We start from the raw sequence: 288,358 nt of genomic DNA on the forward strand, positions 1-288,358 counted from the left end.
GGATGGAGATGTTGACATATCTACACATAATAAGTACACGTAGAAAAGAAGGAAGCGGACAAACTCTTACACAAGAAGATGACACAGGGAAGCTCCATAGCCCAAGACATAGGTTAAGAGAGGGGAAAAGGAAAATTTGAGAGCATCTACACAAGAATGGCCTAAAGATTGTAGCCCCCAAACTCCATTGCACCTCTTGTGGAGTTGGTATTGAATATTTGAAATTACATATTGGTGCCAAAAATCAGAGGCCCCTCTTTTACACTTAGTTCCACTTTAGTTATAAGTGGAGCATATCACTTATTGCATGATCCTCTTAGGGTGAGTTCTCACTATCTTATTTACAAAGCAACCATAGTGGCTTATTGATAAAAGATCTAAAACACTGTGCAAATATAAAGTGTTTGAGAAATTTATTTATTTCCGACACCTTCTCCTCAACTCCCAAGACTCCAATCTACAAGTCATCAATCATCGTTAGGAGAAAATAGAAAGACATCACAATAATTACCCATAATGCTTCAGTTATCCTAATTCTAGTTAACAACATACAACAGGAGGGTGCCCTGGCTTGTAACATCCCTCCCTCCAGGGATAACAATTGTCCTCAGTTGCTCAATAGAGAATCAACTGGACCATGAGTGATGAAATTTGTGGAGAAGATCTGGAAAAATTTTACATTTGATTAAGAGATGTCATATAATTCTATTATTTCACCTATCCTTTTGTCCCTTGGTATCTTCAACATTCATTTGGAATCCATACCATTCCTCTCAGCTATATTGGACACATAGCATGCCCTATGTGTCTTTGAATATGATTCTTCAAATTTGTAAGTTTATCTCTGTTTAGAACAAAAAGTATTGACAGTCATGGTAAAATTCATTTTTTGTTATCATTTATAGAAAATTACTTGACAATTGTGGTTTATCATTGGTAACTCCATGTTATATCTTTCTCAATCTTCATGCTACTAATCAAGCTACAAAAGCCACTTTTAGTTCTAATGGTGACAAATCACCAAGGCAATCACTCTTCAGTAGAAATTATCTCAAGAATTGTGAGCTCCAAACTTCGATAAGCATCCAGTTTGTAATGGTTTGCACTATCTATGAAAAAGCGGAATGCCAAGTTATTGAGTTGCTAGTGCAATGGCATCATTACTTTATTTACTGTTAGTATGCTACCTCAATTTCTAGATAAGAACATATTTGTATCATGAAATACACCAATTGCTCAATAATAGCATCATTGCAACATCGAGCTTTCAAGCATATGAAGAACTAAAAGCTTTGGTGAAGTTTTCTTTTTAGATAATCACACTTGTGGCCACTCTATGTGCCACGTTCTCTGGATTTCGCTCCTGGATATACTGGGAAGGAGGAATGTTAAGATTTTTTCCATTGTCCATGCCCTCAACTCATGTTGGGGTAGTCTCTATGTTTTGGGTTATGGTGTAATGTCCAAGCATAGTTAAACAAGGTACCTAGCCTTGTAATGTATTTTAATAGTTAATTATCTTCACATTGGCACATTCACAATGCATTTCACATTAGTTTATTACGACATTTTGAGGACCCCTACCTACACATCATATATATGAGGAACCACCTACACTTGTAGATCAAGAAGAACAATTCATCCCTGACCAAATAGTTGATCACCACTACACACACTAGCATGGTTTATAATCGTTATCTTTTGACTTTTAAAGACCACCCTAGAGAAGATGTTAAATGGATGCTGGATTTTTTTCCTGAAACTTTCAAGATCTTCTCCACAAATTTCATCACTCACTGTCCAGTTGATTCTCTATTGAGCAACTGAGGACAATTGCTATCCCTGGAGGGAGGGATGTTACAAGACAACGCACAACAAGACACCCTCTTGTTGTATGTGGTTAACTACAATTGGGATAGCTGGAGCGTAATGGGTAAGTTGTTTTTGTATTTTTTACTAATGGTGAGTTTGTGACTTGTAGAATGGATTCTTGGGAGTTGAGGAGAAGCCGTCGGCAATAAATAAATTTCTCGACCACTTTATATTTTCACAGTGTTTTAGATCTTTTATCGAAAATCGGCAATCAAATTGAAATTTTAAGGAGTAGATTGTTAATTTATTGCACCGATTTTGCAAAATCAAGGCTTACTTGACGATTAATTGGTTTATCAACATATTAGTTCCACTTAACGACCATCGAGATTTGCTTAATTGGAGAATTAATCGACAATATTATTCAACAATTTTTTCTATCGACAATCGCAACTTGGGTATGTGCAGCATTCAATTCAAGCAATTGCTAAATTTGTGGACCTATGAAGGTATACGGACGAGGAATCCAGAAGGAGGCGATTCTGAAGAACTTTGAGTAATTGATGATTCCAACTCATTGAAGGAGATTAGAAGAGACAAATTTGAATTGGGTGAGATAAGAGGCCAATCAGAAAGAGTTTTTGAGAACCTAAATTCGGCCAGCTTTGCATCGTCTTCAAATTTGTTCAAGAAGAACATGAGTGAGGGCTATGACAAGAAGAAGAAGTGGAATTGGAAGAAGAGAATTGGCAATTTTTGAAGAATTCTGAGAAGAAGTCGGACGAAGCAAGGAGTTCCTTGTATTGCTTCTTCTAACTCGATGGTGACCGATGGTGGGAAACACTTCTAGCATGCAAAGAGATCCATATGTCAACCACCACCAAATATCGCAAGATCTGCATCAAAGGGAGTGCCCCGAGGTTAGGTAAACTAGTTTAAATTTATTACATTTTCTTGTGTTGTCTTGAATTTTTTTGCGGAAACCCTTAACTTTTGAGCACATTTTGGAGCCCAATTTGCGCTGCTCGGCTCCCTTGTTGATGGGATGCTGCTTCTATCCATGATGTTGTACACAAGTTTTCACCATAAATATTAGATGACTTTTGTAATACTAACTCTCCATAAATCACTATTTGTAAGTTGCACATATGGCAACCAAGAAGACAGTGGATCCTCCTAGCACATGTCTCCATTTGAACCTATTTAGACAAACGGACCACTAGCAGTCAATCCAAGGATCAAGAGCTTGAGACAACATGGCTACAATACAAACAAGATTTTTCAAAAACTACATTGAAAATTTTGGTTCAATCTTAACTTGATAGGTGGCAATATCACATTATAAATTGTGACTCGATTTATTGACCAACATCTTACCCACAAATAAATGATAAGTTCTATTAATTCCCACATTTTATGTTTTATTTTTACCATCAATTTCAAAGGTTAATCACTAATTTGTATCGAAGGAAAAAAGTGCTTCTTTAGATATATATTTTTTAGATAATGTCATAGTTGAAGCTTACTCCAAGCAACATTATACCCCTCGATTCGCCAAGTTGACACGCCACCTAAAAATATGAACTTGAAGTCAAACAATGTTACCATAGTCATGCCAAGCCATGGATCACTTCAACATGAGTCTATCTATCCAATAAATTGATAAGTCTTCCTCCTACCACTCACGATTCCATAAAACTTTACACCCCTAAAATTTTACATTGGATTAAGAGATGTCATATAATTCCATTATTTCTCTTATTATTTGTCCCTTGGTAACTCCGATATTCATCCATACCATTTCTCTCAGCTATATTTGACACATAGCATGCTAAGCGTGGCTATGAATATGATTGTTCACATTTGTAAGTCTCTCTGACTTCTCTCTCCTTAGAACAAAAATTATTTGACATTCATGGTAAAATTCATTTTTTTGTTATCATTTATGGAACTTGACAATTGTGGTTTATCATTGATAACTCCATGTTGTATGTTTTTCAATATTCATGCTACTAATCAAGCCACAAAGGTCACCTTTAGTTCTTATGTTGACAAATCACCAAGGCAATCACTCTTCAGTACAAATTATCTCAAGAATTGTGAGCTCCAAACTCTTATAATTATCCAATTTCTAATGGTTTGCACTATCTATGAAAAAGCAGAATGCGAAGTTATTAAGTTGCTAGTGCAATGCAATCATTACTTTATTTACTTTTAGTATGCTAACTCAATTTCTAGGTAAAAACATATATGTATCATGAAATACACCAATTGCTCAATAATAGCATTTAAATATTTGATTGAGAGATGCAACTTAACAAAGTCGATAGGGTAGTGTATCCTGCAATTACTTACATTGCAACATTGAGCTTACTAGCCTATGAGGAACTAAAGTTTTAGTGAAGTTTTCTTTTTAGATAATCACACTTGTGGCCACTCTATGTGCTACTTTCACTAAATTTCGCTACAGGATATATTGGGAAGGAGGAATGTTAAGATTTTGTCCATTCTCCATGCCCTCAGCTCAAGTTGGGGTAGTCTCTATGTTTTGGGTCGTGGTGTAATGCTCGAGCATATTTAAATAGGGTACCTAACCTTGTAATGTATTTTAATATTTAATTATCTTCATATTGACACATTCACAATGCATTTCACATATGATGACTCGTGAGAGATGGCGATCTCGTAGTTGCCAATATATGCGATGTTGACATTGTGGTCACACAAGGCACATTAGATGTCGTTGTTTCAGATGTATGGGGCAACAACGGAGGTTCATGCATGGTGTAGATGAGATTTTGACACATGCTAGGTGGTGGCTTCATATGCTAGTGACGATGATGTCACGTTTTCCTTTAGAGTCCCTCCTCCTTACATGTCTTCTAGAGGTGACACTTCTCCACGTTGGTTGGCAGATGAGGATACAGTTTTTCCTATCACACCACATTGTCACTGGTTTAGCACCTTCTCTAGTGGGCGCATTGGTTGTGTGCACTTGGCCTTTGGTTTAGCGTTTGACTAGTGGTACATCATATACGCTACGACATGTACACTATGTTCCTCAGCTAAGATATAGCTTGATCAGTGAGACGGTTAGCAAAGTATGGGTGTCAAACACTAAGAGAGCAGTCTTTCCAGATACATTGCAGTTAGTGATTGCGAGAGGAGCCTGTAGTGGCTTGGTATATCCTATGCATGTGTCTGAGGTTTGAGACATCATGGTCTCAGTTTTGTTATTAGCATGCTTTAAGCAAGAGACGAGACGTGTCTCCTTTGCCATGATCATGAGATAGAGCATTTAGCTGTGCAAGACGTGCAAGTAGTCTCTATAGAGATAGAGCTAGAGCGGCAGTGCTCTAGTGAGACACATCAGGTGTTGTCAGAGTCTATGCAGGTAGAGGTAGAGCACGTTTGCTCCCTAGAGGCACAAGCATAGATGGCAGACATGGAGCTCTCTGATATGCTCATACTAGAGGCTGATGAGTTGGTGCCAAGATGCATAGTTCCACCTATGGGTGAGAGGGACGTAGTTGTCAGCATTGACACATCCATATGTGATGAGTAGTCTTGATGATGCAGTACATGCAAATAGCACAAGTGAGGCGAGTACAACCAGGTTTGTGCAGATTTTGTCAGCATTCGGGCGTCTCATGTATGACCTACTAGTGTCAAGGCCTAACCTAGCAGCTGCATTGGGAGCATTTGCAGCAGGGATTGTCTATTGTACGATGACTGACACTAGCATGATGCATAGTGGATTGTAGACCATACATAGTAGCGTGGATACGCACGCTCGCCTATCCCTAGAGTAGATACGACTGCAAGTAGATCAATTGAGCAAGCTAGTGGGCATAGGTTGAGACAGTCTCTCAACCTGTTTTCTTGTACATACTAGTGGTTTAGCTAGTAAGATCCACTCATCGGCACATTCGTCTTTAAGTGGGAGATTGTTGGGGTAAAGGCCTCTATGCCTAGCCCGACCGCCCAGACTATGGACGCGCACCCACTGACCATGACCTTATTCTTGTACATATATCAAGAATAAGGAGCTTCTCACTTTGAGGATGAATCTACCCGCACACAATTGTGCTCTCACCTTCTCCTTCTCCCCTTCCTATACGCACCGCACTGCATGCATTCCGCATTATGACACTGTTTAAGCAGAAGGGTAACATTGAAAGGCCTTATTTTGTTTTAAGTAGACGATGTGTAGTGGAGTCATGTCATGCTGGTTGGACCTCTCATGGATATGTATGCAAAGTGTGGTGTTCTTTGCTATGTGCATAATGTGCTAGAGAAGCTCCCTTCTTGCAGCCTTGTCTCCAGGAAGCTATAATTGTAGGGTATGTTGAAGAATGACAAGACTGACATGCTCTTGACTACTTTGAATAGTTGCAATAAGAGGGTGTCCTTCTAAATGAAGTGGCCTATTGTGCATCCTCAAAGCCTGTGGTGCTGCAACTAGAATATGACTCGGGGCTTCATGGAGCAAGATGTTGCATTGGGTCTTCCTAGAAACATCAAGACAATTTTCTAAAAAGGGCCAACAAGAATTTTAGTATTTTGAACAGATGCAATGTGAGGGCATCCTTTCAAATGAAATGTCCTTGTTGTGCATCCTCATACCGCGTGCTATGATTGGATCCATTTGATAAGGGAAAGCATATCCATGATGGATTTGGACACAAGGGTTGTCAAAGTATCATGTTAAAGAAGCTCCCTCCTTAGAACTTCATCTCATGGAGAGCTTTGATTGTTGGAAAAAAGGCAGGCAAGTCCCAACTAGCTTTTGACTATTTCCAAAGTTTGATGCAAGGGGTGCTAGAACATTATGTTGTGCTTGGTAAGGACCTCTGATGCAAAAAGGGGGCTTTTTTGGCACAATTGTTGGTTTATCTTTCTACTAAGCTTCAGTATTTTAAAGTGAATGCTATTGAGATTCAAGGTTTGCATGAGAAGTTGTTATCTCAATTTAAGTGTGAGAGTACAACTGGGGTGATAAACAAGAGGTATGACTGTAGATTAGTGGGATTCAAGTAGTCGTTTCCTACCTAGGCAGCTTGCCAAGGTTGAACGATTGCGGTTATGGTAGATCATCCTTGGATTGCTAGTTGAAATAGGTGCATTTGCCACAGCTTGAACCACTTGACCTATAAATTGAATTTCTCCCAATAGATTACAAATCCCAAAAGAAAAGACTCTCCAAGACTAGAAGAGAAGAATAACACGACGGTGCTGCCTCACCGCCATACAATGTATGGTTTTTCTCTTTTTTTTGATGGGCAGCATGGGAGCACAAATTGCATTTCTCATGCTCTTTGAGAAACCAAGAGACCAAGTTTCACTACTATTGACATGTTTTAACTCCCAAATTTTTCAATCTAACAAGGATTAGACTTTGATAAACTCAATATATGTGTTCAAAATCTACCTTCAAAATATAGGTACATTACTAAACTTATAGAAAAGGTTGGTTACTTTGGTGAAGTATGGATATCATCTTCGAATAGTGGTAGATGTTGTGTGCTTAAGATAACTACTCTATACAACCCAATTACATCATGTAATGATTGCTAGGTACCACAAGTAGGTACCCCCATTTCATTTTTAAACACATTTATTTAATAAGAGGCAAAGGTTTCAATTCAAGGACAATAAGTGATTAAGGGTTTAGCTTCTAAAGGTTGAGGGTGTATGAGTAGATGGGCTTTTAGAAATTTAAGTTAGCCTACAGCTCTGAGGTTTTTGAATTCATACACCTGTTCTAGAAGCCCTAGAATTCCTATACACCCTTGGACCGTTGCCCTTGAGTCGCCACTTCCACACCCTCTACCTATAGCTGCTTGCCGACGGCCTTTGCCCTCGCGCTGGTGCACGTTCCACACTCCCTGACTTGCAGCGACCCTCACCAGTCCATCTCCTACCGATGCCCACACCCACCCCTTGCGCATGTGTGCCTTACCTCAAGTCATCTGAGTTGTCTGCTACCCCTTGATCCCCTGTCGATGCATTGTCTCAGTGTTGCATCCTCAATGACCTTAGTAGTGGAAACTTTGGAAACAAACCTTGTCAAAAGAATCTTTCAAAAATTAATTAATAACATTTATTATAATGGCACCATTTCACATCTTACAAGAGGCATGAGCTGTTGGCCTGTATGGGCACAATTACAGGAGCACGGGGAACTTGTATACCACTTCATGAATGTCCATGAGTTGAAGTGAAGTTCCCCTGCAAAGCCTTGGCACTAAGTAACACCTATATTTAATGCGCGGGGGGGAGTCATGGGATCAACCATCCAGGTTGGGGGACGGGATCTCGAGGCGCACTAAACACGGTCACACAAAAAATGAGTCGCATTAAATTGGATAGCGAGAAAAACGAGTCGTATCGTCGAGATGTGAACCTGTGACCTCGAAGTCCAGGTTTAGGGTCACATAGGCTAAACACCTCACCCGGGCGCACATCGTGTATCCACAAATGCTTTTTTGACGTTATATTGTAAATTGACATGTATTGCCTAGGTTGCCTCGGTTTAGGGCGTGTCCAAGTTTAGTTTTGATTTGACACTGCGGCTGCGATCTCCTTGGCCTTGTGTGTGGACTTCCCTTGATCCCATTAGCCCCCCCCCCCCCCCTCCCTCAAATATAGGTGTTACTTAGTGCCGAGGCCGCAAAGCAATCGTGGCAAACTAGTTTGATTTTCACCATATGGTACCATCCATAATAACTATCCAGTTTCCCCTCGTTAAAACAACTTCAGTTTACAGCATTAGCGAATGCAGCTACAACATAACGACAGTGTTGTCTGCTTGCTGAAGGTGACGACAATGGTTGCCGAATTCTGGCATGGCGAGGAAATCTGCACGCGACCCATTGTTGAGACTTACGGATCCTTTGCAGCGGCACTACAACGCAGCATTGCAATCTTGCTCTCACTTCAAGCACGAAAACACCTTGGAGACCTTGTGGCTTTCCTTTTCGTGTAATTCATCTTGGACTGTTGACAAGATCATCAGAAGAGGACTCCTCCACACCCAGAATCAGCACTCGAATGAGTGTTCCTCCTTTGTGTCCGCACTCAGGACTTGTGCCAAGATCAGGGATCTCTCCTTGGGCACCACGTTGCATTATGATATTCTGAGGAGAGGGTTACTGCAAAGATGCTCTGATGCTTTGGTTACTATGTACGCAAGATGCGGTGCACTTGAAAAAGCTAAAGAGGTCTTTGACGTTTGTAAGATTAGGAACGTATTCACTTGGACCTCACTCATTGCAGGATTTGTCGAAGAGGGTCGGGCTCTAGATGCTCTTGTTTATTATGAACGTATGCAGCATGAGGGTGTCTCTCCAATTGCCGTGACTTTCACCTGCATCTTGAAAGCCTGTTGTAGTGTAGGAGCGGTTGACAAGGGAGAACGAATCCATGACGAGATTGCGAAACAAGGGCTGTTGCAAATTAATCCCATACTTGGTAATGCTCTCGTGAATATGTATGCCAAATGTGGTGCCCTCACAAAGGCAAAACAAGTGCTCGAGGACCTTCCAGCTCGGAATGTTAATACTTGGTGTGCATTGATCACCGGTTATGCTCATGAGGGCAAAGGTGAACAAGCATTGAGTTGTTTTGAAAGGATGCAACATGAAGGCCTCTCGCCAGATCCAATAACGTTTACTTGCATTTTGAAAGTTTGTGGTAGCACAGGGGCAATCAATAAAGGGGAACAAATTCACAATGAAATTTTAGAACAAAAGTTGTTGGAGAACGATGTCGAGCTTGGCACTGCGCTTGTGGACATGTATGCCAAGTGTGGGGCTCTTGAAAAAGCACGAAAAGTGCTGAAGTTGCTTCCGATTCGCAATGTCATTTCTTGGTCTGCACTAATTGCAGGGTATGCCCAACATGGTCAAGGTCAAGAAGCAATGAGCTGTTTTGAGGACATGCAATGTGACGGTTTCTCTCCTGATGCAGTTACATTTACTTGCATTCTGAAAGCATGCAATAGCATAGGAGCAACTGATAAAGGGGAACATATTCATGATGATGTCAGTAAACTAGGATTACTAGAAAATAACTTTGTACTTGGAAATGCTCTTGTGGACATGTATGCAAAGCGCGGTGCTTTTTCTAAAGCATGGCAAGTTATCTCGGACCTTCGAAATTGTGATATTATCTCCTGGAATACATTAATTGGAGGATACTCTCATCATGGCAAAGGTGAGCAAGCACTTGCATGTTTTACACAGATGTGTCGTGAGGGTCATCTTCCTAATGCAGTGACATTTCATTGCATCTTAAAAGCTTGTAGCAGCATAGGGGCATTGGAGAAGGGAGAGCTCATTCATGATGAGATTATTAGATATGGTTTGCTTGAAAAAGATCCTTTGCTGGGAAACGCCTTGGTGGAGATGTATACCAAGTGTGGTGCCCTTGCAAAAGCAAGACGATTGCTCGGGAAGCTTCTTCTTTGGGATCCTGTCTCTTGGTTTGCGGTAATTGCAGGTTATGCTCAACATGGCGACCATGAGGAAGCATTGAATTGTTTTGAACAGATGCAGCTTGAGGGTCTCTCTCCAAATGATGCAATTTTGCTTTGCATTGTGAATGTATGTGGCACCATAAAAGCAGCTGATAAGGGGCGTAAAATTCATGATGAGATTGCAGAAAGGGGTTTGCTTGGAAAAAGCATTGCTCTTGGCAATGCTCTCGTGGATATGTATGCCAAGTGTGGGGTTCTTGCACAAGCACAACAAGTTCTTGATGAGCTTCCTACTCGGGATGTTGTCTCTTGGAATGCATTAATTACAGGATATATTCAAGAAGGTGAACTTGAGCAAGCAATAAACTGTCTCCATCGAATGAAGGGTGATGGTCTCTCACCAAATGCAGTAACCTTCACATGCATTTTGAAGGCATGTAGCACCGTAGGAGCAATTGATAAGGGAGAAGAAGTTCATGACGAGATTGCTAGACAGGGGTTGCTAGGAAGTGATATCATTCTTGGCACTGCCCTGGTGAATATGTATGCCCAGTGTGGTGCTCTCGTGAAGGCGAAACATGTGCTTGAGCAGCTACCTATGCGGAGTGTTATAACTTGGAATGCATTAATTGCGGGGACCATTCAAAATGGTAATTCTGAACAAGCACTGAACTTTTTAAAACAAATGCAGCGTGAGGGTCTTTCTCCAAATGCAGCCACATTTTCTTGCATGCTCAGCACTTGTAGCCGCTTAGGTTTAGTAAAAGATGCTCAAATGTTCTTTTCAAGTATGAGTACAACGTGTGGCATAATTCCAGATTTAGAGCACTGTGCTTGCATGGTTGACCTTTTGGGACGTGTAGGGCATCTTGATGAGGCAGTGAGTGTCATGGCGAAGTTGCCATCGTCTTACAGTGGACTTTGGTCTGTCTTGTTGGATGCTTGTCAAAAATGGGTAAATGTGAATGTTGGGAGATGGGCGTTTGAACATGCCATACAAGTAGACAAGCATAATGCGGCACTTTATGTTTCGATGGCTCATATTTATGCAGCTGCTGGAATGAAAAAGGAGGCAGAAGGTATCGAATCAATGAGGGTAGGACATGAAGCATGGCAGAGAAGAGTCAGCAGATAGTTTGCCTATTAGTGTAAGAGGAAAAGCTTGTTGAAGGTAAGGCTACCATGATACTTCCCAGGTGTGTAATATAGGGCATCTTGATGAGGAGAGAGTAGGGCCTTGTTGCTGCATCAGTTGCTTTCCAGGTCGTCAGTTAGATGTTTGCCACGTTCCTGTTAATATGATTAAGGATACCCTTTATGCTTACTGGAGCATTATTTCAGAACTTGGAGGCAGTGGCGGAGGAGAAGCATTGTTTCCTGGAGTTCTTCTACGACCAACAAAAGCTAAACAAGGACAGCAAAGCCCTACTAATACTGGTGATCTGGGATTTTTCGTGGCCCATATCTACTATTTCAGTGATAACAGAGACAGTTGCTGCTTTTGAAATTTGACTCCCTCCACGGTGGGGTTCACCTTCTTGGCAATCTTCTTACCAAATACAGAGGATGCAAAATAATTAGGCTATGCAAGGTTGTGAGTAAGACTCTTAAGTTAAATATGGCCAGTGATGGGAGTATTTATTACTTGTGAAGCGCTCACTCACCTACTGACTGGTGGTACTAACAGAACTAGCTCAAATTGGGATGCCCTTGAAGAGATTCGAGGATTTCACAGGTGAAGAGTAGTGGTCAAAAGCATTCAAAGGTGGCGGAAAGCATTACAGGTCTACCATTACAAGAGAATATACTCAAGAATACTAGTAGCTTTTGACAATGTGTTGGTTATCACGGGTATAAACATACAGTAGAAATAAAACAGTACTCTACTATATGTGGGAAGCTGTAAGGATTGCTTTGGCTAGTGACAAATCGCTTCTCCGTCACAAATGAAGGTAAGCTTACCTCTTTTCCTTTGCGTCTGTGTGTAAAGTTTATGGCTTAGTGTTGCTGTGCTCACTTGTTTGCTGTCTCATCCAGATATCATTGATGAAAGCAAATTCAAACTGGGAGCTACCTTTGAACAGGTCTGAGGTGCTGCTGTACAAGTCAAAGTGACAAGGAGAGCAACATCTCCAGTGCCAAACCAGGTCAGGTTAACCTTACTAGAGGCCTGTGTAAAAACATTTTACTGAATCTTGTGCTAGATCGTAAAGTGTTCATGTAGTCTTGAAAGTGACATCGAGCTCTATCAGTTTATGTTGGATATTGTCAATCCGTGGTTGTGTCTATTGGCTAGTCCCTACAATCCCCAAAATGCATATTGTCTGCTAGGCTTCTGCTAAGTTTCTTGTTTCTTTAGACAGCCTATTATGATTTCTCAAAAATGCGCAAAAATAACCACATAAATTCTATGAGAGGATGTAGGAAAATTATCTAGAGTCACAATGGAGATGTTCTTCTGTCTATAGTAGAATGTGTCGCCAGGCCTCAGTGAAGTACTGTCATTCTCAGCTCTTTTGGTTTAGATAAGAGTGATAAAAGAGGGACACTCTCCTCTCATGTGTGGATGTTAGCCCACCCAAGTACTTCCAAAATGTGTTCCTAGCTTGCCATGTAGGATGCCCGATCAAAGAAGTAGGTTGTTTCCAAGCTTGTGGAGAATTTTCTTGGTAGGCTGGTAGCTTCCGACTCAATCTCAAAGAGGACCTGCATTTCTGCATTGGTCCCATAATATGTTTCAAAATGTTTTGATAGTGCCGATTGCCAGCAAAAGAGGGGTTTTCTTGGTAGTGTCTGACCCAACTCTCTCAATGAGACTACTCTATGCATCTCGCAAAGAGACAAGCCAGGGGGAGGATCATGACCATGATCGTTGTGTGGTCGTGCAAACTACATATGATTACACTGAAGGGCAAGTCAGTACACTGCATCATAATTGATGCTTGGCTTCTTGAGATTGCCTCCCATATTTGGAGTCACAAATTTGCACAGTGCCGTAGAGCTCCATCTTCCACAATTCTTCCCCCTTGCTCCACACATGATCTTTTCATTCCAGGAATGTATGTTGTAGAATCTCTTTTTGGAATCAACAATTTTTTCTTTTATCTTTTGTCCATGTTGCTGTAGAAGTTTGAGGTTCTTGAATCAAGTCTTGTACTGCCTTATCCTTTGTGACTTCAAAGTGGACTTTGCATACAATGTTCCAGTCAGGTAAGCTTTTCTCATTTATTTTGTTCATCTCTTTGTCTACACCGTTTAAGTAGTTTGTAAAATTTTCAATATATTAAATAAATATCAAACTACTCTTGCTTCGTGATCCTTGTTTGTGTCCCCTCTACAGGTTGTAAGGTCAGATTTTTCTGGCCTTATACATGATTTTGGAACAAGTGACCAGTCTTGCTAAACCTTCACTTACATTGTGATTTATCTATCTTACCTAATGTCGGACGTTCATACATGAAATGTCCTAATTGCCTAGACTTGGTACAATTTGGGCAAATGAATGCACCTGGTTCGACCAGAAAACGCGCGCTTGGCATATCGATGAATGAGATAGCTGTTATGCCAATGTATGCCCAAAAGAGCGTCGCAATGCCCTAACTTTATGATGCGAAAGTCTTCCTTGCCATGGTACCCTTGAACGGTGATCAGAAGAGCACCAATGTGTGGTGCACCTGTTCGAGTTTGCCCTGTGTGTCACAAATTGATGACGTGGCAGTACTGCCCGGAGACACACACAGCAGCAACAGATGACGTGGCAGACTGTACAGATTGTCCAAAAATTGTGTTGACTGGTTGATGATGTGGCAGCTGTACAGACACCGGCAATTCATGCTGACATGCTGACATGGCAGCTGTACGGAATTCCGTAATTTGCGTTGGGCCGCTGGCTGCTTTTTGCCAGTTTTTGAGGACTAGTTGCTTTTGGGACAGTTTGCTTTTGGCAAACCTTGTAAGATAAGAATAAAAGAAACCCAAGAGCCTCACTCTACAGAGCATCTGGACGTAGAGTGTGAGAGCGGAGGTTCTCGACGGGAGTTATACTTTGCTCAAGATTTAATAAAATAAAGAAATATTGAAAGGGGCACCAGGTTTTGGGGCCAATATCTCGTTGCACGGAACTACGCCGGGGCTGTGTCGTCTCGAATTGAATTGTGATTTAAAGTTGTGAATTATTCTTAGTGATTCTCTCGTGTGTCATACAATGGAATCAAAGCAAAGAAAGATTCTTCTTCTACGGAGGATCTGATCTTTTTTGCAGCACATGTATGTTTTTGTGAAAGAATCTTCGTGTCCGACGCCCCGACCCCGAACTTATTAGCCACTCCCACCCTTCGTACATTGCGCATTGGGCGCGCTCCCGTCTTCATCGCTTTGTCTTATAGGGCATAAAGCCATTAAGAATCCCAGATTGCATATGGGTTCTCTTGAAGAATTTGATGGAGATAACACCTCTCAACGGGAAGGCAAAGAAAAGGTGAAATCCGGCACGGGAACTGAAGAAAAGAATGAAGATTTGGGCAAATTCTTCGGCAGAGAAGTTTGCCAGAACAAAGTGCAAGCGTCAACTGCAGGTTGACACATGTGTGAAAAGATTGATCAAGTATCCCATAGACACGAGATTTGCGAAACACCTGAAGAATTACCCGATTGATGAGATTCACTCAAGATGGCGTGAGGCCATTGTGTCTCCTCTCAGGACAGGGTGGAAAGCTGAAAGGACATATGAGTGCAGAAAAGTGAAGTGTTGGAACAGAACTCTTGACCAGAAGATGAACCAAATATTGGAAAGGACACTGAAAGAGATATTGATGTGCTGAAAATCTGGTTGTTTGTGAATAGGTAACCTGAAATAGGAGTGAGAAACTCGCATCTGTATGGATTAGGAAGCATGGAGCTGGAGATCCACTCTTTTGCAACGAGGTGAGCCATCTCCTTGCCTGTTTTGCAGGTAAAATCAAGGATGAGATGGTGAGAATCGAGAGCAGTGACATCTCAGGAATGAATCGGATATCTTTTCGATTCGAGATAAGAATGATGAATTTGAATGAATGAATGATGATGCATGTTGAATGATTCTAGTGCATCAAGCTTCCCATATGAATGAGATGACTAGATACTGTGGTGAGCACATCAAGAGTTCCTGTGGGATGAGATGGCTACATAGGGATCTAGGTGCATCAAGACTTCTTGACAGATGAGATGACCAGATGATTGAAACATTGTGTTCAGTATGAACTAAGTGTGTGAATGAAGCACTTTGAAATAGGAATTTTTGAAGATGATTTTGACTTATGTATGAGATTAATGTTTTTTGGAAGAACTTGCTAGTTGTGTGTAGATAACAGGTGAAATCGATGATGATGAATGCAATGGGGAGCATGACCGCTCCAGAATGGATCCGATAAGTATCATGAATTTTGAATGAAACTAATATGGAAGAACCTTCTATTTGTGAGCAGACAATAGGATTGAGAATGAGATGATGATGATGATTTTGGAGCAGTGACAGCTTCGGCTCCCGAACGTGATAACGAATCATGGATCACGATTGATTCAATCGAATAAATGATTAAATCACTCTGTTCAGTATGAACTTGGTGATGGATTGGGACCCTCGAAAAAGATTTCTCGCACACGACAGTGCTTGGGGCGACAAATTCTCGCACACGATAGTGCTTGAGGCGAACGATTCTCGCACACGACACTGCTTGAATTGAAAATCTCTATAGACATGATCGCAATATGGGATGAGTTAATCCGACATTAGCGAGGTCCAAGATGATCTAGATGCGATTACTAAATACGTTGTTGGCAGTCATGGTCTGAGATTTGGAATGAATTTCTATGTTATGTGATCTGAATGTGACCTTACTGTGATTTGAATGAGATGTGATGTCACTGTCGTCGTTGTACAAGTGCCCGATTTGTGTCGTCTAATGCATCGGTACTTAGGGTCATTGTCTACTGAATTGCTTTATGGCCTTTGTCTGGTTTGCAGTTATAATCAAGGGTGATTTCAATTAATTCAAGAGGGGGGTATGTCACAAATTGATGACGTGGTAGTACTGCCTTGACACACACACACAACAACAAATCACGTGGCAGACTGTACGGACTGTCCAAAAATTGCGTTGACTGGTTGATGATGTGGCAGCTGTACGGACGCCTACAATTCGCGTTGACGTGGCAGTTGTACGAAATTCCGTAATTTGCGCTGGCTGCTTTTTGCCAATTTTTGAGGACTGGTTACTTTTGGGACAGTTTGCTTTTGAGTTTAACTGCTTTTTGGGCTCTGCTTTTGGCAACCCTTTGTAAGATAAGAATAAAAGAAACCCAAGGGCCTCACTCTACAAAGCATCTGGACATAGAGTCTGAGAGTGGAGGTTCCCGATGGGAGTTGTAGTTTGCTCAAGATTTAATAAAATAAAGAAATACCGAAAGGGGCGCCAAGTTTTGAGGCCAATACCTCTGGGCACGGAACAACACCGGGCCGTGTCGTCTCAAATTGAACTGTGATTTAAAGTTGTGAAGTATTTTTGTGAATCTCTCTCTCTCGTGTCGCGACAGATTCTAGACTTGGGGTGTCCAAGTCTGTTACACTGTGGCTGATCATATTCAAAGTCCATCTGCTTGAGGAACTCTGGATGGATAAAATTTTGGTGGCTCCTAGGTCGAAGAAGATAAGTGCCTTGAAGCCATTAATCTTTCCATATGCTCTGCACTATTCTTTGGAACTATATAGAGAGATGTCATAAATTTTAGGAACAAGTCGCACTGTAGTTTTAGCTTCCTTAACAAGGGGGTACTTTGGAGGCTTATCCCCTTTTTTAGGACATGCATAAGAGTTGTGTCTCGTCTGGAAACATTCAAAGCATTTGCCTACTTGTAGTAGAGTCTCTTGCCGATTGGGTCGAATTGTCACGAGAATCCCGAGAATTTCTGCATTGTTGTCGAGGATTCTGAGAGTTTGCTGGTTGATCTTATGTAACAAACTCCAATTGTCCTTTCATAAGCTTGTAACGGACCGCAGCATGGTCCATAAGCTCTTGAATCATCGCAACATGTTTAGAAAAACAGTATTCCTGTAGAGATGATGGCAGCCCAATGGTATACCGTTTGCACGGGTCCTCCAAGGTTATCAGCTTGAAGAAAGACTGGCAAGTAAACATTGAGGAACCTTTGATTGTAGTCTTCCATACTCTTCGTGGTAAGCATTTTCAGGTTACCCCATTCTGTCAGAAGATGTACTTCAAAGAGGGATATCATGTGGCTCCGGGAAATTTTTTTCTTGAAAGCTTGCCAAGTCCTTGGAGCATGCAGTTTGGTAGCTATAGAACTCCACCACTCCATAGCATAATCTTTGAGAAAAAAAGCAGCTCGAGAGATCTTTTGGTCCTTTAGTGTAGTTTCCTAGGGCATAGGTGTTGTCAAACTGCTACGAGAACTGTAAGGCTTTTTTTCTATCTTTCGTGCGTGAAAAGGTGAAAAACTTTACTGTGCATCCACCATCCTTGAAGTCTTTAGGCTGATGCAGTGCAAAGCAAGGATATAGATAGTAGGGGTAGGCATATGAACCTTAACGATTGTACCCAGGTAGCGGTGGGAGAGGTGGTGGCAACGGCGGTGGCAATGCGGTTGCATGGGGTAAACATCAGGATGGTTGCATTATATTTCTGAGGCAACAGAGGAGGCAACATGTAGTTCAACTTCATAAACTGTTGAAAGCTCTACAGAATCGGGAGTTCTACTGAGGATGCCTCGAGAGTATGTTGCGGAGTTCCTTGAGGAGGAACTGCAAATACTCTATAGAATCTGGAAGCGCCATCTTGCTCTGTTTGTTCTTGGAGGGACCGGTATGGTTTAAAAAAAAACACGCCGGAAGCTCTGATCCCACTGTACTGGGAGGGCACCACATGCCAGCTGAAAAGAGCAGATTGGATTAGACTTTTAGCACTAAGCTAAATTCGACATGAGAGCCACGGAATGGCGGAGTTCCACTTCCAAACGACATTGGCCCCAAACTGTGGCGTCCCTTCTGATATTTCTTTATATTGCTTCAACAAGGTACAAGCTCTGGAACTCTTCTTTGCTTCCCCGCAAGGTGGAATGCCAGAGTGAGAGCCCTGCACACATTTAAAAGCCCTTGGCCTTTCTGAAAAGCAATTACATGAAAAGCAATGCATTGAAAAGCAAAACTTTGCCGCTCTGACTAACTTGACGAATTGGATTCCTTATTGTCATCCACGTTATTGAGAAAGATCGAGTAAACAAAAAGACTATATTTCATTAATTTAGAAATGGTCAGAGCTGATACAATGGGTACAATAGATTCGCCATTCAACTTTACATCAATCTCTATTTCTCAACCCTTGCTATTCTTAGATTGAAATTTCTTTGCCCCATAGTTTATGACCACTTTGTTCAGTGTGCGCCATAGCATCCCTAAGAGAGCATCGCACCACCCTTCCGAAGGCATGATGTTGAAGGCATCGTGCCCTTAGGAACCGTGACAACGTAGCCGTAGCTTCCCAATGATAGGCGTTATGGCGATTTCATAACCTTGTGCTGCCAAAACTCCATTCATTTGTGGCCCCATGTATTCAAGCTTTATCCCTAGTCTAGCCATCATCTCTATCGAAATAAAGTTTGCCTTGGCTCAAAGAAGATAAGTACTTCTTGGTCTTGCACTCTGCCCCACGTCCTACAGAGCTTAATGTTGGGATCAGACCAACTCTCAGGCATCCCCATGAAATTTGGAACAAGTCCAGCCTTGGTTTTCCCTTTCTTTGCTCACTCCTCGGCGGCTTTTGATGATTGTGATTTGTCTTTGTTCTTCTCCTCCTCCTTTGGACACTTTACCGAAATGTGCCGGGTCTCTCCACATCTAGAGCATTTGCCTTGCTTGTAATACTCTGGCTTCCGTTGAACAGACATCTGCGGGATAAAGGATTTCGTCTTATGAGATTTCTTGGATTTTCTTTGATCCGTGGAGGCCTCTTTCTCTGTAGCCTGGACATTGGCTCATCTGTTGGGTAAGTCATGACCTTGTCTGTAAGGAAAATGTCACAAACTGATGACTGGCATGACCCAAGACCTTATAAGTTGTTTCAACTTTTGGCCATTAGCCAAAGCGGGGCCTAGGGACATAAAGGGATAAAAATCAGCGGACTGCCTAGCTGTGCAGACGCTGCAAATTTCACTGGCTGTTGACGTGGTAGAACATACGGATTTCCGTGAGTTGCGCTGACAGTGCTGACGTGGCACAATTGTACAGATTTCTGCAATCAGCGGTGGCTGCTTTTGGGCTTACTGCTTTTGAGTTACTGCTTTTGAGTTACTGCTTTTGGGGTTCCGCTTTTGGCATCCCTTTGTAAGAATAAAAGGAACCCAAGGGCCTCACTGTGAAGAGCATCTAGACGTAGAGTCTGAGAGTTGAGGACCCGCAGGAGTTGTACTTTGCTCAGAGTTTAATACAAAAAGAAGTACTGAAAGGGGCGCCAGTCTTTGGGGCCAATCTCTCTTCGCACGGAACTACGCCGGGCAGTGTCGTCTCAATTTAACTGTGATTTGATTCAGTGAAGTGTTTTAAGCGAATCTTTCTCTTGTGTCGCGATAGATTCTAGACTTGGGGTGCCCAAGTTTGTTACAGTGTTATCAGAGCACATTCGATTTCTCTTCTATCAGGAAATCTGATCCTTCTTCTCACGATACACATGGATTCATGCAAGAATCAGACGACTCCTCCTGCCACCTCGAAAACGGAAGGCGGTATGGAAAATTTAAGTGGACTAGTAGAGAACGAGTATAAGCCACCTCGGCCTACGCAGTATCAGCTCATGGAGATGCAACGTCAACAGCAGGTTGATGAGTGCGCAAAGCAGATGCTCCAGTTTGCCAAGGATCCACAATATGCCAAATTTTTGACCCGGCACTCGATGGATGAAGTGCACACTCATTGGCAGAAGGCCATTGAGTCACCAATAAAACCGGCAATCAAGAAACCTCCTACTCCACTGAAGAAGAACACAATGATGTCGTCAAAAACGGAATTAATCAACTTCTAGACGCGAAGAAGCCGTTGAGGGCCGTCAATCTTCGTTTGCACGCAAACAGAAGCTTTGAAGGACTACCCAGTTCTTCTTCTTCTTCTTCTTCTTCTTCTTCTGACAATGCCTCTAGCTCTTTCTCTTCCGACTCGAGCGAGGAGGACAGAAAGGGAAAGAAGTGAAGCAAGAATCAAAGAACAAGAAAAAGGAAAAAAAGATCAGATTCCGACTCGTTTCTGTCAGTTCTACTGAGGAGTCATCCTCTGACAGTTCGGACTCCGATGATTACATGTTTTATGCAAAGAAAAAACACTTTTACAGAGCCAACCAGTATGATTTCCTCGAAGACAAGCGCAAAAAGACTAAGGAATTTAAAGAGGGTGGACAGTTAATGAAATTTGAATCCTTTTCTGGATTCCGAGATGCACCCAAGGCTTTAGCTTTCATTTAGCAGTTTGATATAGCATTTTCTGGAGGGCACTACTCAGCGCACTCCAAGATCAGGAGGGCAGCGTCATTCTTGAAGGGAATGCACGAACATGGTGGTCCACTCTTCTTCTGACAAGAGAAGCCTCAACCAAGTGGTTAAAGTTCAAATAGTTCTTCATTTCTTCTTGGTTGACCAGGAGTACGAACGAGATGTGATAACTGCTTGGAACTATCTTCGGATGACCAAGGGTGAAACTTTTGATGCTTATTGTGAAAGGTTTTGGGATTCTTTTCTACCGATCTTTTCGTTTAAGAAGGTCACTTTCAAGGAGCAGATTGAGCAGTTTTGCTGTGGACTCCCCAAAGAGATCCAAGATTACTGCCTTGAGCAGAAGTCCGAGTCCATACAACAACTGATGGGACATGCTAAGCCGGGATTCTTGATATATTCAGGTAACTTGACCTACCCCATTGATGAAGTTTTGACACAAAGGACCGGACAGAACTCGACAAATGACAATAGAAAGAAGAAGTTCTAGAATAAGGAGGATACAGAACCTCGATTGACTAAGGAACAGAGAGCTGACTATTTGAAAGAGGGGAAGTGTTTTGGCTGCAGGGAACAAGGACACATCTCCGCAAAGTGCCCCAAAAAGGCACAGCGAGGACAATCAAAAGAAAGGCCAGAAAAAGAAGGATGCACAACCCCGATTGAATGAGGAACAGAGAGCTGACTATCTCAAAGAGGGGAATGTTTTGGCTACGGGGAACAAGGACACATCTCCAAAAAGGCACATTGAGGACAATCAAAAGAAAGCCCAGAGAGTTCTAGAGCAGCAGAAGAACATGGCAGAAAAGGCAAGATAAAAGCAACACTGGTATCCGATTGCACGGGGACCGGATGGACGAAAGTACGGATTAGGAAGCCCTCATTTTCTTCGATGGAGGAGCCAAGGCCAACTTCATTTCACCTGAATTGGCGGCTCGACTTGAATTACGCCCGACAAGATGGGGCCACCGACGAAGGCAGTTCTAGCGGCACCTGGACGGGATGTTACCATCACACCTGCCACTAGCAAACTTCGTTTGCATTGTCAGGGGTATTTAGGGCACGAGACTTTTACATCATGCCTTTGGAAGGGTGTGACGTCCTCCTAGGAATCCCTTGGTACCACAAGAACAACGCCATTGTCGACTATCGGGCCAAGAAAGCAACTTTGACGAACCATAAGGGCAGGAAAATTATACTTGATGTAAAATTGAAGGGCGAGTCCGTCCCTATTGTATCGGCTTTGGCCATTTTGAAATTAATGAAATCCATTACTTGATCTACTTGAAAGAATTGAATGATGAAGAACGAACCAACATGTCTGAATTGGACAAAGAACAACAAGAATTTCAGGCGAGCTACCTCCACCTTTTCCTGAGGATCACACCATTCACTTGATTCATGGAAGCACACCACCGAATCGACCACCTTACCGTTTAGCAATGCCCAGAATGAAGAAATCATGAACCAAGTGAAAGAACTTCTAGAAAATGGTCTCATCCAGCGGGCATCTAGCCTAGTACATCACCTTACAGTTCTCCGATATTATTAGTATATAGACGGATCTTGGAGAATGTGCATTGATTAGAGAGCTCTCAATAAAATAACCATCAAGGATATCATCAGATCAGAATTGCTCCGGGAGATGTCTACATGAGAGCCTTTCGGACAAGCTTTGGTTTATACGAATTTTTGGTGATGCCCTTTGGACTTACAAATGCTTCAGCAACTTTCAATCGAATGATGGATAGGATTTTCCGAGAGTATTGGTCTTTTGTTGGCACTTTCTTTGACGACATTATAGTTTTCTTCAAGAATGAAGCAGAGCACCGACACCATCTGCTACAAGTCTTTCAGGCATTGCGCGAGCATTGATTGGTTATAAATGCCAAAAAGAGCGAGTTTTTCTTGTCGGAGATACATTTCTTGGGACACATCGTCTCAATAGCAAGGGTACAGATGGACCCGGCCAAAACTGAGACTATCCGCGATTGGCCTGACTTAAAGAATGTTCATGAAGTTCGAAGCTTTTTGGGCTTGTGCTCTTATTATTGGCGGTTCATTCGGAAGTTTGCAGAGATAGCTTCACCTTTGCAGTTATTGACTTAAAAAGGAGTCCCTTTCTCGTGGGGACCGACAGAGATGACTATTTTTTAGACACTTAAGGAAAAATTGACTAATAGACCAGTGTTGGCTTTGCCAGCTTTGCAAAAGCCATTCGAGGTTTATTGTGATGCTTGTGGTCGTAGTTTGGGAGCGCTCTTGATGCAAGAAGGCCATGTGATTGCTTATGAAAGCAGAATGTTTTCATGGCCAGAATTACTAGCACAGGTTTATGAGAAAGAGCTATTGGCAGTGATCCATGCTCTTATCGAGTGGCGACACTATTTACTCGGAGCCGATTTCACAGTTTTTACAGATCATCAGAGTTTACGCTACTTCTTGTCATGGAAGCAGCTTTTGGAAAAGCAGATGCGATGGGCTAACATCTTGTCACAATTTCACTTCCAGATTGTCCATGTTTAGGGACATAAAAATTTAGTCCTAGTCTTGGCTATTTTCCGCGATTCATCACAGAAGCTTCGAGGATATGGTTGACCAATTTCCACCGATCTTGACTTTGCAGACATTTTTACTCGCATACAGAATGGGGAGACAGTTCCGGGGTATTCCATACTGGATGGCTACTTCATAAAGAAAACAATGTTACACAACCTTTGAGGGAAAAGGTATTGACAGAGTGCCATTCTCCACCTTTTACGTGTCACCGTGGCATCAATACCACCTTGAAGGGTGTGGAGTGTTACTTTTATTGGCCGAGACTCAAAAAGGAGGTGGACGATTTTGTTTGCAGTTGTTTAGTATGCCAAAAGGTCAAGTTTGAGAGGCATAAGGCACAAGGATTACTACAGCCTTTACCCATTCCCAACCGCCCCTGGGATGTCACCTGACACATCCAACCCTATGTGTCCGTGGACAAGCTACAGCATGACCAGGGTTCAGTTCAGTCAAGTCAGTCTAGAATAGGAAGTGATCTTGCACTTTTGTGAGTCTGTTCGCAGACCCTGCATGACTAGACACTTAGATTAGATGCATATCCTCCGGTTGCACACCGCATGACCATCAGATTCCAGTCAGATCCCGTCAGTAGCATTTTTACAGTGCATAGACCTATTTTCCCTATTTTTGACATTTTTCACTTATTATTTTTAAGCGACTTTTGTTGGAAAGTAGGTAGGGCAATTTTGCTAAGTTTGTATATAAGAAACCCTAGCGCTAGCATTCTACAATAGAAGAGGTAGCAGGAGCTTCGATTCAAGAGGCACCTTCTCAGCAGGAACTCCTAGCAAGGCCTAGCGTTTTTGCTACACAGCAGCGAGGCTAGCGTTTTGCATCAAGAACCCAGATTAGCTAGTATTTTTGCACTTGCATATTTCCGGCGATAGTAGAACCACAGTTCAGCCTAGCGTTTTGCATTTGCAAGACATCCGGCAACAACAGAACCAGCAAAAGCCCTAACGTTTTTGCAAGAAGACTTCAAATCAGCCATAGCGTTTTTGGTTTGCAGATCAGCCCCAGCGTTTTGCAGATTCACCGTGACGGAACATCAAGAACCACCAGCATTTTCAGTTTTCAGCCTTTAGCACTTGCAGATCAAGTCCCGAACCTCGTAGATCTCACCTTCCCGCAGCAGATCCTCGCCGCACGGTCAGATCCAGCGAAGTTTTCAGATTCAGCCCCGAAAACACAGATTTCAGCATCTGCGTTTTCAGCGCGTTGTCGTCGCATCGTCGCCATCGACATCGTCACCGACATAGAGTCAGAATTCAGCAAATAAAGATTTGCAGATTTCAGCCCTTAGTGTTTTCAGATTTCAGCTTGTCTCGTCGTCGTCCTCATCGTCGGCAAGTCCAAGCATTGTAGAGATTTGTGCAATCATAAGTAGACCGCTCTCGCCATAGAGAGTGGGGCCCTTGGAGGAGGGTTTTACGTCTCTGGTGTCGTATTCTCTTCTCTATCTCTCAATCTCATGCATCTTCACGCACAGTGTCCATTCACTTTGTTTGTGTCCATTGCTCTCTCTCACTAAATGAACGGAAGGCTCTCCCTTTCGTAAGTAAAAGGAACCCTTGAGCACAGTTCGGAGCACTATCTTGAGCAAAGTTCAACATTCATTCCGCTGCACCTTACATTGGTATCAGAGCTTTGGCAGTGTTCTGTATCACTTAAGGAAAGAACCACAAGAATCACAAGAATTGTTTTTGCTTGTTGCGGTTGCACGAACCCAAGTTCGCTTGGGCGTGTCGATTCCTAATCGTGTTTTTGAAGAGTGACAGGAATCCCAGGAAAGAAGGGCTTGTCTAGCCTCCCCTTGTGCCTCTTTTCATTCATTGAGAGCGAACCGTGCACTTAGCGGCTGGCCAATCGAAGTGAGGTGGGAAAAAGCAACCTTGGTGTGAGCGCAAGGCCGCCAAGGGGTACGCCCGCAGAAAAGAGCAAAACTCGGGTGAAGAGAAGAACCTTCTCAAACATAGATTGCAAGCAAAAGAAGACCCTTAAGAACAGCAAGAACCCAAGACCCTCAAGAACCCAAGTTCCTCGTGAACTTAAGAACCCAAGATCATAGTGCATGGTCATCACCCGAAGCGGAATGGATACTTCGCATACAGGTGATGAGCATGAGAGAGGCGAGGAAGAATTTTCCCCACCAGGAGGTTTTCCCGACCCTCCCCCTTCCCCATCTACGCCAAGGATTGCACTAACTATTATGGAGGAGTTGGAGCAATTGTTTATGGAAAGACAGTTATAACGCGAAGAAAGAAAAGCAGAAAGAGAAGCAGAAAGAAAGGCCTACGAAGAACGAAGGGCAGCCATAGATCGTGAATACAAAGAAGGAATGGCAGCCATAGAGCGTGAGCACGAGCAAGCATGCTTGGAAGCCAAAGAAGACAAGCAAAACTTGATCGCGAGAACAACGAAAGACAAGCAGAATATGACCGCGAGAAGAAAGCAAGACAAGAGAAGGGCGACCAACACATGAAAGAGTTGTAGCGACTTTTTTCTATTGTGCAGGCGTACTTTGCAGACAATCAAGAAAAGGAGACTCTCTCAGTCTCTTCTTCTCCAAAGCATGACACATAGAATTTGCATGATGATAAAGATGATGGTTTGAATGATAATGATAAGCATGATGATTTGCATGATAATGATAAGCATGACGATTTGCATGATCAAGATGTGATTATTCACGAGCATGATGATCAAGATGTGATTTTTCACAAGCATGGTGATTTGCATGAAGATGATGTGATTGTTCACATGGATGATGTGTTAGTGGATACTTTCGCTAGTGAAGCTAACCTCATTGCAGATTCGATCAATCACAAAGAACCGATCTTGGCTCCCGAGTCAAGATCCAAAGAACACCCTCAGGAAGAACCGATCTTGGCTCTCGAGCCTAGGTCTCAAGAACCCTCACAGGAAGTATTATGTGTTCGCATGATTAGTCACCACGCATTGTACGAGTGTTTCATTCTTGATCGTTTCCTGTATTTTAGTCAGCGTCTTTATGTGATCCCTTTTCCTAGGCATGACATATTGTACGTTGAGCACGTTTCACTCATGAGCACGTATGTATGCAGATTATTCATGAAAAGCTGAAAAGTATGCATTCAAGGGAGTCACATTCCATGTCTCTTTCTTGGCATGACACAGTCGTAGAAAGAGCATAAGAAAGTATGAACACCAAGCATGGGCATTTCCGTTGTGAATTGCCACAGTTGATTGATTTAGATCACCAAGACAAGATTCGATCTCATTGTTTGCTTGTGTGTGGTGAACGGTTTGGCACTCCGTCTCTTTGTTCATCTACATTGCATGCACAATCTTTGAGGAAAACAAGATTTTTTCCAGTCACTTTACATGGAATAGGTATGTTCTTGTTTTTGTGTTGGAAGTGGTTTCATGAATTTTCAGCCTTGGAGATTCTTGAAGAAGAAAGAAACATGAGTCTAGACGAAGTTGAAGCATTGAAGGAGCTACAGAAGCCTTTGTGTCGCTTTTGGCGCGGCCCAAAGAAGCAAGCGTTGCAAACCTTTATGAAGTTCAAGTACCGCATGACCCACACATCAGAGTGGGCTGGCGAAGAGTCCCTTCCAGGATTCTAGATGTTGTTGGCGATCTCCCTTGACGCCATACAGTTCGGTACCAGTACCTCACTTTGAAAAGGAGGGGACGTCACGTGACACATCCAACCCTATGTGTCTGTGGACAAAAGCTACAGCATGACCAGGGTTCAGTTCAGTCAAGTCAGTCTAGACTAGGAAGTGATCTGGCACTTTTCTGAGTATGTTTGCAAACCGTTGGTGCGCCCAAGCCGTGTTGACCCGGGAAAGTGTCAACAGTAGGTGCATGACAACAGACAGATTGATGATAGTGTACTTGACAGGCATTAGATGTAGTTTTAAGCAAGCACCGCGGTGGTATGCATGCCAAGTGCGGCCCTTTGCAGGTCAAGTCGTGGGTTTTGAGCTCTATGAGTCAGGAAGCTTAAAGGTGGTGCAATTGTGGTATTTATGTTGGATGGGTGGTCAAGATCAGTGCTTCAAAGTTTTTTATGTGCTCGAGTGAAGGTGCTTTGCCATTCATCAATTGGATATCGCATTAAGCTCGAAGAAAAAAACGATCGTGATGGTCGTGTTTGGGATCCTCTAATCAAAATACGACAATTGAGGGGTTCTTTTTATGCTAGGTATTAAAGACTTGATGCTAGTCAACAAGTAATGTGGTTGTTTTCCTTTGATATGCTCTGGTATGTGCATCCACTTGCAGCACGACCGACGGTAGCCATGTAGTGCGTGTGCAAGGGGGCCAAGCCCAAAAGCTTTTAAAAGCTATTTATAAAAAAAATAGCGAGTTGCAGCAGTGGACAAGTAGCGTGACATAGAAGGGGATGCCATGTGGATGCTAGGCCGAGTGCATGGAGGAGTGCATAGAGGAGGGCAAGAGGGCCATGCAGGGTAAAGGGAAGGCCGGGGCCGAGGAGGGCTCGTGAGAGCGCAGAGGAGGAGGAATGAAGGCCTCGAGGTGGCGCATGTTGAATAGGGAACGGGTTGGCCGCCAGTGATGGCGTGAGAAGGGGGCGCTGCAGTGTGAGGTGTTCGGGCCTGAGTACTGGATGATAGAGTGGGCTGCAGATGATCGGATGCAGGTCGAGGGGGCCTGAAGAGGCCGCCAGTTGAGGCTACAGACAGGGGCGCGCTGCATCAAGGTGACCGCCAGGGGCGAGCAAGCATGGCTGCATAAGGCAGGTGTTGAGGAGGTGTCGCCATCGGGGAATATGCAGTTGGGGGCTGTTTGAGGGCAGAAAAAAGTCGAAGGTGTCCAAGCGCTGTTGCAAGAAGGCGTTGCAGAGTTGAGACTTTTGGAGTCGGATCCCACCAAGGTGAGGGGCTGCCAGGGCTACAGACAGGAGGACCGCCAGCTATGAGGTTGGTCATATGCAATTGAAGGACGGCAGTTTTATGCACCTTTGTATGTCATCCTGCATTTGCTAATCAGATAGCATTGATATAGTCCTACACTTAACATTTTGGAGATGGCTCAAAGTATATTTCTTTCTTCCCGCTCTTGTGTCCAATGGATCATGTCATATGGTGCTCCCTATGGGAATGTAGTGCATGCTAGTGATCTCCAAACGTCTGAAAGTGTCGAGGTTATTTGTCTATGATTAAAGATTCTTTGAAGGGTTGTAGATGAAAGCCATCATGGTAAGCTTTGCGAGGAGGTGCGCATAGTGGGGTTGGTCGGGACCGGGCTCGGACATTGAACGTTTACAGATAGGGAGTCTAGGTGTGTGTTTACTAGGGGATAGGGGTGCTGTGAGATCACTGGGCTATAGAGAGGCATTTATATTGTGTGCTGGTGGTTTTCCCATTTCTCCCTTTCCATCTTGTGGTGCCCCCACTGAGGATCCACTGATTGCTTCCTAACAAGGTGTTCTTGAGTCGAGATGAAGCAAGAGTTTGGTCCGGTGTTCAAAGGAGATGAAGATGCAGACGATTGGCTTGCCGATTTTGAGCTTTTTATGCTGGCAGTATTGCAAATGCCAGGTGATGAAGCGAAGCTCCAAACTCTACCTTTGGTGCTGCAAGGTAAAGCAAGAGTGTGGTTTGATGGCTTAGAAGATGCACACAAGCAGACTTGGATCGGATTTCGCGAGCAGTTCTTACAAAGATATCGAAAGGTGGTGTGGCTTTGGAAGCAGATGCGAAGCTCAAAGACTTGCAGTAGGAAGTAAGTGAAAATTTCGATGCTTTTGTTGATAATTTTGAAGCCTGTTGGGGCAATTTTGTGGCTGCTACCCAAGCAACCAATGCGGGATTCTTTAAGATGGAAAAGTTTCTATCATGCTTGCATCCATATGTTCGTGAGAGAGTGGAGTATGAAGATCCAAGGACCTTTGATGAAGCTGTCCAAGTTGCCAGAGCAAAGAGTCGAAAGATGAAGAAAAAAATGGAGGCAGGATTGCTACGGTCGGCAATCATGGTAGCCAGTGGACCAAGGCCCAAACAAATTAAAGAGCATCAAGAGGTAAAAGCTCCTTTTTTTTGTTGATATGATGTGATCAAAGCACGTGAAGCTGATGCCAGGGTAGAAGAGGTAGAAGAAGTGCCAACCAGGGCTCAAAAGGTGCACAGAGGCATATTCAGAGTGCCACCCAACTTGCTTGCTCAAGAAGACAAAGTGAAAGAAGATTTTAAAGAAGAGGTGTCAGTACCAGAGCCAACAACGAGGAAGGTAGCAGTGCTACAAGAATTGGCAAGATCAGAAGAGGAGTCCGACAGTTCTCATAGCTTCTGCAGCAGTTTGGACACAAATAGCATGTGGGAGACGGAATCCCGGTCTTCTAGGTATGAGACTTATGATGTTTTTTATGTGGATGAAAGGATGAACAGTGTATGCGAGCTGCCTGCCAACCGGCTAAAGGTCGAAGAGAAGTATAGTGTTTCACCTTGTGTGAATCTGCCAGTTGAGCAGCCATCTCTTGTGTCTTGTGATGGTGAGTCCCTATTGGAGGAAGAGGTATGGTTTGATGGTGTATCAGACTTAATTGAAGTGTAGGTTTTCGAGGATGACTTGCAAGAGCTGGAAGTAGAAGCTGTGGTAGGTCGAAGTGATTTGTCTATGCAGGGGGTGGGGCAACCTTGCTTGGTGAGCATGTCGAGGTGTGCTTTGAAGTTTCAGAGTTTGTGTGTGGCCGTGGAGAGTTAGCTCCGGTAAATGACTCTATGGAAGCTGATACAGGTGCAGCCTATGAGAGTGGGGCTCCGTGCGAAGAGGAAGGTGCCACCAACCTTGCAGGTGATGAGGTATTTGATGAACAGGTTGAAGCTCGAGCAGGTCATGCTCGTGAGTATGAGAAGGTGGCCTTGGAGCCATTTACAGAGGGTTTGGATACAGGTTTGCAAAGGGATCAAGTTTGTTTGTCTATGCAGTAGGTGGAGGCAAATGGCAGGGTTTTGCTATTTTATGTGATGCTAGGGATACATGTGTTATTGGAGGTTGCTTTACAGGTGTCTTTGTGTCAGTTGCGAGGTTTTCTTGAAGGGGACTATCCTATGGAGGGTTCTGTAACAGATGGCATGATAGCGGCTTGTGGTACCAATGCTTCAAGTGGTCAAAAGCATGTTTATGGTTGGTAGAAAGACCTATGGATGTAGGGTGACAAAGCTCCATGCTATGAAGGGCTGGAAGGGTGGCGTGTCTATTGGCCTACAAGTGCAAAGGAAGGCTTGAAGATGCATGCTTTACAGGTGGATGGATACGGCCAATGTTTTATTTTCGATCCAGGTGGACTCTATACCATGCTTGGGGAAGCTTCGAGCTTTCCATTTGACCCTGGCGGATGATGCAACACACGCTTTTCTCTCTATTCTATTCTATCTATATAGCCATTATTATCATTTTTCTTATGCAGTGTATGTAGCTATGTTATATCATTTTCTCTATGCAGTACTATTTTACCTAAATAATACTACGGTTGAGCATGAATGCTCAACGAGGGGGTGGGCAATGATGGCGCGTCCAAGCCGTGTCGACCCGGGAAAGTGTCAGCAACAAGTGCATGGCAACAGACAGATTGATGATAGCGTACTTGGATAGGCATTAGATGCAGTTTTAAGCAAGCACCGTGGTGGTATGCATGCCAAGTGCGGCCCTTTGCAGGTCAAGTTGTGAGTTTTGAGCTCTATGAGTCAGGAAGCTTAAAGGTGGTGCAATTGTGGTATTTATGCTGGATGGGTGGTCAAGATCAGTGCTTCAAAGTTTTTTATGTGCTCGAGTGAAGGTGCTTTGCCATTCATCAGTTGGATATCGCATTAAGCTCGAAGAAAAAAACGATCGTGATGGTCGTGTTTGGGATCCTCTAATCAAAATACGACAATTGAGGGGTTCTTTTTATGCTAGGTATTAAAGACTTGATGCTAGTCAACAAGCAATGTGGTTGTTTTCCTTTGATATGCTCTGGTATGTGCATCCACTTGCAGCACGACCGACGGTAGCCATGTAGTGCGTTTTCAAGGGGGCCAAGCTCAAAAGCTCTTTTAAAAGCTATTGATTAAAAAAATAGCGAGTTGCAGCAGTGGACAAGTAGCGTGACATAGAAGGAGACGCAATGTGGATGCCAGACCGAGTGCATGGAGGAGTGCATAGAGGAGGGCAAGAGGGCCATGCAGGGTAAAGGGAAGGCCGGGGCCGAGGAGGTCTCGTGAGAGCGCAGAGGAGGAGGAACGAAGGCCACGAGGTGGCGCATGTTGAACAGGGAACGGGTTGGCCGCCAGTGATGGCGTGAGAAGGGGGCGCTGCAGTGTGAGGTGTTTGGGCCTGAGCACTGGATGACAGAGTGGGCTGTAGATCGGATGCAGGTCGAGGGGGCTTGAAGAGGCCGCCAGTTGAGGCCACAGACAGGGGCGCGCTGCATCAAGGTGACCGCTAGGGGCGAGCAGGCATAGCTGTATAAGGCAGGTGTTGAGGGGGTGTCGCTATCGGGGAATATGCAGTTGGGGGCTGTTTGAGGGCAGAAAAAAGCCGAAGGTGTCCAAGCGTTGCTGCAAGAAGGCGTTGCAGAGTTGAGACTTTTGGAGTCGGGTCCCACCAAGGTGAGGGGCCGCCAGGGCTAACAGGAGGGCCGCCAACTATGAGGTTGGTCATATGCAGTTGAAGGACGGCAGTTTTATGCACCTTTGTATGTCATCCTGCATTTGCTAATCAGATAGCATTGATATAGTCCTACACTTTACATTTTGGAGATGGCTCAAAGTATATTTCTTTCTTCTCGCTCTTGTGTCCAATGGATCATGTCATATGTGTGCTGTCAAAGGGTGTCAAGTATGTGGGTGCTCCCTATGGGAATGTAGTGTATGCTAGTGATCTCCAAACGTCTGTAAGTGTCGAGGTTATTTGTCTATGATTAAAGATTCTTTGAAGGGTTGTAGATGAAAGCCATCATGGTAAGCTTTGCGACGAGGTGCGTATAGTCGGGGTTGGTCGGGACCGGGCTCGGACATTGAATGTTTACAGATAGGGAGTCTAGGTGTGTGTTTACTAGGGGATAGGGGTGCTGTGAGATCACTGGGCTATAGAGAGGCATTTATATTGTGTGCTGGTGGTTTTCCCAGTTCCCTCTTTCCACCGTGCATGACCAGACACCTAGATTAGATGCATATCCTCCAGTTGCACACCGCATGACCATCAGATTCCAGTCAGATCCCATCAGTAGCATTTTTACAGTGCATAGGCCGAGACTCAAAAAGGAGGTGGACGATTTTGTTTGCAGTTGTTTAGTATGCCAAAAGGTCAAGTTTGACAGGCATAAGGCACAAGGCACAAGGCACAAGGATTACTACAACCTTTACCCATTCCCAACCGTCCCTGGAAAGCATTGCTATGGATTTCATCTTTGATCTCCCGAAGACTCAAAGTGGGCACGATGGTATTTGGACTGTCATTGACAGATTTAGCAAGCAAGCTCACTTCATTCCAGTAAAGAAAACAATCAAGCCGGATCATTTAGCGAGACTGTTCATTGCTCAGATATTTCGGTTACATGGCATGCGTGAGACCATAGTCTACGACAGAGACCCCTGATTCACGAGTTTGTTTTGGAAGGCTATTTGGGAGAACATCGGCACACGGTTGCGGTTCTCGTCATCATTCCACCCGCAGACAGATGGGCAATCTGAGATAGCCAATTCAGTGGTTTTGGATTTATTGAAGTCTTACATCTCAAATCAGAAGAGTCAAGGGGAAAAATATTTGCCTTTGGTTGAATTTGCCTACAATAACATGGTTCGCTCTTCGACAGGGAAGGCGCCATTTGAGGTAATCGAAGGTGCTAAGAAGGTCCCTCCATTTCTAAGCACCCAGGACAAGATTTTGAAGCAGATCAGTACATGAGGGATTTGGACACTGCTTTTGCCAAGGTTCGCGAGGCTCTAGAGAAGTCTCAAGCACGGCATAAGAAGGCAGCAGATAAACATCGACGCAACTTGAAGTTGAAGGAGGATGACTGGGTGCTCTTACGCTTTGAGAAGGCACGCCTAAGGAAACGAAAGGGAAAGGAGCGGCTTTTTGAAGTATTATGGCCCTTTCCAGATCCAAGAAAAGATAAATGATGTATCCTTCCGACTCAAGCTACCAGACACATGGAAGATTCACAATGCTTTTCATGTGAGTCTCGTGAAACCTTTTAAGGGTGAGGTGCCAGTTGACAGGGAGCCTGATGAGCAACCCGAAGTTGAAGAGAGCGAGGAGATAATTTAAGAACTATCCAGTATTGGAGCAGGATGACTTAGCATTGGAGCAGGATGACTTAGGAGATACTCCTCAGATTTGGAACTTTACCTTGAGGCTTTCGGTTTAGCTGTGTCTACTCCGAAAGGTTCCGTGGATCAGGAGGGTTGAATCTGGTGCAGACGGGACTGCACAAGAGGGGAGTCACTTCGCTCCTTTGTCACAGATTACCTGGATGGAATAGAGTCACTAATTTTCCTTTGGATTTTAGGGATATTGCTGTGCTGACAGTATCCTGCTGTATGACTTTATGAATGGTGAAATGGGAATTCCGGAAATTGAACCTGAATGATGTGTACTCTCTCATGTGATTTGTTTGAGTGCAGGAGCTGAAAGACGAAATGACTGCAGCATTTCGGTCTTGAAAATCTCTATAGACATGATCGCAATATGGATTAGTTAATCCAACATCAGTGAGGTTCGGGATGGATCTAGATGCGATTATTAAATACGTTGCTGGCAGTCATGATTTGAGATTTGGGAGGGCACCGAGGGGTGTGCAAATCAGTGTCCAAGAGAAGACCCCCTACTCCCTATATAGGGTCTAAACAAAAATGCCCGACCCACACCTCCAGCTCCACAACTTGGTAAAATAGGGAAAAGGTAGGAGAAGGGCTAGAAAGGCCCAGCTTGACATCTTTCTTCCCCGAGCCCTATGGTAGAAACGTATCCCAGTATCTTTGATTGTGTGTCTTTTTCTCTCAGCCGTAAGTCGTTCCATGCAATTAACACACCTCCTCAAAGTGAGGAGTTAGCCAAAGAGAAGAGGAAACTATACCCAATGTTTTGGCGGCCTGCCATGTAGTAAAAGCGTAGACTACCATGTCTGAGCATTCCCTTTGAGATGGGAAGCTGTGTTCTGAACCTTGAAGGCTTGTGAGAAATTACCTCCAGAAAAGGCCGTATCAAATCGTTGATGAATAAAGGACAGAGCTTGATGGATATCCTAATGTCCAAAACAAGTTTCAAATCAGATGCTTTGACCCCCCATCTTTGAACTCCTCCTGCCTTCAAAATTATCGTATTTGTGTTCTCAAGTAAGGTGTTTCCTTTTCTTGTCAAAGATATCCACAAAAGTATAGGAAGCTGAATCGTCAGAAGATGTAGTATCAGATTCTGAGCATCGGTAGTTCTTTCTGTCTCGTATGGAATCTGAATCATCAGAAGAGGTAATGTCAAGATCTGAGCGTCGATAGCTCTTTCTGTCTCGTATGGACCTGCTTTTCTCATAATTTCCGCTTCCTTGTTTCCCGTCAATCTTCATTGGTAGAAGAGGGAGAAGACGAAGAAAGGCTAATGTCATCCTCGAAGTGAACACGTCAGTGGTGTCACTTCTTAGATATCTTCTGTTAGAAGAGAGTGCTTCCTTTCTGCCTTAGGCCTTGCTTTGGTTTTCATGGCCGACTTCAAAGGGTGTCAGGTAGTCTCCCATCATATTTCACTAATTCAAGCTGTTGTTTCTTCTTATGCTGCGCATAGACCGAATCCCATGTAAACTTATCCTCCTCTTCGTAAGTGCTCACTTGCAATTGGTGGTGTAGATTGCTAGATTGCTAGTCCTCCTTAAGAGAATCGTCGAGAAGATCATCAGACTCGTCCTCAGTATATCGGTGGTTGTTGGAATCGTGATTCCCATTGGAATCTTCCTCTTGCAAAACTGTGTCATGAACTTGCTCATGTTCTTGTTGGGGTCTTTGTTAGAGTCCATAACATGTGCTGCAAAAATTAGACCAAATCCTCGAATCAATTGAAGCTGTGATACCACTTTCACTAGCTTGGTATTGACAAGACTGTAAAGACTGAGCGCCACACATGAACATAACAGAAACTTTAATACTTGAACTCCAAAACTCAAAAGCAGCGGAGTTTTGGGATGCACAAAGTCTGCATGGTGCCGTACATCCAAAATCCTTTAAGTCATACGTAGGCACCCCCAAGCAGCCAAATGAGCCGCGTGTATAGTAGCATGGCTCCCCCCAATCCTATCCAAAGGGTCCTCAAGCACGTTGAAGTCCCCCCTCCAATGCACCATTGCTCTGCATGAGGCAAGGACTCCACAATATGTGACCAAAACTCAGCCCGTGCACTCTCATGATTGGACGCATAGATGTTCAAGAAGCCCACAAGTCATCCTGAAACTGCATGGTGTTCCATGGGGCCCTACCTAGCACAATAATACCTCTGCTCACAATGGCCTTCTGCCATGAGTCCACAATAGTCATACCTGAATGCCTCCAGGCCCAAAGGCAGTTGACCAAAATGTCTCATAGCAACCGCACAAGATCTGTCCACAACAAGAAATATGGCTCTCACAAAGACGATACTCCTGAAGCATATCTATCACACCACCACCAAGGCATCTCTAAAGCTCATGTCTCAGTCGACTCCTTTGGCATAGAAACTGGGGTCCACCTAGCCCCTGCACATTCCATGAGACAATCCTCATGGGGTCAGTGCGAGAAAACCGATGTTGTTGCAGCAACCAACTACGCAATCTTCGAGGCCAGTTTGGATGGGGAGTGATTCACATCCGAACGACCCCAAGATAAGCGTGTCTGTCTAACCCATGCCCAAGATGAGCGTGCAGTCCGTAGAGTTACATCCTCTGTCCAGGTATCCTCCTATACATATACATGGCAAGGCGCACTATGGGTGTCTGCAATAAAGTATACCACAATGTGTCTACATCCTGCCACATCAAGCTGTGTCACAGAGAACTTGGCCAACGGCCATAGGGTATGTATCAAGTCTGTCATTTCCAAGGTGAGCGAACTCAGGAGCCTAGACATGGAGCCAATCCAGCATTGTATTCTATTTGATCCTTGCCACATGCAAAAAAGAGAAACTAGCCGCTGTGTCCAAGGCCTTTGCATCTCTGGCTGTCAGAAAAAGAACATGTACTTTGAAGCAAGCTGCCTCGAGGTCAGGAGATTGGTCTCCCAAAAACGTGTAAAGTCGTAGTCAAAGATATCCCATCGTCGGCGAATGTCAACACAAGAACTGACACAAAAGGAGAAGTCTGCACCAAAAGTGGCGTCCTCAAGTAGGGTTCCCTCTCGAGCCTATCAACTCATGGCAAAAGCTGGCTCCTCAGGTAGGGCTCCCTTCGAGCCAATCAACTCATGGCAAAAGCACTGTCAAGTGATCGCCAAGCAGTTGAAGAACCCCCCCCCCCCCCGCGAGCTGGTGATGGAGTATGAGATGGGCCAAGAGACGAGGCAGCGAGCCTAGTAAGGGAGATGGGAGAGGAAGGTGGGGGAGGAGGTGAAGGCAGAATGGAGTCAGTAGCCCCAGGGGGGGGTTTGCGCGCGCTGAGGGGGAGGGGGTCTCCTCAGGCATATCTATTGTAGAGGGTCCCTACAAGAACCCAATGTTGTTGGCCTGTCGTAGGTCGGCTGCTAGGGGGGCCTGTATGGCGAGCATATTCCTCACGGCGTCTCTATCTGCTGGGCTTGATCAGCCTTGGTAGGCTGAGTTTGAGGCGTAAGTTGGATCCTCCTGCGAGGATAAGCCTAAACAAGATGGCCCATCTTGTTTGCATATGAAGCAGTGGTTGGGGAATCCCGAATACTCCATGCTCTGGCGGAACTATCCACTACTCACCCTAGGTAGTAGGACTACCTTCGGGAGAGTGAGTGGCTTGAACTAAAACGCGTACTGTAGGTATACTTGCTGCCTTGGTAACTACTGAAGCTGTCGTGCGTAGTGTCTCCAAGATGCTCTCAATCTCGGAAACCCTGGACAAAAGCTAGAGGTACTCTCTCCTCAGGCTGGGGAAGCAGATTGAGATGGGAAGATCTACTTCCTCAACAAGAACAGGGAAGTTGGGTCGAAACCATGATGAGCGCGGAGCGGTGTGTGCAAGTGAAAGAGCACGCAAAGAAGTGCAGGGTGTGCACCTTGGAAGGGGGCGAGTGCAAGCAGGAAGCAGGGCGCTAGCAGAACGAAGAGGGAGAGAGAGAGCGCTACTCGTTAGCTGGGGGGAATAAGTGAGTGTGTTTTTAATGAACTCACATTCCCTTTATTAAAATGTATAGGACCAATTTAAAGTTAGTGGCCAAGTTCAATGTGAACTTGGCCAAAGGTTAGTAACCTTTAAAATATACATTAAAGGGGGCCATTTGGGCCTTTAACCCAACAACCTCCCACTTAAAGGCATAAATGGCGCCTTTAGGCTATGTGACTCCCACCATCTCTATACAGAGATGATGTTGTGCTTTGGGTAAGCACTTAGTGAGAGCATCTGCTGGATTTTGTGATGTATGGACCTTAACCAATGTAATAAGGCCATCCTCAAGCACTTCTTGTATGAAGTGATACTGGACATCAATATGCTTTGTGCGTGCATGAAACATGGCATTCTTTGCCAGATATATGGCACTCTGGCTATCACAACCAAGCATAGGTGCCTTGGCAGGCAAACCAAACTCACTGCAATGGCGTGCTAACCAAATAGCTTCTTTAGAAGCCTCAGTGGCTGAAATATATTCAGCCTCTATCGTAGAGAATGCAACAATCTTTTGCAATCTAGAACACCATGAAACGGCACCTCCCGCAAGAGTAAACACATAGCCACTTGTGGATTTCCATGTATCCACATCACCAGCCATGTCAGAGTCACAAAATCCCTTCAACTCCATTGGTCCTTTACCATAGCAAAGGCATTTGTTTTTAGTCCCTTTCAAGTACCTCATAATGGACTTCATTGCATCCCAATGCAACCTGCCTGGATTAGCCATAAGTCGGCTCACAACTCCCACTACATGGGCTATGTCAGGCCTAGTAGCAACCATAGCATACATAAGTGAACCACAAGCTGAAGCATAAGGCACACTTTGCATGTCATTGGCTTCTTCCTTTGACTTGGGACAATCATCCTTGGAGATTTTGACATATGGCTGTAATGGCACACCAAGAGGCTTTGCTTCAGCCATGTTAAATCTGTCTAGCACCTTTTCAATGTACTTTTCTTGCGACAAATACAATAGGCGCTTGTCTCTTTGCCTTGTAACACACACTCCAAGTATATGTTCAGCTGCCCCAAGGTCTTTCATTGAAAATGCAGATTTCAGCTGCCCTTTAAGAGCATCAACAATGCTTCTTTTCTTTGCAGCTATCAACATATCATCTACATAGAGCACAAGAATGATAGGGCTGCCATCCTCATCACGTTTGGTATACAAGCAATGGTCTGCATGGCTTCTTTTGTAACCATGTTTAAGCATGAAGCGATCAAACTTCTTGTACCACTGTCTACATGATTGCTTCAGCCCATACAAGCTTCTATTGATCATACATACCAAATGTTCCTTGCCAAGGAATAACAAAACCCTTGGGTTGCTTCATGTAAAGCTCTTCTTCCACATCACCATGCAAGAAAGCGGTATGTACATCCATTTGGTCCATTTCCAAATCAAGAGCAGCCACTATGGCAAACAATACACGCAAAGTGGTCATCTTCACAACAGGAGAGAACACTTCCTGAAAGTCTATGTCCTTGGTTTGAACATATCCCTTTGCCACAAGCCTTGCCTTATACTTGGGTTTTGCCTCAACAGTCTTGATTTTATACACCCATTTGTTAGGAATAGCCTTCCTTCCTTTGGGCAATTCAACCAAATCCCAAGTATGATTAGCATGCAAAGCTTTAATCTCTTCCTGCATAGCAAGCTCCCACTTGTCGCTGTGCTCACATGTCTTTGCCTCTTTATACGTAAGAGGCTCTCCCTCATCTGTCAACATAATGTAATGCAAAGAGGGATCATATCTACTCACAGGCCGTCTTTGATGAGTAGACCGCCTCACCCAATGATCCACATTATCCGGCAATGGGTTTACATTGGTGGCATGATAAAATCATCAACAATGGGCTGCTGTACATCATTTTCAGCACCATTTTCAGCATTGTTTCTTGGCTGCAAATGCCCTTCAGGAGCCTCTATTTGCTGGCCAACATCATCTGGCTCAAACGCCACTAGATCATCTACATTTTCAGCCATATGTGGTGCATCGTGAGGGTCAAAAATAGGCATAATAGGTGGCTGGTCATGCTGAAATTTCACCCTTTTATGGTCATGCTTTGAGGCACAATTGTTTTGAAGCAGCTTTGCCTCATTAAAAACAACATCCCGGCTGCGTACAACCCTTTTGAGCTGAGGTAACCAAATCTTGTAACCCATTTCGCCTTCTTCACCATATCCCATGAAGAGGCCTTTAATGGACTTGGCATCTAGTTTACTCCTCAACTCAGGTCTAACATGCACAAAAGCCTCGCAACCAAAAATGCGTAAGTGATCATATGAAGCAGGCTTGCCAGACCAAACCTCTTCAAGGATGTCACCTTTCAAAGACATGTGAGGGGATCGATTGCATATATGCACTGCAGTTTTCAAAGCTTCTTCCCAAAATCCATGAGAGAGATTAGCTGTGGACAGCATGCATCTCACCCTCTCACAAAGTGTCCTATTGAATCTTTCAGCCACACCATTAGAAGAGGGGCTGTATGGCACAATAAGCTCCCTCTTAATGCCCAAATTTTCACAAAATTTGTTAAATTCAGCACTTGTGAACTCCCTCCCATTGTCCGTACGCAAGCATTTTAGCTTTCTACCTGTTTGGGTGGTCACAAATGCATGAAATCTCTTAGACGCAGCAAAGGCTTCATCCTTAGATTTAAGCAAATAAACCCAAATTTTCCTAGAATGATCATCAACAAAGGAGAGAAAATAGCATGCACCTTCCATAGACTTAGTAGGCATGCTACATAGATCAGAATGTACAAGATCAAGCACACAAGATTTACGAGAGACACCAGAGTAATAAGAACGCTTTACTTGTTTGCCATATTGACATTTATTACAAAAGTCAAGCTTTGTGCCTTTAGCATCAAGCTTGTTCAAAGTACAAAGTTTAGAAAGGCCCTTTTGGCTCATATGGCCAAGCCTCTTGTGCCACAACTCCATGTGAGAGTTAATTTCAGTCAATGCAATAAACTTGCCCGACATGGCCTTTCCATGCATACATGTCACGTGACACATCCCAACCCTATGTGTCCGTGGACAAGCTACACCACAGCAGGGTTTAGTTAGTCCAGTCAGTTTAGATTAGCAGTGATCTGACACTTTTGTGAGTCTATTCGTAGACCATGCATGCCTAGTCACTTAGCAATAGATGCATATCCTCCGGTTGCACACAGCATGTGTTGGGGTTAAGGCCTATGTGCCTTGACCGGTCGCCCAGGTCATGGGCGCTCGCCCACTGTTACCCTATACTTATAGTGAGTATACTGTATAGGGAGAGCTGCCACTTCACAGTCTCCCCACCCACATCTGTGTGTCGTGTGTCTCATTCTCTCTCTCTCACTCTCCGTCTGTGGTGCTCCCCGATCCCCTTCAATTGGTATCAGAGCTATGGTGACCGCGGAGTGCACGACGGCTTTGAGAGCTTCAAGGCAATAGCTCGCTTGCTCTCGGTGGTGGAGAGATTAAGAAAGCTTGGAAGCTTTGTGAGAATACAATGGGAGCTTGTGAGCTTAGTTGAGAGTGATGTATGCTCTTGTGGAAGCTCAGAAAGAAGTGTGGAAGATTGTGTGTAAGTGAAGGTGCTGCCCTAAAACTGTGTGCGCAGCAGCATTGTTTTCAGATTCGTTTTTCTCCTTGTAGAATGCAGATCTGAGAAATCTGTTCATTACGCCCATCCGTTTCGACGTGGTCTACAACTTGGCAGAAGAAACTTTTTGCAAATTCCTCCCCGTTTTGCTGATATTCAGCTTAGACTGACTGTATACAGAAATTCCAGATTTTGTGTTGTCGCATCGTGTGCGAGTTTGATGCACTTTTGGAAGCACGGGAGATGCTTGAAATTGAGTGCATAAATTCTGAGGTGAAGATGCAATTGCAGTTTGTGTTAAGCTTGTGGTTTGAGGGTTTTTTGGTAGACTTGGACAACGAAGTACGGAGGCGTTTACACACCACCGAGGCGGTCTCTTGAGAGACGCAATTTTTTGGAGCACACAGGTGGAGCTTCTTTCACTGGTTTTCACAGGATACTTTGGCAGTGATTTTGTGCTGGGATTCATGGTCTTTGCGGATGGTTTGCATATGGTTATGGTGCATGGTTGATACCCATTATACATGCATTTTGGCGAGCACTTTCAAGTGCCGGTGAGCTCTCTTGAGAGCATTGTTGTCGCATTGATCAAGTTTCCGGATTGCAAATCTTTTGGCGCTTGCTTATGCGTGGTCACTCCGTTGATGTACGTTGAGTGCGGATTGCCATTGTATGTGAAAATGTGGAGCCATTTTGGCATTTCTACTCATTGGCATTGAGTAGTGTTATGGTTTATGGTAGAGATTGTACTTGAGTTTTTTGCTCAGTTTTTAGGGGAAATTCTGTCGAATTTTTCCCAGATTCTCGCCATAGTTTGTGATCGAGTGTTTACTCTCACTTTGACAGCTTTTGTCAGTTTGGACACAATTTTGTGTTTTTTGTATCCACTCTTGCAAGAGTGAGGAGTTGTGTATCTTTCTTTGCTTAAGACAGTGGTTTGCTCTCGGGTGGGAGAGTCTTGTGATCTCGAGCATTGTTTGCCATAGTTTTGCAGAGCTTATGCATGTATATTGAGTGTAGTTTGATGCGCATTGATTGCTCATTGTATTGAGCTTGCAGGACAATGGTTATTTTGTGTTGATAGCCATTGTGTGTCGAAACTCTGGCGAAATTTTCCCAGGAGTTTTATGCATATCATTTATGCGATCTAGGTAGAGATTGCGGGTTGCACTCAGCATTTGCGTGCAGTGTTCTCTGCAGGTGGGAGATTTGTGTGTGTGTATGCATCAATACCGCACAGTGTGGGCTTGGTGATTAGCTCACAGATGTATGCTCTGTGACGGCGTGTGTGCAGGTGATCTTCAAACCGAACAAGTCATAACTTCTTGGAGAAGTTTTGGGCCGATTCTTTATGCGCTACGGTTGGTAGTGTGGGGCTGAATTACGGACTGTTTTTGGCCATGCAAGAGGGCTGCGAACTTTGTAATTTTGGGCTGAATTTCAGGGCTGATTCGGTGAAGATTATGCACAAGGTTATGGTCGTCATGAAAGCGTCTTGTAAGTAGTGCGTTTGATTGCAGTGTGATACTAGAGCAGGCGAGGCTTGTATTGACATTGCGGGAGCTCTATTTTGGAGTGTGTCTCACAGGTTTTACATTGTGTTTCTGGCCATATTGGTAGACAGTTTTCAGGTGTTGTTGGTGAGGTGGTTTTGCTTTCTAGTTTGCTACATTGTGCTCATGGCAGAGACAGGTGATCGATCAGATTGTGACCTCTCACAGATGTGCGTGTTTGATGGGTCAGACTTTGCGGCATGGAGAGAGTGTATGCTTGATGCATTGACACAGCGAGGGTTGCATCGACCATTGAGTGGTGATGCAGGTAGACCTTCAAACATGTCTGACGATCAGTGGCAGGAGCTAGAGGAGATGGCACTATTTGCGCTCTCTTTGCACCTTGCGGAATCTGTATATGCTCTTGTTATGTATGAGACTACTTCGAGAGCACTTTGGCGCAAATTACATGATATGTATGATAGATCTGAGTCATCAAGGACTCGTGTGAGACATGTACATTCACGAGTACGCCGACAGGTGATATGTTGGTATTGTGGTCATTCTGGACACGTTAGACTGCGCTGTTTTCGTCGTATGCGACATCATAGGAGACATGGCAGTCTCAGAGATGTATGTAGTGATGCCATGGACTCAGTTGCTTTGACAGTTAAGGCAGATGTAGTGTCGGAGTATACTAGTAACGGGGATGCCACTTTTACCTCGAGCTATGCACGAGATGCTATACATGTGGATAGTGCACTCCCTTCGCAGTGGTTGCTAGACGCAGATTCTATGTTTCATGTCACGCCGCATCGTGAATGGTTTTGTAGCTATTCTAGCGGGATGCTTGGCAGTGTACGTTTGACCGATGGATCGGTGCATGCGATAGCAGGTGTAGGAGATGTGAGACTGTCATTACCGAGTGGTGCATCTTACTTGTTACGACATGTGCGCTATGTACCAGATTTGACAGTGAGTTTGATCTCGATTGGTCAGCTTAGAGATTGTGGATTTCAGATTTCGCTACGAGAGCGAGATTTTGTGATGCATTTGGGTTCGCTAGTGATTGCGAGAGGTGCCAGGAGTGGTACAGGTTACCCATTGCATGTGGATCACGGGAGAGACGGTGTTGTCTCTGTGATCATGCAGCCAGGTAGAGAGCGAGAGAGCAGGCGAGTCTCTTTTGCTTGTGGGTTGCAGGATGCTTTGCATGGAGTGCAGAGCAGTGACCTTGTTGTGCAGGTTGTGTCTACGGATGCACAGGTAGAGTGGGACAGCTCTAGTGAGTCACAGCAGGATGAGTCATCAGAGGTGATGATAGAGACGACTCACATGGATGCTGAGATGTCGGCTATTGTGGAGTCATTTCTTGATATGCTTATGCCAGAGCTTGATGCAGATTCAAGACAGATGGATACTCTTGGTACACATGTGATATGTGGTGGGCACGAGGAGTCACTCCAGAGCTCGGAGTCAGAGTGTCATGGTCTCTATGATAGGGGACAGGATTGCCATGAGTTGAGTTCTGAGTTGGAGGTGGCAGAGGTTGCCAGGGTTGCATCAACGTTCGGTGTCCTCATGTACGAGATGCTGATCTCGAGGCCCGACATAGCAGCTGCAGTGGGAGCATTTGCAACAGGGTTGATTAGTTGTTCGATGACTGATCTCGGCATAGAGCATAGGGGAGGTTTGCAGGTATTGGACCGATACTTGCAGGAGTGCATGAGCTCTTGTAGACTATTTGTAGAGCTTGGAGCTAGCTCTGTGTGGCTTCCGCAACGGGATGTTTGTCTATCAGTAGAGCCGGATGCACTAGCTCATCGAGAGTCAGTGGGCATAGGTTGAGAGAATCTCTCACCTTCTATTAGTTGTACACTAGTAGATCTTGCTTAAAGGCACATTGGCCTTTAAGTGGGAGGTTGTTGGGGTTAAGGCCTATGTGCCTTGACCGGTCGCCCAGGTCATGGGCGCTCGCCCACTGTTACCCTATACTTATAGTGAGTATACTGTATAGGGGGAGCTGCCACTTCACAGTCTCCCCACCCACATCGTGTGTGTGTCTCCTCCTCTCTCTCTCACTCTCCGTCTGTGGTGCTCCCCGATCCCCTTCAGCATGATCATTAGTATTCCCTTCAGAATCCAACAGATTCAGTCAGGGGAATTTTTCAGTGCATTTAGCCTATTTTCTTATGTTTGGTTATTTTCAATTATTATTTTTAAGTGACTTTCCAACAAAAGTAGGTAGGGCAATTTTGCTAAGTTAATATATAAGCAAACCCAAGTTAGCACTTTCTGGGAGAAGAGGCAGCAGGAGCTTCCCGCTCAACAGGCAACTTCTCAGCAGTAACCCCCCCCTCAGCACCCCTAGCGTTTTCGAGCATTAGATCAAGTCTTCCCACCTTGGGCGTTTTTCTCCCACAGCAATAGCATCGCCATCAAGTCCCATTGCCTGGCGTTTTCCCGTGACAACCACTCTCAACCTTAGCGTTTTTGGGATCGTTAAGCATCTGCAAACTTCAGCGTTTAATTCAGCAAATTCAGCAAACCAAACACAGCTTGGCAGGGATTTACTAACGCTAGTATTGCTGCCATTTTTAGCATGGAAAAACACCTGCTGTTCCAGCGTTTTTCAGCCTAGGACATTGACCTAAAACGCAGCCAGAAAGTGCAGATCTTCAGCGTTTTCATCTTCAGCATGAACCCCGACAAAGCCGTTCATTTTCAGCCATAAGGACAACAGTAAACAGCCATTTTCAGCCACCGAAACAGCCATGAAATTCAGCGATTAGAAGATCCCAGATTTCAGCCATAAAGTCGTCGTCGTCATCACCGTCATCGTCATCGGCATAGTCCCATTGCATCAATCCATTGCATACGCATTGTACACCTTTGTGCAATCAAAGTAGACCACTCTCGCCGACGAGAGTGGGGCCTTCGGAGGAGGGTTTTACAACCTCTCAGGTGTCGTATCTCTTCTTTCTCCTTCTCTTAGTCTCATTCACTTGTACGCACAATATCCACTCACTTTGTTCGTGATCATAGCACTCTCCATAAGACGGAAGGCTCTCTCCTTCCCTAAGAACTAAAAGGAACCTTGAGCAAATAAAGATCACTGATCTTGAGAAAATACAACATTCATTCCGCCTTACCTTACATTGGTATCAGAGCTTTGGAAGTGTTCTGCATTACTCAAGGAAAGAACCACAAGAACCACAAGAATTTTTTTGCTTGTTGCGGTCGCACGAATCCAAGTTTACTTGGGCATGTCGATCCCTAATCGTGTTTTGTTGAAGAGTGACAGGAATCCCAAGAAAGAAGGGCTTGTCTAGCCTCCCCTTGTGTCTCTTTTCACTCATTGAGAGCGGACCGTGCACTTAGCGGCCGGCCAATCGACGTGAGGTGGGAAAAAGCAACCTTGGTGTGAGCGCAAGGCCGCCAAGGGGTGCACCCGTAGAAAAGAGTAGAACTCAGGTGAAGAGAAGATCCTTCTCCAACGCGATTTGCAAGCGAAAGAAAACCTCAAGATCCTCAAGAACCCAAGAACTCAAGAACCCAAGAACCAAGACCCTCAAGAACCCAAGTTCCTCACGAGCTTAAGAACCCAAGATCATAGTGCATGGTCGTCACCCGAAGCGGAATGGATACTTCGCATACAGGTGATGAGTATGAGAGAGGGGACGAAGACTCGTCCCCACCCGGAGATGATTTCTTCAACCCTCCCCCTTCGCCATCTACGCTACCAAGTGCACCAAACCCTATGGAGGCAATGGTCAAGTAGATGATGGCCATGATGGATAGACAAGAAGCAAATCGCCTTGCTCAGGACCATGAGCGCGACGAAAGAGACCGTGAGCGCGACGACCGGATTGCAAGAATGGCCGCAAACCAAGCAGTCAAGGACCGCGAGCACGACGACAGAAATGCAAGATTTGCCGCACAACAAGAAGAAAATCGCATTGCTTTAGAACGTGAACGCGACGCAAGAAAAGAACTACGAAAGGAGGAAGCGGCAGTACGAGCCGCGGCCTTGGAGTCCGAGCGTGCAGCTCGACGAAGCTACGCACTTAAGAATTGCTTGCCCAAGTCCTAGCCTCGAAGACCGAACCGCCCAAAGATCGTGGGAGTTCGTCAAGTGGCGCAAGCCACGATGCGGATTCCAACCATCTAGTCACAGAGAAGTTGATTTTCAGTAAGTATGACGGTAAGATGGATGCTACGGTTATTCATTCTTGGTTGCATCAATTTAATGCTTATTTTGCGACAACTAAGAAAACAAGCAATAGCAAAGTTTTGACGACAGTTACGTACCTTGCTGGTGATGCCATCAATTGGTACCACGCATGGCAAGAGGCACAGCTAGCCGCGCACTTAGAGGCAGTCGATGATTTCGCGCCCCTCTCTTTTAGTTGGGCTGATTTCCAAGACAAGCTCAAGGCGTGGTTTATGCCACCTCAGTACCTTGCACGATTGAAGGACGATTGGCGCGCTCTCAAGTAAAATGGTATGTCGGTTATGTCCTTTTCTAATCGTGTTTTGTAGCTAGGTACCCAATTATGTATGTCGGATGATGAACGCAAAGAGGCATTCCTTTTTGGATTGGACGAGTATATCAAGTACGATGTCGAGGTACTCGATCCAATTGATCTCAACAAGGCGGTAGTGATTGCTCTCGTACAAGAGATGAAGCACAACAAGGGAAAGCCTAAGGAGAACAAGACTTCGACAAGTACCTCGTAGACTTCTCAGAACCTTCAGAATGGTAAGAATGATAACTCTTCTAACCAATCTCCTAACAGTCTCTCATCAAAGAATTCTTCCAATGAATCTAAGGGTAAGGCTAACACAATTGCTAAACCTAAGCTTACTCCAGATGAAAAGGTAGCACAAGGAATTGTAGGAGGATACATCACGTCGGAAGAACAAAGCACTTATTCTAAGGAAGGTCGTTGTTTTCATTGTCACATTAAGGGTCACATAAAAAGAACATGTCCTAAGCTTGAATCGAATGAATCTAAAGAACCCACAACACCCACTACATCTGTCAGTGCAATGAATGATAACACGATTGTGCCCAAAGTTTCTCAGGACCCTCCCATTGATGATTCTCTCATTAAATGTTATGGTCGTACGTCGGGGCACCGTTTTGTCATATTGTTTGACCCAGGTAGTATGCATGATGTGATCAGTTCCTCTCTTGTTGAGAGAGCCCGCCTCGAAGTTAGTCCGAGATCTCCTATCGAGGTCTTTGGCTTTCGTCCTGGTATGGACGCTCTCATCACGGAGGAGTGCCTTGATGTGTTGTTTGCAATTCAACAGATTGCCTTCACTAGAAGATTTGTTGTTTCTCCTCTCTCAGGATGTGATATGATTTTGGGCAATCGATGGTTTCGTGAAACTAACGCTCTCATTGATTTTGAGGCTAACACTTTAACTCTCAATGCCAAAAGTGATTCTCCTACTGTCTTTCATGGAATGGACATTGCTCCTTCTCCATCTCTCATTGCTAATATGCAGGACAAGGTTGAAAGGATTCGGGATAAGGAGATTCTCTCAATCTCTTTTTCTCCACAGCATGATACACAGGATTTGCATGATTATGAGAAGCATGATGATTTGAAGGATAATGATTTGGATGACAATGACAAGCATGATGATTTGCATGATCAAGATGTGATTTCTCACAAACACGATGAGTTGCATGAAGAAGATGTGATTGTTCACAAGGATGATGTGTTAGTTGATGCTTTTTCTAGTGAAGCTAACCTCGTTGTAGATTCAATCAATCACCAAGAATCGATCTTGGCTTTCAAGTCGAGGTCCACAGATCCCCCACAAGAAGATTCGATAGATCCTGAAGAAGCGATCTTGGCTCTCGAGCCTTGGTCCAAAGAACCCTCACAGGAAGTATTATGTGTTTGCATGATTGATACGCACGCATTGTTCGAGTGTTTCATTCGTGACGGTTTCCTGTATTTTAGTCAATATCGTTATGTGATCCTTTTTCCTATGCATTTCGTATCAGAGCTTTGACAGTGTTCTGTATCACTCAAGGAAAGAACCACAAATCATATCAGATTCAGCCAGGGGAATTTTCCAGTGCATTTAGCCTATTTTCCTATTTTTGGTTATTTTCACTTATTATTTTTAAGTGACTTTCCAACAAAAGTAGGTAGGGCAATTTTGCTAAGTTAATATATAAGCAAACCCAAGTTAGCACTTTCTGGGAGAAGAGGCAGCAGGAGCTTCCCACTCAACAGGCAACTTCTCAGCAGTACCCCCCCCTCAGCACCCCTAGCGTTTTCCAGCATTAGATCAAGTCTTCCCACCTTGGGCGTTTTTCTCCCACAGCAACAGCATCGCCATCAAGTCCCATTGCCTGGCGTTTTCCCGCGACAACCACTCTCAACCTTAACGTTTTTGGGATCGTTAAGCATCTGCAAACTTCAGCGTTTAATTCAGCGAATTCAGCAAACCAAACACAGCTTGGCAGGGATTTACTAACGCTAGTATTGCTGCCATTTTTAGCATGAAAAAACACCTGCTGTTCCAGCGTTTTTCAGCCTAGGACATTGACCTAAAACGCAGCCAGAAAGTGCAGATCTTCAGCGTTTTCATCTTCAGCATGAACCCCGACAAAGCCGTTCATTTTCAGCCATAAGGACAACAGTAAACAGTCATTTTCAGCCACCGAAACAGCCATGAAATTCAGCGATTAGAAGATCCCAGATTTCAGCCATAAAGTCGTCGTCGTCATCACGGTCGTCGTCATCGGCATAGTCCCATTGCATCAGTCCATTGCATACGCATTGTACACCTTTGTGCAATCAAAGTAGACCACTCTCGCCGATGAGAGTGGGGCCTTCGGAAGAGGGTTTTACAACCTCTCGGGTGTCGTATCTCTTCTTTCTCCTTCTCTCAGTCTCATTCACTTGCACGCACAATATTCACTCACTTTGTTTGTGATGATAGCACTCTCCATAAGACGGAAGGCTCTCTCCTTCCCTAAGAACTAAAAGGAACCTTGAGCAAATAAAGATCACTAATCTTGAGAAAATACAACATTCATTCCGCCTCACCTTACAATGCAGTAAAGTGTCTCTTTCTTTGTGCCCTTTACAATCAGCCTGAGCCTTTAGTCATTTTCCATGATCCTTTCTCAAACAAGATGCTGTAACCATGCATATCCATCTGACCAACAGAAAGCAGACTCTTCTTGATTCCTGGCACATATCTAACATCATGCAAGACAAGCTCATTTGTGCCATCTATGGAGAGATGCACAGTGCCAATACCCTCAATGGAACATGCATGATTGTTTCCAAGGTATACATGGGCACGTCTGCCTGCATCAAAGTAGAGAAACACTCCTTGATAGGAGTCACATGAAATAAAGCACCGGAATCAACAATCCAAGTCTGGGATAATGCATCATTGATAGTCAACAAAGCATCAATAAGATCACTCTTGGTGATCTGCATGTCCTGTGAATGAACATTAAGAGAGGCATCAAAGTCATAAGCATCATCATCTGACAAAATGGCACACAAGATGTCCTCTACATTTGACAGCTTCTCAATCACAACACTAGAAACCACATTGGCCTTCTCTTTGTCCTTTGAGCTATCCTGTGTATCTGTCTTGACTTCCTTCTTCTCTTTCTTTTTGTCTCAGCCATTCTTTTTCCGTTCTAACTTGGCTTTGTAGCACCTGCAATCGGGTTTCTTGTGACCTTTCCTGCCACATTGATAGCAAGTCACATCACCCTTGCCTTTGCTGGTATTTCCCCTTTCCTTACTCTTACTCTTACTCTTACTCCTTTGTGCATAAGCATTCTTCTTTTTTGTCTTGCCTCTAACCATGTTGGTAGAGCTGCCTCCCTCTCCACTTGCTTTCCTCTTGATTTCCTCATTCAAGATAGAACCCCTAACACCATCAAAGGTCAAATTGGGGTTATTGGACAATGAAACCACCAAAGTTTTCCATGACTCAGGTAAGGTCATAAGCAAGAAGATAGCTTTCAGCTTATCATCAAAAGGAGGCAAGCCTGAGTCTTGTAACTACGACAAAGTACTTGCAAAAAACGACAAGTGCTCTGCAGCGCATTTGGACTCATCTAGTTGCATGCCAACAAGTTTTCGCATCAAATGCACTTGGTTGACAGACGTTGTATTCTCATACATTCCCTTTAACTTCTCCCACACATCAAAAGCACTTGTGAGACCTTTCACATTAATGACTGTCTCATCGGTCATGGCCATTTTAATTTATGTAACAGCCTTTCTGTTTAGGCTAACCCATGCTTCATCCGTCATATTCTGTGGCTTTACCTGTTCAAGTGCCCCTTCACAATCCTTAAGCAATAGGATTCCCTGGATCCTGTCTTTCCAAAGGTCGAAACTTGTTCCATCGAATCTCCTAATTTCGAAGAGATTCTTCACATCCGAAGAAGATGAGGCCATAGTTGCACGAATAAGAGGGCTAATACGCTGAATTTTTGGGCAAAATGCACAAACAGAGTATAGCCTCACAAAGGTGTGCACTACAGCTCCAAATGGTCACATGAGCAATTTGGGGCAAAATAGGCACAAAAATCAATTTCTGAAATTTATGCGCAGGAAATTTCAGCGAGTGAATTTGTGCTCAAAAACAATAAATTTAGTTGTTTTTAACCTCACAGAACATATATAAGGCTAATATGTAGCCTTTAGAAGCGTGTATGAGCAAAAGCCCCAATTTGTAGCATCAAAATGCACGAAATTGAGCCACAAATGGTGATACATAGCCAAAATTTGTCAACCATGCATAGATTGCATCAATTTGCACTTTCCTCAATGTAGTCGTATCATAAAAACACTTGCAAAAACCTGCATAAATTTGAAATTTGATGAAAACACTTGTTTTAGGACCTGTTTTTCGACAATTTCAGTGTTTTCGGGTAGCGGGGACTTAGCCCACACCTTAATACATCATTTGCAAAACTTTTATTTTGCTGTCATAACCTGTAATTTGCTGATTTTGACCTAATTTCAGCCTGTTTTAGGTCAATTTGACTTGCCGGGAGCTCTCTAGTGTCTGGGGACGAGTCCTTTGGCGATAAAAATTACAAAATCTCGCGTGAAAGTTGACCTTCTTGGCTGAAATTTAGCGTCTGCAGGTTTGGGAGAAAACCCTAATTGGGCTCTGATACCAGTTGATGAGCGCGGAGCGGTGTGTGCAAGTGAAAGAGCACGCGAAGAAGTGCAGGGTGTGCACCTTCGAAGGGGGCGAGTGCAAGCAGGTTGTAGGTCGCTAACAGAATGAAGAGGGAGAGAGAGAGCGCTACTCGTTAGCTGGGGGAAATAAGTGAGTGAGTTTTTAATGAACTCACATTCCCTTTATTAAAATGTATAGGACCAATTTAAAGTTAGTGGCCAAGTTCAATGTGAACTTGGCCAAAGGTTAGTAACCTTTAAAATATACATTAAAGGGGGCCATTTGGGCCTTTTAACCCAACAAACCATGGCGCCATTGTCAATGGTCTTGATTCAATTGAAGCTTCTACTCTCGAATATTGAGATTGTGGAGAAGAAGAACATGACAGTGAAGCCACATATCTTGCATCATGCCTCTCTCGCTTCCTCATTTTGCGATGAAGCTGTGGCTACATCAATTTATCTTCTTAACCGCTCTCTCTCACAAAAGCCAAGAGCGGTAGACAGCATCGCTCCAAAGGAGGTTTTTACAAGTCGTAAACCTTTTGTCTCACATCCTCATGGTTTTGGATTTGTTGCCATCGAAGGAGAGGATTTTGGATGCTGAATCCAAAGAAACAATCTTTTGTGGTTATCTGCCGTGAAAGAAGAGGACTTTGGATGCTAAATCCAAAGAAACAATCTTTTGTGGATGCTATATTCATGTGCCGTCAAAGAACTTTGGATTAGAAACAATCTTTTGTGGTCATGCCTCTCTCTCCAAAGGATTTCGGTTTTGGGATCCTACGTTGGAGGATATTGTTCTATCCCGTGCTGCTCAGTTTGGTGAAAATAGATTTAGTCTTGGCTCGATCAGAAATTCTACATCTCAGACTGGTATCGACCCATTCCCAAATATTGAAATCCTCACCTATTATCCATTATTCCCTCACACTCAAGGTTAGTTAAAACTGGAGATACTTCTATCTTTGTATCCTTTACCACACATGAGAAGCGCAATGTTCCTCCTAGATGTGCTCGCACTCTACTTCGAGATTTTTGTCTCTTGGATTCTACCATTCATGAGTGGGTTTCTACTCGTCGAGTGACTCCAAGTTCATAGCAAGTGAATCGTCATATGCAACCGAATTGAGAGAATATATAGAATTGAGGATTTACGAATCACAATTCCACAATTATGTGTGCCTTGCTAAGCCGAAGTCTTAACACTTTGAAAAGATCTGACTAATGAAGTTAGCATCAAGCAACTATGAAATTGACCTCATCAAAAAGGCCGGCCAAAAGATGCCTTGTAAGGAATATGGCCAATTGCACTATAGTGTGTATAGTTAGGCGAGCCTGAAGTAATGGAAAATATTGTTCCCATTTATATTTTTTTATCATGAACATAAGCTTTAAGAACATCGATTGCCAATTGATCATAGATTTTAGTTGTCTGTCAGATTGTGGGTGAAATGTTGATGAGAAATTCAAGTTAGTGCTAAAATTTTCAAACAATCCACACCAAAAATGTGTGGTACCGGAGAGGCATTGGCAGGGCGGTGAAACAGAAATCACAGCACGAATAAACCAAATTGGAAAAGAATTGTAGACAAGGGACGTAGTGGACTGTAGTTCTCCACTCAAATGTGGTGGCTCCTAAAGTAGGCCCCCCTTGCGGTACTTTTTTGATTAATTGCATAGATACAATAGCTAGGTCTCTCTTTCTCTCTCTCTCTCTCTCTCACACACACACACACACACACACAATGGAGAGATTTAGACTTACATAAGCATGGCAAAAATGTTACAAATACAAGGAAATTCAAGTAAATAGTCAATACAGAATGCAGAACTACAACGGAATTTTGAGGAAAAATTCTGTTAACTTGATTTATCTATTTTCAAGATTAGTGCTTGGTGTGATAGTCGCAAGCCTCTTTCAAGAGTATCTAGGTCACGAATTTGGATTGCTTTGGGCTTTAGAAATGTAAGGTAGTGTGCTTTCCCATTTGATCATCATATATGGAATTTGAGTCTGTTATCCTTTTATTGTCAAGAATTCAAAATGCTAATTTATTCTAAGTGGAACAATGGCATAACAATGATATGCTCATTTCAAGATCTCTAATGTTGACTCAGCACATTGAAATGACAACATTGAATTGAACAAATGCACAATCAATGACTTTTCTTTTGTAGAAAATTGTCCTTAAAAACATCTTTCACACCACTTTTTGGTTTGCCCCAAAAGGGGTGAGGCCTTAGTGATGCCTCCCCTTTTTGCTAATGAAAAAGGAGAGGTTATTTTTTACCTTGATTATCTAAGATTGATTTCACTAAAGCTGCCAGCTTCGCTATGCCATGTGGTGATTTGTGATTGCTTAAATGAGGATGTAGAGAGAGAGAGAGAGAGAGAGAGAGAGAGCAATGTAATAAAAGAGAGAGAGAAAAGCATCGCGTGCTGCTAAATGAGGATGTAGAGAGAGAGAGGGAGAGAGAGAAAAGCATGGCGCGTTTACAAAAAATAGCGGTCGAAGTGTCCAGCCAACTTTGGAGGGGAATTGACGCAGCACACCAGAGGGGGAGCAGCGGAGAATAAAAAGAATTAGGCCTACGAGGCATCGGTCAACCTCATCCTCAGGCAGCGAAGGCAGCTCTTCGTCCAACAAGGCATCGGTCAACAAGGTAGCTCTTCGTCTAACAACCATTGTGAGTGCATTGAGTGAGTCAACACCTTAAAGTATGCAAAGGCCCACCATATCATGCTTGCACACTTTGATGGCCTGAAGTATTGCGCATATCAATTGAAAATTTCAAAAACAATGAGCACGCAATACTGGTATGTTGGGTATGAGGACTAACAGATACAAACTTCCTAAGAGAGAGAGAGAGAGAGAGAGAGAGAGAGAGAGAGAGAGCTTGCTTCTGCCTTGGGCTCGGGAATGAGAAGGTAATCTATTTTTGGAAAAGGTAAAAACTTTCTGTCCTTATTATTTCATCTAATTAGTCTTGAGTTTGCCTTTTTACTAAACAGGAGGTTACGTACCATGCAGTGAATGTAACCCAATGTTTGGAAATTGGGTATGAAAAAAATAAGAAGTAAGATGAAAGTCTAAACTAAAAGACAGAAATTGTCAGATTGAAATCCGTTTTCAAAGAGCTAAAATAACCTATGAGACCAAACCAATACAATCTTTGTGGATGTAATCCAATCTCTGGGTGCAAAAAAGAAAGAAGTCACATAAAAGGCTAAACTTAAAGATAGGAATCGCTAGGGGATTTTGGTGAAACATGTTGTGCTCAGAGGTGCTTTGGTTGGTATGTATACCGAATCTGGCACTCTCACAAAAGCTCAAAATGTTTCGGATCAGCTTCTTACATAGAAAGTTGGCGCACTGGAAACTGCAGAGTAGAGGGTAAAGGGTAATTATTTCTTTATCCTATGCTGTTCCGTGCCAGTATTGCCTACCATGCTAACATTCTATGCACAGGATGTCTCATCTTTTTGTAGAGATTGGCAGCCTCACAACACTCAATAACCCTGAAGGTGACGTGTCTGAAGCGTAGATTCCTGCTCCTATAGAGACTCTGCACTCTAGGCCGGAGAGAGAGAAAGACAGACTTTCTGGTGTATAAGAGAGAGAGAGAGAGAGAGAGAGAGAGAGAGAGAGAGAGAGAGAGAGAGAGAGAGAGAGAGAGAGAGAGAGAGAGAGAGAGCTTTCCTGGGCTTACTGCAAGCTGGAGAGAAAGAACGAGAGATTTTGCGCTGCAGATCCGTGTATGTGTGTGTGTGTGTGAGAGAGAGAGAGAGAGAGAGAGAGAGAGAGAGAGAGAGAGAGAGAGAGAGGGAGAGGGAGGGATCTTTATTAAACGGCTAAAAAGCTCTAGGCTGATTTCAGCAAATGCAAGGCTATGAGGGTCTCTGTCCTAATGCTATCACCTACGCATCCTACGCATGCATCTTGAAGGCACGTGTCTCTATGCAAGATGTCGATATGGGCTTTAGTCAGGGGATGTTGTTGTGCTTGGCAATGCCTCAAACCTCTCCTCATGCAATCACATAAGCTGCAGCTCCTTCCGCCATCGCCATTGCCTGTGTGTGGTCGATATGTATGCCAAATGTGGTGCACTTCCAAAAGCACAGAAAGTGTTTAAGGAGCTTCCTGTTCGGAAAGTCGTCTTTCGGAGTGCGTTGATTGTGGGATATGCACAACAGAAGCAGGGTTACCAATGTAATAGGATACATTTGCGATAGTGGGTTACTTGAAAATAACACATACTTAGCCAACACATTAGTCAGTATGTATGTCAAGGGTGGTATACTTGTCCGAGCACAACAAGTCCTTGATGAGCTGTTGTGCTTGGCATTGCTCAATATGTATGCCAAATGTGGTGCACTTCGAAAGCAGCTTGTGGAGCTTATTGTTTGAAACGACATCGCTTCAAATGCACTGATTGTGGTATACCCACAACAGGAGAAGGGACAAAGAGCTGTAGGCTATTTTCAGCAGATGCAAATTGCTGGCCTTTGTCTATATGAAATCACCTACGAACAGACAGTAAGGAAGATTCAACATACCCTGAAACCAAGAACATCAAAAGTAGTACAGGTAATGGTAGGCATGATAGCAAAAGTGAATGCAACAGTCGATATCTTTGCAGAAGTCACAGACTTGATGACAATGGCTGAACTTTATACTGGAGGCAAGGTGACGGAACAATGTAAGGAAGATCTAGGAGCCGATTCATCCAAGATTGTGCGTCGATCCACACGACCAATACCAAAGGTAAACTTATATTTTGACTTTGATTTCCTCTATGTGATCTCAAAACTACTTAGATTACATCATGTACTCATTAAAGCAATTAATTTACATCATTTTCATTCTAAAGGTTGTAGATGAAGGTGACAATGGTTGAAGAATTTTTGGGATTCCCAACAAAGAGACACATAGACGATACACCACGGCATGGCAATGTGGAATGATACATGTTTTCATAAAACATCAGTAATGAGTTCTTCCTTGTACAGTTGTAGTATTTTTACAATAAGAAAGTCCCTCCAACACTGGAGGAGAAGCATAAGTCTCCCTTCAACACTGAAGGGGATAAAAGTGGCGGGGGAAGGGTACGTTCCCTGCGGTATTATTATAAATGTGGAGAATGGTGCCAACTCCACACCATATGTATGTATGGTTTTTTCTTTTTTTATTTATGGGCACAATCATCACAAATGCACGAAATGCATCTCTCTCCATCTTTATTATAATGTGTATATTTTCACCTCCATACATCTTTTAATGCAAAATCTTGTTTGTGATGCGAGGTCATAGAGTTTTTGGCGAAAGCTCCGAGGAGAGATGCTACAAAGCCTTCAGAATAAGAGACGCGATGAGGTGTAAGGTACAACACTGCTCTTCTTGTTTAATTCACACCATTTCCACAACGAGTCGATCAAGGCATACTAGTTTATAATAATCATGGAACTATGTAAGATGGGAGTCCAAGGTTGAGAGGGTCTCTTCCAAGTCAAGGTCTTCGTTTGTTTGTGCCTAGACTTGTGACTTTGCAGACCTATTGGTGGACACTTGAGTTTCCAATCTCTCTCTCTCTCTCTCTCTCTCTCTCTCTCTCAGCCATATTTCCTCTGTGTCATGCATGCATATATGCATTTTGAGCACTATGATCCCCTCTCATGTTCCCCTTATTCTCATCACTTACACACACCACATCCAAGGTGTTGCAAGAGATGACTAGCTAAGGGAAGTATGTCTATGAGGAGAGGGAAAAGGAGTGGAGCATAGGGAGGCTTGTCATGCTTTCAACCGACAATAAGAGTCTCTCTCTCTCTCTCTCTCTCTCTCTCTCTCTCTCTCTCTCAGACTTTCAAACTCGTCTGTGTGAATAAAGATGGGTTCTCCTCGAGGAAATGCAGAAGCTTTCTGAAAAGTAATTTTCTTTTTGTATGCTTTATGCTTTTGATATCTTTGCTATTCTCCTTTTGCAGTTAGAGTTCAGTGTAGAGCCTTGTGGTTGTGACTCGTCAAAACTAGGATCTCCACTAGGGTGATGAGGGAGAGATCGACTTTAAGTCACCTCTCTCTCTCTCTAATCTCTCTTGTATGTAGAGCGAACTAATTAGTCCTTAGCACACAATCATAAAACTACCATGGCAAGTCCTTAGGCACAATTTAATGACATGGAAAATGGTGGGAAGATTGTAGCCATGAAGGCTCCATGCTTTGGTTTAGGGCCTAGAGCTTTGTGAGCAGGAAGGGCATCAAAGGAAAGCTTGCAAGCCTCATCTTTCAAACTATACCACAAATAGTGATTGTTGTGCCTCTTTAGACCTTAAGATTTTTCAGACTCCCTTGGGATTAGAAGTAGATATCTATGATAAGCGCCTTGAACCAGAATATGCCAATCTAAAAATCATCCGTATGCCTCACATTTTTTCGAACATTTCTCTTTTAGCTAACTATAGTGTTGTTTGCTCTGAACTATTTAGATTTTCTTGTCTTTGTTCTAGTAAATCTACTTTTGTTGTTCAATCTTGCCATCTTATTTCTTTACTAGTTGAAAAAGGATACTCATTCAAAAGAATCATGAAAAACGTTCGTTCATTTTTGCATCATAGTAAGTTTATTTTTAATGTTTCTTCCTTTGGAATGTTCAAGATAATCAGTAGTAAATTCAATAGAAGTGGGGAGCTAAAAAGCCCACTTATTGTTTGACTTAATAACACCTTATGTTGTTTTGATATTTAGCACTTCTAGTATTTTTACTATAGCTTGACAAATGCTAGCCTTTATCATGGTTGAGTATGCCCATCACCTCCGGAGGGTGATAGAAACTTAGCTCGTTGGTTTTGTAGAGTACGTTCAAAGCATGAATGACCTCTATATAAACCTGCACCTACTCTTGGGCACTGACGACGTGAGTAGGGATGTCATAGTTGTTGTCCAAGCTATGCATGATAAAGGTGATAATCTTGTTCTTCCTGTTTGGACAAGCAGCGAAGTTGAGATCACATATTGTCAAGTTTGGTTCTTTGCTCTTCGTAGGTTTGTAGTAGTATTCATTTTTCGATTTCGTATTTAGCTTACCTGAGGACTTAGAATGTGTTCCGTTAGAAGTTGTTGTGTGAAGTTTGATTTTTAGGATTAAGTTTTTAAGATGTCTTATCCTTTTTTTGCTTAAAGTTGAGTACTTGTTTTAAGCCAAGTAAGTTGCGTCAACTTATTTTACACATGCCTTTTCTAAAAACATTTTTAAGTTAATAATGTTTTGTTTTATCTAGTTTAGTTTCGTAGCAAACAAAGTGATTTAGTTTGTTTGTTTTTGTTTTTGTTTTCTTTTCTTGTGTCCCTTGTGTTTATAGCTTTATGAGTGCTTTATTCCCTCTTATAATTCGTGGGTTCATACTATTTTGAACTTATGAAGGTATATATCATCTTCAAACAATGTAAGCACAATGTTTCCACAACAGACAGCGAGCTCCCTGGTCCTTATGATGGTATACTCATCTTTGACGACAACAACATGTAGCTTCTTTGCAAGAATAAATCTTCAAGTTTAGGTGATGGCTTGTGGTACTAATGGTTTTTTGTGATCGTGGTAGGCTTATTTTTTGTGCATCCAATAGTCATTGTAGTGTAGAAAAATATTTTAGTGTCTCAATTGTGTAGCAATGTCATGTGGTTCATAGTTGCAAGTTGTCCTCTTTTTTATTGTCGTCATTTTTTGGGGTTATAGAGTGCTATAACCTTTCCAATCAGAAAATCGAGAGTCCACTCCAATTGACAATGAGAGAATACACTTTTTTTTTTTTGTAAGTCATGCTGATGGAATTTACAAGTGGGAAGCCTCAAAGCGAGGAAAACCCACGAAAAATAAGAGATACAAAAAGTGGAGCACCATGAGGCTTCAAGGGCTAGAAACAGTCAAAGTAAATTTTATATGCATCAAGAGGGATGTCCCCAACATCATAAGCAAAACGCTTGATCAAGCGACTATTTAAAGTAGGGAAACAGGTCAACATCAGTGCCTTGAAACATTAGGGAGTTTCTGAGGTACCAAATGATCCATAGAACCCAAAATTTGACCCAATTAAAAAAATACCGTAAATTGAGATTGTGAAGATCGGAACACCCCAAAAAGACAAAACCATCCTTAAAAAGCGTTGGAAGGAAAACGTAGCGGAAGAGCATTCGACACTCGTCGAATAAAGGATCTAGAGACAACCCCACAATAAGTGGCACATTCTCCTCAATTTCATGGCATCTGAGACAATGAGAAGGCACAATATGTTGTGCATGTAATAAGCTGCCAACAAGTAGAGCTCCCACCAAGCAGCGCCACAAGAAAATACATTCCTTCAAAGGTAGATGACTATGCAAAATGCTAGACAATGTTTGTTGCCACCACAAGGATGACTTGGAGAGTGACCACAACTGATTACCATGATGCATAATCCACACATCAGATTGCAAGAGGGCATAAATATTGTTGGCTGAAATGCATTGCACTCTGATAGTGGCAAGATTCCAATCAGAAAAGCGGGAGTCTACATTCAAAGGAGGAATGGTGAGAGAGAAGCATCCTTGAATTTCTTGCCGAAGAGGAGAATAATGGAGTCCCAATCGAAAACGAGATGTCGCATCAAAGGACGAAAGAACAGGAGAATGCCCTGCTTCAATGCAGACTCTCCAATCGAAGGGAATTTCCTAGAAAGGTTTGTCAACCATGTCATGCCAAATGCGCGATGATAACCTTCCAATTAACAATGGGAGAAGAAGTAAAGGGACATCTTGGAATGTGTCCGTCGAGCTACCTAAAAATGGCATCCCAATATGTTGGTTGTCAATGACCAAAGGATGACGTGACAATATGCGCACACAAATGTGATACCATGAATCTCCAGGGTTGTTGTTCCACCAAGACTTGCAGTAGAATAGCTTTCCGAGCGAGAACATGACTTTGCTAATCCAGAATAATCAGCACCTTGGAGAGTATTCAACACTCCAAGCTGCTTGGGAGAACACAACTTGTCGATAGATAAAAGCCGAAGACTCTTTCTCTGAGACGAGGTGCGCCAACTAGACATAAGGGATTGCAAGCGCAACCATGACCAGGATGACAGAGGTAAAACGACACATAAGCCATGAGAATGCATTGGACAATCGTGAAACGCACATGTAGTGGCCAAGTGGACAATTTCCAATAAATTAACTTGGAATGCAGACATTGGAGTACCCAATCTAGTTTTTGCGCAACCGATACATCCCAAGCCAGCGGATGACCCAAATGGCGAACTATGATGTGTGGAGAAACAATCTCCCTTGTCCATAATAGCTTATGCCAATCATACTCATTCAAAGATAATAGTTTGGCTTTACGAAAAATTAACTTTGAGGCTTTCCGCCAATCCAAACAATTGAAGAGTATGCATAATTTGCTCCACATCATCGTAGTGATTGCGAGGCATAAATAAAGAGTCATCCCCATATGCTTGGTTGATCAAGCGTTGCCCAAATGGTAATGCTAGGCCATGCAATTATCAGTGGAAGTCAAAGAATCCAAATACTTAAGTAGGAGGTGAGTCACAATTGCATAAAGCAAAGAACTAAGAGGAGATCCTTGCTTTACTGAATGTCCCAGAGGCCAAGAGTCTATGAGAAATCCATCCAACAAACCTGCAGAAGTCCTATGCGTATACGAGAACAATACCATGCGGGATATAGCTCAAGCCCAAATCTCAACTGTTGCATGGTATCTGCAATGTAGTCCCAAAGAACAATATCAAAGGCCTTTTCAATGTCAACCTGCATGACTAAGACATCTTGTCGAGTGTATTTCAATTTTAATGATGACATTCGCGAGGTTATTAGTAAGTTGACATCGTGGAATGAAGCCATATTGAGATCGATGCAAGCCTTCATGCAGAAAGCCCTTGAGTCGGTTAACAAGCATTTACCATCAATTTATATACTACAGGCATGAGGGCAATTGACCGCCACCGAGAAATTTTTTCACATAATGCATGGTTGGATACCAGCTTAAGCAGTCAAGCCTTCTTTCCAAAGGAGGGCAATTCCTGTTGCTCCCAGGCCGTATTCATCATGACCAACAATGGCATCTTAAGGTAATCCCCAAAAGACACGAAAAATTCCACAGCAAGACTATCCCAACCACGAGCTTTCCAACGGCCCAAATCAAGCAAGCTGGCATCCAATTCCGTCCTGGTGAAAACAACTTCCAAGTCTTGAGCCTGCTGCATCGAAAGAATGGGAGTAACATGAGATAGAAACAAGTGACACGCTTGTGTTAGTTCTTGTAAGGAGGAGGTCCACTCCCCTTATGAAAGTTTAATTCTATGGATAGCTTGAGACCGCCTAGAATGATGCAAATGCGAGAAGAATTGTTTAGGAGCACAACCTTTGCCTGTAAAAGCCTGTTGGCGAGCTCGAGTCTGCCATTTGGTCAATTTTCTCTCATCATTATGTTGTGACATAGTGCGAGCAGAGAGTAACTCAGCCATCTGAGTCTTAGTAAGAGAGGAATTGTTAGCCAAGTGCATTAATCTGTGACAAGTATCTTTTGCTTGCTTAACTTGTTCTTGCAATTGAGACAAATATTACTTCCTATAGTCTTGGATAACAAATTGAACACATAACAAATCAAAACCAGGTTGTGTCCAGATCAACATGGATCTGAGATATCAAAGGCGGGATGATCTCCACAATCATAGCACCCAATAGTTCATGCTTGAGATAAGCATTATTGACATTGAAAAGTCTCTTCTTGGGTAGCGACTCATTGGCAAAAAAGGAGCCAAATATAGTTTCAAGCATATGGGAGCATGATCTGAGAGACACAGAGCATGATCTAAGAGGTATAATCAATCCTCATCACATACAAAGTCATCATACTAATGCATATGGAAAAGATACCAGCGATCGAATCCAGCATGATATGTGGATTGAGCATTATGTTGAAATGTGAATTCTGGATCATCTACATGCAAAAGGGGTCACAAATCTAAGCCATGATAAGTCAGCATAAAATGATCCCATGATTGTCGTTCCATATGAAGCATGTGACGGTGTCCAATAGTATTATTCGCAAGGTTTAGTGCATTATTAAACTCCTCATAGAGAAATGCATTGAAATGTTGGGTTAAAGGCCTAAATAACCCCTTTTTGTACATTTTTATACTTTGTCCAGGTTCATATTGAACCTAATATGAACCTGGACACATTTTTTGGCTTGCCCCAAAGGGGGAAGGCCTTAGTGATGGTTTCCTTTTACTAATGAAAAAGAGAAGATTATTTTTTTTAAAAGATTTTTTTTTTTAATTCACACTTTTTTGGTTGGTGGATAAGTTAGTGGACACTTATGAAATCATTATTGGGATACATACTAAGGAGTGAATGCCCACTAACTTATCTCTGTGATAGATTGACAAGGCACCTACCCGCTTTACTGTTGGACGGATTGCAATAATATTTCATTCAAATTTGATTTTCGAATATTTCAATTTTTGATGCAAGCATTGCAAGGAAAGGAACTGCACGGCGGTGTCCATCAGCGATTTGCACTATTGCGCCTCTTTTTCGCCCCTCTCCCGTCCTGCTCAATTTGCAACTCTATGCATGATCCATCTTTGTCACTGTCACCATTACGAGGAAGATCAACATCAACCCCGCTCCTCCTGTGTCTACATCGTTGTGTTATCTACTACATCTTCTGCACACATTGCAGCTCTGAGCTCGTCTTTCCTGGATTCAGCTTGTGTCCTTCGTCTTGCACGATGCAGGAGTCTCATGTGCCATAGTAGATGGAATCTCTCTCTCTCTCTCTCTCTCTCTCTCTCTCTCTCTCCACACGTGACATAGTAGATGGAATCTCTCTCTCTCTCTCTCTCTCTCTCTCCACACGTGACATCCCCCCCCCCCCCCCTCCCCCCTCCCTTTTTCATTCTCAAGCTGGCCACCTTAACATCTCTCTAGCCATGCTCCCACACCCGCTCCTCTGCATAACCCTATTGCCATCATCTCTTTATGTCTTATGCCGCTCTGTAACTCCCTCAAGAATGGCTCATGACCAATCTCTCCCTTGCGTCCACATGATTGTCATAACAAGAGGAGCGGGGCAGTAGAATAAAAACAGCATACTACAGTGTTGCATATGAGAGAGAGAGAGAGCACCTGGGGAATCCCATTTGCTCCACTACTTGACAACCAACCGTGATGTGTACAGTTTTGGTGTCTTGCTCTTGGAGATTATGAACGGTTGCAAAGCTATTGACGTGGAGTATGATGAAACCTGAATGTAGTTCACAAGATTGAGTGTGTAGCGGCACGATGTGTAAAGATGAAGGGCAGGGATCGCCCCTTTATGGACAAGGTTACCACCTCTTAGAGAGGTCCCTCGCTATGTTGATGGGCACATACTCAGAGGCCAACCTTTCTTGCGCTCGGAGGTGGTCTTAAGAAGCAACCGTTTGTACCACAAATCATCTCAAAAATCTTCGTACAGGTCCGTGTTACTCCTCGGAGACTACAGAACAACATGAAGATCATAGAAAACCTTCCTCCAAAGCATCAACTCCTCGCTGCGATGGGGATCCCTCTCTAAAGATGAAATGGGTGGGAGTGTTGTTGTCGCTATACCTATATCATGATGTAGAGGCTCAACAACAGCGGTATCAACTTATGTTTCTGCATTGCAAAACTGAGATCAACCCAGCTTCTCCATATCATTTGTTTTTTAGCTCCAATTTTGAGTCAAGTTCATGTATTGTATATTGTAGTTGACAAGGAAGGCCCCGATCTCTTCTATCCCTATGTTTCTTTAAATCCTCCAAATGGCCTTTTAGTACCTATTTTTGGCCTCTATAAGGCCATAGTGAAATGTGGAATGCTTGGTGGACCATTGGGTATAGCCTATCAATCAGTGTCACTTGGCAACTTAATGATGGCAAAGTTTTTTTCTTCCACTTTCTTGTTAGAGTGTCATTGTCTCAACTAGCTTTGCCTCATAGAAAAGATCATCATCAAAGACTACAATGCTTGCATTAATGTGGAAGATTGGCATTCGAAGCTCTTTGGAAAAGCTTAATATGACTCAAAAGACACACTTAGATTGATGTGTCCTTTTCATTGGCAGGCCTCGTGATTTTATCACTTGTTTAAAGTCACTTATAATAAAAGTGTGAAAACCCAAAACTCACTTAAGTCTCGTGGTTGCTCCTATTTGCTAAAATTTTTAGTCTATTGCATCTCTCTTGCATACACATTTGTGGTTGAATTAAAATGGCTTCTTTCTCTTCCGCATCTGACACTAAAAGTTTGATGGAAATCAAACGATTCGATGGTCAAGGCTTCGACCTCTGGCAAGAATGCATGCAAGGTATCCTTTTCTTAAAGGATTGTGAAGATGCATTGGAAGAGAATAAGCCGTCAGGTTTGTCTGACAAAGAGTGGGCCAGGTTGAATAAGAACGCTATGGCCTACATCAAAATGGCTATCAATGATGACATTTTGACGAACATCAAGCGTTTGGACTTTGCTTATGCAATATGGCAAAAGCTGAAGTCCAATTATGAAAACACCACGCTTGTGAACTAGGTGCATTTGATGCGGAAGTTGGTGAATATGCAGCTTGATGACTCGAAGCCCGCTTCTGAGCATTTGAGTGCTTTTACAGGTGTGTTGAGTCAGTTGCAGGACAGTGGGCTTCACCAATTCGATGATAAGCTGAAAGCTATTTTCTTGCTTATGACATTGCCAGATACTTGGGAAACCTTGGTTGTCTCTTTGAGCAACAGTCCCACCCTCACGTATGACGGTGTGAGAGGGTCTATTCTCAATGAAGAGATTAGACACAAGTCTAGTGGGGAAGGTGGCAGTTCTGCCTACAATGCAAGAGGTAGAAATCAAAAGCGTGATGCGGACAACAGGACTCAAAATAGAAGTAAAGAGCAAGACAAAGGATAAGGATGTCACTTGTTATCAATGTGGCAGAAAGGGTCACAAGAAACCCGATTGTAGGTATTTCAAAAAAGAGCATGAAAGGAAGAAGGAAACACAAGATAAAAAGAAGAAAGATGAGAAGAAAGGAGAAAAATCAGCAGGTGATTCCTCAAGGGATGCTGAGAATACAAATGTATCCTCTAGTGTCGTCATTGAGGAGTTGTCAGACGTTGAGGAAATCTTGGTTGCGGCTTCATGCCCCTCAGATTTGGTGATAGCTAATGCAGAAGACATGCTTATCTCGAACAAAGATGTCATTGATGCATTGCTTAGTGCTAATGATGGCCTATCCCAGTCATGGATAGTGGATTTTGGTGCTTCATTCCATGTGACTCTATCTTTGGAGTGTTTTGCTACATATGCTGCAAGCAATTATGGCAAGGTGTACCTTCGTGATAATTTTGCTTGCAATATTGAGGGAATGGGTACTATGTGTTTGGCTCTTAACAATGGTCAAGAGCTTGTGTTGAATGATGTCAGGTTTGTACCAAGCATTAAGAAAAGTTTGCTATCTGTTAGTCAGTTAGATGCACATGGTTATACTACCATCTTTGCTGGGGGTTCATGGAAGTTGCTTAAGGGCTCTATGCTTATTGCAAAAGGGTTAAAAAGAGGTACTTTGTACTATCTTCGATGCAAAGCTTTGCCTGGCAAGTTTCTTGCTGTTGCTGAAGTTGCTTCACACATGAAATTGTGGCATAAGAGACTTGGCCATATGCGCCAAAAGGATATTGATATGCTTTCCTCTCTGAAGAGGGTTGATGTAAAAGGCAAAAACTTGGATTTTTGTAACGATTGTCTTTATGGAAAGCAAAAGAAATCTTCTTATTACTCTGGTGTTTCTCGCAAAGCTAATCCTCTTGATCTTATTCGCTCCAATGTATACACTACGCCTATTAAGTCTTTTGGTGGTGCATTGTATTTTGTTACATTCATTGATGAATGTACTCGGAAAGGATGGGTCCATTTGTTGAAAAGTAAGAGTGAGACTTTTAATGCTTTTAAGAAGTTTCATGTTTTTGTCACTACGCAAAAGAGTACTAAGCTTAAATGTCTCAGATCTGATAATGGAGGAGAGTCTGTATCTACTGAATTTCAACGTTTTTGTGATGAAAATGGGATTAAAAGGGAGTTGACAGCCTCTTATAATCCGTCTTCTAATGGTCTAGCTGAGAGGTATAATCGTACTTTATGCAAGAGTGCGTTGCATATTGTCCACCGTTTCCCAAGAGTTTTGGGGGGAGGCATTGAAAACTGCAGTTCATATTTGCAATCGTTCTCCTAATAGGACGCCGAAAAATGACATTCCAGAGGAGGTTTGGTTTGGTAAACCTGTCTCTTATGATCATTTGAGAGTATTTGGCTGCAAAGCTTTTGTTCATGTACATAATGACTTGAGAACAAAGCTTGATATGAAGTCCATTAAAGGAGTCTTCGTAGGTTATGGGGAAGAGGGTGAAATGGGCTATAGAGTGTGGTTACTACAGTTTAGAAAGGTAATACGTAGCCGAGATGTAGTGTTCAATGAGACAAAATTTCTTAAGAATGCTACAAAATCTGATGCTGACAAGAAAACAATCAGATTTCAACCTTCCGTGACACCCATTGATGTTGAAAAAGAGCTGCATGATGCATTACTGTAAGCTGAAATTGATAATCAGCCGGTTACCCTTGAGCTAGAAGAGGTAGAACATGATTTTGATGCTCCTAATGAGGATGGACAGCCACCTGAATTGGCTGAAAATGAGTTGCCTTATGATGTAGAACCGTTGCCTGAGAATGTAGATCATTGGGTATGCAGGTCAAGTCGTTTGAGAAGGAAACCGCAGAGATTTAACCCCTCTTTGGATCATGTAATGTTGACAGATGAGGGTGAACCTCTTACATATAAAGAGGCCAAATCATGCGACTCAAGCAATAAGTGGGAGCTTGCGATGCAAGAGGAAATGAAATCCTTGTATGCCAATGATACTTGGGATCTTGTGCCATTGCCTAAAGAGAGAAAGGCTCTTCCTAACAAATGGGTATACAAGATTAAGATAGTGGATGAAAAACCGAAGTACAAGGCAACATTGGTTGCAAAAAGGATATGCACAGAAAGAAGGAATTGATTTTCAAGAAATCTTTGCTCCTGTTGGAAAGCTTACAACTTTACGTGTCCTTTTTGCTCTTGTTGCGGTGCTTGATTTGGAATTGAATCAAATGGATGTAAAGACAACGTTTTTACATGGTGACATTGACGAGGACATATACATGAAACAGCCTGAAGGTTTTGTAGTTCCTACATGTGAGGAACTTGTATGCAAACTGAAAACGACTTTGTATATTTTGAGACAATCATCACGACAGTGGTATAAGAAGTTGACACTTTTATGCTGTCTCAAAGCTTTAAACGCAGCCATGCAGATCATTGTTTGTATACGAAAAGGGATGAAGATGGTAGTCCCATCATACATGTTCTCTATGTTGATGACATGATGCTTGCCGGGAAACATAAGACTAGTCTTGCTGCTCTGAAACGTAAGCTAAATTCAGCATTTGCTATGAAGGATTTGGATAATGCAGAGCATATTTTGGCATGCGTATTAAAAGAGATAGAAAGCTGAAATTGTTTTTTTAATCTTAAGAAAGGTACATGTACTTGACAGATTTAATATGGCTGATGCTAAGTCTCTTGAGGTGCCTTTACCTCCATACACTAAGCTTAGCAAAGCAGATTGCCCAAAGGATGAGGTGGCATTGAAAGCAATGAAGGGAATCCCTTAGTTCTCTTATGTATGCTATGGTTGCCCCGACATTGCTTATGCAGTGGGAGTTGTTAGTCGATACATGTTGAATCCTGGCAAAGCGCATTGGAAAGCTGTCAAATGCATTCTGAGATATTTGAAAGGTACACAATTAAAGTGTATCTGTTATGGCAAAAGTGAAAGTTGTAGGGATATTGTGATGCAGACATGGCAGGTGACTATATACCAGGAAATCTACCAGTGGATATGTATTTGCCATTGCTAGTGGTGCAATCTCTTGGTGTTCTAGGTTACAGAAAATTGTTGGATTGAGCACTATTGAGGCTGAATATATTTCAGTCACAGAGGCTTCAAAAGAGGCCATTTGGTTGGGCAGACTTGCAAAAGAACTTGGTATGCTTGCTCATACACCCATGTTAGGTTGTGATAGCCAGAGTGCTGTCTGTTTAGCCAAAAATGCCATGTTTTATGCGCGTACCAAACACATAGATGTGTGGTACCACTTCATACGACAAGTATTGGAGAATGGTTTAGTCACCTTGACTAAGATCCATATACACGATAACCCTGCTGATGTTCTCACCAAGAGTAAGGCTCAACATGAGCATTGCATACAGCTCGTGGGAGTTGGTTAATTTAAAGGCGTCATTTATGCTTTTAAGTGGGAGGTTGTTGGGTTAAAGGCCTAAATAACCCCTTTTTATACTTTATCTAGGTTCATATTGAACCCGGACACATTTTTTTAAAGTCACTTATAATAAAAGTGAAAAAACCCAAAACTCACTTATTTAGTTTTCCCCAAAAACATGAGCTCTCTCTCTCTCTCTCTCTCTCTCTCCCCCCCCTGCTTCGATCCCTAACTCTTCCTCTCTGTTGCAGTCCGCCTCTTGCTTCTTGCCCCAATCTTGCACTACATCGGGACGCGCACCATCCTTGGTGAGAGCCCATGGCAAAACATGAGTCATTTGCATGTTGGAGAAGAGAGGAGATATTTCAAGCAAGACATCTCTAGCATCCATGTCTGCTAGTCATAAAACCCTATCGCGCCAAAGTAAAGCCCCCAAATTGCTTGCCGCTTGAGCAAGAAATCAACCCATTGACGTACATCTTGAGCAATAGGCATTTTGCTCGGGAAGAAGAGAATCACCGCGTTGAGGGCATATTGGGCAATAAGATCCATGAGCTTCTGCATAGGAATGCGCACTTCCATGAGAAGAGTAGGCCCTTCCAAGCTTGACGTGCATCTTCAAAATCCTCAATGTAAATGTTTATTCATAAGAGTCAAAGCATCCATAGCCAAATTCTCCATGGCTTTTCGACACTTCTATATGTACAATTGAGGCAAAGCCATCGGTCGATACATTCCCACACTCAAACATGTGGCTGATTCGGGTGCACCACTCACACACCACGTTGCACACAAACACATGCATGCGCACGTGCGCACATAAGTTTGTGGTGTGGTGGATCTACGACCTACCCAACCCTGCGCACTACTCTTACCCCAACCTTGTGGCCTTCTCTTAGTTGCAGAGGGTTGGGCAGCACGCAAATCCACCACACCACACACACACACATATTGCTTTCAATCCTTCCGTAAACCATGAATAGCAACACTACCGCTTGTCTCATTTCATTGCCACACAATACGAGCATGCACATTTACTTATCATGGATGTAAACACTTACATGTGTAATTGCAAAACATGTTTCAGTATTAGTACTTGGGGATCTATTGCAACATAGTAAAGTTATATTATAAAGTTGTCATGGGCAACCATCTTGCACATGCATGCACACAATTTCAAGAAACCACATTTCTCTCAATATACAAAAGGACCATTCTCTCTCTCTCTCTCTCTCTCTCTCTCTCTCTCTCTGTCACCCACATACACACACATCAATCATGACCACCTCTTGATTGAAGGGACTCAACCAGGAAAGGGACACACCAAGAAGATGCAACATGGCCAAGAGGGAGGATTTGACCAAAGTGGAAGACAAACTCAACATCGCCATCAAAGACAATAAGAATATGATGGACTCCACCATCAACGGTATCATCATCTGACTATCAAAACTTGACTATCAAAACTTGACTATCAAAACTTGAGAAGGAGACGGAAGCACTCAACAAAGAAAGGGAGACATGGAGGAAGGAGGAATGGGAGATAAAGAGAGATAAGAGTGGAACAAAGAAAAAGAATAAGATGAAGGAACAAATTGCCATTCTCAAGGCATCGGTGGCATCGCTTTCACCCGAGGAAGGCAAGATTAACACCACCACCAAAGAAGCTCTCAAAGAAGAGCTCACCAAGGCCTTGACCGCACTCATGGAACACAAGCTCGAGGCTACGAAGGACGGGTGGGTGGAAGTTGTCAAGAACATTAAGAAGGAAGCAGCACAAGAGGAGGTCCTCATCGTACACACCACCCTTGAGGAAGGGAAGATGAGGCAAGCTTGACGCCTCAAATGTATGAGTCACCGGCATAGAGGAGGGATCCACTCCCGAGAGGGATGGGAGGGGGCTATGCAACAAGCTCGTGTACAAGAAAGAAGAATCACTTCCCTTCACCAAAGCATGGAGAGCCAGCAAAGACCCCAACAAAGGGAGAGCTCTCATCCTCCAATTCCCTATGACGAGTCACGATTCACCTTCCTCCGCAAGAGGATGATCTTGAGAGGGCTTGAAGGTCCACACATCTACCTTGATGATGACCTCACAAAGATGCAAGTAGCACACCGGCGAGCATGCATGCCTAGAGTGCATCAAGCCCGCAAAGAGGGAAAGTGGGCCTCCTACCGAAGGGTCATCATTGATGGCAAGGCCATTGCATAGGAACTCACGGCCTATGGGACACGGAAAGAGATCCACCTTGCGGTTTGGAACTGCAACAGAGATCTATGGACACCCACAAAGACTTGAGGAGGTGATGAGAGGTCGGGATATCATTCTACTAACAGAGACACATCAGAGCCCAGAGAGAGGGTTACCACGGATACATGGATTCCAGCGGGAGTCTTTACATCGGGGATGTACACACTAGTACACATCTCGTGGCTCAGGAGGAGTGGCCATACTCTTCAACTAGGGGTTTCACAACAGATTACAATTTTTTGCCCAGGACCCACATGCCCGCTGACTATGGTTTCGTTTTGAGCTCTCACGAGACAGGACCATCTGCATTGCCCTGTGCTACTTTGCTCCCACAAGCTCCAGATTCGCCTCTACTGAGCAAGAGGCATCATCGACAGAGGCCTCACCTTATGCATGCCTCTCGGAGGAGATTGTGGAGTACTCCACACTTGGTGAAGTTTTCCTTATGGGAGACTTCAATGCTCGTACCCGCAGTGAGCAGTGTGAGGCATATGACCACGAAGATCCAGAGGTACTACACACTCTACATGAGGAGGCTACTGTGAGAGATTCAGCAGACAGGGTGCCAGAACGGCCTACAGACGACATCTACTTCGACTTGGCTCCTAGCATTGTCTCATTATTCATAATGGGATGGCCCAGTGGCCCAGGACTTGACTTGTATGCCACATGGAGTGGAAGAGGGAGGGGGGAGTACAGTCGACTATGTTCTGGAACCGAGGGAGGCCACCCCTCCTTCACCATCCCACCCATACCCATTGGAGCCGACCACACATACCTCTCCTTTTCCATCATCGGAGACACCATCCCACATAGCTCTACAACATGCACCCCACATACCACCATCCATTTCACACATGAGCTAGCCCCTCTCTACTCGGCTGGGGTCGAGCACGATCTATGCCTCCTACACCCATCGACACCACTCTCAGTTCTCACATCACATATTTCCTCCGTCCTCCACACTTCAACCATTAGCTCTTTTCCACACACCACCCACACAGGACGCACCCCCCCTCCTGGGACTATGCCCTGGAACTGATGGTATGATGATGAGTGGAGAGAGCTACATCGATGCCTCCGTGCACAACGGCCCTAGGAGAGACCACAGAGAGGCCAGGCGGTAGATGAAGACATCGACACGCCGAAAGCGGCGAGCATTTGAGGAGGCATAGGTGCTTGAGCTATATTGCCTATTCATGAGCATGGATAGTGCGATGGCATGGCACACTCTCCGCGAGCCACGTTCGACTACACCCATTGAGGATCCACAGATATGGCATTATTATGCAGAGAGACTATATGAGATACCTGAACAACCTCCCATCCCTTCACAACAGTAGGATGGGTTGATGTGGTCACTTCCGCAAGGCCTTTGATACAATAGGCTCTTCCAACGCCTTCAGTGTCTTAGGATACCAGCAAAGATGATTTGGGCCATATATGCTCTCTACAAGCGGGTGACTAGTCGAGTTCGATGCCCTAGAGGTTTATCAAAGACCATTGCTAGCACCATTGGTGTTAAGCAAGGATGCCCACTCTCCCCAACACTCTTCAGGCTCTAATCGACGAGATCAACTACATAGTACGAGCAAGAGGAGAGGGGAGTAACTTGGCAGGTACTCAAGTCCACATCATGTTATATGTTGATGATATTGTGTTGATTTCAGAGTCACCGGAGGGCTTGCAACGACATCGATGATTTTTGCACACAGGGGTTGATTGTGAACCTTCACAAAACCAAGGTTATGATCTTTCACACATCTAGTGCAATGAGGAGCGTTGCCACCTTCACAGCAGTAGGAGGACGGGTTGATGTGGTCACTTCATATGTCTACCTTCGAGTTACATTCACCAGCCTACCAAGACCCTTCACTATGAGACAAGCAACTTTCCGATAGGTGGATGACATATACACCATGTATATTTGATTTGTCTCATAGGCCGATTTCAACCTGACATAGACGTAAAGACTCTCTCTCTCTCTCTCTCTCTCTCTCTCTCTCTCTCTCTCTCTCTATATATATATATATATATATATATATATATATAAATAATTGGGACTCCCTATGTTTTTGTTGATGGCAATGCTTTGGTACCTCCCAAATTTGTTTTTGCTCGAGTTGATGGTACTTCGTTACCTTATGTGTTTTAGGAAATGGGAATTCTAAGAGAATCCGTTTATATTTGGACTTGTGGTCTAATTGTTTATGGCAATCATGTTCTTTTGAACATGATTTCTATCTGATCATAGTGTCAAAACTCTAGGCGGTGGGCCATAGTCAATGTGTGATGTGAGACTCCTACAGGATATTCTTTTGAAGCTTAAATTGTATTACTTAGAGCTACAGTACACAAAGCACCAGTAGGGCTGCAATGTTTTGTACCCATATGCACTGTAAGTGCAAGGAAGCAACCCCTCAACCACTGTAGAGACTGCATGCGCATGCACTACAGGCCCAATTATAGACAAGTCACTGAGAAGCAGATTACAGGAGGATGCAACTCAAAGCCTTGGCCAAGAACTTATAAGCGACCGGTATAAATTGGACGCGAACATCTGAACAAGTATGCATCAGACCGATTTAGGCATGGTAAGGTAGCCATATTTATACAGAGAATGCTATAACACCCATCACTTGGTCAAGCTCATGGCCTTTCCCATCCTAGAAATTAACTATCAAAAGCATGAAAACCACAGCACACATGCACCAAGTTTACCTTCCTAAAACAAGCCTCTCCACATAGACCTTATGGTAGTTGTAGCATCAATAGTAGATTTTGTAAAAGTAGCACAGACCAATATCATGTGTGTGTTCTCAAAAGCCACAAATCATGTGGAAAAAACTGGTTAAGACACTCGGGCATCAAGGGGGATCCTCACTTCAATCCTCTGCACAAAACCAATTTATACTTTCTTGGATTATGTTTGCAAACCTGAACATAAGGACGACCAATATCAAGTGTGTTCTCAAAAGCCACAAATGATGGGGGGGAAAAATGGTTAAGACACTCGGGCATCAAGGGGGATCTTCACTTCAATCCTCTGCACAAAACCAATTTTTACTTCTTGGATTATGTTTGCAAACCTGAACATCACAACGAAGTCTGCTTGTGTGGAATAAGGGCACACGTGCATTTGAGCCTTTCAATATTGATGAATCCTTTTTTTGTATAAAAAGAGGCTTATCACGAGAACTGCTCATGCTATTGAGAAGCAAACACAAGACCTTTATAAATATTGCCTGAAAACATCTGCAGCTTGCCAACATCTAGTATGCGCAGCCTGCAAACCTGATTACAAGCCTTCGATACAAGAACATGTCTACCTGACATACATGGTAGCATACATACGTGTCCTTAGGGTCCCTTATCCGAGGTTGAAGGAGAGAACCCATAAAATGTGGCAGCTTTGGCTGAGGCAAATTACTTTCTTGCACGGACGTAAGCACCATAAATATGCTGCCTTTTTGAGCATGGTCTGCCTTGCAGACAGGTCGAGGACCGTGCATTTTTTAGTGCTATCCTTGAAACTTGTCAAGATGAGAAGCACAAGCAGGAAGACCGCAAGATTCTTCTTATGCACGTCTTCATTCAGAAGGACGATCAACAGCTGCTAAACCTTGCTTGCAACATATGCAAGAACTACGCTGAGTCGTTCTCAGCCGACTCCACCACATGTAGGGTAAATTCACGTTCCAGAAGCAAGAACTCCTGTTTGACAAAAGGGGGGTTATTCACCAAACTTACCACTCTATATTGTAAATCAACTGGTACTTGGACAAACAAATTCTAGGGAGCCAAGAAGCACAAACAAATTACCTGCAACTGTCTAGTGCTAAACAGCTGGTGTACAGCATATTCTGAAGAAGCAACATACTCCACCAAATCTTCCTCCTCCGTTGAAAAGATCCCCCCACTTGCTAGGAAGACCCTCAACTATTATGCAACCAAAAAAAAAAAAACTGTTTATACATTTGATGAAACTTAGAGCTATTAACTAGAGAAATAACTTAAGCTTCATCTCTACAAACCTGCATGCAACGCAACATCAGTTCTGGAAGGCAGCATCGGCGGCAAAGACCTTGCGTGATATAAATTGCAGGACTTCGCTTCCCGTCCTTATCAACATACCATGCATCCAACCTGAACACCTCCAGAGAGAGTCCTGGTTGAAAATGAAGCATTTCTCCTGAGGCATGCAGATTCCACAGAAACAAAGATTAGAGAATTGACACTGGCTGCGTTGAAGGATAGGGTACTCGCAAGCTGTAAAACCCATCCAAATCATACCTTTTACTGCAGTGGCAAGAGCTGCTCCGAGTAGGCCACCATCCTGATCGATGCTGTCAATTCCATCTCCTACAACAGCCAAGCACTGCATGTTGATGTTGACACAATTTTCTACGTCACTTGCTGTTGTATGTACCTATGAAAGAGCAGCCAGCGAAGATTAACACAGCATGCCACTTGCATAAAAAGCTGAAATCAGGCACTAGTTAGTCATATTATTAAGGCCCCATGCATTAGTTCACTTGTTGCTCCCCCCCCCCCGCCCCCCCCCAAAAAAAGAACCAAATAAATAAATTAAATTTCATTCCTGCGTGTATGAATGAATTGTGCAGAATGCATAATTTGTGACAAATTTTGTCACAAATAAACTGAGTTCAAACACAACTAACTTGGAATCATTTGATAGCCCTATACCTTCACTTGCCGACCATGTATTGTATCCTCACCCACACAGGAGAAGAGAGAGCTTTTCAGAGCTGTGCAGACCGTTGCATCAGGAACCAGGCAGCTCCCAGAAACAGAGACAAGTGTTCCTACGGCATGAATCTCCAACAATAAAGGGAAAGCTGTCAACTCCCCGATACATTGGGACTCCGCCAGCCATGCATACCCTCTCCCTAAAAGCAGAAAGAAAACCAAAAGACTTTAGTCTACATAAGAAAAACAATGTTTTTAAAGCGACCTTAAAACAGGTGTGCTTCCCGTACGTTGGATAAAAGAGGTCATTGCACTAATGGCCTCATTGGCAGCTGTTAAGGAGAGATCCTTCTCTTCAGGTGATAATTCTTGGATTTGGGCATTTGCAGCTTCAACTTTCAGCCAATTGCGGTATAAAGCATCACATGTAAAGTACTCTCTCTGCACAAACCGGTCAGTGCTCATATTTATGCAAAGTACTCTGGACAGTAATCATGCAACGATATTCATTAGCATTACCCATTCTTGGATTTCAGAGACATTCTCCTGCAAATTAAGCTGAGGATATAGGGAGTAATCTAATGGCTGTTTTAAAGGTTCCACCAAGTATCCTAACAGCATGTGCACACCGACAGGCATTTTGTGATTCCTCCGCAAGGAGACGAGGCCAAATTCGCGAAGAAGAAGATTACTGAAATACAAATTTTCCCAACGTAAGACTAAATGATACGTGAAATTTTGAACAATTTTATAAAACAGCGGCAAGAATCAAGGAATACAGACCGTACCTATAGTGAGCGGCTCTAGCAAGGAGCTCTAGACGTAACTCCTCTGCATTTTCCAAATTTGAGGGGGGAGCGAAGCAAAGCCATTGAACGACCACTGCCTTTTCTAAGCTATCTTGCCTCTGATGCTCTTCCACCTCTTCTAGTTTGATATGCCTTACTTTTCTTTTGACATCTCGTGATCGGCTCAACAACCTGTACAAGGATTGTAATAATACTTAACCACCAGAAGACAGCAGAGTGAAAGCTCAGAGTACATTGCTTGAAGGGGATTTCCCTCTCCTTCTGCTGGCAGTATTGTTGCAAAGGAGGGGAAAGCTGAAACAAAAGGAAGGACCGAGAACCAGACTTGAATGACTAAGCCAAGTAAAACAAATTACCTTTCAAGAATATTTGATACCGAGCCCTTTAAAGGATCCTCTGTGCCAAATGGCAGATTTTCCAAAGCCGATAGAAATATTTTGTACTTGACAAGAACACTGTTGAGAAGCACAATAAGATCGACAGCTATAAGTACCGATGACACATTCACCTATAAATGAGTTTTTGTATGTAGCCTATTGTTTGGTTCCAAATAAGGAACATAATCACTGATCATTTCTCATGTATATTGTGTCTTGAATACCTATCATTTTGTCTCAGCTCCATCATATGTAGATAGAGTTCCTCACACAAATAAGGAGCAAGTTGAGCTGCATATGTGCCCACAAGCTCCTCTCTTCTCTGTGTGAAGAGAAAGATAGCATACCTGCAAGAAGGAAGACAAAATTATGTCTCAGGACTTTGATATCTTTAAGGTTTACACAACGAGAGGTTTCAAAGACACTAACGTATTTAATATCAGGTCCCCTACAAGCCAAAGCTTTTCTCTGAACTGCTCTTTGACATCATCAGCGAGTATATGTCGCAAGACAAGTACTAAATGAGCTCCAAAGCGAATCATTTGAGGATTCCCATGTGACCTTTCATTGAAACAGAATGTAGCACTCCCATGAGAACCAAGCTATTACAAAGTAAGGCCATAAAGCTCCACAAGCTCAGTAGAAGTTCTGGACTACCTTACGTGAGCATCGTGATCCTGAGGAGGAACAATCCATGCTCTTAAAAGATCCAACAGCTGCCCTACTTCTCCAAGCATAATATTCATCTGAACAAAATAAGATGCTTCACTTGAAAACATGCTATACGAACATTGAGAAAAATCATACAGCCACCAACACATTATAACACATGCTAGCTGATAGATTATGATGACAAAACAGTCTTGTAAGTAATTTGAACCCCAGCCTACCCCTCCATCCAGAAGACTCCGCCCCACAATTAAAGCATATTAGTGTGACACAAAAATCAAACTGACAATTTGGGCATCGAAGATAGCCTCTACTAAGGATACAACACCCTGAGCTCCTGTTTTAGTACAAAATACTTTCAGATTAAACGTGCAAGCCCACAAAGGTGGCCTGATTCAGCTCCAATGCATCCAATAGATAAGCATTGGTAAAAGTGAAGAATACTCCAACCATGGCAGAAGTTTTTGAGGTTTCCCATCAAGACAAGTAAAAAACATAAATCGCTACCTATGATGATGAAAAGCCTTTGTCAAATCCACAAACATAACATACAGATCACACCTGCGACAAGCCGCCTCATTATAACCATTATTTGATTGCTTTACAATTCACATGAAAGTAAAAACCTGAATTTGTCGTTGTTGATCTTTACAACTTCTGCTCACATTTTCATGCACAAGGTCTCTGTCATCACAGAAAAACATTTAAAATAAAAAAATCCTCAAAATTGCCAAATTGCCTAATTATCAGACGACTTAACAAACACCAGACGTAATGTGAATTTTTACAAAATTAAAAATAAAACAATGTGTGGCAGACCACTAGAAAATTGATTGTCAAAAATGTCTTTCTACAAGCATTCGAAGCTATAACAAACTTAAGGTGTTGAAAGCAATAGATGTAGTTTGAATTTACGGCACTCGTGATGATTTACAACATAGACCTTAACAAATCAAAAAGATCTAAACTTACCAATTCTGAGAACGGCCAAAGAGAAAGCAAGATACAGTAGCCTTGAACCAAAAAAAGGATGAATTCTAGAAGAAAAAAACTAACCCACGTATCATTTTTAACCTAGAGTACTCACAAAAAACACCAAGAGATCTAAACTTTCCAATTGTAAAAATGGCCAAAGAGAGAGCAAGATACAGTAGCCTTGAACAAAAAAAGGATGAGTTGTAGAAGGAAAAAACTAACCCACGTATCATTTTGTTTAACCAAGAGTACTCACAAAACCAACCCACATATCATTTTGCTTAACCAAGAGTACTTACTTCTAAGGATACATATAATTAACTAACAGAAAAAGGAAAAAGAAAGGAGCTTCCTCAATGGAAAACCGGCTTGCTCAATGGAAAACCGCTTAAATACACAACTGGCAGGCCTTCAAGCTCAGTACATGAGACAGCCTAATACCTGGATTCCTATACTTCTGAAGTCTTCAACGGCAAGATGTATAATGACGGAGGGTCTCCAGCTATTTTTCTTTTGGAAATTCAGATGGCCAATTATATATTGGATGTTTTCTTGCCTGAGTCTACTCCAATTAGGCTCACTTGAGCGATAGATTGCAACACTTTCGGCTGTCTATACATGTGTGCCTAGCTCTTTGACTACTAACCAAAGCATTTCAAAATACCTTTCATCTAGAAAAGCCAATAGGACAAGGTCTCCTCCTGCTCCTATTTGTTTATGTAAATTGCTGAGTCCATGTCATATTTTTTAGGCATACATATAGAGCTTACAAAGTGTTGCTTCACAGACTGGTGAGTGCCAGTAGTCCACCGTACAGAAGATCCGACCCGAGAGCAGAGAGCTAGGGAAAGAGATTGCAGAATGATTATGTGGTGGACTGGGCTGACCTGGCAACCCAAGCGGACCTAATGACATGGCAGCCCGTAGGACACTGCTGGTGTGGCAAAATTTGTGCAAGCTAATGAGGCACTTTTTACTTGAGCTTTTCATGCAGAAAACTCTATGTGGTATTGACCAGAATTTCTTTTGGGGCCATGCTGGAAACAGCAGATTTCTGTTACAGCTTTTGGGTTCCTTGTGCCTATAAATTAAAGGCCAAGCCGCCAATTGTGATCAAATTGTATGCATGGGCTCACAGAACAATTGTAAATCACTAATAAAAGAGAGATACTGCGAGGGGTGCCTGCTGAGGTGCATGTGCTTCTAAGAGAGGAACTCCGGTGCGTCTATGTCTCGACTTATTCAAGTTCAGTTTGGTATTGTTGCAGTGATTTTCCTACGAGTGACGCTAGGCCACCCTCCTGCGACCTGCATCTGTTTTGATCAACTGGAATCTTTGCGATTCTGGACTTGGGGTGCCCAAGTCGATTTCTCTTCTACTGGGAAATCCAATCCCTTTTTCCATGACACACATGGATTCTGGTGATGATTCTCGCAAAAAGCAGACGAACTCTCCCGGCACTTCTGGCACGGGAGGCAGCATAGAAAATTCAAATGAAACAGTAGATAATTAGTACGGGCCACCTCGGGCTACGGAGTATCAACTAATGGAGATGCAACGCTCAGTAGCAGATGATGATTGTGCAAAGCAGATGCTCGAGTTTTCGAAGGATCCAAAGTATGCCAAGTTTTTGATCCGGCACCCGATCGATGAAGTGCATAATCAATGGCAGAAAGCCATTGATTCCCCATTGAAGTCAGCCCTCAAGAAACCTCTCGTCCTAAGGATGTTTACTGAAGATGAACTTGATGACATTGTCGAAAGACGAGTCAACCAACTTTTGGGGGCTAAGAAGCAACCGAAGAAACGCAGCAAGGGAACTGATTACCCTGGTTATTTGGGCCGTCAATCTTCTTTTGCGAATACAAGAAACAGAAGAAGCATGTACGCTTTGAAGGATTGTGGAAAGATTGTCCAATTCGTCCTCATCTTCTTCTGACAGTTCAGATAGCTCCTCCTCTTCTGATTTGAGTGATGAGGACAGAAAGGGCAAGAAATGAAGAAAGAACCAAAAATACAGAAAGAACAAGAAGAAGCCAAAGAAGAAAAGATCCCACAAAAATTATCGACAACCCCTACCAGTTCGGAGGAGGATTCATCCTCTTCTGAGAGTTCAGACTCCGATGGCTAGATGTTTTATTCACAAAGGAAGCACTTTTACAAAGCCAACCGATATGATTTTCTCAAGGATAAGGGCAAGACGACCAAGGAATTCAAGGAGGGTGGATAGGCAATAAAGTTTGATACCTTTTCAGGGTTTCGAGATGCTTCTAAGACTTAAGCCTTTATTCAACAACTTGACGTGGAGGGCGCTACTCAGAGCACTCCAAAATCAGAAGGGCGGCATCATATTTGAAAGGATGCACGAACATGGTGGTCCACTTGGAAACAAGCCCCGACAAACTGGTTAAAGTTCAACCGACTCTTTATTTCCTCTTGGTTGACTGAAGAGTTTTCTACCTCACTCTTCTTTTAAGACGATCACTTTTAAGCAGCAAATGGAGTGATTTTGATGTGAACTTCCCAAAGAGATCCAAGATAACTACCTTCAACAGTAGTCCGAGTCCATACACCAACTGATGGGACATGCTAAGTGTCACGTGATACATCCAACCCTATGTGTCCGTGGACAAGCTACATCATGACCAGGTTTCAGTTCAATCAAGTCAATCTAGAACAGGAAGTGATCTGGCACTTTTGTGAGTCTGTTCTCAGACCATGTATGCCCAGGCATTTAGAGTAGATGCGTATTGTCACAAAGTGATGACGTGTCTGTCCGAGAGCATACGGGAAACCCTAACCCTGACTGCTGCTGAAAACCCTAATTCTGGAAACCGTAACCCTAAAACCTGCAAACCCTAAAATCTGCCAAAAACCCTAAAAACAGCAAAAACCCTAACCCTAACCCTAACCCTAACCCTAACCCTAAAAGGGCAGCAGGCTGAAACCCAGAAAAAGCGCTGACATGATGACATGGCACCGTACGGAACTTTCCGGATTTTGCGTTGGGAAAAAGCAGCTTTGCTCAACACAAATTATGAGAGAAAGAGAGAGAGATCTCTTGCTTTATTTTCAAAAACTCAAGAGAGCTTGAGAGAGGAAAGAGCCTTTGCTTTTATTTTTAGGCTTTTGATTTGAAGCTTTACGGGGCTTTGCTTTTGGCATCCCTTGTAAACATTAAATAAGTGGTTTGGGCTTCCACTCTGCAGAGCATCTGGACGCAGAGTCTGAGAGTGAGACCCGAACCACTCTTGTACTTTGAACTGATTAATACATAAAGTTATACCAAAAGGGGCGCCAGTCTTTGGGGCCAATATTTCTAGGCACGGAACTCCGACAGGCAAGTGCAAATCTATTGTGAACTCTGAACTGTTTTGAAGTGGTTATTTGGTGCTGTTGTGATTGATTCTTGACTTGGAGTGTCCAAGTCTGTTACACATATCCTCTGGTTGCACACAGCATGATCATCAGCAGTACCATCCGATTCCATCAGAATCCCTCCAGAGCATTTTCCAATGCATTGAATCTATTTTTGACATTTTTCACTTATTATTTTTAAGTGACTTTTGTTGGGAACGAGGTAGGGAAAATTTCATGAGTTTGTATATAAGAAACCTAGCGCTAGCACTTTCTGGTAGAAGAGGCAACAGGAACTTCGCATTCAACAGGCACCTTCTCAACAAGACCCCCACTGGCGGTAAACCTTGCGTTTTCAGCCACAGACCCAAGATCTGCCTAGAGTTTTCATCAAGGACAGCCTGGAGTTAGCAGAGATAGCAGATCAGCCATAGCGATAGCAGATTCCCCAGCAACAGCAGATCAGCCCTAGCGTTAGCAGTTTCCTCACCAAAGACAGATTTCAGCCCCTAGCGTTTTTGGTTTGCAGATCAACCTCAGCGTTTTTGTAGATCTTCGCGACGGAATCAGCCCTAGACTCAACGTTCTCAGTTTCCGCAGTAGAACCCCCAAACCTCGCAGATGTCACCTTCCCACAGCAGATCCTCGCCACACAGTCAGATCCAGCGAAGTTTGCAGACACGACCCAGAAAACACAGATTTCAACATCTGCGTTTTCAACGTGTCGTCGTTGCATCGTCGTCATCGACATCGTCACCGACATAGAGTCAGAATTCAGCAGATAAAGATTTACAAATTTCAGCCATTAGCATTTTCAGATTTCAGCCCGTCTTGTCATCCTCCTCATCGCCGTCGACATCGTCGGCATGTCCAAGCATTGTAGAGATTTGTGCAATCAATAGTAGACCGCTCTCGCCATAGAGAGTGGGGCCTTCGGAGGAGGGTTTAAAAACATTCTGGTGTCGTATTCTTCTCTCTATCTCTCAGTCTCAGCACCTTCATTCTTAGTGTTCACCACTTTGTTTGTGTCCATTGCACTCTCTCACTAAAGGAACGGAAGGCTCTCCCTTCCGTAAGTAAAAGGAACCCTTGAGCACACTTCGGAGCACTCATCTTGAGCAAAGTTCAACATTCAGTTCCGCTACACCTTACACTAAGCAAGGATTTGCTATGCATTTGGGTAACTTGACTTACTCCACTGATCAAGTTTTGACACCAAGGACCGGACAGAATTCGACAAATGATAACAAAAGAAGAAGGAAGTTTCAGAGAAAGGACGCACGACCCCGACTGACCGAGGAAGAGAAATCAGAGTACCTCAAGGAAGAGAAGTGCTTTGATTGTGGAGAACAAGGGCACATATCTGCAAGGTGCCCCATAAGGGCACAGAGAGAACTATCACAAGATAGGCCAAAGAGTTCCAGAGCAGCCGAAGAACGTGGTAGAAAAGGAAAGATGAAAGCAGGACTGGTACCAGATTGTGTGGGGACCGACCCAGATCAGATGGATGAAAGCACAAAACTTTGTCACCTGCATGGGGCAGAGTACGAGATCAAGAAGCCCTCATCTTCTTTGAAGGAGGAGCCAAGGCCAACTTTATCTCATCTGAAATGGCAGCTCGACTTGGAATTACGCCCAACAGAATTGTACACAGGCACCCGAACGGGATGTTTCCATCACACCTGTCATTGGCAAACTTCGTTTGCATCGTCAGGGGTATTTAGGGCAAGAGGGCTTTTACATCATCCCTTTGGAAGGGTGTGACGTCCTCCTAGGAATCCCTTGGTTCCACAAGATCAGTGCAGTGGTCGACTATAGGGCCAAAGAAGCGACTTTGAAGAATGAGAAGGGCATAGAAATTGAACTTGATGTAAAATTGGAGGGCGAGTCCGTCCCACTTTGTATCGGCTTCGGCCATTTCCAAATTAATGAAATCCAGCCTTTTTGTTTACTCGATCTTCTTGAAAGAACTGAATGATGAACAACAATCAAATATGTCTGAATTGGAAAAGAAACGACAAGAATTTCTGCACACATAGGCTGATTGTTTCTCTGAAGGCTTACCAGGCAAGTTACCTCCACCTCGTCCTAAGACCACACAATTGATTTGATTCCCTGAAGTACACCACCAAACCGGCCACCTTATCGAGTTAGCCGAGCCCATAATGAAGAAGTAATGAGCCAAGTAAAAGAACTTCTAGAAAAGGGTCTCCTCCAACCTAGCACTTCACCATTCTGCTCTCCGGTATTGCTAGTATTAAAGAAAGACGAACTTGGAGAATGTCCATTGACTATAGAACTCTTAATAAAAACACCATCAAGAATACATTCCCTATCCCAAGGATCGATAATATTCTCAACAGACTACAGGGATCCTTTTGCTTTAGCAGAATTGATCTGAAGAGTGGATATCATCAGATCTGAATTGCTCCACGGGATGTTTAGAAGACAACTTTCCGAATTGCTCAGCGGGATGTTTAGAAGACAACTTTCCGAACAACCTTTGGTTTATACGAATATTTGGTTATGCCTTTTGGATTTACGAATGCTCCAGCGACATTTAATCGAATGATCGATAGGATTTTCAAAGAGTATCAATCTTTTGTGGGCACTTTCTTTAACCACATTATAGTTTTCTCCAAGAATGAAGCAAAGCACAGACATCATCTGGTACAAGTTATCAACGCGAAAAAGAGTGAATTTTTCTTGCCCGAGATACATTTCTTGGGGCACATCGTCTCAACAAAAGGAGTACAGATGGACCTGGCTACACTTGAGACTATTCGCGATTGGCTTGACTCAAAGAATGTTCATGAAGTTCGAAGCTTCCTAGGCTTGTGCTCTTATTATCAGCGGCTCATTCGAAAATTTGCAAAGATTGCTTCTTCTTTGCATATCCTGACTGAAAAAGGAGTTCCTTTTACTTGGGACCAAAAGAAATTACGGTCTTTCAAACTCTCAAGGAAAAGCTGACAACAAGATCAGTGTTGGCCTTGCCAAACTTGCAAAAGCCATTCCAAGTTTATTGTGACGCTTGTGCTCGTAGTCTGGGAGCAGTTTTCATGCAAGAAGGCCATGTGATTGCTTACGAGAGAAGGATGTTTTCACATCCAGAGATGGTAGCACAGATTTATGAAAAAAGAGCTATTGACATTTATCCATGCTCTTACACAGTGGAGACACTAGTTACTCGAAGCTGATTTCACAGTCTTTACAGATCATCAAAGCTTACGCTACTTCTTGTCGTAGAAGCAGCTTTTGGAAAAGCAAATGAGATGGGCTAACATCTTGTCACAGTGTCATTTCCAGATAGTCCATGTACACGGACAAAAGAACTTAGTGGCAGATGCGTTGTCTCAAAAGCCCTTGGTTCTGGCTATTTCCGCGATACATCACCGAAGCTTCGAGGATATGGTCAACCAGTACTCCACATATCCTAATTTTGCTTACATACAAAGTGGGGAGACAATTTCAGGCTACTCCATATGGGACAGCTATTTGATGCGGAAAACAATGTTCTGTGTTACACAACCTTTGAGGGAAAAGGTTTTGATAGAGTGCCATTGTCTACCTTTTTCGGGCCACCACAACATGGATACCACCTTGAAGGGTGTTGAGTGTTACTTCTATTGGCCGAGGCTCAAAAAGGATGTGGGTGACTTTGTTCGCAGTTTCTTACTATGCCAAAAGGTCAAGTTTGACAGGCATAAGGCACCGGGACTTCTACAGCCTTTACCCATTCCCTCTCGCCCCTGGGAAAGTATTGCTATGGATTTCATTTTTTATCTTCCCAAGACTCAAACTGGGCACGATGGCATTTGGAAAGTTATTGACAGATTTACAAGCAAGTTCACTTTATTCCAGTAAAGAAGACGGTCAAGCTTGATCATTTGGCAAGATTGTTCATTGCATAGATTTTTTGGTTACATGGCATATGCTTGAGTCGATAAATTGCATTGATAGTGCTCACGTGGCAACGTACGGATTTTCGTAATTCGCGCTCGCTGAAAATAGCGCCAGCTTTTGGGAGGCCTTTGCTTTTGAGTTTAATGCTTTTCATGTAACTACTTTCCATGGCCAAGGGCCTTTAAATAAGACCCTTGGGCCACTCTCTGGCTCAGTTGTGCTAACAAGCCTACAGGCAGAAAGGACCCGCGGGCAATTGAACTTTGCTCAAGCATTAATATAAAAAGAAATACCGAAAGGGGCTTAAGTTTTTGAAGTATTTTTCAGTGATTCTCTCTAGTGTGTCGTGTCAGATTCTTGACTTGGGGTGCCCAAATCTGTTACACTCCCTGCACCCTCGCACTCACTGCTGCTACTGACCTCTGTCTCTTGCTCCAAGCAAGGGTGGGGGAGACTTGTACGGCTTGTGGCGGGGGGCCGGGGGATCTGGACGGCCTGCACAACCTGAGGTGCGATAGGGGGAACTAGCACGCCCTGTACGTGGGAAGGGTGTGCCGGGGGGGGGTTAGTAGAAAATAAGGGAAAGTCTGAAAAATTCAGAAAATCAGAATTTTTGGAAAACTTTTGGAATCTGCAAGAATGTAGGCTTGATGAAGAGAATAGATATGTATGCATGATATGGGGAATATATGTATGCATATTGTGGGCTTAGTGTAACCCCTCCCTCCCTCTCGCTTTTGGCGGCTATCAAGCATGAAAAAACAGAATGACAAAGCTGACCCTTTAGAGGATGCCATTCAAAAGTGCAAAGAAGAAATGGCCGAGACCATTAACAAGATCAACCGCAACCTCTTGGGCACAATAAAGATGCTCGACGAACGCGTGCTGATCCAAGAAGGCAAGATAACCACATTAAAAGATCGTGTGACGGCCCAAGATGAAAAGATTGTGCTACTCAAGAAGGAGCTTGTCGAGGTGCAATCCTGAAACACACTTGAAGAGAGAGAATTGCAACCCTCAATAATAGAAGAGCTCAACATGATTAAAGACCAAGTGTGGGCCATCAAAGAGGGGGAAGAGCCATAGAAACAGGGGACCCGGGGACGTGGCCCTTTTTGGTAGGGACGCAACGAGGGACGCGGAACGGGACGGGGGGATGCGACGAGGACGGGTCCCTCACATGGGACGCAGAGGGGACGCGCCCTGAGACGCGGGTCCCCGATGACACTTGCAAGCGGGACACGGACAGGGGACCCACACCCTTTTTTTAGGCCTTTCAGAGTCTTGAGCTATATGCAATGTCTCCCACCAAACTCTTCTAACCCACTCTTCACTTGTACATCATCACTTTTTCCCCTTTGAGTATAATGATTGATCATCACATCAACATGTGCGGCGCGTGCTCGCCACGTTCTTACCGTATGTTATATATTGGTATTTATGAGTACAAACCCCACTTTTTCTTTGCAATCTTGTGCTCCTAGTGTTGTCTAGTATAGAACGCTAGTGTTGTGGCCTTAAAGACAAAGATAATGTGGATGAAGAGGTAAAAGAACTCATGACTATGATGGGGGTTAATGAACCAATGCACATGAGAGCTTGGAGAGTGGGCAATAAAAATAATGGAAGAAATGGGGAAACCTCAAAAGAAAGGGCATTCATCCTTCATTTTCCCTCCATGGAAGCGAAGGAGGACTTTTTGAAGAAGAGAACAACTCTTAAGAAGACGGGCATCTTTCTAAGAGATGACCTTACCCCATAGTTACCAAGAAACGGCAACGAAAACTGAAACGGCTAACAACTAGCCAACGGAAACGTGGGGTGTCGGGAAACGGAAACATGTCTAGAAACAGCATGCCATACTTTGAGCGTTTGTGTGTGTGAGAGAGAGAGAGCTATTCTTCATCGTGGTCTTCATCCACGTCAATATGGGTTCAACCTGAGACAATATTGCATTGACAATATTGCAAATGCTTCGATGGCTATTGAATATGCAAGATATACTTCTCAGGATGTAATCTTATTGCAGGTAGATATAGCCAAAGCTTTTGATTCGGTTTGCTGGGATTTCATTTCGCAAATCATGTCTAAATTGGGTTTTGGTCCTAAATGGGTCAACGCTATCTATTGGCTGTATTTTGATGCCAGCTGTCCGCTCAGTGCCTTATTTTATGCAATTTCCACTCATCCATTGTTTCTCTACATCAACAAAACGATGGATGCTGGTCTACTGAAACCAACCTGTAGGGCGGTAGGCGTTGACTTTCACCCGAAATTCTCTACTTTAGACACACACATAGAGCACTTTGCAAAGAGAATCTGCGACGAGAATTAACACTTAATCGCACACACGGCTCCGAAGCTAGAATGCTCCCAGCAGACGCCGACAACCTGTAGGCCCCAAAATTGGCGCCCCTTTCGGTATTTCTTTATACTTTGAGAGGGTAAATTTACAAAGTAGAGTCCTGGGAATCCTTTACCTGTATCCAGCTAGATACCACATTATTTGGCCAAATTTCGGCAGCATAACAACCCCAAAACTTGCGCGAAACCAATTCCCCTGCTGGAACTCACTTCCACTGGCATAAACCCTCTGATTCCTGCCAAAAAACAGTAAATTCAGCACGCTGTATTTACTGGTTTTTGCCCTGTTTTCAGCCCCAAACAGTCTCCTAACTGTCCTCTGCCAGTGGGGCACTATTCCCAATGGTTCTGGCATCCATATGGCTGAAAAACAGTCAATTTACAGCGCATACACAGCGCTGAAAACGCGCCTGTATGGTGAGGTTATGACCCTCACCGGTGCCTGCTTTGGAGTAGCAGTTAGCTACCCATGTTCCTGCTCAAGGAGGCTCTTGCCTCAGCACAAAAGCATGAAACCACACAGTTGTGCATCAGTCAAATGAAGAGCCCTCTTGTGGGGCATCACATAACTGCACGTAGGGGAGAGAGAGAGCAATGTGTAGCGTGCAGGGCATCACTCCTAGCACCACACTGTACATGAGAGGGAAAGAAAGCACTCCATAGCTCTTAACCTGTGACAAGCTCTCAATGAAGCATCCCCCCGGCATAAATCGAGCGCCCTCTCTTCTACCCTTGACCTGTAATGCATCTGTGAACAAATAGATGCAAAAAGGAGAAGATTTCCATGGCTGCCAAAACCTGCGTATCGCTGAAAACACAGCAAAACAACCCTATAAACACGCATCTGATGCCTTCCAATGCTGAAAATGAGCTCCTTGGACCTAGGCAAAGTCATGGGAAGCTCAAAAATGGAGAGAAATGGCTGAAAATCAAAGTTAACAACCTCCAAAACTGCTCCCAAAAGTCAGTTACGGGTTCTGTTCTCCCAGACTTGGTAAATTGACCAAAAAGTGCCACTTGGCACTCATACATGCAATTTCCTCGCATTGGGCTTCCTGCTTAAAAATCTCTCAAATGGTGCATCAGTTGACTTTGCACCAAAGTAATAAAATGTTCCCTTGGTCATACCGAAGGTAATGACGCGAACAAATTTCACGGCCCAAAATAGCAGTTCCCTAATTTTTAGGAGATGCTTCCGTCGGGCTCCCGCTGGTCTTCTAACCATCTATCCTCATTGGGACCACATCCAAAAGTGCAATATGACCCAACTGTCGGATACTTTCTGTTGGTGATGCCACCTTGACTTTATGCCTTTATTGAGTTCACTTCCTAGTATCCACCAACTTGCTAAGTGCGACGGGGGGACCTACATGATCTTGCTCTGAGCCTAGACATCCTCTTACTTTACGAATTCCAGTGCCGACCAACTTCCCGTCTGCGGGTGAAACTACCGTTCACATTGGCCATACAATGTCCGACCGTTTGTAACTTCAAAAAGAGGGTCTTGAAAATTAAACAAAATCATTGGAAAGAAACCAACAACTAAGGTTAGCAGTTGCCACGTCCTCGTGACATCTACTACATGGATTGGAAATTGCCGGCAAACCTTCTTTCCTTGCTGAGGTGTATGCAGATGATTCTTTTCTTATGCCTAAAAATGATCGAGAGGATCTTCAAACCTTGATGACAATCTTATGGGATTTCGGATTGGCAGCTGGATTGAGTATTCACTTCAAAAATTCCACCTTGCTGCCTCTTAAAAGTTGTGATTGGCACTCTCTCTTATGGCCTGGAAAATTACTATCTCCTCGGGATGTGATACGTCACCTTGGTTATCCAATTGGCTGGTTTATTACGTCAAAACAACAAATGGAATGGGTGACTACTAAACTGACACATAAGCTTTGATATTGGAAATTGTCTACATGGCCACTTCATGTACGTTTACGCATTGTGCAGTCCATTGTTATGGCACATGTTCAGTTCTATTTGCCGTTATTATCCTGGATGCGTAAAGACATTTTGGCTTTTATGTCATTAGCAATGGAAATGCTATGGAAAACGCATGCTGATCGCAAAGCTTTGTCTGCTGAAAATGGAAATGATTTGTACACCAAGAATGCATGTTGGGCTTAACATCTTGAACATACATTTTCATCACTTCGCGCGCAAAGCTATATTGCTTGCTGATTTTTTTGCACAAGAACAACCTTGGTCGCATATGCTGGCTACTTCTATGAGTACCAAAGCATATGGGGATTGGATCACAAATCATTGAGAGGTTATATTGGGCCATTTTGAGGACATGATACCGGTATGCTCTCATTCTACAAAATTGATCTCGGATTGGAAACATGTACTTTCTCAGGTCAAATGGTCTGGAAGATCTTCTTCGAGTGGTAACTCATTGCGCAACGAAAGTATTCACTAGTCTACGGTTTTTGCAGTACCCTTGGCAATTTTTCAGGCAATCAAAGCTTACAATCTAATGAAATTGGGTATCAATCGTATTAAGGATGTGATAGATGATAATGGCTGCACATTATCTTTTCCTCATGCTCGTCACAAATTTACTTTGGGCATGCATTATCGTCCTGTTTGACGGGATGTAGGTATTTTGTTTGCTCCTCTTATTCCTATTCCAGTTTTGAATGAGGAAGACCGGCTTACAGACTGGGAACTCAGCAATAACTCACCAGGATCTAGATCTATATCCCTACAAGATTGGACTTCAAGGCAGATTTATCGAGCCATTCTACTTGCGCCATGGATACAACCCCATGGCAATCTGCTTTGGCACATGCAGAAATCATTGTCTTGGTGGAAATCGGTTCTTTCTAAAAATTGGAAGAGCAAGCTGCCTTTAAAGCAAAGATTGTTTCTATGGAGATGTACGCTCTGCATATTACTAGTGGGCAAAATTTTGGCCTCTCGTCGCATAGCTTCTTTGGCTTGCAGACGATGCTCGAACAGATTGGAATCTGTTCCTCACCTTCTTCGGATATGCCCAGATTCACGAGATTTCTTGCTCATGCTTTCCAGGCAATTACGCTCGAGGTTTCCTTCTTCCACTTTTGAACAATACTTTTGGGTGTTTGGGATATTCTCCAGACAGATTTGTTCGCATGTGATGTTTATGCATTGGGTCAGATATTGGGCCTTTTCGTCAATATGGTCCCAAAGAAATGTGGCTCTCTTTGAATCTCGTCAATTCCAGCCCTATGCTCATTTTAGAGGTTCCCTACGACAATCAATCTTTGATTGTTGTAGACTGAAAGACATGGATGTCATGTCTTTGATGCTTTTTCATGACTGTTTTTGATTTGGAAGTGTGCTTCCTCACAACTGCAACTTCCAAGAGTTCGCGTGTGTTTTTGTATCTGATCTTTCTTGTGGGTTTTCCTCACTTTGAGGCTTCCCACATGTAATTAATCTAATAGATTTACAAAAAAAAGTGTGTGTGTGTGTGTGTGTGTGTGTGTGAGAGAGAGAGAGAGAGAGAGAGAGAGAGAGAGAGAGAGAGAGAGAGAGAGAGAGAGAGAGAGAGAGAGCTCAAAGTAGCCTGTATACGATCTGAAAATGAACTCAATCATATTAAATCAAAGATCAAAAATCTCAAATTACAATGTCTTCCTCAAAAAATGTTAAGCTGCTACCAGGTGCACTGATTGGGTCATCATGATCATCATCACATGATGAAGGATGCACCCCAATGAAACTTTCATTTTTTTGTTGGAGATAATCTGCAAGAAACTTCAAATTTGCAGAGACATAAACCAAGTCATTGGTGCGCTTGGTTAGAAGCTTGTTTCGCGTCTTGGAGGCGACATGACTGAAGAAACTCCACAACTGTTCCAAGGGTGATGAGCTTGCACCTTGGCTAAGAATTCGCACCGCAAGTCGCTGAAGTAAAGGGGTTTCCGCACCATAGTCCTCCCACCATAATGCAGCCCCTGTGCATCGTCTGAGCCAAACCTGCCTTTTCGCTCTCTATATTTGGAGAGATCATCCATTATAGAGCGTCTTTCATCACCATCTGGAACCAGCTTTGTTAACACTTTCTCCCAGCCTGTAACCACTTCATCATCAGTCTCTTGCCCATGGCCTTGAAATTCTGGATCAAGCACAAATGCAGCTGCATGCATTGGAGAATGTTCGGAGTTCCATCTCTCCTCACAAAGTGACTCCAATCGTTTTTGCTTCTCCTCGTCACGCTCGACCTCCTTCACACGCTCCACCATCCTATCCATCTCCTCGTAGACTTTGCCAATGCAGGACTCCTTGCTGTCAACAACTCTGAGCATGTGTATCATAGGAGACACTAATGTATTGACATAGCACACAGCATCCCAGAACCGATCATCTTGCACATCAGATCGACAAGATTTACCTGAAACCAATTGCTCCACACATCACTCACCACGAGCTGCCTTAACACATTTTCAACTTTCCCTAGCCTTTTCGAGCATGAGGAAATTGTAGGCAAATCTGGTGTCGCTGTACTTCAACAAATCTTTACCTGGTGATCTCCTTCTGAATTGAGAATGAATGTAGGTGTGCCGAGTGATGAAGCTTATGATATCACGACCTTGAGTTATAGTGGGCTCTATCCACGGTAGAATACCTATGTCTTTTAGAAGATTGTTGATGCCGTGAGCAATGCATGGCAAAAATGTCACATGAGGGAAGGCCTTCTCCAATGCTTTCCCTGCTGCCTGTTTCCTGGTTCTCCATCAGAAATGCATTGGATGACATGCTCCACACCAGCTCGCTTAATAACTTTCGACCACTCCTATAAAAGTTGCTCCGAGTTCTTACCTGTTCGAGATGCCGCGAGAATACACGACAGTGCCATGAATTGTTCGAGAGCGCGAATCTGTCCACCCATCGCTAATGAGAGAGACACCATTCTTCTTCCAGCCAATAAAAACATTTTCCGATGCAGCCTTAATTGCAGCCTTCTCCTTGCCAAGAGTGTGGTCGGGATGGCTTCCGTGTATAAGTGGGTCCAAAAGATGCAATTGCTCTCACCATATCTCGAAAATAGGGAGACCTTGCTGCGCAAAATGGAACATGATCATGATAGAAAAACCTTGCAGCTGTGGCATCAACACTTTCCTTCTTATGAGGGTCGCATGTCCCCTCGCAATGTGTGTTGTCCATCTTGCAACGGTGGAGCACATGCTGCAGCAGATGGCCAAGGAGAACTCCCAGGAGTGGAAGCAAACATTTGAGGATTGACAGCCATGCTTCGAGGTGGAGGAGCATGAATTGAATAGCACTGTCCTTCTCCAGCATCATCCTCTTTTTCTCTACGGGAACCTTGAAGCAGAACTTGGTGTCGTGGCCTGCAATGTGCAAGAAATGAGCTCGCACCCAATCAGCACCTCCCGTTTTCCTTGTAGTCACAGTAAAGGCATGCCCATCTCTTTTGACCCACCACTAGCATATGCACTTCCGACCTCCACTTCTTCCCACCATGACCAATTCGAACTAGAGCCCTTTGCCCGCTTCCGTGGTGCCATTGGCAATCCTATTGAGGTGGATTGCTATTGGGAGGGAGTTCTTGCTCTGTTGTTTCTACCTCCCTCCAAATGGGGGCACGGCGCCTTTGTTGCCTCCTCCTTGTCAAACACTACCAATCGTCCCAAAAGATGATTGGTTCACACTTGCAAGCAAGTGCTCGTGCCCTAATAGCATCAACAAGAGTGAGAGAGGTCTTCAAAGGGAGCGGACATTTGCAATGGGCTGTCTCAATGTACTTCCTATCCGCAACACACTCTTTGCACCAACAAGCTTCTTCAACCATGTAGAGAGAGAGAGAGAGAGAGAGAGAGAGAGAGAGAGAGAGAGAGAGAGAGAGAGAGAGAGAGAGAGAGAGAGAGAGAAATGAAAAGTTATATTACGTCTTCAAAAGGCCAAAACGACCTATGAGATGGTGTCCAGTGTCTACTCTAAAGAAGTCTGTAATGTGTCTCTAAGACTGGCTGGCCTCTCCTCTCATCAGGCTCTCTTTGTGTCTGCGTAGCTCGAGCAGAAACAAACCCAGGCATCTCTGATCCTCGTACCTCATGACTATGAAGAGTGGTCCAAAGCCCTCTCTGAACAAGCAGTGGAAGCGGCCTCGGATCTCATAGAAGGCAGGGCAGTAGCATGTGTAGTGTAACTCTGTCTCAGGCTCCATGTCACACAGGGGGCATGTCCTAGCCTTTGTTGGTACTCCGCTGTATCTCCCAATCTCAATCCACAGCTGGTGTGAAGATGTGCATATCTAGCCAATAGCACACTCTATTGCATGAGACAAGTAGGTGTCCATGTATCTGGGCCTCATCACAAAACCGTCCGCCGTAAGCTGGAGAAGATGCTCTCTGTAGAAATCCATCTTTGTGCCCAGCGCCTGTGTTGGCTATATCCATGTCTTCTTCGTGTCTAGCTGAGTCCGGTCCTGGCGGATGAGCCTCGGGATCTCGGACTTTGTCAGAGTCAGGGAGGGTGCATCTAGTGAGGACTGCAAGGGGGGCAATCTATCTATACTTAACCCATGCGCCTGGAACAATGATGTCATCTCCCCATACCGACATGTTGTATATGTCACGTGACACATCCCAACCTTGTGTCCGTGGACAAGCTACACCACAGCAGGGTTCAGTCAGTCTAGTCAAGTCTAGAGTAGCAATGATCTGGCACTTTTGTGAGTCTATTCGTAGACCGTGCATGCCCAATCACTTAGCATAGATGCATATCCTCCGGTTGCACACAGCATGATCATCGGAATTCCCATCAGAATCCATTAGCATCAGTTAGGGGAATTTTCCAGTGCATTTAGCCTATTTTCCTATTTTTGGTTATTTTCACTTATTATTTTTAAGTGACTTTCCAACAAAAGTAGGTAGGGCAATTTTGCTAAGTTAATATATAAGCAAACCCAAGTTAGCACTTTCTGGCAGAAGAGGCAGCAGGAGCTTCCCGCTCAACAGGCAACTTCTCAGCAGTACCCCCCCCCCCCCCCCCCTCTCATGCACCCTAGCGTTTTCAAGCACTTAGCCCATCGCCATCCCAGCACACTGGCCTGGCGTTTTCCCCATACAGCAAGCCATCGCCCACAACCTCTATTCCCGGTGTTTGTGCCCCCTGCAAGCAGCCCCAACCACTAGCGTTTTTGGTCGCTAGCAAACCAGCAAAGGTCAGCGTTTTTGGATCTCAATAACCAGCAGATACCAACGTTTTTCATCAGCTTTTCAGCCTTGCAAAACGCAGCCTTTGGTAGCATTTGTATAGCAGGAATTCAGCCATTACTAACGCTAGCAGCAGGATGCATCAGCGTTTTTGTTTTCAGCCCTAATCTGCATCAGACCACAACGTTTTCAGCCTTATGCACAGTAGCAGAACCGCCCCAAGTTGGTTGCAGAAGTTCCCCCATCTTTAGCCATGGAAACGCAGCCAAAACAGTCATTTTCAGCCACCGAAACAGCCATGAAAATCAGCGATTAGAAGATCCCAGATTTCAGCCATCAAGTCGTCGTCATCGGCATAGTCCCATTGCATCAGTCCATTGCATACGCATTGTACACCTTTGTGCAATCAAAGTAGACCACTCTCGCCGACGAGAGTGGGGCCTTCGGAGGAGGGTTTTACAAACTCTCAGGTGTCGTATCTCTTTTCTCTCCTTCTCTCAGTCTCATTCACTTGCACGCACAATATCCACTCACTTGTTCGTGATCATAGCACTCTCCATAAGACGGAAGGCTCTCTCCTTCCCTAAGAACTAAAAGGAACCTTGAGCAATAAAGATCACTAATCTTGAGAAAATACAACATTCATTCCGCTGCACCTTACAGTATCTCCCTGCATGGCTAAATGTCGATAGGACTCAAGTGCAAGGCGAGGGTATTTGTCACGAGGACGTGGCAACTGTTAACTATGTCACGAGGACGTGGCAACTGCTAACTTTAGTTGTTGGTTTCTTTCCAATGGGTTTTGTTTTATTTTTGAGACCCTCTTCTTGAAGTAGCAAACAGTCGGACATTGTATGGCCAATGTGAACGGTAGTTTCACCCGCAGATGGGTAGTGGTCGGCACTGGAATTCGTATGGTAAGAGGATGACTAGGCTCAGAGCAAGATCATATAGGTCCCCCCGTCGCACTTAGCAAGTTGGTGGATACTAGGAAGTGAACTCAATAAAGACCTAAAGTCAAGGTGTGACTACCAGCAGAAAGTATCGGACAATTGGGCCACATTGCACTTTTGGATGCGGTCCCAATGAGAATAGATGGTCAGATGACCACAGGGAGCCCAACGGAATCGTTTCCTAAAATTTAGGGAACTGCTATTTTGGGCCACGAAATGTGTTCCCGTCATTACCTCCGCTATGACTAGGGGAACACTTTACAACTCTGCCGCGAAGTCCACTGGGCAACCAGTCGGGATTATTTTTGAGACTCTCTTCTTGAAGTAGCGAACGGTCGGACATTGTATGGCCAATGTGAACGTTAGCTTCACCCGCAGATGGATAGTGGTCGGCACTGGAATTCGTATGGTAAGAGGATGACTAGGCTCAGAGCAAGATCATATAGGTTCCCCCGTCGCACTTAGCAAGTTGGTGGATACGAGGAAGTGAACTCAATAAAGGCCTAAAGTCAAGGTGTGACTACCAACAGAAAGTATCCGACAGTTGGGCCACATTGCACTTTTGGATGCGGTCCCAATGAGGATAGATGGTCAAATGACCACAGAGAGCCAAACGGAATCATTTCCTAAAATTTAGGGAACTGCTATTTTGGGCCACGAAATGTGTTCGCGTCATTACCTCCTATGACTAGGGGAACACTTTACAACTCTGCCGCGAAGTCAACTGGGCAACCGGTCGGGAGATTTTTAGGGGGCAACCCAGAAACAAGAAATGGCTTGTAAACGCGCCAGGTGGCACATTTCTGTGCACTTTCCTCATGCAAGAAGAAGTGGCGCTGAATTTGATGCTGGGAGAGGCCTCATTTGCAAACTGTCACAGGTTAAGAGCTATGGAGTGCTTCCTTTCCCCCTTATGTACAGTGCGGTGCCAGGAGTGATGCCCTACACGCTACGCACTGCTCTCTCTCTCTCTCTCTCTCTCTCTGCTATGAGCAGTATGTTATGCCCCTCTAGTGGGCTTTTCATTTGACCAATGTACAGTTATGTGGGTTCATGCGCAATTGCCGAGGCAAGAGCCTCTTGCACAGGTACTGGATTAGCTAGCGGCTAATCCCCTGCAGGTATAGGTGAATTCGGAGAGGTTTCACGTGAAAAATCTCGTCCGATTCAAAGGGCAAGTAGCCCTACAGGTGCGGGAGCTCGAGGTCTTGCTATAGATGCGACCAACACGTGAAACGGAGCCCAAAACAGGGAACTACAGCTTGCTGTGTATTTTTGCAGGTTTAGGGTTTCGGCTCTAAACGAAAGCCAAAGCCTACCGCTACACGGGCCGGTTTCAGTATTTGTCTCTGGGAAGTTTCCACATGTGGTGTATTAAGGAGAAAGATCTGGTGAGCGCCTCGACCACTAGTGGGGGGGTAGCTAGCTCTGCTCGGATAATGGCACGTGGTGTTGAAGCCTTGGCTCTAATGAGCCACGAGATCATAGAGACCAACGGCTTCTCCATGTCATCAGTGTGACCTGTCCTCCCGTTATGATCCAATGAAGGCCCCCAAATCTCAGCTCCATAGAGCAATGGAGAAGCCACCATAGTGTCAAAGAGCCAGAGCTTCGTTCGAGGCTCCTGAAACTGAACCTGTGAACACATCCTCTCCAATCTACCCAATGCCGAATGGGCTCAGGTCAATCTAGTCTCTGCTGCTCTCCTCAATGAAAATAAAAACCACTCCAAGGTAAGTGTAAGCATTTGTATACTCCGTCTCCTGGCCGTATGTGAATGCGGGCGCTAACCTCATGATCCACTGTGGGGTGGTATTGAATACCATGACCTTGGTTTTACCAAGGTTGACAAACAAACCAATTTCATGGGCAAACCTATGCAAAGCATCCAAGTGACGTTGCATCCCCTCCGGAGAGTTGGAGATCAACACAATATCATCAGCATATAACAATAGCGCAATTCATGTCCCTGCCACCGGTGCACCTCTATCCCCATCTCTCTCAATGAAGTCAGAAACCTCATCCACGTAGGACAGAGCGGGCAGCCCTGCTTCACCCCAATAGTGGAGTGAACCGGTGTAGATAGACCCTCTGAGGTGCGTACATGCCCTATTACTGCTTTATACAATGCCATGATCCCCCAAATGAGCTCTGTGGATACTCTCATCTCCTGTAATCTGCGCATCAATCTAGCTCTGGGTACTGTGTCAACTGCTTTGTGGAAGTCCACAAAGCTACAATAGATCCGTCTCCCACCGGATCTGCCCTCCTCGATGATGGCCCTGAGTGTCAAGATATGGTAAGGAGTAGAAAAACCTATCCTGAACCATGCCTGCCGGGCTGTACGCACTCCTCTCTCTAACAATCTACTCATCTGCTGCTGAAGAATGGATGCGTACAGCCGTGCCAATGTGTGTCCGATCATGATAGTGCGATAATTCTTAGTCTCCTAATTTGAAGATAGGTACAATCGTAGATAGGCTCAAGTATCAGGCAAGCCCTCACATATGGCATGGTTAAACATGACTGCTAGAAGGTTTGCTAGTAGATCTCTGGCATGCATGAAATGCTCAGCCACCAGGCCATCATGATCATATACTTTACCAGTCCTCATCCTGTCAATGGCTTGCTTCACCATCTCAGGGTGAAAAAAGCACGTGTGTGGGCATGGAACGGGGGGGGGGGGGGGGGGGGGGGGGGGGGGGGGGGGGGGGGGGGGGGGGGGGGGGGGTGTGTGTTGAGAAAGGGCGGCTGTCCAAAAACTGTGTACAAAGATGATGCGTATTGACGCCAAGTCTCTCTAGGGGGGAGAGAGAGCTCGTGAAAGAGCCGCCATGCCTCACGCAAACCTGACTCAAGAATAGATGGTAGAGATCCTGCTCTAATCGAGCCAAAAATGCCCTCTTCTTCCGCCACACAAGGCGTCGGAAGTCAATTTGTGACTGTCTGTGAGTGATGTCCGCCAAAAGCACTTCCATCTAAAGTCTAGCTCTAGTATGCGGCATTCCTCATCATACCAGCTGTTCTGAGGCATGCTCCCAGAATGGCGTCTATGCTCAGGCTGGGTGTGTGGGTATGCCTCTGCTGCTGCATCATGTAATGTCTGTGTCAGTATAGTAGTAAGCTCCTCCAGAGGTTGCCCTGGCTCCTCAGTGCATAGGCGCCTGTGGATCCCGTCTATGTATACAGAATCCGTCTCCCATGTGAAGGTGTAGCGAGTAGGGGCTGCTACCCGCGGACTGTGTGCTACACTGAACCGGAAAGAGATGGTCAGCGACACAATAGCATGATCCACTGCCACCCCAACACGTCTGAACCCAACTATGAGATCCTGGATACTAGAGATGAGGCTTGGTTGTGCCATGACATAATCCACTGTGCTGGCTCCATGCTTGTGTGGAAAGCGTGTGAAACCTCCCGCATCGGGAAATCTTTGTAGGCCATTCAAGATGGCCAATCCATGTGCAGTCCCCGTATCTATGAAGTGCCGTCCATACTCAATATGTTTCCCATCATGTGATAGTCTGGATAAATCTGTCTCTACAACATCCAACTCTCTCAGCATCTCCTCTGAAGTATCATAAAATGTTGTATGATGATGGGTAGTCCTAGCATTGAAGTCTCCTAGAATAATAATGTCACCATCTCTAGAGAATTCCCATATGTCAGAATGGGGACTGTCCTCTGGGTGGTGCATATACTGACGTACTCGAGGGAAAGTAGCAAATAGCAATGTAAAGATATCTGTCAGTCTTTGCTCTCAATGTCACCCACATGTACCTAGCTTGCTCATCCCTGCGAGCTATATGTATCAATGGTTGCAACTCCTCCCTGAATAGCACTGCCACTCCTCCTGAGCCCCGCCCTCTGTGCTCTCATCGTGTCTCTTGTCTACAAGCTGTCTCCCATCTATATGTGACATGTAGAGTTCCCAGGGGCCTCATGTGTCTCTCCCACAAAACTCTCCTCAAAAGCACCCACATCAAGACGCATAGATCCATTACAATTCCACGTCGCAACTTTGAGTGTGCCTCCAATATCACCACTCTTCCATCTCGGTAAAAAGCAATCTTACCTTTTTCCCTTGCCGCTCTAATCTCTGGCATTACCTCATGCATATGGGCGACCTATGAGAGGGTAAGCTCATCCCCAGGAAAGATGCCCGTCTTCTTAAGAGTTGGTCTCTTCTTCAAAAAGTCCTTCGCTCCCATGGAGGACAAATGAAGGACAAGTGCGAGGTTTCCCCCTTCCTCCCACTTTTCTTGTTTTCCACTCTCCAAGCTCTTGAGTGCTTCGGCTCATGAACTCCCATCAAAGCCATGAGTTCTTTTACCTCTTCGTCTATGTTATCTTTGTCTTTTAGGCCGAAAATTCTCACATATAGAGAGCGTACACGTCTTCTTTGCTCCTCTTCTAGTGTAAGGTTGATAATAGTGGGTGTGGATGTTGTTTCCTTACTTTTCCCTTTCTTGGCAATCTCAATCCATTTTCTCAACCTCATCTGCTTTCTGTTGAGTCTTTGTGATAACGTCCACTTAAAAGGTCATCATTTTTTTATGCTGCTCTTCCCCCGCTTTGATGGCTCACACTTGCTCTTTGATTGTGTTGAGTTCTATTATTACCGAGGGTTGCAATTCTCCCTCTTCAAGCGTATTTCGTGATCGTGGCTCCGCGAGCTCCTTCTTGAGTAACGTAATCTTTTCGTCTTGGGCCGTCACACGATTTCCATTGCAGCGATCTTGCTTTCTTGGACCAAACGCGATCTTCGAACAGTTTTATTGTACTTAATAGGTGGCGGTTGATCTTGTTAATGGTCTCGACCGTTTCTTCTTTGCACTTTTGGACTGCATCTTCTAAGCGGTCGGGCTTGTCATTCTGCTTCCTCATGGTTGGTCGTTGCTGACAAACGAAACGAAATATTGCGGCGGAAGGGGACCTACACGCACCCAGGCTTCCACATTATGTATACATGTTCCCACATTAAGCATACATGGCGTACATTTCTGCAATTTCTACAAATTACAATCTCATGGTTGGTCGTTACGAACAAATGAGACGAAATATTGGGCGGAAGGAGACCTACACGCACCCGGGCTTCCACATTATGTATACATGTTAGCATACATGGCGTACATTTCTGTAAATTACAACCAAGCCCAGCTTTATTCAATTTCTGCAAATTCTACCAGTTCTGCAATTTCTGAATTCTGTTGTTTCTGAAATGAAGGGGGGCGGGATTGCAGGGCAGCGCGAGAGAGAATGAAATGAAATGTTATATTAACGTCTTCAAAAGGCCAAAGTGACCTATGAGACCAGAAAGTTACAATGTGGTGGATCTGATACAAAGTCAAAGTAACAAAAAATGACACACACACACAGATTCCTATTCAAATTATTCATTGCAGATTTAGTTATTGTGTGTGGTTCTTCAAGTTCATTGTCTCTGTGTAAGAGCAACCACAAGTCTCAACATTCGTGTGCGTCGAAGAGAAAGAGTGAACGCGATGCTGCAACAAGCGCATTTTTTGAAATCTTGTTTTGTGTGCTCAGCAAATTGCCACGTGGCACATTTTTTTGAAGTCCCCCAAATTAAACTCCAGCCAAGCGACCCGAAGTTTTGAATCCTCTACGCCTGCCACGTTAAGAAAAAAAAGGCCCTTCGTTCTGGAATCGAACATTGCCCGTTTCAGGGCGTTGCAATGTTTCACCTTGGCTTGTGCACCCATTTCAGCGTTTCAGCCACTTGGAAACACCGTTTCCTGTTTCTATGCCTTACCCTCTCGCAGATTGCTCATATGCAGGGGGTAATGCTAGAGATTAGAGCAGCAAGGGAAAAAGATAAGATTGCCTTTTATCGAGATGGAAGAGTGGCGATATTGGAGCGACGCCCCACATGACGGTGTGAGACCTATGGGACCCCACTCAAAGTTGCTACCTGGAATTGTAATGGATCTACGTGCCTTGATGTGGGTGCTTTTGAGGATAGTTTTACTAGGAGAGACATCATTTTCTACTCTTGAGACACATCAAGCCCCAGGTCAGTCTATGCTTCACATAAGTGGATACGGATGGGAGACAGCATGCAGACACGTGACACAATCAGAGCACAGAGGGCGGGGCTCAATGGGGATGGCAGTGTTATTCAAGGAGGAGTTGCAGCCATTGATACATATAGCCCGCAGGGATGAGCAGGCTAGGTACATGTGGGTGAGATTGAGAGCAAAGACGGGCAGATATCTCTACATTGCTATTTGCTACTTTCCCCAAAGTATGTCAGTATATGCCCCACCCAAAGGACAATCCCCCTTTTCTATTTTGGATGATGAGATATGGGAGTTCTATAGAGATGGTGACATTATCATCCAAGGGGACTTTGCAAAGGCGGGCTTGCATATACTATCACAGGATGTGGAGCATATTGAGAATGGACCACACTTGATAGACATGGGGAGTGCACATAGACTAGCCATCTTGAATGGCCTACAGAGATTTCCTGTTGCAGGAGGTTTTACATGCTTTCCACACAGACACGAAGCCAACACAATGGATTATGTCATGGCACAACCGAGCTTCATCTCTAGTATCCACGATCTCACGGTTGGACCTTGACCTGTTGGTGTGGCAGTAGATCATGCACTTGTATCGATGACCATCTCTTTCCAGTTTAGTGTAGCATACAGGCCACGGGTAGCAGCCCCTACTCTCTACACCTTCACGCAGGAGACGGACTTTGTATACATAGATGGGTTCTACAGACGCCTGTGCACTGAGGAGCCAAGGCGACCTCTAGAGGAGCTTGCTACTATACTGACACAGACATTGCATGATGCAGCAGCAAAGGCATACCCACACACCCAGCCTGAGCAGAGACGACGTTCTAGGAGCATGCCCCAAAACAACGGGTATGATAAGGAATGCTACAAGACAAGAGCCAGACTTCAGAGGGAGGTGCCTTTGGGGGACACCACTGATAGACGGTCACGGATTGACTTCCGACGCCTAGTGCGCTGGAAGAAGAGGGCGTTTCTGCCTCGACTAGAGCAGGATCTATACCAGCTATTCTTGAGTTAGAACTCACGTGAGGAGTCCTCATCCTAACAATGGCCTTCTTCACCATCTCAATGGTGAAAAAAAGCACATGTGTGTGGGGTCGGGAAGGGGCAGCTGTCCAGGAACTGTGTACAAAGATCATGCGTATTGGCCCTAGGCCTCTATAGAGGGTACTAGCAAGGGGTGGGGAGTGCTCATGAAAGACTCGCCATGCCTGGCTGAGCATTTTACGCATGCCAAGGATCTGCTCGCAGAGCTTCTAGCAGATATGTTCAACCATGCCATGTGTGTTGTACCTATCTTCAAGTCAGGAGACCCTATGGAGCTTGGGAATTATCGCACTATCATGATTGGACACACATTGGCACAGTTGCGCGCATCCATTCTTGAGCAGCAACTGAGTAGATGGGCAGAGGCGGAGGGTATATGCGCAGCCGGGCAAGCAGGCTTCAGGAGAGGTTTTTCTACTCTTGACCACGTCTTGACACTCAGAGCATCGAGGAGGGTAGATCACATGGCAGACGGATCTATTGTAGCTTTGTGGACTTTAGCAAAGCATTTGACACAGTACCCAGAGCTAGAATGATGCATAGGCTACAAGAGATGGGAGTACTTTCAGAGCTGATTTGGGGGATCATGGCATTATACACGTTGGTAGTGGGGCATGTTCGCACTTCAGAGGGGCTATCTACATTAGTTCACTCCACTATCGGAGTGAAGCAGGGCTGCCCGCTCTCTCCTAGATGAGGTTTCTGACTACATTGTGAGAGATGGTGATAGAGGTGCACAGTTGGCAAGGACATGGATTCCATTATTGTTATATGCTGATGATATTGTGTTGATCTCCAACTCTTCGGAGGGGATGCAACATCACTTGGATGCTTTGGATAAGTTTGCCTATGAAATTGGTTTGTCTGTCAACCTTGGTAAAACCAAGGTTATGGTGTTTAATATCACCCCACAGTGGATCGGGAGGTCAGCACCCGCATTCACATACAACCAAGAGACAGTGGAGTATACAGATGCATACACTTACCTTGGGATGGTCTTTAGTGGACAAGCAATTTCATTGAGGAGAGCAGCAGAGACTAGACTGGCCAGAGCATAAGCAGCATTGGGTAGATTGGAGAGGATGTGTTCAAAGGTTTAGTTTCACGAGCCTCGGACGAAGCTCTCGCTCTTTGACAGTTTGGTGGCTTCCGCGTTGCTCTATGGAGCTGAGATATGGGGACCTTCATTGGACCATCATGGGAGGTCGGGCCGCACTAATGGATGGTGGGACATGGAGAAGCCTCTGGTCTCTATGATCTCGTGGCTTATATTAGAGCCAAGGCTTCAGCACTACGTGACATTATCCAAGCAGAGCTAGCTGCCCCCCCACTAGTGGTTGAGGCGCTCACTAGATTAGTCTCCTTTATACATCGCTTGTGGAACCTTGGTCCTTCCCAGAGATAGATATGCCTGCCTAGCACTTGACTCCTCCCGACAGTTAGCCATGCAGGGAGATGTAGCATGCTGGTATGGGGAGATGACATCCTCGTTTCAGGCACATGGGTTCAGCATGGACAGATTGGCCCCCTTCCAGTACTCATTGGATGCACCCTCTCGGACTATTACACAATCCGACATCACCAAGCTCATTCGCTAGGACCTGACTCAGCTAGACCCTAGGAGGATATGGATACAGTCGGCACAGGAGCTGGGCACGAAGATGGCTTTCTATAGAGAGCATCTTCTCCAGCTTACGGACAACGGCTTTGTGACGAGACCCAGATACATGGACACCCACTTGTCTCATGGGATACAATGTGCTATTGGCCAGATACGCACATCCTCACACTAGCTTCGGGTTGAGACTGAGAGAGCAAAGGCCAGGACATGCCCCCTGAGACAGTTGCACTACACATGCCACTACCCAATCTACTATGAGATAAGAGGCCACCCCCACTGCTTGTTCAGAGAGGGCTTTGGACCACTCTCTAGTGTCATAGGGTACGAGGGCCAGAGATGACTGGATTGCTTTTGCTCGAGCTGCACAGACACACAGAGAGCGTGATGAGAGGAGAGGCTAGCCAGTCTCAGAGACGGATCACACACTTCTTTAGAGTAGACATTGGACATCCGGAGGAGCTACTACCACAACTAAGCCCACATTCTCCTCGCACCAAAGGCACGCTGATCAATCGAGCAACCAAGCTAGGGAGATCCAGACGCCCCCGACTGCGGAGGACTGCGCAGCATCGACGAAGGCTGCATCAAAGGATTTGGATCACTTTGGCCCAACATGCATGACGCCCGATCAGACTACTGACCATGGAGGAGATTGATGAGATCCGCCAACGACCGATGTTGGATCTCCTGTGATTTAGTCTTTCTGAGGATACACCCACACTATGTTGTCTTAGCCCCCCATTCACTTCACCCCATACTATACAAGCCCAGCTAGCTGCTTAGCTCACACCTAGCAGCTTAGGACTCTATAGTATTTTTATTTTGTTACTCAGACTTTGTATCAGATCCACCACATTGTAACTTTCTGGTCTCATAGGTCACTTTGGCCTTTTGAAGACGTTAATATAACATTTCATTTCTCTCTCCACCTTCAAGCTTGTGTACCTGCCTTTTGAGTGCAACACAAGAATCTCTCTCTCAAATGTGTCCAGTAGATATGAGTCCCTCTAATGAGAAGCAATTTAGGATGGTCGTTTTATGATCATGGAGTGAGCTATGTGACTAGGCCACTAAAAAGGCAAGTTACGGTTAAAGCATATCCTTAACTAATTATGGGAGCACATGACTAAGACTTTTATCATTCCTCTCCCTAAGATCCAAAACATTACTCTCTTATAAAAGCAAATTTAGAGGATACATTCAAAGGATCCTAAGGGTAGATTTGGTTTTCTCCCTAAGATTTTGCAAGGCATCGTTGGATGCTTGAGAGACTAAAATTTGTTCAAGACATTTCTTACATATTTGGCCAAATTTGACAAGATGGTAGTTTCCGTTTGCCAAAGGATTAGATGCTCAAACGATGGTCCATGATTTGCACATGCCCTAAGCGAGCGAGACATACGAGGTTTGTACGTGATTTCTACATGCCTAAAGTCCATGATTTGTACATGCCCTACGCAGCGAGACATGCGAGGTTTTATATTCTCAATCAAAATAATATAGATGGACTACGAGCACCACAAACGCTTAGATTTATCTCTAGGTAGCTATTCTTCTCGTGATTGAGAAGGCAGCCTGCGTTAACACATTATCGGATAAGGAAACTTCGGATTTGTTTGAAAGGGTTGAATATACAGCCGCCTATATGACGCTTAAGCCTTAGACTGATGAGTCTATTGGGACTTTAATACACTCTCCGAGTGAAAGTCTAAAGATGTTCTAAAGAAATTGGAGGAAAGAAAGTAATTCTCCTAACGGAGCTTATTAACAAATCCAGTCTTAAACTAGCAAGAGAGACGAAGCTCGACTGATCATTGAGAGAGATTTGAGACTTTCCCCGATTTTCTCGGCAATTAAGTCAAACCAATACAGTCGAAAACAATTGTTTATAAGTGAGACGGATGTTCTTAAGTCAGCTATATCTTAAAGAAATATAATTCTAGATGAATTATTCGAAATAACTCCATCCATAAGCGAGAGGCATTTTTGGATGCATCATCGGAAGCATGACATAGGCCACCATAGACAAAATCTTTCTTGAGACATTCAAGTACGAATATTCCTAGTGCATTAGTCCAAAGGAATGACAAGAGCACTATGAATGGGAATATTTGTTTGGCCACCAATAACGGATACTTCTAATGTGTCACTTCAAATATAACATAGAGCATCGAGAAGACGTATGCGACCATCCGAAACGGACATCTCTGATGTGTCATGGGACGGGTGCCAAGGAGTTGTTTCGTAAGTTCGGTGAGTGGGAGACTAAGAGATGGGAATTCTTGATGCGTCACATTGTGGGTGGCGGGAGCATCGACATAGTCTGAACTAAGTTAGAGTTGCGTGCAAGAGGCAAGCACTTGAATGAAGATGGGTTCTCTGTAGCTTTAAGGAAACACGGCTGCTTTCCAAAAAAGCAAGTTTCTTTTGGTTGCTTGCCGAAAAAGCAGATGTTTTTTGGTGAGAGTCTATGTTGGCATTGCATCTATGCATGTGAGAGCATTCGAGGACATCTTGAATGTGTGTGTGTGTGTGTGTGTGTGTGTGTGTGTGTGAGAGAGAGAGAGAGAGAGAGAGAGAGAGAGAGATGAAATGTTATATTAACGTCTTCGAAAGGCCAAAATAACCTATGAGACCAAAAAGTTACAATTGTGAATCTGATACCATGTCTGAGTACGGAAAGTACAAAGAACTAACACTACAACACTAAGGAAATGAATCTGAGAGAGAGAAATGAAATGAAATGAAATGCTATATTAACGTCTTCAAAAGGCCAATATGACCTATGAGACTAGAGCGTTACAATCTGGTGAATCTGATACCGAGTCAGACTAACAAAATGAAATGACAAATTGATAAAATGATAAAATAAAAGTACTATGGGATCCTAAACTCGTAGGCGTGAACTAAGCAGCTAGTTGGGGGTAGCTAAATCACAAGTCACAAGAGATCCAGCATCGGTCCCTGGCAGATCTCATCAATCTTCTCCATGGACAGCAATCTGACCAAGTGTCGTGCATTTAGGGCCAAAGTGGTCCAAATCCTCTGATGTAGCCTCCGTCGATGTTGTGTAGTCCTCCGCAGTCGTGGGCGTCTCGATCTTCCTAGCTCAGTCGCTCGATCGATCAATGTACCTCTGGTGTGAGGCAACAAGATCTGCTGTGGTAGTAGCTCCTCTGGGTGTCCAGTGTCTGCTCTAAAGAAGTCTGTGATGTGTCTCTGAGACTGGCTAGCCTCTCCTCTCATTAGGCTCTCTCCGTGTCTACGCAACTCGAGCAGAAACAAACCCAGGCATCTCTGATCCTCGTACCTCATGACTCTCGAGAGTGGTCCAAAGCCCTCTCTCAACAAGCAGTGTAAGCGGCCTTGTATCTCGTAGTAGACGGGGCAGTGGCATGTGTAGTGTAACTCTGTCTCGGGCTCCATGTCACACAAGGTGCATGTCCTAGCCTCTGCTGGCACTCAGCTGTATCTCCCAATCTCGATCCGCAGTTGGTGTGAAGATGTGTGTATCTGGCCAATAGCACACCGTATCCCATAAGACAAGTGGGTGTCCGTCGTAAACCCGTCCGTCGTAAGCTGGAGAAGATGCTCTCTGTAGAAAGCCATCTTCCTGTCCAGCTCATGTGCTGGTTGTACCCATGTCTTCTTGGTGTCTAGCTGAATCAGGTCCTAGCGGATGAGCCTGGTGGTCTCGGACTGTGTAAGAGTTGGAGAGGGTGCATCCAATGAGTACTCGAAGGAGGGCAATCTGTCTATACTGAATCCATGTGCCTGGAACCATGACCATAATTACCGGGGAACGCCCCCTAGTCCCCGTTCCGACGTTCCGGGGGGCAGTTCCCTTCCCGAATGTTCCAGAACGTCCCGGAATGTCTGACGTTCCGGGTGGCCAATGCAAACCGGAACGGCCGTTCCGGAACGTTCCGAAACGCCCCCGGACCGTTCCGGAATGCCCCTGGAACGGCCAACGGCTACAAACAAATTTGGCAAAAATTGAAAAAATTAAGTGAATGTTTGGGCTTCTTTTGAAAGTGTGCAAGGCCTCAAGGACTCATAAAATGCACCCCCTTCCCCTTTCTCTTCACAAGCTAATCCTCAAGGCTCAAGCTCTCTCCCTCTCACTCTCAAGATCTCTCCCTCTCAAGACTCACTCTCTCAAGGCTCAAGGCTTCAAGCCTTCAAGCTCTCTTCCTCTCCCTCCCACTCTCTCAAATCTCTCCCTCTCCATCTCTCTCTCTCTCTCTCTCTCTCTCTCTCTCTCTCTCTCTCTCTCTCTCTCTCTCTCTCTCTCATCATCTAGTCATAGCAAGGTTGAATGGTCTTCAAAACGAGTTTTTTGTGAGTATTAGAGTCAAAGCACTCTAATACTCCTTGTATTTAAACACAAGGAGCTAAAAATTGCACTATTTGGGTGTTTTTTATACCTCCCGTTCCGCGACGTTCACGTTCCGGACCCCTAGCCGTTCCCCCGTTCCGCGGGGATCCCGTTGCCGTTCCCGTTCCGCGTTCCGGGTAACTATGACCATGACGTCATCTCCCCATACCAACATGATGTGTCTACCTGCCTGGCTAAGTGTCGAGAGGACTCAAGTGCAAGGTAGGCGTATCTGTCTCTGGGAAGTTCCCACAAATGGTGTCGGAAGGTAAGAGATCTGGTGAGCGCTTCAACTACTAGTGGGGAGGGCAGCTAGCTCTGCCCAAATAATGGCACGTGGTACTGAAGCCTTAGCTCTAATGAGCAGCGAGATCATGGAGACCAGAGGCTTCTCCATGTCCCCCATCCATCAGTACGATTTGTTCTCCCGTGATGATCCAATGAAGGCCCCCATATCTCAGCTCCATAGAGCAATACAGAAGCCACGAAGTGTCAAAGAGCCAGAGCTTCGTCCAGGGCTCCTGAACTGAACCTGTAAACACATCCTCTCCAATCTCCCCAATGCCGAATGGGCTCTAGTCAATCTAGTCTCTACTGCTCTCCTCAAAGAAAATGCTGGTCCACTAAAAACCACTCCAAGGTAAGTGTAAGCATTTGTATATTCCACTATCTGCTGGCCATATGGGAATGCGGGCACTGACCTCCTGATCCACTGTGAGGTGGTATTAAATACCATGACCTTAGTTTTACCAAGATTGATAGACAAACAACTCTAATGGGCAAACCTATGCAAAGCATCCAAGTGACGTTGCATCCCCTCCGGAGAGTTGGAGATCAACACAATATCATCAGCATATAACAATAGCGGAATCCATGTCCCTGCAAGCAGTGCACCTCTATCACCGTCTCTTTCAATGTAGTCAGAAACCTCATCCACTTACATACCAAATAGAGTAGGAGAGAGAGGACATCCATGCTTCACCCCAATAGTGGAGTAAATTGGTGCAGATAGACCCTCTCAGGTGCGTACATTCCCTACTACTGATCTGTACAGTGCCATGATCCCCCAAATGAGCTCTGTGGGTACTCCCATCTCCTGTAACCTGCGCATCAATCTAGCTCTGGGTACTGTGTCAAATGCTTTGCGGAAGTCCACAAGGCTACGATAGATCCGTCCCCCACGAGATCTGCCTTCCTCGATGATGGCCCTGAGTATCAAAATATGGTCAAGAGTAGGAAAACCTCTCCTGAACCCTGCATGCCCAACAGCACGCATTCCCTCCCTCTCTGTCCATCTACGCAGTTGCTGCTCAAGAATGGATGCGTACAACCGTGCCAATGTGTGTCCAATCATGATAGTGCGATAATGTCCAAGCTCCATAGGGTCTCCTGTCTTAAAGATGGGTACGATCGTAGACAGGCTCCAAGTATCAGGCAAGCCCTTACACATGGCACGGTTAAACATAACTCCTAGAAGTTCTGCTAGTAGATCGCTGGCATGCATGAAATGCTCAGCCACTAAGCCATCATGATCATATGCTCTCCCAGTCTTCATCCTGTCAATGGCCTTCTTCACCATCTCACCGGTGAAAAAAGCACATGTGTGTGGGCATGGATCGGGGGGGGGTGTCGGGAAGGGGCTGGTATCCAGAAACTGTGCACAAAGATGATGCGTACTGACCCCATGTCTCTGTAGAGGTAATGGCCCGCGGGGGGGGGGGGGGGTGAAAGAGCCTCCATGCCTCACGCGAGTCCTGACTCAAGAATAGCTGGTATAGATCATGCTCTAGTCGAGCCAAAAATGCCCTCTTCTTCCGCCGCACTAGGCGTCGGAAGTCAATCTGTGAATGTCTGTGTGTGATGTCCCCCGAAAGCAGTTCCCTCTGAAGTCTAGCTCGAATCTGACGGCATTCCTCATCATACCAGCTGTTCTGAGGCATGCTCCCAAAACGTCTCTACTCAGGCTGTGTGTGTGGGTATGCCTCTATTGCTGCATCATGTAATGTCTGTGTCAGTATAGTAGTAAGCTCCTCCAGAGGTCGTCCCCGCTCCTCAGTGGATAGGCGCCTGTAAATCCCATCTATGTATACCGAATCCGTCTTCGACGTGAAGTTGTAGCGAGTAGGGGCTGCTACTCGTGGAATGTGTGCTACACTGAACTAGAAAGAGATGGTCAGCGACACAATAGCATGATTCACTGCCACCCCCACAAGTTTGGGCCCAACTATGAGATCCTGGATACTAGAGATGAGGCTCGGCTGTGCCATGACATAATCTATCGTGCTGGCTCCATGTCTATGTGGAAAGCATGTGAAGCCTCCCACAGCGGGAAATCTCTATAGGCCATTCAAGATGGCCAATCCATGTGCAGTCCCCATGTCTATCAAGTGCCGTCCATACTCGGTATGTTCTCCATCCTGTGATATCCTAGCTCGTCTCTGCAACATCCAGCACTCTCAGCATCTCCTCTGAAGTATCATAAAATACCGTCTGATGATGGGCAGTCCTAGCATTGAAGTCTCCTAGAATGATAAGGTCACCATCTTTAGAGAATTCGCATATATCATCATCCAAAATAGGGACTGTCCTCTAGGTGGTGCATATACTGACGTACTCGGAGGAAAGTAGCAAATGGCAATGTAAAGTTATCTACCAGTCTCTGCTTTCAATCTCACCCACATGTACCTAGCTTGTTCATCTCTACGAGCTATATGTATCAATGGTTGCAACTCCTCCCTCAATAACACTGCCACTCCTGCTGATCCCAGCCCTCACACCGTCATGTTGAGTGTGGCTCCAAAATCACCTCTCTTCCATCTCGGTAGAAAGAAATCTTACCTTTTTCCCTTGCCGCTCTAATCTCTAGAATTACTTCTTGCATATGGGCGACCAGTGAGAGGGTAAATCATCCCCGAGAAAGATGCCCGTCTTCTTAAGAGTTGGCCTCTTCTTCAAAAAGTCCTTCGCTTCCATGGAGGGAAAATGCAGGACGAGTGCCCTTTCTTTCGAGGTTTCCCCTTTGCTCCCATTTTTCTTGTTACCCACTCTCCAAGCTCTTGAGTGCATCGGCTCATGAACCCTCATTAAAGCCATGAGTTCTTTTACCTCCTCCTCTATATTATCTTTGTCTTTAAGGCCTCAAATTCTCCCATGTAGAGAGTGTACACGTCTTCTTTGCTCCTCTTCTAATGTCAGGTTGATAAGGGTGGGTGTGGACGTTGTTTCCTTGCTTTTCCCTTTCTTGGCAACGTCGATCCATTTCTCATCCTCATTTGCTTTCTGTTGAGTCTTTGTAATAACGTCCACCCAAGAAGTCGTCATTTCTTTCTACTGCTCTTTCCCCTCTTTGATGGCTCGCACTTGCTCTTTGATTGCGTTTAGTTCTTCTATCACAGAGGGTTGCAGGTCTCCTTCTTCAAGCGTGTTTCTTGAGCGTGCCTCGGCGAGCTCCTTCTTGAGTGATGCAATCTCTCCGTCTTGGGCCGTCATCCGATCTCCCATTGCCGTGATCTTGCTTCCTTGGGCCGAAACACGATCCTCGAGCATTCTTATTGTCCCTAATAGTTGGCGGTTGATATTGTTAATGGTTTCGACCATTTCCTCTTTGCACTTTGAAATTGCATGCTAAGGGGTCGGCCTTATCATTTTGCTTCCTCATATTTGATCAGTGTCAAAAAACGAGAGAAGAGAGAAAATTGACCTACACGCACAAGTGCTTCCAAATTATGCATACATGTTCCACACTTAAGTATACATGGCGTGCATTTCTTACAATTTCTGCAAAATACGATCAAAATGACGCTTTATGCAATTTCTGCAATTTTCTGCCAATTCTCCAATTTTTGAAAATCAGCAATTTCTGCACTGTCTAAATTTTGCAATTTCCTGTAAAATCCTGGAAATTGTCTGTGAATTTTCTGAAAATTCTGCCAAAAAAACTGATCTTTTCCCTGCAAAATTCTGATTTCTGATTTGCCACAGTTTTGGGCACTCTACCAACGGGGGTGGGGGGCGCGAACTGTGGCGAGGGGCAGGGCTGCAGGGGGGTGGAAGCGCGAGGGGGGGAGGGTGGGATTGTAGGGCGAGGGGGGAGGGGGAGAGAGAGAGAGAGAGAGAGAGAGAGAGAGAGAGAGAGAGAGAGAGAGAGAGAGAGAATTCAGATTTCCTAAGGTTTTTGCAAGGGATTTTTAAAAGGTTACCAAGTTAACTGCCCACTTATTAATAAATGGACAGCCACTTCCATAAAAAGCAGGCCAAAAACTGGGTGCCTTCTTCTTCCCCCTATTCTAGCAAATTTCGACCTCCTCTCTCTTTTTGGCATGAGAAAAGAAGACGATTCTCTCCCCTCTCTTTAGTGCCTCATGCTGACCCACTATTTTTGAGAGAAAAAGTAAATTCTTCCCTATTTTTGCTGGCTGCCAGGAGCTATAAAATCAGCCCTCCCTTGCAATTCTGACATCAGATCTAGGCGCCCCCACACTTGAGAAGGAGCTCTTGACAGCTTTCCGTCACAAAGAAGCTTCAGTTTACACGAGGGTTTTGTGAGCAGTTCAGTTTTACGTGGCGCCCTATTTCTGTGAAGACACTGCTGCAGATTTCAGCCAGTAAGATGTTCCCGAGTCCCCTTATAGCTGCCCCTACTGCGCCAGATGACCCCATGATTGAGCAAAAGAGTTCCATTGTGATAAGTTACTGTTTTTTTTTTGTTTTCAGCCCATAGACTATAAAATATTTAAAGCATTCCCATAGCTGCTTGTGTAGAACTCGGACCTGTTTTAGTACCATTGCCCAGCATCATTCAGTGATGCATTTGGTGTGTACGGTGTGCATTGACTTCCAGATAGGAGTCTCGTAAACATCACGGCATTTTGGCAAAGATATGCCCAATCACCATTGAAACATTCGAAGGACAGTTGGACTACATAGCTACTCTTTCTTGGAGGGCTGGAGAACAGATTAGAGCACTGCATTGAGAGTTTCCACATCTGATCTTTCAAGAGTTAAATCCTATAATGAAATATGCCCCACCTTGGTATCTCCTACTTTCATCGTCTACTGATAATATCTAGACCTTCTCTTTCCTCTGTATTACTTTGCTTGAGAAAAAGAGACTTATGTAAAGAAAAAACATGATATATTCTCAATCAATGCTGAAAATCGATAATGTGTTCCACCTTCGCTTGAATTTCTTCGCACAAGTAAAGATGAATCCGTGACTCTTTTTCAACCCGAACACAACAAAATGAAGCATCTGCATGTCAGGATATATGCCCAAAAAAGAACACGCACCCAGAGAGCAGTTTCTGAAATATAGAGGACAGATCACGAGGTTGTTGGTCAAGAACTTGATGTGGCCAGGACTCAGGTCCATTGATCGGGCCTGCACTAAACTCCACAATCGCCTCACTCATTCCTCCTGAGTCTCCATTCACTTTAATCTGATCAGTTTTGGCAGGATGAAGGCGTGCAAGCTCCATGTCCACTTGTACTTCAAGCCATGACTTCACAATTGCCCAACATGCAGACTGAGGAAACAAAAGCACCAAAAGTTTTTAATGCCTGCCAGTGAATTCACCGTAAGCCATCAAGGCATCATCCATGCAGTGGACACATTCTTTGCCGACTACAGAATGATACTAAGTTGCACACATGCAAGAAACAAACCATGAACCCATTACATCTAAGCACAAAATATGCAATGATATGCAGACAGACATGTATAGCTAATTTCACTCATGCATACATTATTGCATAAACAATGTTAGTACAATTTCTGAATATTGGTATAAATCAAAAGTTGTTCATAAGGATTTAATGACTAATGTATTATGATAATCCGATTGTTCGACTAACCTCCCAATCTCTACAAACTGGTAACATGCGTCGTGTATTTCCACACTGTGTAGCATAGATTGCAGCTTCATACCTGCTCTCGTCGGGACTTTCTGCGATTCTCTGAACAGTAAAATAATGAATTCTACCTTACTTCCACCCTTTGCAACATGATATAAGATGCAATAATATAATAAATTTCAAATATGTACAGCCTAGTAAACCGATAAGAATAAAGACAGCACTGCAACAAATCAAATGCTACACTGACAAGTGCATGTAAACGATGACAAGAAGTCACTTGGTACTTCAACCATGCTTCAAGAGGCCTGAACTCAAGCTTGATTTTCCAGTTCCAAGCTACGGCGACAGATGCTATTCACTCATCATCAGGAGGGAAAGGGGGCGGGGGGGGAGAGAGAGAGAAATAAAATGAAATGAAATGAATGTTATATTAAACGTCTTCAAAAGGCCAGAATGACCTATGAGACCAAACGGATACAAAAATGGTGAATCTGTTACAATGTCTGGGTACCTTAGTACTAAAGTACTAAGTGTGAAAGAGTGAAAATAAATGTGAAAACAGATAGCCACATCATCAGGAGGGAAAGGGGGCGGGGGGGGAGAGAGAGAGAAATAAAATGAAATGAAATGAATGTTATATTAAACGTCTTCAAAAGGCCAGAATGACCTATGAGACCAAACGGATACAAAAATGGTGAATCTGTTACAATGTCTGGGTACCTTAGTACTAAAGTACTAAGTGTGAAAGAGTGAAAATAAATGTGAAAAACTAAATACAAAGTAGTAAATAGACTTCTTAGGAGCATTCTAGGTGTCTGGCTACAATGCTTCTAATCCTTTGTTGTAGTCTCCTCCGATGGAGTGCGCTTCTGCATCTTGGTTGTTGTAGTCTCCTCCGATGGAGTGCGCTTCTGCATCTTGGTTGTGGTCGTCTCGATTTCCTAAGCTCAGTCGCTCTGTCAATTAGGGTGCCTTTGGTATGAATATTGGTGCTCCTTTGTGCTGGCTGTTGGCCTCTTGTTTCTCCATCCACTCCTGCTTCTCTCGATCCGAAGAAATCTGTGATCTGCCTCTGAGGCTGAAGTGCTCTTTGTCTTCTCATTAGATTATCCCTCTGCCGATGTAGTTCCAGTAGGTACAAGCCTAAGCATCTTTGATCTTGGTATTGCATGATTCTATCTAGAGGTCCAAAGCCTTCTTTAAAGAGGCAATGAAAACGCCCCCGTATCTCATAGTATACTATGCAATGGCATATATAGTGTAATTCTGTCTCCGGCTCCATCCCGCACAACTTGCAAATTCTGCTCTCAGGTGGGATTCCCCTAAATCTGCCAAATTCAATTTCCGACTGCTGTGAGGATGTGCGAATCTGACCAATAGCACATCTCAAACCATGAGAAAGGTGGGTATCCATGTAACTCGGGCGAATCACAAATCCATCTTCAGATAGTTGTAGGAAGTTTTCTTTGTATTCGGCCATCTTCGTGCCTAGTTCTTGTGTAGGGTCTACCCATGTCCTCTTAGTATCCAACTGTATAAGATCCTGTCGGATGATTTTATTAATCTCTGTTCGTGTAATTGCCAGTGATGGAGCCTCAAGAGAGTATTGGAAGGGGGGTAATCTTTCCATACTGAACCCATGTCTCTGAAACCACGAGGACAGTTGCGCATACCAGCATGATGTATCCCCTTTCATTGCTAATTGTCGAGAGGATTCGAGGGCGAGTTTAGTATATCGGCAATTATTTGTATCCCACAAACCATGTATAAAGGACACTGATCTAGTAAGAGCTTCAATTTCTAACGGAGGGGCCACTAGTTCCGCTCGAGTAATCGCGTGTGGTATGGAGGCCTTGGCTCTAATCATTCGGGAAATCATAGATACCAAAGGTCTCTCCATTGACTTCCAATTATCCTGATCCACAGATGGTCCTCAAATCTAGACCCCATAAAGCATAGCCGAAGCCACCACAGTATCAAAAAGCCAAAGTTTTGTTTGTGGTTCCTGAAACTGCACTTGTGAACACATCCTCTCCAACCCTCCCAAGGCCGCAGAGGCTCTGGATAATCTAGCATCCGCTGCTTTCTTAAGAGTAAACTTCGGTCCTGTAAATACCACCCCAAGGTATCTTTATGCATCTGTGTACTCTACTGTATCCTGGCCATATGTAAGTGTAGCTGCCGATCTCCTAACCCACTGCGGTGTGGTGTTAAACACCATAACTTTGGTTTTACCCAAGTTTACCGACAGTCCACTGTCCTCCGCGAATTTATGTAATGCATTTAGTTGCGTCTGCATTCCATCTGGTGATTCTGCTATCAGTACAATATCATCTGCATACAACAACAAAGGGATCCATGACCCTGCAAGTTGAGCCCCTCTGTCACCCTCTATATCAATGTAATCTGATACCTCATCTATGTACATAGCAAATAAAGTAGGGGACAGTGGGCATCCCTGCTTTACTCCAACGGTGGAATGAACAATGTCGGCATCCCCTTCTGGAGTACGTACATACCCCATTACTGACCCGTATAAAGCCATGATCCCCCATATAATCTCTTTGGGGACTCCTAACTCTTGCATCCTGCGCATCAATCTGGCCCCTGGTACTGTATCAAAAGCTTTCCGAAAATCCACAAAACAATTCACAATGTATAGAGACAGATATGAAAACTGATCAGGAGGGAGGGGAGGAGAGAGGAGATAATTCTTAAAGTTAAATGTTTTGTGACGGAGTTAAAATTTGAGACTAAGTCCTGGGAAGAATATCAGGTAATATAGAAGTGCTTAACCAACCCATTGGAAGCAACAAAGCCTGAAGAAGATTGATACATCATGGTCCACAAGTGATACATTCTTGAAAAAGCTGAAACGTCATAAAATATAGTTTCAAATCTACACCTAAAGTACCACCCACTGCCCCATTGGGGAAATTGTTCCCATGGTATGGCCACTTGTGGGTGTGATTTACAGCAATGTACAGTTGTAAATACATGGATATGTATAAGTTCTCCCTACTTCCTTTCCCCGCACTGAAAGTTTTTTTTTTTTTTAACAACAAGCACACAGTCGTAGTCTAGTAGAATTCAAAATGGTCAACGTGGAAGATTACCACAAACTACGAGATGGGGCAGTTGTCTAGTAGATATTAAGATGTTCAATGTGGCCATCTTAATCAAAGTAGCGTTTCCCCCTCCTCATGAAATGTTTACCTGTTTCTGCAGTGCTTGAGCCAGTTTCAAGCTTTTCCCATTACCCTCTTTAGAAGTCTTCATTGTGATCTCTGTTTACTTGAACTATTATCTTGAGGTATGTGCCCAAGCATGGTTTTTGGTAAAAACGACTCGGTTGTCTGACGTCCATCAGTGCAAATTTATACATTTCTAACTGTGAAACTGCTATAAATACAACAGCTTATTGCTATAAAAAAATACCTCAGAAGCAGAAAAGCAGGCCCACTTCCAAAGTCGACGTTGATGGCTTATTCCACTCTCAAGTTCAACAGCTTGTAATGCAACATCCTTCCCATCACGTATCAGCATGTCAGGAGATGGGGAAGGCCCCAAGTCACCACATCCACCCAAAGTGGCGGCTCTCCACGGCTGTGAAAACAAGATAACAAGATGAAAATCTGGCTCCGTGAAATGTACGTAACAAAGAGATAGAAACCGGGGTCTCACCTGACCAGCTGAACGACAAAGCTGTCTGGCTTCCTCAAGTCTTCCAGCCCTTAAAAGCTTCCAGATGTCGTCAAGCAGTTCTTCTTCCAGGTTCTGGAATCCCAAACCACTATTGTTACAGCCTCTTCGGTGCTTCGCCATATATGAGAGTTCTCAAGCAGAAAGGTACAAAATGGGGAGATGTGTGTAGTAAAAACTACATAGGTGAAAACACGTTCAAAGTTGCACATTATGTCACAATCACTACACCAAAATACATCAGAATTTTGACATCTGCAACAGAGCAGCCAAATCTTTTGCCTAATTGGGTAAAACAAGGAGCTCTCCACATTCGGACATAGCAGAATGAGATCATGCCAACATGCAGGTATGCAACGTAAAAACAACCAGTGCTTAAGGCAAAGTAAAATGAGTACTTCATCCATAAAAATTAAGATGCAAATACACACTTGGTCTTCTTCCTGGAGGCGGGCCCGCTCTCTACTAGGTGCGTCTGGATCCAAGTGTTGAACAAGCACAGCATTTCCAACCATCTTCCTGATAGAGTGCTGAGTCTGACGCCAGACTCCTAATTTTTGCAAATAAGAACCTGCATACCACCCTTTGTGCTGAGCACAGAAACCACATCAGCAAAGCAACAAAATAAGCAGTCTTTATAGAAAAAAACATAGGGAATTATGCTGCAATACCAAACGCATTGCAAAGGTGTAAGACGAGAAGTTTCAATTATCACACATGGTACCTGCTTATCAAGATCAAGTGCTTTTGATATGAGACCTTCCAACCATTTCACTATTCTAAAGCAAAGTTGGGCTGTCGCATCTGTAGAAATAAAATCGCAAGCTTCATGTTGAGAAGTTGACTGCAAAAAGAAAGCCAAAAAAAAACACAACCTTTAAGTGTCAGCAGATGAGCACAAGACTGTAAAACTACAATTATTACTGTCATCCTAACTTGTTAAAGTAAAGTACAAGTTCCAAAGCACCCCTAGAAAGCTTGAAAAAGTATCTACTTTGAAAGTTGTCCAGCTTGTCTAAGTAGTAAAGTGCCCAAGATCCAAATACAGAAAGGAACAAAAGAACACAAGGGGAAAGTGGTAAAAATGGTGTAAAGTAAAAGCATACAAAGTGAAGGCATTTTTTATTGAGCAACGAACAAATTATACATATATAATTCCTGGCAGGGTTAGAATGGATGCAAAATAAAGCCATTCGTGTGATATTGTGCATTCTCTCGGATAAATTTAGGAATACATGAAACCTTGAACCTTTTACATTCTTCATAGGCTGGGGATAGGCGGTTATTAAGAGTTCATTATGTAGGAAGAGAACTGCACATAAAAATGTTGAATATCTGGCATGAATGAAGAAAATGCACACCATTCTGAGTTCATGCATAAGAATAAGTACTTACGGTATTGAATAGGATAAGACAAGATTATAGTAAACAATGAAGACAAGTTTGACTTGTGAAGAATTCAAATCACATGGATGCAACAGCTATCTTATCATCACAGTTCTTTCATCGCAAGAAGAAAGCCATTCTAACATGCAAACAATTACCCTTCCCTGGATGAATGTTCTATAAACAGACAGATTCTCTCAAACAAAGCTAGATGATACAAAAATAAAATTACCAGAACTGCATCCTCGAGCTCCATGTCATCAAAACCTGGAGAACAGATGATAGTGTTGGAACTTGAGATAAATGAACTTCACTAACCATCCCCTCCCAAAACCTTTACTCTATGTACAGCACCCGTCCATGTATGTGGTATTAGTCAATAGTGTTGTAAGTAAATATGCTCCAGCCTCCGAAGCAAAAATAAATTATAATCATCAAAGCAGAGGCAAAAGTGGCAGCAAATAACTGGTTATAAAAGGGCTAAACAGGCATTCCTTTGGCACCCAAGCTGCGAAACAAGCTCATTAGTCTAGCCCTCATCATCCACTGCGAGCTCACGCAATATCATAGTCCATTAAGCACTGCGCACGCAAACCCTCATATACACAAAGCAGCTGATAACCCATGGGAACTGTAAAATAAGCACGTATGCATCCATGAAATAAGTTAGCTCTGTCCAATGCCCACATAGGATGCAGTACTCCTGGCATCCCACATCATGAGGGTGTTGTGGGGTTCCCATTCCTCTTTATAAGAGAGTGAACGAAAATCCCAGAGAACTCTCTACCAGCGGCAATGTATGGTTCGGAGAGGATTATTGAGGGTGGAGCCTCAGACCGCTATGAAGGCTCATCAAAACAAGAAAAAATACAACTATGTCATCATGTACGAAACAAAGAGGTTGAAATCACCTTTCCCAAACAAGTGCCAGATGAGTGCCCACGTAGCAGACTCATCATGCAACATCTGAGCTTTCTGACGCATCAAAAGATCTTCTATGGCCCTATGTCGTTCGGTTGCTTCTTCTCTGCAACCATAAAGGGAACACAAGCTTAGACTTTAGTCACCTTCAAAATGCTTGAAAAGTTTTTATCACAAAAAACTTGCTACTGGAAACATTTCTTTGCCTAATAATGACCTCCGTACTCTTCCATCTGCAAGAAATTGGATTATATAACACTCCTAATGAGATTTCTGCCACATATTGTGGAGCAATAATCAAGGATAAAACTGTTCGGAACCCATATTATAACCAACTAGGAAGTAAATTCATAATCATATTGCATTACTACCCAGTAACGGTAGACTAGCTGTGTTATGTATGCCCGGCTATTGCCTTCTTTTAATTTGGTTGCGTCACTAAATGGCAGCACTCAAACTCAAAAGGAATCGACAGACACAGCAGAAACACCATCCAATCAAAAACCACCACCAAATCAAGATCTATCTAGACGAAGCAGGAGTTGAAACTAGACCTAGGCATATGAAGCACCAAAACAAGAAAAATGTGAAGTCTACAGTCCTGGTAGAACCATCATTGATAACTTTCAGACACACAAAGTGGACGAGGGTTAAATACTTATGTTCATCTAGCTGTAAATATATGATACATCATACCCCTCTCTCAGAGTGTCACGTGACACATCCCAACCCTATGTGTCCGTGGACAAGCTACAGCATAACAAGGTTCAATCAGTCTAGGCAGTCTAGATTAGAAGTGATCTAACATTTTTGTGAGTCTATTCGTAGACCGTGCATGCCCAGTCACTTAGTGTAGCTGCATATCCTCTGGTTGCACACAGCATGATCATCAATAATCCCATCAGAATCCATTAGAATCAGTTAGGGGATTTTTCCAATGCATTTAGCCTATTTTCCCTATTTTTGACATTTTTCACTTATTATTTTTAAGTGACTTCCCAACAAAAGTAGGTTGGACAATTTTGCTAAGAAAATATATAAGCAAACAAAGCTAGCACTCTTGGGCAGATGAGCAAGGAGCACAACAGGCCCTCAGGCAGCAAGTACCCCTTCTCTCTCAGCAAGAACCCCTCAAGCACCATTCACCTTGGCGTGTTCCCTCTCCCATCAGCCTAGCGTTTTTGGACATCGTCACCACCTCCCCCCAAGCTGGCGTTCTCCAGCTTTGCAGTCATCGCCCACATGCCCGGATCCCTAGCGTTTTTACTAACGCTTTCAAGAGCTGTCAGTATTTCTATTTTCAGCCCATTCTGCAGTAGATAGTCAACGTTTTCAACATGCATGAACAGCAGCAGATTCAGCCCTAAAGACTTGCAGAGTATCGTCATTTTCAGCCTTTAAAAACGCAGCCAAAACAGCATATTTCAGCCACCCGAAACAGTCCCAGATTTTCAGCCATAGCGTTTTTATGGACAGCAGATAGAAGACCGCAGATTTCAACCCTTAAGTCGTCGTCGGCATCGGCATAGTCCCAAGTTGCATCAGTCCTTTGCATCGTCATTGTACCCCTTTGTGCAATCAATAGTAGACCACTCTCGCCGACGAGAGTGGGGCCTTCAGAGGAGGGTTTTACAACGTCTCTGGTGTCGTATCTCTCTTCTCTCTCTATCTCTCAATTTCATTCATTTGCACGCGCAGTGTCCATTCACTTTGTTGTGATCATAGCACTTTCCATTAAGAACGGAAGGCTCTCCCTTCCATAAGAGCTAAAAGGAACCTTCAGCACAGTTCGGAGCACTCATCTTGAGCAAAGCGCAAACAATCATTCCGCTCCACCTAACACAGAGCTGCGGGGATTTTTCTTTTATGCTACAATCACTCATCGGATGGAAGCCTAGCTACAGTATTGGCAATTCCAACATTAAGGTGGAGTATCATGAGTTTACCATTGAGCTTGGGCCGTTGGACTAGGAAGACCCTACCGAGGATGCTGACCTCGCTACTATTAGTCGGGCACTTTGGCGGGAGGTGGACTAGTGATAGCAAATCCATCAACGTGTATAGACCTACCTGGCCCATCAACAACCACACAGCCTCCAGGTTTACCTCATTCACTCAAAGTGCTCGGAGATATTTCATCATTGGATATATTTGTCATTCGGCCAGATCATTAGGATGATCCCCACCATGTCCAAGAATTATTGTCATTGAGTTGGAGTCTAGAGTCGCACATCACTTGGCCCTGCACTATCTAGCCTCGACATCCCCTTGTATTTGAGTAGCGCAGTCTTTGATCTGCAACAGGAAAGCTGTCAGCCAGGGTCTTCTAGTTGGGTCTTTGTAGTACATCGAGGCTAGATTGAGCAGTTATGGTGTTTCTTTTGCAATAAAACTGGGGCTTTGACCCTTTGCATTACATAAAATCGACCATAGGTCCATATACAAAAGTTGGGAAAAACCCTGAAAGGTATACAAGGAGATCATGGGGAAAAATCCCAAATCAAACCATAATTTATATCTAGGAATAACAATACTCTAATCAAGCTGTGAAGAAAAGCTATCCGAATAGTGATCAAGTCTACAAAAATCTGCACGAAGCTCTGTCCACCTCAGGCAATGTAGCGAAAACCACAAATAATAATGTTGGGTATCTGATTGATATAAAGCATCCGTAATGAAAATCTCTTGTAGCAGCTCACAAAAGCCAAGGGATTGTGAAACCCCTAGGTGTCACAAAGTATTGACATGGCATGGCCTAAAGGACAGAGGCTAGACACAAAAGGGCCAACCCTAGTGAAGGAAGCAGCAATAGAAGTTGTCCAACTTATGGAATCTTGCTGAGTGGCCTAAATCCATTTAAAAAGTTGTTCCAACTTATTGTACCCCTGTCGAGGGGACTAAAACCTTAAAAATAAAGAAGGAAACCCAAAATTGTGTGCAAACTGATGACGTGGCAGGTTGTACGGACTTCCGCAATTTGCAACGCAAATCGCGATGACATGTTGATGTGGCACATCGTACGGACAGCCCAAGAGCGCGCTAGCTTTTGGTTACCAGATGCTTTTAGACTACTCTTTTTCATGTATTGCTTTTGGCCAAGGGCCTTTATAAGAATTGCCAGTGCCTCTTTTCCAACAGATTTTCTTGGAAGCATTGTGGGGAGAGAGGACCCTCAGACATTGTACTTGTTGAAGCATAATAATAAAGAAATACCGAGAAGAGGCGCCAGTCTTTGGGGCTAGTACTTCTGGGCACGGAACTCCGTCGTGTCGTGTCGTCTCTCTCTCTATACATTGCTATATGTTACTCCCCCCCCCCCCGTACGTCAGTACATGTTGCATCCAGAGGACAGTCGCCTTTCTCTATATTAGATGATGATTATGGGAGTTTTCTAGCGATGGTGATATCATCCTCCTAGGGGACTTCAATGCCCGAACGGACAACTCTCAGACGGTCAGATGAGATGCTTAGAGAGCTCGATGTGGGTGAGTTGGGGCATCAAAGGCATACCCACACACTCAGCCAGGTCGAAGGCGATATTCTGAGAGCATGCCCCAGAATAGTTGGTATGATGAGGAGTGCAGAAAGATGAGAGCCCAACTTCAGAGGGATCTTCTTTTAGGAGTCATCACTTACCGACAATCTCGGATTGCTTTCTGGCGCCTTGTGCGACAGAAGAATCAAGCTTACTTGGCCCATATGGAGCGAGACTTGTATCAGTTGCTCTTGAGTTGAGACTCAGCAGAGGCATGGCGATTCTTTCATGAGCACTCCCGTTCCCCAGTGATTACTTCTCCTGATGTGTGGGACCGGTATGCCTCATTGTTATATATGGATCTTGGACAGGACCCCCTTCCAAATCCTACAAACCCAAAGAGATACGGAGTTATTGTCTGCAGAAGAAGTCCAAGTCCATGCAGTGGCTAATGGGACATGCCAAGCAAGGGTTTGCAATGCACGCACACTCTCTAACTTGCCCTACAGATAGGCTTTTGGCAATCCGGACCGGGTAAGTATCGAACAATGGTAACAGAAGAAAGAGAAAGCAACATAAAAAGAAACCTTCGTGCCCTCGATTGTTGGCACAGCAATGCGCCAAGTACTACAAAGAGGGTATATGCTATGGATGCAGGGAACAAGGGCATGTGCTTGTCAGGAGCCCCAACAGAGCGTCCAATGATCATCCAAAGGACAAACCAAAGAGCCCCAAAGTAGCAGAGGAGCGAGCAAAGAAAGGAAAGACAAAAGTGGGACTAGTAGAGGATTTTGTGGGGACCGACCCTCAACAAATGGATGAAAGTACGGAGCTCTGCAGAGCGTGGGGCAACGTATGAGATCAAGAATCCCTCATCTTCTTTGACGAAGGAGCCAAGGCCAACTTCATCTCGGCCGAATCAGCAACTCAACTTGGCATTACGCCAGAGGCAATGGGACCACCAATCAAGGCAATTCTAGGGGCACCAAGGCAGAGTGTTACGATTACACTTATCATAGGCAAACTTCGGTTGCACTGTCAGGGGTATCTAGGGCACGAGAACTTTTACATCATGCCTTTGGAAGGGTGTGACATCTTCTTGGGAATTCTCTGGTTCCACAAGAATGGCACGTTGGTCAACTATAGGGCGAGAAAAGCGACACTGAAGAATGAGAAGGGTTGAGATATAGTACTTGATGTAAAATGAGAAGGGTTGAGATATAGCACTTGATGTAAAATCAAAGGGCGAGTCCATCCCACTTGTATCGGCTTCGGCCATTTCAAAATTAATGAAATCCAGTTAGTTTGTTTACTCGATCTACTTACATGAGTTAGATGACAATAAAACATCAAATTTGTCCGGCCTCGAGAATGAACGATAAGACTTTCTGCAAGCTCAAGCTGATTGTTTCTTTGAAGACTTACCAGGAGAGTTACCTCCTCGGCGTTCTGAAGATCACACCATTGATTTGATTCCCGGCAACATGCCACCGAATCAGCCAAGCAAAGCCCAAAACGAGGAAATTATGAACCCAAGTGAAAGAGCTTCTGGAGAAGGGTCTATTTCAGCCCAGGAAATCACCTTATTGTTCGCCAGTGTTGTTGGTATTGAAGAAAGATGGATCTTGGAGAATATGCATTGACTACAGAGCTCTCAACAAAATCACCATCAAGAACATGTGTCCAATACCCAGGATTGTGGATATACTAGACAAGCTACAAGGTTCTACATGTTTCAACAGAATCGACCTAGAAACTGGCTATCATCAGATCGGGATCACTCCTAAACATGTATACAAGACCGCATTCATGACATCTTTTGGATTGTACGAATACTTAGTGATGCCTTTCACTCTCACAAATGGTCCTGCAAAGTTCAATAGGATGATAGACAGAATTTTTAGGGAGTGCAGGTCATTTGTGGGCACGACATCATCGTATTCTCCAAGAGTGAGGTAGAGCACGGTAATTATCTATTACAAGTTTTCCAAGCACTGCGGCAACATCGACTGGTGGCTAACAGGAAAAAGAGCACTTTTTCGGACGCATTGTCTCTGCGGAGGGTGTAAAATTGGACCCGGACAAGGTTTAAACCATTCAAGATTGGCCAGATTAGAAGAATGTACATGAAGTTCGAAGCTTTTTGGGTTTATGCTCGTATTACTCGCAATTGATTCGAAAGTTGGCGGAAATGGCTTTGCCGTTACACATTCTGACACCGAAAGGGGTTCCTTTTTCTTGGGGACCATATGAGATTGCAGCATTTAAGACTCTATAAGAGACGTCGACAATTGGTCGAGTGTTGGTTCACCAGATTTGCCAAAGCCATTTGAGGTTTACTGTGATGCTTGTGTTCACAGTCTAAGGGCAATCTTAATGCAGGACGTCCATGTAGCTTTTGAGAGTAGAATGTTTTCGCAACCAAAGGCTGTTGCACAAATTTATGAGAAAGAACCATTGACTGTCATCCATGCTCTTACTCAATGGCGCAACTTTACAGTGTTCACTGATCACCAAAGTTTGTGATACTTCTTGTCTCAAAAACAACTTTTGGAGAAGCAGATGGGATGGGTGAATATTTTGTCGCAATTTCACTTTCAGATTGTCATGTTAAGGGAAAGAAGAACTTGGTGGCAGACACCATTGTCTCGCAAGTCAAAGATTTCGGCTATTTCAATGATTCACCATCAGAGCTTCGAGGATATGCTTGATCAATACGCCACGGATCCAAATTTTGTAGATATCTTTGACTGGTTACACAACGGGGAGACAGTTGCAAGGTATTCTCCTAGGGGAGGCAATTTAATGTGGAAAACAACGTTGTGTGTTACTCAACGGTTGAGGAACAAAAAGGTTTTGATAGAGCGCCAGTGTCCGCCATTTCCGGACCATCGCGGCGTAGACGCCACCCTAAAAGGTGTGGAGAAGTACTTAAACTCGCCGAGGCTCAAAAGGAATGCAGACGAGTTTGTTCGCAATTACTTATGCCAAAAGGTCAAGTTTGACAGGCATAAGGCACAAGGTCTTCTACAACCTCTACCTATTCCTAACCGACCTTGGGAAAGAATAGCAACGGATTACATTTTTTATCTTCCCCAGACTCATAGTGGGCATAATGGCATTTGGACAGTCATTGATCAATTCAATAAACAAACTCACTTCATTCCGATAAAGAAGACAATTAAAGCCGATCATTTGGCTAAACTGTTTTTCTTGCAGATTTTTCCATTACATGGTATGCACAGGATCTTGACACTAATTTTGCCAAGGCGCAAGAGGCTCTGAAGAAGTCTCAAGCACGGCATAAGAAGGCAACAGACAAGCATCGACGTAACTTGCACCTCAAGGAGGATAATTGGGTGCTTTTACGGTTTGAAAAGGCACGCCTACGGAAACGGAAGGGTAAGGAGCGGCTTTTTCCAAAGCTAAGTATGCGATACTATGGCCCTTTTCAAGTTCAAGAGAAGATCAATGACGTATCCTTCAGGCCAAAATTACTAGATACATGGAAGATTCACAATGCATTTTATGTGAGTTTGTTGAGACCTTTCAAGGGTGAAGTGCGAGTGGACCGGGAGCCAAAAGAGCAGCCAGAAGTGGAAGAGAGAGAGGAGATTCTCATTCTAGAACAAGTTTTTGTCTTATGTCAGTTTTGCAGGCATGATCGAGGGCGATTAAGATTCTTTCAAGAGGGGGGTATGTCACAAAATGATGACGTGGCATGGCCTAAAGAACAAAGGCCGGACACAAAAGGGCCAACCCTAGTGAAGCAAGTAGCAGTGGAAGTTGTCTAACCTATGGAATCTTGCCGAGTGGCAAATCCATTTAAAGGTTGTTCCAACTTATTGTACCCGGCAGAGGGGCCTAAAACCTTAACAATAAGATAGGACACCCAAAATTCCGTGCGAACTAATGACGTGGTAGGCAGTACGGACTTCCGCCATTTGCGGCGCAAATCGTGCTGACATGCTGACATGGCACACCGTACGGACAATTCAAGAGGGCACTAGCTTTTGGTTACCAAATGCTTTTAGACTATTGCTTTTCATGTATCGCTATTGGCCAAGCGCCTTCATAAGAATTGCCAAGGCCTCTTTTCCGACAGATTTGCTTGGGAGCACTGCGGAGAGAGAGGACCCTCGGACATTGTCCTTGTTGAAGCATAATACTAAAGAAATACCGAGAAGAGGCGCCAATCTTTGGGGCTAATACTTCTGGGCGCGGAACTCCGCCGTGCCGTGTCATCTCTCTCTCTTGATTTTGTTCAGTTCTTTCAATCCCTCTCGTGTGTGTTGTACTAGATCTTTGGCCTGGAGTGTCCAAGCCTATTACACTAGGCCGTGCCTCCAAAATCATCCTTATCCATAACATTTCCTAATGATGTACTCCAAAAAAGGATGTAAATCTACCACACAATCAAACTGTAAGAGAGACAAGAGGGACCCACTCGTTGCCCACCTCAAAAGCCAAGGGAAGGTACCAAGATGCAGATCTTTCTGACCCAACATCTTTAAACTAACTCTCAAACAATATGCAAGTTGTTTGATATACATAAATTAATTGGCCTCAACCATTGTCTACTCCTATATGGTATCATAGACAACCTCCCTCATCCAAAAAGAGTCATCATGTAAAACTTGTACTCTAAATCTAATCTTGGGAGCTCTCTATCACGAGGATGTGGCAACTGCTAACCTTAGTTGTTGGTTTCTTTCCCTTGATTTTTGTATAATTTTTGGGACCCTCTTTTTGAAGTTGCAAATTGCCGGACATTGTATGGCCAGTATGAAACGGCCGACGGCCGAGAGTTTCACCCGCAGACGGGAAGGCCTTGTCGCCACGAGTTGGTCGGGCCGTTTTCCATATTTCCTGGTTGAAAGTGTTTCAAGGAACACCTCCAAAGGACATTTCAGAAGAAGAAGAACCGAATATCATCGATGAAGCAAAAGTCATGGAGTTGGAGCAAGTGTTGTTGCATCGGTTTCACCATGGTTCAAAGAAGCAAGTGAGACAATACTTTTTGAAGTTCAAGGATCGAGGAACCCACGAAGCAGTGTGGGTAGATGAAGAGTTTTTCAAAGATTACCCAGAGTTGTTGGCAGACCACAATAAAGCCATGCAGCCCGGTACCAGTACCTCACTTTAAAAAGGAGGGGATGTCACGTACACATCTAACCCTATGTGCATATGGACAAGCTACTTCATGACAGGGGTTCAGTTAGCCTAGCTTAGGAAGTGTTCTGGCACTTTTGTGAGTCTATTCGCAGACCGTGCATGCCCAGGTACTTAGAGTAGATGCATATCCTCTGGTTGCACACAGCATGATCATCAGCATTACCATTAGAATCCATCAGGAGCATTTTCCAGTGCATTAAACCTATTTTCCCTATTTTAGCTATGTTTCACTTATTATTTGTAAGTGACTTTTGTTGGGAACTGGGTAGGGCAAATGAGCCAAGGCAATATAAAAGGAAACCTAGCGCTAGTGCATTCCGGTAGAAGAGGAGGAAGTGCACAGGCAAGTCACTTTGCAGCAGGCATCTCTCTCTCTCTCTCTCTCTCTCTCTCTCTCTCTCTCTCTCTCTCTCTCTCTCTCTCTCTCGCAAAGCCTGGCGTTTTTCAACAAGGAGCCCAACCTTTTTGAAGGCCTCACATCAGTGTTTTGGAGCCAGCAAAACCAGCGTTTTGAAGACCTCACATCAGCGTTTTCAGCCCCAGCAAGTCTAGCAATTCCCAACCAGCAAGTCTAGCGTTTCCCAACCAGCAAGTCCAGCGTTAGCAAATCAACATTTTTGCTAGCAGCAGAACAACATGTTTGTACCAACAGAGTTAGCGTTTTGCAACCGCAGCAGTTCAGCGTTTTCCAGCAGCAAATTCAGCCGCAGAACCAGCGAACTCAGCAGATAAAGAACAGCCCGAAAGGAGCCATTTCAGCCAACGTCGTCGTCGACAACCTAGACACATTGCATCACAGCCTCACGACTTGCATCAGCATCTTGTGCCAGATTTGTGCAATTAATAGCATAGACCTCTCGCCATCAAGAGAGGGGCCCTTGGAGGAGGGTTTGACAACTTGTATGGTGTCGTATTCTTCTCTCTCTATCTCTCAGTCTCAGCACCTTCATTCACAGTGTTTACTACTTTGTTTGTGATCATTTGCACTCTCTCACTATAGTAACGGAAGGCTCTCCCTTCCGTAAGTAAAAGGATCCTTGAGCATAGTTCGGAGCACTCATCTTGAGCAAAGTTCAACATTCACTTCCGCTGCACCTTACATGGGCACTTGCGTGAGACTCAAAGCATACTGCTCTAAGATTACCCACTTCACACACACACACAGCACCAGAACAAGTTTTTCTACTACAAGTGCTCTCAATTTTGGCCCGCCCACTAGAACCTCAACTGAAATCTCACTTGCCTTCTTCGCTCAAGCTCCTAGGGAACCCAATGCGTGGGAAACCCCCTGGTCAATTAGTCTCCTAGTCAAGAAGGGCTGGTCCAAGAGGTTGATTACTCCCAGCAGGCGAAGAGGTTGACCAATTCGAGAAGGTCGACTAGTCCAAGCAAATCAAGAAGATCAACTAGAGGCGGCAGGTCAAGAGGTCTATTCCAAGCAAGTCAAAAAGGCCAATTGTCCAAGCAGTTCAAGATGTCAACTGGACTAAGCAGGTCAAGTGGTCTAGTCCCAACAAGGTAAGAGGTCCACTAGTGTTAACCTACCTACCATGCTGGTTGGTTCATAGTGTGCTCATATATGACCCATACACAGCAGTCTAAAGAACTTGAAGAGTCCACTACAATATTATCACAAGTGAAAGCCCTTCCTACCCACTAAAATCCCTCCACCCCTACTCCCACTACCACCCCAAACCTCAACATCCTCGCCTCAACCAAGTACATTACATGTCCATACCGATGCTAGTTTGGCTACTGTAGGACCTTTACTCACTCATCCAAGCAAGGAATACAACCTGGATTGCTCCATCTACTATGTCAACAGGCTGCTCACCAAAGCAAAGCATAACTACATACACAACTAAAAGGGAAGCTCTCGCCATTGTATATGCCCTTCAAAAAATTTGACACTACCTCTTGGGTGTGCATTTCAAGGTGATAACTAATCTTGCCCTTCATTACCTGCTTCATGAACCTCTTGCAGAATTTAGCATTGGTTACTATTGTTTCATGAATTTGGTTTTGAAGTGGTCCTTACACCTAGTAAGCATCATGTTATAGTTGATTACTTATCCCGAGTGGAGTCAGGTTTAGAAGCTTTGGGAGTCAAGGATAATTTGCCAGACATTGGTCTTTTCAAGGTGGACACTATGCCCAAGTGGTATGGGGATGTACTGCACCTTCTCACAGCTGGCCTCTATCCTGCTGACGATTCTCCACTACCACAGAGGAGGCTATTCGAACATCAACATAGTGTGTCCACCCAAGCCATATCACAGCTCCAAGAATTTTGTAGAACGGTCTATGGTGGCTGGCCATAACTGTTTCGCAATGCGATTGCCTAAGTAAGAGTAAGTGCTCTATGTTAGAGGTGTGCCCCAAAGCCAAGGAAGCAAGCAAACAGGGCACTCAAGTGTCCATATGGCATGTGTAGAGATTAGGGAGGATAAAATAGAGAACCATTCATGTTTAACGTGCTAATCACTAATTAATTACACAATAGAGATTGGAGTAGAGTATAGACACAAAGGGATAACAAGATTGATTAAAAGTGAGTACAAAGAGGCTTAGCTAGAGTAGGCATCTACTCTAACATCATACATGGAATTATAAGAGGCTTCAAATCAACCCAAACCCAATAGAGAACTCGTGGTTACTCTTTTCAGCCATTTTATGCACTCTTTTCCTCAGTTTAGGTGAATCCACACCTTCTAAAAATGCCCCTCATGAGTACCTACATTCATAAGGTTTCTTGTCCACATGCTACCACATGAACCCTGCCACCTATGCATCCAATAGACATGGGGTAATACATACCAAAGCATAGGATAAAGCCCATAAACCTAATAGCCCTCCCCTTGGGGTTGAACTATAATATTCAACTACTCTAATGCACTCCAATCCAGGAGCAAAAGAACGTCTCCAATCCAGAAGACCATCCCCAATCCAAGAGACAAAACGTCTCTAAGACGATGCACACCTCCCCTTGAACAGACGTATAAAGACCAAAACCAAGCTAACCCAAGCTATCGCCAACAAAACAAGGGTTGCCCGAAAGCAGAGCCCTAAACGCGCCATCCCCAAAAGCTAGCGTTAAAGCTACCAACACCTTTTGCAAAAATCCATACGGCCACGTCATCAGCATTAAACACGGGCGTACGTACAACCTGCCACATCATCAACGCGATTTGCGGGTGTCCGTGTAGCCACCACATCATCAATCCTACGCAATTTTTGGGAGTCAGTTTTAGGCCCCAGGGCCGGTGCTCTGACGTTCATTTACGTTCCTTTCTTCAGTTTCTCTTCTTCACTCGGCCATTCCTCTTCCAATTGGGCATGCCACATCATCACTATGTGACACTTGCAATGAAATCAATAATCAATTTCAAAAGACAAGTACTTACTAGTCTTGTGTCAAAGACTTGCATTCTATAACGTGTCTCTTCATCTCCATGAAGAGATGATAGACTAAGCCCAATGTAGAGCCCTCCATGTTTGTGACTCATAGAAGCACACACTTGATGCAATGCCATTATCAAACTCTGACCAAAAAGACACATCGAGTGCACGTCATTGTATGTATTTAGTGGGCTCCGTCTGTGACGAGTGCGTGTGCACGAATGCGTGTGTGCGCGGTGCGGATGCGGTGCGGTGTGTGCGTTTGGGACGGGGAGACGAAGAGAGTAGACGTTGTGTAGGTGGAGTAGAGCTAAGAATAAGATACTCCATATTGTTGTATATATGTATACACAATAAGGTGAGTAGTTGGCGAGTGCCCATAGCCTGGGCGATCGAGCAAGACACAGATGCCTTTACCCCAACAATCCAACAATCTCCCACTTAAAGGTGAATGTGTCTATAAGTAGGTCCTACTAGCTAAAGTACTAGTATGTACAAGAAAACAGGTGAGAGCTCAACCTACGTCCACTGGCTCGATCGGTCGATCTACATGCAGTCGTATCGGCTCTAGTGATAGGCGAGCGTGCGTATCCACGCTAGAGCCTCCATGTAAATCCCGCAGACAACTCTATATAGTCTGCAAAACTCCACTATGCATCATGCTAGTGTCACTCACCATACGACTGACAATCCCTGCTGCAAATACTCCCACTGCAACTATTAGGTCAAGCCTCGACATTAGTAGGTCATACATGAGACGCCCGACCACTGACGAAATCTGCACAAACCTGGCTTTCCTAGCCTCCCCTGCACTATCTGCATGTACTACATCATCGGGACTACTCATCGCGTATAGATGTGTCAAGGCCGACACTGGAATGGCTATGTCCCTCTCACCCATAGGCGGAACTGTGCGTCCTGGCACCAACTCATCAGCCTCTAGGATAAGCATATCAAAGAACTCTGTGTCTGTCATCTCTATCTTTATCTCTAGAGAGCAAGCCCGCTCTACATCTACCTGCATAGACTCTGACAACACGTGATGTGTCTCACTAAAGCATTGCCGCTCTACCTCTATCTCTATAGAGTCTATTGGCACGTTTCGCACAGCTAAATGCTCTCTCTCATGAGCAGGGTGGAGCGCACCCGCGAAGGAGACGCGTCCGTCTCTCACTCAAAGCATGCCACCAACAACACCGAGACCATGCCGTCTCCAATCTCAAACACATACATAGGATATACCAAGCCACTGTGGCCTCCTCTGGCAATCACTTATGAACCGCAATGCATCTGGAAAGACTGCTCTTTGAGCAGTGTCCTGTTAACTGTCTCAGTTGAAGCACATAGCACAGATGTCGTAGCGTATATGATGCACCACTGGGCAATGACAAGCAAACATCTCCTACACCTACAATGTCAAACGTCGAACCATCGACCAAGTGCACACAACCAAAGCTCCAACTAGAGAAGGTGCTAAACCAATCACGATGTGGTGTGACATAAAAATTTGCGTTCTCGTCTAGCAACCAACGTGGAGAAGTATCACCTCTAGAAGACATGTAAGGAGGAGGAACACTAAAAGTAAACGTGACATCACCGTCACTTGCATATGAAGCCACCACTCTAGCATGTGTCCAAACCTCATCTGCACCACGCATACATCTCCGTTGCTGTCTCATACGTCTGAAACGGCGCCTAATGTGCCCTGTGTGACCACAATGTCAACATCGCATATATCGGCAACTACCAGACCACCGTCTCTCATGAGTCATCATTGTAGACTCTAAACTCTTAACACATGTCTACAACCATAAGTGAATGTCAAGAAACTATGGCGAGAAAATCTGGGAGAAATCTGGCAAAGTCTCCTCTATAAACTGAGTAAATAAATCCAGCAAAAGCTCAACCAGAGACCATGTCAAACTAGCAACAAAGTGGAAGATAACTCGACCACTACACAATCATGAAAAACATGATCAAACGCATCAAAATCGATGCTCACATATACAAAAAATCATCTCAACAATCTGTTATATCTGCAAGTATACAATCTGGGACAACCAACTCAACCGAGCGTAAAGCGCATAACCATATACACAAATAGTGAGCAGACTAGCTCAAAACATAACAATTGAATTGAAAGAGAGAGACGACACACGACACGGAGTGGCTGAATTCCACCGTAGAGAGTATTGGCTCCAAACCTTGACGCCACTTTCGGTATTTCTTTATATTGCATCATCAAAGTACAAGCCGGTACTCCATCCTCTGCACCTTCGTCCAGGAAGCATGCCAGAGAATGAGCCCTGGCCCAAAAGCAATTTACATGAAAAGCCTTTAAAGGCCCTAGGCCCAAAAGCAGTTTACATGAAAAGTCTTCAAACTCAAAAGCATCTGGTTCAAAAGCAATGCCCAAGAGCTGCCAGCGTAAATCACGAAAATCCATACAACCGCCACGTCAACAATTTGCGCAAAACTTTGAAATCCGTACAGTCTGCCACATCATCATGTCAACGCAAAATCAAAGTTTTCTGTACAAATTCCACATCAGCAAACCAGCGCAAATCCTTATGTGTGTGTGTGGAACCTGCTTTATTTATATGCCTTTATGTCACTTGGGCACCATCGGACGGGGTCCCATAAGTTGGTAGGACTATTGCTTGTTCTTGGGTTTAGGCCCATCGACCGTGATCTGAAGGTTGGCTCTGCTCTTCAGTGACTTGACACGTCAACAGTTTGTGACAGAGTTTCACCTAAAAACTGAGTGAAAACTCAAAAAATCTCACCGATACCGCATAAAGCATAGACCGACACTCAGTGTCTCAGTAAACAGATCCACAAATGGTATACATGCACTGCCAAAACCGTGGCAAACTCCTGAACAAGTGGCTCTATGGACCTATACCTAATCAAAATCGTTGCAAACCTGTAAACATGCTACCTGCGAGCTATAGCTAGCTCAAGCGGTGTCTGCATATACATACATGTCATAAGCTGCACAAACCGTGCTAAAACCACTCTCTAAAATGACCCAAACGGTCATACATAGTCTGCACTACAAGAAAGCACAAACTGTGAGCAAAACCGCCGGCATCTGGCGCACTACCTCATCGGTCGAAAAACACAGTGATCAAAAACCGAGCGCAAAGCACAATGAATCAACTCGCTATGGTCGAAATCATCGTCTGAGACCGCACTCACGAGAAAAATTGTCACAAAGTGATGACGTGGCTACGGGTAGCTGAAACCCTAATTTGAGGCTGAAACCCTAGAATCCTTGCAAACCCTAAAAACTACCAAAACCCTAATTTCTACAAAAAACCTATTTTCTGTGAAACCGTAATCTCTGACAGCAAACCCTAATTCTGTTGGGGTGCCACGTGGCAGCACGAGCACCTTCCAGATTTTGCGCCGCAAAACGCGCTGACAACTTTTGGCTTGCTTTTCGGGCTCCACGCCGAGAGAGAGAGAGAGAGAGAGAGAGAGAGAGAGAGAGAGAGAGAGAGAGAGAGAGAGAGAGAGAGAGAGAGAGAGAGAGAACTTCCTTTTTTTTGCTTTAAAAAAAAGAGAGATACTCTCTAAAGAGACAGAGAGAGAGAGAGAGAGAGAGAGAGAGAGAGAGAGAGAGAGAGAGAGAACTGCTGCTTTTGGATTTTAAAAGTTTTTGGGGCTCTGCTCTTAGGCATCCCTTGTACCTTTAAATATGTGGAGAGGGCTTCACTTCTAGAGCATCTGGACGCAGAGTCTGAGAGTGAAACCCTAGCCACACTCTTGTACTTTGATCTGATTAATATAAAAAGAAATACCGAAAGGGGCGCCAGTTTTTTGGGCCAATATCTCTAGGCACGGAACTCCGTCGGGCCTGTGCAAATCTATTGTGATCTGTGAATTGTTTTGAAGTGGTTATTTGGTGCTGTCGCGGTTGATTCTTGACTTGTAGTGTCCAAGTTTGTTACAGTGGTATCAGAGCACGGCCGAGTTCTCTTCTACGGGAAATCCGATCCCCGATTTTTTTTCCGCGGCACCTATGGCTTCAGGCAATGATCAATCCACTCCCTCTGCATCTGGAGATGCGGGCAAGGATCACAACGAAGATTCCGGCACAGAGTTTGGCCCGCCTAGGCCTACTCCAACGGAGCAGCAAGAGATGGAGCGTCGGAAATTGATTGATGATGCAACAAAGATGATGCTTAATTTTGCCAAGGACCCGTAGGTAGAAAAATATATGAACCAAAACTCTTTGGAAGAGGAACGGATGGAGTGGCAAAGAACTACAACACCACTCCAGAAACCCGCTCTCAAGAAACCTTCTGCCTCCAAGAAATATACGGAGAAGGAACTGGAGAACGTGGTTGATGCACTGATTGCTCAGCTTTTCGACGTGCAAAAGAAAGGCAAAAAGCACGGCAAAAAGAAGAAGAAAGGTACTGACTTCCCGGGATATTTGGATCGTCTGTCGACATTCGACAAAGCAAAGAAACTGAAGAAGCGCGTCAAGTTTGAAGGCCTACCCAGTTCTTCTTCTTCTTCTTTTGTCAGTTCTTCTAGCTCTTCACACTCGAGCGAAGAAGACAGGAAAAGCAAAAAGCGAAGCAAGAAACAACGCTTCGGAAAGGGCAAGAAAAAGGCAAGGAAGTCTAAATCTCGCCCAGTGAGTGACACTTCTACAGAGGACTCGTCTACGGACAGTTCAAACTCTGACAACGGAAACTTTTATGCGAACAAGAAGAATTTTTACAAAGCCAACCAGTATGACTTTCTCGAAGATAAAAGCAAGAAAGTCCGAGAGTTTAAGGAAGGTGGCCAAGCACTTAAGTTTGATACTTTTTCGGGATACTCCGATGCTTCGAAAGCTTTGTCTTTTATACAGCAGTTTGACATCGCTTTCGCAGGAGGACGCTATTCAGAGCACTCCAAGATTCGGAGAGCTGCCTCTTATTTTAAGGGGAATGCTCGTACTTGGTGGTCCACGCTTCTCTTAAGCAAGACTGTGCCGGTTACATGGCTGAAATTCAAGAAGGTTTTTATTTCTTCTTGGTTGACTCAAGAGTTTGAGCAAGATATACGAGCTGCTTGGAACCATCTCCGGATGACCAAGACCGATACAGTGAATTCTTACTGTGAAAGATTCTGGAGCTCTTTTCTACCCGCCTCTTCATTCAAGAAGATCTCATTCAGAGAACAAATTGAGCGGTTTACCTTGGGTCTACCTACAGAGATCCGAGACCACTGCTTGGAACAGAAGTCAACTTCTATTCAGGAGTTGATGAGTCATGCGAAGCGGGGCTTTGCAATTCACTCTGGCAGTCTAACCTACCCCTCAGATGAGGTCACGACACAACGAACCGGATAGACTTCTGGAAATGAAAGTAGAAAAAGGAAGAGCAACCCAGAGAAAAAGGATGCACGACCCAGGCTTACTCCTCTAGAGCGGACTCGCTTCATCAGGGAGGGGAAGTGCTTTGGATGCGGGGAAACTGGACATATCTCCGCGAAGTGACCTAAAAAGGCACAGAAAGAACAGAATGACAAGGACGACGAAAGGCCTGAGAGTTCGAGAGCAGTTGAGGACCGTGTACGAAAAGGCAAGATGAAAACAGGATTGGTTCCAGATTGTGTGGGTACTGATCTTGACACCATGGATGAGAGTACAGAACTTTGCCGAGCTTGGGGCAAAGTGAAAGCTCAAGAGGCCCTGATTTTCTTTGATGGAGGAGCCAAGGCCAACCTCATTTCACGGAATTGGCGGCGCGGCTCGAGATTACTCCCGATCGGATGGGACCACTTGCAGAGGCAGTTCTAGCGGCACCCGGCAGGGACGTAGCCATTACACCTGTCATTGGCAAACTTCAGTTACATTGTCAGTGGTATTTGGGGCATGAGGACTTCTTCATAATGCCTTTGGAGGGTTGTGATGTTCTCTTAGGGATTCCCTGGTACCACAAGAACAACGCCGTGGTCGATTATCGGGCGAGAAAAGCGCCTTTGACTACAGAAAAGCGCAAAACAATTGTACTTGATATTAAACTGAAGGGCGTGTCTGTCCCTATTGTATCGGCTTCGGCCATTTCAAAATTAATGAAATCCAGTCTGTTTGTTTACTCGATCTTTATGAAAGAGTTGAGTGATGATGTTAGGACAAATATGTCTAAACTTGATAAAGAACGCCAAGATTTTCTACACTCTCATGCCGATTGCTTCTCAGAAGGCCTTCCAAGAGAGTTACCACATGCTCGTCCTGAAGATTATACCATTGATCTGATACCTGGTAGTACACCACCGAACCGGCCACCCTACCGTGTGAGCCAAGCAAAGAATGAAGAGATTATGAACCAAGTGAAAGACCTCTTGGAAAAGGGTGTGGGCCAGCCTAGTACTTCACCGTATTGCTCTCCAGTGTTGTTGGTTTTGAAGAAAGACGGATCTTGGAAAATATGCATCGATTATAGAGCTCTCAACAGAATCACCATCAAGAACAGATTTCAGATCCCTAGGATCGATGATATACTCGACAGGTTACAAGGATCCTCATGCTTTAGTAGGATTGACTTGAAGAGTGGATATCATCAGATCAGGATCGCGCCGGGAGACGTCTACAAGACAGCTTTTCGGACGACTTTTGGGTTATTTGAGTTTTTGGTGATGCCTTTTGGCTTAACCAATGCTCCTGGGACATTTAACCGGATTATGGATAGGATTTTTCGAGAGTGCAAGCTATTTGTTCGCACTTTCTTTGACGACATCATTGTTTTCTCCTACAATGAGGCAGAACACAGAGATCATCTGCTCCAGGTCTTTCAGGCATTACGAGATCACAAGTTAGTGATTAATGCAAAGAAAAGTGAATTTTTCCTACCAGAGATACATTTTTTGGGACACATTGTGTCAGGGAGGAGTGCAAATGGATCCGGCCAAGATAGAGACTATCCCTGATTGGCCCGACCTGAGGAATGTCCATGAAGTTAGAAGCTTCTTGGGACTGTGTTTGTACTACAGGCGGTTCATACGAAAGTTTGCAGAGGTTGCTTCCCCTTTGTATACCTTGACTCAGAAAGGAGTACCTTTCTCGTGGGGACCCACAGAGGTGACTGCCTTTCGGACATTGAAAGAGAAATTGACTACGGGACCTATTTTGACTTTGCCGGACTTGCAGAAGTCATTTGAAGTATATTGTGATGCTTGTGGTCGTAGTCTGGGTGCGGTCTTGATGCAGGAAGGCCATGTCATAGCTTACGAGAGCCGTTTGTTCTCTAGGCCGGAGATGACAGCACAGATTTATGAGAAAGAGCTTTTGGCGGTTATCCATGCTCTTACTCAGTGGCGGCATTACCTACTCGAAGCGGATTTTACTGTCTTTACAGACCATCAGAGTTTGCGCTACTTCTTGTCACAGAAGCAGCTTTCGGAAAAGCAGATGCGGTGGGCGAACATCTTGTCACAGTTCCACTTCCAGATTGTTCATGTGCAGGGACAGAAGAATGTGGTGGCAGATGCTTTGTCTCGAAAACCGTTCGTTATGGCTATTTCCGCGATACATCATAGGAGCTTCAAGGATATGGTCGATCAGTATGCCACAGATACAGATTTTGCTGATATTTTCACACGGATACGAGATGGGGAGATAGTCGCTCGATATTCCCTTCGGGAAGGCTACTTGATAAAAAAAGACTATGTTGTGCGTTACACAGCCGTTGCGGGAAAAGGTTATGACAAAATGCCACTGTCCACCTTTTACAGGTCACCGCGGCATTGCTACCACCATGAAAGGGGTAGAGAGATACTTCTTTTGGCCGAGACTCAAGAAGGATGTGGAGGAGTTTGTGAGCAGTTGCTTGTATGCCAGAAGGTCAAGTTTGACAGGCATAAGGCACAGGGTTTGTTACAGCCTTTACCCATACCCACCCGCCCCTGGGATCGTATAGCGATGGATTTCATTTTTGATCTCCCGAGAACACAGAGTGGTCACGATGGTATTTGGACTGTTATTGACAGATTTAGCAAACAGGCTCATTTCATTCCAGTGAAGAAAATAGTCAAGCCGGATCACTTAGCGAAACTGTTTGTGGCCTAGATTTTCAGATTACACAACATGCCTGAGACGATTGTCTCCGACAGAGACCCCAGATTTACGAGTTTGTTTTGGAAGGCAATTTGGAAGAACATTGGCACGCGGTTGCAATTCTCGTCATCGTTCCACCCGCAGACTGACGGGCAATCCAAGATTGCCAATTCAGTGGTTCTAGATTTATTGAAGTCTTATATCTCAGATCAGAGGACTCAATGGGAAAGATATTTACCTTTGGTGGAATTTGCCTACAATAACACGATACACTCTTCGACGGTGAAGGCGCCATTTGAGATTGTTGAAGGTGCTACGAAGGTTCCACCCTTCCTGAGCACGAAAGATAAGATCTTTGAAGCCGATGAATATACGCGAGCTCTAGATACGGCTTTCACCAAGGTTCGCGAGACTTTGCAGAAGTCTCAAGAACGACAGAAGAAGGCAACGGATCGCCATCGGCGCGACATGAAACTGAAGGAGCATGATTGGGTGCTCTTACGTTTTGAGAAGGCACGCCTACGAAAGAAAAAGGGAAAGGAGAGGCTTTTTCCAAAGATTAGTATGCGATACTATGGCCCTTTCCAGATTACTGAAAAGATAAATGATGTCTCCTTTCGATTGAAACAGCCATATACTTGGAGGATTCACAATGCTTTCCATGTGAGTCTCTTGAAACCTTTTAAAGGTGATGTGCTTGATGATGGGGAGCCTGATGAGCAACCCGAAGTGGACGAAAACGAGGAGATCCTTGTTCCTAAACAGATTTTGGCACATAAGGATACGAAGAATAAGGGTAAAGTCGCTAGGCGGTTCTTGGTTAAGTTCAAGAATTATCCTGCACTTGATGCGAAGTGGATGGAGGAGGAGGACCTAGCAGATACTCCTCAGATTGTGAAACTTTACCTCGATGCTTTTGGTTTAGCATAGTCTACTACAAATGGAACCCAGAATTCAGCTTGGCCGGAGATCTAGTGCAGTGGGATGCACAAGAGGGGAGTCACTCCAGTCCTTTGTCAACAGATGCCTTGATTTAGATACTAGAGTCACTGATGTCTCTTTGAGCTTCAGGGATACTGACAGCTGACAGTATTCTGCTGTATGACTTTATGAAATGGAATTCCTGATTATGATACTGATTTGTTCTTGACTTCTTGTGAGTGCACGAACTGATAGTCGAAATGACTGCAGCATTTTGGTCTGATTGATCTCAAATAGACATGGTTGCAATAGGGGTTAGTCAATAGGACATCGATGAGGTCCCGATTGGACCTAGATGTGATTGCTAGCTACATTGCCGATAAATCATGGTCTAAGATCCGAATGAATGTTGAATGTCATGTGATGTCCTGTGACGTCTGGTGATGTCCTGTGATGTCGTGTGATGTGCCTGTCGATTTTGGTACATGTCCTAGATGTGTGTTCCTAGTACGTAGATACTAACAATCAGTGTCTGCTAAGACGGTTTATGGCTTTTGTCGGTTTTGCAGGCGTAATCGCGATCGATTACAATGCTTTCAAGAGGGGGGTATGTCACAAAGTGATGACGTGGCTACGGGTAGCTGAAACCCTAATTTGAGGCTGAAACCTTAGAATCCCTCCAAACCCTAAAAACTGCAAGAAACCCTAATTTCTGCAGAAACCCTATTTTCTGTGAAACCCTAATCTCTGACAGCAAACCCTCATTCTGCCGAGGTGCCACGTGGCACAGGAGCAGCTTCCAGATTTGAGCCGCAAAACGCGCTGACAGCTTTTTGCTTGCTTTTTGGGCTCCACGCACACACAGAGAGAGAGAGAGAGAGAGAGAGAGAGAGAGAGAGAGAGAGAGAGAGAGAGAGAGAACTTGCTTTTTTTTTGTTTAAAAAAAAGAGAGATACTCTCTAAAGAGAGAGAGAGAGAGAGAGAGAGAACTGCTGCTTTTGGATTTTAAAAGCTTTAGGGCCCCTCCTTTTGGGCATCCCTTGTACCTTTAAATATGTGGAGAGGGCTTCACTTCTCAGAGCATCTGGACGCAGAGTCTGAGAGTGAAACCCTAGCCACACTCTTGTACTTTGATCTGATTAATATAAAAAGAAATACCGAAAGGGACGCCAGTTTTTGGGGCCAATATCTCTAGGCAAGGAACTCCGCCAGGCCGGTGCAAATCTATTGTGATCTGTGAATTGTTTTGAAGTGGTTATTTGGTGCTGTCGCGGTTGATTCTTAACGTGGAGTGTCCAAGTTTGTTACACAAACTGCTCCAGAATGGTCTGTCGAAGCCGCTATGCCTCGGTATGTATGTCGCGAAAGCTAGAAACTGGGTAACTATCGAAGCTGAGATCGCTAAATCAAGGCCGGATGTCGGGGAATGTGTGTCGAGCAAATCCGCTCCGAAGTGGGGCGTGGGAGGGGAGTCGCTAGCGAAGCTACACTAGAGCAGAGCCAAATCGCTCTCCTATGTCAAAGCCGAGAAAAGCGCTCGGTGCCGACTTCTGCCGATCATCGAGAGCCAAGTCGATGCCGAGCCGTAGAAGAACGCCAGAAACCGAGAAGAAAACCATCGGGTGGAAATCGCTTGCCGAAGATGGATCCAAGCCGAGAGTCGATCCGCTCTCTCTCTCTACCTATACGTCAAGGTCGGAAAGTCCGAGAGAAACAATCCGATGCCAGGTGACTCGAGCTTACTCGTTGAAAAACTCACAGATAGCATCTATGTGTGTATACGTAAGCGCGCCGAGTGCGCACTCTCTCTCCTCTCTCCGCGACCAAGAGAGTTGAAACTTTCTCACACTTCATTTCCGCCTCCAATGCCAATGAAGAGCTGGCAAGGCTATACTATCTCTAAGATTGTTGCTCTTCGCGCTCTCTCTCTCTCTCTCTCTCTCTCTCTCTCTCTCTCTCTCTCTCTCTCTCTCTCTCTCTCTCTCTCTCTCTCTCTCTCTCTCTCTCTCTACTCCGAGTGTGTGAAGCCACTCTTAAAGAGATTAAAATAATTAATTATTTCTCTGTTCTTCTCTGTCGAAATTACAGAAGCCCAAAAAATTGTTTCCCTTCAATGCCACGCTCTGGCTGCCCCTTTGTATGTATGTGTGTGTGTGAGTACACACAACCACCACACAAAAATATTTGCAAAAGCCCAAAAAAATGTTGCACTTCAATGCCCCACTCTGGCTGCCCCTTTGTATGTGTGTGTACACACAACCACCACAGAAACAGCTTGCTTTCGAAATTAAAGCTCTTGTTGGTCATCAGTTAACCAACGCTACAGTCCTCCGATCGCTTTGATTTCCCCAAGCTTTGCTCAAAATTGCGTGAGCTGCCATTTCACCACTTGTAAGCATCCATTGCTCACAAAATCTCTCAGCGCTACACTTCCAAGCTCTTAGAAGTACTCAAGACTCTGCTCGTCTTGTGTGTGTCTATATGTGTCTATGTGTGTGTGTGTGTGTGTGTGTGTGTGTGTGTGTGTGTGTGTGAGAGAGAGAGAGGGAGAGAGAGAGATGACACAACCACACACAGTCAATTGCTAATTCGATGCCTCTGTTCTCCGTTTTCAGCAAAGATTCGGCGTATCCAATCCAAAAGTTCACTTTGAAAAAGACAATGTTCGTAAATATACTCTTTGCAAGAAGTCTTTTTGGTAAGATGCATCCTTCCACAAGGGCCAATAGCAACCTGCACAACATAAGTGGTCATAAGTCAAGAAGATACCGGATAGGGGTGTTTCTACCTCTTCCCCTAGTAAAGCTACGAGATTTTCCTCTACTAAAATAATAAGATGAGCGAGGTGTCAAAAATGATGTGAATGAATTGGGGGTGGCTAGAGAGTTACGTCTTTTCAGTGAGGGGGAATCATCATCCTCAATACATAGCTTGAGTAAACTGGTGATAATCTTAACACCTTTGTAGTTTGCATACGTAGTCAAATATGTCCTGGGTTCATCAGATTTCAATTCTTTAAGGATATCCAGCATAAGCCCACGAAAAATATTGAAAGGAATTTGAGCAATCACTAATTGTTTAGCTTGGCCACCTAACCAAGAACATATAAGGGATAGATGAAAGTCCACCGGCTTCTCGGGGAACAGCTGGTCCAGATGGTTGAGGATAAACCAGATAGCATGGTCAAACCACATAATGTTGGATTTTCACGATGTTTTAGGGTCGAGAAATTTGCATGCACATTTAACAGATGATCGAAAAACATTCCAAATAGATTTTGTGAAGTCAGGATTACTTTTAGCAAACTCCATGTTCTCTTTTGTCTGAATGTATAGACCTATATCGGAAGAGCATTTGGAATGGTCAATAAGGTTAAGGTTGAAGGGCGCTTTAATGAGTTCTCCTTTGTCTAAAAATTGTCCTGCTTTCAGAATTCTGAGTCTACGATCCTCAACTGTGGAGGTAGGAAGATTAGCCAGATAGACCAATGTTTCCTCTAAGAATTGGTGCCCGAAAGACTTTGTTAGGTAAAACCTAGAGCTGATGGTCCACACCAAAAGATTCAATTTCAATTTGTCTAACTGGTAGGAAAGAGAAAACCTTGGACACTTTGGGTACCATTTCCAAGAGATTGGAGTCACTAAGGGAGCAAAGATTGTTTTGAAATTCCTTGACAGCTTCAAGTGCTGCACTATCTCTGCAAAAGATACCACCGGTTTGAGGGACTGTTGGAGCAGCAGGGATACTGATAAAAGAAGGACTGAGGCCACATAATTTTTTCAGAAAGTTAGATAATTCAACCTTAAAAGAAGAAAATAAGGCCAACTCTTGCTGATATTGTACAGAAAGTACACGTAGTTGGGCTATGTAGTGGGAAATCATATTAACCCCATCTTTGGAGTCCTTGTCCAAGGTAGCAAGAATCTTGACCCAATCATTGAAAGACAGCATGTGTAAGATAGATAGCTTTTTTTCTGACGTAAAAGCCGAATCATATATTGATTGACAAGCATCCAGATTGCCAATATATCTTAGGATAAGAAACGTAGCCACAGAGAGAGGCTCAGAAGATAGTTCTAGGCCTTGCGAGAGGGAAAGGGCCTACAACAGACAAAATTATTAGTAAGTCGGGGATTACTTATGGCAATATGTAACACAACATTTGGCCCGTCGAGCCAGAAAAGGTCTAGTTTTTGGAGAATGGTCCTTTAGGTAAAACCTAATTTGTTTTATACTCTTGTATGCTTCTCCAGGTCGTGGTTTACTCTCATGCGAGCTGTCAATTTAAAATGTTTATGATCCTGAAAGAAGATATACAATTAGTCATGTAGGCTGGGCTTGCAATCCTTAAACCGTCAAAGTCACAGACTATAATAGCCGTGAGCAGGTATCCAGAACATTAGCCTATGAAGGACCACCTAACACCTGCCAACCAAAAAAGGGTTTATAGGCAGTGGGCACTGGGTCCAACCTAGAACTAAAATTCAAACTAGTTTCCAAAGTCAACGTCCTGGTTTTTCCAAAAAGAATGAAAAACGGTAAAACCTTATGTATAGGACGTGTGTGTAGCTGTTTTTACTTAAGACATAAGACATAATGAACTTTAACATTCAAAAGACAGCTGGCTTTAGAGAAAAGACAATGATTAGTACAAAAACAACTCAGTCTTAGAATTATCCTTGTACATGGCATATAAGAATGAGCCCTCATTCTAGTATACAATGATAGTAACTCCAAGTAGTATGAGCCAGTATAATCATGCATAGACATTTGCTTCAAGCTATAAAAAAAATTCAAGAAAGGATAGAGCCCTCACCTGCATCCATTGAATCAAGACAACAGATACGTTAGTCTTGAACGCGTTTTACAAGTATCAACGGACTATATCAGTTGTTATCCATGTCCAACTTATAACTTTTTTTACCTTAAACAAACGTCTCAAAGTGCAAATGAATTTCAACTTTGTAAAAATTCTTTAAAGTTTTGTAAAAAAGGCCATAACCCCTTTGAATTATGGTAGCTATTATATGTATGGTTTCTATATAACCCAATTTTTGATAGATCTTAAATAAGTATTTACATATGTATCATTTCGATCAGAAGGCCACCACCCCTTCTGATCCAAGTGTCTTAATACCACCATTAGTTCAAAGTTTATTTTATGCCTACTTCTCAATCATTTTCCATCAAGATTTTATATAGCAATTATATCATTCTTTTACTTAGTGTGGTAAAATTTAGTTAGACAACTCTCCTAAACTAATCAAGTAAATGCGGTACATCTCTTTCCACTTCCATCTTTAGAACCATCAGTCAAAACATAGTAACTTTTGTCCTCAGCTTTAGATAAATCCCTCAAAAAAACATCGTTCTACACCTCAAATAGTTTGTTAGTTGCTTGGCTTAGGCAAAAAAGCACTCAGCAAAGCATATCAAATCCTCTACATTAAGTTTGAGTAAGAGAAACCAAAAAAAAAAAAATGTACAACCGAGCGTAGATAAGCCATGCCTTAAGTGAAAAAAACCATGAAAGCCAAACTGTTTAGTCACGGCATCTCCATCATGGTATGCAATGTAACCCATATTATATAGCGCACTTTATCATCAATGTGACACCATGATTACGCTAGCAGCTCCTAAAAAAACCAGTCATGAAATGCAATCAAAGGCTCGTCGGACTCCGCCTCTCTTTTTTACAATATTGTCAGCCAATATGTAGCTATACCCTAGGTGTATATTGCCTTATGGCATTAGCGGCCTAACTCCGCAGCAATATCCCAATCATATTGAGTCAGTACGGAAAATAGCGAGCACAAAACCAAGGCCTCGGGCATATTGCCATGCTTGTACGTGATGTACATAGGTAGTACCTAATGCCAGTCACCCCTGACCATCAAAGAGATGGCAAAAATTCCAGTTATTTTCCAATGAATGCCAGTCCAAGCCTTGGTGAAGGGAAACCTATACTCGTGCAGTCATAAAATATACATGGGCATGTAAAAACGGCCCATCATAAATCTATACAAACCTTTTTAATTTTCTCAAGCCTAGTGCCCTCTATGCCTAAAGTCAAAACAAATCAAGAGAAATTTTGCCAACTACTGTAAAAAAAACCACTTGCATCAAAAAACCAGAGAAAATACGGACTCGTTTTTACTACACATGGTCGCTAAATATTAAGCCAAACCATTTTTTTGTACATCATATGAAAACCAAAACGCCTGGTGCAAAAAAACCAGTTTAAAAAAAAAAAAAATGTACAGAATGCGGACCTAAGAAGCGCCCTCTTTTGCCACAAGCTCCATAGTTAGACAGTAGGCAAGCTTCCAAAACAAACCCTCAATCTCTCTTTATACCAGCACAAACACCACGTAAAGAGACTGAGTGAGGAGCTCAAGGCAATCCTCACCATTATATAGTGTTTTGATGGTGATGCACTCCAACGTATTGAAACCGGCTCCCTTCCCAAAGAGTATGGCTTCAAGCTGCAGCCGCCTTGGCCCCATAGGGGGACTGAGTGGGAGAGAGGAGATGAAGAACATCATCATGCAGCGTGCGGGTGCACAGAGCACCTATGTGTGGTATACACTATAAGCGACAAGTGTGAACAACTCGATATGCTCAATACTAAGAGCTGCCCGCCAGTTTATCATGGGTACTGTTCTATTTTCAATGCGCCTTTGAAAGGCATTTAACCAAGTTATGCTTTAAGGGGGGGGGGGGGGGGGGGGGGGACTTTTTTTATTATAAATTTGAGGGGTTGTGGTAAAGAAGTCCTAAAGCCAAAAAAGAGTCTAGGTTTCTTTACGGGGTTTAAATATTTAGTTGTAGAAGTAAAGTGTGTGTGTGTGTGTGTGTGTGTGTGTGTGTGTGTGTGTGTGTGTGTGTGATCACACAACCACACACAGTCAATTGCTAATTCAATGCCTCTGTTGCCCGTTTTCAGTAAAGATTCGAAGCAAAAGCTCACTCCTTGCTCGTGTGTGTTTTCACACACAAGGTGTTGCTCCCTTTGCTCAATGCTCTCTCACACAGTTTGTGGATTCTCCATCAAGCTTACTCCAACCTCTCTTAAATTGTCCTCGACCTCCATTATGCTCGAATTCTCACAACTTGGTTAACTTGCTCAAGCTGCTCGATTGTCCTGTGTCGAGCCTTGCAGACTTGCTCACATACTCGATTCCCTCCAAGCTCTAGTTCTTGTAGATCCCCTTGATTTCCTCTCAAGATTCCACGTCCACAAGAGGGGTTGAGCACGCGGTAGGAACGTCGAGATCCGAGATTCGCCGGATCTCCTCCGATTCGGTTCCGTTATTCAAGATCTGCTGACGCCAAGCTCAAGCCGGGCTCCGTCACTTTCGTGTCTCACCAAGAAGCCGTCGAACACGCCAATCGCCTTCATGGCTCTGATACCAGTTGAAGAGTGTGTGTGCGCGGATGCGTGCATGTGCGGTGCGGTATCTACGTGCGGGAAGGGGAGAGGGAGAGAGTAGACATTGTGTGGGTTGAGTAGAGCTAAGAATGAGCTACTCCTTATTGTTGTATATATATACACACAATAAGATGAGCGGTGGGCACGCACCCATAGCTTGGGCGGCCGGGCAATGCACAGACGCCTTTACCCCAACAATCCAACAGTCTGCGGGTAGTGCATCAATCTCCACTTCAGATCCACGACTGCCTGAAGAAGTGGATCCCTCAATTTGAAGTCTCTCTACAACACTAAATACATATAAGCAAAACTGGTCTTCGAGGACCGCACCATGTCGAGTGTACAATGGCTCCTTAAGATGGCTAAAGCCTGATGTTTTTTGCAGAAAAAGGTGGTCATCTTAGTGGCATTGTAACAATAAGCAATACCCAAGGCAACTTGCATATATCCTCCATGAGTAAGTCAAGACAATGTGCAGCGCATGGAGTCCAAGAAATCCGAGGGTAAGGTGCCTCGACCATTTCACCCATAAGCTTACACTTTGAGGCATTGTCAGTCACAACCTGTACCACATTCTTTGGACCAATCTCCTCAATAGCTTTCTTGATGTACCCAAAGATAAGCTCACCTGTGATGCGATCTTCGGCCTTCCCCGCATCCACAACGTGTAAGAAGTATGTGCCAAGACAAAACAACACAAGAATATTAATGATGTGCTGCCTACAAACATCACTCTAGCCATATGATATGATGGTGCACCCAAACTGCTCCCAACCTGCCTTGACTAGGACCAAGGCCTTGTCTATCAAGGCCTTCTGCCCATCAAGCATTGTAGTGTGCATCTTGCCATACTCCACCCTTGACCATGAATCTGTGTGGCCAACATCAGCTATGGCCTTGAACATCCTCTTCCACTACTCATTCCTCAAAACATTGAAGGAGATGTTGCACTCTGCAAGCAATCTCCATCTCAGCCACCTTATGACGCTCCTTCACCCAAGAAAGAGAGTTCACACGAAGGCAAGGTGCTTTGCCTAGGTGCATGCATATCACCTTCATCCTCCTCCTCCTGCAAGACTCGAGCCCTCTTTCTACAAGCAAAGGGCTGCTCCTCTTAAACCTCGGTAGGTGAACCACCAAATTCCCCAATAAAAGCATCATGAAGAGCATCCTGTGTGTATTGTCCACCTATATTTTTTTTGGGTGCTGGTACTTCTGGATAATTCTCTGCAATCATCTTGTCCCTAATATCCTTTGGTACATTTTTGCACCCTCCACAATTATTGGTCGTGCCAATGCTTGTCAAGTGCTTGACGATAAGAGAAATTATACTCGTGAGTTGAAAATTGCAATACTTGCATTGCCATCGTCGTGTGTTGGAACCCGCTTGGCTTGGAGTGTTGATAATGCGGATGACATTGGTGTGCTCCTTCCAGTACGGATTGCATGGCTTAGGCATGATGACTCTGTTGCAAGAGAGACACAAGAATCAAGTTTCATTGTTCCACAAAGAGGAGGAACTGAGGAGGGGGCGGGCGGGGGGGGGGAGAGAGAGAGAGAGAGAGAGAGAGAGAACACGTTTCAACGAAACGACCAGCTATACTTTTGTTTCGAGAAATATATCTCTATTCAATACTTGATGTCAACAATTCTCAAGTTCAATGATCACGATGTTATTCAATATCTTTCCACATAAGAATCAAAAACATCCCTAAACCACATAAGGTTAGCCATGAGCTTATGATAAACTATATAAGTCCGGTTTTAAACCTGACATGTTCTGCTAGGTCCTTGCAACAAGCCTCAAACTGGAGAATCAACTCTGGAAATGGCATTAAACCTGGAAAACAGCAAGAGTCGAAGTGAGACTATGCAACATATTAAATTTTTACAAACTGAACATGTGAACCCATGAGATTCAACAAAAAAATGGAAATAAACACAAGAAATATATTTTCTCGAAGGTGGGTACAAACGTTATCTACGATATGTAAGCTCGAAAAAAAAAATATATAGTGCGACATTGAACCTTAACTTTGAACGGTTTAAGTACGGAACCATATATGTGTACAATGTGAGCAACTATGTGTTTGTAATGCATTAGATTCTCAAAAACATATTTGCATGTGTAAGAGGCTTGGACACCCAAGCAAGAAATCAATAGCAACACAGGAACAGAAACTACAACCATAATTACCCAGAATGGGATTTCCGAACAGGAAACGGCATCCGACATGAAACACCATTCCTTGTTACGAATACTCACGTTTCAAACACAGATTCGAGATTATAAACGAGAAGTTGGAATGGGAACGAGGAAGAGAGACCTCAAAAGTCGACACGAAGCAACAGAGATCCACTTCCAGATGCAGACTGGCACCCCTTTTGGTATTTCTTTTTGATTAATAGTTCACTAGTACAACGGTCGAGGGTCCCTTCTCTCGTAGTGCTCCCAAGCTAATCTATAGAGAGTGAGCCCTAGCACTACTTATAAACGTTTACATGGGCCCCAAAATTGGACGCCATGTGGCACTTTTCACTTGCCAAAAGCAGAACCCCCAAAATCTCACGTGAAAGGCTCCCCATGGGACTACCGTAAGCACTCTCACGTGTTAGTGCAATTTGCAATAGCCACGTCATCACTTTGGGTGAGTTGATTTTAGTCTGACCTCTTGAGTTGGTCACTTATAGGGTCGCTCGAGACACTATGCCACATTATCACACGTGTGACATACTTTTGAAAGAAGAGTGATCGTCCTCAATTATACCTAAAAAACAGACAAAGGACAAAAACTAGCTCAATAAACACTAACTCTATGTATCCATGCACCAGACTACACACATCCAACACTTGCACGAAGACAATAAGTCACTAAACAATCACATCACATTCACATCATTATCCCCGTCGAGACCTCATATGAGAATCATGATCGTTGTAACTAATTCAACAATCACATCCAGACTATGTTGATCTTTTCACAAATATCTTGATCTACTAAATCTCGTTACTATCACATTCACATCACGCATCAGGTGAAAGAGATAAAATATTGTAGTCTTCATCTTTTCGACACATACTCAAACAATACACACATGAGAGAGCACATGTAACAAGTTCATTTTAGGAATTCCCATTTCAGAGTACATCTTTTCATAGAGTCATTCCGCAAGTTGATCTATATAGAGTTCAGACGCCTCTAATCCAAGCATCTGGGAAACCTATCCTAAGTAGGGATCCCTCAAGAAAACTCCAACCAACTTCGTCATAGGCCTTCTCAAAATCAAGGAGGAGGAACGCCAACGGTGTACATGACGATAGAGCCCACTCTACTACCTGATGAAAGCAAAACAAATTGTACAGAATGCACCGATCTTGAACAAAACCTGTCTGCAAGTTGTGTATAAGGTCCGGCAGAAAAGGGCACAGTCTAGCACAAATCAATTTGGTCAATATCTTATAAACCGGAGAGGAGTATTGTCACGTGACACGTCCCAACCCTATGTGTCCGTGGACAAGCTACACCATAGCAAGGTTCCCGTCAGTTCAGTCAAGTCTAGATTAGCAGTAATCTGGCACTTTTGTGAGTCTATTCATAGACCGTGCATGCCCAGTCACTTAGCATAGATGCATATCCTCTGGTTGCACACAGCATGATCATCGGAATTCCCATCAAAATCCATTAGCATCAGTTAGGGGAATTTTTCAGTGCATTTAGCCTATTTTCCTCTTTATTGGTTATTTTCACTTATTATTTTTAAGTGACTTTCCAACAAAAGTAGGTAAGGCAATTTTGCTAAGTTAATATATAAGCAAACCCAAGTTAGCACTTTCTGGCAGAAGAGGCAGCACGAGCTTCCCGCTCAACAAGCAACTTCTCAGCATACCCCCCCCCCCCCCCCAGCAATAGACCCTCGCCATCCCCATCCCTCCCTTGGCGTTTTTCACAGCATTACACCTCGCCTTGAAATCCCCCCCTTTCTGGCGACAGTCTTTGCAGATCAACCCAAAGACTTAGCGATTTTTGGATAGCAGCCCATCAGCAAAACGCCAGCAACCCAGATCAGCGTTTTGATTTGCAGACATAAATCAGCCTAGCATTTTTGTGAGAAGACATAGCCAGCCAACGTTTTTGGTTTCAGCACCTAACCGCCATAGAGACACGCAGATTTTCAGCCTTATCCACCGTAGTAGATTCCCCCCAAGTCTTGGGTTAAAGGCCTAAATAACCCCTTTTTGTACATTTTTATACTTTGTCCAGGTTCATATTGAACTTGGACACATTTTTTAAAGGTCACTTATAATAAAAGTGAGAAAACCCAAAACTCACTTATTGAGTTTTCCCCAAAAACGTGAGCCCTCTCTCTCTCCCTCTTCGTTCTGCTAGCGCTTCCTCTCCTGCTGGCTTTCGCCACCCCTCTCTGCACACACACTGCACATCTTCGCGTGCTCTATCACTTGCACACACCGCCGCGTACTCAACAACTGGTATCAGAGCCAAATTAGGGTTTCAGAAGCTTTGCGCAGGTGGCTGGACAGTAGGCGAAAGGCTTCTCTCGCGTCAAATTTCCGCTTTCATCGCGAAGCCCCTTACTTCCAGTGTCACCTAGGGTGATTAGGGTTTCCAAAACAACCTAAAACAGGCTGAAATTAGGTCAAAACAGGTAAAAATCAGAAAATTACAGGTCAAAACAGCAAAACACAGGTGTTCTAAATCGATTCCCGTGAATGCTCCTTGCTTTTCCCACTCAAAACAGGTCCATTTGATGCAAATTGATGCGCCAAAACAGTAAATTTGCAGAAAATTCAGAATTGGACTCTGTTTATGTACACAAATTGAGGTTTATGTACGACTTTTGTGGGTTTATGCAAGTACGCATTGGGGATACTTGTTAATTGCTGATATTTTCAGCACATTGTATGCAACGTGCGGTACATTGTGATCACTGAAAATTTTCAGATTTTGTATAGACACTTTCTGCTGCATTTTTATCCGTGCAAATAGCCTCTACTTCCTCGTCGTCTGATGCCAAGAGCTTGATGGAAATCAAGTGATTTGGCGGTACAGGTTTCGACCTATGGCAGGACAGGATGCACGGGATTTTGTTCCTCAAGGATTGTGAGGACGCCCTTTTGGCTGTAAAGCCTAAGGATATGCCGGATGAGGATTGGGCCAAGCTCAACAAGAGGGCAAAGGCCTACATCAAAATGGCTGTGACCGATGACATTCTGGTGGACATAAAGGGCTTGGACAGTGCACATGCAATTTGGCATAAGTTGAAGGCCACTTATGAGAATGCCACCTGTGAATAAGGTGCATTTGATGCGCAAACTGGTGAACATGATGCTTGACGAAGCCAAGTCGGCTTCTGAGCACTTAAGTGCTTTCACCAGTGTTATGAGTCAGCTACAGGATACTGGGCTTCAACCTTTTGATGACAAGTTGAAAGCCATATTTTTGTTGATGACTTTGTCAGACTCTTGGGAAACGCTTGTGGTTTCTTTGAGTAATAGCCCCAACCTCACATATGATGGAGTGCGAGGCTCCATCTTAAATGAGGAAATTAGACGCAAGTCTAGTGGTGGGGAAGGTGGCAGTTTTGCTTACAATGCGAGAGGCAAAAGTCAGAAGCAAAATACAGGTACCAAGACTAAACAGGAGCAAAAGCAAGTCTAGGGATAAGGATGTGACTTGTTACCAGTGTGGCAGAAAAGGCCATAAGAAGCCAAATTGCAGGTATTTCAAGAAAGAGCAGAAAAGAAAGAAGGAATCACAGGAGAAGAAGAAGACAGAGGATAAGAAAGGGGAAAAATCAGCAGGTACCTCCTCCAAGGATTCGGAGACTGTCAATGTATCCTCTATTATCACAGAGTTATCCGACAGTGAGGAGATCTTGGTTGCAGCTTCATGCCCCTCAGATTTTGTTGTAGCAAATACAGAAGACATGCTTATCTCACGTAGAGATGTCATTGATGCATTGCTAAGTGAAAATGATGGCCTTACACAGTCTTGGATAGTAGACTCGAGTGCCTCATTTCATGTGACTCCATCTGTGGAGTGTTTTGCTTCTTATCATGCAGGCAAGTATGGCAAGGTTTACCTTGGGGATAATCATGTTGTGACATTGAAGGAATGGGCACTGTGCGCTTGGCATTAAACAATGGCCAAGAGTTTATGCTTAAAGATGTAAGGTATGTACCAGGCATCAAGACGAGTCTATTGTCTGTTGACCAGATGGATGCACAGGGTTACACAACCATTTTTGCTGGGGGTTCATGGAAGTTGCTTAAGGGATCAATGCTCATTGTCAAGGGATGCAAGAGTGGTACATTGTACTATTTACATGGCGAAGCTTTGCCTGGCAAGTTTCTTGCAGTGGCCGAAGTTGCTTCTCATTTGGAGTTGTGGCACAAAAGACTTGGCCATATGAGCCAGAAGGGACTTGATGTGCTCTCCTCTTTGAAGAGGGTTGATGTAAAGGGCACCAAGTTAGATTTTTGTAATGACTGTTTGTATGGTAAACAAAAGAAGTCTTCTTATTATTCTGGTGTCTCGCGCAAAGCTAATGCTCTTGATTTAATTCACTCCAATGTATGTTCAATGCCTGTTAAGTCTTTTGGTGGTGCACTATACTTTGTTACATTCATTGATGATTGCACTAGGAAAGGCTGGGCATATTTGTTAAAGAATAAGCGTGAGACATTTAATGCATTTAAGAGGTTTCATGCTTTTGTGACCACGCAGAAGGGTAGTAAGCTTAAATGTCTGAGATCTGACAATGGGGGGGAGTACACGTCTACTGAATTTCAGCGTTATTGCGAAGAATATGGGATTAAAAGGGAGTTGACAGCCCCTTATAATCCATCTTCTAATGGTGTGGCTGAGAGTATAACCGTACTTTATGTGAGAGAGTGCATTGCATGTTCTCCACGGCTAATCTCCCTCACGGGTTTTGGGGAGAGGCTTTGAAAACTTCAGTTCATGTATGCAATCGCTCTCCTAACAGTACGCTAAAAAATGACATTCCAGAGGAGGTTTGGTCTGGCAAACCTGCCTCTTATGATCATTTGAGAGTGTTTAGCTGCGAGGCTTTTATCCATGTTCGTAATGACTTGAGGACAAAGCTAGATGCCAAGTCCATCGAAGGACTCTTCCTAGGTTATGGGGAAGAGGGTGAAATGGGCTACAGGATATGGTTGCCTCAGTTTAAGAGGGTTGTACGCAGCCGAGATGTAGTGTTCAATGAGGCTAAATTGCTGAAAAATGCTACATCTTATGAAATTGACAAGAAATCGGTCAAATTTCAACCTCTCTTGCCACCTATTGATGTTGAAAAAGAGCCTCAGGATGCATTACCGCAAGCTGGAATTGATAATCAGCCGGTTAACCTTGAGCCAGAAGAGGTAGGACATGATTTAGATGCTCCAAATGAGGATGGACAGCCACCTGTCATGGCTGAAAATGATTTTCAGCAGCATGAGCATGCTGAAAATGAGTTGCCTCCTGATATAGAACCTGTGCTTGAGAATGTAGATCATTGGGTACACAGGTCTACTCGTGTCAGAAGGTTGATACAACACTTTGACCCCTCTTTGCATCATGTTATGTTGACAGATGAGGGAGAGCCTCTTACGTATAAAGAGGCAAAGACATGTGAGTCAAGCAGTACGTGGGAGCTTGCAATGCAAGAGGAAATGAAATCCTTGTATGCAAATGATACTTGGGATCTTGTGTCATTGCCTAAAGGGAGAAAGGCTCTTCCTAACAAATGGGTTTACAAGGTCAAATGTGTTGATGAAAAGCCCAAGTATAAAGCAAGGTTAGTTGCCAAAGGGTAGGCACAGAAAGAGGGGATTGACTTTCAAGAGATCTTTTCTCCTGTTGTAAAGCTTACGACATTGCGTGTCCTTTTTGCTCTCGCTGCAGTGCTTGACTTAGAATTGAATCAAATGGATGTAAAAACAGCTTTTCTTCATGGTGACATTGATGAAGATATCTACATGAAGCAACCTGAGGGTTTTGTAGTTCCTGATAGAAAGGAACTTGTATGCAAACTAAGAAGGGCACTGTATGGTTTGAGGCAGTCATCACGTCAGTGGTACAAAAATTTTGATACTTTTATGCTGTCTCAAGGCTTTAAACGCAGCCATTCAGACCATTGTTTGTATACAAAGAAGGATAATGATGGAAATTCTATAATCCTTGTGCTATATGTAGATGATATGTTGATTGCTGGGAAGCATAAGTCTACCATTGATACTCTTAAACGTCAGCTAAATTCAGCTTTTTGCAATGAAGGATTTAGGTGATGCTGAGCACATCTTGGGCATGAGAATCAAGAGAGATAGAAAGCTGAAATTGCTCTTCTTATCTCAAGAAAAGTACATTGCTAAAGTACTTGACAGGTTTAACATGGCTGAAGCTAAGTCACTTGGAGTACCTTTACCTCCACACACAAAACTTAGCAAAGCCGATTGCCCAAAGGATGACGTGGCAGTGAATGCTATGAAGGGAATCCCTTATGCATCAGCTTGTGGTTCTCTTATGTATGCTATGGTTGCCACTCGTCCTGACAATGCCCATGCGGTGGGAGTTGTTAGTACATACATGTCCAATTCCGGCAAAGCACATTGGGAAGCTGTGAAATGCATTCTGAGATATTTGTCAGGTACACAATCTAGGTGTATATGCTATGGCAAAAGTGACCTGAAGTTGCAGGGCTATTGTGATGCAGATATGGCAGGTGACTTGGATACCAAGAAGTCCACTAGTGGCTATGTGTTTGCTATTGCTGGTGGTGCTGTCTCTTGGTGTTCACGACTGCAAAAAATTGTGGCATTGAGTCCTACTGAGGCTGAATATATTTCAGCCACTGAGGCTTCTAAAGAGGCCATATGGTTGGGCAGACTTGTCAAAGAGCTTGGTATGCCTGCTAGTACTCCTGTCTTGGGATGTGATAGCCAAAGTGCTCTCTATTTGGCCAAGAAAGCCATGTTTCATGCACGGACAAAGCACATTGATGTGCGATACCACTTCATACGACAGGTATTGGAGGATGGTCTAGTCACCTTGACTAAGATTCACACACAAGATAACCCTGCAGATGTTCTCACCAAGAGTCTTGCTAAGGCTCAACATGAGCATTGCATATAGTTGGTGGGAGTTGGTTAACTTAAAGGCGTCATTTATGCCTTTAAGTGGGAGGTTGTTGGGTTAAAGGCCTAAATAACCCCTTTTTGTACATTTTTATACTTTGTCCAGGTTCAATATGAACCTGGACAAATATGAACCTGGACACATTTCTTAAAGGTCACTTATAATAAAAGTGGGAAAACCCAACACTCACTTATTGAGTTTTCCCCAAAAACGTGAGCCCTCTCTCTCTCCCTCTTCGTTCTGCTAGCGCTTCCTCTCCTGCTGGCTTTCGCCACCCCTCTCTGCACACACACTGCACATCTTCACGTGCTCTATCACTTGCACACACCGCCGCGCGCTCAACCCCAAGTTGGTTGCAGATGATCCCCCATTTTCAGCCATAAAAACGTAGCCAAAACAATCATTTTCAGCAACCAAAACAGTCCCGAACAACAGCAGATAGAAGACTACAGATTTCAGCCATCGAGTCGTCATCGTCAACACCGTCGTCGTCATCGGCATAGTTCCATTGCATCAGTCCTTTGCATACGCATTGTACACCTTTCTGCAATCAAAGTAGACCACTTTCGCCGACGAGAGTGGGGCCTTCGGAGGAGGGTTTTACAACCTCTCGGTGTCGTATCTCTTCTCTCTCCTTCTCTCAGTCTCATTCACTTGCACGCACAATATCCACTCACTTTGTTCGTGACCACAGCACTCTCCATAAGACGGAAGCTCTCTCTTTCCCTAAGAACTAAAAGGAACATTGAACAATAAAGATCACTAATCTTGAGAAAATACAACATTCATTCCGCTGCACCTTACATTGGTATCAGAGCTTTGGAAGTGTTCTGCATTACTCAAGGAAAGAACCACAAGAATTTTTTTAGCTTGTTGCGATCGCATGAACCCAAGTTTACTTGGGCGTGGCGATTCCTAATCGTGTTTTGTTGAAGAGTGACAGGAATCCCAAGAAAGAAGGGCTTGTCCAGCCTCCCCTTGTGTCTCTTTTCACTCATTGAGAGCGGACCGTGCACTTAGCGGCCGGCCAATCGACGTGAGGTGGGAAAAAGCAACCTTGGTGTGAGCGCAAGGCCGCCAAGGGGTGCGCCCGTAGAAAAGGGTAGAACTCGGGTAAAGAGAAGATCCTTCTCCAACGCAATTTGCAAGCGAAAGAAAACCTCAAGAACCCCAAGAACCCAAGACCCTCAAGACTCAAGAACCTCAAGAACCCAAGATTTACGAATCAAGGACCTCAAGAACCTCAAGACCCTCAAGAACCCAAGTTCCTCGCGAGCTTAAGACCCCAAGATCATAGTGCATGGTCGTCACCCAAAGCGGCATGGATACTTCGCATTCACGTGATGAGCATGACAGAGGCGACGAAGGATTCTCCCCACCAAGAGATTTTTCCAACCCTCCCCCTTCACCATCTACGCCAGACCCTATGGAGACAAAGATGAATCAGATGATGGCCATGATGGATAGACAGGAAGACAAATGCCTTGCTTTAGAACGCGAGCGCGACGCAAGAAAAGAAAGAAAAGAACTAAGGAAGGAAGAAGCGGCAGCACGAAACGCAGCATTGGAGGCCGATCGTGCCGCTCATAGATTGGCTATGGAGACCGAGCGTGAAGCTCGTAGAGTGGCTTTCGAGGCCGAGGGTGAGGCTAGACGAGAGCTACGCACTCAAGAATTGATTGCCCAAGTCCTAGCCTCGAAGAACGAACCACCCAAAGATCGTGGAAGTTCGTCAGGTGGCGCAGGCCACGACACGGATTCCAACCATCCAGTCACAGAAAAGTTGATTTTCAGTAAGTATGACGGTAAGATGGATGCTACAGTTATTCATTCTTGGTTGCATCAATTTAATGCTTATTTTGCCACAACTAACAAGACAAGCAATAGCAAAGTTTTGACGGTAGCTATGTACCTTGCCGGTGATGCCATTAATTGGTACCACGGTGGGCAAGAGGCACAGCTAGCCGCGCACCTAGAGGCAGCCGACGATTTCACGCCCCTCTCTTTTAGTTGGACTGATTTCCAAGACAAGCTCAAGGCGCGGTTTATGCCACCTCAGTACCTCGCACGATTGAAGGACAATTGGCACGCTCTCAAGCAAAATGGTATGCCGGTTATGTCTTTTTGTAATCATGTTTTGCAGCTTGGTATCCAATTACGCATGTCGGATGATGAGCGCAAAGAGGCTTTTCTCTTTCTCTTTGGATTGGACGAGTATATCAAGTACCATGTCGAGGTATTCGATTCCATCGATATCAACAAGGCGGTAGCGATTGCTCTCGCTCAGGAGATGAAGCACAACAAGGGAAAGCCTAAGGAGAACAAGACCTCCACAAGTACCTCCCAGACTTCTCAGAACCGTCAGAACGGTAAGAACGGTAAGAATGATAACTCTTCTAACCAATCTACCAACAGTATCTCATCAAAGAATTCTTCCAATGAATCTAAGGGTAAAGCTAACACAACTGCTAAACCTAAGCTTACTCCAGATGAAAAGGTAGCAAAGGAATTGTAGGAGGTTACATCACTTCGGAAGAACAAAGCACTTATTCTAAGGAAGGTCGTTGTTTTCATTGTCACATTAAGGGTCACATAAAACGAACATGTCCTAAGCTTGAATCGAATGAATCTAAAGAACCCACTACATTATCAATGCAATGAATGATAACACGATTGTGCCCAAAGTTTCTTAGGACCCTCCCATTGATGATTTTCTCATTAAATGTTATGGTCGTACGTCGGGGCAACGTTTTGTCATATTGTTTGACCCAGGTAGTATGCATGATGTGATCAGTTCCTCTCTTGTTGAGAAAGCCCGCCTCGAAGTTAGTCTGAGATCTCCTATCAAGGTCTCTGGCTTTCGTCCTGGTATGGACGCTCTCATCACCGAGGAATGCCTTGATGTGTTGTTTGCAATCCAACAGACTGCCTTCACTAGAATATTTTTTGTTTCTCCTCTCTCAGAATGTGATATGATTTTAGGCATTAAGTGGTTTCGTGAGACTAATGCTGTCATAAAATTTGCGGCTAACACTATAACTCTCAATGCCGACAGTGATTCTCCTACTGTCTTTCATGGAGTGGATACTTCTCCTTCTCCATCTCTCATTGCTAATATGCAGGACAAGGCTGAAAGGATTCGAGATAAGGAAACTCTCTCAGTCTCTTTTTCTCCACAGCATGACACACAGAACTTGCATGTTTATGAGAAGCATGATGATTTGACGGATAATGATTTGCATAATGATTTGGATGATAAAGACCAGCATGATGATTTGCATGAAGCAGATGTGATTGTTCACAAGGATGAGGTGTTAGTGGATTCTTTTTCTAGCGAAGCTAACCTCGTTGCAGATTCGATCAATCACGAAGAACCGATCTTGGCTCTCGAGCCTTGGACCAAAGAACCCTCACAGGAAGTATTGTGTGTTCGCATGATTGATACGCACGCATTGTTCGAGTGTTTCATTCGTGACGGTTTCCTATATTTTAGACAGCATCGTTACGTGATCCCTTTTACTAGGCATGACATATTGTATGTTGAGCACGTTTCTATCATGGATGAGCACGAATGTATGCGGATTGTTCATGAAAAGTTGAAAAGTTTGTATGTCAGGAAGTCGCATTCCATGTGTCTTCCTTGGCATGACATAGTTTACGAAAGAGCACATGATCGTATGAGCACCAAGCATGGGCATTTCCATTGTGATTTGCCACAGTTGATTGATTTCGATCAAACAAAAAAGATTCGATTGGATTGTTTGCATGTGTTTGATGAACGGGTTGTCACTCCGTCTCTATGTTCATTTATATTGCATACACAATCTTTAGAGAAGACAAGATTTGTTTCCTTCACTTTACATGGAATGGATATGTTCATGGTTTTGTGTTGGAGATGGTTTCAGGAATTTTTAACCATGGAGATTCTTGAAGACAACAGAAGCAGGATACTCGACGAAGTTGAAGCATCACAGGAGCCACAGAAGACTTTGTGTCACTTTCGGCGCGGCCCAAAGACGCAAGCGTTGCAGACCTTTATGAAGTTCAAGTATCACATGACCCACACATCAGAGTGGGCCGGCGAAGAGTCCCTTCCAGGATTCCGGATGCTGTTGGCGATCTCCCTCGACGCCATACAGTTCAGTACCAATACCTCGCTTTGAAAAGGAGGGGATGTCACGTGACACATCCGAACCCTGTGTCCGTGGACAAGCTACACCATAGCAGGGTTCCCATCAGTTCAGTCAAGTCTAGATTAGCAGTGATCTGGCACTTTTGTGAGTCTATTTGTAGACAGTGCATGCCCAGTCACTTGGCATAGATGCATATCCTCCAGTTGCACACAGCATGATCATCGGAATTCCCATCATTTAGGGGAATTTTCCAGTGCATTTAGCCTATTTCCTTATTTATTGCTTATTTTCAGTTATTATTTTTAAGTGACTTTCCAACAAAAGTAGGTAGGGCAATTTTGCTAAGTTAATAAGAAGCAAACCTAAGTTAGCACTTTCTAGTAGAAGAGGCAGCAGGAGTTTCCCGCTCAACAGGCAACTTCTCAACAAACCACCCCCCCCCCCCCCCCCCCCCCCCCCCAGTAGACCCTCGCCATCCCCATCCCTCCCTTGGCGTTTTTCACAACATTACACCTCGCCTTGAAATCCCTCCCCCCCCTTTCTGGCGACAGTCTTTGCAGATCAGCCCAAAGACTTAGCGTTTTTGGATAGCAACCCATCAGCAAAACGCCAGCAACCCAGATCAGCGTTTTGATTTGCAGACATAAATCAGCCTAGCGTTTTTGTGAGAAGACACAGCCAGCCAGCGTTTTTGGTTTCAGCACCTAACCGCCACAGAGACACGCAGATTTTCAGCCTTATGCACCGTAGCAGATTCCCCCCAAGTTGATTGCAAATGATCCCCCATTTTCAGCCATAAAAACGCAGCCAAAACAGTCATTTTCAGCCACCAAAACAGTCCCGAAAAACAGCAGATAGAAGACTACAGATTTCAGCCATTGAGTCGTCGTCGTCATCAGCGTCGTCGTCATCGGCATAGTCCCATTGCATCAGTCCTTTGCATACGCATTGTACACCTTTGTGCAATCAAAGTAGACCACTCTCGCCGACGAGAGTGGGGCCTTCGGAGGAGGGTTTTACAACCTCTCGGTGTTGTATCTCTTCTCTCTCCTTCTCTCGGTCTCATTCACTTGCACGCACAATATTCACTCACTTTGTTCGTGACCACAGCACTCTCCATAAGACGGAAAGCTCTCTCTTTCCCTAAGAACTAAAAGGAACCTTGAGCAATAAAGATCACTAATCTTGAGAAAATACAACATTCATTCCGCTGCACCTTACAAGTATGATGGGTCGCCACTATCCAAGTGGTATCCCCTCCCTTTGGTGTGAGGCATGAACACATCGACTACGGCACAAGACCCGTTTCACATATGTCCTAGCAGCCTCTCAAGAGTTCACAGTTGTACCACATCCAAATAAGTCGTGAAAAACCCCCTAGTGGTCTACCATCATCACCTGGACAAGAGGTATGAGTCAAACTATGCACTACATCTCTCAACGCATGTAAGGAAAAAGGAGCCATCAACTGAAGGCACATGTCTGTAGTTACTCGCCTCCTCGTGAAGTACCAAACTTAATCTCTAGCCTATAAAATCTCTCGTGTGCCTACCTCCATTGTGAACAAGTGCTCATAAATATCTGAAGCAATAGCTAGCACTTGGTATGGCTCCATATGCAACACCCTGCAGAATCCCTAATTGCATGCATCGTAGACCCGGCTGGTCTCTGTGTGCATAGCAAAGAAGTCCTTGTTCATCCTATCCCCTCTCAAGATCCAATGGGACACAGAGCATGAGAGTAAAACTCAAACCTCATGTCCTGGAGTAGTCGTAGCTCCTCCAAAATGTCGTAGCTCCTCCAAAATCTATGTATGTCTGCCTACAAAGTAAGGATCATGTGGAGAGTTTTGAGCTCATCAGGTAGCACAAGTAGAGATGCGGACTCCAACAATCCAGTCACTCAGAAGTTGACGTTCAGTAAGTATGACGGTAAGATGGATGCTAATGTTATTCATTCTTGGTTGCAGCAATTTAATGCTTTCTTTGCGACAACTAAGAAAACAGAAAATAGCAAGGTTTTGACGGCAGTCATGTATCTTGTCGGTGATGCCATTAATTGGTATCAAGCATGGCGAGAGACACAATTGGCTGCACACCTAGAGAAAGCCGAGGAAGGTGTGCCCCTTTCTTTCAATTGGGCCAACTTCCAAGACATGCTCAAGGCGCGGTTTATGCCACCTCAGTACCTAGCGCCGTTGAAAGAAGATTGGCGCAATCTCAAGCAAAATGGTATGTCAATCATGTCTTTCTGTAACCGTGTTTTGCAGCTCGGCACCCAATTACGCAACTCGGATGATGGGCACAAAGAGGCATTCCTTTTCGGGTTGGACGAGTATATCAAATATGATGTCAAAGTAATCGACCCCGTGGATCTCAACAAGGCAGTAGCGATTGCTCTCGCACACGAGATGAAGCACAACAAAGAAAAGCCTAAGGTAAACAAGTCTTCTCACAGTACCTCTCAGACTCCTCAGAACCCAGAGAACGGTAAGAATGGTAAGAATGGTAGCTCTTCTAGCCCATCTTCCTCTTATCCTTCCAAAAAGAACTCTCAAAATGAATCTAAGGGTAAAGCTAAAACACCTGCTAAACCTAAGCTAACCCTAGATGAAAAAGCTGCACAAGGAATTATAGGAGGACACATAACGCCAGAAGAACAAGTCATTTATGCTAAGAAAGGTCGATGTTATCAATGTCACATCAAGGGTCATATAAAGAAGGCATGTCCTAAGACACCACCACCTAAAGAACCCAAAGCATTGACAGCTACCACAAGCACTTTAGTAAACCAATCTGATTCCCCACATGTTTCTGACACACACATTGATGAGTCTCTCTTTAAATGTTATGGTCATGTGAAGGGTCAACGTTTTGTCATATTGTTTGATTCTGGCAGTATGCATGATGTGATTGGTGACTCTCTTGTAGAGAGAGCCCGCCTGGAGGTTAGCCAGACAACTCCTCTCGAGGTTTCGTGCTTCGCTCCCGCTATGGACTCTCTCATCACGCAAGAGTGCCTTGATGTGTTATTCACTATTCAACAAGCTTCCTTCCGTAGAAAATCGTGTCTCCTCTCTCAGGATGTGATATGATTTTGGACATTCAATGGTTTCGTGAGCATAACCCTCTCATTGATTGGGCACACAATACGCTCACTCTAAAAGCCAAAAGTGGCTCTCCCATGATCATTCGTGGTGAGGAGGGTCTGCATTCTTTACCTCTCATTTCTCATGTGCAGGCGAAGCGTGAATTACGAAGAGGAGCACAAGCGGCATTCATCTATGCCTCTCCAATTACCCACAGTGTTACGGCTCCGAATAGGTATTCAGCTTTGTTTACCAAATATGAGCACCTCTTTTTGCAGGATGATCTTCCACCCCGTCTCCCTCCCGAGCGGCCGGAGGACCATAAGGCTCCCTACCGTTTGAACAAAACTCAAGAAGAAGAGTTGGAGCGGCAACTCACGGAGTTGGTGGCCAGAGGATTCATACGTCCTAGTGTAAGTCCTTTTGCTGCTCCTATCTTATGGTTCGTCTCGTTTGTGTGTTGATTACAGGGCTTTGAACAAGATGACCGTCAAGAACAAGTTTCCAATGTCTCGCACTGAGTATATCCTAGATAGGCTCAATGGGGGCAAGGTTTTTAGTAAGGTCGATCTCAAAAGTGGATACCATAAGGTAAGGGTATTTAAAGGTGACATCTACAAGACCGCCTTTTGCACAGAGCGAGGGCAATGAGAGTATGTGGTTATGTCTTTTGGATTGACAGGTGCCATGGGTACATTTAACCATCTCATGGTAAGCCGTTTTGGCAATATGATTGGCGTGTGTGTGTTTATCTTTCTTGATGATATTCTCATTTTTTCTACATCGTGGGAGCAACATGAAAAGGATGTAAAAAGGGTTTTAGCCCGTTTGGATGAGTGTCAATTGTACATTGCAACTAAGAAATTTGAGTTTTTTCTTACTGAAGTTACTTATCTGGGGTATATCATTTTTGCAAAAGGTGTCAAGCTCAATCCCACGAAGGTAGAACAGGTTCGTAATTGGGATTTGCCCAAAACTACATATAATTTGCGTTTTTTTCTTGGTTTATGTCAAGCATATAGTTTGCACATAGAGAATTTTGCACGCATTGCCACACCCATGACAGATGTTTTAAAAGGGGTAAAAACTCGTCGCCAACGCGTGGTTTTGCCCGAGGCATCCGTTGAGGCTTTCGCAGCTCTCAAGGTTGCGGTCACAAAAGCGCCGTGTCTCATCCTTGCCTCTTGGGAAGACCCGTTTGAGGTATAGACGGATGCGAGCAATGACGCCATAGGTGTGACGCTCGAATTTTGTTGATGCCTTTGCTCTTGAAGATCGAGAGAAAACCTTTGAACTTTGTGAAGCTTCTCTTCACCGGGGTGAAGCCCCTCCCCTCTTCACAATCTTTAGTTGCTTTGGAGTGCTTTTGAAAACTTTGGGAACTTCCTTGAATTATGTCTTGAATACGATTGAAATTCTCTTTGAAGCCTTGCTAGCTTTGATGGGCTCATGGTTCGAAATTAAAGCCTTAATTAATGTTGAAGTTTTGCTTTGAAGGTGAAAGCTTTGTATCTCTTTGCTTGAAGCTCCTTTGAATGCTCGTTAAAAGATCTCTATTCTTTTGTCGTGAAAATCCTCTTTACATAGAGGATGTGGCTAGGCTTATTAATCTCGCACAAATCTGCCTTTAGGAGCAGCCTTATAGCCAAGCATGGGAACGGTCCCCTAGAAGAGGCTTGGGACAGCAGGGTTACGGGAAACACCCCTTAAAAGGGGTTTGGAGCTTCTGGAGATCCCCGTGGGAAGGCGGAGAGCTAATGTGGCGCGCGAGAGTGGTCGCTTGCGGACCCGACAGATAGCATAGGGCAAATTTAATGTGGGTTGGCGTTCGAACCCGAGTTCGAGACAAAGGCAGTGCTGTGGGAATTCCCACTTGCGGAGCTAAGGCGGCAATAGGGCGAGGTCTGGACTCATGTGTGTACCCCTAATTGCGGACCTGACCGCTTCCAAAAGCGCAATTTGCCGCCCACTTCAGATTCCCCCAGCTTGCACAGAATCGAGCCCACACCCTCCACGCCCAATATAGCCTACCCAATTTGGGATAAGCCAACAAGGCTCACAAGCTTTGCTTGTCTAGAGCTCCAAAAAAGTGGTGATTAGCCTACTCTGGTAGAGATAAGCACACACACACACACACACACACATCTATTTTTGATGAAATGCTGGGGATGGAGATGAGAGGGCTTCCCGACTCGGAATTCAGAGCTTTAAGGCTCTATGGAAACCTCGCAAGGTGTACTCCAGAATGAGGTGAGCAATACATGGTGATTCCGAAATCGGAGAGATTAATTGAAGATGCAAACAACTAGAAAATCGGCACCAAATATTGATTAGAAATACAATAATGGATGATAATCCTCTCCCTAATCAAGCCTACCTAGGCATGGAGGGTAGTGGCCTCTTGGGTGTGCCAAGGACATTCCCACACATAGCTAGATTAGGGCTTAATTAGAGAGGGATGCAACTAGTTATGGAAAATGCCAATGGACAATAACGATAATTAAGAAATACTAATCTCTCGAATGGAGATGCTAATCACTAACACACAAATGCATGACAACAAACCTAGCTAGCAAACCATGGCACTCTAATACCACTTAATGGGAATGGGATGTACTAGCTAGGGTGGATGAAAGACAAACATCGTGCACACAATGAGTGTGTGTAGGCTAGATTATCACTCAAGCGAATTAGGTCCCAACATAGATTAACTTGGATTCATAAACACGATCTTCAGTAGTTTGCTAACCCATCACAAGCTCACCATAAACAAGAGAGATGTAATGCAAACATGGAATGGATTTGTTTATTCATGAAATGAGCTTTAAGTGGCTCTACAGCCTTGCACCACTACATGTGGGATAATTCCACCTTTTCTCTCCTTGACTCACACTCTAGTGACTCTAGGACAAAGTTCATACCTTACAGAGAATCGCATCATTCTTGCCGTGCCAAGGCATGCCCAAAAGGACATCACAATTGCCCAACTTCATAATGTGGAAATCGGCTTTTCCATGATAATCTTGCATAGTCACTGAAAGAGCACCAATGAGCAGTACCACTTTTTGAGTTTGCCCCGTTCCTAGTGTGGCTTCAATTTCTCCACCCCTCTGCATCATAATCAAAGTGCATCTGCTTCAAGAATTCTGGGTGGATGAAGTTCTCTCAAGCTCCCGGGTAAAAAAAAAAAAAAGAGCTTTGTCACAAGACGGGCACCACGTGCCAATAATAGAGAACAGACTGAACAGACTTTTAGCACTTCAATAACAACTGAACTGAAAGAGAGATAGCAAAAGCAACACGGAGTGGCAGAATTCCACCCCAAAGAATACTGGCCCCAAACCTTGGCGCCCCTTTTGGTATTTCTTTATATTACTTAAACTCAATACAATGTCGGTACTCGTGCTTTGCACCTTCTCATCGAAGCGTGCCAGAGAATGAGCCCTCTGCACATATTTAAAGGCCCTTGGCCTCAAAAGCACTTACATGAAAAGCAGTTAACTCAAAAGCATCTGGTCCAAAAGCAGATGCTCAAAAGCTGCCAACGTAAATCACCGAAATTTGTACAGAGTGCCACGTTAGCAAGCCAGCACAAGAAGCGAAAATCCATACAAGTTGCTACGTCATCAATCAACGCGAAATCCGGAGATCCGTATTGGTTGCCACGTCATCACTTCTTTATGTTATTCTTTTTTGTGTGTGTATCAACGAAACCGCGAAACGCATTTCGGCGTGAATGAAATGTGAAACGGCTGAAACGCGTGAACGTTTCGGTGTGCGGGTGAAACGCCATCAGTGAAATGGCTAAAAAATTTGGGGCTTTTTTCCGAAATCGCACCCTTAGGCTAATCAAAGACTGCAGGGCATCGTGAGCCTTTGTCTGGGTAAATTTAAGGAGTGGCGACAGGTCCAGACTCCGATTCTACGAGCGTTGACGGCTGGCTACGACTCCCTGGGAGTGCTCAACGATATGGATAATGGTTCAATTGCTCTCTCTCTCTCTCTCTCTCTCTCTCTCTCTCTCTCTCTCTCTCTCTCTCTCTCTCTCTCTCTCTCTCTCTCTACAGCAGACAGCAGACAAATTGACAATTGAATTGTATGTCTGATCATTGATCATTGATGTCACATGTGACCTGTCTGCTAACTGAGAGAGAGAGAGAGAGAGCCTTATGTCACGTGACTCACGTCTGGGTCCCGACTCCCACACATGTTCTCGACTCTCAAGTCTCTGTTGCTCTGGAGTTTAACTCGGAGATTTTTGCTTGTTGAGAGAGAGAGAGAGAGAGAGAGAGAGAGAGATTACAATACTTTGCTTTGTTTCTTGATGAATCTTGAAATTGGCAATGCGAGGTCAATTTCTCACATGTGTTACATGTATCAAAATTTGCAGGGATGAGAATCTTCGATCATGGTGAGGAGACAGATAAGGCAACCAGTAAATGAGAGGGATCCATGGGAGTCTACAGTTTTCATTTCCAAATATCACAAATCTAGCTCTCGAAGGGTTGTATGTAAGCTGTGTGGAGATGTGCTCACAGGAGGTGTGACCCGCTTGTAAGCCCATTACGCTTGGATCGGAAGCAAAGGGAGAGATGCATGCAAATCTGTCTCCGAATAGTTGTGGCTTTCTTTTGGGGGTGAGCGGGCAAAGTACATCGGTATTGTAATGCCCTCTCTTGAGCCCCCAATAGATGAAGAGGCCCTCTTAAAGAAAGTCCAAGATGAAAAAGGTAAATTGGCTGCTCAAAACCCTCCCTTGGATATGGTGGGTGCTACTTCTAGTACTCCACGAGCCTCGACTCCAAATATCCAAACTACATCTAGTACTCCGCGAGCCTCGACTCCAAATATCTCTTCCACCTGTCGTGCTCCAAATGTTACTGCTAGTGTGGAAGATAGCAATGCAGGAGATGCTATAGAAGCTAGCACTCAAGACGTGGATACTAGTCACGCTGCTCCTTCTATTAGCGCCACACAAGCAACTCCTTCCCAACCAGAAGTGGGACAACTTGGAGTAGGTACGCATAAGAAGAGGGCTCGCACATCTGGGCACTCTTCTACATTACATGATGTTTGGGCTCCTAGCTTGAAGAAGGCAGCGGAGATTGCCGAGGAGCGTTTTTTTTTACCAATGGAACATTGTATTCCATGTTGCACGCACAGGGGCCTACAAAAGATTTGTGAATGCTGTCTCAATGGCTGCAGCTATGGGAGCGCCAATTACTCCTACCGGATTTGAGGCACTTCGCACTAGCAGATTGACACGTCAAGTAGACATGGTTCATGAGCAATTGCAGGGTCATAGAGATTCTTGGGCAGCATATGGCTGCACTATCATATCGAATGGTTGGAAAGATGTGCGAAAGCACATCCTCGTCTCTTGTTGTACCGGCACAACATCTTTGAGAGCCATTGATGTGTCAGGAGCTGGCATACGAATCACTGATATGTTTCTTGTCCTTATTTCTTGTCTCTTGGAAATCAAAGCATAGAGCATCATAGTTCAGAGTGAAGTGTTTCTTACAAGTTACAAGTTACAAGATTCGAATCCCAAATGTGCAGGAGAGCTTATTTTTCAGCACATTCGAGATGCTATCGAAAAGGTTGGGCCACAACATCTGGTGCAAGTGGTAACAGACAATGCAAACAATTGCAAGCTTATGGGTGAAATGGTCGAAGCAGCATACCCACACATAGTATGGAGTCCGTGTGCAACACACTCCATTGATCTTATGATGGAAGATATTGGTGCACTACCATTGGTGACTACACTAGTTGATAAAGCTCTACAGCTTATCAACTTCGTTCATTGCAAATCATTTGCTCTAGGGTTGTTCATTGCCCATTGCAAATGGGCTCTCAAGAAGCCGGCAAAGACCCAATTTTGCTATATCTTTATTGTCTTGTGCCGGTGAGCTTCTCAAAGGTTTCTTATTCTTTGAATGCCCATTTTTTAGACTTATGTGAAGCTCAAATATACATTGCTTTATGTACAACTTGACGAAATGCAAAGATGACTTGCATCGTATGGTGGTAGATGAAAGGTGGTTAAATTGGCAGGACTCCACCACTCCTGCTGCCGTGGTGATCCTTGATGGGGTGATTTGCAACAACACGTTTTGGATTGATGGCCTTCAGGCAGCTCTTGAACCGATTGTTAGCGTTTTACGCTTATGTGATAGTGAGGGATCCACCCTCGGTCTACTCTACGAGTTCATGGCCAAGTTGAGGGTAGCCATACGTGATTGCACGTCATTGAGCTCAGACAGGTAACCTTTTTGAAATATTTATCTTTCTTTCAAGTCTTAACTCTTATGGCATTATACATATCGTAGTTCACAAGTAATTATGTGAACTTGTGACATGTAGGGTAAGCATCATGCTTGACATATTTGATGTACGATGGAATTGCTTTTGCGGTCCTATACATTGTGTAGCCCACATGCTACATCCGGCTTGGAGAAGTGAGACTCAAAGATCCGATTGTGTGCTTTTGACCGGATGGAATGAATATGTGGAGAGAATCTATCGAAACACTGGTCATGCGCAGAATCGACTAGAAGAGGATCTTTTGGAGTATAGAGATAAAGATCTCTAAAGTCTACAGGTATAAGGCTTCAAAGCACAATCATAAAGAGCATATTCTAAAGTCTTCAAAGCTTGCAAAATGTGTCTTGATTCTTGTGAGAAATTATACAAATAGGTGACAGGGGAGATTTTTCTTGTGCAATTGCCAAAGATGTTGAAAACCAAGCACTTCCAATTTCATGGTGGGAAAAATTTGGGGGTTTGACACCCATATTGCAGTCTTTGGCTTTTCGGGTCCTCTCCCAAGAGGTGAGCTCATCCGGTGCGGAAAGGCTATGAATTATAATGGGGGACATACATACAAAAGATCGAAATAGGTGAGCTTCTCAATGAGAATTTAGCTTTGGTCATACGCTCTATGGTTCGTTGCAGTGAATAGTCTATGCATTTTGCCTAACTTGGTGTGTTTTAACTTTTCTGTAGGCTCAATACTCCCCAGCTTGATAGGTTGGCATTTGTTAATGCCAATCTTCGGGTATTGGAGAAGGCGGGTGGATTGGATAGTGCCGGCCCTGTCAGTTGGCTACCAAAGCAAGTGGATCATCGACAGATTGTAGTTGAGGCAGCTGACATCTCACATCTCCAACCACATACACCTGAGGACGATGTGTATGATTTCATCCGTGAGGACATGATGAGGTTCTCACGACAGACTCGTTCGACTACACGTCGCCGACGTGGGGAGTCCCCAAGTGACGTAAAGGATTAAAATAATCCAGGACCCGCACGCACGCTAAAATTGATGGCGTGGCAGATTTTCGAAAATTGCGCTGACATGATGATGTGGCAGGCTGTACGGATTTCCGCGATTTACGCTGGCAGCTTTTTGGCTTTGCTTTTGGACCAGATGCTTTTGAGTTTGAAGGCTTTTTACTGTAATTGCTTTTTATGCCAAGGGCCTTTAAATATGAGGTTAGGGCTCATTCTCAGGCATGCTTCCTGGCGAAGGTGCAGAGTCTCGAGTACCGGCTTGTATTGTGTTGATGCAATATAAAGAAATACCGAAATGGGCGCCAAGGTTCGGGGCCAATACTCTCTGGGGTGAAATTCCTCCACTCCGTGTCGTGTGTCGTCTCTCTCTTTCAGTTCAGTTGTTATTGAAGTGTTAAAAGTCTGCTCGGTCTGTTCTTTTCTATTGGCACGTGGTGCCCATCTTGTGACACTGTGCACACCTATTATGTATATATATAATACTATATATACCCAAAATTGGCGTTTCGGTCATACGTTTCACCGAGGCTCCTCTCAAGGGTGAGGGTGAAACTCCCCGTTTCGGGGTAAAACGTTTCGGGTCTGAAACGTTTCGCGGTTACGCTGGTGTGTATGTGGGTCCAGCTTTATTTTCATGCCTTTATGTCCTGTGGGCTCCATCGGACGGGGTCCCAAAAGTTGGTGGAACTTTTACTTTTTCTATTGCTTCTTTTTAGGGTTTAGGCCTCTCGGTCGGGATCTGAAGATTGGCTCCGTTATACAGTGGCTTGACACGTCAACAATTTGTGACATCCCCCCTTCTTCAAAGAAAGTAATCATCCGCGATTACAACATATCTGCAAAACAACTCAAGTTAGCTCAAAAATTTCCAAGGGACATTTCGAGGGACAATCAGTTTTCTCATTCCAAATCGGAGCTCTTGATTTCCTGAGTCGTTCACTTCCCAAAAGAATCTCATCCAATAAGGAGTCTCATTCCAAATCGAAACTCTTGATATCTTGGGTCGTTGCTTCCCAAAAGTATCTCATCCAATAAGGAATATTCAATGGGTGGCACATCACAATGCAACACAAATGCTCACATATGCATGTTATAAGACATAGAAACATAAAGTCACCGATGAACACTCCCCCCGCAAATAACCATACAGATCCGGGCCATGAGCTGTTCAACGACTCCCTGATTTCTCCTCCCGCAAATAACCTAAAAAGGTTCGGGCCATGAGATATAGAGGCCTTTTACAACCAAACGCCCCCCATTTTCAGGTGCCAGAGGAGGAGGTACCACCTGCCACTTGGGGCATCAGAGGGGGTAACATGTAATTCAAAAACCGTTGAAAACTTTGCAGCATCGGAAGATTCTACTGAGGATTCCGCGAAAGAATGTCGCGAAGCTCATCGAGGAGAAACTGCAAGTATTCTATTGAATCCATGAACGTCATGTCTTGGGTTCTTTATGGCTATGGCTTGTAAGACAGAGAGGTGCAGACAGGAGCGCGCCTGATGCGGGATGCAGTAAGGGTGGGAGTGGCTAATAAGTCTAGGGTCGGGACACAAAGATTCTTCAAATAAAATTCCAATAAACTTTGGAAGAGCCGATCTGCTCTGTCTGCTCTTTGGTGGGACCGGTATGCTTTCAGAAAAGCACACGCCTGAAGCTTTGATACCACTGTCACGAGACGAGCACCACGTGCCAACGAAAAAGAACCGACTGAACAGACTTTTAGCACTTCAATAACAACTGAACTAAAAGAGACAGACGACACAAGGAGTGGTGGAGTTCCACCTCGAGAGAGCACTCGCCCCAAACCTTGGCGCCCCTTTTGGTACTTCTTTATATTATTTGAACTCGCTACAACGACGGTACTCACGCTCTGCACCTTCACCCAGAAGAGTGTCAGAGATTGAGCCCTCTACACATATTTAAAGGCCATTGGCCTTGAAAAGCAGTTACATAAAAATCATTCAAACTCAAAATCATTTACATAAGCAGTCCAATAAGTTGGTGGGAACTTCTTCTGCTTATTCTTCTTATGCTTCTTAGGGTTTAGGCCTTTCGCCAAGGATCTGCAAGTTGGCTCCGTTCTTCAGTGGCTTGACACATCAGCAATTTGTGACTCTCTGCTACTGATGTGTCTAGTTTGCCCATTTGGTTTGATTTCCTAGTACCCACCAACTTATGAACTCTCGCCAAGGGGCCTAAATGACTTTAACTGAGCTAGTCACTCCTTTACTAGTCAAATTCCAGTGCCGATCGGCCCCCAACCATCTCGTGGCTACTTGGCCTTGACTCTAGCGAGTGAAACTCTCGTTGGCCTTTTCACACTGGCTATGCAATGTCCGAGCATTTGTGATTTCAAAAAGAGGCCCCCAAAAATTAAATAGAAACCACCAACAAATAAAGTTAGTGTTTGTCACAGTCTCGTGGCATACCCCCCCTCTTAAAATCACAAACGTCCTTGATTGCATACCTGTTATACATACCACAGATGATTTTAGTGTGATTAGCACCCTTTTATCGTCACATGTATCCGCAAGAAAAACTATCAAACAAGAGTACAAATGACCTTAAGAAATCTTCACACTTTTGTCGAACAGAAGTACAAATGACTAAATGAAAACTATCAAACAAGAGTACAAATAACTTAATGAAATCTTCACACTTTTATCGTGTCTATCTATCATAGAAGTGAGCATTGTACCTTATTTGTCAAGTAATGTATGTCACGATTGTGACTATGTTAACAGCAATACATCTACTCCTAGTTGCAGATACGCGAAGTGCCATGCCAAGCAGGAACCCTGCGCTTGGATGGCCATACCCCTTCGCCCAAAGGACGTATCTCTGCGCCAAAAGCCACACTCCTTCGACGACTGGTCACACCCCTTCGCTCTACGGGTGCAACTCTTCGCCCAATGGTTGCAGCTCTTCGCCGAAAGGATGTGTCTTTACGTCTAAAGTCATGTCTCTTCACCAAGAGACGTGCCTTTTCATTTATGTCTCTTCGTCTCCTATATAAGGAGCCCTTGTATCACACATATCAATCAATCAATCAAACACAAAGTATTCTGAATCTTGTTTCTGAGTTCAGTTCAAGTTTCTTAAGTCTTAATCATGAGTTTAAGTACTTAATTAAGGATTAGTACCTAGGATCCTCACAGTGGTATCAGAGCAAATTTTTTCCCGAGACCCGAAGGTTGTGAGCCTCTCACCCTCACCGCTACCCTCTTCCCCCCCCCCCCCCCCCCCCCTCTTTCCCGGAGTTGTATGGAAGCTGAAGAAAGGTGGTACACATGTGCATACAAGCATGAGGTAATTTGAAATTTATTATGATCCAATTATATACATAAAGGACAGAGATGCACATGTGGGCATGCGGGACTGCCACGTACCCAACCTCTTCATCGGGTGGTGTGCCTTCGGGATTGCACTCGCACCTCTTCGTATGAAAGGACGGTACCTCTTCACCTTGCTCACACCCTTCGCATACGGGTGTGTCGCTTCGCCTGTGTGCCCATTCACTCAACAAGGGGCTGAATTCCCTTTGCTGGCTGCTACATATCCAAAGGGCACCTCTTCGCGAGAGGGCACCAAGGAAGCCACCCCTTCCCAAAGATCACACCCCTTCCCTAAGAGTCACGCACATCGGAGGCTGAATTTCCTGCAAACGCTGGCTGGCAGAATTTGCTGCGCTGGCTGAATGAAGGGCTGAATCGCTGGCGTGCTGGCTGGGCTGCAACGCTGCATGCTCTTCACGCACCCCTTGGCGCACCCTCATGCTGAAACGCTGCCATGCTGAATTTCTTACGCTGATGATATTTCGCTGGCAGACTTACGTTAGCACTTAACTTATCATAAGTTCCAAAAACACTTTGGCCGGCCCAATTCTCCATGGTGTGGAAACTTTTTAAAAAAATCAGCCGGTCAGCCTCATATAAAAAAACCCCATGTGAACACCCTTATACATTAAAAAAAAAGGCAGCAATTTAAACTACCGCACGCTGCTCTTATCCCCTCACTCAACGTTGGCCTCTTCTCTCCCTCCTGCCTATGTATTGTACACGGCCATGGAAGACGCCCATACCTGAGTGCCCATTCCGCATCTCCGGAACACAACTGAGATTGCCGATGAAATCTTACCGGAGAATTTCCCTATACACGAAATGATTGTGATTCCAGATTCTCCGTACTCAGAGCAGGCAGTTATAATTATTCCCGATTCCCCAACTCCAGAGCGCCAACTTATTCCAGACGCAGTTTCCGCTCACGAAGTACCCGTCCCAGAATCTGTTCCCGACCCAGAACTTGCACCTGTTTGAGTTCCTTTTGAGGCGTAACCATGCCGAATTCTCAGGACAGAGGTGGTCAATCTAACAATGCCCTTACTCTTATCAAGGAGCAGATGGCCACACTTTCCATAAGCCTCGCATCACTTCGCACTCGCTTGGATGAGATGCAGATGCAAAACACTTCTCGAAGTCGTCCTGCTGTTTCTCGGACTACTAATGCAGCATCTTCAACACATTCTTCCGAAGCTTCAATGGACGAACCAAACGAACTAGATCCAACTGAAGAGGTAGACAATCGCGAACTTCAATTACTTTATAAATTCTTTAATGCTGCACAGAAGAAGAAGCTTCATGTTAAACTGTCAGAACCGTACACTGGTCACCACGACAAGCGCGTGTTGGACCATTGGCTGTTCAAAATGGAGGTTTACTTATCAAACACAGACTTGGTCGAAAGTAAAAAAGTTGCACTTGCTAGTTCTCTGCTCAAAGAGACAGCATTTCTTTGGTGGCAACGACGGGTTGCTGATGGTAAACACACACCTTCTTGGGATAAATTCCGGTGTGCTATTCGCAAGGCGTTCGAACCTGCCAATGCGGATTTTCATGCCCGGTCCTCTCTTCGCCGCCTGAGCCAGACAGGTTCCTTGGCCGCGTACATCACAAAGTTCCAAAGGCTAACTCTGGAGATAGAGACCCTTAGTCCCTCTGATAAACTTCACAGTTTATCGATGGACTCGAACCCAACCTGAAGGATGATGTGCACAAATACAACCCTACCACCTTGGATGCTGCAATTTCCTATGTGGAGCGTCTTGGCGATAATCGGCGCCCTACACAGAATTTTCTCTAGTGACAGATCTTCAAACAGCACCCACTTTTCACAACGCGATCGCAGAGACAACTATAGCCAAGGTCAGCAACATCAGTCTGAGTTCAGACAGCAAGCAACACAACCTTATTCAACTTCAAGGTTCTATTCTCAAGATCGACAATCTAAAAGTAGATCTTCTTCACATGTTCCTCCACTTGATCATAGTAAAGGACGTGATTTTTCTCAAGATCTGCATTCCAATACTCAACAAGGCTCTTCGTCAAATGGATCTTTGACTTCAAAGAAGGAAGGATTATGTACAATTTGCAGTGGTGATCGTGGATGGTATCAATGTCCAAAGAGACCAAATCCGTCTAATTCGAAAAGAAATTCCAACGCGGAAACATCATCGAATCTTGAACAACCAGATTCTGCTAAGGATAAAGGAAAATCTGTGGTCAATACGATTTGTGTCTCAGAGGATACAAGTATTCTTATGAAGCATGCTCAATGCAATTCTTCAGTTTTGGAGCCTCTCTCAAAGCAAGTTTTGAGCCTTCTTGGACTACTCAATGGTCGCTCCATCAATATTTTGGTGGACAGCGGATGTTGGAATAATTTTGTCAGTACTCAGATAGTTCAACAACTTGGCTTACCAACTCAGAAGACATCTCACTTATATGATGTGGAATTAGCAGATGGATCAATTTTGACTTGTGATCAGACCATTCGACAGTTGCAGTTCGAGATTCAAACTTATGCAGATCAATTGGATTTCGAAGTCATGCCTTTATCTTATTACGACATGATTCTTGGTCAGCATTGGTTATTCCAATATGATCCAGCAATTAGCTTTCGAGGACATACTATCAATTTGTTCAAAGATGGACGTGAATCGACTACACGGGCTTTCTCATGCGGAAAGAGTGATTCAAGCCTCACGTGTACTAGTCAAGCAACATGATACAGTGGATTATGAAGAGAATATGATTTTCGATACAGATGCAGATATTATTATTGATGAATTTTTTAATTCATTAACTTCTCCTTAATCAATTGCTGAAGACAAAGATAAGGAGATAGTTGCAGATTCCGAGTCTGAAAACGACTATGCTTTCTTTAATTCTTTACTGGATGATGATATGCCAATTACAAGTCATGAAGTTACAGTTCGAGAAGATGATTCTGAAGAATTTTGGGATTCGTTATTGGAAGATGATTATAGTCTCAAGCCAAAATCCTCTCCAGAGATTACTAAAGTTGAGGTTATCCCATCTGAAGAATGTCTTGAGAAGATTTCCTCTTTGCCAAATACTTCACAGTTATTGGAAGATTTTGAACCAGAAGTCTTACATCACACGAAAGATTTTGAAGATCAACCTCTTGTTGCAGTCAGCCTGATTAAGCCAGATTCCTCTAAAAAGTTTTTGAATAATGCAATGACGTGGGATTTAGCAGTCAAAGCAAAAAGGTTTCGCAAGAAGCAAAGGTTCAAGACAAAGGTTTTAGATAACTCAAAGATTGAAGATTTTCGAAGATTCAATGCTTTTCCAGAGTTCTATCAACATCCGAAGTCATTTCTTTGACACGGGCTCTCATTTTAAATGGGAGAGAATGTCACGATTGTGACTATCTTAACACCAATACATCTACTCCTAGTTGCAGATACGCGAAGTGCCATGCAAAGGAGGACCCCTACGCTTGGATGGTCACACCCCTTCGCCCAAAGGGCGTATCTCTTCACCAAAAGCCACACTCCTTCGACGACTGGTCACACCCCTTCGCTCTACGGGTGCAACTCTTCGCCCAATGGTTGCAGCTCTTCGCCGAAAGGATGTGTCTTTACATCTAAAGTCATGTCTCTTCACCAAGAGACGTGTCTTCTCATTTATGTCTCTTCGTCTCCTATACAAGGATCCCTTGTATCACACATATCAATCAATCAATCAAACATAGAGTATTCTGAGTCTTGTTTTTGAGTTCAGTTCAAGTTTCTTAAGTCTTAATCATGAGTTTAAGTACTTAATTAAGGATTAGTACCTAGAATCCTCACAATGTACGCGTCTATTGCATTGCATCCGTATGTACATTAGAAGTGCTAGCTCCAGCATCACCCCCCTTTTGAGCATGTGTCAAAACCTTTGACCTTCGCTCTAGTGAAGTGATCTAAGTTGGGAAATACCTGGGCTGTAAACCAAAAGTTTCAAGGTAAAGCTGCAATACATTTGGTGACTCTACCCGTTCACTTTCTTCCATCCACTTTGCATCCATAGGTAATTAGTTTTTGAACTTCACCAAATAATGTCTTGCAATTTTTCCCTTAACTTTTCTTTCTTTATGTGCCAAAATTTGCTCACATATCAAGATCTCATCAAGTTCCTCAACTTCAGGTTGATCCTCGTCTGGCATATTTCCGGCACATCTCCCACAAAAGGTCTTAGAAGACTCACATGAAACGCATTATGAATCTTCCAATTGTCTCACAATTCAATCTTTATGCAGCATCGTTGATCTTATCGATTACTTAAAGGCCTGAGCTTGGGAAATAACCTTTCCTTGCCCTTCATCTTCTTTCATCTTGTCTTTTCAAATCACAATAGAGCCCAATCACCAAGTGTAAACAAGAGTTCTCGAAGGCGAGCTTAATTTTCTTATACATTTCATCCATGATGTCTACATATCAATCTACTTCAAAAATCTTATCTTTTGTGCAAAAAATGGGAGGAACCTTTTTGCCACCTTCAACAATTTCAAAGGGTGTCTAGCCTCTTGACGAATACATTGTATTGTTGTATGCATACTCAAGCAAAGGTAAATATTCTTCCCCTTGCCCTTATTGTCTGACACATAACATTTAAGCAGGTCTAAGACAATAGACTTGGCCTCTTCTGACTCTCCATCAGTTTGTAGCTGAAATGAGAATGGAAACTTAAGCGTTGTGCCCATGTTTTCAAACAAGCCTCTCCAAAACAAACTTGTCATGTGAGGATCACAATCACTAACAATTGACTGTGGCATGTCATCATACTTAAATACATTGTACATGAACAATCGTGTCATTTGATCAGATTTTATCTTCTTCCTGACAAAAATAGAATGGACTTGTTTGCTGAACCTGCAAATAATGGTCCATATATCATCAGTCTCTGTCCTAGTAACATATAGTCTGCCATGCATCATCATAAAACCATCCCTGAGAAGATAGTGTTCGTGGCGTTGTCCATCTAGCAATTGTTCAAGGATCCTTGCAAAATCTTCATCATTAACATACGGTTCCTTGATATCATCAAGCTCCTGACGATAAGGAATTGACACAGCTGAAATTCGTGGCTTTCTTGACAATGTATCAACCACAATATTCTTTTTTCCTTCCGCATGCACAATTTGAAAGAGAAACATAGACAAAATAATTGCCCATCGCATATGCTTTTCAGATAACTTTGACTCTGTCAAGATGTATCGCAAGTTCTGATGATCTGTTTGGACAACAAAATCAGCACCTAATACGTAGTGTTTCCAACTTAAAAGCGCATGAATAACAGCTAGTAGCTCTTTCTCATAGACTTGCATAGTGTTTTCTGACCCTTGCAAGATTCTCCTTTCATAAGCTACTGCACGACCATGTTGCATTAGTATTGCACCAATGCTACTGCCACATGCGTCACACTAGACCACGAATGACTTCCTGAGATCTGGTAAAGCGATTGTTGGATCCATAGTCATCTTTTCCTTCAAGAGATTAAAAGCTGAAATCTCTTTTTGAGTCCTGAAAGTGACCTCTTTCTTTTGTAAAGCATGTAGGGGTGAAGCAATCTCGCCAAAATTATGAATGAACCTTCTGTAAAAAGAACATAGTCCCATGAAGCTACAGACACCATGCACAATCTTCAAAGCTGGCCATGTCTTGATTGCTTCAACGTTAGCAAGATCCATTCCGACACCATCGTTTGTCACTATGTGCCCTAGAAAGTGGATCTCTTCTAGGAAGAATTTATTTTTCTTCCCATTGAGCACCACCTGTTACTGCGTAACTCTTCAAACACAATGGTCAAATGATGCCTATGCTCCTCTTCATTCTTTGAATAAACTATCATGTCATCAAAGAATGTGCCAACAAAACTTTTGATGTGGACAGAAAATCCTATTAACGTATTTGTAAGACCAAATGGCATCACTAGAAACCCATACACACCAAATGTCATTCTAAACGTGTAGTCTTGTGCACATCCTCTCGCCTAATACAAATCTGATGATATCCATTCTTAAGATCTATCCTGCTAAAAATTGCCTCACCCTCTAAGCGATCAAGAATATCATCAATCCTTGGAACGGGAAATATATTCTTGATGGTATTCTTATTCAACGCACGGTAATCAATACACATGCACCAAGGACCCGCTTTCTTCTGCAGGAAGAGCATTGGAGAGCAAAAGGGTGAAGAACTAGGTTGAATCAACCCTTCTTCTAATAGCTCCTCTACTTGGCTCATGGTCTCTTTTGTTGGGCCGCACTAACCCTTTCCCGAGGCCTATTTGGTGGGCTACAACCTGGCACCAATCTATTGCATGATCCTCAGGCCTCTCCAACGGTAACTGAGACGGTAATGAATCAAAAAAAGTCACTGAACTCTCACAAAAAAGCTGACCATTCTTTATCTATTGAAGATAAATTTGACTAATAAATATCGAAAACATCATGTGTAAAAATGAAGTACACCAAAAGATGATTTTTAATTACGGAAGTGATAGCAGAAGTTGTAATATAATAGGGATAGACTCTTCTTTTAACTTTACATCCAAGATGTGAGTTTTGCCCCTACACTGCAGGTGATCTTTTTGTTGAAGACATCCAACACTCCATGTACATGAAACATCCATGAGATTTCTAACAAAGCATCGCACCCTTCCAAGGCATGATATAAAACTCTTATGTGTCCATATACGACTAAATATGCAAACGCAACTTTCCAATGATGAGAGTTACACACTCTAAATATCCAGGACATGCCAAACCTGCCTCAACTGTGTACCCCATCTCTTCAGCAAATGCCCAACTTGATAGCCAGCTCTGGTGAGATAAAGTTTGCCTTTGCACCTGGATCAAAAAGGAAATAAGCGTTATTTGATCCCTGACCCCACAATCTCATAGCTCACGCGCATCAGAATTTGGCCTATCCCCCACCATATTTGGCACTAACTTGGCCATGGGCTTGGGCTTCTTTCCTTTCCTGTCCTCTTTGTCATATGAGTCAATTGGCCTCTTCTTTGGACAATCCGTAACAAACTGACCAGGCTGCTCGCAAATGAAACATTTACCCTTAGTCATTAAAGCCTTCTTTTCCTTGAAAGACTTACACAAAAAAAGCTTCTTCTGTTTCCTGGCATGTCCTCCAAAAGTCTCGGTTGAGTCTTTAGCTTTCTCTGCTTTTCCTGAACCCTCGGAAGCTTCAAGAGTCGCTTTTGCAAAGGGCTTCTTTGCTGAATTTCTCTTTGATTGACCCCCTTTCGCCTTGCCTTGGAATCCACAGTCTTCTCCTTTCAACAAGGAATTACCAGTGTTGGCAACCTCCAATAGTTGAGTAAGGGTGGCCACTCTATTCTTTGTACAGTAACTCCTAAGCCCTTTAGGCAACCCACAACAGTACTTTTCTATCTGCTCCGTCAATGGCATAAATCTATAGGAAGTTATTGAAAAAAGCACTTTACATAACTTCCTATTATAAAGTTTTTGCAGCTAGCCACATTGAATTGGTGCCAATCAGTCATAACATCAACATCAAACTCATTTGACAGCAATGCAGATGTTTGCATCTGCATGAAGTAAACCAATGTGAACGGTGCCCATCCTGGCATTAACAAGGTTGTCTTCCATGAACGCGCATTTCCTTTTAAGTGGTAGCTTTCCGAATCTTCAAAGCGTCTGTGAAATTCCCCCAAGCATACGCAATATCAAATTGAAGAAAAGAGCCTTCCTCTTGTCATCAAAACCATTGAAAGTGTCGAACTTAACAGCTACACCACCTTCTTTGTAAGGTTTTGTCTTGTCAAGCACTGTCAAATTGTCATAAGAAAGTGTCTGCAACATGGGTACGGTGGTTAGGATCATCTGTGCTCCTTGGCCATTAGCATTTCGGCTTCTTGGTGCCATGTTTGCTTGCTAATTGGAAAAAACAGCCATACCAAAATTGCCCTGTGGCACCCCAAATTGGCCTTGAGTACTCTGAAACCGTAGCTATAAGCCAACATTACCATACACAGGGTTTGGCATCATGCCTTGCATACTCCCAAACACATTCCTTGCATATACTGCTAATTTCCAAGCGCATAACCAGCCATGCTTTGAAAGATAGATCCACCTCCAAAATGCCCAGGATCAACCATAGGTGGTGGAAATACCTCATGCATCCAGGAAGGTAGTTCCCTGTCCATTCAAACCAGTATTTGGACACTGCCAAAGCTCTGATACCAATGTAAGGTGCAGCGGAAGTGAATGTTGAACTTTACTCAAGATGAGTGCTCCGAACTGTGCTCAAGGGTTCCTTTTACTTACGAAAGGGAGAGCCTTCCGTTCCTTTAGTGAGAGAGTGCAATGATCACAAACAAAGTGAATGACACTGTGAATGAAGGTGCTGAGACTGAGAGAGTGTCACAAAGTGATGCGTGGTGGACAGCAGAAACCCTAATTTCTGCCAGAAACCCTAAAATTCCTGCAAACCCTAATTTTTGCCAAAAACCCTAAATTCCGGAAATCGCGGAGGCGGATTATTATAAAAAAAAAAAATTTGGAAAATGATGAGCGACGCGAATTTTGCTTTTGCTTTTTTTTATAAAAAAAAAGAAAAGAGTCTCTAAGAGAGAGAGAACTGATGCTTTTGATTTTAAAAGCTTTTGGGGCTCTGCTTTTGGGCATCCCTTGTAACCTTTAAATTAGTGGTGAGGGCCTCACTTCTCAGAGCATCTGGACGCAGAGTCTGAGAGTGAAACCCTAACCGCTCTCTTGTACTTTGATGATTGATTAATATAAAAAGAAATACCGAAAGGGGCGCCAGTCTTTGGGGCCAATATCTCTAGGCACGGAACTCCGCCGGGCCTGTGCAAATCTATTGTGATCTGTGAATTGTTTTGAAGTGGTTATTTGGTGCTGTCGCGGTTGATTCTTGACTTGGAGTGTCCAAGTCTGTTACAGCGGTATCAGAGCACGGCCGATTTCTCTTCTACGGGAAATCCGATCCCCGAATTTTTTTCCGCGGCACCTATGGCTTCAGGCAATGATCAGTCGACTCCCTCTGCATCTGGAGATGCGGGCTGGGATCACAACGAAGATTCAGACAGAGAGTATGGCCCGCCTCGGCCTACTCAGGCGGAGCAAAGAGAGATGGAGCCTCGTCAATTGATTGGCGATGCAACAAAGATGATGCTCAATTTTGCCAAGGACCCGAAGATGGCAAAATATATGAACCAGACCTCTTTGGAAGAGGTACAAAGGGAGTGGCAGAGAACCACAACACCACTCCCGAAACCCGCTCTCAAGAAACCTTCTGCCTCCAAGAAATATACGGAGAACGAACTGGAGAATGTGGTTGATGCACGGATTGCTCAGCTTTTCGACGTGCAAAAGAAAGGCAAAAAGCACGGCAAAAAGCAGAACAAAGGTACTGACTTCCCGGGATATTTGGGTCGTCAGTCGACATTCGACAAAGCAAAGAAACTGAAGAAGCGCGTCAAGTTTGAAGGCCTACCCAGTTCTTCTTCTTCTTCTGACAGTTCTTCTAGCTCTTCAGACTCGAGCGAAGAAGACAGGAAAAGCAAAAAGCGAAGCAAGAAACAACGCTTCGGAAAGGGCAAGAAAAAGGCAAGGAAATCTAGGTCTCGCCCAGTGAGTGACACTTCTACAGAGGACTCGTCTACGGACAGTTCAGACTCTGACAACGGAAACTTTTATGCAAACAAGAGGAATTTTTACAAAGCCAACCAGTATGACTTTCTCGAAGATAAAAGCAAGAAAGTCCGAGAGTTTAAGGAAGGTGGCCACTCGATCAAGTTTGATACTTTTCAGGATACTCAGATGCTTCGAAGACTTTGTCTTTTATACAGCAATTTGACATCGCTTTCGCGGGAGGACGCTATTCAGAGCACTCCAAGATTCGGAGAGCTGCCTCTTACTTTAAGGGGAATGCTCGTACTTTGTGGTCCACGCTTCTATTAAGCAAGACTGTGCCAGTTACATGGCTGAAATTCAAGAGGCTTTTTATTTCTTCTTGGTTGACTCAAGAGTTTGAGCGAGATATACGAGCTGCTTGGAACCATCTCCGGATGACCAAGAGCGATACAGTGAATTCTTATTGTGAAAGATTTTGGAGCTCTTTTCTACCCGCCTCTTCATTCAAGAAGATCTCGTTCAGAGAACAGATTGAGCGGTTTACCTTGGGTCTACCTACAGAGATCCGAGATCACTGCTTGGAACAGAAGTCGGCTTCTATTCAGGAGTTGATGAGTCATGCGAAGCGGGGCTTTGCCATTCACTCTGGCAGTCTGACCTACCCCACAGATGAGGCCATGACAAAACGAGCCGAACAAACTTTTGGGAATGAAAGTAGAATGAAAAAGAGCAACCCAGAGAAAAAAAAAGGATGCACGACCCAAGCTTACTCCTGAGGAGAGAGCTCGCTTCATCAGAGAGGGGAAGTGCTTTGGATGCGGGGAACATGGACATATTTCCGCGAAGTGCCCTGATAAGGCACAAAAAGAACAGAATGATAAAGACGACGACAGGTCTGAGAGTTCGAGAGCAGCTGAGCAATGTGGCAGAAAAGGCAGATAGAAAAGCAGAACTCGTACCACATGGCGTGGGACCTGCACCGAATCTAATGAATGAAAGTACAAACTTTGCCGTTTTCGGGGCAAAGTGAAGGATCAGGAAGCTCTTTTGAAGGAGCCAAGGCCAACTTCTTTTCACTTGGAATTGGCGGCTCGATTTGGAACTACGCCCGACAGACTGACGCCACAGGCGGAGGTAGTTCGACTGGCACCCGGATGGGATGTTGCCATTACACCGAGCATTGGCAAACTTCGTTTGCAATGACAGGGGTGTTCAGGGCACGCGAGTGACGTTCTACTCGGGATCTCTTGGTACCACAAGAACTACAACGTGGTTGACTACCGGGCCGAGAAAGCGACTTTGATAAATGAAGGGCTTAGAGATTGTACTTGATGAACTTCAGTTTTCTTACTCATTCTTTTGGGAGAACTGAACGATGGATAAAGGTTGAATATGTTTTGACCTGAAGAAAAGAACGCCAAGATTTTTTTTCTCCACGCTCATGCCGATTGCTTTTGAGAGGGCCTGACGATCATACCATTGATCTGATATCTGGAAGCACGCCACCGAATCGGCCACCTTATCGTGTGAGCCGAGTACAGAATGAAAAGATTATGAACTCAGTGAAAGACCTCTTGGAAAAGGGTCTTGTCCAGCCTAGTACTTCACCGTATTGCTCTCCAATGTTGTTGGTTTTGAAGAAAGACGGATCTTGGAGAATGTGCATCGATTATAGCACTCTCAACGAAATCACCATCAAGAACAGATTTCCGATTCCTAGGATCGATGATATACTCGACAGGTTACAGGGATCCTCGTGCTTTAACAGGATTGACTTGAAGAGTGGATATCATCGGATCAGGATAGCGCCAGGAGATGTCTACAAGACAGTTTTTCGGACGACTTTTGGGTTATTTGAGTTTTTGGTGATGCCTTTTTAACCAATGCTCCTGCGACATTTAACCGGATGATGGACAGGATTTTTCGAGAGTACAGGCTATTTGTTGGCACTTTCTTTGACGACATCATTGTTTTCTCCAAGAATGAGGCAGAACACAGAGATCATCTGCTTCAAGTCTTTCAGGCATTACGAGATAACACGTTAGTGATTAATGCAAAGAAAAGTGAATTTTTCCTACCAGAGATACACTTTTTGGGACACATTGTGTCAGCAGCAGGAGTGCAAATGGACCCGGCCAAGATAGAGACTATCCGTGATTGGCCCGATTTGAGGAATGTCCATGAAGTTAGAAGCTTCTTGGGACTGAGTTCGTACTACAGGCGGTTTATACGAAAGTTTGCAGAGGTTGCTTCCCCTTTGCATACCTTGACACAGAAAGGAGTACCTTTTTTCGTGGGGACCCACAGAGGTGACTACCTTTCGGACATTGAAAGAGAAATTGACTACGGGACCTATTTTGACTTTGCCAGACTTGCAGAAGTCATTTGAAGTATATTGTAATGCTTGTGGTCGTAGTCTGGGTGCGGTCTTGATACAAGTAGGCCATGTCATAGCTTACAAGAGCCGTTTCTTCTCTAGGCCGGAGATGACAGCACAAATCTATGGGAAAGAGCTTTTGGCGGTTATCCACGCTCTTGCTCAGTGGCGGCATTACCTACTCGGAGCGGATTTCACTCTCTTTACAGACCATCAGAGTTGGTGCATCTACTTCTTGTCATAGAAGCAGCTTTCGGAACAGCAGATGCGGTGGACGAACATCTTGTCATAGTTCCACTTCCAGATTGTCCATGTGCAGGGACAGAAGAATGTGGTGGCAGATGCTTTGTCTCGAAAACCGTTGGTTCTGGCTATTTCCACGATACATCATAGGAGCTTCGAGGATATGGTCAATCAGTGTGCCACAGATACAGATTTTGCAGATATTTTCACACGGATACGAGATGGGGAGACAGTAGCGGGATACTCCCTTCGGGAAGGCTACTTGATGAGAAAGACTATGTTGTGCGTTACACAGCCGTTGAGGGATAAGGTTATGACTGAATGCCACTGTCCACCTTTTACGGGTCACCGCGGCATTGCTACCACCATGAAAGGGGTAGAGAGATACTTCTTTTGGCCGTGACCCAAGAAGGATGTGGAAGAGTTTGTGCGCAGTTGCTTGGTATGCTAGACGGTCAAGTTTGACAGGCATAAGGCACAGGGATTGTTACAGCCTTATTGCAATGGATTTCATTTTTGATCTCCCAAGAAAACAGAATGATCACGATGATTTTCCGATTACATGGCACGCCTGAGACTATTGTCTCCGACAGAGACCCCAGATTTATGAGTTTGTTTTGGAAGGCAATTTGGGAGAACATTGGCACGCGGTTGCAGTTCTCGTCATCATTCCACTTGCAGACTGACGGGCAATTTGAGATTGCCAATTCAGTGATTTTAGATTTATTGAAGTCTTGTATCTCGCATCAGAAGACTCAATGGGAAAAGAACTTACCTTTGGTGGAATTTGCCTACAATAACACGATACATTCTTCGACGGGAAAGACGCCATGTGAGATTGTTGAAACTGCTGCGAAGGTTCCATCCTTCCTGAGCACGAAAGATTAGAAATTTGAAGCGGATGAATATTCGCGAGATTTGGATGCGGCTTTTGCCAAGGTTCGCGAGACTTTGCAAGAGTCTCAAGAACGACAGAAAAAGGCAACGGATCGCCATCGTCGCGACTTGGAACTGAAGGAGGATGATTGGGTGCTCTTCCTTTTGAGAAGGCACGCCTACGAAAGAAAAGGGAAAGGAGAGGCTTTTTCCCAAAGCTTAGTATGCGATACTACGGACCTTTCCAGATTACTGAAAAGATAAATGAAGTCTCCTTCCGACTGAAACTGCCAGATACTTGGAGGATTCACAATGCATTTCATGTGAATCTCTTGAAACCTTTTAAAGGTGATGTGCCTGATGATGGGGAGCCTGATGAGCAACCCAAAGTGGAAGAAAACGAGGAGATCCTTGTTCCTGAACAGATTTTGTCACATAATGATACGAAGAAAGGTAAAGTCCGAAGGCGGTTCTTGGTTAAGTTCAAGAACTTTCCTGCATTTGATGCGAAGTGGATGGAGGAGGACCTAGCAGATACTCCTCGGATTGTGAAACTTTACCTCGATGTTTTGGTTTAGCATAGTCTACTCCAAACGGAACCCAGAAAGTCAGCTTGGCCGAAGATCTGGTACAGTGGGATGCACAAGAGGGGAGTTACTCCACTCCTTTGTCAACAGATGCCTCGATTTTGATACTAAAGTCACTGATGTCTCTTTGAGCTTCAGGGATACTGAGAGCTGACAGTATTCTGCTGGATGACTTTACGAAATGGAATTCCTGATTATGATACTGATTTGTTCTTGACTTCCTGTGAGTGCAGGAACTGGTAGACGAAATGACTGCAGCATTTTGGTCTACTTGATCTCAAATAGACATGGTTGCAATAGGGGTTAGTCAATCGGACATCGATGAGGTCCCGATTGGACCTAGATGTGATTGCTAGCTACATTGCCGATAAATCATGGTCTAAGATCCGAATGAATGTTGAATGTCATGTGATGTCCTGTGATGTCCTGTGATGTGATTGTCGATTTTGTACATGTGCTAGATGTGCGTTCCTAGTACGTAGGTACTAACAGTCAGTGTCTGCTAAGACGGTTTATGGCTTTTGTCGGTTTTGCAGGCGTAATCGCGGTCGATTACAATGCTTTCAAGAGGAGGGTATGTCACAAAGTGATGACGTGGCGGACAGCAAAAACCCTAATTTCTGCCAAAAACCCTAAAATTTCTGCAAACCTTAATTTTTGCCAAAAACCCTAAATTCCGGAAATCGCGGAGGCGGATTATTATTAAAAAAAAAAAATTGGAAAATGATGAGCGACGCGAATTTTGCTTTTGCTTTTTTTTATAAAAAAAAAGAAAAGAGTCTCTAAGAGAGAGAGAACTGATGCTTTTGATTTTAAAAGCTTTTGGGGCTCTGCTTTTGGGCATCCCTTGTAACCTTTAAATTAGTGGTGAGGGCCTCACTTCTCAGAGCATCTGGACGCAGAGTCTGAGAGTGAAACCCTAACCGCTCTCTTGTACTTTGATGATTGATTAATATAAAAAGAAATACCGAAAGGGGCGCCAGTCTTTGGGGCCAATATCTCTAGGCACGGAACTCCGCCGGGCCAGTGCAAATCTATTGTGATCTGTGAATTGTTTTGAAGTGGTTATTTGGTGCTGTCGCGGTTGATTCTTGACTTGGAGTGTCCAAGTCTGTTAGAGAGAGAGAGAGAGAGAGAGAGAGAGAGAGAGAGAGAGAAGAATACGACACCAGACGGTTCTCAAACCCTCCTCCAAGGGCCCCCCTCTCTTTGGCGAGAGAGGTCTATGCTATTGATTGCACAAATCTGGTACAATGGTCTAGATGCACTGGACTTGCTGATGATGTCGACGACAATGGTGACGACAACGAGACGAGCTGAAATCTGAATACGCTAGGGGCTGAAATCTGCAAATCTGCTGAATTCTGACACTCTATCGGCGAGGACGGCGATGGCGACGACACTGCGCTGAAAACGCAGATGCTGAAATCTGCGGACAACGAGCTGAAACTGAAAACGCTGGCTGATCTGACAGTGCGGCGAGTATCTGCTGCGGGTATGAGGTGCGAGGCTAGGGGCTGATCTTGCGTTGTCTAAGTGCTGAAAACTGAAAACGCTGATGCTAGGGGCTGATCTGACGCCGGGAAACTACAAAATGCTGATGCTATCTACAAGGTGCAAAATCGCTAGGCTTGATCTACAATTTGTAAAACGCTAGGGCTGATCTGGTACTGCTGAAAACGCTAGGCTGAAACTGTAGCCAAAAACGCTAATCTTGATCAGCTATTGGCTGGAAACGCTAGGTCACCTGCCGGTCTTGCTGAGAAGGTGCACTATAAGTTATTGGACTTCTGTTGCCTCTTCTGCCAGAAAGTGCTAGCACTAGGTTTTTATATATACCAGCTTAACAAAGTTGCCCTACCCAATTTCCCAACAAAGTCACTTATTAATAATAAGTGAAAAATGGATCAAATGGGATAATGGGTTTTGTGCACTGTAAAATGCTCATGATGGGTACTGACTATCATGTTGATGATCATGTTGTGCGCAACGAGAGGATATGAAACTACTCTAAGTGCCTGGACATGCACGGCCCGCGCACAAGCTCACAAAGGTGCTAGAACACTTCTTAAGCTGAACCCTAGACATGAGATAGCTTGTCCACATGCACAAAGGGTTAGATATGCACGTGACATCCCCTGCTTTTCAAAGTGAGGTACTGGTACCGAACTGTATGGCGTCGAGGGAGTACGCCAACAACTCCGGGAATCTTGAGAAGAACTCTTCGCCGGCCCACTCTGATCCCTGGGTCGTGCGATACTTGGACTTCATGAAGGTCTGCAATGCTTGCTTCTTTGGGCTGCGCCAAAAGCGACACAAAGTGATTTGTGGCTGCTTCAATGCTCCAACTTCGGCTATGGTCGTGCGTCTATCTTCTTCAAGAATCTCTAAGGAGGAAAATTCATGAAACCACTTTCAACACAAAATCATGAACATACCCATTCCATGTAGAGTGACTGGAAAAAAACTATGCTTCCGAAAAGACTATGCATGCAATGCAGATGAACAAAGTGATGGAGTGCCAAACCATTCACCAAATACACGCAAAAAGTGAGATCCAATCTTGACTTTTCGTCCTAAACCTATCAACTGTGGCAAATCACAACGAAAATGTCGATGCTTGATTGACAATCTTTCTTGTGCTCTTTCTGAGATTGTGTCATGCCAAGGAAGAGACATGGAATGTGAATTCCTTGAATGCAAACTTTTTTTCTTTTTGAGAATAATCCGCATACATCCGTGCTCATGCGTCAGTGAATCATGTGCATCGTACAATACGGCATGCATGTGCAAAGGGAACACGTAAAGACAGTGACAAAAGTACAAGAAACCGTCACGAATGAAAAACTCGAATATTGCGTGCTAACTAATCATGCAAACACACAATACTTCCTGAGTGGGTTCTTTGGACCTCGGCTCGAGAGCCAAGATCAGTTCTACGTGATTGATCGTATCTGCAATGAGGTTAACTTCACTTGAAAAATCATTATCTAAACCATCATCCTTGTGAACAATCACATCTCTATCATGCAAAACATGTGTGTCGTGCTTTGGAAAAGGAATGACTGAGAGAGTCTGTCACAAGACGGGCACCACATGCCAATAGAAAAGAACACACTGAGCAGACTTTTAGCACTTCAATAACAATTGAACTGAAAGAGAGAGACGACACGCGACACGGAGTGGCGGAATTTCACCCCAGAGAGTATTGGCCCCAAACCTTGGCGCCCCTTTCGGTATTTCTTTATATTGCATCAACACAGTACAAGTTCGAACTCCAAAATTTGCACCTTCTCCAGGAGGCATGCCAAAGAATGAGCCCTAACCTCATATTTGAAGGCCCTTGGCATGAAAAGAAGTTTACATGAAAAGCCTTCAAATTCAAAAGCTTCTAGTCCAAAAAGCAATGCCAAAAGTTGCCAGCGCAATTTACGAAAATCCGTACAGCCTGCCACGTCATCATGTCAGCGCAATTTTCGAAAATGTACCACATCATCAACTTTTGCGTGTGTGCAGGTCCTGCTTTATTTGAATCCTTTATGTCACTTGGGGCCCCATCGGACGGGATCCCCATAAGTTGGTAGGACTTCTTCTTCTGTTACTAGTTCTTCTTAGGGTTTAGGCTCCTCGGCCGGTAGCTCCGTTCTTCAGTAGGTCGACACGTCCACAGTTTGTTACATCTCCCCTTCTTGAAAGAGAGTAATCATCCTCGATTACAGCATTTTCGGCTGTTTTGATCAAGGAGTTAGCTTCTCCTTTCTGCTCTTTCGATCAAGGAGTTAGCTTCTCCTTTCGTTCAAATCGGAACTCTTGATATTCCGGCGTAGTAAAATTAGCCATCACACCCAGACCGTACTGATCTTCCACGAGTGTCTTGATGCACTAAAATTACATACCTAGGCAATCTCATCCAATCAGGAATATTCAGTAGTTGGCACATCACAATGCAACACAAATGCTCACATATGCATGTTACAAGACATAGAAACATAAAGTTGCCGATGAACACTCCTCCCGCATAACCTAATAAGGTCCGGGCCGAGAGATATTCAACGACTCCCTCATCACTCCTCCCGCATAACCTAAAAAGGTCCTGGCCAAGAGATATAGAGGCCTTTTACAACCAAACGCCCCCCAGACCGCAACCTGCGTCGTTTGGAGGTGCTGAGAGTAACCACTTCTCAGACTTCTTAATACTCCTCCCGCATAACCATCCAGGTCCGGGCCGGGAGTCACAACAACAATACTCCCCCAGTAAATAACCACAAGGGTCCGGGCCATGAGTAAAAAGAATAAACAACACTTCTCAATCATTCAATACTCCCCCGGCAAATAACCACATTCAATACTCCCCCCGCAAATAACCACAAGGGTCCAGGCCATGAGTATAAACAAGCATTCTCAAACATAATTTCTCACTACTCCACCCGAGAGTAAACTCACCAATCATTGAAACCAGTATTAAAACCACAGTCAAACAATTTAAATCGGCACTAAGACAGGTTCAAAACAGATACCATCCATTTCAAGCAAATTCCAAACAGGATCACCAAACAAGTTCTCAAACAGATTTCAAACTTAAAAAGCAATCTTGACATCAGTCCAACTCGAAAAGTCGACTCACTTTCCATTCTGGAACCTGCACCAAAAATTAGGGTTAGGTTCATTCCGTAAGCTCGTAGCCAAGCACAGCATGGTTCATCAGCTCTTGGACAAACAATGTTTCTTTGACGGCGATGGTCGTCCCGAGATAGCAATCGCACTGGACCTCCAAGGTCATCTGCTCGTGAAGAGACATCTACTGAGAGATATCGAGAAATTTCAAGTTATAATCTGCTAGGGTTTCCATGGCAAGCATTTCAAGATACCCCACTCTGCCAGAAGTTGCACTCCGAAATAAGATGTCAGAAACCATATAACTTCGGGCAAATTTTTTTTTCTTGAAAGCTTGCCAAGTACTTGGAGTATGCTGCTCGGTAGCTGTAGACATCAACATCTGCATGGCACTGCTTGTGAGAAAAACAATGACTTGAAACAAATCTAGATCCTTCTCTTGCAAGTGATCTTAATCGGCTTATGCCCTGTAAAACATGAGCGGTGAAGACGGGAGCGCGCCCGATGCGCGATGAAGTAAGGATGGGAGTGGCTAATAAGTCCGGGTTGGAGGGAGAAGATACCTCAAATAAAGCTTTGTCTGCTCTTTTGTGGGACCAATATGCTTTCAGAAAAGCACACGCCTGATGCTCTGATACAACTGTCACAAGACGGGTACCAAGTGTCAATAAAAAAGAACAGACTGAACAGACTTTTAGCACTTCATAAACAACTGAATTGAAAGAGATAGACGACACGCAACACGAAGTGGCGAAATTCCACCCCAGAGTGTATTGGCCCCAAACCTTGGCGCCCCTTTCGGTATTTCTTTATATTGCATCAACACAGTACAAGACGGAACTCCAAACTCTGCACCTTCTCCAGGAAGCATGCCAGAGAATGAGCCCTAGCCTCATATTTAAAGGCCCTTGGCCTGAAAAGCAGTTTACATGAAAAGCCTTCAAACTCAAAAGCTTCTGGTCCAAAAAGCAATGCCAAAAGTTGCCAACGCAATTTGCGGAAATCCTTACAGCATGCCACGTCATCAACCATCGCAAAACGCAAAAATTCGTACAGCCTACCACGTCATCATGTCAGTGCAATTTTCGAGAATCTCCCACGTCGTCAATTTTTGTGTGTGTGTGGGTCTTGCTTTATTTGAATTCTTTATGTCACTTGGGGCCCCATCGGACGGGGTCCTCATAAGTTGGTAGGACTTCTTCTTCTGTTACTTGTTCTTCTTAGGGTTTAGGCCCCTCGGTCGGTAGCTCAGTTCTTCAGTAGGTCGACACGTCAGCAGTTTGTTACAGAGTCTCCTTTTCTTGTTCCATTTCATGTGCCTTTTCTTGTTCTTTGTCATGCAACAAATCATGCTTCTTGAGAATGAGTATGTGTTTTATCCTCGTCCAAAACATGAGAGTGAGAGATAGTGACATAGATGGAATCTTAGTGTCACATTGAAGAACCACGAGAGGTGCTCCCTCAACTACGAAACTAAGAGTGTTTCTTTTCCAACAAACTTGTGGATTATGACCTTCACTTAATGCCAAAAATCACATCGTATCCTGAAAGAGAAGAAATCAAAAACTTTCGACGAAAACGGACATTTTGAATGACATGGTTACATCAGGACATTCATGCGTAAACAAAGAGTGCATGCCAGGAGCAAAACCAAAGGCCCCAATGGGATCAATGGATCGAGCTTCTAGACGTGCGCTTTTCACGAGAGAGTCGCTAATCACATCATGCATACTACCAAAATCAAAGAAGACCACAACGCGTTGACCATTCACATAACCATAACAATGCATGAGAGATGCATCGGTAAAATCGTTAGAAACTTGGGACACGTTAGTGTGTTCTCTTATTGCATTAAGAGAAGATGTGAATTCTGTGGATTCATTTGTGCGTACTTTAGGTCCGTTCTTAGGACAATCTCGTCTTATGTGACCCTTAGTGTGACATTGATAACATCTTCCTTCTTTAGAATAGATGACTTGTTCTTCTGACATTATGTATCCTCCTACAATACCTTGTGCGGCTTTTTCATCTCGGGTGAGCTTAGGTTTAGCAGGTGTCTTAGCATTACACTTAAGAGTCGTTTTGAGAGTTCTTTTCTAAAGGACTAGAAGAAGATTGGCTAGAAGAGTTACCGCTCTACCATGGTTACCGTTCTGTAGGTTCTGAGGAGTCTGAGAGGTACTGTGAGAAGCCTTGTTCTCCTTAGGCTTTTCCTTTGTTATGCTTCATCTCCTGTGCGAGAGCAATCGCTACCGCCTTGTTGAGATTGATTGGATCAAGTACCTCGACATCAAACTTGATATACTCGTCCAAGCCATAAAGGAATGCCTCTTTGCGCTCATCATCCGATTTGCGTAATTGGGTGCCGAGCTGCAAAACACGATTAGAGAAAGACATAATTGACATGCCATTTTGCTTGAGATTGCGCCAATCGTCTTTCAATCGTGCTAGGTACTGAGGTGGCATAAACCGCGCCTTGAGCTTGTCTTGGAAGTCGGTTCAATTGAAGGAAAGGGACTCGCCTTCTTTGGCTTCCTCTAGATACGCGGTCAACTGTGCCTCTTGCCATGCGTGGTACCAATTAATGGCATCACCAGCAAGGTACATGGCTGTCGTCAAAACCTTGCTATTTCTTGTCTTCTTAGTTGTCGCAAAGTAAGCATTAAATCGATGCAAGCAACAATGAATAATAGTAGCATCCATCTTACCGTCATACTTACTGAACGTCAACTTCTCAGTGACGGGGTTGTTGGAGTCCGAATCTCTGCTTGTGCTACCTGATGAACTGCCAACTTCTTTGATCGGCTCGGGCTTCGAGGTGAGTACCTCTAGGACCAACTTGCATGCGTTGGTCTCTCTGCGCCTCACACTCTAACTCCAAGGCCACTCATCTTTCTTCAACCGCCAAGCACGCTTGCTCACGCTCACGCTCCAAGGCTAACCGTCGTTCTTCGCGCCCGCCTTCCAAGGTAGCGCGTTACGCCTCTTGTTATAGCATCATGTACATCATCGACTTGACCAAAGCCTCCATCGGATTTGGTGCAAACCGTGGCGTAGATGGGGAAGGGGGAGGGTCAAAAAAAACTCCTGGTGAGGAAAATTCTTCTTCACCACCTTCATGCTCATCACCTTCACGCAAAGTATCCATTCCGCTTCGGGTGATGACCATACACAGAGATCTTGGGTACTTAAGTTCGCGAGGAACTTGGGTTCTTGAGGTTCTTGGGTTCTTGAGTTCTTTCTTTAGTTTGCAACTTGTGTTAGAGAAGGCTTTTCTCTTACCCGAGCTCGACTCTTCCCTGCGGACGCACCCCTTCGCGGCCTTGCGCTCACACCAAGGTTGCTTTTTCCCACCTCACGTCAATTGGCCGGTGGCTAAGTGCACGACCCGCTCTCCATGAGTGAAAAGAGAAACGAGGGGAGGCCGAACAAGCCCTTCTTTCTTGGGTTATCTGTCACTCTTCAAAAACACGATTAGGAATCGACATGCCTAAGAAGACTTGGGTTACGTGCGACCGCAACAAGCAAAAAAAATTCTCGTGGTTCTTTCCTTGAGTGATACAGAACACTGCCAAAGCTCCGATACCAATGTAAGGTGCAGCGGAAGTGAATGTTGAACTTTGCTTAAGACGAGTGCTCCGAACTGTGATCAAGGGTTCCTTTTACTTACGGAAGGGAGAGCCTTCCGTTCCTTCAGTGAGAGAGTGCAATGATCACAAACAAAGTGAATGACACTGGGAATGAAGGTGCTGAGAGAGAGAGAGAGAGAGAGAGGAGAGAGAGAGAGAGAGAGAGAGAGAGAGAGAGAGAAAAGAATACGACACCAGACGGTTCTCAAACTCTCCTCCAAGGGCCCCCCTCTCTATGGCGAAAGAGGTCTATGCTATTGATAGCACAAATCTAGTACAATGGTCTAGATGCAATGGACTTGCCGACGATGTTGACGATAATGATGACGACGACGAGACGGGCTGAAATCTGAAAACGCTAGGGGCTGACATCTGCAAATCTGAAAATCTGCTGAATTCTGACACTGTATTGGCGAGGACGGCGATGGCGACGACGCTATGCTGAAAACGAAGATGCTGAAATCTGCGGACAGCGGGCTGAAACTGAAGACGCTGGCTGATCTAACACTGCGGCGAGTATCTGCTACGGGTAGGTGAGATCTGAGAAGCTAGGGGATGATCTTGCGTTGTCTAAGTGCTGAAAACTGAAAACGCTGATGCTGGGGGCTGATCTGACGCCGGAAACTGCAAAACGCTGATGCTATCTGCAAGGCGCAAAATCGCTAGGCTTGATCTGCAATTTGCAAAACGCCAGGGCTGATCTGGTACTGCTGAAAATGCTAGGCTGAAACTGTAGCCAAAAACGCTGATCTTGATCTGCTATTGGCTGGAAACGCTAGGTCACTTGCCGGTCTTGCTGAGAAGTCGCACTGTAAGTTATTGGACTTTTGTTGCCTCTTCTGCCAGAAAGTGCTAGCACTAGGTTTTTATATATACCAGCTTAGCAAAGTTGCCCTACCCAGTTTCCCAACAAAGTCGCTTATTAATAATAAGTGAAAAATGGATCAAATGGGAAAATGGGTTTTGTGCACTGTAAAATGCTCATGATGGGTATTGACTGTCATGCTAATGATCATGATGACCACAGGATATGCAACTACTTTAAGTGCTTGGACATGCACGGCCTGCGTACAAGCTCACAAAGGTGCCAAAACACTTCCTAAGCTGACCTGAACCCTAGACCTGAGATAGCTTGTCCACATGCACATAGGGTTAGATGTGCACGTGACATTCAACCTCGCTTCTCATATTTGGGCACCCCCTTTTGGGATGAGAGCTTCTGGATGGTGTGTTGGCCTGCACGTTGCTCTCCTACATACATGTGTGCAGTTTGCTTGTTTGGTTTAATTTCCTAGTACCCACCAACTTATGAAGTCTCACCGAGGGGCCTAAATGACTTTAACAGCACCTAGCCACTCCTTTACTAGTCAAATTTCAATGCCGATGGGCCCAACCATCTCATGGCTACCTGCCCTTGACTCCTACGGGTGAAACTCTCGACCAACAACCGTTTCACACTGTCCATGCAATGTCCAAGCATTTGTGATTTCAAAAAAGAATTAAATAAAAATCAAAAGAAGGAAACCAACGAATAAAGTTAGTGTTTGTCTCAGTCTCGTAACAACATGTGTCCGCATTCGTGGTTGCAAACATAGATTGGAGTTGGACACTTCTCAACACAAAATGATAAGAGCCAAATTTGAACCATGAACCAGAATTGTAAGGTGCAGCGGAATGAATGTTTGAACTTTGCTCAAGATGAGTGCTCCGAATTGTGCTCAAGGGTTCCTTTTACTTACGGAAGGGAGAGTCTTCCGTTCCTTTAGTGAGAGAGTGCAATGGACACAAACAAAGTGAATGAACACTCTGAATGAAGGTACTGTGAATGAAGGTACATGAGACTGAGAGATAGAGAGAAGAGAATACGACACCAGAGATGTTGTCAAACCCTCCTCTGAAGGCCCCACTCTCTATGGCGAGAGTGGTCTACTTATGATTGCACAAATCTCTACAATGCTTGGACTTGCCGACGATGTCCACGACGATGAGAACGACGACGAGACGGGCTCAAATCTGCAAATGCTAATGGCTGAAATCTGCAAATCTTTATCTACTGAATTCTGACTCTATGTCGATGACGACGGCGATGACAACGATGCAACAATGACGCACTGAAAACGCAGATGCTGAAATCTGCGTTTTCCGGGCTGAAACTGCAAACTTCGATGGACCCCACCGGGCGGCGAGGAACTGCTGCGGGAAAGTGAGATCTGCGAGGTTCGGGACTTGTTCTGCGGGTTCTAACTGCTGAAAACTGAAAACGCTAAGTCTAGGGCTGATTCCATCGCGAAGATGTGCCAAAAAGCTGCGGGGTCAGGCTGATGCAAAAATGCTAGGGCAGATTTGTCTTGATCTGCAAACACACTGCTGATCTGCTCGTGCAAACTGCTAACGCTAGGGCTGATCTGTCTTCTGCTGTGTCTTGCTGTTGCCGGGTTGGTCTGCAATGCAAAACGCTGGGGCTGATCTGCAATGGAGAAAAACACTGGCTGTCCTTGGCTGAAAATGCTAAGTCTCCTGCCCGAGGGGGGGGTCTTGCTGAGAAGGTGCGATGTTGGATGTCAGGTCCCTACTGCTCTTCTGCCAGAAAGTGCTAGCGCTACGTTTCTATATATCCAAACTTAGCAAAATTGCTCTACCTACTTTCCAACAAAAGTCACTTAAAAATAATAAGTGAAAAATGTCAAAAATAGGGAAAATAGGTCTATGCACTATAAAAATGCTCCTGATGGGTTCTGATGGAAATCTGATGGTCATGTTGTGTGCAACCAGAGGATATGCATCTACTCTAAGTGTTTGGACATGCACGGTCTGCGAAAAGACTCACAAAAGTGCCAGATCACTTCCTATTCTAGACTGACTAGACTGAGTTGAACCCTGATCATGTTGTAGCTTGCCCACGGACACATAGGGTTAGATGTGTCATGTGACATCCCCTCCTTTTCAAAGTGAGATACTGGTACCGAACTGTATGGCATTGAGGGAGATCACCAACAACATCCGGAATCCTGGAAGGAACTCTTCGCCAGCTTACTCTGAGGTGTGGGTCGTGCGATACTGGAACTTCATAAAGGTCTGCAATGCCTTCTTCTTTGGGCCGCGCCGAGAGAGACACAAAGTCATCGGAGACTACTTCAATGCTTCCACTTTGTCCATGGACGTAAGGCCACCTTGTTCAAGAATCTCCAAGGCTGAAAATTCCTAAAACCACTTCCAACATAAAAACATGAACATACCTATTCCATGTAAAGTGAATGGAAAAAATCTTGTCGTTCTAAAAGATTGTGCATGCAATGTAGATGAACAAATAGACGGAGTGCCAAACCGTTCACCACCCACACGCAAACAATGAGATCGAATCTTGTCTTGCTGATCTAAATCAATCAATTGTGGCAAAACACAATGGAAATGCCCATGCTTGGTGATCATACTTTCTTGTACTCTTTCCACAATTGTGTCGTGCCAAGGAAGAAACATGGAATGTGACTTCCTTGAATGCATACTTTTCGGATTTTCATGAACAATCCGCATACATTCGTGCTCATTCATGAGGGAAACGTGCTCAACGTACAATATATCATGCCTAGGAAAAGGGATCACATAAAGACGCTGACTAAAATACAAGAAACGATCACGAACGAAACACTCGGACAATGCGTGCTGACTAATCATGAGAACACATAGTACTTCCTGTGACGGTTCGTTGGACCTAGGCTCGAGAGCCATGATCGGTTCTTCCTATGGGGGTCTTTGGACCTTGACTCGAAAGCCAAGATCAGTTCTTCGTGATTGATCGAATCTGCAATGAGGTTAGCTTCACTAGAGAAAGTATCAACTAACACATTGTCACGTGACTCATCCAACCCTATTTGTCCGTGGACAAGCTACAGCATGATCAGGGTTCAGTCTAGATTAGCAATGATCTGGCACTTTTGTGAGTCTATTAATAGACCATGCATGCCCAGTCACTTAGTGTAGATGCATATCTTCTCATTGCACACAGCATGATAATAAGCATTCCCATCAGAATCCATCAGAATTCTTCAGGGAAATTTTCCAGTGCATTTAGTCTATTTTACCTATTTTTGACATTTTTCACTTATTATTTTTAAGTGACTTTTGTCGGAAAGTAGGTAGGGCAAATTGAGTAAGTTTGTATATAAGCAAACCTAGACTAGCATTAAATGGCAGAAGAGGCAACAGGAGGACTTTCCCTCCAACTAGCAAATCCACCCCATGCTAGCGTTTTCTTCATCAGACCCTGGCCCTAGCGTTTGCTTCAGCAACCATCGCCAAGCAAGTCCCATCCTGGCGTTTTTGCATTAGATCTTCACCGCCGGAATAACTCAGCCCTAGCGTTAGTAAAAGCCATCATCGACATCAGTTTTGGCCTAGCGTTTTCAGCAGGTATGAGCAGCATTTTCAAGCCATGAAGAGCCTGCCAATTCAGCCCTAAAGAGTAGCAGATTCAGCCCGGAAAAACCAGCAGTATTCAGCCCTTAAGAACCTCAACTTTCAGCCATAAGACTTGCAGATTTTCAGCATCAAAGACCCACAGAAACAATCCCAGAATCAGCGTTTCGGACTAGTTGCAAATTTCAACCCATAGCGTTTTTGGACAGCAGATACAAGATTGCAGATTTCAGCCATTAGATCGGTCTCGTCGTCATCGCCGACATAGCCTAGACTTGCATCAGTCACATGCATTCCCATTGTACCAGATTGTGCAATCATAAGTAGACCACTCTCGCCGACGAGAGTGGGGCCTTCGGAGGAGGGTTTTATAACGTCTCTGGTGTCGTATCTCTCTTCTCTCTCTATCTCTCAGTCTCATATACTTGCACGCACAGTGTCCATTCACTTTGTTTGTGATCATAGCATTCTCTCACTAAGAACGGAAGGCTCTACCTTCCATAAGAACAAAAGGAACCTTGAGCACAGTTCGGAGCACTCATCTTGAGCAAAGCGCAAACATTCATTCCGCTGCACCTAACACACATCATCCTTGTGAACAATCACGTCATCTTCATGCAAATCGTTGTGCTTGTGAGAAATCACATCTTGATCATGCAAATCATCATGCTTGTCCTTGTCATTCAAATCATCATGCTCATCATTATCATGCTTATCATCATGCAAATCCTGTGTGTCATGCTTGAGAGAAGAAGAGACTAAGAGAGTCTCCTTTTCCTGATTCTGTGCAAACTGCGCCTGCACAATAGAAAAAAGTCGCCACAACTCTTTCATGTGTTGGTCGCCCTTCTCTTGTCTTGCTTTGTTCTCGCGATCAAATTCTGCTTGTCTTACTTTGGCTTCCAAGCGTGGTTGCTCGCGATCACGCGCTATGGCTGCCATTTTGTTTTGGTATTGACGATCAATTTCTGCCATTCTTTCTGTTCTTCGTGCTTCGTTTCTAACTTCCTTTCCATAAACATATGGTCTAAAGCCTCCATAGGAGTTAGTGCAATCCTTGACGTAGATGGGGAATGTCACGTGACACATCCAACCCAATGTGTCCATGGACAAGCTACTTCAATGACAAGGGTTCCGTCAGTCCAGTCAATCTAGATTAGTAGCATTCTGGCACTTTTGTGAGTCTGTTCGCAGACCGTGCATAACCAGGCACTTAGTGTAGATGCATATCCTCTGGTTGCACACAGCATGATCATAAGCATTCCCATCAGAATCCTTAAGGGGAATTTTCCAGTGCATTTAGCCTATTTTATCTATTTTTGACATTTTTCACTTATTAATTTAAGTGACTTTTGTTGGAAAGTAGGTAGGGCAAATTGGGTAAGATAATAGATAAGCAAACCAAGTTTAGCACTATTTGGCAAATGAGAAAGGAGAACACAGGCCTTTGGCAACAGGTTTCCCTCTCTCTCAGCAAGACTCCCACTTGGGCGATTTTCCCCTCAAGCAAGTCCTAGCGTTTTTGGTCATCATCGCCTAGCCTCCCTCAACCTGGTGTTTTCAGCAGATCATCACCGCAGAGCCATCACGAGACCTAGCGCTTTCAGCAAAACACCCATTGCCAAGCCTCATCCAATCTAGCGTTTTTCATCCAGGCATTGCCCGTTGCAGATTTCAGCATTTGGCGATTTTCAGCAGGTTGTTTTCAGCCCCTTTCCATAGCAAATTCAGCCCCACATTAGCAGCAGATTTTCAGCCATAAAGACCAGAAAAATCAGCGTCTTCCACAGCATTTTCAGCAGTCACAGAATTCAGCCAGCAGCGTTTTTTGGACAGCAGATAAAGACCATCAGATTTCAGCCACAACGTCGGTCTCGTCACCCCCGTCGTCGACATCGACCTAGTCTAGACTTGCATCAGTTTCATGCATACACTTTGTACCAATTTGTGCAATCAATCGTAGACCACTCTCGTTGGCAAGAGTGGGGCCTTCGGAGGAGGGTTTTACAACGTCTCTGGTGTCGTATTTCTCTTCTCTCTCTATCTCTCAATCTCATACACTTGCACGCACAGTGTCCACTCACTTTGTTCGTGATCATTGCACTCTCTCATTAAAGACGGAAGGCTCTCCCTTCCTTAAGAACAAAAAGGAACCTTGAGCACATTATGGAGCACTCATCTTGAGAAAGAACAACATTCATTCCGCTGCACCTTACATTGGTATCAGAGCTTTGGCAGTGTTCTGTATCACTCAAGGAAAGAACCACAAGAATTATTTTTGCTTGTTGCGGTCGAACGAACCCAAGTTCGCTTGGGCGTGTTGATTCCTAATCGTGTTTTTGAAGAGTGACAGGAATTCTGGGAAAGAAGGGCTTGTCCAGCCTCCCCTTGTGCCTCTTTTCGCTCATTGAGAGCGGACGGTGCACTTAGCGGCCGGCCAATCGACGTGAGGTGGGAAAAAGCAACCTTGGTGTGAGCGCAAGGCCGCCAAGGGGTGCGCCCGCGGAAAAGAGTAGAACTCGGATGAAGAGAAGATCCTTCTCAAACACAGATTGCAAGCAAAAGAAAACCTCAAGACCCTCAAGACCCCAAGAACCCAAGTTCCTCGTGAACTTAAGAACCAAAGATCATAGTGCACGGTCATCACCCGAAGCGAAATGGATACTTCGCATACAGGTGATGAGCATGAGAGAGGCGACGAAGAATTTTCCCCACCAAGAGATTTTTCCGACCCTCCCCCTTCTCCATCTACGCCACGAGTTGTACCAACTTCCATGGAGGCGATGGTCAAGTCGATGTTGGAGATGATGGCACAACAAGAAGAAACGAATCGAGTTGCGTTGGCACAACTAGAAAGAAAAGCAGAACGACAGGAAGCAAAGGACCGCGAGCGTGAAGAAAGAAACGAAAGAATTGCCATACAACAAGAAGCGACTCGAATTGCCTTGGAACGCGAGCACGATGAACGAAAAGAAAGAAAAGCACAAAGACAGGAGGAAGCTGAAGCAAGACGAGCGGCCTTGGAGTCCGATCGGGAGGCTCAAAGAGAACTCCGCACTCAAGAATTGGTTCGACAAGTTCTTGCCTCAATATCTGAACCAGCCAAAGATGTCGGTAGTTCCTCAAGTGGCACAAGCCGGGATGCGGACTCCAACAACCCAGTCACAGAGAAGTTGACTTTCAGTAAGTATGATGGTAAGATGGATGCTACGATTATTCATTCTTGGTTGCATCAATTTAATGCTTATTTTGCGACAACTAAGAAGACAGGAAATAGCAAAGTTTTGACGGCAGCCCTGTACCTTGCCGGTGATGCCATCAATGGATACCACGCATGGCAAGAGGCACAGTTAGCCGCGCACCTAGAGGAAGGCGACGAAATCACGCCCCTTTCCTTCAATTGGGTTGATTTCCAAGACAAGCTCAAGGCGCGGTTATGCCACCTCAGTACCTCGCACGATTGAAGGACAATTGGCGCGCTCTCAAGCAAAATGGTATGCCGGTTATGTCTTTTTCTAATTCTGTTTTGCAGCTAAGTACTCAATTACGCAAGTCGGATGATGAACGCAAAGAGGCATTCCTTTATGGATTGGACGAGTATATCAAGTACGATATCGAGGTGCTCGATCCAATCGATCTCAACAAGGCGGTAGCGATTGCTCTCGCACAGGAGATGAAGCACAACAAGGGAAAGCCTAAGGAGAACAAGACTTCCACAAGTACCTCGCAGACTTCTCAAAACCCTCAGAATGGTAAGAACAGTAAGAATGGTAAGAATGGTAACTCTTCTAACCAATCTTCCAACAGTCTCTTAGAAAAGAATTCTTTCAATGAACCTAAGGGTAAGGCTAACACAATTGTTAAACCTAAGCTCACTCCATATGAAAAGGTAGCACAAGGAATTTTAGGAGGATACATCACGTCGAAAGAGCAAAGCACTTATTCTAAGGAAGGTCGTTGTTTTCATTGTCACATTAAGGGTCACATAAAAAGAACGTGTCCTAAGCTTGACTCTAATGAATCTAAAGAATCCACAGAACCCACTTCCTCTGTCAATTCAATTAATGATAACACGAGTGTGCCCTAAGTTTCTCCTGACCCTCCCATTGATAATTCTCTCATTAAATGTTATGATCATATGACGGGGCAACGTTTTGTCATAGTGTTTGACCCAGGTAGTATGCATGATGTGATCAGTCCCTCTCTTGTTGAGAGAGCCCGCCTAGAGGTTAGTCAGAAATCTCCTCTCGAGGTCTCCTGCTTTCTTCCCGGTATGGACTCTCTCATCACGCAAGAGTGTCTTGGAGTGTTGTTTACAGTTCAACAAGCTGCTTTCCGTAGAAAAAAATTTATCTCTCCTCTCTCAGGATGTGATATGATTTTGGGCATTAAATAATTTCGTGAGCTTAATCCTCTCATTGATTGGGAGGCTAACACTTTCACTCTCAATGCCAAAAGTGACTCCCATTGTCATTCGTGGAGAGGAAGTTGTTCACTCTCCCTCTCTCATTGCTAATGTGCAAGCGAAGATTGAACGGATTCAGGAGAAGGAGACTCTATCAGTCTCTTCTTCTCCAAAGCATGACACAGGATTTGCATGATTGTGAGAAGCATGATGAATTGAATGATAATGATGAGCATGATGATTTGAATGCCAATGATTTGCATGAGGATTTGGTTGACAATGACAAGCATGATGATTTCCATGATGATCAAGATGTGATTTCTCACAAGAATGAGGATTTTCATGAAGATGATATGATTGTTCACAAGGATGATGTGTTAGTTGATACTTTCTCTAGTGAAGCTAACCTCATTGCAGATCCGATCAGTCACGAAGAACCGATCTTGGCTCTCAAGCCTAGGTCCAAAGAACCCCCTCAGGAAGAACCGATCTTGGCTCTCGAGCCTAGGTCCAAAGAACCCTCGCAGGAAGTATTATGTGTTCGCATGATTGATACGCACGCATTGTTCGAGTGTTTCATTCGTGATCATTTCCTGTATTTTAGTCAGCATCTTTATGTGATCCCTTTTACTAGGCATGACATATTGTACATTGAGCACGTTTCACTCATGAATGAGCACGAATGTATGCGGATTGGTCATGGAAAGTTGAAAAGTATGTATGTCAGGAAGTCACATTCCATGTCTCTTCCTTGGCATGACACATTCGTAGAACGAACACATGAAAGTATGAGCACCAAGCATGGGCATTTCCGTTGTGAATTGCCACAGTTGATTGCTTTAGATCAGAAGAGAAAGATTCGATCTCATTGTTTGTGTGTGGGTGGTGAACGGTTTGGCACTCCGTCTCTTTGTTCATCTACATTGCATGCACAGTCTTTGAGGAAGACAATATTTTTTCCACTCGCTTTACATGGAAGAGGTATGGTCATGGTTTTGTGTTTGAAATGGGTTCAGGAGTTTTCAGCCATGGAGATTCTTGAAGAAGAAAGAACTATGACACTCGACGAAGTTGAAGCATCGAAGGCGCCACAAAAGACTTTGTGTCGCTTTCGGCGCGGCCCAAAGAAGCAAGCGTTGCAAACCTTTATGAAGTTCAAGTACCGCACGACCCACACATCAAAGTGGGCCGGCAAAGAGTCCCTTCCAAGATTCCAGATCATCACCACAAAGCCATCACGAGACCTAGCGCTTTCAGCAAAACACCCATCGCCAAGCCTCATCCAACCTAGCGTTTTTCATCCAGGCATTTCCCGTTGCAGATTTCAGCATTTGGCGATTGTCAGCAGGTTGTTTTCAGCCCCTTTCCATAGCAAATTCAGCCCCACAGTGGCAGCAGATTTTCAGCCATAAAGACCAATAAAATCAGTGTTTTCCACAGCGTTTTCGACAGTCGCAGAATTCAGCCAGCAGCGTTTTTTGGACAGCAGATAAAGACCATCAGATTTCAGCCACAACGTCGGTCTCGTCACCCCCGTCGTTGACATCGACCTAGTCTAGACTTGCATCAGTTTCATGCATACACTTTGTACCAATTTGTGCAATCAATCGTAGACCACTCTCGTTGGCAAGAGTGGGGCCTTCGGAGGAGGGTTTTACAACGTCTCTGGTGTCGTATTTCTCTTCTCTCTCTATCTCTCAGTCTCATACACTTGCACGCACAGTGTCCACTCACTTTGTTCGTGATCATTGCACTCTCTCATTAAAGACAGAAGGCTCTCCCTTCCTTAAGAACAAAAAGTAACCTTGAGCACATTATGGAGCGCTCATCTTGAGAAAGAACAACATTCATTCCGTCGCACCTTACAGGGAAGGGTCGGAAAAACCTCCTGGTGGGGAAAATTCTTCTTCGCCTCTCTCATGCTCATCATCTCCAAGCGCAGTATCCATTCCACTTCAAGTGATGACCATACACTGCGACCTTGGGTTCTTAAGTTCACGAGGAACTTGGATTCTTGTGGGTCTTGGGTTCTTGGGTTCTTGGGGGTCTGAGTTCTTGAGGGTCTTGAGATTCTTGAGGTTCTTGAGGTTCTTCTTTGGCTTGCAATCTGTGTTCGAGAAGGATCTTCTCTTCACCCGAGTTCTGCTCTTTTCCGCGGGCGCACCCCTTGACGGCCTTGCGCTCACACCAAGGTTGCTTTATTCCACCTCACGTCGATTGGCCGGCTGCTAAGTGCACGGTCCGCTCTCAATGAGTGAAAAGAGGCACAAGGGGAGGCTGGGCAAGCCCTTCTTTCCTTGGATTCCTGTCACTCTTCAAAAACACGATTAGGAATCGACACGCCCAAGTGAACTTGAGTTCGTGCGACCTCAACAAGCAAAAAAAATTATGTGGTTCTTGTAGTTCTTTCCGTGAGTGATACAGAACACTGCCAAAGCTCTGATACCAATGTAAGGTGCAACGGAATGAATGTTGAAGATGAGTGCTCCAAACTGTGCTCAAGGGTTCCTTTTACTTACGGAAGGGAGGGAGGGCCTTCCGTTCCTTTAGTGAGAGAGTGCAATGGACACAAACAAAGTGAATGAACACTGTGAATGAAGGTACATGAGACTGAGAGATAGAGAGCGAAGAGAATACGACACCAGAGATGTTGTCAAACCCTCCTCCGAAGCCCCCCTCTCTATGGCGAGAGTGGTCTACTTATGATTGCACAAATCTCTACAATGCTTGGACTTGCCGACGATGAGGACGACGACAAGACGGGCTCAAATCTGCAAATGCTAATGGCTGAAATCTGCAAATCTTTATCTGCTGAATTTTGACTCTACGGCGATGACGACGATGCAACGACGACGCACTAATAACGCAGATGCTGAAATCTGCATTTTCCAGGCTGAAACTGCAAACTTCGATGGACCCCACCGTGCGGCGAGGAATTGCTGCGGGAAAGTGAGATCTGCGAGGTTCGGGACTTGTTTTGCGGGTTCTAACTGCTGAAAACTGAAAACGCTGAGTCTAGGGCTGATTCCGTCGCGAAGATGTGCAGAAAAGCTGCGGGGTCAAGCTGATGCAAAAATGCTAGGGCTGATTTGTCTTGATCTCCAAACACACTGCTGATCCGCTGGTGCAAACTGCTAACGCTAGGGCTGATCTGTCTTCTGCTGTGTCTTGCTGTCACCGGGTTGGTCTGCAATGCAAAACGCTGGGGCTGATCTGCAATGGAGAAAAACGCTGGCTGTCCTTGGCTGAAAACGCTAAGTCTCCTGCCCGGGGGGGGGGGGGGGGGGGGGGGGGGTCTTGCTGAGAAGGTGTGATGTTGATTGTCAGGTCCCTACTGCCTCGACTGCCAGAAAGTGCTAGCGCTAGGCTTCTATTTATACAAACTTAGGAAAATTGCCCTACTTACTTTCCAACAAAAGTCACTTAAAAATAATAAGTAAAAAATGTCAAAAATAGGGAAAATAGGTCTATGCACTGTAAAAATGCTCCTGATGGGTTCTGATGGAAATTTGATGGTCATGCTGTGTGCAACCAGAGGATATGCATCTATTCTAAGTGTCTAGACATGCACGGTCTGCGAACAGACTCACAAAAGTGCCAGATCACTTCCTCTTCTAGACTGACTAGACTGAACTGAACCATGATCATGTTGTAGCTTGTCCACGGACACACAGGGTTGGATGTGTCACGTGACAAGAACGTGCCCCAGAACGCCGGAACGTGCGTTCCCGGTCATGATCCAGTTCCGCAACATGTCCCATTTTGAAACGCATTTCCGAAATGTGAGGAAACAAAGCTTGCAAAAACCAAACTCTACACATAAACCCGACTCTCTCTCTCTCTCTCTCTCTCTCTCTCTCTCTCTCTCTCTCTCTCTCTCTCTCTCTCTCTCTCTCTCTCTCTCTCTCTCTCTCTCTCTCTCTCAGACACACACACACACACACACAAACCAGAGCAAGAAAATGCAAGAAAAAAAACCAAAAACGAAACCAAACGGAAATGGGGGCACCTTCCACGTGGTGTCCTCTACACTACACAAAATGGACCTTCGACGCAACAAATGCTCTGAGCCTGTGTTGCGAGGCAAAAACCTCCCAAGCTGGCCAAACACTGGAGCGTGCAAAAGATGGATGAAAACAATGGGCAAGATGCAAGTAAGGGGCGGTATGTTGAGTAGGTGTCAGGTGCAGCCCAAGAGAATAAGGATTTGCTCGGATCTAGTACTCCGCACACAAACACAAGGGACACTTTGCTTCACTTGAAAGAACTAAACTGAAACTGAAAGAAAGAGAGAGAGAGAGACGACACAGGGATGTCGGGTCCCAACCCTCAAGGGCCTCCTTGCTCTATTGCCAGAGCAAGTACTTTCGTTATTCTTGCACAAATGCTACTACAATGACTAAATGCTTAGATGTTGATGCTAATGGGTACTGACGCTACTGATGCTGGGTACTGAGGTTCTGAGGTTCTATGTCGATGGCGATAATGTCGACGGACGAGGTGCTGATGGTCTATGTCAACGACGATGATGTCGACGACAGGTACTGCTGGTTTATGTCGAAGAAGATGATGTTGACGGCGGGTACTGCTGGTCTATGTCGAAGACGATGATGTCGATGACAACGACGATGCTGACGACGACCGTCACGGACACGACGATGTCGCCGCGACAACGACAAAGACGACGCAAGGCTAGGGCTGAAAACTAAGATCCCTAAGAATCTGTTGTGATCGGGTATTGTGCCGATGGCGACGACAATGACAACGATGTCGACAACGACTGTTGTTCTAAGGGCTGAAAACTGAAAACGCTGGCTGATCTATAAGGCTGAGAACTAGCGCTGATGTAAGGGCTGAAAATGCGGTACTCTGTCGTGGCGATGACGATGACGACGATGGGACTATGACGATGGCGACAATTGGTTGTCATCAAGTCCGGGACCTGCGAGGACGATGACAATGTCGACGACAATGATGGTGTCGACGACGACGGCGTCAAGGCTAAAAAACGCAAGGCTGAAAACTAAAATCTGTCACGATGGATGGCTTTCTGGCGAGGACCTGCTGCCGAGAACGGAATCGGGATGCGACGAGGCTAAAGGAATGGTACTATTGCAAAAACGCTGATGGCTGAAATTTGCTCCAAAAACCCTGGTGCTACTGGGGTACTGCTGAGAGAGAGACCACCTGCCGGGTGCAACACTTGGTGCACCACCTTCTGCTACCTCCTCTGCCTGAGAGCCAAATGGTTTTCTTTTATAGTTTCTTTAGAAATTTGCCCTAGCTACTTTTCCAACGAAAGTCACTTATTAATAAATAAGTGAAAAATGTGTACTTTGGAAAAAAGGGTTCTATGCTCTCGAAAATGCTCATGTTGAAATGATTGTATTGTGCAAGCGAGGGTGTGCAACTATGACCGGCCTCGACATGCACGTCCAGCTAGAGGCTCACAAAGTGCCAGGCTCAGTTCTAAGTTAAGACTCATGCTAGATTATGGCAGAAGCATATCCACGTGGCGCAAGTGAAGTGCGCACGTGACAGTAGGACTCGATCAGGCTATGGGAAATCCGAGAAGGCGGAATGCAAGCTGGGCAGCTTCGAGCAGATTAGGCAAGGCAGAGCAGGTGTCGCACGCAAGCTACGACAAAGCAAATGGACTAAGGCAAAGGCTTAGGGTTGGAAGCAGCAAGATCTGGGGCAGCGTAGGGTCAGTCTGCAACGCCGTTAGGGTTCGCACGTCTGAGCACTTGCGCCATGAGGGTCGCGAATCTGAACAGGAGCGCTGTTTAGGGTTCGCGCTAAAGTTTGTACAAAGCAAGCAGCTCTATTAGGGCACGTGAGGTCAAGCATGCAACCTATGTTAGATTTTGCAAGGTCAAGCGGGCAACCTCTCTCTCTCTCTCTCTCTCTCTCTCTCTCTCTCTCTCTCTCTCTCTCTCTCTCTCTCTCTCTCTCTCTCTCTCTCTCGTCAGCAATGGCGAGCAACAGCCAACCAGCAGCGTGCAGGTGACTAGACCAGCAACACAACAAAGCTGATAGCGGGGATGGCAGGGCTGATAGCGCGCAGGTTGAGAGGTTGACACAGTTACTGATGGCGAGAACACAACGTGGAACGCGCATGAGTGGCACGTAGCAGCTTCGCACTCACACTTAGCCGTTTGTGATTACGTTTCTCAGTACTCTCTCTCTCTCTCTCTCTCTCTCTCTCTCTCTCTCTCTCTCTCTCTCTCTCTCTCTCTCTCTCTCTCTCTCTCTCTCTCTCTCTCTCTCTCTCTCTCTCTCTCTCTCTCTCTCTCTCTCTCTCTCTCTCTCTGTGCGCGAGCACGCGCGCGCAACCTTCAACCCTGTGCGTCTGCAGCCTCTGTGCGCCTTGTGCGCCTGCAGCCTCTGCAGGCGCCACGCTCCTGAGCCCTGGGCATTTGACTGGCAAGAGATTCCCACCTGCTCAGCAATTTGCACCTGCGTAGTCCTCCTTCAGAACTTCATTTTGGACGTCCTTCTCGAAGACCAGGTCTTTTGTACAGCTAGGAAAAGGAAGTGAATCAAACAAGCAAGAAAGATGGCGGCGCACTTCATGGTCACAAGCAAGAGCCATTGAAAGAGAGTTGAAAGAATGCAAAGTTCACATGGAAGAGTGGAAGAAAGAGAAGAGCTCACTTCTTGAATGGAAAAAGAGGGAGGAAAAGGCGAGGGAACTAGAGCACAAAGAGTTCTGGGCTGAAATTCAAGCTCTAAAAGGTAACATCTCAGACCTTCGGAAGGAACTTACAGAAACTAAAGAGAGAGGACGCCTTGAAGATGGAGAAATTCAGCCATCAATGATAGATGAGTTGAATATTATACGAGCACAGGTCAAAGAGATAAAGGAGGAAGGAGAAAATAAGACCTCATGGGTGGAGGTTCTCTCCAAAACGCAAAAGAAGGTGGAAGAGGCTGAAAAGTAGATTGAAGTTGTCAAGAAGGGGAAGGGCAAGGACATTCCGGCTACACCCGACATCGACATCATCTACAAGACACTTGAAGAGGAACAACGAAGAAGGGTACGCGCTCTACACGTGAGAGTGACCGGCCTAAAAGATTCAAATAAGGTGGACCAAGAGGTGAAGAGCCTCATGTCAATGATGGGGGTGGAGAAGCCCTCGCACACACAAGCTTGGAGAGTGGTCAAGAAGAATGAAGGTAATGGGGAGAGTTCAAAAGAACGGGCTCTCATTTTACGCTTTCCCTCAATGGAAGAAAAGAAAGACTTTTTAAAGACGAGGCCAACCCTCAAGAAAACGAGTATCTTTTTAGGAGATGACCTTACCCTCTCACAGCTTGCACATATGAGAGAGGTCATGCCGGAGATTATAGCAGCAAGGGAGAAGGGAAAGTTAGCCTTTTACAGAGATGGGCGAGTGGTGATTACAGAGCGCCGCTCTACATAACAATGCAAGACCTATGGGACCGCTCTCAGGATGGCGGTTTGGAACTGTAATGGTTCGTATAGACTTGATGTGGGGGCCTTTGAGGACAGCTTCAAAGACAGAGACATTGTTTTCTACTCAGAGACTCATCAAGCTCCAGGACAGTTGATGCCGCATATATCAGGATACAGATGGGAGACAGCTTGCCGGACATGCACCAAATCTGAGCATGGGACTAGAGGATCAGGAGGTGTAGCAATTCTTTTCAGAGAGGAGCTCCAGCCACTACTGCACATAGTTGGGAGAGATGATCACGCCAAATACATGTGGGTGAGGCTGAGGGCAGAGACTGGACGTTTCTTGTACATCGCCATATGCTATTTTCCTCCCAGCACTTCAGTATATGCTTCACCCAGAGGACAATCTCCTTACTCTGTACTTAATGATGATATTTGGGAGTTCTCCAGGGATGGAGACATCATACTACTGGGGGATTTCAATGCCCGTACAGGCAGTTCACAGACGGTTTTCTATGACACCTCAGAGGAGATGCTCAAAGAGCTAGAGCCAGAGGAGATGGGACTTGAGAGATGCTCACACGACAGAGAGCATACAGAGTATGGGAGATACCTTAGGGAGATGACGACTACTCACAGTTTAGCCATACTGAATGGCTTAGCGACCTTCCCATCATCTACAGGTTTTACTTGTTTTTCACACAGACATGGGGCCAGTACTGTAGACTATGTTCTGACACATCCGAGCTTTCTCTCTCACATTCAGGATTTTACAGTGGGGCCCAGGCCTGTTGGGATAGCAATAGATCATGCACTTTTGATATTATCAGTCTCCTTTGAGTACAATACATCTCGGGCCTCAATGGGTGGTAGACATCCACGCTATACTTTTACACCAGAGACTGACTCAGTCCATGCATAGGAGATACGTAGACTTTTATGCACATCAGAGCCAATATACACAGTGGAGGAGATCACATCTACGCTGACATTGACATTACATGGGGCAGCGAGAGAGACATACCCACACACTCAGCCTGGTCAGAGACGTCGTTCTGGGCACATGCCTCATAACAACTGGTATGATGAGGAGTGTCGACAGAGGAGAGCTCAGATCTAGCGGGAGCTTGCATTGGGAGAGATCACCTATAGACAGTCTCGTATTGCTACACGACGACTAGTACGACGGAAGAAGCAAGCTTTCTTGGTCCATATGGAGAAGGATTTATATCAACTCTTCCGTAGTAGAGATTCAGGAGAGGCTTGGCGTCTATTCCATGAGCAGTCTCCCCCCACCAGTGATTACTTCTACGGAGATATGGGGGCAGTATGCAGCATCATTATACACTGTACCTGGGCAGCCACCACTACCAGATCCACCACAGCCATGTCCGGCTACGAGCACCTTCTTTACCATTGACATGGTGAAGGAGGCCATTGACAGGATGAAGACCAGATGGGCACAGGATCATGAGGGTTTGATAGCAGAGCACATTATACATGTTGGGGACTTGTTGGCAGAGATGCTTGCACGGTTGTTCAATCGTGTCATGTGTGAGGGCTTTCTTGAGTCTTGGAGATTGTCTACTATTGTACCTATCTTCAAGACAGGAGACCCCACAGTTCCAGGGAATTACTGTACTATCATGGTAGGACACACATTGGCACGGTTGTATGCATCCATTCTTGAGCATAGGCTGAGCAATTGGACTGAGACTATGGGCATACGAGCACCTGGACAGGCTGGTTTCCGAAGAAATTTCTCCACACTGGATGTTAGGTGCAGCAGAATGATTGTTTGTGCTTTGCTCAAGATGAGTGCTCCAAACTGTGCTCAAGGTTCCTTTTGTTCTGTAGACCGTGCATCTATGCTAAGTGACTGGGCATGCACGGTCTACGAATAGACTCACAAAAGTGCCAGATCACTTCTAATCTAGACTTGACTGGACTGACTGAACCCTTGTCGTGTTGTAGCTTGTCCACGGACACATAGGGTTGGATGTGTCACGTGACATTGGATCATGTCTTTACACTCAGAGCTATCATTAAGGAGGGTCGGGCACATGGTAGACGGATTATTGCAGCTTTGTGGACTTTCGCAAAGATTTTGACACAGTACCGAGGGCCAGATTGATGCGCCGACTTATGGAATTGGGGGTACCCACAGAGCTGATACGGGGGATTATGTGTGACAAGACAGGCACCACGTGCCATTAGAAAAGAACAGACTGAACAGACTATTAGCACTTCAATAACTACTGAACTAAAAGAGAGAGAGCACACGCGACACGGAGTGGCGAAATCCCACCCCAAAGAGTATTGGCCCCAAACCTTGGCACCCCTTTCGGCATTTCTTTATATTGCATCAACATAGTACAAGCCGGTACTCCAGACTCTGCACCTTCTCCAGGAAGCATGCCAGAGAATGAGCCCTAACCTCATATTTAAAGGCCCTAGGCCCCAAAAGCAGTTTACAATAAAAAGCCTTCAAACTCAAAAGCATTTGGTCCAAAAGCAAAGCCAAAAAGTTGCCAGCGTAATTTACGGAAATCCGTACATCTGCCATGTCATCAGTCAACGCAAAACGCGGAAATCCGTACATCATGCCACATCATCATGTCAGCGCAATTTTTGAAAATTTGCCACATCATCAGTTTTTCCTATGTGTGTGGGTCTTGCTTTATTTTAATCCTTTATGTCACTTGGGGCCCCATCGGACGGGGTCCCCATAAGTTGGGAGGACTTCTTCTGTTACTTGTTCTTCTTAGGGTTTAGGCCCCTCGACCGGCATCTGTAAGTTGGCTCCATTCTTTAAGCTTTGACACGTCAGCAGTTTGTTACATCTCCCCTTCTTGAAAGAGAGTAATCGTCCGCGATTACAGCATATCTGCAAAACAACTCAAGTTAGCTCAAAAATTTCCGAGGGACAATCAGTTTACTCTTTTTGTTAAAGAGTTAGCTTCTCCTCTCGGCTCTTTTGATCAAGGAGTTAGCTTCTCCTATCGGCTCTTTTGATCAAGGAGTTAGCTTCTCCTTTCGTACAAATTAAAACTCTTGATATTCCGACGTAGTAAAATTAGCCATCACACCCAGACCGTACTGATCTTCCACGGGTGTCTTGAAGCACTAAAATTACATACCCAAGCAATCTCATCCAATTAGGAATATTCAGTAATTGGCACAACACAATGCAACACAAATGCTTACATATGCATGTTACAAGACACAACAAACAGCGCCCCTGAGCACTCCCCCGAGACAAACGGTCTGCGGTATGAAGCTACTCAACGACTACCTCATCACTCCCCCCGCAAATAACCTAAAAAGGTCCGGGCCATGAGCTTAGAGAACTGTACAACCAAACGCTCCCCAGACCGCATACAACCAAACGCTCCTCAGGCATCGGCTTGCGTCGTTCGGAGGTTTTCAAACAAACAACGAAACGCTCCCCAAGCATCGGCCTCCGTTATTCCGAGATTCAAACAATACCAAAACAGTATTTCTCACTTCTCCACCTGGGAGTAAAATCACCAATCAATGAAAGCAATATTTAAACCAGAGTCAAACAGTTCAAATCGGCACCAAGACAGATTCAAAACAGATACCATCCATTTCAAACAAATTCCAAACAAGATCACCAAACAAGTTCTCAAACAGATTTCAAACTTTAAAAAAACAATCTCGATATCAGTCGAGCTCGAAAAGTCGGCTAACTTTCCATCCTGAAATCTGCACCAAAAAATTAGGGTTAGGTTCATTCCATAGGGTCGTAGCCAAGCACAGGATGTCAGCTCTGCCTACTTTTAGCTATAATTCTCTATAACTGCTCGTTCTTTGACGGAGATGGTAGTCCCAAGATAGCAATCGCACTGGACCTCCAAGGTTATCTGCTCGTGAAGAGACGTCTACTGAGAGATGTCGAGAAATTTCTAGTTATAATCTGCTAGGGTTTCCATGGCAAGCATTCCAGGATACACCACTCTGCCAGAAGTTGCACTCCGAAGAAGATGTCAAAAACCATATAACTTCGGGCAAAATTTTTTCTTAAAAGCTTGCCAAGTAATTGGAGTATGTTGCTTGGTAGCTGTAGACATCAACATCTGCATGGAGAAAAACAATGACTTGAAACAAATCTGGATCCTTCTCTTGCAAGTGATCTTAATTAGCTTATGCCCTGTAAGGCATGAGCGGTGAAGACGGGAGCGCACCCGATGCGCGATGATGTAAGGGTGGGAGTGGCTAATAAGTCCGGGTTGGAGGGCGAAGATACCTCGAACAAAATTCCAATAGCTCTGTCTGCTCTTTTGTAGGACCGGTGTGCTTTCCGAAAAGCACACGCCTGATGCTCTGATACCACTGTCACAAGACGGACATCACGTGCCAATAGAAAAGAACAGACTGAACAGACTTTTAGCACTTCAATAACAACTGAACTGAAAGAGAGAGCACACGCACCACGGAGTGGCGGAATTCCATCCCAGAGAGTATTGGCCCCAAACCTTGGCGCCCCTTTCGGTATTTCTTTATATTGCATCAACACAGTACAAGCCGCTACTCCAGACTCTGCACCTTCTCCAGGAAGCATGCCAGAGAATGAGCCCTAACCTCAGATTTAAAGGCCCTAGGCCCCAAAAGCAGTTTACAGTAAAAAGCCTCAAACTCAAAAGCATTTGGTCCAAAAGCAAAGCCAAAAAGCTGCGAGCGTAATTTACGAAAATCCGTACAGCTACCACGTCATCAGCCAACGCAAAACGCGAAAATCCGTACAGCTTGCCATGTCATCATGCCAGCGCAATTTTCGAAGATCTGCCACGTCATCAGTTTTTCCTGTGTGTGTGGGTCTTGCTTTATTTTAATCCTTTATGTCACTTGAGGCCCCATCGGACGAGGTCCCCATAAGTTGAAAGGACTTCTTTTGTTACTTGTTCTTCTTAGGGTTTAGGCCCCTCGGCCGGCATCTATAAGTTGGCTCCATTCTTTAGGCTTTGACACGTCAGTAGTTTGTTACATTATGGCATTGTACAGTTCAGTGATGGGTCATGTACGCACCCCAGAGGGGATATCTGACATAGTTCACTCCACTATCGGAGTGAAACAGGGATGCCCATTGTCCTTTACTTTATTTGGTATGTATGTTGATGAGGTCTCTGATTATATTGACAGAGGAGGAGATAGAGGTGCTCAGCTTGCAGGGACATGGATCCCTCTTTTATTGTATGTTGACGATATCGTATTGATATCAGACTCACCAAAGGGTATGCAGAGACATTTGGACGCATTGCATAGTTTTGCAGGGGATAGTGGATTGTTTGTCAACCTTGGTAAAACCAAGGTCATGGTATTTAATACAACACCACAGTGGGTCAGGAGATCAGCACCTACATTCACACATGGTCAAGACAGTATGGAGTACACTGATGCATACACATATCTTGGGGTGGTCTTTAGTGGACCAAGGTTCACACTGAAAGTGAAAGCAGACACTAGATTGACTCGTGCCTATGCAGCCCTAAGCAGTTTAGACAGGATATGTTCTCACGTTCAGTTCTAGGAATTTTGAACAAAGCTCTGGCTCTTCAACACTTTGGTCGCTTCAATTATGCACTACGGGGTTCAGTTCTAGGAATTGTTCAGTTTAGACAGGATATGTTCTCACGTTCAGTTCTAGGAATTTTGAACAAAGCTCTGGCTCTTCAACACTTTGGTCGCTTCAATTATGCACTACGGGGTTCAGGTTTGGGGACCATCTGTTGACAATGCTGGATGGAGTAATATGGAGGGGCCCTTGGTATCTATGATTTCTAAGCTGATTAGAGCCAAGGCCTCAGTTCCACATGACATCATACGAGCGAAGCTGGCTGCCCCACCTATGGAGATTGAGGCACTTACCAGATCAGTATCATTTGTACACAGCTTATGGGACACCGCCAGGGACAGATATGCTAGGCTTGCTCTTGAGTCATCAAGAGAGCTTGCATTACAGGGAGATACATCATGTTGGTATGCATAGATGAGCTCATGGTTTCAGAGGCATGGTTTCAGCATGGACAGGCTGTCCCCCTTTCTAGTATTCTCTTGATGCACCATCTTTGGCTCTTACACGGATGGAGATTACTAGACTCATTCGGCAGGATCTTATCCAGCTTGATACTAGGAGGACATGGATACAACCAAGTTGGGTACGAAGAGGGCTTTCTATAGAGAGCATCTTCTCCAACTCACGCCAGACGGATTTGTCACACGGCCCAGCTACATGGACACACATTTATCTCATGGGTTACGATGTGCCATAGGCCAGATACGCACATCTTCACACCAGACAGTAGGATATGTCAGTTATGCCATGCAAAGCCAGAGACAGAGTTTCATTACATATGTCACTGCACAGTCTACTATGAGATACGAGGACGCTTTCACTATTTATTCAGAGATAGACTCGCTAGATAGAGTCATGAGATATCAGGATCAAAGATGTCTCGGATTATTTCTACTTGAGATACAGAGACATAGAGACTCTATTGAGAGGGCATAGACAGAGACAGTCCCAGAGACGCATCTCAGATTTCTTCAGTCCGAGTACCACAGAGGCAGAGGGGCCACCACCACCACCACAGGCTCGGTTCCCACCCATACACACACCAGTGGTACTCTCATTGACCGAGCTATAGAGTTGGGGAGATCGAGACGACCACGATGAGGAGGGGAGCCACGCAGCACCGACGGAGATTGCGGCAGAGGATCCACAAGATTCTAGCACGACACCTAGAGTGTCGATCAGGATAGACCTCATGCTAGTGCTATATTGTATCATGGTGACACTTATCCCCATTTTGTACCTTTGTGGCATTATACCATTGCTCAGCTTTCCAGCCACCCATAGGAGTCGGTAGCACTCCTATCTCAGTTTCTAGTTTGTAGTTTTCTTTGTTTGTACCCAGACTTGGTACTAGACTCACCATTGTAATCAGTTTGGTCTCATAGGTCATTTTGGCCTTTTGTAGAAGTTAATATATCATTTCATTTCATCATCTCTCTCTCTCTCTCTCTCTCTCTCTCTCTCTCTCTCTCTCTCTCTCTCTCTCTCTCTCTCTCTCTCTCTCTCTCTCTCTCTCTCTCTCTCTCTCTCTCTCTCTGTGTGTGTGTGTGTGTGTGTGTGTGTGTGTGTGTGTGTGTGTGTGTCGTGCAGAAGGCTGGCGCGGCAGCTACTGCTTTACTCTGGAGTGGCGAGACAAAGACAGCAGGGCAGCGTTGGCGGTCAGCCGGTCTTCAGCAGTGTGAAGAGGCTAGCACGCGCAGTGGTTACTTGCTTGAAATAGCGTGCGAAGACAGCCTTAGGTGGCGCACAGCATGTGCAATACTCTCGCACTGCAGTGGGTGTGCGTCTGTGCGTACCAGCCCAGCTCGCACACAAGCCCTCTCCTTCTACGCGTTCAAGGACTTCCTACGCGTAGCAAGTCCCTGGCACCCCTCCTTCATCTACGCGTAGAAAGACAAAGATCTCCTACGTTAAAGTTTAAAGGCCTTTAAGCTTTGAAATAAACTTTTAAAGTTTAAAGGTTTTTAAGCTTTTAAAATAAACTTTTAAGTTTGCCTTACTCTCAGTCCCTCACCCTAGTACCCTACCCCACATTTGTGGCTCAGGTTCGATGGATCTGCCTACCAAAGGGGAAGGGCCGGGTGTAGATAGCTACACCACCCCAAAAAAAATGATGGCTACTTTCAAACGGAGAAACAGAGATACTGTACTATCACCAAGATCCTTACGAGTCGGAAAAACCTCCAGGATACATGATGAGCTACTGATGGAGAAGGTCCAGGTGATGCTCAAATCAGAGCTAAACTATATGAGGGATGACATCAGGAAGGAAATGCACGCGAACGCTGAGAGCTACAAGAACTCCATGTATGGAGACATGATGAGAGAATCAAGGAGAGAGATCCGGGGGATACAGAATGAGGAAATTCAGATCGTGAAAACGGAATTACGAAACCTAATCAAGGCCGAAGTAAATGTAACAGAATGCGTTATGCAAAAGAAACTCGATGAGAAGTTTTGAAGCATGGAGAACAAATATGGAAAAGCACATGGGGGAAAAAGATGCAATAATCGAGGAGCTAAAAGAAGAACTTGCAGCTTGCAAATCTGCAACTAAGGAGAAGGGAGACGACCAACCTTCGGTGTTGAAGGAGCTCGAGGACATGAAGGATCATATGAAAGCTCTACAGGAAGGAGATGAACAGAAATCGAAAACGGCATCTTCATGGGCGGAACGTCTTGTTAAGACACAAGAAAAGGTTGATGAAGCAGAGAAATGGATTGAGGATGCGAAGAAAGGAAAGGCCCAGATGCCTGAGACCACACCTACCTCCACCATTATTAATATGACCATTGAGGAAGAGCAGAAAAGGAAGAATCAGGCTCTGCATGTGCGGGTCACAGGAGTCAAAGACAAAGAGAATGTAGATGAAGAAGTGAGGGAACGCATGGGCATCACAGAGCCTACTCACACAAGTGCATGGAGAGTGGGCAAGAAAGGAATCGACGAGAAGGGAAACGTAAAGGATAGGGAACTTATTCTCCGCTTCCCGAATATAGAAATAAGGAAAGAATTTCTAAAGAAGAGGCCAACTCTTAAGAAAACCGGTATTTTCCTAGGAGATGACCTTACATTGGCACAAGTGGCACACATGCAAGAGTTGATGACAGAGATCAGGGCAACATGAGAAAGGGGAAAATCGCCTTTTATAGAGGAGGGAAAGTAGTGGTTCTGGAAAAGCGCTCATCATGACGGTGCGAGACCTATGGGACGACGCTCCGGATAGCGAGGTGGAATTGTAATGGATCATATAGGCTAGATGTAGGTGCCTTTGAAGACAGCTTTAGGGACAGAGACATAGTTTTCTACTCAGAGACACACCAGATACCGGGACAACTTATGCCACATGTGAAGGGTATTTATGGGAAACAGCTGGTCGACCAGACAAGAGATCTCTGTGGGGTAGCCGGGGTTCAGGAGGAGTAGCAGTCTTATTTAAAGAGGAGCTGAAACCACTACTACAGATTATCAGGAAAGATGAACAAGCAAGGTATATGTGGGTGAGAATGAGAGCCGAGACAGGTAGATTTCTATATATCGCTATATGCTACTTCCCTCCAAGTACATCAGTCTACTCCTCACCTAAAGGACACTCCCCTTTCTCCATATTGAATAATGACATATGGGAGTTCTCTAGAGATGGAGACATCGTTCTCTTAGGAGACTTTAATGCCAGAACGGCCAACTATCAAGCAGTATTCTATGATACTTCTGAGGAAATGCTCTGAGAAGTGGATTTATCACAGGAGGGGCTTACTAGAAACTCAGAGGATAAAGAACACACTGAATATGGGAGACATCTCATGGAAATGGCAACTACACATGGTTTGGCCATACTTAATGGTCTAGAGAATTTCCCTTTAACTGGGGGATTCACATGCTTCCCGTACAGGCATGGGGCCAGTACAGTGGATTATGTCATGAATTCACCAAGCTTTATTTCTAGTATCGAGGACTTTAAGGTGGGACCCAGACCGGTTGGGATTGCAGTGGACCATGCTCTCTTGACCTTATCAATCTCCTTCCAATACAATGCCTCTCAAGTACAAAGGAAGAAGACACACACAAGATATACTTTCACGCCAGAGACTGATTCAGTCTATGTGGAAAAGATCTATAATAGGATGTGGGCCGCCGAGCCAGTATATACTGTAGAGGAGATTACTTCTCAGCTAACAGAGATACTACATGGAGCAGCACAAGAGGCATACCCGCATACTCAGCCTGATCAGAAGAGAGGATCTGGGAACATGCCTCAAAACAGTTGGTACGACGAGGAATGCAGAGAGACGAGAACCCAGGTCCAAAAAGAGCTTACACTTGGGATCATCACATATAAGCAGTCTCGGATTGCTCTTCGGCATATAGTACGTCACAAGAAAAGGGCATTTTTAGCCAAACTGGAGAAGGATTTATATCAGCTCTTCTTGAGTCAGGACTCACATGAGGCCTGGCGTTTATTTCACGAGCACTCATCGCCTCCGACAATTACTTCTCCTGAGATTTGGGGTCAACATGTAACATCATTATATACGGTATCTGGACAGCCTCCAGATCCGCTAGAGCCATGCCCTGCTACTAGTACTTTCTTTACTGTGGAAATGGTGGAAAAAGCCATTGATAAGATGAAGACAAGAAGAGCATATGATCATGAGGGTTTAGTAGCAGAACAGCTGATCCATGCAAGGGATCTACTTTCAAAAGTCCTTGCTCGTCTGTTTAATCGGGTCATGTGTGAAGGATTACCTGAATCTTGGAAATTATCTACTATCGTACCTATTTTCCATTCAGGGGATCCTATGATACCCGGGAACTACCATACCATTATGGTGGGTCACACATTGACCCGACTGTACGCATCCATTCTGGAACAAAAATTGAGTAGATGGGCAGAGAATGAGGGCATAAGGGCAACACGACAAGCTGGATTCAAGAGGGGTTATTCCACTTTAGATCATATTCTTACGCTTAGAGCCATTATTGAGGAAGGAAGAGCAAGCGGGAGAAGGATGTATTGTTGCTTTGTGGATTTTCGGAAAGCTTTTGAGACAGTACCAAGGGCCATATTGATGCGCAGAATGCAAGAGTTAGGGGTCCCCAAAGAGATTATCTGGGGGATCATGGCCTTATACGGGTCAGTAACTGGTTATGTACGTACTCTAGAAGGGGATTCTGACATTATTCATTCCACCGTTGGAGTAAAGCAGGGATGCCCACTGTCCCCTACTTTATTCGGTATGTATATAGATGAGGTATCAGATTACATTGATAGAGAGGGTGACAGAGGTGCTCAACTTGCAGGGTCATGGATCCCTTTGTTGTTATATGCAGATGATATTGTATTGATAGCAGAATCACCAGATGGAATGCAGAGGCAGTTAGATGCATTACATAAATTCGCAGAGGACAGCGGATTGTCGGTAAATTTGGGTAAAACCAAAGTTATGGTGTTTAACACCACACCGCAGTGGGTTAGGAGATCAGCACCTACATTTGCATATGGCCAGGATACAGTAGAGTACACAGATGCATACACATACCTTGGTGTGGTATTTACAGAACCGAAGTTTACTCTTAAGAAAGCAGCGGATGCTAGATTGTCCAGAGCCTCTGCAGCCTTGGGAGGGTTGGAGAGGATGTGTTCACAAGTGCAGTTTCAGGAACCACGAACAAAACTTTGGCTCTTTGATACTGTGGTGGCTTCGGCTATGCTTTACGGGGTCCAGATTTGGGGACCATCTGTGGATCAGGATAATTGGAAGTCAATGGAGAGACCTTTGGTATCTATGATTTCCCGAATGATTAGAGCCAAGGCCTCCGTAACACACGCAATTACCCGAGCTGAACTAGCTACCCCTCCGATAGAAATTGAAGCTCTTACCAGATCAGTGTCTTTTATACATGGTTTATGGGATACAAATAATTGCCAATATACTAGATTGGCCCTCGAATCCTCTCGACAATTAGCAATGAAAGGAGATACAGCATGCTGGTATGCGCAACTGTCCTCGTGGTTTCAGAGACACGGGTTCAGTATGGAAAAATTACCCCCCTTCCAATACTCTCTTGAGGCTCCATCACTGGCAATCACACGAACAGAGATTAATAAAATCATCCGCCAGGATCTTATACAGTTAGACACTAAGAGGACATGGGTAGACCCTACACAAGAATTGGGCACGAAGATGGCCAACTACAAAGAAAACTTCCTACAGCTATCTAAAGATGGTTTTGTGATTCGCCCGAGCTACATGGATACCCACCTGTCTCATGATTTGAGATGTGCTATTGGTCAGATTCGTACATCCTCACACCAGCTGGAAATTGAATTTGGCAGATTTAGGGGAATCCCACCTGAGAGCAAAATTTGCAAGTTATGCGGAATGGAGCCAGAGACAGAATTACACTACATATGCCATTGCACCGTATACTATGAGATACGTGGGCGTTTCCATTGCCTATTCAAAGAAGGCTTTGGACCTCTAGATAGAGTCATGCAATACCAAGATCAAAGGTGCTTAGGCCTGTACCTACTGGAACTACATCGGCACAGGGATAATCTAATGAGAAGACAAAGAGCACTACAGCCTCAGAGGTAGATCACAGATTTCTTCGGATCGAGAGAAGCAAGAATGGAAGGAGAAGCAAGAGGCCAGCAGCGAGCACAAAGGAGTACCCACATTCATACCAAAGGCAACCTCATTGACAGGGCGATTGAGCTTAGGAAATCGAGACGGCCACGACCGAGATGCAGAAGCACACTTCACTGGAGGAGACTACAACAAAGGATTAGAAGCATTCTAGCCAGACACCCAGAATACTCCTAAGAAGTTTATCTAATACTTTGATTTAGTTTTCGCATTTATTTTCACACTTTCACACTTCCAGACATTGTAACAGATTCACCACTTTTGTATCAGTTTGGTCTCATAGGTCACTCTGGCCTTTTGAAGACGTTAATATAACATTTCATTCATTTTTCATTTCTCTCTCTCTCTCTCTCTCTCTCTCTCTCTCTCTCTCTCTCTCTCTCTCTCTCTCTCTCTCTCTCTCTCTCTCTCTCTCTCTCTCTCTCTCTCTCTTCTACCCCATTTCCTACTCTCTCCTCCATCTTATCTCCACTCAACCGGGATCCACTTTCGCTTCCACCTCCTCAACGGTTGGACCCACACAAAGGAGGCGGCCCGCCGTACCACGATGGAGTTGGCGGGATGAGGTTGAGAGCCCGTATGGCTCTGAGGCTACAAACATACCAGCGGTGTCAGCAAAGTGCATGCTCACTTCTTGCATACGCCCAGCAATGAAGTGCAATTTTGCAAGACTCTTTCTTCTAAGAAGAGGCAAGAGCTCCCAAACAAGCTTGGGGTCTATGAGGCGGCCGAGGCGGCAAAAGTTAAAACGCAACCTCGAGTGGCTGTTAACTTCGCATCCTATGTGAGTACATCAACACCGTTGCAAATTTGTGCTCAATGTGTTGGTCTCTAAATGTACATCATGTTTCAAAAAACAGTCATTTTTTTATTGCCAGTATTCAGCGCCCCCGAACAACCGTTTGCCCCATAGACCGTCCCGTCCCCCATCCCATGTTTCTATGAATGGAACGTATCACAAAAGTAACACCATGTATTCATAGACTCTTTTTTGGGGGGGGAAATGCCTTTTGCTCTAATAATCTTGCTCAATGTTAGGGAAGACCTCCACCTGCTGGTTTGCAAGGGACACTACCTCAACGGGGTCACCTAGGAACTGCAGGAAGGAGAGAGTGGAGCCGAGGGACACCCTAGGCTGTTGCACCAAAAAAACAAAGGGATAGTATTTGGCCATGAAGTGCAAAAACCAAAAAACAGAGAGCAGAAGATAGTGAAAATGCGGATGCGAGGAGAGTGATAAGAGAGAGGTGACTACATATAAGTGCAAGGAGCTTCCCAACTCCTGTCATGACCACCCACGACCCATAAATATGGAAGCCGAGGGAATACGAAGAGACAATTGAGCACAAATTTGGGCGCCTTCATAAATTGGACCTCAAAGGTCATGACCAGACACCAGGCAAGGCAAACACACACCAAGCAAGCACTACAAGCTGGGCACACATGACCCAATGTGAGAGAAACTACCTCACATAGGCCAAGCACAGTGGCAAAACAGCCCCCACTACCTAAGATCTGCCCCAAGGATAAATGTACACAAAGACGATAAACTCTAATATATTCAATGAGGGCTGTTTTTCTTACTTTGGCTGCTTCTTTCCATATTGTGTCACAGGCATTCTTCCTCTAGGAATCAGGAGTCAAAACTCAGCAAAGGGTTGAACTCCTTCAGATAGAGCTTCAGTCCTCAAATTCGAGAGTTGTCAGATGTCAAATTCTAGATTAGCCTTTAGGAGACTGAAATTCCCTCGGTTAGCACTCAGTCCCTCCAATACAAAAGTAAATGCTCTCGAGGCCATCTAACTTTCCTTGATTGATTGCTGGATCAAAATTTGGGAATCGTTCCCCACCTTCCCATTGATAAGTTTGCAAACTTTTTCCGAGGTAATCAAAAATACTCTTTTTTTTGGGGGGTGGGGAGGTGTTTGGATTTGGACAAGTACAGACGAGCTAAATAGGCTGAAATGCATATGCTCAGCTAAAGGCCCCACAGCCAATGAGATGCAGCCTAAGTACCACCATCTACTGATGCCCAAATCTCCATTTTGAAACTGAGTCACATATGAAACGTCTTGTTCAACACAAGTAAATGATAACTTAAATACTTGATATCAAATCTTGAAATAGCTGGCCTTTACCCCGTAGGGCAGCTTGCAATACAGAGGCAAAGCGAGAAAATGAAGATTCTCCACTATCAGATACCTCCTCAGGTTCCTGCCAAAGAAAAGCATTTCCACAGTAAAAATGATGACAATGAAAAGAAAAATTACCTCATGAGTGCCAGTACAATCCAACCTGCTTGACAACTTTGAGAGAAAGTGCAGATCCTTTAGCAGAGGGAGAGAACTCTTGATCATCATGCAAGCTCTTCAGAGGAATGTGGGTGCCTGGAAGATCAGAACCCCCTGGAGACTTGCAAAGCCAACCTGGAGTTCCCAGAAAGCTTTTGTCACCTTCGGGACTATACTCTTCCTTCACTGCATCTGCTGCTTTCCTAGCCAACAAGTTCTGCAGTGGAGAATCAAAGCCTTCATCGGTACCTTGGATATTTGTCATGCCAGCAGAAGATCTCCTTTTCCTACAAAAAACCCAGTAGTAAAAGGATGTCAACACAAAAAATCACTTGAAAGAATAGGCAATGGCCTTGGGTTTGTCAGAATAGAGAGATTCAAACTCATAGATGTTTTGGCCTTGCAGGTCAATACCGAGTCCATGCCTCTGCTACATCGGAGGAGGTGACTATGTCTCACACATTCGCAATGCACTAAAGCTTCTTGATAATAGTACGTAAGGAAAAAGAGGTTTCGATCTTTTGATTTCTGCAATGCTCTCTCAGCTGAATGCCATTCTCCCACACCCGTACACGGACAAGCTACTTACAAGAAATCATGACCTCATGACAATCTATGAGACCCCTGCAAAATCTCTTTCAGAAGAGTAGCAGCTATAATTTTCACAGAGAGCTCTACAAAAAGCCTGTTCAAACCCTGTTGAAAGCAGCTATGGCGATGTGCAGCTCTGCAAACATCAGCCTATTACGAAATGTGGAATAATGATGTCCTGCAGAAAGGGCTGTACCTGAAGCGACGGTATGTTTCTCTGTCTCCAAATTCGTCCTCCATGGCTGCGTCGAGACTCGTGTTGGGTATGAAGCCCGCCATCATTGCATTCCTCGAACTCTCAGCTCCGCAAAGCCTTTGAAATTCAAATGCAAATGCATGTGCAAGGTTGAAGAGAGGGACACTGACCAAAGGTCGAAAAGTTTGAGCTTGTGTCGAAGAGACCTGGTAAAACTAAGAAATTAAAGGGCTTCATGTCTTCTCTCACACACATGCGCACATTGTAAAGTATTCTTTACCTTTGTTTGAGATGAGAAATTATCGTGATATGTGCCATCTACCATTTCTAACATATTTATGCAGGCAGGCAAGGAAACACCTGACTAGCTTGACTACATACCTCTTTATGTTTTACAATCTAGTTTAAGTACTGAATAACACAAAAGCCAAAGTTCGGTTGAAAATTCAAGGCAAGTATCAATGTTCTAAAGGTAGCAAATCCTAGTTTTAGTAAGACACAACATTGAGACGATAAGTTCGATGTTTACCCAATCTACGCGAGTTTTGTGTCCCTCAATTGTAGCTCCTCCTTCACAGTTTATCGATTCAACATGACCCTCACAAGGAATTTAGATCATCCTTTACACGTTGTCAGTATAAAATCCACACATCCTATAGTCATATACAAAGTGCCAGTAAATGTTATTTGTAAAACATTAGGCTTACATGAAGGCTATGCCTTCGAGAGGGTACACGTTGTGAGAATTAAATTCATTCATCCTGATAGTCATAAACGAAGTGACATTAAATGCTATTTGCAAAACATTAGGCTTACATGAAGGCTATGCCCTCGAGAGGGTACACGTTGTGAGAATTAAATTCATTCACCCTTATAGTCATAAACAAGGTGACATTAAATGCTATTTGCAAAACATTAGGCTTAACATGAAGGCTCTAGAAGCAAGAAAGAAAAGTTCATGCTACTGGAAATTGGATGTCATTGTGGTAGGAAAAAATCTCAAAATAACCATGGCAAAAATTTGTTAAAAAGACTATTCAAAATAGCTTCTACAAATTTGTCATAACTATGAGAATGTCTATTAACTTACTTGTAGTAGATAAATATATTTAGCACTATCATTAATTAAAATGCAAACTCGATTTCCATAGAGAGTGAACATCCCATGAGGGCAAACATTTGATTATGGCCATGCATGGTGAGTCATCCAATTAAGGCACCAATTGATTGCCTTATGAGGTTTTCAAGTAGCACTCATACGGTGGTTCAATGTGACTAACTTGCATAGTAGCCCATGGTAATCCACTCATCAAATTTCCTTCTTCAAGAGATAACAAATTTCCTATGTATGCCCAAGATCTACACTGTGGTGTATTATAAAACCCCCAACACCCTCTAGCATGTATCTCGAAAGGTTTTGAGTATCGGCTACCCTATTGTCATTCTACCAAAAGTTTGGTAGAAATTTTTTTCACATAATGAGAGTAGCATATGAGATATTTGGTTCATCTGCATAGAATGGGATTGTAATGAGAATACAATCAACACATTCCTCAAAAGGGGATGGATGTGCATTGTTTATGTTGCACCACCCCAAAGTCCTACTTAGTTGTTTCATGTAGTCTTGAGTTTGAGGTTAAGGGCTACAAGAAGTAAATGAGTCCCAATGAGTACTATAAAAGATGATTTTGAGATTTTCAAGAAAGAACTCCTAAGAATAGGGGGCTGCATTTGAGATGTGTTCAAGACAAAAAGGAAAGACTAGAGCCGAAATGTGTCCATGGAATCAAGAAGGTCTAACATTGACCCGCTTCCCTTGATTAATGTATCTCCAACTACTTAGAAATAATTCTCAAGCCTTACATGTTAAAATACCTACAAAGTGTGGGAATTTAATCAAGGTCTTAACAAGGAGTAAGGAGTGGAAGGCCTGAATGAAAGCTAATTAGTGTAAACCTTGGAGGAAGATATCAAAAGTGGTCAAGTTTTTGCTTCTTTCCCTCCCAAACCCCTTTGGCCTTCTAATTTTCATGCCTCTTATCTCATGGGAAGGAAATAATAGCATCAATATCCTCTTGATTGGCTAGTTAAGTAGATCAAGAGGTGTTGAGGACCTCTCTCTAACGAGGATTTTGAGAGGAGTGAGGAAGATTTGTATTTTAGGTGTTTGTCCCAACTCTTGCAAGAAGAAAGATTGTTTGAAGATCAACAAGCACAAGACTATACCATGAGTGTAGTCGATGGTATAGTCTTGTCCTTTTCTAGCTCCAAACAACTATTCCAACCGACATGGCCAATTTTCACTTGAGTCCATCTCTCTCTCTCTCTCTCTCTCTCTCTCTCTCTCTCTCTCTCTCTCTCTCTCTCTCTCTCTCTCTCTCTCTCCATCCAGAAATCGTGAGGGGAATTTGATCCTTAACACTAGGTTGGTAACCTAACAGGACATAAAAGTGTCCTTTCAGGGTTTTGAAAAAAACCTCCAAAACCATAGTAGATCCACTCATTTTGTAAAATCCTTTCATGAGGTTATAGTATAAGGCCTACTACACATGGAAAAAATAAGAAACTTGTAAAATTTCTCATCTTTTGGTCACACCAAGCCTCCAAAGTTGATGGACCAGTGCATTTTCATCAAAACATTAATTTATTACGTTTTGTTGCATAAAAATAAGATTAGGGATTTTTGTAGGACTTGAGATAAATTCCCTAGTTAACTTCAATGGGTTGGTGATCAGAACATATGATTGCTTCTCACTCACTATTTTTTGTTTTTCCAAAATAAATAGGTACAAAAAAGTTGAATTTTTACCATTCTGCAAACCTATCATCAAAGTTTCTATAGCCACGCTCAATACAAATAATATATGCATGTTTTCTTAGTTCCCGATTGTCCTTTATGTTCATAAGGAGCCATGGAGCATGTCAAAAGAATAATACATCTCTTACCAAAGGGAATCTTGGGGACAAAGATGAAGTGCTAAATACAGCAAACTTGAAAAAACTGGGTTCAACATTATGAGTTGTAGAATCCCATAGAAACTATTCAATATCTAGCGAAATTTGATCCTTATGACTAGATATGGTTACTACCTACAAAATGCATGTAGTTGTCACAAGAAACTAACAATATTGAAAAAGCTATACTTGATATACTAGAATGTTTAGTTTCTTCTATAATTGAAAAAATCAACCATCGTTGTATACTATGCAAAATAGGGTATTAGGTGCCCCAAAACTCAAGGAATATTGGCTTTATGTTACAATATGCGACATAGAAAATAAAAAATGCATTTGGATATCATGAAATCCACCAAAAAAATCATAGAAGGGCTAAAATTGGCTAAAAAACAGGATTTGACAATTTTTGTAATTTGGTCATAACTTACAACTTTGATATTTATTTCTCCCTAGAAGCATCAGGACATGTTGAGGACTACTAAAGATAGTTCTCTAGCATTATAGACCTCACAAAAATGAATTCTAGAGTGATATAGTTGCCAAAAGTTGAAAAAAGCCAAAAACAGGACCCGTTTTTTCACACAGTTTAGGTTGTGAAATGTTGTGCAAGGACAAGGTTAAAGATGGAATTGATATTCCAAAAAAATGTCGAGTTTTTTTCAGCTCATGAGACAACTTTCTAGATAGATAGCACCTCAAAATCCATTTTGAAACTCTTGACATAATTCAAGGAAAATGGTCACTTAACAGGACATAAAAGTGTCCCAGGACATAAAAGTGTCCCATTACCAACCTAGTGTTAAGCTTGTCTTGTAGTTGATTTTGAAGGGTCATGTGAGGCTCAACCTCTCAATCATGTTCTTGTACGTTTAGCCATGGTGACATTTCTTCACTTAGGAATACGTGATGTAACTATTATCATGTGGATCACATCCCTTCAATTTTATCAATATACAATGCTATATGAACATGCATCTCTTATCTATCAAGACATTGCTTCTCTGCAAGAAAACTACGGTTGTTTCCTTCTATAATAGAGATGTGTTCTTTTGTTGCAATTTATGAGTCCCCCCCCCCCCCCCCGCCAATCCCCCATCTCTCTCTCTCTCTCTCTCTCTCTCTCCCGATTTTGCAAGATTTCAAATGTTTTCCAATTGACTTCCAAGTCATAAACTTGAGTCATGTCAATGTTATGTTCAGATAAATTCCATATGTAGGAGATTCACTCCAAGAATAGATATGAGCAAAAAACACTTGAGGTTAACTATGTGGCTAAGCAAAGTTGCTAGTTTCTCTTTGAGCAAACCCTTGAGAAAACATTTGCATTGCATGTATTGGAATATCCCACCATTCTTTGTGATTTGCACAACTATATTGTTTTATCTTGTAAAGCATGGTCACTAAAACCATACTTGCTAAGTCTTGTCTCTTGTTAAGTTCTCAACTAATTTCGTCAATATTAATATACCTTTGAGCAATCTTGATCCTATTTATTCACTAGTTCTATATCCCTTATGTTCTATATCCCTTATGATCGTCCTCATGTAGTTTTTGAAGAAAAGCATCTCAAGGATATAGAACTAGTGAAGGGATACGATCAAGATTGCTACATGAGCTAGAAGCTTTATTGGTATGTGTGCATACTACAGACGCTTCATAAAAAATCTGTCTAATAGCAAGACCGTTACATGAGTTAACAAAAAAGAACGTTAAGTATACATGGAAGGCCAAAGAGCAAGATGCTTTTGACAAGCTCAAAGAGAAGCTTATTTCTCAACTTGTGCTTACACTACCGGATCTCTCATTCTTGTTAACCTAGCACTTTTGACAATACAAATTATACTCTTGAACTTCTTGGTAAAATTCTGACCATTAAAATTGGCATCTTACTAGTGCATATGTCTTATTTCTTAATGACCCATGATTGGACTATCATGCCATTCAAAGAGAATTTGGTGCCTAGTGTCTGTGTCTGAGGTATACTTACTCGCCTTTAATGCAACAACTATCCATTGTTCATGGAGAAATGTTTCCAAAAATTTAATTCATCACTCGTCAAAGGAGACATGTGTGGAGTTAACATTGTCACTTCCGTATATATGCGAGAGAGATCTCTCCTTTTTACAAGACTCCACACAATAGAGTGTGGTGCATCATGCCCTCACTTGCCCCTAAAATTTGTGAAAACTTTGTGTGGCTAAGAATATATAAATCTTTAGAATTATAATTAAAACATCATCTGCTACATTATATTCTCCATTACAATATCATAGCTTATAAGTTTACTTCTAAAGGATTCCTGCCCACCTGACCTTTCTTCCCTCATAGTAGTTGGAGATGTAAACCATTTGATGCTTGCATGGTCAAATACTATCTCAAATTGCATACTCTATAAATAATGTTTCCATCAAAACATCATTAATAGCATAGAGCTCTCTCATAAGCATAGTAATTTTGTTAAGCTCTATCCAATTTTTCCTCACAAGCCAAAGGTTTGTCATCCTAAAGTAGAATTGCACTGATTACTTGATTACTATCATGTATTTTCAAAATAAAAGGTTTGTAAGGATCCATTATCACTGGAAAAGGATAAATAGTGCGTAGCCATTGTAGCATAGTAGAGAGCTATCCACAAGACCAACACAATAACATGTCAATCCAATGAGCTCTTACTCGGATAGGGCATGGAGCCAAATGTAAATCATGTTGAGTATGGAGCGTGATTTACCCCTTGTACTTTTTGGTATTAAAAATGCACATATCTAAGGTCCCCGTTATGAGGAGAAGCCATCGTGCGTGAAGAAAAATCACTTGTCAGAAAACCAAAATTTTGTCGGAATATTATGGTCGGATGGTAGCCAAAAAGTGGTTGGAAAACGGCAAGTCTGTTGGCTGGTGGACAGAAGTCAATGTCCGGTGACCAAATTCAAGACGAACTTGTCTTCTCAAGGGCGGCCACACATGGGCGGATTGAAGAGTCCAACTTGGACTTGTCTACACAAGGGCAGCTACTCATGGCTGCCTTTCATGAGAGAGGGAAATCCTTTTGGCCTATAAAAGGAGGCCTCTTGTACACACAAAACACATTGTAGTGCATTGTGAAGTTGATGCGACAAGGTGGGCGTGAGGTGGTGAGAGTTAAGCAAGGCGGGAGCTGTATTAACACTAGTTTGGTACCAAAACAAGACACTTTAAGTGTCCTTTTTTTACAAATTTAAATCAAATGCTACTTACATTAAACGGTTTATTTAAGAAAACCCTCTTGATATGCTTAAATATAGCTAGAGGGTCTTTTAAAAATATAACCTGGCATTTTAGAATCTATCATGATCAAGAACTATACTCAACAAGTTGACCCTCGAAAGACTGCGATTGACAATTTGAAGAAATCGCCTTTATAAGCTCAAAAAAAATGAAGCGACCTTGTAGAAAATTTCAGGCAACTCTTCCACAATTTTGCTACAGATAATTGAAAGTCTCATGTGAAAAAAAAATGACTTTGGAGTTTATAAAATAATGGAAAGTTCCATGTGTTTGATATGGTCATTTCAAGCATATTGTTGTATACAAAGAAATATATGTTTTTGATGTATTTGTGAGTTTTAGAAAGTGATACATTGCTTTCCCTTTCCATTGAGCACTCAAGGTGGCAAGTAGAAGGGCTTTGGTATGCAACAATTATTGGATCATTTTAAATATTCAATACTGCATAAGAGAAAAATTTCATATTTTCATTCTTGACACATAAGCATTCAAAACCTCAAATAATATCAAACTTTCTATGTAGATCAACTAAATGTATCAAAGTAAATGGTACACAATTGGGGTGCCTAAAACCTTGGTTTCAATGTTATTATGGAGAACTCAAGATTTTCAAGAGTTTTTGCACGATAAAAATTTCAAGATAGAGTTCAAGCAACGAGATTTAATTGAGTTAAGGAGCCCAAAAAATATGTAGTTTCTTGGTTTAAACATATAAAGTCATTTGTAGTTGTCAAATTGCACTACAATAGTACCAATTCCATGAGGGGACCTTTGGAAGACCAAAATTATGCTCTTATTCAGCACGTGCTCACGTATAAAATTATGCCTATAACTTGCATGTGACTTGAAAACTTATCTTAGAAGTGCATTCCATTGTTTTGTAACACTAAGTGCTAACATTTGGATTTTATAAACGTAAAAAAGGCCATCTCTATAAAAAGATATAATAATTTTATGATTTTTTTGGTAAAACAACTTGAAATTTTACTAAAATTTATGTCTTAGAACTTACCAAACTTCTCTCAATAGGGATTGTATTTTGATATGGAGAAAAATCTAGTGTTTTCTTTCCCTCATAGCCAATCTATGGTAGAAGCAAGGTGTAAAAAACTTCTTTCTAGCTTGACAAATAAATTGCCAAAACTTGGTAGAAAAATAGGACACTTTAGTGTCTCAGGACACGTAAGTGTCCAATTACAGAACTAGTGTTAAGGGTATAATCCCTTTGTAACCTACTTTTTGTTTGAAGTACTAAAGCCATTGAGTGGCTGCTTTCCCATGGATGAAACCCACATTGGGTGAACCATGTATATTATGTGCTCTCTCTCTCTCTCTCTCTCTCTCTCTCTCTCTCTCTCTCTCTACTCTATAATCTCTTGTGTGTGAAAATTTGTCTCTCTCCATTAAGTAAGCTACTCTATTATCTACTTAGATATGTCATATTTCCAAAAAATTGGTATCACAACAAGGATATAATTTGTGAAAACTTTTGAGGCTAAGAATATATAAATCTTTACTATAATTAAAACATCATCTGTTACATTATATTCTCCATTACAATATCATAGCCTATAATTATACTTCTAAAGGAATCCTTCCCACCTGACGTTTCTTCCCTTCATAGTAGTTAGATTTGTAAACCATTTGATGCTTGCATGATCAAATACTATCTCAAATTTCATACCCTATAAATAATGTTTCCATCAAAACATCATTAATAGCATATAGCTCTCTTATAAACATAGTAATTTTGTTAAGCTCTGTCCAATTTTTCCTCACAAGCCATAGATCTGTCAGCCTAAAGCATAATTGCACTGAAAAAAGTAACGTGAGGATCCATTATTGCTGGAAAAGGATAAATAGTGTATAGCCATTGTAGCACAGTAGAGAGCTATACACAAGACCAACACAATAATGTGTCAATCCAGTGAGTTCTTACTCGGATAGGGCATGGAGCCAACCGTAAATCAAGCATGGGAATCCCCCCACACACAATGGTGATCACAATCAAGCTCAATCTTTTCTACAAGTATGCAAGCAAGCTTGGCACATATCTACTCTATCTACACATTTCAATCTTAGGCTACAATCAACACAATCTCATCATCAATGATGTGCGCGCGCACACACACCACACATATGGAAATGCATCTACACACAGATGGAGATATTTTGTTATGGAATTGATATTTTATTATTTATTGCAGCTGTGACAGGTGGAAAAGACTGGATCAAGCTAGGCCTATGCGAATGGAAATATATATATTGTACATTTTATTATTCAAGTGCTCTTTTATGAGCTTTGGCCATTTATGACCGGCCGGCCAGTTTGTACTCAATTTGACCATTCAAGAAATCTATAAATGAAATACGTACAAGAGGGAAATGGTCACTCTTGCACGGGGGGAGATTGCACCCAGCGTCGTCTTATTCTTCTCTTCTCTCCTCTCTTCTCTCTCACCGTGCTGGCATACCACTCCGCTCTAGGAGGTGCGCATGCACGTTCTCCCTTGCTCTATCTCTCTATGTTCATGTTGAAATCAATCATGTGCATGTGCGACGATTCAGGTATGTCGATTTATCGTTTTTATGGTATGTGTTGTGCGATTATGAGTATTTTGTAGGGCCACCTCGCATCTGTCTGTAGCAATGGTATCAGAGCCATGGACATGCTCCTAGCTTCTTAAATGTGTCTAGATACGAGAACTCAAAATCAACCTACCAAAGCTAAGTGTGTTTTATCATTATGTTGGCAAGTTTTGTTTTTCTTTTACTTTTGATTTCCTGCCTTTACATGGAGGCTAGGTGTTTATGCTTGAGAAATTCATAGCTAGTATGGCTAAGTTGACTATATAGCAGAGAAATTAATCACTTATGATAGGTGAAAATTAAGTGTCTTTGAGTTGAAGCATCAATGAGCATTCGATTGCGTTTATGGTTATATGAAATAAATACATGTATAATAGAAAAGAAGGAATAAGGATTGGAAATCCATGTAGGATGACTATGATTAGATGCAGGTAGTACTGGTACAAGTTGGTTTTTTTTTAGTTAAAAAAATCTAAGTCCATCAATGAGTGGCTATGCCTGATGCCCATATTGCTGCCATTTCTTCAACATCAACGATGCATTTTGACCTCTGCACACGATCAACTACACTATTGGTCTAAGAAAATTGCGTCATCCCATAGCGTCATCACGACATGTTAGTATGCTTGCAATAGTTCAGCCGATGATAGAGATGGATACTGCAAGGATTTGCAAGGAGCACTTCCACGTAGAATAAGTCCAACTTTAGGATTTTCAAGTAGTGACGCCTTGGCCCGCGGAGCCGAGACCCTTGCGAGTGCAACACCAGGGCCAAAGGGCATGGGCAATGTCAGCCAACGGCAAGGCCGAAATTGGAAATGCGGCACCTTGTCATCACCATCCACAGCGGCATTAACATGCAGCAATTTCAGCATCACTTCAACATGGCCATCAATAATGGCAACAAACTCTCCTCGACCATCCACTGCCTCTCACAGTTCTCATTCTTGCATGCAATAAGAGGACTGCACTTTTTTTTTCTTCTTTTTTTGTTAACTCACATTTCACATCGCCATGCAACGTCACCACAAGCTCCCATGCTACCATTAGTTTTTCTTCTTCTTCTTCTCATCAACCCTGCGTCCAACTCTCTCTCGCACTGACTACAGTTCAACTACCCCTCTTTCTCGTCATCAAACCCCCCCTCCCCCCCCCCTCGTCATCATTGGCGGCCATCGCTGACGCTCGCAACCAACTCTTGGTTTTTCACCCACCATCAGAGCCACCATAATGAAAAGTGCGGCCCCCAACTGCACATCTATCATTTCGTAGCTCCTCACCTTTGCTTTCGCATGCAACTGGTGTTGCTCACACCCATGCATAACCTGTAGCCGACCTTGTCCACACAACCAAATCTCCTCACATTCGACTTTGCATGCAACTACTACTCAATCTCTCGCACACACACCAACTAGAGTTCTCTCCGCCAGACGCATCGCATGACAGGCGCCGAAAAGGCCAACCCTGACAACCAATCGACCCTCAACCACTAGGAGGCATCTAGTGGAACAAAACAACTTTACTGCCATGTTGAGCCAGACAGGCAGTCCAACTCTCTCTCTGTCACGTTCAGAAGCCGCTCTCGACGGTCGTGCCTACCCCACCAACCCTCGGAGTCGCAGTCACACTCACTCGCAATCGCACCCACCATCTTTTTGATGGCCATGCAAGGGTGAAGTTGATGGCAACACACATGTCTTCAGCCTAGTTTACAATGCTCGCTTGCTACCAGGGATTGGTGTTAGGAGCTGTAGCGAGTACCCACTACTCTTATATTTATGTTCTATTTCTCTCCACGCACTATAGTCCACGCCCAAACCATGCAGACATTGTTGACTGCCACTTTTTTTACTGCATATAGTAATTGGAGTAGCAAATGCTGGGTAAGAGACAACAGCTCATGTACAGATAGAGACCATCAGTCGGAGACACACTTCTCGAGAAAGTACATGCACCTACAAGCCAGATTGCATCCATGTGATGATGACCTGCTTTCTTGATCTGTGTTGCTAGAAAAAATAATGGCACGTCATTTGTATCTCACACACCTTTATTAGGGTAACCTGCACAAAGAAATACCTTAAGCTTTACTGCAACCCTTCATTGAGAGTACATGCAAAGAAACTCTCAACACAAAAACCAAAGAAAAGTGCGTGTGTAGAATCCTTTGGCATCTGAGGTCACAGTAGACATGAAAGTGACAGCGGGAAAACAGGGTTAACTCAGGAAGAATAGGACCTTGGTGTTGCCTTTGATGACCTTGTGAGTTCCTTGAACTGTGTAGCTTACATCTGATCAATGTTTTACAAACGAGATTGAAACAGTTAATTGACTGAGAGGGAGCGAAATGTGAGTTGGCAATCGGAGATGAGGTAGAGGTGTTGGAGGTTGTGCAGAGTACAGCGCCCGCTGCCATACATTCTCCAACGACATCAAAGATACTATTGCTTCATTTTATTTTGTACCCAAACATTGTATTAGATTCATAAGATTGTATTAGTTTGTTCCCATAGGCCTGCCAAGGATGGGTCATATAACATTTCATTTCATTTCTTGTTCTCTCTTCACCCCCCCATCTTTCTTGCTCTCTCTCCCCCTCGTTTGCTGCATCCGACGCCCACACAACAGTGGTGTCCCCCCGACTACTTAGAAAGACGGACATTAACAAAGCTTTTTCGGACTGATGCAATACTTTCTGCGACAATACCGCTGCAGAGCATTCATGAGAATTGTCGACGATGTTGATGATTATTTTAGTCTAATGCCCTTAGACTTTTAGTTTATTTACTTTATTTCATTACAATTTTGTACCCAGACATGGTATTAGATCCATAAAGATTGTATCAACGAGGTCTCATAGGCCTTTTGAAGATGAGTAATATATTCTTTCATTTCATTTCACTCTCCCTCTTTCCCCTCCCAGTACCGCTACTTACAGCGGCGCACATTGATGACGTTCTTCAGCGAGCAGTGCACTACTTTCTCGCACAACGCCCGATGCCATGTATCCTCGGGCATTGACAATGATGATGATGATTTCCACCTTGCTATTTTACTCTTTTAGTTTTAGTAGTCTTTAACTTTACTTCATTTTAAATTTTTACCCCAGCAGTAGATTAGATCCAAAAGGATTGTCTCAGTTTGGTCTCTTTGACCTTTTGAAATACACATATACACATACATATTGTGCGTGTTCTATATGATCTTTCATAGCTTGGAGTTGATGTTCACATCATTGTCAAAATAGATCAACAACGTCATCATCAAATTTTTCAAGTTTAAATTTTTTATTTATTTAATAAAACAATGGATATCAAGATTACTATATTACCAAGACCTAAGCTAGGGGTTGATATTCAAAATTCTATTATGGTTTTGGTGTTGTGTGAGGTGCTCACGTACTACGGTCCTACCGCATATGTGACATGCTGGGTATCTGTCATTTGGAAGTATTTTCACTAACCTTCAATATTTTGCACACGATCAAGATGTATCAAACCTAAGTATTACAAGCATGACCATATGAGAACTCTAACTACATCCACTTCTAGCTACCAACACTTAAAGTAGCTGCTATCCCGACTACAAATGGGTATAATCTTACAATACATAATTAATGGCGTAATATACAAACAGTGATGTAATGGAATTCGATTTCAAATTGATTTCTCTATTTTGTTCCATCATATGGTATAATGGTAGTGCAACTTTTGTTACATATTACTTGATATGGTTTCATTTATTTGCTTATGTTTCAAATCCCTGCCAATGTTTCCAATACTCCTTCACAAAAGACTATGTTTACTGAAGGATATTTACCTCTCCGCCCGAATTTGAGGTAAACTACTTTAGGAGACCTGCTTTTGACCTATCCTAACATTCATACATTGAGTGTGGCCTCACTTTCTCTGAAGACAGATATCCACTAGTCATCCCAATCTTGCAAACCACCCTGTCAATTTCTTTAACACCTCTCTTATCCGCTCATTTGTACTTTAGGTTGTCTACTTTCATTCTCTTTTCTTGGCAAAAAAAATTTGCATCAAAATTTTCCTTCATGACGTTTCAAATGTTAATGCATTTGATATGCAATTGTTAATGTCTTCTTAAATTTAACAAACAATTGGTTTTAGTGCTTTGTTTTTTTGGAAAAGTTTTGCAGATAAATCTAAATACAATGTTCTCATATCAAAATCCAGGTATGACACTGGCATTCCAATAATACCCCTCTTGAAACATCATTACAATTATCCCTGATAAGTAAAATCTCTGTATGTATCTTTAGACCTAAAAGTAACATTATCTAATTCACCACGAGTGATTATCCCATCTCTTCTCTTATCTTGGCCCCTCCAAATTCCCCCACCCTTCACCACATCTCCTTATGCGTGAATCCTTTAGTGGTTTGATAAATTAATTTTGATTATATTTGATTTCTTTTAAGTGAGTCTTTTTGCAAATATTCTCACACCCCTATTGATACCACAACACCTTTACAGTAGGCAAGAATTTTTTCAGATGCTCCCTCACTTGTTTACAATATGTTGCAAAATCCTTTGTTTCTAATGTCATGGGTTCTACTGTCTTTGATTGCACTCTTACTGAGATGACTTGTCATACTGCTACTTACATGAGCTCAGTTGGTGTGCGATGATCACTAACACATTCCAGTCTATTCCAATTTTATATTAAACAAGTCATTTAATTTTCACTTTTTATGCCATATCTAATCTATTCCATCACACATGCCTGCGGTCACTCTGCACCTTCATATTGCTCTAGGAAACTAATTGACCTTGCTTACTAGATTCGCCGATTTAGGCAATGTGTCAATGCTCATCCTAGCGCAGATTCGCCGATTTAGGCAGCTCACCAACAAACTGCAGATTCATGATTTTTTCTACCAAATGCAGATTTGCCGATTTAGGCAGCATTAGTGCAGACTCACCAATTTAGGCAGCACGTCTTATTGGTGTAGATTCACCGATGTAGGCAACACCTATCAAAAAATCATGCTGCACTGGCTGGCCACCACTGTAACTGGTATGATTTTGTTAACCTGGGTATATAATGACAGTGATGAGAATTTGGATTTGAAATGGGTATATGTCAGCAAATATTTGGATATGGATTTGGATTTGGAATTGGTATATGATGCATTTTTATGTCACGATACTGTTTATGTGATTGGATTTGATATTTATGAGATCGATGATCAATGTGACCAATGATATCCCGATTCATCAGGGTATGACATATACTGCTTATTCTAGTGGTATGGGACAATAGAATAGGGAGTCTGTGGATGACGGCAGACATAAGCAATGTTGTCTAATTTTATAGATTTTTCTTGTACTATTTGATACAAATTTCTAATCATTATTTGTATGTTATGTAATTGATATTTTATTATTTATTGCAACTGTGGTGACAGGTGGAAAAGACTCGATCAAGCTAGGCCTATGCGAATGGAAATATATATATTGTACATTTTATTATTCAAGTGCTTTTTTATGAGCTTTAGCCATTTATGACCGACTAGCCAGTTTGTACTCAATTTGACCATTCAAGAAATCTATAAATGAAATACGTGCAAGAGGGAAATGGTCACTCTTGCATGGGGGGAGATTGCACCCAGCGTCGTCTTATTCTTCTCTTCTCTCCTCTCTTCTCTCTCGCCGAGCTGGCGTACCACTCTGCTTTAGGAGGTCTGCATGCACGTTCTCCCTCGCTCTATCTCGCTATCTATCTCTCTATGTTCGTGTTGAAATCGATCATGTGCATGTGCGACGATTCAAGTATGTCGATTTATCATTTTTATGGTATGTATTGTGCGATTATGAGTATTTTGCAGGGCCACCTCGCATCTATCTGTAGCATATTTTCTCTCACACAAATGCACGAACAAATGATTACACACACCATGTGCACTGTGACGTTTAATGGCCTAGTAACTTGTGTGTAGCAGAAAATAGCATGAACATAGTGAGCATTTCATTAGAATAGATTCCTAATGAGCATAACAAGAGTGCTTGGGTGGAGAGAGCAACAAAAAGCATAACACCTAGTTAGATAGGCATGAACAATACTTCAAAAGAGAGAGAAATTAAGCTATTGACAACAGTTGAGGACCGGATTTACATGGAGCCGGTCCCCCTCCAAGTCCCCCTCCAAAAGGTTTTGTATTATAGGTTTCCCCCATTAAGGGAGATATTTTACAATACAATTCTTTGTGTTCCTTCAATAACTAGCTAGTGCAATGAAGATGGAAGCTTCAAGGCACTAAGGAAACACTTATAAACACAACATCAATTCCCTCAGTCTCAGACCCAAGACCTCACACACCTTCGAAGATGGTGAGAGCTAGCGGGGTATGAGAGTAGATTGAGAGGAAGAAGGAGTAGTCTTACGAGAAAGAAGTATATCTCCTCACATAATCACTCATAAAAGATTAGCATAGCTTAGTAATTAGCATGGTAGAGGAGATGAGCATGCATTGAAGCTTGGCTCTTGGTTGGATTTGCATCACAAAGCCAAGAGTTGTTGGTGTAGGCCTCTTTTCTCACAAGCTTGGAGTAGATGATGAGCTTTCCATTAAAGCTTGAGAAGGAGAGAGAGAGAGTCTGCTTGCTTCACATATGAGTTAGTGTGAGTGTGTGGGGAATAATGCCTTTGAAAAATCAGCCCCCTTTCTCTCTTGGTCGACCCCTCTTGCTAAATCCTCTTGCTGGCACGCCATTGGACCTCTCCAAGCTTAGCCAATGAAAATTGAAAAGTGTAAGTGATACCTTGTGACATGTGTCCCCCTTTCCCCTTTTGTGAGAGTTGTAGGTAATCAAATAATGCAACTAAACTCTCATTGGACCCCTTTGTCTTCTGGCCCCAATAGGAAGCAGGCAAGCCATTGGGCTGTTGAATGCTCATTGGACCCCTTGGGACACTGTCAAATAGTCTTCTAGAGAGCTTAATTCTTATTGGTTCTTTTATCAAGTGTTTTTAAATGAATTAAACTAGATTTACTCTAGCTTAATTCTCATTGGTCTACCTCTATGGCAATCCAATAGGATTTAAGTGCACCTTGTGGGCAATTGGCCTAGGGAGTTGACATGCGTCCCTTATTCCCTTTGTGTAAAGGGAGCCTGTGTGTGTGTGTTTCTCTCTCATCCCCTACTTACAGGGCTCGCCCCCTCCTATGTAGGAGCCTTGAAGACTTTTTGGCACACTCACTAAGCATCCAATTTAGCTAAGCTTGACCATTGGACACAACCTTTGAATTTTGGAACCTTAGCATTTTGGAAGTCTTAATGGGCTGAACCATAGGGTCTTTAAAGCCCATTGTTTCAAATTGCTCTTTTCCAGATGGCCCCCCCTTTGGATTTTTATTTTCCCTCCTTTGGATCCCTAATATGGCCGGTCTGCCAGCTTAACCAATATTCTAGCTTTTTCTCCAATGGTACTTCCCCATATTAAATGATCAGTTTAGCATGAGAAAATCACTAAGGAGAATTAGATATTAGTTATTATGACATCACCTCTCTTTTGAAATCACAGTCGTCCTCGACTTTGCGGTAGAGAAGATAAAGCCTATTCATTAGTCCTTTTTCTAGCGGGTAGAGGATCCCTATCTTACCCTACAACATCGTTCCAGAATGGATGACTAATCCATTTGGTGCTTGAGAGCCTAAGTTGCCACAAGCATGTCTACACATTAGTCCTATCAATCTTCCCTAGTAGAGTGACAAGCTCTACTTGGTGTTTGGGAGACGTCATCTCCACAAACTTAATTCTAAGCATGCATACTACTTAACATTTGTGCACAATGAAGAAAAAGAGAGTCTTATAAGACAAAAACTTTGTTCATTTTAAACATTTGTACATTTGCTTACTCTAGGGAAGCATTGTAAGCATTGACAAGGTTTAGGTTATCCTTTAATTGTATGCCTTGCATCCATCTAGCATCTTCAAAAGGATAATTCTTAAACTTAATAAGATACCGTCGGATAGTCTTATAGCCTCTTAATACCTTGTCTTCATGCCGGAGAATGGACTCGGGTTGTAGCACCTCTTCTTGGTCCTCGATCTCCAGTGGGTCTTCAATAGTTGGTTCTTGAGATGGCTCTCCTTTTTAAGGCTTTAGTAGGCTCACATGAAAAGCATTGTGTATGAGCCAATGGATGGGCAACTTGAGTTGATAGGCCATCTCATTGATTGGTCTAAGAATCTGGAAGGGACCATAGTACCTTTTTGCTAACTTAGCATAGTACGTTTGGTGTCCCGTAGGATTCTTGCTCGTTGTGTGTCTTAATCGAGCCTTGGGAAATTTAAGTAAGACCCAATCATTTTCCTTAAAGGCTTGGGCTCTTCTGTGCTTATCAGCAACAGCCTTTTGCCTTTGCTGTGAGATAGAGATAGCATCCTTAATCTTTTGGAAAGATTATTGTAGGTCTCGGCTATACTCATCTGCAACGAAGATCTTCCCGTGTACTTTAAGTAGCAGGGGACTTTTGGATCTTCCCTCAATTACCTCGAAAAGTGTTTTTCCCGTGGAAGTATGTACAATGTTATTGTAAGCATACTCTAGTAAGGGTAAGTACTTCTCCCCTTGGGACCTTTCATCTACTTTCATTACATAGGCTTTTAGTAGATCAAGAATTGTTAGGTTAGCTATTTCACTTTGGCCATCCGTTTGGGGATGATAGGCCGAAGAGAAGTTTAGCCGTGTCCCTAAATCCTCAAAGAGACCCTTCCAGAAATTATTGGTCATTCTAGGATCTCTATCAGACACTATGGACATTGGCAAGCTATGGTACTTGAAGATTTGTGAAATGAAGAGGGTTTCCATTTGATGGGCTTTGATAGTCTTTTTGACAGGTATAAAATGAGCTTGTTTACTGAATGTATCTACTATCATCCATATTCCCAAGGATAGACTTAGGCAATCCAAAGATAAAATCCATGGATATGCTCTCCCAAGGTGAATTAGGTATTGGCAAAGGTTGAAGCAATCCAGGTTGCTATCAAACTTCGTCTTTTGGCATACCACACATTTAGAAACATATTCTTGTATGTTTGCTTTCATGGTAGGCCAATAGAAATATGTTTCAATCCCTTTTAGGGTAAGCTGAATCCCTCTATGCCCCGCATAAGGAGGAGCATGAAATTCATACATTACTTTCTCACGTAGTGAGTTAGTAACGCATAGTTTGTTGCCATAGAGAAGATAACCATCTTGTAAAGTAAATGGTTCTTCTTTCTTCCCTAATGCAAGGGCTAAAATCACATCTCTAAAATCGAGATCAATAGCATACTCATCTATCATGGAAGATAGATCATTGTGAGTTGCTATGGAAACCGCATTGACTCTCGGCCGTCTTGAGAGTGCATCGTCTACTTGATTATGCTTGCCAACAATGTGAGAAGTATGAAAATGAAATTGCGAAAGGAAATTTTCCCACCTCATTTGTTTGTCAGAGAGATTGGTCTACGTCATGAAGTACTTAAGGCTTTGGTGATCCGTCCGCAGAATGAAAGGAGTCCCCAATAAATAGTGCTTCCATGAGTCTAAGGCATGTAGAACTGCGAGGAGTTCCTTTTCATATATGCCTAGAGTTTGCTCAATAGGGTCGAGCCTTCGACTTTCATAGGCTATGGCGTGCCCTTCTTGGAGCAAAACAGCTCCAAGGCAATCAACACAAGCGTCGCATTGGACCTCAAATGGCTTTGAGAGATCCGATAATGTAAGCACAGGTTGAGAGATAAGCTTTTCAAAAGCATTGTTCTCCTTAACAAAAATCGTGTACACAAAAATAGAGCTCTGTATTGACTTATTGAAAGCTTGCGTATGTAAATGGGTATGGTATTACCCATTTCCTTAGCATCTGTGTATATATCTTTTTTCCTATACTTATAATAGATGTAATTTAGATCGTTGGATGTGCAAGCTTGGAGTGTGGACTCCCTTACAGAGTGTAGACGGCGCTATTGCAAGCTTTGACATTGCAGTGAAGATGCCCAACGATGCTTTGGAGGCAGTCCAAGTGAACAAGCATTGGACTCTCAGTAATGTTCGAGAACATTTGGTTATTATGGGTTTTGAGGCCCTTCAACAAGCACAATTTCGTTTACAAGGTCACAAGGTGAGAATCCTTCCACCACATTTTCAATACATCATGGTTTGTCGATCATTAGATGCTTATTGTAATGAATGTCCGCAGATTGGGAAGAGAATGGAAGACAAATTGAAGGTCGAGGAGGACTGGGGGATAGATGGAACTATGCTATCGATCTTATAACTTTGTAACTCTTGCAATTTTCATATTGATCCCCGCTGTAATCAACATGATTTGCTTCGGCAAATCATGCCTTTGAATATAATTTTTGCATTGGGATGAGAAATCATTTTTTGGTGAAAGTGCCTTTTTTTTTTAATGTCTTAAAAAAAGGGTACATTATAAAAGGGGGGCCACCTAACTCATTCACTATTTTCACTTTTGCAACTCCTGAGCTCCTCCACTCTCTATCCACACCCCAGGCTAAACATGGATGCTGCCACAGCCTCTGCATCTGTACCCACATCCACCCCGTTGTCACGCTTCATCCTCTTTCTCGAGGACACCAAATACAAAGGGAAGTTGGACCTCCACACCTTTTTTACTCGTCTCCCTGACCTTCACGCCACAGTTGCCCTTCACATGGATGCATTTGAGGAGATTTCTGCGTTCATGGAGGAGCACATCATAAAATATTCTGTATCTATCCCCCCACATGCAGGGATCTGGGTGCCTTGCAATCTTTTGTGCTATATACACCAAGGTGATCGCCCATTCTCCAAGCGGTTGCAACGATTCCAAGAAATTGCAACCAATGCAGGCCATTACTTGGACGAGCAAGCCCCTGGGGTGTCAGCGCTTAAGAAGCGCAAGTTGGGGGTGGAGTACCTTTCTCGGCTCGCAACATTTATCTTCTTGGTGAGCGAGGAACCTGATTTGGAGGAGCTCCGCTTACCACACCTTCAAGTTGGGTCCTTTATCAAGGACACCAAGGAGTAGCAGGTTATCCCCATGAACCCTGCAGCGGAAGGAAAAGCACACCAGCTCGAGTACCCTAGGGGTCTTGAGGAAGTGGTTGAGAAATCCATAGTTGCGGTTGGCCCTAGTGACACTCCAGTGCCACTACCACTGACGGATGTGGCTATCCCAGAGGTAGAAATTAGCCGCTTCTCCTCAATGTTAGTGGATGGGGAGGAGTTTGTGTTCCTGCATGATTTGGAAAAAGCATTTGGCCTGCGCATGGATGAATGCTTGAGCGTGCTATGCAACAGCAGCAAATGTCCCTTAGACAATACGCCAAATGCCCTAGAAAGCAAGCTCTTGCCAGATGGGGACTCTGTTGTTGACACTATTGTAGTTGTATGTGCGGAGGTCCTGGCAGCAGAGCAGTTGCACGTGGCTGATGAAGATTTCCAAGCCACGCAAGCCAAGGTTGAGGCCGCTAGGATGCCTATGCCATTATGCAACCTCCCATCTGATGATCCAAAGCTTGTATCTGTGGTGCATGGGAGCATTGACTTGGATGCAAAGGGCAACAGGGAGGAGGACGATAAGGAGCAAGAGGTAAACTGTATCCTAATTTTCATGTTACTATTTTATCCTTCGTTGTCTTTTTTCTCAACCTTCATCGGTTTATGACAGGATGTTGTGGAGGTTGATGATTTTGCTGCAAGGACGGGTGGCAAGCGGACGGGCTTTGGACCTCAAGCTTCCCTTGCGCATTACCTCGGACAACTCCCCCCTGGCGATGTGGCCATTATCCATAATGAATTTACTCCCCAAGCCCATTTTATGACTTGGTCGTTAAAAGCTTTGAGCAAGTTTTTGTGTTTGAGTACCATTGCTCAAACTGTGCATCAAGTGTTCCTAGTGCGTAGATCCCTTGTATGCACAGCGTTTGGCACTGGCTTTCGTGGTAAAGTGCTTGCCCAGATAGGGATACATGCTTCCATTGGCTCAACTGACCCAAATGCCATAGCGCAGTCCCTCTTGACTGGGGAGTTGCCTTACGCGCAAAATAGGCGCCAGAAAATGGTCAAAAAAATTCTGAACTCTTCAGATACATGATGTAAAATCACCGTGCTAGAAGGAATAAAAAATATTTGAAATTGTCTCTCTATATTGCAAATTCTTTTCAATCTGATTTGTCAATCTTGAAAATTGTTTCAATTGGTGATATGAATTGTTTTTTGACTTTGTTATTTCAAGGTATGTAATTGCAGTCAATTTGAGTATAATTGTGATTTTTAAGTACCCTAGGGGGTTAGATTAGCCTATAAGGGGCAAAAAATGCCTGGCCACAAGGGCGCGCAAATGGCCCATCCATCAGTTTTGGATGGGCCATTTACGCGCCCTTGTGGCCAGGCATTTTTTTGCCCCTTATAGGCCAATCTACCCCCTAGGGTACTTAAAAAGCACAAATTTATTGCAATGGATTGGTTTTGCATCATTCATTTAAATGCAACCTTTTTATGGAAATTCCAGTATATGTTCACACTCAAGGACACTAGAAAAGCTCAAATCAATTATGAAATGAAGTTTCCAGCAAACTATCACTTGCTTTAGCTCTACCTACTACACCCTTGCACCAAAAAGTCAAATTACATTGGACACTTGGTTTCACAATATGTTATTTGTTTTGATATCCTATAAGGAATTCAAAGCTTGAAATGACCAAAAAAAGGTGTCCATAAGGATCCATATAAAATATTGGTGCAAAACCAATAGGTTTTAGTAAATTTGGTTATTTTAAGTACCCTTGGGGGTAGATAAGCCTACAAGGGGCAGAAAAAGGCCTGGCCACAAGGACGCGCAAATGGCCCATCCAAAACTGATGGATGGGCCATTTGCGCGCCCTTGTGGCCAGGCCTTTTTCTGCCCCTTGTAGGCTTATCTACCCCTAAGGGTACTTAAAATGCACAAATTTACTGAAATTGACTACAATTACATACAGAACTTGAAATTATAAAGATAATAGACAGAGTAGACACAACTGTTGATCATATTGTCATTGGAAAGTCAAATCATTACAAAGAAAAGGGTGTGCAATACAAAAAGAGGGGTAACTTCGGCTAATGCTCGAAGTCTCGTCGCAATCGTCATGCAAGCTGCATATCTTTTGGCTGTATTGTCACTCGCTTTGCATGAATGGCACATAGGTTGGTATCTTCCAACACTGAAATGATGTGGGCCTCTGCAGCTTCTTGAATAGCCTCTAGCGCTATTGCTTGCATTCTATACTGATTCCCATAGCTTTGAAGCACTTCCTTCACAATGCGAGCAAAGGGGGCGCGTCGAATCAAGAGCTCCGTCGTCTTCTGGTAGTGGCGGATTTCTGCAAATGCCCTTGCTATTTTTCGACGCCGCTGCGGTTGTCTTGGGGGCACTTGCACATTTGCTGGCGAGCGACGTGAAGGCTTCTTGAAAAACTTAGACTTGCGTCTGTTTACATGCTTAGGGGCTGGTTCTGCAGCATGTTCTGATTCTTCCTCTTCCCTTGGTTGCCGATCTTGTCGTGTGGGGAGAGCTCCCTTGCCTTGAGGCAATGTCTTCCCCCCAACGGCCACCCGGTGTGTGCGTGGTATGTTTTCTCGCAGCCATGGTGGCTCACTCTCTGATTCGGTGTCTGTATTGACCACCCGAGTCCTGGATGGTCCTGCTTGTGATTGGGGACGCGACGGCTGCTCCCTATCGGACTCTGATGTTTGCTGGCCCTCTGCTTCTCTCCAGCGCTGGGCACGTTGCTTCATTCTCTTTCTAGGTGTTATATCTTGAGGAGGTGGAGATTCAACAGTCCTTGATGACTCTCGTGCCCTACCACCATGCCCACTACCAGAAGAGTTCCTGGAAAGGCCAGGTGTTCGTGGCCGTTTTCTTGTGCCTTTAAGCCATGACGGCTTCTCACATCCTTGGAGGGTGTTTCTGTTGGCAGGCGGATGCTCTTTCGCGGTTTGTTTGGTGCGCGCCATTTCGTTGGTAAGAGCTGACCCGTTCTTAAGAAATGAGTGATTTATGAGAGCATGCAATATTTATAAGGGCCCATTTAAAAAGGGCCCTGTTCACACTCATTTTTTTAAAAGAATTATTATTTTTTAAATAAACATGTCGCTAAGAGTTGGACCCTGCGTTCACGTTTAGTGACTCGCGCAGTATCCACTTTGATCCTTGTCGCACTCTGCATCGCCGCCATGCAGCATGCTTGGTGGGACCTTGCGACATTTGCCACTTGTTGCTATGCTCTTGACGACTCCATTTGCGCACTTCAATAGCAATCTTGGATTGTCGCGCACGCTCCATTGTGAGCTTACGAGCAAATGTTGTGCGAAAAAACCAGTTGAACATCTCCTCCAAATAATTGGATTGCACCATTCCACCACCATGTCGAGTATTTTTGAAGTACACTCCCCTTGCTCGATAATGGGACTTCTCCATGCCTTGAGTGCTAAAAATTTCAAGCGATCCATACTTGTGCATAAAAAATGCACCATGCGCAAACAAGATATGCTGTTCACATGAGCAAACGATCCACATTAGTAAATAAAAACAATCCCTTGTAATGAATACACCATGAATGACTTACCATGTAATGTGTGATGTTATTTTCACCCCAAGAAAGGGTGAAGACCTTGGTAAAATCCGCCAAAGCTTCTTGAAATGATTGCCGTTGTTCTTCTGTTGTGCTGTTAAGGCTCATAAGCTTGACCATTTTATCAAAATGGGCCCAAACTTGCTTGCGCTTGTTTGCAAGCTCTCCATTTGAATCATTGTCAGTAGTAGCTTTGCATAACTCCTTCCAAAGCTCCCAAAGGTTACCTGCCTGCTGGTTGGAGCTGCTTTGAGCATCATATCGACTTGGCTTTCCTTGGGAAACTTTCTTCAAAAAGTGTCTAGCTTTTTGTCCACTCATTGACACTTGTTGAGCAATTTCATGGGCCTCCCCTGTGTTCTTTGCAGCAACTATAGACACATTTCCACCGTGACAGCCAATGGAATTCAAGAGTACCTCCACTCTTTCGATCGCTTCCTGGGACTTTTCCAACGGTTTCATTGTGAAAGCATAGTCAATGTGGAGCTTCAATAGCCTATCAAAAATACGCATGAATGCGTGTATGTTCAAAAATGTACATTCGATAGAGGAAATCGAAAGATTGGATTCCAAGTGTGGTCCTTTTGATCACGGTCTGGGGCATTGAGCATGGGACATCTCAGAATAGACGCTTCCCATTCCCTACCTTCATCTCCGACATCATGACAATCTAACCCTTGTTCTCCATGCCCTTGCCATGGAAGCATGTAACTGGCCTTTGCAGTGCTCTTATGTGATTTTTGTCCATTAGGTTTGTACCCTCGAGTGCAAAATGGACAAGGCATGAGAGAAGAAGCCCCTTGTTTGCAGCCAAGCAAACACTTTATGGTCTTCAAATCCCCACCTAAGTGCCACTCCACATCATAACTACCAAAGCCCTCAATCTCCAACTTCTGACTTGCAATTTGGGAGTGTATTACTTCTGTGATCCATGGAGTTCTCTCAAAAATCCACGAAAGTACTCCATTGGTCTCTTTGGACACCTCAATAGCACCCAACCACCAAATGTCTTTCTCTGATTGCACGCTAAAAGATAGGGTGGGATATGGCTCGACTGAATCCCTTCGCTTGGTTTGCAGAAGGGCCTCGTTCATTAGAGTGACACTTAGCCTCTCTAACCTTCGGCCTTTCACTATTTGACACTCATCGAGTTTCAGCACAAAAGCGACTTTTGTGCCAAGCACTACAAAATAAATAGTGCTAAGACCTTAAACTTCAGCTTCTATGAAAAGAATAATACCAAAGAAAAAAGTAAAGTGTGTCACCTTCTTCAGGTAACTCGTAAAATCTAAGCATGGCTTCTTGAAGCCTTCTAAGATCCACGAAAATATTGTTCCACATTGTGTAAGGAAAGCCCTTATTCGAAGGTCTTATGGATTGTTTCTTACCTTTTCCCCTTGTCTTTGTTGCGCACGAAGCATAAAGGGAAGTTGGCATTGTGTCCTCAATGTGTAGGTATGTCCCAATGCGGGAGAACACATCTTCGTTTGTGGCCTTCTTTGCAAGCTTGACCTTGTGAGGAACGGGAAATAGGTTTTCCACAATGCCATGTTCTTTGAGGGCATCCTTTAGGAGTTGAAAAATAGCCTGATAGGCTTTGGTGCTGATTCCAGCCTCATCACAAGCTTGTTGAACGTCATCATCATTAACCACATTTCTTAATTTACGCATAAGGTCCTTGGTGACTGCATCCTTAATGTGCTTACCTCCAGGTGATTGTAAGATAGAAATAACGTCCTCGGTATTGAGACAACTAGTGAGAAGGTTGACTCGATTATCTTGGCTTGTTCCACCGCATGCCTCCTGGATGAAGTTTCTAGCAACAAATAAACATAAATGTTAGAAAATAGTGTGAAGTAAGAATGCAGCATGCAAGTAAAGACCAAATCACCTTGTGGCTGTAACTCGTCGTTTGCGTGCTCCTCCGGAATGTGCAAGAGTTTCAATGGATGAATACGGGCGTTTGCGTTTCCTTGCACCAAGGGGTGTTTCTTTCAAGTATGTGATGGTGTTGGTAAGCTTCTGGATGTGGGACTCCTTTTCTTGCATTTGTTGTTCAAGACTTTTAACTACCCTCTCCGAAGAGGCAACACTCTCTTGTAATGCCGTCGTCTTGAGGTGAAGAGCTTGACATTCGTGCATCCACATATGCAAAGAAGCACCTGCACCCATACACAGCCGCTTGCAATAGCCTAACAAGCCTGCTTCTCCCCTCCCAAGAAATTGAAGAAATGTGGAAAGGCTATTAAACGGTGGATGGAAGCGGCTTATAGGATCGTAAGGGTACAAATGGCCATCCACCCAAATGTCAACATTGGTCTCACAAGCGGTGCGACGTTCCTGTGATGACCTTTGATCACCTTCACTAGTGGTCTTTGGTGCAAATGTCGTGGGTAAGCGAATATGTATGCTTTTGGTGTGCGGAGTACGTGGTGGTGGAAGCAAACCATTTGTGATGTGTGCAAACACTCACATGACAAGTAACAATTAGGGCAAAGCATCGAGGGAGCCGATAGCTCTCTCGTGTATTTGTTGGGGTAAGCCTAGCTTATCCTAGTTTATGGAGACTCTCCCTAGCTCCCCATGACTATGTTACCATCTCAAATGATGCCCATGCATGTATACATGACCCATGGACCTTTTTAACATCTTTACATGTGCATTAGAAGTCAAAAGGGAGGTCGCCCCTAAAAGGGTGCATACGGGTTCTCCTATTGATTCTCCCCAAACGGGCTGATCCTTGAGCTCTCTCACACCTCATCTATGATGTAAGAAACAAGCTCTAGCCTATGCCTGTATAACAGGCACTTATGCAGCCATTTTAAGTTCAATATTTAGTGGTTAACACTTCCTAATCACCCCCTTGATCCTAATCTACTCCTACCTATTCTAGATCTTGTGTGTATGATCACTACACTTGCTTGCTACTCAATTTCACTTATCTCTCTTAGAATAAGCTCTAATTAGTACTCTATTTCTCAATTGGGAGCACGTCCATGGGCCATTAGTCCCATTGAGAAAGATGAGTGCTAATCAAGAGTGATTAGTGGTTTTCATTTATAAATTAGGTCTCTTTCTTACTCGTTAGGTGTGTGTTTTTTCTTTATATCTTTCATCTTTATTTGGAGCCCCTAAATTCACAACTAAAAGCTCCCTTGCATCAGCTCTACAACAAGCTCTCAAGTCCCCAAATCGGACGTCATTAGTGACACCAATCTTTTTTGTCAGTGAAGCTTGTGTGTGTGTGTGTGTGTGTGTGTGCGTGCGCGCGCGCACGTGTGCAATCATGCCAAGCCAAGGATATAATTCTCCTTATTTAATTTCCCCACATGAAAAGGCTTGTGGAGGCTTAGTTTAGCTCACCTAAGTTGGGTTTCTGACCCTAAAATTGTGGGCTCGAATTCTAGCAGGCCAATTTTGGCAATTGAGGACAATGGGCGGACATGTAGATCGGCTTCAAAATCCAATTTAATTTCACGAGCTAGTCCAAACAGACTGATCGATCGACTGTTTTTTTGCCTTGTTGTTGATTGGCCAATTTGACTCGCTACCCGTGAGCTACCTCCCAACCAACCAGTCGTGCTCCACAGAAGCCATTTCCCATGGTGATAACCAAGAATCCTTTTTTGAGCTCCTCCTACTTTAGGGTGGATTCCCATGTAGAGTATTTGAGCCTCAAGGACCAAAGCCTCGAGATACCCTTCACACAAAAAGCCCCAATGCCATATTTCAAGCTTTTAGCTTTCTTCTTCACTCACCTCATGCATGACAACTTGGAACATCCTATTTTAATAGACTAAATTTTTATATTTAGTGGGATTTATTTATGCCTAGGTGACTCCTACATGTGATATTATGCTCTAGAAATGCTCCAGATGGGTTAGGCTATGACCAAGGCCTCTTTTGGCAATACTACACATGCATATGTCCATTTGGATGCCCAATAGACTAGGGACATGCTCCATAGTAACTTAGGACAAAGCCCATGAACCTTACAAACCTCCCCTTGAGGTTTGGACTAGATTGACAGATTGAAGATACAACCCAATATCTAGACAGGATGACAAAACCTCCCGTTAAACTAGAGAAGGTATGAACCTTACAACCCTCCCCTTGGGGTTTGGACTAGATCGACAGAGTGAAGATACCACACAATATCCACACAAGATGACAAAACCTCCCGTTAAAGTGGAGAAGGTATGAATCTTCACAAAATTCTTGCTTCATAAATGCCATAGTCTTCTACACTATAACCGAGGTTGTTTTTGGCTTCCTCTCCTTATTCTACTATTTGTGCCGCTCCTCTCATTGGTTGCTTGCCTTTGGTGATGGTGCTACCATTGTTGTTGCTTTGATACTTTGAATAGAATTTGGAAGGAGGATGACCCTTCTTCCCACACTTCCTGCAATTTTTTTTGATGTGGAAATTCTTTGCTACATGGCCCGTTCTCTCACAATCGTAGCATTTCTTGATATTGCCAAAATCTAAAGATGGTGGTGATGATTCTCCTCCGCTAGAAGGTGATGTGACGTAAGCTCCTCCCGATGATGTCAATGAGCCCTTTTTTTTCCTTTTCCTCGGCTTGATGAAGAGAATTGATGATGCCTTGAAGTGTTGGGGCTGGATCTTTCTCCTCAAGGATGGTGACTAAGTGGTCATATGAAGTGGAAGTACACTTAAAATGGCTAAGTGGTCATGTGAAGGTGGAAATACACTCTAAATACTGGCTACTTTATCATCTTTGGGGACTTCACAAGTGATGTAGGCAAGCTAAGTGATAATGGCCTTAAGCCTATTGACTGGGTTATATCCTCCCCTACACCCATGGTAAGCTTGTAAAGTTGTTGTTTAAGGCTAGCTTTTCTCCTTTGAGCTCTAGCCCAAAAATTTTGCTCAAGGACACCCATGCTTCATATGCAGTTTTGCATTCATCAATGGAGTGATTGTAATTGTTGTGAAGTGAGGTAATGATGATGCCTATTGCCTGCTCATCTTTTTCTATGTTTACTATGGGCATTGCCCTAGTTTGTGTGCCTTCTTTATATGGCCGGTGGTTGACTACTGCCCATAAGGTTTTCTTCATCAAATATCCCCTAGGTTTGGTTTGCCAGGTATGAAAACCCTCGTTAAATTTGGAAATACTCATCTCTACATTGTGCCTTGAGGACGGTCTTATCTCGGACACTCTCCAAGATAGTGTTTGATTCCTCTCACAAGCGCACAATTATCCTTTGGGTGATAATGAAAATGTGTCTTGCAATATTTGTGTGGGGATGCAGTTTGTTTTAATACAAAGCGAGGAGAGAGATGAAAAGTGCTCCTTTAAATTCTTACATGAAGTAACATTTCACTCGAGAGTGAATTTACTCTTCACATGAGAGTAATGAAAAGCACATTCTCTTCTTTGCTTTGGTGGTGAAGGCTTCCCTTTGATTACTCCCTTTGAAGCCCTAATTTTTTTTTACCGTCTTCCTACTGCCTGTGGGCACTCCCCCCTACTAGAGGGCATTACTACCTTGTAAGAATGGTCTTTTACACGTGGCATTTGTTATATTTTTAGTGTGATTGAGTCCTTAAGCTCCTAGGGCTTAGGCCCTTAGTGCGTACCACATGGGAAAGGGGGCCTGCGTGGGCAGACTCAAAAAATAATGTTCTTGAGTAACACCCCTAGCAAACCCGCACTTGCTTTCAAGTGGAATCAAGCACCATTCCAAGTCCAAACAGATTCCTCAAAATACGCAATGGGTCTTGACCTCGAGACCTCTATGAGTCAACAAGGCTCTATTTTCTCTTGAACGAACTAGTGAGCTCTCACACTTCATTGTGTGAGGTCTCCACAAAGTAGGCTTTTGTAGTTCTCGTGCAGAGAAAGTCCCACACACACCCAATAATAGAATCTGGATTGGGGTGGCAAATGAAGTCCGATTGTAGAGGTTAGGGGTTCTAATGAAACCTCGTGTAGAGGCCTATCCACTGATCTTTTAATGAGATCAAAGGCAAGAGAGAAGTGTGCATAAACGTGAAACAAAAACTAACTTCATTAATGGGAAATGAAGTGCTAATCATGCTCAAATTAACCCCTAGAATTCTCACAAAGGTAATGGCCCATGGACATGCCTTCAATGAAATAATTAAGGGTAATTGAGTTGTATTATGAGAGAAATTGTATGTACACAAGATCTAGCTAGATATAAGGTAGATTAGGATTGATGGTCGTAATTAGGAGATGCTAATTACACTAATGGCTCTAGTACCATTGTGAGGTTTGGGGTGGATGAAAGAGAGTTTCACTTATACTAGTAGCATGCTACTTATAATGCTAATTTCTCAATGAAAATTGACTACAATGTGGACACAAAATGAACTTAATTACTTGATGAAAAAGATTACAAAAGGGGTGCTTAAATAGCACGGAGGTAGCATTTGCTTACCTCATGCATGATATCTTGGAGCATCCTATTGTAAGAGACAAACTCAAATTTTCATATTTAGGGTATTCTATTCATGCCTAGGTGACTCCCACATGTGATATTATGCTCTAGAAATTCCCCACATGGGACAGTCTATGACTAAGGCCTCTTTTGGCAATGCTACAGATGTCATATGCCACATGCAATGCCTAGTATACTAGGGACATGCTCCATGTTAACTTAGGATAAAGCCCACGAACCTTACACCATCGACATATGGCCTAATAGTTGATGGCACTAGCTTTGATGATGAATGTAAATATGAAAAGGATCTTTGGTTTTCTGCCAAGAAGACAAAAAAGAAGGGGAAGGCTACACATAAAACCTTACACCAAATAGATAATTGCATAAGGAAAACAATAAGATAAGAAGATCCATTTGATTATCTCTCTTTATATGCCTATATTGCAAAGGCTCAAACACTGGAAGAAATTGTGGAAGAGAAGAGGAAAAGGGAAGATGATACTCGTGGAAAATCAAAGATGGTAACAAGGACTAGCAATAACAAAGAGGAAGAATCAAACAATGCTGGAGAGGTTGATATGGACAATGCTCAAAAGAACAAGAATCCTTGAATACCTTCAGGGCATGCATTTTACAAGTTGAAATCAATAGCATGGTGGAGGTACCTTTAGGGGAGCTTTTTGACAAGAATGGGATCGTGCTAGCTAAGGTGGGTGATAGACAAACATAGTGCACACCTGTGAGTGTGTGTAGAATAGATTGTTACTCAAGCAAAGTAGGTTCCAAGATGGATAAAATTGGAATCATAATCACGATCTTGATTAGTCGGCTAGCCCATCACAAACTCATCAAGACAAGAGACATGTAATGCAAACTTGGAATGATTGTTTATTCATGAAAGGAGCTTTAAGTAGCTCTACATCCTCACACCTTTACATGCGGGAATACTTCCACCTCTCCTCTCATTCACTCACACTCTAGTGACTCTAGGACAAAGCCCATAACCTTACAATCCTATTGGACTAGGACAATAAACTGAAGATTCTATATCCACTAAGGATAACACATTTTATCCACATAGGATGTCAATACATATCCACAAAGGATGACAAAAAATCCCTTTTTCTTCATTTCATGCTTGGAGTCTTCTAGCCGCACCTTGTTGGTGCCAATGATGTTGATGTCTCCATAGCTTTGTCTTGAGCTTTATTAAAACAAGTGCAAATTCTAAGATGCAAAAAAGTGAAAACATCGTTAAATTGCCTCCCCTTGAAGTGGATTTTCCCAATTCCCAATGCTTTGGAGTGCTTTGGATTGGTCTTTGATCTTGGAAATTGTTCCAAGGCTAGTGTCTAAGCTCCTTACAATTTCACATATCCTTGATGATAGATATAAAATCATACATTGCAAAACTATTGTGCTTGGCTTGCAAGACTTTAATTTAAGTGCAAAAGAGAGAGAGAGAGCAAGAATTTTGCACTTTTGAATATGCATGAAGTACCTCTTCACACGAGTGAAGCTACTCTTCACGGTTTTGTTTTACCTTGGTGTGTTTGACTTGGAGATGCCTCTCGCGAAGCTCGTGGAGATGCTCAACTCTTGGGGCCTTTGGGTTCAAGCCTTGTAGTGCCTTTGAGTGGCCTTGAAGCTTTTTGATTCTTTGGTTTTGCTGCATCTCGGTGGGAACAGGCCCTTGAAGGGTCTCTTGAGGCCTTATAGTGTCGTGGGATAGCTCTCTTCACAAAAGGTTGGGGCTCCTTGGCTTAAGGATTTTTATGCATCCAGTGGGAAGCTCCTCCAAGTGGGGAGGGACCACAACTTTATAAACTGTGGCTGCAGGAAAGGGGCCCCTATAAGTGCAGAGTCAAAATGGATTTCAAATGTAATATAGCACTCGAGTGGAGTCCACCGCCAGTCGGCCAGAGCAGCAGTTGCAGTAACCGATCAGGAGCACAATGACAGACGGTTGGGATTGGTTCAAATGAACGGTGATTGTTAACTGCAAAAGAAAAGGGGATTAATCCGATCCGATGGCGGGCGTCCGTCTGAACCCGACCCTCTTCGTGAGTTATTCTGTGATGGCTTTCAAGTCCGCCCACGAGCCATCATCGAAAAATGGTATGCTTTGAACCCACGGCCAATGCTAAGATTAGATTATCTAATTTGAGCTAGGCAACAAGGCTCAAGCCACAGGTTGTTAATGCTCTGGAAAGTTAAGGATTTTATACTCGGTTATACAAGAAGTACACACACACACACACACACACACACACACACACACACACACACACACCCCTAATTATGGAAAATAATTTGGGGTGATGGTTGAGGGAGCTTTGGGGCTTGGATTGCAAAGGTTGGGGGCTCATCAAAGAAAGCCCGAGGAATACTTTCTCCACACACTGCTAATGCAATGATTCAATGCTTGGAGTGAGCTTGATTAAACCCAAAAATAATGCAAAAATAACACTAAAAATGCAATCTAAATGCAAATGTCAATTAATGCTATCACTAATTTGATCCTAATTGCCACTAATCACGAGTTCCTCTCACGAACGAGGGTAATGGCTTGCAACAATGAACGTGTCTAGAATCCATGAGATTCACACCTTGATTACGTAGCTTATTTGCCAATAATACTTAATGAAAAAGGAGAGAAATTAAGTGTGTAATTAGGGTAATCAATTAGAGAATGCTAATCACTAACACATAAATGCATAACAACAAACCTAGCTAACACACCATGGCTCTGATACCACTTGATGGGAGTGGGATCGTGCTAGCTAAGGTGAGTGATAGACAAACATAGTGCACATGTGTGAGTGTGTGTAGGGTGGATTGTTACTCAAGCAAAGTAGGTTCCAAGATAGATTAGCTTGGACTCATAAACATAATCTTGAGTAGTTAGCTAGCCCATCACAAGCTATCAAGACAAGAGACATGTAATGCAAACTTGGAATGATTGTTTATTTATGAAAGGATCTTTAAGTAGCTCTACATGCTCACACCTTTACATGTGGGATAATTCCACCTCTCCTCTCATTCACTCACATTCTAGTGACTGTAGGACAAAGCCCATAACCTTACAATCCTCCCCTTGGGGTTTGGACTAGGACAATACACTGAAGATTCTATATCCATTAAGGATGACGCATTGTATCCACACAGAATGTAAATACATATACACATAGGATGACAAAAATGACATCCACACAGGATGACATAAATTCCTCCTCTTGAAGTAGAAAGGCTACAATCTTCATCTTTGAATCTTGAAACACGCATGTCCCTCCCCATTTTTCTTCATTCCATTATTGGAGTCTTCTAGCCACACCTTGTTGGTGCCAATGCTGTCGATGTCTCCATAGCTTTGTCTTGAGCTTTATTGAAAACAAGTGCAAATTCTAATATATAAAAAAGTGAAAAAAATGCTTAAATTGCCTCCCCTTCCAGTGGATTTTTAAATTCCCAACGCTTTGGAGTGCTTTGGAGCTCTCTTTGCTCTTGGAAATTGTTCCAAGGCCAGTGTCTAAGCTCCTTACGATTGCACATATCTTTGGTGATAGATATAAAATCATACATTGCAAAACTATTATGCTTGGCTGAAAGATTGTAATAAATGCAAGAGAGAGAGCGTGAATTTTTCCCTTTTGAATTTGCGTGAAGTACCTCTTCACACGAGTGAAGCTACCCTCTCCGTTTCGTTTTACCTTGGCGTATTTGGCTTGGAGATGCCTCTCTTGAAGCTCATGGAGACGCTCAACTCATGGGGCCTTTGGGTTCAAGCCTTGAAGTGCCTTTGTGAGTGGCCTTGAAGCTTTTGATTCTTTGGTTTTGCTCGATGGGAGCGGGCCCTTGAAGGATCTCTTGAGGCCTTGTAGTGTCGCGGGATAGCTCTCTTCACAAGAGGTTGGGGCTCTTTGGCTTAAGGGTTTTTATGCAGCCAGTGGGAAGCTCCTCCAAGTGGGGAGGGAAATGAATTTTTAAATTGTGGTTGCGAGAGAGGGGCTCCTATAAGGGAAGAGCCAAAATGGATTTCAAATGCAATATAGCACCCGGATGGAGTCCCTGGTCGATGGACCGAAGCAGGAGTTGTAGCCGCAGCCGATAGGGAGCACAATGAAAGATGGTTGGGATTGGTCTGAACGGACGATGACTGTTAGGTGTAAAAGAAAAGGGAATTAATCCGATCCGATGGTGTGCGTGCATCCGAACTTGACCATCTTCATGAGCTATTTTGCGATGGATTTCAAGTCCGCCCACGAGCCATCATCGAAAATTGGTATGCTTTGAAGCCACGACCAATGCCAAGATTATATTAACTAATTTGAGCTAGCTAGCAAGGTTCAAGCAATCGGTTTTTGATGCTCCAAAAAGTTAATGATTTTATCCCAGCTATACAGGAAGTGCACACACAATACTCTCACACACATACCTAATTATGGAAGAAAATTTGGGGTGCGGGTTGAGGGAGCTTCAAGGCTCGGATTACAAAGGTTGGGGGCTTGTCAAAGAGAGCTCAAGGAATACTTTCTCCACACACTGCTAATGCAATGATTGGACGCTTGGAGCGAGATCGTTTAATGCCAAAAATCATGCAAAAATAACACTAAAAATGCAATCTAAATGCAAATGTCAATTAACGCTATCACTAATTTGATCCTTATTGCCACTAATTACGAGTTCCTCTCACGCACGAGGGTAGTGGGTCGCGATGAACGTGCCCACAATCCATGAGAGTCACACCGTGATTACATCGCTTATTTTCCACTAATACTTAATGAAAAAGGAGAGAAATTAAGTATGTAATTAGGGTAATTAATTGGAGAATGCTAATCACTAACACACAAATGCATAACAACAAACCTAGCTAGCACACCATGGCTCTAATACCACTTGATGGGAATGGGATCGTGCTAGCTAAGGTGGGTGATAGACAAACATAATGCACACATGTGAGTGTGTGTAGGCTAGATTGTTTCTCAAGAAAAGTAGGTTCCAAGATAGATTAGCTTTGACTCATAAACACGATTATGAGTAGTTGGCTAGCTTATCACAAGCTCATCAATGCAAGAGACATATAATGCAAACTTGTAATGATTGATTATTCATGAAAGGAGCTTTAAGTAGCTCTACATGCTCACACCTTTACATGTGGGATAATTCCACCTCTCCTCTCGTTCAATCACACTCTAGTGACTCTACGACAAAGCCCATAACCTTACAATCCTCCCCTTGGGATTTGGACTAGGACAATACAGTGAAGATTCTATATCCACTAAGGATGACACATTGTATCCACATAGGATGTCATAACATGTCCACACAGGTTGACAAAAAATACTTCCCTTGAATTAGAAAGGCTACAATCTTCATCTTTGATTCTTGGAACACGCCTTTCCTCCCCCCTTTTTCTTCATTCCATTCTTGGAGTCTTCTAGCTACACCTTGTTGGTGCCAAGGATGTCGATGTCTCCATAGCTTTGTCTTGAGTTTTATTGAAAAGAAGTGCAAATTCTAAGACGCCAAAAAGTGAAAACATGCTTAAATTGCCTCCCCTTGAAGTGGATCTTCCCAATTTCCAATGCTTTGGAGTGGTCTTTGTTCTTGGAAATTGTTTTAAGGCTAGTGTCTAAGCTCCTTAGAATTGCACATATCCTTGCTAATAGATATAAAATCATACATTGCAAACCATTATGCTTGGTTGCAAGATTTTAATTCAAATGCAAGAGAGAGAGCGAGAATTTTGCCCTTCTGAATTTACGTGAAGTACCTCTTCACACGAGTGAATCTACCCTTCATGCTTATTTGCCACTAATACTTAATGAAACAGAAGAAAAATTAAGTGTGTAATTAGGGTAAGTAATTAGAGAATGCTAATCACTAACATACAAATGCATAACAACAAACCTAGCTAGCACACCATGGCTCTGATACCACTTGATGGGAATGGGATCGTGCTAGCTAAGGTGGGTGATAGGAAAACATAGTGCACACGTGTGAGTGTGTGAAGGCTAGATTGTTATTGAAGCAATCATGTAATCCAAACTTGGAATGATTGTTTATTCATGAAAGAAGCTTTAAGTAGCTCTACAGGCTCACACCTTTACATGTGGGATAATTCCACCTCTTCTCTCATTCACTCACACTCTAGTGACTCTAGGACAAAGCCCATAACCTTACACTTTTGGGCATATTAATTTCCTATATTGACGTTGCGAAGAAGAAGCAATAAACACAGAATGAAGTAGAGAGAAAGCCCACATAATGTAACAAATTGACGCAATAATTATCGGATATGCAAATCATTTAAAGGGAGATGAGTTCAAACCTGTGGTGGATACCTACAACACATCATGTAATGTTCAACATATCCACGTTAGTGAAGAATATGCAGATTATACTCTGAGAAGCCATTATTCAAGGATGTATTGGGCAAGGGCAACGATAGAGACTGTGATGAAGGTAGGGTATCTTGAGGAACCTATGACTGCACTTGTGGATCATGATTCCAAGATGATTCTAATGTCAAAGAGTTTACATTAAAAGGGAAGATGGATGGAGGATCAAAGCAGAAAATGCTTTACCAAGGGATTTAAAGGAGCATGTCCCACAATTAGGGTTACTATTGGGGATGTAAGTGACGTTCAAATTTTTTTGGTGCAAGACCATTCATCTTATTCATTTATTCTAGGATAACCCTACATTACAGTAGCGAGGATGGAAACTAAAGTTGTTGAAGATGGTTTAGCATATGCCAAGATTTGATGTAGCGATGGAAAAAAGATTGTGCATTCTAGTGTGTTCACACACATCACTACCACATGTATATGGTAACTAATCCCCCCTGGAGTGATGCGGTGAACGAGAGCTGGCACATGAATAAAGGGAAGTACCATGCCCTGAGGACATGATTAATCCACAAAGGGGAGTAAGCCCAAAGCTTTGCGGAAAGCTTCGAGCTTCTCACGAGACAAAGCCTTTGTGAAAAGATCTGCAAGGTTGTCCTATGTTGGCACATAAGCCAAGCTGATCTCTCTTACTGAGAGCCTCTCCCTAACATAGTGGTAATGCACCTCAATGTGCTTTGTGCGAGCATGAAAAACTGGGTTCCTCGCAACTGCCAATGCGCTCTGACTGTTAGTGTAGATAGTGTTGGCAGTGCCCTGCCCAGCACCCAAATCATCCATAAGGCGTCTGAGTCATACACACTCAACTGTAGCTATGAAGACTACCCTGTACTCAACCTCACAACTCGAAGTGGCCACAGTAGGTTGCTTCTTGCTCAACCATGATATACATGAACTGCCAAGCATGAAACAAAAACCACTTGTAGACACGCACGTGTCAAAACAACCAGCCCAATCTGAGTCCGAAAAAGCATGTAAGTCTAGCGGCAATGATCCCCCCTTGGGATAAAACAAGCCAAGATATAAAGTGTCACTAAGGTAGCAAAAAATCCTCTTGACAGTCTGCCAATGCTTAGACCGTGGGCTATGCATAAATCTGCTGACCTGTGAGATTGCAAACTGAATATCTGGCCTCGTGTTGCATACATAAATGAGGCATCAAACGGCAGTTTGGTAAAGAGAGACATTAGCAGGAATGGCCAGCATCATGTAGACTCAACTTCAAACTTGTTTCCGTAGGAGTGGCAATAGGTTTGCAATCCTCTAGTCCAAACTTACATAGCTATGTCTCTATGTAACTTTTTTGACACAAGGCAATACCACCATCACATTACTTAAAATGTATACCGAAGTAATGATGCAACAGTCCCAAATCTTTCATCTTGAAAGTAGCATTCAAATCAGCCTTGAATTCACAAGTATGTTTCTCATTTGGTCCAGTGATCAACAAATCATCTACATAAAGAACCACAATGAGAAGTACATCACCCTCATGCTTTACATACAATGTGCTTTCTGTTGGATTGTTACGAAAGCCTTGTTTGACCAAATGAGTGTCATCTTTCTCATACCAAGCATGAGGAGATTGCTTCAAGCCCCCCATACAAAGCCTTCTTGCATCTACACACTTTGTCCTCTTGTCCTTTCTTGACAAAACCGCGAGGCTGCGTTACATAAACTTCCCCAAACATGTCACCATTCAAGAAAGCAATAACAATGTCTGATTGATGTACGTCCCAACCAAAATGAGCTGCCAATGCACATAGAAAACGCACAGTAGTCATACGACAAGTGAGAGCAAAAGTCTCTTCATAATCTATGCCTTTTTGTTGTGCATAACCCTTTGCAACAAGTCGAGCCTTATGGCGATCGATCTCACCATCCGGCTTGCGTTTCAACTTGTAAACCCACTTCATACCAATGGCCTTTTTACCAGGAGGAAAATCACATAAAGTCCACGTGTCATTTTCTATAAGTGCATCATATTCTGATTGCATGGCAGCCATCCAATTTTTTGAATTTGGTGCTTCATCAGAAGACAGAGGTTCCTCAACATCATGTGAGCTAGACATAGCCAAAGCATAACAATCTGATGCATAAGATGCATGGAGAGACGAGTACAACTAGACAATGGTGCATCCAATTTACTGTCACGCAATGTATGCACCAACCATTTTGGCATACCTCTAGCCTGCTTATTTTCAGCCCTTTCCTCATCAATTACATCATGTACATCATGTTCATCTGCATTAGTAATAGGCTGATTGGTAACATTTTCAGAAACCCCCATAGGCTGTACCTTTATCTCATTGGAATTTACATTCGTATTTCCACCACTGAAAAGAGGCAACAAAGTTTCATAAATGTCCCTTGAGCTTACATTACTGTCTCTAGTACATGATATCAAGGGATGAACAAAATCTTCCACAAACACTACATCCCGTGAAACCAGAATACGCTTTGTTTGCGGATGATACAACCTATAACCTTTGCTTTCAGCACTATAACCAACAAAAATATATTTGACAGCCTTATCATCCAATTTTATGTGTTGTGTTTGTGGCACCAAAGCATATGCCAAACAACCAAAAACACGCATGTGCTCAATAGAACGCTTTCTATCATGCCATGCTTTGTATGGAGTAATAGACTGCAAAGCTTTTGTAGGATGTCTGTTTAGTACATAAGTGGCACACATGATGGCCTCAAGCCAAAAATAATGCGGCAAAGCTTGATTTTTGACCATACATTGTGCCATTTCCGTAAGTGACCTGTTTTGCTGAGGTGTATAAGGCACTGTACATTGGTGTTTTATCCCACGACTAGCCAGAAATGCATTAAATTCACGAGACGTATACTCCCCCCCTCGATCGGAACGGAGGGTGCTCATAGTACATTTCGAGACATTTTCAGCCATAGCCAGAAATTATTTGAAGCACATAAAAACTTTGGAATTCGCTTTAAGCGGAAATACCCATGCATGCCTGGAGTAATCATGAATGAAAGTCACAAAGTAAAGGTAATTGCCCAAGGCCGGGTGGCAAAGAAGCAACCATATCAGATTTCTACAAACTGGCAAAATTCAGTAGACCAAAACGTGCATGCCAAAGTTTTGCATCTGAAGTAGCCCTTGAATTTGCAACTGCATTTGCAAAATTTTGTCCACACTTGTCATACAAAGTGAGCTTATACAGCCCATGGCACCAAAACTGAGATCATGAACTGGACATCTGTTATCCACAAATTTGACTACAAGTCCAAGTCTAGCAAGTGCAAATATAGACAAAAGATTCTTCTTGCTCCCAGGTACATAAAGTGCATCAACAAGTGTGAAAACTGCTGTTTGCAGCAATAAGCACAATCTTTCCAACTCCATGAACAAGATAAAAGGCATTGTTGGCACAAGTGACTTAATTCCCATGAGGGACAGACTCGAGAGAGGTGGACAATTCCCGATGTGAGGTGATGTGCTTTGTAGCACCACAGTCGAAATACCACACATGTGAATCTGCAGCAACTGACAAGCATGCATCATGGATAGCAGGATTGTAAGTGCACTCTACGCTAAAAGCCCATTCTGCATCAACATCAGCATCACAGTCTCCTTTCACAGAAGACTCAACAATGGCTGCATTTGTAGTGGAACCAGCATTTGCAGTGGAACCACCCTCTTTCTTCTTGGCCTCTTTGGCCTTCAACTTAGGATACTGCTTGATCAAGTGATCATTAGCTTTACAATAATGGCAACGCATCTTCTTTTTGCCCTTATCATCAGAGTTCCCAGACGAATTGCTGCTAGCAGAAGCATTAGGAACAAAATTTTGCCACTCGCAGCAGAACCATAAGAAGTGTCTGCATTGCTGTTACCACCCTTTCTTTGAGAAGCAATAAAACCATGTTCAACTACACGCTGCCTAGTCCTGTTTTTTTTGGAAAGTGACTCTTGCAACAGCAATGTGTATAATGCATCAAACTTGACAACTTTAGGATTTCCTTGGGTCATAAGTCTCCAAGTACTAGCAAAAGTCTGATAAGAATCTGGTAAGGCATCAAGAACAGTCTGCACAAGGGAACTATCTGAAATGACTTCTCCAGCAAAAATAAGTTGCTCATTGATATCCTTGACACCAACAAGGAAAGTGTCCATATCATCTTCCTCATGCATAATCTTCGCCTCCAGCTCTTTATTCAGCAAAGCAATTTTAGCTTCATTGCGACTTGCATAAAGACCAGCCAAAATATCCCAAGCCTGTTTTGTAGATTTTGTTGAATGAATGTGAGCAACAATGGTGTGCTTCATAGACAACGCAATCAATGCATGAGCCTGCGCATTCTTTACATCCCAACGAGATTGTTCTGCCGTAGGCAAAACAACTCTAATAGCAGCAATCCTTGCAGCAAGACTTGCAACATCATCAACATCGCGTGCATCCTCAGAACCAGGACATACATCAATGCCCTGCACAATATTCCAGACGCCCTTTGACACAAGGACATGTTGCATCATGTAAGCCCACATAGGGTAATTGTTCCCATCCAATCTGTCCTCAGAAGCAGCAAACATCTTGAACACATCTGTGTTGTTGTCAGCCATGGTAAATGCTGCACTTATGGGCTTAATCTTACCAAGTTCTGTCACCATCTGGGAAGGTACATAAATCACGATCCATCACAAAAAATGTGCAGAAAACTGAAACAAAAGTACTTGGAAAGATCCACCTTAAGCATAGAAACACTTATCCATGGTCAAAACATAAAAAAAAAACCATTTTAACTGCCAAATCAATGCATTTAGCTCACAAACGGTACGTCACAAACCACAGGAGAATTGGAAATGATTACACTTAGATTGTAGAGCAAGAGACAAGGAACGCAATGTGCTATTCGGAATAGAATTTTGATTACATGTTCAGGAGAAAAGATGATCACAAGTTGTAGTCACAAGAAGCTTCCACAGTGCACGTTTTCTTCTTCCTCTAGCTAATGATAATCCCCCTTCAAAACTAAGGGTTTTGACTTTAAAAGTTAGGGGGCTTCCCCATGGCCATCGGGCCTCTTACAAGTGATAGACTCAGAGAAATAAGAAAAGGGGTATGGTCTAATCTCATCATGACTACAACTCACCTTAGGCTGAATTACAGTGTTTTTTCCAAAAAAATAGAGCGTCCATCGGGTTTGGTGTACATATGCTTGTATGCGTCCGTATCCACCAAACATTCCCCCCTTCCTATTCATTGCATACCCTCGTGCAAGTTGCATATGAGGGAGTTTCTTTAGTGCCTTGTTTCGAGTGTTGTAGTGAGATTTCTGAACTTCTGAGCTTTGGCTTGGATCTCGACTTTGGTTGCCAGCTCTCTGAAGAAATTATTGTTGATTGTACTTTTGTAGGCAATATGGCGGGCTAGCAGATATTTCGTCATTGGATTGAATACGGAAGAGTCCACTTCAAAGAAACCTGTCATGAAAGCTTCTTCGAAGGTCTGCATGTAATGAGATGGCAGAAACATGACTCTTGCATATAATGCCATGATAACATTCTGCTGGGGATTTCGGTCTCCAGATTCTAGCAAATACCTCGCGTCCCCTTGACAAACACCTGCCATGGATGCTCTGCTGCTTCAATGTCGCTGAAGGCTGTAATGCACGTGATGAGGATTTTGGCAATCTTTACCAGCATCTGACAAGCGAGGTCTGGGATTTCTTTCATCATATTGATTACTCCTTTAAGAGTTTGCACCATGTAATGCTCGAATGGGGGGTTGTTATTGATCGGCTTGGTAATTACCGAGTAGTTCAGCACTGCCGGTCTTTTGCTTTGCCTATTGTAAAAACCTTCCTAGGATCGCCGTCTGTTGATGGGATAGTAAGTTGGGTCGATCCTGAGATGCTGGGGGGCGTTCCTATGCTGATCGAACCATTTTTTTCTCCAGAGAGGTTGATTGTCGAGGATGGTTTCAATCTAAAGGGCTATAATTGGAACCTCTCTGTAGTCCCCTCTGCTGTTTGGTTTGATTTCTGGGAGCATCTTTTGCTGCCATAATCGAACTTCTTGCCGCATCAACGATAGTGCGATCATTTCGTGCCCATGATTTTTTGCAACCTCATCTGCAGTGATCATGAGGAGGGCAGCCAATTCCAAGACTTTTAATTCATATTGCATATATGCCTTGTGTGAAGGGTCTTTGACTTCTGAGATCCAGCATTGAATTTCATCTTTTGCCGACTCCGAGGTGGATGTTGTGGCTGGATGTGCAGATTCTTGCGTGCCTTTTCCAGTGCTCGTAGTGGGCATTTTTTTTTGATGAGTTTCGAATGTAGATTGTTCGAATCCTTCACCCTGTTCAAATTCTCCTGGGTCCTGCTGATGCCTTGTTTGATTTGCCTTCAGAGATTCTACTTCCTTTCTTGCCTCAGCCAGTTGCTTTTTTAAGTCTTCAATTTCTTCATCCTTTGCCTGTTGTAGGGCCCTATGACCTACTGTCATGATATGTCTGTCATATTTTTCTTGTTTTAGAGCCTCCTTTAACTCTTTGATTTCTTGGCTCAAGGAAGCAGAGCCTGCAGTCATAGTCGAAGAGGAGGGTGTCTCCTGTATGTCTAGGAGCTGAGTGAGAGTCCTGCTAACCACTGCATATGAGCCTTGTAGCTTCTCATTCTGTTCCTTTTCTCTGGTTATCTCCTCCTTTAGACATTGCTGTTCGATTTGTAATGCGGAGTTCGCCTCATTGTATTGTTGCACTTCTTTATAATAGTAACTTGCATTTTCTCGTTCTCTCTGCAACTCCGATTGAACCTCGATTTGTGCATCCTTTAGTGCCTCTATTTGTTGCTTCAATTGCCAGGATTCTGCTGCTGCTCTTGATACCTCCTTTTTGTTATCTTCTAATTCTAGCTCCTTGAGGTTGTAAAGAGCTCTTTGACATTGGAATTGCAGTTTGATCTGCTCTAGGTGACCGTCAATGTCAAATGAGCTAACTATCTCCTCTCCTTCTTTTATGGTCGCTTGTGTGCGTTGCGTTCTTGGCCCATGTTGGTCTTTTCTGCTCTGATCTGACTGCTCAACCACATCAGCTTGTTTTTCCTTCTGTTTCAAACCCTCTATTGCATCAAAGGTTGTGGCAAGTTTTGTCTGTGAATCTGTTTGTTGATCCATCCGCTGTTTTGTCTGCTTCTCGTCGACCTTTTACTTCAATTTTCCTGCACTTTCTTCTTTCTCTTGTTCTGACCTCTCTGAAGATGTCTTTGCATCTTTGGGAGAACCGAGGTCTTGCTCTTGTTGTTCCTGTGTCTCGTGTTGTCCCTCTCCCTGTGTCTCGTGTTGTCCGTCTCCTTGTGAGAGACTTTTCTCTTTTTTACTCTTTTCAGATTCGTCAGATGATTCTATATCATCGACGCGTTGCTTCTTTGATTCTTCTTGCTGCCGCGCTGCTCCATCTTTTGTTTGAGCTCATTGTGAATTCGTTGCCGCATGGCGCTGACAATTTCCCCTTTCTCTTCAGCTTCCTTCCTCTTTTGTTGCTTGATCCTTTCCAAGGCCTCTGTTTGCCTGCGTATCAGCGGAGCATTCTCGACTTCATCATCTTCTTTCTCGTCATCCGCTTCTGTTTGTTGGGTTTGCTGCTGTTCTTTCTTTTGTTGGCGGAGCTTTTCCCTCAATGCCTGAGCTTCTTCCATTGTTCTCCCGGCATGAGTGATGGGAATAGCTTTTGCCAATGTAGCCTTTTTCTTTAAATGAGTATATCCCAGCGTGTAGGGGCTATCCTTCTCTTCGTTCGAAGACTGGTACTCAGAAGGAGTATCTCGTGGGCGAGATTCCTCTTCCTGGCTACTCCGAGCATCTTATTCTGTATTCTCACTGTCAAAATCTCTTAGAGGTGCACTTTGCCTAGTTTGTTTGACTCTAGGATTTGGCCTTGTAGAAGGTCCCGCCACTGGTCTCACAGCTCTTTTGGACCTGTGGATTAGGTCTATTTGCACTTGGGTAGGTGGTAGATCTTCGATCATGCCCAATGCTTGATAGGCTATTCGTGTGAGCATGGGTCCTCCATTCATGTAAGCCTTACTTCTTTGACCGCCCTTTAGGTTTTCTTCCACAATCGTGTCAAGAAGGTAGTTGCCAAATTCGCAACTGACCACCCTGCCTTCAGCCAAACCCATCGCCATCACCACTGCCATATGCAATAAGGGTTTAGTATATCTAGGCGGCTTATGCACCTTGAAATGCTGTGATATAAGACGCAATGGCAGTTCCATTTCTGAGTATATCAGGTCTTGATATGTTAGCTTGTGGCCGCGTTGCTTCAAAAAGGCTTTATCGTTGTCGATTGCCTTCGTTTTCTGCAAGAGGTTGTGCGTCCCTTGCGGCAGATGGAGGGCTTCATTGATGATTTCAGCTGTGATTTGTACCTTAACAACTGTCCCATCTTTGTCTGTCAGATTTGCTTCTCCGTTGTACTAAATTGTACTTATAAGCTTGTGAGCTTGTCTAAAATCTGTTCCCCAAGGAGGTAGTCTTAAGAAATTGTCAAGCTGTAGGCATCTGACCCCTGCTTGCACTTCTGGTTTCTGGTGCTAAGTCCACATTTCTTGGGGAAAGATGGTGGCCTTTACAATTTCTCCGTATATTTGCCGGAATTGTTTCAAGTACTTGCTCGGTGAGGTGAGCTTTCTCATTTGATGAGATATCGGTTATCTCATAGGGTGCCACATGCCACTCCCTCTGTGCTTTCCTTTGAGGCATCTTGTTGCCACTTTGCAAGTGAAATCAGGTTTTAGCCATTGATCAAAATTGTCGAAAAGTGTAAACTTGACCATAAAATAAAAAAGTGAGCTTAACTCTGTCAAAACTACTCCAAATTTGATCAAATTTCACCAGTGCACCTAGGATTACTATAGGCACAAAGCTGTAATAAAACAGATAGATTTTGGCAAAAAGGAACATGGATCGTGATCCATATTGGGAAGCATTTGAAAATTCTAACTTTGGGAAGTTGTCCCAGGGCATAAGGAGATGCTATTGAGCAATTTTCTCTAGATTTAGAGCTAAAGGTACATGGATCGTGATCCATGTTGGGCATATTTTGGAAATCTGATGATACCATCTAGTAGGGTTCATCTTGATTATTACTTGGTCCAAAAAGTTTGGGATTTGGATCAATGGTTTGACACTTGGGCTAAATTTTGGAAATCATGTACAAATTCAGAGATTTTGGCTTTTAGAAGTGGATTTTGGGGTTCAAATGGCTTGAAACTTCATGGCTTGGCTTTCTTGATCATACTGAATCAAATGGCATGGGTTTTACTTATCTTGGCCAAAAAGGTACACGGATCGCGATCCATGTTGGGAAGCATTTGAATATAGTTCTTGTGCACATTGGTTCCTATAGCTTTTCCTAGTACACTGGTGAAATTTTTTCAACTTTGGACATGTTTTTCCATAGTTTGCCCCATTTTTTAGTTTATGGCCATATTTTTTTTGCCCATTTGACCAAATCTGTTTCTGGCAACCACTTTTGGAGTCATGTTTTGCCTGAAATCTCTTCTTGGTTTGATTTCTGATGATAGAGGTCTGTAGTTCATAGCTTTGCTTGGTTCCTTGGCAATTTTCTCCAGACATTGAACTCTTTTGAGAAAGCAACCGAATCCTGCAAGTTTCACCATTTTGCAAGTAAACTTTTGCTTGGTTTTGATCCCATCACCATTCTTAAGATACATTTGCTTGTTGATAGGCTTTGAGGAGAGTTTGAAGTTTCCCAAATTACTTTAGCAGTAATTTTGACCAAAAGACCATTTGCAAACTGAAAGTAGCAATCCAGGTGGATTTGATGATCTGTAGAGCATTTTTTTGTGATGATTTTGCAACTTCTGTACTATTTGTTCATTGTCCAGCTAGTGAGCCACTTTTACCCTGGTTTTGACAAAAAGGTACATGGATCGCGATCCATGTTGGGAAGCTTTTTGCAAAAACAGTCATGGGGTTTTGTTCTTGAGCCTCTATTAATGCTTCTGTAGAAGTTTCCCTGATTTTAGGGTTTTGGGAACATAGATCGCGATCCATGTTCCAACACCTTTTCCTACTGTTTTTAGCTTGGATGATTCTTCCAAGTAGTTGGGGTCTACTGATGAATTTTTGCTTCTTTTTGATGGGTTTTGGACTCCCTCCTTGACCTTGTTAGTTTGCCGATTTTGTGACCTTGTATTGCTATGATTTGTTGTTTTGGTACTGTTGATGCAATATGAGTTAGACAAACATGCTCTTGCAAGGTTAATGATCATACCTTTCAAATCTGGTGTAGTGGGATCCACCGAGGTGGTCGTAGCAGGCAGAAGCAATTCCGAAAACTCTATGCTCCTGTGGCTCTCTCTGTCTCTCTCTGAATGCAAATGAGCTTCTGTTGCCCTTTTTTGACTATATGATCCTAGTCTACTCGGAATGCCCCATTTATACTTACCTTCATTGCTCATATCTTGTTGGGCACATCACCTGTGGTTCGAACCATTCGTCATTCTGACACTCGGTTTACAAATGGCGTCTGATCTACAGTTTTGATCCTTCAGAAGTTAGTCCAAAATTCGTTTTGTGTTGAATTTTTCCATATTTGCCATGTTTGAAGTCCTTGCTTTGAAGTTTTGGTGTTTGCTTTCAAAAGTCGATTTTGACTTTCCTGGCTCGAGTTATCAATTTTTTGTTGATTACCTGTCATTTTTTGCGTTTTTATAAAAGGAAATTATTTACAATGATTATTAGTCGACCAAAAATTAGCCAAAATTAGTGTCACCTCCCTTATATACATACTCTTATTCTCGTATTAGATCGTGACGGTATGGCTCATGATTATGCCAACTAAGAGTCTGTCATGCTCTGAAAACTTGTGTTTTTTAAGGAAACGAGAAAGAAAAGGAAATGAAAAGAAAAGAAAAGAAGTAGGATGATAATAATGGTATATATAAATGATACTCCAACCGCATTTTCCCCCTTTCTAGAGCGAGTCATTCGCGACGAGCAAGTGTCAGAGTGCATGGGAATAAAGCGCGTGTCTATGCATAGCCGTATAGTGTGGCTCTATGATGCTCATGGAGGATATGCATGGTAAAACAAATTGATGTGCAAGAGTTAGGTGCTGAACAATATGTTCAGTGGATGTTGGTGGCGAGGTTCCTTGGAAGCTGCGTGGTCCGAACAATAGTAGCTGTAGAAGGCGTGCTCTGTGTTTGATTGTAACCTGCAAGAGTTTTGATGCTGCCGATGGGGTCGGTTGTTGGCATTTTTTGGGTTTCCATCGACATTTCTTAGGTAGGGATCCACCAGAACAGGCATCGTGAAGGCGATGTTGTTTTGGTTGCCATACCCATTTGAGTGTGGTTGGATGTCGAAGAGAGTGATCCCTCAGGTTAGGCCGTTTGACAACAACGGTGGGCAATTTGTGATGGTTTAACTTTTGTGTAGGCAATGTAGGTTTACGTGTATTTATTTGGCGTTTAGGTATCCACAATTGCCTAGGCTTGGTTTCCATGATTGATTTTTTAACCCATATTTTTGTGACCATGGTGGTGGATGATCGTTGAGGTGCCGCAGGTGGCAAAGGTGGAGGTTCCCATTCATAGTCCGTTTGTATGAATGGCGTGGCTAAAGATTGGCCCTCATGTTCGATGCATAATGTGTTGTCCTGCCAATTTGGTGTGGCCTGATAAGTGCGCATCCACGGCACTCCCAGAATAACTGCTTCGTTTAGCTGATGATCTTTGACCACATGAAATTGATGTGGATAAACTGTTCCATCAATGTTGATTGGCAAATTTATGTGGCCCAGATTGTCCAGAGTACCTATGTTTGCAACCTTGAACCCCATAGTGTTGGGCATTAGAGGTTCCTGTGTGATTTTTCTAAAAGTGGAGGAGTTAACCACATTAGCCCTGGCCCCTGTTGCCACTAATGCTCTTTCAGTGGTGCCGTCGGCAAGTTGTAACTGAATGCGTAGATCCATCCCTCCTAGCCATGTAGTTGCCGTTTGTATGGATGCCATCGGAGCGTCTTGAATAGCCACATCCTATTATTCTTTCCTCTAGAAGTTTGCTTGTTCTCGGCGTTTCAATATTCTGAGTTTGGCCTCCTGCTGTGCTTGTTCCCGAATGTCCTGTGCTTGACATCTGCGTTGAGCTGTTGCATGGATTGTTGCGAGTTCGTCTGGTGTCATCGGAAGAAGATATTTCTTTAACCTGCAACCACTTGTCCAATTAGGCATCTCTACTCCTGCCAATGTTGCAAGTTTAACGACGCCACTTTGCGATATATCATGGATCACAAAGGGCCCCATTCCTCGCTTTTTGAGTTTTTTGGAGTGCTGTTTCAAGGTATACATGAGAATGTAATCCCCTTTCTAGAACCCCTTACCGATCATGTGTTGATCATAAAAAGCTTTCATTTGCTTTTTCTGAGCATATATCCCAGCTATCGCTCGAAGTCTAGTTTCATCTAGCTGTTCTAGTGTGTCTAGTCTCTCCGATAGCTCATGGCCCGTCCATCCTAATTGTGTTGCCACTCTAAGGGATTTGACTAGGAATTCCAATGGTAGTATCGCATTAATTCCGAATACTAGGTTAAACGGAGTCGTTCCAATGGAGGTTTTAAAAGCTACGCGGTAAGCCCATTGTTGGTACTCTTGGCCTGTCCATTGGCTTGCGGATGATAGGGTGCTGACTTTTGATGGACCACCATGAAATCGTCAAGGAGGGTCTGAATGACTTTGTTCACAAATTGTGTTTCTCTATCGCTTACTATTTCGATTGGTAGTCCATACCGCATAAAGACATTTTTGAAAAGGAACTGAGCTGTAGTCCTTGCATCATTTTTTTGGGTTGCTTTGGCTTCCGCCCACTTCGTCATGTAATCTGTTGCTACGATGATGTATTGTGTGTCTGTCATGTATCCTGGAGGGTTAATGGGACCAATGAAGTGAATGCCCCATTTGGCAAAAGCACGTACTCCCATCATCGGCCTCAGTGGCATTTCATCTCTCCTCAGGGGTGGTTTTGTGCGTTGACATTCATCACATCGTTTTACATATGTGGTTGCATCCATGAACAGGGTTGGCCACCATATGCCTGAGTGTAGCACTAGCTTTGCTGTTTTATCAGCGGAGAAGTGTCCTCCGGGTTGTCCCGCGTGTGCTTGATCGGGGATGACGTAATATTCACTTTCTGTAGCACACAGCCGTAATTGTTTGTCTTTTCCCCGCCTATAAAGTTGGTTGGCAATGAGCAGATAGTGTTTGGCCTCTTCCTCGACAGTTTTCATTCTTGCCTTGTCCCAGTCTGTTGGAAAGGTTTTGCTTTTTAGGTACTCAATGATGTGAGCACTCCATTTAGGTGCTTGTACTACCCAAAACATTGTGGCATGTTCCACTGAGGACTGTATTATACATCTAACACAGGATTTTACATATTTATGTACACTGTATTTAATGTTTGGCCAGTAGACGCTGAGTCTTTGTAACCTTTGGCCTGTCTGTGTTTCACCAGTGTGAAATCCCGTATTTTGTATATGAGCTTGCTTGAGGTAGTAGGTGGTATCTTCAGGCTCTATACATAGTCTCAGTATCCCATCCTTACCGTGTTTGTATAGCTGTCTTGCTAAAAGGATGAGATTCCATGTTTGATGGATCATTGATGGTTGTCTTTCTATCTACAAAGAGCCGATTGTGAGTAGAGGCATGACCTCTTCGCTCCATCGCGGCACCATTTCTATGTTAAACAGATATGAATCAGAAAGTTCATCATCAACACCCGCAGGTGCTTCCCCATGAAATAGTCGTGAAAGATGATCTGCTCTCTGGTGTGTGGTCCCCTTTTGTACAACCACCGTGAAGTCAAACTCAAGCAACAGTATAAACCAGCGGATAATTCTTCCCGTGTTGCAAGGTTTTTTTACTAGATATAGCAGTGCTTGATGATCCACGAAGAAGAAAAACTTGTTGGCTAGAAGGTAGTGTCTGAATTCCTTGACAGCATAGATCATTCCCAGATCTTCTCTTTCCGTAGTAGTGTAATTTCTCTCTGCGTTGTTTAGTTGTCGACTGGAGTAGCAAATGGGAAAATCCATTTTCTTCTCTCTTGGCTGGGCTAATATGTACCCAATGGCAAAGGCCGATGCATCCACATGGACATGGAAGATTTTGCTCCGGTCCGGGGCTTGCAAAATTGGAGCTGAAATCAAATGTTGCTTCAATTTTTGGAAAGCTTGCTCACATTCCTCCGTCCATTCGAACTTAGTTATGAGAGCGCACAATGGCTTAGCTATTATAGCATACATATATATGAAATGCCGGTAGTATCCGCAATGCCCCATAAATGCTTGCACTTCTTTTATCTTCATTGGTCTCGGTAGTGCAGCAATTGTCTGCACCTTTTCTTGATCAGTTGAAAGGCCGTTTTTGGACACTATGTGGCCCAGAATTCTACCCTGTCTTACCATGAAGGTACATTTTTCCGGGTTTAAGCAAATACGATACGCTCTGCACTTTTCAAAGACTTTACTCAGATGACTGATGTGGTCAGTTCGTCGATGGGAATGAACACGAAGATCATCCATGTAGATCTCCAGAAAAATTCTGAGATATTCTTTGAATGCGTGGGTCATTAGTCTTTGAAATGTGGCCGGGGCATTTGTCAAGCCAAAAGGCATTACCCTGTATACAAATATACCCCACTCTGTCGCAAAAGCTGTCTTATGCTGATCTTCCACCTTAATCGAAAACTGGTTGTAGCCTGAGAATCCATCCAAGAAACTATAGGCCTCTTTCCTTGCTACTCTCTCAATAACATGGTCAGTTATTGGTAGTGGGTAGTTATCCCTGATGGTAGCTGCATTTACTTGCTTGAGGTTCACACAAACACGCAGTTTGCCATTCTTTTTAGGTACCACCACAATCGGGGACACCCACTCTATGTGCTCAATCTCGTAGATAAACTCGGCGTCCTTCAGTTTATCTATTTCCTCCTTGATTTTGTGTGCAAAAGTTTCATTGTACGTGTAAGGACGTTGTCTGTGTGGTCTGGCATCACTCTTGAGGGGAATTGTGTGCTGACATATCTCCGGATCTATCCCCTTTAGATCTTCGTATGACCATGCAAAGACATCTTTATATTGCCTGAGCGTATCAACTAGAAGTTGCTCTTCCTCTTCAGTAAGGTCCGTGGCAATATATGTCGATTTCGGCTCCTCACCTGGTTCTGCCAAGTTGATGCTTTTCGTGTTTTCGGGTCCATCATAGGAAGTTCCTGGTTCTTTGGGATCTCGTTTGGGTTTTTGCACCACTATCTTCCTACCCTGAATGATATACTTCTTATAGTGGGGTGGTGCATCGAATTTATAATCATTTGATCCTCATCATTTTCCATTTCTGTTGTTCAAACTTCTTTCAATGCTCGTTTCAGATCATTGTATTTGACTTTGCGCTCCATCTTGGACAACTTAAATGGTTTTTTGGTATCTTTCTCTTTTTTTGGTCTTTGTTTTGATGTTGTTTTGGTTGAGTTAGGTTTCATATATCGCCCTGAAATCCTGTCCTTGAGGCAGTCAGTCACTTTGACTAATCTCAAGTATTGTGTTTTATCAGTCAATTGAGGTATTGAGTCCTCGCTGTGCTTGGTCTGGTTATTTCTGCGTTTATCCCGATACCTGCGTTGTCTTCGAGGGTTTTGGTATGGGAAATCATAGTAGATCACTCGACGATCCTTCCATTTGATGCTCTGGCTTGAGCTACTAGATAGCTCATCGTCCGCGTTATCCTCTAGCGTCTTATCACTCGTGTCTTGAAAATCTTCCTCGTCATTCGTTTGGACAAGGTCCCTTACAGAGATTTCGTCCACCATGCGTCGGCATTCGATCACCACTTCCTTGTCAGATACATTTTCCTCTGTCTTCGGAGTTAGACGGACATTCATCATCTGGAATGGAATGATATCATACCCTTCCTCATCACAAAATTTGGTGAGGGTCAGTTTGTTGACACAAACATCGAGAGTAGCTAGTATTTGTTGCCATCCAAACAATTCGAACATCTCTTCTGGAAAAGGCTCTGGTATGTACGCTTGATCTTGTGTAGTCCTATCAAGAATTCAGTATTCCTTTTTTAGACTTCCACAATCCGAAGCTTCTCCTGTCCATTGGTGAGCTTTGTTCTGGAACCAAGCCGGTATTCCTCCTTCCTGGTCAATTATGGAATGCAAGTCTTCTCCTGGGGCTCTTTCTACGTCTTTATAGCTATGATCTGCGACACTAATTTTCGTAGTGACATCCTTGTTCCTAAGATAGATATAGTCAAAACCCCAATCTTGAACCATTTTGAGTTGACGCATGAATGGTCTGCCCATAATGAGGTCGAAATTTCTGCTCTTATCGAAATTCATAATAGCGAACGTGTGTTCATATGCAATTCCACAAGAGGTTATCACAATCAGCTCCAAGATGCCAATAGGTCTCTCCAGGTACCCATCCGCTAGTTGAAGCTTCATTCTAGTCTTTCTTAGAGCAGGTTTTCCCCATTTTTTCCACATTGCTTTGGTGGCTATGGCAATTCCGGCTCCACTATCCAATATTGCTACCGATTTTACATCCTTGTACTCTACCGGTAGGGTAGTATTTCCTTCTTCGCCTTCACAATAGTCCCCTACTTTGTTTACTGGCACTGGCTCATGTTTAGTTTGCTTCGGGGGTTGTGTATTTAGCGTGTTTGGAGAGGCCTTGGGTGAAGGAATTACAAGCCCTATTTTTGCCAAATTTTCCGCGACCTCGTGCCAAAGATGTGGTCTAATGTTCAGCAGCTCTGACAAAGTCAGTGTACAACGGATGGGTGATGACATCAACTCGTGAAGAGTTTTAGTATCCATCATCTTAGGATTGGCTTTTCATTGAGATGGAACTTTCCTTACCTCAGATCGAGTTTCAGGGTTACCAATAAATGAAGGTAAAGTCTTCAACGACTGTGGTTTACTGTCTTCCGATATCGATGTGCTTGCATCTCCATACAATGATTGGATGTCATTTGGGTAGAGCTCATGCTCCAGGTGGATTTTCGGGATGGACCTGACACAAGTGTGGCACTTCCATCTTTCCTATTCCTAATCTATTCCCATAGCTCTTGAGGCCATTGTTCTTCTACCTTTGGAATTGGTAGTGGCACCTGAGAATGCCTTCCATCTGTTGTATTGGCCACCACCCTCGTATCCAACAATGTTTCATCGACCAGATTGGGTAGGTTATTCACTTCAATTCCCCTCTCATCTAGCTCTTGAATCTTCTCTCGTATGAGTGCCTCGATTTTTGGGGTCGTAGGAACTGATGGTTCCATAAGTGCTTGAGTGGCTTGAATGAGCTCCTTGCACATCTTCAGCCTCTCTTTCTCAAAGCCGGGATGAGGGTACATTGACCACCTATCCTCTTGGGTGTGGTTAGGCTTTAGCCTTGCCTCGTAAGATTTCAGAATTGCATCCAGAGATTCAATCACCTTGTCTAGTAAGACTGACCCTCCTGATGGCAGTTCCGACAGTTTCTTTGTCTCGTGGTTGCTCTTAAGGTCTCTTTCCCTTTGAAGTTGTTCCTCTATTTTCTGTAATTTGGTTTCTAATGCCGTTTTTTCCTTTTCTCTTTTGGCTTTCATCTCGTTTCATTTTGCCTTCCAGGATTTCCTAGGGGTTCGGACATACAAGTTGTCTATCTTTGTTTGACTGGCCGGGACATTATTTGGTACCTCATTTGCTTGAGCTCTAGTAACCGCTTTTATTGGAACGTTCCATTCTGTTTCTGATCCACTTGAGCTTGGTACAATCCCTATTTTGTTCATGATTGCTTTTCCTTTGTTTTTGGGCAGTGTGGAATAAGATGGTCGGTCGTGCATCCCTCACGGAATCCAAAAAATTTCACCCTCTCTCCTTCGTTTGGACACACTCTAGCCCAGTGATCACCGCCATATTCATTGCATGGTCCTACAGGTGGTGGGGAAGCTTGTGGAGCTTCCATCTGTTGTCCTGTTCTAGGAGGGTAGCCTCTAGGTTTGTAGCCCTAATTTGCCATAAACATGAGCATATTCTCATCGACCAAGTAATGATTTTTGGTTGGTTGTGCTATGTACGAGGGCTCGGGTATTTCTTCTGGAATTACCCATGGATTATATACCTCTGGAGCATATGCATTCCTATCAATTTCCCTTTCGTAAGTATTGTCTGGATCTTCTTGGTATGAGACTACCTGGGTCATACTCTGATCAAAAGGTGGTTCAATGGGTTGCGAGATCCTTACCATTGCCCTATTTTCCTGGGGTAAAGGAGGTTGATGTCCCAATACCAGTTGAGCTTTTTCCTGATCCAAGATTGCGTTACTTGGCCCCACTTGGTACCTTGGAGGGGGCGGAAGTGGTTGTCCCCCATGTGGTCCGTATTGTTTCTCTCTAACATTGTTCCGATTGTAGAAACATTCGTGAGTTTCGTGGTTTGTCCATTTTTATTTTGTAGCACACCATTTCAATATCCGCTATGCGTTCGCTCCTGGCCTTGGTTGAAGGTTGCACCACTGGGTTGGATGGTCACCTCCAGAAGTATCGCATTTTCGGGTGGGCGGTTGTCGTGTGTTTGGGTTCGTCCTGTTTCCTTGGTTCATTCTCCTGATCACTTCCTCGATCATTCGATCAACGTCCGCCACAACAGTGTTTTGCCCTCCCAATTTTGTCATGGACTCACTCGTGGTTGAAGAGGTGCTACTAGTCACCTGATCTGTGTCTTCAATCACCTTCCCATATGCTTTGCAGTTATCTACGAGATACAATGTCTCTTTCTGACTTGCTCAAAGGTTACACAGGCTTTCAGGTGCAAGTCCTTTTTGAACGTGTCATTTTGCAGTCCCTCTATGAAGAGGACTGATAGTCTTTCATCCTGAGGTAGTTCTCAAGTAGGGCATCTTTCTATGTACTGCTTGAATCAAAGTGATGCTTCCTTCACTTTTTCCTTTTCCTTTTGCCTAAATGCATAGATCTGGGAGACAATGTTATGCTTGATCCCTCTTTTTGAGAACTCCTCAACGAATTCTTGGAGAAGTTGCTCAATACTTGGGAATTCTAAGCTGTTTAATGGTTGAAACTAAGTCAAGGCAGTGCCTTCCAATGTCAACCCAAATCCTTCATATTGAGTGTGGAAATCAGCTACCTGTTCCGCGCTCAATACTTGTTTGAAGATTGAAACATGGGCATACGGATCACCAGATCCATTATACTTTTTGAATAAGCATTTTGCCACCTGAGATGGTCGTATTCGCCTGGCCTCTGCAACCATTCTAACAACTCCTGGTCCCCCTGGGATGGCTTCTCTTGGTTCGTAATCTCCTCTTGGTACTAACAGTGGTATCCTATCCGCTCTTCGTTCATCAAGTCGATCGCGTGTGATAGTAGGAGGGATTCCAGTGGTGTAAGTGAATTCAAGAACAGAGCTGCCCCGATGTGTGTTAACGGAAGCCCTCGTCGTCGTCGACCCTAAGGGTTCTGTTCTCAGAACTTGTTCATGTCCATAAGAATCCTCCACTCTGGTTCTCAAGGGACTCTCAAGTACAGTCTCAGTTCTGATGTGAGTAGTCGTGGTTTTAGCTTTCGGATTTACATAATATTGGTGGAGTGGTCCTCCAAAATATGCATATCTCTCTAACTCCTTCTGATCCATTGGGGAGTACTTTTGGCCATACTTGTCCATGATGACCACCTGAATACTTCTACCCTCCGTGTACGTGTAAACATACAAGTTTTTCTGGTCTGTTAATTCTTTGATGCAGGGCTCGTCACATCTGTAATAGAGTGTTTGGTCTCCATTATTGACCTTATAAAGCCCCACATATGTATTGTCCGTGTTAAGGCGCTCTATCTCATTGGTGCGTCTGAGTACCGCATTTTGTTTCTCCTTTTTGGGTGGTGCATCGGCCGGTTCATTATCTACTTTGTCCTTGGTGCCGGTCATACCCCATTTATCCACAATATAAGGGTTATGAACCACTAGGTACATCGTTCCCTCTCAGTCAAAATATCTATCCCCATCATAATCAACATCTACAAGGTCTCTGAACTTGCTAGGCTTATTTTCCAGCTTAAGACAGTAATGGTCCATTCCATCCTTATAGATTTTGGCTTTGAGCACATTTTCAAATTGAAACTTCAAATACAACAACTTCACATCAGATGTAGGCTGAGAAGGACCTGCACCCATCGAAGCTGTTCCCTTAGGGTTTGACTTGTTAGAATCTTCCGTCATGAGGCCGTATGATCTCTCAGACGAAGTGTCAGAGAAACTCTCCTCTAAAATGGGTTCGAAAGGCGGCAGTGGTCTCTGATTCACACTTTCTTCCGTTGAGTGATTACTCCCTTGATCAAAGATGTTGTGGTTCCTATTCTGGTACAATCTTCCTGATTGTAGATTCATGAAGAATTGGTAACAAGAAATTGAAACCGAGTTACCTCATTAAATAGTTTGAATCTCCCATTTGCTCCTGCTGCTAAGTAGTATCTTCTAGTACCTGTGGTCTGTCAAAAACGTGCTTGATAGCTGTAAGCTTACAACTGTTCTTGTTAGTTCTTGCTTTTGTTCGACAAAACTTAGCACACACTTCCCTACCCAACCTCCACAATTTTGATCCAATTTCAATTTTGAAAGAAGCACCTGGTTGCTATGGCCTAGCTCCTTGTGTGGTAAGTTTCTGTCTCTGTTCTGGCTCAGAGGTACATGGGTCGTGATCCATGTTGAAAAGCCATTTGAACTTTTGTTGATACCATCAACTTCAGCATGATTAAGGGATCTTATGGTATCAAAATTTTTAGAAATGATTCTCTGGATTGGAGGTTAAGTTGAGTTTGTCACTTTGCCTGAGCTTCTGTCATTTCTGAGCTGTTGGAAGGGTTTCTTGCATTAGGTGAAATTTGGACTCGCAAAGGGGTCCTTTAAGGAGTTTGGCTTTATCTCTCTCTACCAAAATAGGCGCATGGATAAAATTTTGCAAACAAACTCCAAAGTTGGCGGAGGTTTGACAATTAGAATGTCCTCTTCAAGCTCTATCTACTGATATATAGCACGCCATGAGATTCCTCATATTTTAGAAGATTCTTTTTTTTATTCACTTAGATTCCGACAGAGTTGTCACATCATAGGTGAATAACAAAAA

General features: G+C 43.7%; 5 protein-coding genes and 1 pseudogene across 8 annotated transcripts; 4 read left to right on the forward strand and 2 right to left on the reverse strand.

Moving 5' to 3' along the window:
- Window positions 1-8,581: 8,581 nt before the first annotated feature.
- On the forward strand, window positions 8,582-12,758 carry LOC147431526 (pentatricopeptide repeat-containing protein At2g33680-like). Its single transcript, XM_086494092.1, has 2 exons — window positions 8,582-12,243; window positions 12,329-12,758. The coding sequence occupies exon 1, from the start codon at window positions 8,661-8,663 to the stop codon at window positions 11,424-11,426; it is 2,766 nt and encodes a 921-aa protein (XP_086350218.1). The 5' UTR covers window positions 8,582-8,660; the 3' UTR covers window positions 11,427-12,243; window positions 12,329-12,758.
- LOC147431527 (uncharacterized) lies at window positions 12,327-59,680 on the forward strand. Its single transcript, XM_086494093.1, has 4 exons — window positions 12,327-12,438; window positions 54,492-56,734; window positions 56,841-57,350; window positions 59,391-59,680. The coding sequence occupies exons 2-3, from the start codon at window positions 56,459-56,461 to the stop codon at window positions 56,865-56,867; spliced, it is 303 nt and encodes a 100-aa protein (XP_086350219.1). The 5' UTR covers window positions 12,327-12,438; window positions 54,492-56,458; the 3' UTR covers window positions 56,868-57,350; window positions 59,391-59,680.
- Window positions 28,758-30,522, forward strand: LOC147431528 (uncharacterized). Its single transcript, XM_086493678.1, has 6 exons — window positions 28,758-28,971; window positions 29,701-29,730; window positions 29,850-29,883; window positions 29,964-29,983; window positions 30,125-30,204; window positions 30,319-30,522. Exons 1-6 carry the CDS (start codon window positions 28,830-28,832, stop codon window positions 30,520-30,522), a joined length of 510 nt encoding a protein of 169 aa, XP_086349804.1. The 5' UTR covers window positions 28,758-28,829.
- Window positions 59,681-74,625: 14,945 nt separating the features above from the next.
- On the reverse strand, window positions 74,626-231,221 carry LOC147431529 (nuclear pore complex protein). Of its 4 annotated transcripts, none has more exons than XM_086494094.1 (26): window positions 231,162-231,221; window positions 230,882-231,087; window positions 230,099-230,381; window positions 229,942-230,017; window positions 152,101-152,170; window positions 121,860-121,975; window positions 121,181-121,215; window positions 120,287-120,406; window positions 119,994-120,152; window positions 119,545-119,637; window positions 119,299-119,466; window positions 115,858-115,959; window positions 115,294-115,529; window positions 78,801-78,858; window positions 78,163-78,251; window positions 77,935-78,066; window positions 77,730-77,852; window positions 77,485-77,583; window positions 77,108-77,299; window positions 76,839-77,010; window positions 76,610-76,760; window positions 76,317-76,519; window positions 75,903-76,038; window positions 75,644-75,801; window positions 75,432-75,548; window positions 74,626-75,323 (listed from the first exon to the last, which is right to left on the reverse strand). In XM_086494094.1, exons 1-26 carry the CDS (start codon window positions 231,213-231,215, stop codon window positions 75,255-75,257), a joined length of 3,417 nt encoding a protein of 1,138 aa, XP_086350220.1. In that variant the 5' UTR covers window positions 231,216-231,221; the 3' UTR covers window positions 74,626-75,254. The 4 variants fall into 4 exon arrangements, with proteins under 4 accessions (XP_086350220.1, XP_086350223.1, XP_086350222.1 ...); XM_086494097.1 differs by lacking the exon at window positions 231,162-231,221 and adding an exon at window positions 230,509-230,675 and having other exon boundaries at window positions 229,909-230,017; window positions 230,882-231,004; XM_086494096.1 differs by lacking the exon at window positions 231,162-231,221 and adding an exon at window positions 230,509-230,718 and having other exon boundaries at window positions 229,909-230,017; window positions 230,882-231,003.
- Window positions 92,345-93,893, reverse strand: LOC147431530 (uncharacterized). The gene is made up of 2 exons (XM_086494098.1): window positions 93,297-93,893; window positions 92,345-93,167 (listed from the first exon to the last, which is right to left on the reverse strand). The coding sequence occupies exon 2, from the start codon at window positions 93,088-93,090 to the stop codon at window positions 92,575-92,577; it is 516 nt and encodes a 171-aa protein (XP_086350224.1). The 5' UTR covers window positions 93,091-93,167; window positions 93,297-93,893; the 3' UTR covers window positions 92,345-92,574.
- Window positions 171,322-174,006, forward strand: LOC147431531 (uncharacterized; annotated as a pseudogene).
- Window positions 231,222-288,358: the final 57,137 nt, after the last annotated feature.

Source organism: Adiantum capillus-veneris, chromosome 21 (assembly GCF_014529385.1).
Source record: "Adiantum capillus-veneris isolate H3 chromosome 21, ASM1452938v2, whole genome shotgun sequence".
In the NCBI taxonomy this organism is placed as follows: domain Eukaryota; kingdom Viridiplantae; phylum Streptophyta; class Polypodiopsida; order Polypodiales; family Pteridaceae; genus Adiantum; species Adiantum capillus-veneris.

Coding starts and splice junctions, on each gene's coding strand:
- LOC147431526 (XM_086494092.1), top strand. CDS start 8,661: ATGGCGAGGAAATCTGCACGCGACCCATTGTTGAGACTTACGGATCCT.
- LOC147431528 (XM_086493678.1), top strand. CDS start 28,830: ATGAAGCAAGAGTTTGGTCCGGTGTTCAAAGGAGATGAAGATGCAGAC. Junction 29,731..29,849: donor ACGGAATCCCGGTCTTCTAG/GTATGAGACTTA, acceptor TGAATCTGCCAG/TTGAGCAGCCATCTCTTGTG. Junction 29,984..30,124: donor AGCTGGAAGTAGAAGCTGTG/GTAGGTCGAAGT, acceptor AAGCTGATACAG/GTGCAGCCTATGAGAGTGGG.
- LOC147431527 (XM_086494093.1), top strand. CDS start 56,459: ATGCAAATTGCTGGCCTTTGTCTATATGAAATCACCTACGAACAGACA. Junction 56,735..56,840: donor CCACACGACCAATACCAAAG/GTAAACTTATAT, acceptor TTCATTCTAAAG/GTTGTAGATGAAGGTGACAA.
- LOC147431530 (XM_086494098.1), bottom strand. CDS start 93,090: ATGATACACATGCTCAGAGTTGTTGACAGCAAGGAGTCCTGCATTGGC.
- LOC147431529 (XM_086494094.1), bottom strand. CDS start 231,215: ATGTTAGAAATGGTAGATGGCACATATCACGATAATTTCTCATCTCAA. Junction 77,300..77,484: donor GTATCAAATATTCTTGAAAG/GTAATTTGTTTT, acceptor ATCCTTGTACAG/GTTGTTGAGCCGATCACGAG. Junction 76,761..76,838: donor TCTCTGAAATCCAAGAATGG/GTAATGCTAATG, acceptor CGGTTTGTGCAG/AGAGAGTACTTTACATGTGA.